Source organism: Lepisma saccharinum, chromosome 17, assembly GCF_977018435.1.
Source record: "Lepisma saccharinum chromosome 17, izLepSacc3.1, whole genome shotgun sequence".
NCBI lineage: Eukaryota > Metazoa > Arthropoda > Insecta > Zygentoma > Lepismatidae > Lepisma > Lepisma saccharinum.
In genome coordinates, this window is record NC_139245.1 from 22,542,258 (window position 1) to 22,830,615 (window position 288,358).

At 38.2% G+C, this 288,358-nt stretch overlaps 5 protein-coding genes and 1 non-coding gene across 21 annotated transcripts; 3 read left to right on the forward strand and 3 right to left on the reverse strand.

Moving 5' to 3' along the window:
• Positions 1-6,696: 6,696 nt before the first annotated feature.
• Positions 6,697-22,080, reverse strand: LOC146001226 (uncharacterized protein C8orf76 homolog). Of its 3 annotated transcripts, none has more exons than XM_083138526.1 (5): positions 22,026-22,080; positions 13,079-13,210; positions 12,238-12,471; positions 10,094-10,522; positions 6,697-7,757 (listed from the first exon to the last, which is right to left on the reverse strand). In XM_083138526.1, exons 2-5 carry the CDS (start codon positions 13,172-13,174, stop codon positions 7,581-7,583), a joined length of 936 nt encoding a protein of 311 aa, XP_082994652.1. In that variant the 5' UTR covers positions 13,175-13,210; positions 22,026-22,080; the 3' UTR covers positions 6,697-7,580. The 3 variants fall into 3 exon arrangements, with proteins under 3 accessions (XP_082994652.1, XP_082994654.1, XP_082994653.1); XM_083138528.1 differs by lacking the exon at positions 22,026-22,080 and adding an exon at positions 17,653-17,674; XM_083138527.1 differs by lacking the exon at positions 22,026-22,080 and adding an exon at positions 17,378-17,495.
• Positions 22,081-29,090: 7,010 nt separating this feature from the next.
• On the forward strand, positions 29,091-67,954 carry Rcc1 (Regulator of chromosome condensation 1). 5 transcript variants are annotated; one of them, XM_083139100.1, is made up of 10 exons: positions 29,091-29,418; positions 37,762-37,806; positions 43,226-43,328; positions 44,641-44,849; positions 46,067-46,246; positions 47,995-48,211; positions 48,402-48,542; positions 56,848-56,964; positions 67,006-67,167; positions 67,485-67,954. In XM_083139100.1, exons 1-10 carry the CDS (start codon positions 29,413-29,415, stop codon positions 67,655-67,657), a joined length of 1,353 nt encoding a protein of 450 aa, XP_082995226.1. In that variant the 5' UTR covers positions 29,091-29,412; the 3' UTR covers positions 67,658-67,954. The 5 variants fall into 5 exon arrangements, with proteins under 5 accessions (XP_082995226.1, XP_082995229.1, XP_082995230.1 ...); XM_083139103.1 differs by having other exon boundaries at positions 29,091-29,379; XM_083139102.1 differs by having other exon boundaries at positions 29,092-29,344.
• A 4,637-nt stretch (positions 67,955-72,591) lies between these two features.
• LOC146001597 (uncharacterized) lies at positions 72,592-88,062 on the reverse strand. 2 transcript variants are annotated; one of them, XM_083139114.1, is made up of 5 exons: positions 87,288-87,406; positions 81,029-81,525; positions 79,221-79,350; positions 75,778-75,912; positions 72,592-73,192 (listed from the first exon to the last, which is right to left on the reverse strand). In XM_083139114.1, exons 2-5 carry the CDS (start codon positions 81,517-81,519, stop codon positions 72,965-72,967), a joined length of 984 nt encoding a protein of 327 aa, XP_082995240.1. In that variant the 5' UTR covers positions 81,520-81,525; positions 87,288-87,406; the 3' UTR covers positions 72,592-72,964. The 2 variants fall into 2 exon arrangements, with proteins under 2 accessions (XP_082995240.1, XP_082995239.1); XM_083139113.1 differs by lacking the exon at positions 87,288-87,406 and adding an exon at positions 87,750-88,062 and having other exon boundaries at positions 72,598-73,192.
• Positions 88,031-211,502, forward strand: vari (MAGUK p55 subfamily member vari). Of its 7 annotated transcripts, none has more exons than XM_083139110.1 (13): positions 88,031-88,216; positions 113,489-113,571; positions 153,027-153,148; positions 196,381-196,533; positions 197,207-197,359; positions 198,043-198,315; positions 199,703-199,801; positions 200,259-200,417; positions 202,248-202,458; positions 202,853-203,055; positions 203,742-203,876; positions 208,338-208,412; positions 210,449-211,502. In XM_083139110.1, exons 2-13 carry the CDS (start codon positions 113,541-113,543, stop codon positions 210,623-210,625), a joined length of 1,791 nt encoding a protein of 596 aa, XP_082995236.1. In that variant the 5' UTR covers positions 88,031-88,216; positions 113,489-113,540; the 3' UTR covers positions 210,626-211,502. The 7 variants fall into 7 exon arrangements, with proteins under 7 accessions (XP_082995236.1, XP_082995237.1, XP_082995233.1 ...); XM_083139111.1 differs by lacking the exon at positions 88,031-88,216 and adding an exon at positions 108,182-108,300; XM_083139107.1 differs by lacking the exon at positions 88,031-88,216 and adding an exon at positions 140,687-140,760.
• On the reverse strand, positions 187,882-187,956 carry TRNAT-AGU (transfer RNA threonine (anticodon AGU)). Its single transcript has one exon. It is a non-coding gene; the product is annotated as a tRNA-Thr (tRNA).
• Positions 211,503-231,557: 20,055 nt separating the features above from the next.
• Positions 231,558-238,226, forward strand: LOC146001227 (uncharacterized). 3 transcript variants are annotated; one of them, XM_083138529.1, is made up of 3 exons: positions 231,558-231,826; positions 235,676-236,146; positions 237,476-238,226. In XM_083138529.1, the coding sequence occupies exons 2-3, from the start codon at positions 235,716-235,718 to the stop codon at positions 237,834-237,836; spliced, it is 792 nt and encodes a 263-aa protein (XP_082994655.1). In that variant the 5' UTR covers positions 231,558-231,826; positions 235,676-235,715; the 3' UTR covers positions 237,837-238,226. The 3 variants fall into 3 exon arrangements, with proteins under 3 accessions (XP_082994655.1, XP_082994657.1, XP_082994656.1); XM_083138531.1 differs by lacking the exon at positions 231,558-231,826 and adding an exon at positions 232,459-232,504; XM_083138530.1 differs by lacking the exon at positions 231,558-231,826 and adding an exon at positions 233,019-233,086.
• Positions 238,227-288,358: the final 50,132 nt, after the last annotated feature.

Here is a 288,358-nt window from a genome sequence, read left to right on the forward strand (position 1 = left end):
TGGAGGGGCCATTTTTTTTTTAGTAGTTAGTACTATGTTTTACCAACTTCTCCAGCATTTCTTCTTTAGTATTGAACAGAGCACTGGATTTGAATTTTGTATAACTTCTGGTACAGCATCAGTGGCCTGTCCAACTGCTTGTCCAGGTGAAACATGGACAGCACATAAGCACCTCGTCTAAAAATTTCATTGTTATGAAAGATCATACAAATGTGCACAGCACCAGCTTCTTGTACAAAACACTGGAGAAAGTTTCTAGGGAAAAAAAATTGTGTGTAAGTTTTGCATGCTTGAAAGATTTTCATATTTTATTGGCTCTTGTAACATGGTAGAAAGTTAGTAAAATTAATTCTTCAGTCTGTGTAATACAGAAGTTTTGTAGGTGCTTCCACTTCAGCCGGTGTGGATTATTGCTCAAAGGTGTATAAACATTATGTTAGCCTTACATAGCAAGATAATGGATTGACTGTGCAGAAGAATTCATAAGAATAAAGTTCCATGATTGAATTTTTTTTAATTATTATTATTTTCTTGCCATGTATAATGTATATATATATACATACACACACACACTGTGCTGTACAATAGTATTGTTCAAACTTTGGTACGGTTTTCAAGAAAAAGGGAAAATTGCCTTTGTAAATAAAAATGCCTTTTCACTTTATTTAGTAGCATTTTATTACCCTTTCACTCAACCTTAACACTGGGAAACAAATTTTAACTTTTTCTCTGTTAAAATGGAAAAGAAAAAGTGATTCTTATGGTACTTTTTTTTGCCAATTTTAATCTGATTACAGTTTTTTTCTATTGGGCATAGATTATTTTGTTCTAATGAAATAAGTTTGCTTTATTAACCTCTAGTGGATGGAGCCTCGTCTATCTGAAAAGCCTCTGAGGATGGGACCTTTTCAAACTTGCCATGAAGAAAGAAAAAGGCTCGAGAACTAACTTGTAGATAGACGAAATCAGTTTTGTTTTCTTTTTTTAAGACTGGACTTTTAACGGGTAAAATACAGGGTGATTCCTTCGCTCGAGGCCCCAAACTTTTGTCTATAAAATTGCCATTTACTTCAAGTTCGTATTGAAAATGTGTATGCACATACCTTCAACAATGTAAAACGGGATCTGCTCATATTCGATGCTGAAGAAGGTCCCCTTCCACATGCAAGCACTCGTGTACATGTCTCTCCAAATTCTGGAATACTTTTCTTACAGCGGTAATGGCTTCAATCTCTTGACGTATAGCTTCTTTAAAGTCTGTGATTGTGCTGGGTTTATTTCAGTATACTTTTCCCTTCAATAAGCCCTAAAGAAAGAAGTTGGGTGGGGTGAGATTTGATGTTGACTCCTTTACATCCTGTTTTGTCTCTTCAGACATTTTCCGGCCTCCTGAATGCTGCGACAAGACTTCCCGTTGTCTCTAACTTTATCTATTTCTGGATACAACACTCTGAAGGTACATGTCTCGCACATTATTCAGTCTGAAATGTCCTTTGACATGCTTTAAATGAACCAGTTTGCCAGTATTTACAGAGGAGGAAAACTCGCTCTTTGATTGTGTACATTGTAATCTCTATATATTCGAGCCACCACTACCGAGATGAATTTTCACTGAACAAAACAAATGAAGGTCACTGGAAGAGTCCAAACCTATTGTGAGGGGTTAGATCCTGTTTTACATTGTTGAAGGTATGTGCATACAAAATTTCAAGACAAACTAAGTAAATGGCAGTTTTATAGACAAAAGTTTGGGTCCTCTAGCGAGGGAATCACCCGATATATACATTGTGCTTCCCATTAATTGGCATTAAGCGAAGAAGAAAATTAAAGTTTTTCTAAAAAATTGGCCCCTGTGCCCCTTCAACAGACCAAAGTGAATAATAATAATAAAAAAGGTAGCAATGTTACATTTCTACTGATTGATTAAATGAGATTCAGTACAAATGGTGCTCTCCGAAAACTGGGAACATTTCCTTCCCTACCAGATTCGAAGTCGACCTAGGTTTCAATATTGTCATATTCCTTGTCTTGTTCTGTGCTTGCAGGCATGGGAAGGGCTGGACTGGAGGCACAGGCCTTCTAGCTGTAGAAATATCATATTTAATGATGTGCCTAGTCTTTACCATTATTCCAAAGATTTTTGTAATCTAAAAGTAGCAATACTTTTGAGTACAGCACCTTGAATAACGGTGTGGAAAACGACCCAAGAAACTGGTTCCCGAGACAATGACGACATAGATGGTAGTGTGATCAGCACAGCTGCTAATTTTCTTATGAAAATAATGCGGCTTAGTTAGTTTTTGGAATGTATTGTGTAGATTTGTTTGTCTTGAAAGGCAGTAAGTGAATTGATGGAAACAGTTATATTCATGCAATCGTCATTATCATCATCGCTGCGATTAGTTTAGAGCGGAAGAAGAGAGACCAAAAATACAAATGCTTCAGTGTGTATATGTTTAAAACAAATAATAATAATGATAATAATGAACCTAATTCATACACAAAAATTTTGTTACCAAGAGCATTTCATGCGTATATTTTGTCCCGTATTATTAATGAAAGTAACGATAACAGGACGTGGTCGACTGTCTAGAATGTTCGTTAATATATTCACAACCACTGTACCAAATATCATAGCAATTATCACGTTCATAGAAATGCTTCCTGTAAAAGAACCTGACGTTGCAGCGAAAACTCCATTTACTTCCATTATAAGCAGACGAATACCATGCAGCTGTGCCGGCACCAGCACCTCTAGCGGTATCATATTAGAGTGTAACCAGCCAGAGAGCCCAGAACAGTGTCATTTTCCACACTACGTTATTCAAGGCACTGTACTTTTGAGTACTCCATCAGTTCTCTCCAATGAATGAGCACTCTGAATGGCATGTGACAAAACCCTTTCAGCCACCGACTTAAAAGTGTCACACATAAGCACAGCAGATATGAGGAGTCAAAGATTTATCCTAGTCACCTATTTTGCAGCCAAAATAAAGTTCATATGATTGCAATGCAGTTATGCTGCTGCTTTGACATTTCAAAGTTAACTTGAATGCAACTCAAGATATGCAAAAATTAGTGCCAACAAACTTAATTATTCATAATTGGGAAATGGGAGACGCGGTAGTAGATAAATACAGAGATACTAGTACTCACTTTATCCACGAAACTGATTTTTGAGCTGTTGAGCACCTAGCGGCAGTCGGGAACTAAGAACAATAGAAGCACGCAAAGCAACAGTACAACAAGTTCCAGCGAGGATGGTGGCAGTGACCACTGAAATTAATAGAACAAAGAAAAATCAGTTTCGTGGATAAAGTGAGTACTAGTTTCTCTGTATTTATTTAAACTTATTTATGTTGCAATCGTAAAAGTACTAGATTTCAACTGAAATGTGACCACTGTTTATTCTGATGGCAATAAACCATTATTTTATCATTGTCATCAAGAATGTCATTGGGATAAACAGTGATTGCCTGTGCATAGAAACCGTTAATCAAAGAAGTGACTTTTAGGCATAATGCTTATCATTTGCTACTATAACAGAGCTTGCCAACAAAAATCACAATGGGTTTAATTTCCAGTGATGACATGAAATGGGTAAGCATTTATGATTATGTAATGTCTGAGCTTGCAACAAATATATGTAGATTGCCATATGTATGCACCGGTTGGTAAACATTGTGATTTGTTGCCACACATTAATTATGTAAAGATATATGGAATAATATTTTTACATTATTGATTTGGAGATAAAGGATAGTAGGAGTACAAAAATTGTAAATGAGTTACAAAAAAATGGAGCCCCATAGAGATATTCTGATATGAAAAACAATAAGAGTGAAAATTATTTTGGTGCAACCTATCTTGACAGTGACATCAGCTGGGAGCGCACTGCAACTTGACGTATCACTCCGCGCCAAGCATGAAAAATTCTCTCCCGTCACATTTGCATCTCGGAGTCCGCAGGGAAAATACATGGAAGGAGCAGAATGTGTGCAGCTGATCTTCATGCGGAGAAATGTCAATGCTTGGCGAAATACGAACACGATAAGATAAACAAATTACAAAGTTAAAAGTATATTTGACGGAGGGGGGGGGGAGGGAGAGAGAGAGAGAGAGAGAGAGCACTAATATAAACTTTGTTTTTACCAGTCTTCCACGAAAGCTAGTCTTGATGTATTTTTTCTCGAAGCATTTTTTGGTACATTCTCATTACGAACAGAATTATAGGATTATCCATTACCCATGACAATTACGCTATTTGGTTGCAGTTTGGGTAGAATATCGACGAACCACATCTCAGAACGCTGCCTCAACGCCTTTTCTCGAATGAAATAACAAACGAACACTTTCCACAAAACCATCTTCGCTTTCTAAATACTCAACAACGAACCTTCCTTTTTTCGCCTCAGGCTGAACTCTGAGCCTAGATGGAAAGCATACCAAATTGACAGGCACGTATCTAAAAATACATTTTGGGGAGGGTCTGACCAAGTGTCTCAATAATAATTATATTGAATTAAAATAATATTAATTAAATATGTAAATTAATTAATATTGCATTGTTGTTATTACACGAATAGGTAAAAATAGTAAAAGAATAGAATAAGAACATCCATTCATATTGTAACTTACGTCTAGTTAAGATCGTCAAAATTTGTGGAAAAGCAACAGCCTTGGCAAAGAAATTAATGTCAAATAGAGACATACACATAGAATTGAATAATTATTGAATAACAACAAAAGGACTTAGATCATATTGTATTAGGCAAAAATAATTATACTGTGATAACTTTTAATTGCCTATTGGAATTGACGAAACATGAAATTGGTGATTAATATTTCATGCATTATCATCATCATAAGTAGTAATGTGTATAAATCTTTGGAAGCCGTATGAGCGAAATTCCTTGCCTTTCAATAAGTTCAGCGGGGTATAACCATCGATTTATAACAAATGCTAGAGAATTATATTTTAAATATTTAATTTTAATACGTGCTAAGTCTTTTGGGGGAGGTCCGAATCTATGCCCCCCCCTCCTTCCCTAAATACATTCTTGCAATGTGAAACAACTGTTGTGCCCTCCCAGGCTTTGTTTACAGAATGGCCGAAGGACGATATTAACTCATGTCTCATACATGTAATGAAGATTTTTTTTCACATAGATCTGATATCGCTTTATTGGCGCAGATATTGGTGGAGCCAAGTAACAATGTCGTCTATGAACGCTTCCTTATCTCAATACAAACCCAGGTCATACAAAATATGCCTCAATGTTGATATGCTTATGGATCAAGATCTCAATCAATCACTTTTCCCACTGTTGGAAATTTAGTGTTCCCATTGCCCTGCCCCTAAAAGTTTTTGTGACAATTGAACTCATAGTTTCAACACAAGTACGTAGCAAATATGAATACGTTTATACATCCCCCCTCCCACATGACTGTTCATAGTTTGCCCTTTACAAAGCGATTTAAAGTAACCCCTGCCCAGATCTCGCTTGCTGAGGACGTGTGATAACCAGCAGACAAAGATAGACTCGCCCTTAACCTCACTTCAACCTGCAACCACCTTCGAGATTCGGGTCAACGAACCCATGCATATTTTTTTTTACCTTCGACATGCAGCAAAACAATCGTACCGGATACTCTTCATTTCAACAGGTTTTTCAGAATCTAGCATCTGTAATACATTTCCATGTACTGTATATTTTTGTGCTCAAGTCTCGTGAATTTGCCGTTCGAAGGCCCGTTGCCATCCCGCATTCATTAACTGAATCCAAATCAGTTTCGTACAGTTTATTATGTTTATGTTTTGTGCTCATTTTAATGGTTATTTATTATACATTATTATATTCTGCAAGAATCCTCTCATTGTGACATTTTGAAATTCCTTCCCTTGTATCTCAATCTATTGAATTTCATTCCTTTGTTTTTCATTTTTCCGAGTGCAGACAGTGAAAGTATGAACGCTGTAGGTTTGCAGTGCTGTTACGACGTCACTGTCAAGATAGGTTGCACCTTAGTATAACAAATCATTGTTGACCAGCTGTAATTTTTGTATAATAAATCATCAAATTTTTGGGCATAAAGTTCATTTATATATATTTTTTGGCTTGGCAGAAAATTACTTTGGGAAGGGAGGGGGTGCAGTTCTTGTTTTGAGGCCCATTCAAGAAGTGGGGATGCAGTATAATTTATACGACTTAGTATGTACTTGTCACTGCATTTCTTTTATACTGTGGTAGAGGGCATGAAATGTTCAGTATATCTAGGATTAAAACCAGTTTTGCATCCTGTTTTTGAAAATAAAATGTGTAAATATTCATGTAATAAGTCCAACTGAAGAACATCATTTTTTTAAAAAAAGTGGTGCGAATATGATTCTAAAAAATGTTCTCCAAGCAGTGATTAGGGAGGCATTTGCCAGTTTTTTGCCCTGCACTATAGCATCTGAATGTTAAATCTTGTCTACCAAGATAAAGTAAACTGTCCTTGCACCCCCAGTTCTGGCACCCAATCATGGCTACTGTCTCCAAGTAAATTAAAATGTCAGCTTGAAAAAGGTACAGTTCCTTTCAAGAAGCATAAGAGAGAAACTACAGGGAGATGTATGTGGCCTGCATAGAGAAGTATTACTTTTTAAAAGGTACACTAGGAACATGTAAATGTAAGTGCACAAAGTATATGAATCGAAGAAGGTTGAAGAACACTATCTTGGACCAAAATATGTATTTTAATTCTCCATAAAAAATACATGCAAAGTGGCACATTTTTGTAGATATTTTTAATAAACTTTACTTAGCTTAATAATTGGTGTAAAGGGTTTCTTGCAGCTGCCACATGAGGAAAAATACATCATTTCTGTTCAATACTTCAGTGCATTTCAAGAGGACTGAAATACTTGTAAATGTGCACCTTGTGCGAAACTGGTACACAGTGTCCTCATTAGTGTTAGTGCATGTATTTTACAATTTTATTATACTGGATCCATTTGAAGCATTAAAAGGGATGGTCCTTTGAGTGGTTTCTAACACTGGATGTAGATCCAGTCAACACCTATGAGACCACTCCAAATCAATTATTGTTGCATAAAAATAAATAAAATGTTGATGTGTGTGACAACACTACATAAGATTACACAAATTTGAATTTAATTATGATACAATTTATATTGGACATTTGTGGACATATCACCATGTTCACCATGATTGAAAACAAGTTTTCTGATGTTAAGAAATTCCTGAATTACATGCGTGAAAAATAATGCCCCCTCCCTCCCACAACCTCTTTTTCATATCTAATTTGGATTTTTCAGTTATTTAGGGGCCTACCCAATACACTAAATTATGTACCTATGTGCTGTTATTCTTTCTCAAGCACAGACAGCATGTCTTTGCTCTCTCCTAGCTCATAACCCTCCAGGTAACTAAATCGCAAACTTCCGGGAGATTTTCATTTAATATATCAATCTGCTTTTGACGCATTGCCTTTCCCTTATCTACTTCTGCTGGTGTAAACTGTCGCAAAGATAAGCTGGGCTAACTATGAAGCACATTCCAATTCAGAGGTTATCATCAAATTGGAAAATCAGGAAAAGTGCGGTAATCTAAAATCCATCGAAACCAAAACTTTTCAAAGTCATTAAATCGAATATTCTCTGTTTCTCGAAATTTGCTGCTCTCCAAGTCACCAGGTTCTTCATCGCTGACCTCTCCAGTGAATTTCTCACCATACACATCTTGTCCATAAATCTAGAAAGAAGAAAAACATGAATAAAACAGATGTCTACTAAGGGCGGGGCAGATTCATCAGTATTCTATTGGTCAAAGCCAAAGTAAAATCCACTTTAAGCTCAGAAGCTAATCGGGACTGGACCAACAGTTTAAAGTGGAATCCAAACCACTGTAAATTGTACCTCCAGTGCAGAACAAATCCAGGACTCCTTGGTTATAAGGCAAGAGCATGACCACTTTGCCATTGGTAGGGTCCTTAAACTTTTGCACTTGCGATAACACCAAAAAATGTTTATTATTGCCAGAAAGCGATTTCTTATGCAGAGTAATGTAGGGGTAAACGTAGTCTTCATGTAATTTTTAGGTTTCTCACAAATTGTACCAGTTACATACTGAAAATGGCCATGTAAATTCACCCATGGCTGCCTATTTTCTGCTTTCTACACAAGACTCCAGTAATACTACTTTCCAAATGGCTTAACAATTATTGTCACAATGCTGGGTCAACATTGATATTTTAAACTTGCTGGGAATTGAACTACAGTCAGCTGGTACCAAAGTGAAAACCCCAATGATTTAGAAATGTGGAAGTTATGATTTATATAAATGTTGATTTAAAAAAAAAATATATGTTGCTTTTCTGACACTTTTGGCTAATCACGACAATGGTGATTGGATGAGATGAAGTGACAAGCACCTGCAGATGACTGACACACATGCAAGCATGAAGTCCACTCCACATAGCAGAGCCTTGTTAGCCTGCAAAAATGCAGCTCAGGGTGTACTATGTGGAAGAGAGGTTGACCTTCAGAAAAGATAACCCTTACAACCCTGGTTTCATAAAAGATGGCTGTAAATCTAATCTAAAAATTTTCAATTAACTGTTTTTTTTTTGTTTTTTTTTCATGGTCATTCATCTTGCAGTGAATGGAATATCACATTTGTTGTGATGTGTTTGTAAGATATCAGAATTTGGCAATCTTTTATTATTTCTTAACCAGCCCACTTTTTAAAAAGTTCCAAGCTATTATAGGTTTAATAATTTAGGAATTTTATCCGTCACATTCTGAACAAGTTAATGTTAAGAATAAGCATGCATTACAAATACTTACCATATTATGCGGGGTACAGATAGTTTTTTTGGAAATGCAAATTTGGTGAAAATAGCAAATAACTGATATTGAGAAAAACAACACTGATTGTCAAAAATAAACACAAAAAAGTTCAGGTCCCTATCCATTGATATCAGGTAAAATAGGATGATCCGGCCTACATGGCAGAGTGGTTAGCACAACGTGAGATGCCAGGAGTCCCAGGTTCGAATCCCAGCCTGGGCATGGGTGTTTGTTTTGGATTTGCTTTATTTTACTTCGCTTTTTGTGCCACTTTTGGCTAATTTGCGAAGATGTAGATGAGTGATGACATGATGAAATTGATGAATGGACACTCACAAACATCCACGCCCAGGCTGGGATTCGAACCCAGGACCCCTAGAGTCGTAGCGCGATGTGCTAATCACTCCTCCACAGGGACCGGTGCATGGGTGTTTGAGTGTCTCTTCATCAATTCCATTGTGTCATCACTCATCCTCATCTTTGCAATTAGCCAAAAGTGGCAGAATGGAAAGTAAAATAAAACTAAATCAACCAAAATAGGATGATAGGCATATACAACCTTACTCTTCTAACCATAAGTGACAAGATTTTCATTTTGGTCATAAAATTGACCACTTGAATACTACAGGACTCTAATATATTATACATAACATAGTTCTTACTGGAAGAAAAAAAAATAAATTAAAAACTCATAATAAATATTAACGAACTTAGTACTGTTTTGACCAGAAAAACTTTCTGAACTTCAAGATCAAATTAAAAGAAAAAATCCTGTGAATTTTAGACTGATTTTTTTATATACACACCACACTAATCAGTCTTTATACAAGCACAAAACTCATCTCCCAAAATTTGCAGCTACTGAATGAGATTTTACTATGTTTGGAGAAAGTAACACTGAGGTTTTGCAAAAGTATACTTTTGATGAATATAATCTCTATATTGTTAAAAATACCAAAAATTATCTCTAGTAACCATATTTTTAATGTCCTACCTGCACTTGATTCAGGTGATGGTGGTAGCAGGGATCATATATTCAAAATATCTGTTTGAAAGCATGAAGATTGGTGTACGAATAACTTCATTTACACATTTATAATTTCTATCATTACACAATTGGAATCATGACCTGACCATTGCATACAACCCTTCTTGTAGTTCATGATTTGGAATACATGAACATTTGACAACATTATTGATATATGGATGATCTAAGTACATTATAAATTTCAAACCTACCTTAATTGCTTGGCTTACAAATTCTTCAGGAAGGTTCAAAACTTCCAGCTGCAAGTTCACTTCCTGCTCCAAGCAACTTATCTTTTCTTGGACAAATGTCCTTGCTGAATTTTGCACAGATTTAAGGATCAAACTTGCTCTTATCAAACATGAAGCAACAATCCCTTTCGATAATGTCATTTCAGAGTCTTGTTCTGCATCTTCTTCACTTTCCACCATTCTGTCCTCTTGCAAGCAGAGTAAACTTACTTTAAATGTATTTGCATAACACTTTGACATTTCAGTCCAATAGTGATGATTTAATGGATGGAGACTTATCAATTTTTTCAACACTTCACACTGTTCTTTGTATTCTTGTACTTTTCCATAAATTTCTGAAAGCAAATCCAGGCTAACTGTTTTCATGTCGTTTGTTTTTGATGACAAATGCTGAAAAATAAAGAAAAAATTGATGCATAACGTACTTCCTACACAATATTAAAAAGGTAAGAATACAGAGAATGTCTCCAATTTCTTTCCTACTTCTTATACACTAAATATGCAGTCCTGGTAATGTATATGGAATTAAGATTTGGGGTCACGTGAAAAAATTGTACACTTACGTCTGTCTATGTATTTTGCAAAATTACATTCTTCATTACCGCAATCATTCTCCATACAGAAACATAGGAACCATGTTTGATGATATGAACAAGTGACGTTCGGCATTTGTTGCGCTGTCTACAGCATTACCACACTGTTCCTTCATTACTTGCAGAGCATTAATTGTTGCTTCGTTACTTGAACGAGGTAAAAGATCACGTTGAATGAGGACTTCGATTAAAGGTAAGTTTGGCAACGGTGTTCGAGCGTTCATCTACAAAAATGGCATCTTATGCAGTGAGGAAGCTAGTTCCATTCACGGATAGCCCCACGGACCATTTCCGGAAAGATTAGGTTACGTTAGGCAAGCTTAGTTAAAATTTTGTTCCAAAAACAATGCGATACAGATGTAAAAGAGAAAAAAATTCCACTTTAATTGGCTTTTTTCCCTATTTCCACACGTGACCCCTCACATTTTAACAAAAGATTCATGATTAGAAGGCCAAATTTAGTTAGTATACCAAAAATTAACGAAATTGGAGACATTCTCTATATTCTTCATTCGCTCCATTAAAAATACTAATCACACCTCTTCCTGTCTCAGACAAAGCATGCAAACAAGAAAGTGTACATGGGTTTATCACTTCTCTGTGCTTATTTTTCAATGCAGGTCATTTGTGTAAGGATCTTTTTGAGCCATTATTTGTTAAACTATTTCCTTATTTCAGACACTATCCTAATTTTTACCAGAATAAAGTGCTGAACTGGAAGAAGTAAACACATATCTGTATTATTTATTCACACAAAACGGATGTCAGATAATCTGATATCCAGCATCCACATTTTGTGGCCATCCCCAGTAAATAAATTTCTATTCTAAGAGAAAAAGAAAATGCAGAACTGACAATATTGCTTAATGCGTTTGAGATGGCAGCAGTAGTCTGATATCAAGGCATGAGTTTATGAATGGCCACACTATGTACACACATATAGGCTATAAAACTAACAAAAAAAATGTTTGGTAATTATGCGATATCGCCCGAACACCTCTCACTCGTTTATTTCCTTACTTTTAGCATTGATACTTACCTATTCTGCACGTTTGTAAACACTGGCGAGACCATGTGACTTTCGACGCTCACGCAATCCGCAGGTACATAATGGAAACAACGGCATAATGTTGTCAGAAAATGCAAGTTCCTTACATAAAAAGTGATTATTTCTTGTTCTGCAGCATTCTATGGTGAAGTTTTCAGTTTCCGCAAAAGAAAATACCTCGAACTTCAACAATGCTACAGAAACTGATTTCAGTAAGTAGTTTCTCCTGTAAATTTGAAGAAATCCGTTCAGACAATATCGCATATTTACCAAATGTTTTGCAAGAGAGATGCATGCAATAACTAACCATTATGCCTTCACAGCCTGTGCAATGTCTATGTGTAGAAAATTCATATGCTGTACAAGGCCTGTATAATGAAGAGATCACCATCCAGTTAGCCCACAAAGCCAGGCATTTATTTTAATTGAATTTTGTTCCAATTGAAAGGACATGTTATACTTACAAATTCCTCAGCTAAATTCCTTGATTCCTGTAGATTTCCTATTCTGATGTGGCAACGAATGATGCTCTCTACAATATTTCTTCTCATATAATTATTGGCTTCATAGAAATCTTTTATAAGATGTTTATAGCAATCTAATGCCTCCTCAAAATGTTCTTCAAAGTACAGGTGATCAGCTTTGAACTTTAATGCATCAGCAGTACACTCATCATCTTCAGAAGCATTGTAGAACCACTGAAAATCAATTTCAATCATCATTCTACAGTAATAAAATTACTTGTGCAAATAATCGAAAGAGGAACAACTTAAGATGACCGGACCCCTCTCCGATTTTCTTCATATTTGGCATACTCACTAATTGAGGCCTCCTAATCACGATTCTGAAGTTAAAAGTTGTCAGAAACGTCTAGAAATTGCAAAATAAGCGAAAATAAGGCGTTAGTTTTCGGAATGGAAACAGTCGATTTTCGCGAAATTTTTTGTTTCACAAGGAAATATATATATTCCTGATACTACCACGACACCAAATTTTAAATATGTTTGCCTAACGTAACCACACGTCAATGGTTCATGGGGCTAGTGTCAATGGTTCACAATTATTTTGCAATTTCTAGATGTTTCCGACAAATTTTAACTTCAGATTCGTCATTAGCAGGCCTCAATTAGTAAGTATGTCAAATATGAAGAAAATCGGAGAGGGGTCTGGTCATCTTAAGTCATACCTCGAAAGAATTATACAGAATAACAAATATATTTGGTTGTAACTACAGATGGATGGGATGTGATCAGCACATTTAAACTTTCAAATATATTATTTTATTATCACAGAAGAAATACTTACTTTTGGTGGACACAACCTTGCTTTATAATCTTGAACAGGGATTGGAAGTTTTTCATCTTTTCTTTCAAAAAAATCATCTTCAAAGTGTATATCCATTGTGAAGTTATAATCAAGTTAAACATGCAATTGCACCTGAAATAAACAGTGTAAGACATATATCAATATGAATATTATTTGAAGTATTGTTGCAGAAATCTCTTCTGCAAGTAACAGATATAAATGTTGCAGAATAGGGCATATGGCTTCTATGCACTCATTACTTTATTTTAGTGCCAAATTATTATTGAATATTGAAATTGGAACCTTAACTATGCAGTAGCTAACAAGAAAATTATCAATTTGGTAACGTAATAGACATAATTAGAAATCGAACAGTTAAAAAAATATCTGTGCACCATGATAAATTCGGAATTAAATAATCGAAAATTAGGCTATCATTAAAATATTATTCAAATACACGTTCAAAGATAGCCTACTCATTTTATATAAGAAACACACATACAATAATTACATCATTTCAAACCAGAAACAATTTTGAAATACACTGGTACAGTCACGGACAATTCCACTGAAATTCAATGAAATCATAGCAATCCAGAAGTGCTCTTGAGTGTTCCTTTTGCTTGTTACCCCGCCAGTAGTTTTGACCTTGAGGCTACCTCTCTTTCAGTACTTTCCTCAACTTCAGTGTGCTGTGAAAGGAAAGGTTGCATTATCTGCTTCTGCGGTGTTCTATTTATATACTGCGGTCCCGCGGGCGTCACGACTGTGTTTGAGGGTTAAAATCACCTATGATTTATAACGATCAATAGACAAGAGAATTGCAGATTTTTTATTTGTGGCATATACTGAATAGAGGGACCCATGGTTTTGAAGAATGAATGTTAAACAATAACTAAGGACTAAATCCACGTTGATCAGCTGTGTGTAAATACCAGTGGTCGGAAGTAGTGTGCTACTTGTAGCTAGCTACAAAATTTGTAGCAGTAGCTGTGGCGGCATTACATTTTTTAAATTGTAGTTGTAGCGGTAGCTGAGCTACTTTTCGCTACAACTACATTTTTTCTCAGCATTTTGAGGTAATTTTTAAATGTGTTAACGGCGTCAAAAATAAATGACAATATTGCTTACTTTTGCAAGAGACTCAAAAAGACAAAGTCCATTACATGCAAATACAGATAATATAGATTATAAATATCGGTGTAATTTATTTCATTAGCATCTGAATAATTCTAATATCCAGATAACTAACTGGCATATATGAATATATTCCGGATAATAGCCATTTATTTTAGCTGCATCGCTATTTTGGGGAGAATCATGCCTCATTTGCTACACCGCCACGAAAAAATGCCCCATTTGTGCCACCCCTGGAACAAATCCTGTGGATATCGTTGGAGTAACAGACAGCAAAATATCGATAATTACTGTGTAAAACCCAACTTACAGTGCAAAAACGGGCGATCCATTTTCTACTAATCTGACAATGCAATAGTGCCAGCAATCAATGATTCAGTTTGTTAACAGCATTTATCATTGTCAGTGTATAGGATCACACAGGCAATAATTTATTGAATGATAGTGTTTCTGGAATTACAATTATTTTGGTCATAATGTTTGTTCACAAATTTTAAAATTGCAATATGTTTAGAACACTCTGGTTTACACATCAGTTTCCTTAATATATTTTATCATGTTGTAAAAAGAACGTACAAGTTATTGACTTTCCTGCTGAAATGACATTTTTGTTAAAATACACAGTTTTCAAATTTATGTATTTTTCCTACTTTTGCATCGCTTTTCTGTAACTTTTTCTAATCATGGCAATGAGGATGCATTATTTATTTAGTTATTTTCTTATCTATGGCCGTTTTCTGCCACTTTTGGCTAATTGTGAGAATGGGGAAGAATGATGAGCAGAGTGGGGAATGGAGGAGCAGGAGGATCCCATCTTCCCAACTAGGAGTCTTTTCTAGTGTTTGTTTTGAGTCCACTTTATGCACAAATCAGCTGATCGAGACTGATATGAACCACCATGTGCCCTCCGCCAGGTATCGAACCTGGGGCCCTTTGAATACAAGGTGACAATTACAATTTCCACTGTCTCTTCGGGGAAGCATTTCCAACAGAAAAACTTACGTAAAGCATTGTTCCACCTGTTTCTCATTTATACCATTAGAAGCATCTCCCAGCTATCCTCAAGGTTCGAGCAAATATCCGCCACCCCCCAAATAACATTCTGTTTAAGTTAAGAAGATTAAATTGCTAAATATCACATTTTAATCTTATTCCCATTTTGTGCATCACGTTCTAGTTAATTTCGATACATGTGATATTCTTCCAATTAATTTTACAAGAAGTCTGTCACATAAATGTTTTTTAAATTACAATAAGAACATCACGGATACGTGTAAGACCTAATTTTTTTAAAATTGATATGCCACTTACAAAGGTATTCCCAAACACTTTATTAAAAATATGTAACTGAAGTAACATGGCTATAAAAATTATAGGTACTATTATCGTATGAGGGAAACACCTACGAATCATATATTTGGTTGTTTGGATAATAACTATTCATTTTGGCAAAAACCCTAGTAGAGGTGGTAGTCCACCAAGAGATAATATTGATATGAATAAGGATATTTTTTTAATGGGTGGAAGTTTTAGTATAAATAGTTGATGGACGTAGTATGTTTTGTTTATTGAAAATAACATAATGGTAGAGGTGGTTATAAGGATGTAACGTAATATTTTGGAATGCGGAACATTTCTTAAGGTGAAATAATGCATTTCTAACTAAGATAATGTCTATTTCTTCTATTTACAAGTACTTACTGTTACTTGTTGTTTCGAATCTGTAACACATTATGGCCGTGATAGCGTACTGGTTTAGGGGGTGTTCTGAGAGTGTTTTGTCGATTTATGCAGTGTTGCAACCTCGTTCACCGGAAAATATCTAAGTTTGTGCCCAGATTTGAAATTATGCTAATACGTCCCAAACCATTGATGTTAGCCTCACAAACCATTGACGTTAGCCCCACAAACCATTGACATTAGCCCCACAAACCATTGACGTTAGCCCCAAAAACCATTCACGTTAGCCCCAAAAACCATTCACGTTAGCCCCAAAAACCATTTTCCGTAAGGTTAGGTTAGGCAAGCATAGTTAAAAAAAAAATACTCTACATGTCATGTTCTAGTGAAAACACAGCGAGGCTGAAACACTGGCTACGGGGTTGCATCATCTTAACACACGGAACATTGCACTCTCCTGCAGAAAGCAAATGGCGGGAGCAGAAACAGCGTGTCAGACAGAGATTTTCGCAGAAAACAACACGCATTCACATTAAAATGGATCAAGTCTACATTCAGGAACTTCCACAACGCTAAAGAAAATGATTTCCGTAAGTATGGTGGCTCAGTCGGTAAAGCATCTGACTACCATGCTCAAGGTCCCGGGTTCGATCCCCGGCCGGTTCAAATCCGGGAACTTTTCTAATGATGGAAGCGGCCCCGCCACCCACCCAGCGTCGAATAACATGGGTACCAGGGGGAAACCCTGGGGGGTAAAGGCGGTCAGGGGCGTGATGCTGATCACATCACCCCCACTCACGACTGGATCAATTAAGTGTGGGGCGTTACCCCCACACCCCCTATATGCCTTCATGGCGTGGTGCTAAGCACAGGGGAGCACTTTACCTTTTTTCTTCTTTTTCTTTCTCCTGTAAATTTGAAGGAATCCGTTTCCCTCATACGATAATGTTACCAAATTATAGAATGAAGGGAATCATGGTAATAAATAACAATCTATTTTTCAGTACGTACAACTATCATACTAGGGCTTCTCTTGAATAGCCATATAGTTGTTTAAGTTTTTACTACAGAAGTAGCGCAAAAGTAGCGAGTAGCGAACAGGAGTAGCGTAGCGAGCTACTTTTTGGTAAATGTAGTTGTAGCTGTAGCGAAGCTACATTTTGGAAGAGTAGCTGCAGTTGTAGCGAAGCTACTTTGTATTTGTTTTGCTTCAACTTTCAATATAACCAAAACATTTTTCTGAGGGAAGTTAAAAAATAATGTTTCACTCTCAAAACTATGTAATTGTGTTCAGTGAATAACAAAGCACAAGACATGATTAAATTCACATCATTTAAAACACGTCTTCATATATTTATATTCCTTTTTTCCATACAGGTCCTGTGGACCCCACAATTGTGTTAGTGCCCAAAATGTTCAAGACTGTGGTTAAGGGTTAAAGCAAGTCACAGAACGGAAATGACCCTAAAGACAATTACTCACGTTTGTACATGTGCACGTCTATGTGCAGAACATTTACATAATCTACATAATATAGTAAATATTTAGATCTGGCTGTTGGCTGTTATAATTCAGATTGACAATTTCACAATAAAAATTCAAGGACCATTACGTCGACATTGAGAATGATCAGACAGAAAAATGTTATTTCTTCGAATTTTTCAACCTGTAATGGATTTACTACTTTGGATACTATTTAAACATTTTTGCATGGGCTTTGCTATTATAACATGGACTATTTACATCATTAAACGTACCAAAACTCAAGGAATATAGAAGTATTTTAGGAAGAGCATTCCGAGACACGGAGCTCTCCCATTGGCCAGAAGCCGCAACGAGCACTGACGTGACCAAGGGGATCTGTCAAGAGGCGAGGCACGCGTAGCAAGGGAAGCTTACGGGAAATATTTTCATTTTTAATTGTCCATATCTTGGTTCTATTAACCATTTGCAGCAGAATAATAAGCAAAACGCAAAGAATAAGACCTAGGCAATGATATGAAGAAGTTTACAGCACGCAATTACAATAAATGGCGTTATACAAATCAAACAAAAAGTAATCACGACTATCCTCTTATATAACCGCTATATTGAAATCTGAAGTTGCGTATGGGTAAATAAATACAATTTTACGTATTAAATATTTCGCTACCACACCAATACTTATTATCCTTCATACCTTCAAGTTTTCACAGATGTTTGTTATTAATAATTTGTTCATTATAATTTATATATCTAGTATACATATGATGTCGCCGTCGCTGTTGTTATATGACGTCGCTTTTCTACGTTTTAGGGTAACCGCAACAATAAAAATGAATGATGAAATGATAAATTTGATGGGAGCGTAGGCTAGATGAGTGTGGCAAGCACTGGTGTACGCAGGGGGGCTTAAGGGGCTGCAGCCCGCCGAAATTCTTAGAAAATAAAAAAAAATCAAATGACAGTAATGAAGTAAAAAAAAACAACTTTAAAATGACCCCCAATAACTATTTTTGTGTTTGAATAACTTTTAAAACGAAGGATTAAAATGGTAATTGGAGCTCGTATCTAATGAAAATAGAACAGCGACAACGGGATATCAGCGAAATTGATTTTCGGCGATACATTCTATGAACCAATCTCATTCTGTTCAGTAAAGGTTAGATTCATGGCACTGAACCCGCGTACAATTTGAATTGAATTAACATAATCCTTGAGTGAGGTGGAAATGGGTTTTGGATATTTTTTTTTTTTGTAGATGTGAAAATCTTTAACTAGTGATGCAAATATGCTTTCGCTTACATTAAAGTTTACACTATGGTAAAATTGCAGAAATATTCTACCTAAACTGATTTGTGTTTAAAAAACCGTAACATCAAAATATGTTTTTTAGAAATTAATAAATAAATAATAAATGGATAAAATGCAAACTCGTGGGAAAGCGTAATCCCTTAATAAATTCAAGGAAACTCGTGCCAGCTCGATGGCGAATCTGGTCAACCGCGTGTTCGACTTTGAATCCCATCACTGAAGTTCCCGACTTCGAGTCACGTCGTGGGCATTGATGTTCTTTGTGCCTGCCCTTTCATCAATTTTATGTGATCAACACTCATCGCCGCGATTAACCAAAAGTGGTAAAAAAGCGACGTCAAATAACAAATACATGAACAATAGGCCTGGCCTCTGTCTTGGTTTAGCAATGTGATTTGTTAATCACTATACGGTGGAGGCCGAGGCGGAAATAAATATCAGTAAGAATAAAAATTCATTACAACCTACCCTTCCTGGAGACTTATTATTTTGAAGACGATGCTACCCACTGTCATCTTTTTCTCGCTGCACTTGCTTCCATGGACTTGAATTTCATTAGTTTATTCAAATGTCGAATTCTAATAAAAGTTCTTGTTCTGACATACAGGGAAATAATCTTTTCGTTAACTTCAGGAAATTTTGACTGAAGTACTGTCTTTAGAGTGTCCATAACTTGATGTTGCTTGGAAACAGTTGACCCATGGAAGGATGCAAACACAATCTCAAATTGAATAACTTTTTCCATATCCGAACCACTACGTGCCTCCACCGGGTACCGAACCGGAATCCCTCGATTATAAGGCGATGACGCCACCACTACGCCATCGGGGAGGCCCTCAAAATAGAAATAGATGTGGTGCCCGATTCCTTAAAGCCCCAATTGGTACACTCTGCAACAGCACAAGAATGTTTACCTTTGGCACGCTTATTCATGGTACAGACACCAAATACACGTAATACGACCTAAAATTACTCACTTTAATATTCAAGACAAACAGCACAAGCACTTCTGTAAACGAATACCTGATCGCTACTACTGGACCTGCAGATTTTTCTGACATCTGGAAGAAATCTGTGCCTCGAAGTTGGCTTATACCGAACAATGAAAGCCATGTCGCTTTCGGAAACTGGAAGCAATTACTTTCCATTTGAATGTTCCCAACTGCAGGTATGAACCCCCTCGGGTTTATCGTCTATCGTCTATCCCTTACCTGGAGGAATCGCTAGCGTAACGCTCTATGAACTCAGAAGCGAACCTTGGTTGAGGCATGGGTGTGTATCATTGTGTGTCTTATCTATTTCATCTTTCATTTTCATTTCATTGCCCTAGTTTGCTCTATATGTCAAAAAGCGACGTGAAATAATAAAACAGATTGATTGAATTGGCGTTTTAAGTCCAGTTTATGTACATTGAGGCTAATTCTACCTACAGTTTAAAGTGGGATCCGAACCACTACGTGCCTCCACCGGGTACCGAACCCGGAATCCCTCGATTATAAGGCGATGACGCCACCACTACGCCATCCGGGAGGCCCTCAAAATAGAAATAGATGAGAACGTTAATTGGTTCAGTAACGATCTCGCTACCCAGCGAGGGTTTAAGGCTCGAGTCCCGCCTGGACATTGTGTCCCTTTGCGGGTGTCCATCTATTTCATCTATTCATTACTCATCCTCGCCTTCCAATTAGGTAAAAGTTTCAGGAAAGCAACCCAAAAATAAGAAAAAAAATATTTGCCTCGTAATGACGCAATTTGACAAGGACGCCCGCAAGATTTTTTCACAGGAGAGGCAGCAGTGCTCAAAGAGGGAAAGGTTTTGGAATGTTATCTCTCTAGTTAAGAATATCCTCTTAAAGAAAATTCCCCCACTAGGATAAATTGCATAGACATCCTCCACCCACTGCATTTTGTCTATGATTTTGCAATATACTCGTACTTATTATGTTATGCAGCAGTAACTTCAATTATTTCTTGTCAACAATAAGTCGTCCCTGCAAAGAAGTTGCTGAAATTCTACTGCTGGAAATTTTTAAAATACAACACTACCTGAATATATGTACAATATATTGACATAATTTGATGCATGTTTCTTCCGTATAAAAAAAACACTACGTGTTAAATAAAAATTAAATAAGAAGGATACTGTTATAGACATTCGTATTATTGAAACTGATGGCAATATTTGCATTCATATGGCTTAGAAGTTTATTATTGCGTAACTGTAACTTCATAATAATAATAATAGTTTTACTCACACACACACAACACCGAAATTTTGGACCTTCCCGTGGCTGCAACTCGACAGGACTCATACCACTCGTATTGTGTTGTCCTTACATGTTTATGATTGTCCCTTCATCCGCCTCATCTTATCACGATTCATCCTCATCTTCGCGATTAGCCAGAAGTAGCAGAAAAACGAAATAATAATAAATGAATACGTATGTATGTATCGTTCATTTAAAGACGAATTTCTACTGGGTTGATCGCTACTATGAGGATGAATGATGAACTAATGAGTGGAGAATGAGACAAACATTGCTTACTATGGTTCAAACTGGGGCCTCTGGCTTCCTAAAGCGTTATGCTGTCATGGAGACCCGTTATATACATGTAGAGGGACTTACTTAATCCTTTCCGTTCAATCTTACTCTCTCGATCGTGTTGCAGTTATGTCCACGCTATAATTAATTAAGTTAGTAAACTATTTGCATGAAAATATGCGCACGAGACTCTACTCCCACCCCCCTCCAGCACACACAGGCATTTAAAATTGTTTCACTTTACGATTTTTCGGGTGTTCTATCTATTGTCCTCGTCTCAAGATGAGAGTCTCATCTAATAATCATTTAACTACATTGCTGTGTCTCGTAATCAAGGGGTCCCGGGGTCGATACCCGGTGAAGGCACATGGTGGTTCGGATTCCACTTTAACCTGTAGGTCCAGTCCCGATCAGCCTTACTGTGCATAAAGTGGACTTAAAACACCAAATCAACCAATCAACCAACCAACCAACTTTATTACTGCGTGTAGGAGTGTAGACAAATAGTGTTAAAGAACCAAAGACATTGATTCCCTTTTTGCTGAATTCAGCATGAATTTGTTCGTTTGCCATCCTCAGTTAACTTGAGAAGGTACGGGAAAGCAGTGAAGAAGAACTACATGTTATAAACATTGCTTCCCAAGAGTTATAATCGCCTCTATGAGGCGATAAACTTGTATGATTTTACATGTTATTAAGCGGCCCGCAGCTGAGGGATCCCCTTTTTGACGTCACTCTAGCAGAAGACCTTCACGTGCCGCCGTAGCGCGGGAAGCCGGAATAGCACCCCCTGCCAAAACTAGTGATTATCACCATCCGTCGCCAGTGTTGTCAAATCGGATCTTCGGTTGTACCCAACCCAGTGTTGCCAATCTCCGAATGCAGGATTTCCCTTTTACCAGTGTAAAATTTCCCTTTTTCGACCTAAATTTCCCTCGATTTTCAAAACACATCTGAAGCTGTATCTTTGTATTACTATAACCATAGGCGTAGCTACGGGGTGTGCCGGGTGTGCCTAAGCACACCCTAATGGGCTGCTTTATCAAAGAGAATTAAAGACAGATATTTCAATAAGAGAGAAAATAAGCGGCAGTTTGTAAGAAGTTGAAAATGTCATTACTTGGTACAAACGTGTGCATTATCGCTGATGAAACGAGTGTCTATAGTTTTTCGATATTTTGATGTAATTGGAGAAAGAAGATATTTACTACATTCTACTCTGTACTGCAACGCCTTTCTTCTATACCTGTCACAAGCTGCACGTGTGAGAGAGAGCTTTCTGCAAGCTTACCCAAGTTAAAATAAATGAAGAGCAACTCAGAAGCAGGATAGATTGGAAGCCCTGCTCTTGCTATTTGTGGAACAGGAAAAAGCTTCGTCTATTGATGTAAATGAAGTTATTGATGAGTTTAAGAACATTGTACCTTTTGACAGACGTCTCTTGTTATAGATGACGTGTATTTTGATGTATTTGTTTGTAACATTTATGAACATTCTGTGTGGGTGTAATTTCTATGCAATTTGATTTCTTTCTACTACATATATTCAGAAATTTTCAACACTGTCATTTCGTGAATTTATATTCCTTTACAAACATCAGTGCAGTTAAAGAGCCAAGAGATTGTTTTGCAAAATATGCTATTAAAAAGGTACAAGACCTCATTTTTTTTCTTTGTGCACACCCAAATATAAAGTTCTAGCTACGCCTATGACTATAACTGTTAATCAGGACCGTATATAAGGAGGTTTAGTGGGTTCAAACCCCCCATTGAATAAAATACTAGAAACTGATCATAGTTTCATAATATAATTATCCTAAAATAAACATTTGAATTTTAAAATAAAACACTAATGTATTGAAAAATTCTCAAACCAAAAGAAATTCATCTGCGGCGCAATGATTGTCGGACTTTGAAACCTACCCATTGTCAAAGCTTAGCTAGAGGCCTGCTGTTAATATTTTTCTTTTGACGCCTGTTTTGCCTGAGGAAGAAACTTTATTATTATTAATATTATTATTAAATATCAGGGACGTAGCTAGGTTGATCAGTTTGGGGGGCCCAAAACTAAAGGTTTTTTTTTCTATCAAACCATTAAAAACTAACAAACTATTAATATACCATATAGGCCTACATATATGTACAGTATGTGTGTGTGTGTGCTTTATATATATTATATATACATAAAAAAATAACGAATATGGACTCGCGAAATCCACGGCCATTATTTGGGAATCTAAATGCAGAATGAACTCATTAACTTAATGGCATCTAGACAGTCTTTAAAAATCCATGTATTTTCTCTTATGTTAGATTTGAGACACCAAGAACAATGCCATTAGTCCTTACTCCTTAGATATGTAAATTTGATCGAAGGAAATTGAGAAGTAGAGAACACCGTAGCTTTTGTTTATAGCAGAATCGAATCCAGCGCCCTTTAGTGCAAGGCGACACCGTTAACCACTATTCTATGGGACATGCCCGAGTCTTTGTGGGGGCGTACTGTACACATTGGAGAATGATGACGATATATAAGAAATTTTATGCACACATCTAATTCCTTAAAAGTAAACTTCTTTGTACGTGCAAAACTGAATATATGATGGCAATAGAAATAACAAAATTCCCGCGTGCTAAAAATATTACGCTCTCGTCTTTGGTACGACAGATTCAAGGTTCGATCCCTGGTAGGAACTCCAAAATTTCTGTGATGGCCCAACATCGTGAGGACAATTGGGAAGCTACTTGAAATCAATATGTAAGCATTCAATCTCATCGTCGCATTTAACCCAAGATGTAGAAAAGCGGCGTAAAATAACGAAATAGAAATGATTGATTGACTTGGTTCATTTTTACTTCACTTCTCTGACACTTTTTGGCTAATCGTGAAGATGAGAATGAGTTAAGATTAAATTGATGAAAGGACCATCACAAAGAAGACACATGCCCAGGCCGAGATTCAAACCCGGGACACACTGCTTCCTAGCGTAACCTGCTAACCACTCCACCACGGAGTTGACGGCGCAAATAGAAATGAAAATTAGAAAATGCCATCTTGAATTTGCAGGAACAGAGTTCATCACCAACGGCAAAAGATTTTCACTCCCACTAGGATAAGTAAATAACAGAATATGCTTGATAAGTAATTTGACTCTCCATGTTTCATGATATTATTATGTAAGTAACTATTATTCGTTGTATAACTTCGGATTAATTCTATTTGTATGTGTAGTCAACTTTCCCGCCTAAGCAGCAGCCACAACGTCTGCATTTGCGGGTGGAGGCGAGGGTTGTTAAAGCATAGAATATGGTTAAAGGTCCAGGAATTTTAAATAAATTCAATTCCAGTCCAGGAGAGAAAATCAGCAAGTGTAAATGGGTTCTGGACCGTAAGGAACCTTTTCATCTGTAATTTTCAATTCGGTCTAGGAATATTTTTTCCAGATGAATTTAAATTCGGTCCAGGAACCTTATTTCCTGATGGTTTTAAATACGGTCAACGAACATTTTTTTCTGGATCAGTTTAAATTGGATCCAAGTTCCGTATTGAAATGAAACAATTCGCAACTTCATACGAATTTCAATTGTGCGAGAGAAAAGGTTCCGGTCCTGTTACGGAACCCTGTAGAACAAATTAGAATGTATGCGTTTCTTGATCTTTAATAATGCCAGGGTTGTTAGAGTTCCAGGAATTGTAAATAAATTCATTTCCCATCCGGGAGAGAAAATCAGCAAGTGTAAATGGGTTCTAGGCCTCAATTCGGTTCAGGAACTTTTTTTTTTTCCGTATGAATTTAAATACTGTGCAGGAACTATTTATCCGGTTGAATTTAAATACAGTCCGGGAATCTTGTTTGCAGCTGAATTTAAACACTGTCCAGGAACCTTTTTTTTTTTCACGGATCAATTTAAATTCGGTGCTTGAATCTTTTTCCAGATCAATTTAAATGCGATCCAGTAACCTTTTTTAATGGAACAATACACTACTTGGACCAAATTTATATTGTGCGAGAAAAAAGCTTCCGGCCCTGCAACGGAACCCAATAAAACCCATTAGAACTTATTGATTCCTGGATTTTTGACAACACTGGTGGACGCTAAATGAAGAAAAATCAGAAAAAGTCATAAAAATATGCATAATTTTGAAACGTAATATTTCTAGAGCATGCACACTACTATAAAAAGTTGACTACTTACGTCGTTTGCTTCCATGAATTGAAACGTGACTTATTCTTCATCACATGTGAGATCAAACATGTGGTTGATCAGTCGACCCTACTTCAATTTTTTTCGAGAGGAAGACAAGCTGGCAGCTTCGCCGGCTCCCGTGGCGGAGTGGTTAGTACATCGTGCTACGATACTAGGTATCCCGGGTTCGAATCCCGGACTGGGCATGGGTGTTTGTAGTGTCCATTGATAAATTTCATCATATCATCACTAATCCCCATCTTCGAAATTAGCCAAATGTGGCAGAAAAGCGACGTAAAATGAACCAAATCAATCGAAATTTCACTCGCAATGCATGAAAATGAGATCTCAAGCTCTCCGTGATCCTACCGGAATCTCGCGTTTACAGAAGCTAACTATAAAATCACTTCTCGGATCAAGCTGTTCTTCGAACTAGCTGACAGTCATCAATTGTCGACCAATCAACACAGTAGGGCAAAATGAAGCAGATGTTTCTTGAAAATAAGTGGAAAGTTACCAAGGAAGGATATATAAAGTCGGCACATTACAAAGGCTTATTATGGCCTTTCCCTTCATTGCAGGTTATGAGCACAAGGGTTGAGTGTGGGAACCTGAAGGAACCGCGACATCTCTGTCATTCATCACCTGCCAGAAAAGGGACAAACGGTATAATTTTGTCTCTTGCAATTTGAAAAGCCTATGTTCATGCTGAACCATAAAGTAATTAACCCAGAAAGTCCTAGCTACCTGCAGTGCGTTTCGGCTCGGCCGATAACCAGAGCCAGATGAAGAGAAGATTTTGTGGGAAGGGGGGACCTGGCTTAGGCCCCCTGGTGTGCATGAAGGGAAAGTGTGTTTTCAAAAGGTCCCCGACTTCTCAGAAAGGGGCGGCCCATAAAATCACTGCATTTCCTACCAATGCATCTGTTTGTGTTCATCCAAAGTGTATGTCACCGTAGGATCCGAGTTCTGTCCGTTGCGGGACTTCTTGAGTCTTTTGTCAACATGGTGCCAATCAGAGTTTCTTTCTGCCAAGGTCGTTGCACCTATGAATCGGCTCTTCAGCTTGAGTGTCAAAAGACATGTTGTACGGAGAAAAGTAGCACCGGAAAAATTACCTTCTAAAATACGATGAAACCTGTAAAACATCCACAGATATTTATTCGGTGGTGGTCCCTCTGACAAAATATCAATATTCTCAAAATTCTTCGAACGGACTGTGTAAAACATTGCAATACTTCAAAACTAAACCTGCTCTGCAAGACAAGGAAAATTCCTCATTAAGCAATCAATGTTCCTTTGTTAAGTTGGTATGTTCAGTATGGCACTATATTTTAATTAATGCTGATGGAATAAATCAATAAAGTTTGTTAAATGACACCGACTCCTTACCACAAGAATATAATTATTCTTTACGGATATCCCATATAACGGTTGAGAGTTCGACGTGCTCACCCCACGTTACCCCGTTACTGGTTAAAGATCTCCACAACTCTAGGTAGGATTGGGGGAGGGAGACTGGCAGTTGGGAGATAGGCTAAGGCCCTTTCAGGGCTGTCGAACAACGGGTTATTATTTATTTATAGATGCTTAAATATATGTGCAACCACACATGTCTTTCCAATGACTTATTGCAAGGGTTGGTTATTGTACTTGACTCAATAAAGTGAACTTACTGTGTGAGGCAGATTCATACGAACTAAAAATAGCCATAATTTATTTGAAAATGACGAAAATGTATTTACTTGTTGAAATTTTCGATTCTTCGAAACGTTTGTTAAGGAGTTGAGTTGAGTTGGTGTTTTATGTCCACTTTATGCACAGTAAGGCTAATCAGGACTGGACATACAGTTTAATGTAAGATCCAGACCACTATGTGCCTCCACCCATGCATCGAACCCAGGACCCCTCGATTACAAAGCAACGACGCCATCGGGGAGGCATCGTTTGTTAAGGAGGATTCTCAAAATCGGTTTTCACGAAATCGAAAAAAATATGCGACTCAAGAAATCGTACAGTTTGTGGAGATAATTACTTTTAACATGTTGCGTGTTTTATACTGTTTCAATAGTAGAATAGTTATTTGATGCGAGTAATACTACTTGCACTGAGATATGATAATCTACATAGGGATCCTGCCACCATTATACTTATTTTATCGTGTATTGCGCTCTGATTCGGGACCACTTGTAACTGTTTGCATATATGTGGTTTACCGCTGCCAAGCGGTCGTTCTTCAATCTGGCCACAAACTACTCAAGCTCGAAACATTATTTAGACGCAACGGTAACACCCAACGCCCAACCCTGCCTGTTGTTGACCTGCAACTGCGAGGGGTGGAAAGACCGCTCCCTCAAAATTCCGAGAATCATCGAAGTGCTAGGTTCCTACACCGACATCCACTATAGCTAGAACCAGGAAAACGAGAAAGAAATGTATTGTTTGGGGTTCATGCCACTCACATTCAAGAGCAGTGTTTCAAACTGAAAGCAAATTTACTGAAACACTATTTTGCAATATTTGTCATGAAAGTAAACTTTTCAGGAAGTGTAGAACAGTTTGCCGGGGCCACGTGACCGTTTCGGGGGGCCAGTGCCCCCCGTGCCCCCTAACGACGTCCCTGTTAAATATTTATGAAAATCATAAAAGTGTGAAGTAATGGGCAGCCACTTAATACGAATTTTTTTCACATGTTTCCCAGATATCTTTTCATCCGCAGATAAATCCCCACGGCGTTTTCTAACCTTTTTGGGAGTTGCAGGTAGCTTCCTATGGTGGAACCACGAGCAAAACAACCTGCGCAGACCCGCAAGTCCTGTGCACCGTACCCCCGCGAGTAGGGGAGGGGGAGAGTGGACCATGCTTCCTTATGACCCGAGGTGGAGGGAGAAAGGGAAAGCTGCGCGGGGACTTTTCGTCCCAAGGTTTTTTCCTTGTGGTCGATCTATATCAGTCCCCTCTTCCATTCTCCTTGCAACGACACAGGACACACTAAGTCACACACACAGCCGCTAAGACACGTTCTGAAATGATGGATGGAACAAGAAAAAAATTGAAAATCGCGTCCCAAATTCTTTCTAGGTGCAGCGCGGCTCGTGCCTTGAGGCCTTTAGGAAACGCGACAAATATAAGACTGACCGGTCAAGGTCATCTATAATGGAGAAAGAAAGCTTACTGAAAAGTGTCACTGTTGCTAACTATTCATTTGGAAAAAGTACATGTTGAAAAAAATATTTTCGAGCTTTTTAAAAGAATGAAACGAAAATATGAGTTTAAATTTCCCTGTTTTTTTAGCTTTCATTAAATTTCCCTTTTCCCTTTTCACCCTCAAATTTCCCTGTGCCGAGGGAAATTTCCCTGCTTTTTGCATCACTGGTTGTACCTTATATGAAGCTAAAAATGACTTTAAGGAGTCCTTCAGGGATTTTCCCCCATTGAACGGCAGAGAGTGGTTGCGAAGCAACTTTTCCGAGAACGATGCGGGAAAACATTTTTCGTTTCTTGATCTGCTGCAGTCACAGATTAGAAATAGGCTGCAGTTATGAATTTGGAAATGGAAACTTTTTACTACAAAGTGCTGTACTTTTTCCACAGCTCTAAAAGAAAACTCACAGTCACAACTCCATAAATCATTTGGAGAGGAAGGAAGAAGAAAGAGGGAGACAATGTAAATATAATCTGTGCCACATAGTATGATAAACTGTGCCAGCCGGTTCCAGTCATGGACTAATTCCGAAATTAAATTCTTATTTTGAACAATGTATCGTTAATTATTTAAATTCATGTAGTGTTCTGATTCTGACATGATAGAGTGATGGTGAATTGGGTAGTATATTTGTTGAAATGAGAAATGAGAAGGTGGCAAGACATTTGATTTGATTTTAGAAGTGGACGATTTACGCGGTTAATTTGGACTATTTGGTGTGGTAAGATCACGCTACGCGAACATAGTTTTCGACTGGTATGAGTTGTGCATGTTTTCTTATACGCTAGGATGGGGGTAGGCAAAAGTTTAAAATGTCTATTTAAAATATGTCAATTATGACTGAGAAGATTAATAATACAGCATTGGCTTACCTGTACCTGTGAAATGAGAGATTCGAAATGCAAGTTAGATCACCTGGATGGTAGTATGATTCACATCATTAGTATTATTTTGCAATCTTTAGAACATGCGTTGGCATTTGAATATAATTGGGAATGATTTCTTTATTTGGTAAAATTTTCAAAGCCGGAAAACTGATTTCTTCAAATTTACAGGAGAAAGTACTTACGTAATTGAGTTTCTGTAGACTTGTGATAGGTCGTACAAGTGTTCTCTCTCTCGTCGGTCAAGTTATTTCACCATTAATTCATGTTTGTATGCGAGTGCTAATGGAACCTAACCTAATCTTGTAGGCATACTTCGTCCCCTTGATGGTTCGTGGGGCTATCGTGGATTTTTGGGGCTAACGCCAACCATCCACAGGTAGCCCCACGAACCATCACGCACAGGGACGAGGTATGCCTACGAGGTTAGGTTAGGTTGCATTAGCAATCATTTTGGTAACCCTCATTTTCACAAAAATACCTACGGAAGGGGAAAAACAAGGAAGATTAATTACTCGATATCTCTAAAATGGAAATTATTTTCATTAAAAAAAGCTAAATCCCTTGTTAAACAATCTTTCGCAATGCAGAATAGGTAAGTACGAATGTCAACCATTACAAAATAAATGAGTTACAGACGCGGTTTCCCGGCTTTGAAAATTTTAACACGAACAAAACATTTTGACACCCCCAATCTCAGATTTTTATGAAAATTTGTACATTCATAATTTTCATGGTGGGAATAAATCACACATTTTTCTGTCTTCTCTGGTCTCTTGTAGCCTCCTGAAAGCTTCCAGTGTTATCCATGTGTTTCTGGAACCTTCAGTACCTACATTTTTGGGTCCTGATTTTTTTTAAGAAGGTCTTTTTTTATTAGGAAGCAAAACAAGCTTTTCATGTTGCCAGCCCTTTTGTAGTGAATTGTTATTTCCGTGAATTAAGTGTGTAGATTAGCAGAAAGACTGGGGACTAAGGCAACACAACTGAACCTACTTAACCTATTTGTGTAAGAAGTTGGTTAATTGAATGATTATTTCACATAAACACAAATATGCAGTGGTCAGAACTAGCACGCTACTTGTAGCGTCGCTACAGTAGCCAGTTACAAACAATATTTGTAGCTGTAGCGACGTAACATTTTGAAAATGGTAGCGGTAGCGAAGCTATAAAATTCCTGTAGTTGTATCAAAAATGTCACTACGAATGTGGCAACAGCATCAGAAAAAATCGACAATAACCTTTAATTTTGCAGGATGTTCATAAAGAAAAAGTATATTACATGGAAATACAGATTATCTAGATTGTAGATTATAGATATCTGCATGTTATTTAATTAGTATCTGAATGATTCAGATATCCAGATAACTAATTGACATATGAATATATTACAGCTAAAAGCTACGTTTTTTTTTAGCTGTATCGCTATTTTGGGGAGAAACATGCCTCATTAGCTTCATCGCTGTAAAAAAGTGCCTCGTTTGCATCACCCCTGGAACAAATCCTGTGGATATCCATGGTGTAAGAGACACCAAAATGTCATTAATTGCTGTGTAAAACACAACTTGCAGTGCAAAAACGAGCGATCAATTTTCCACTGCACTGACAAAGGAAAAGTGCCAGCAATAAATGGTTAACAGCATTGATCATTGTCAGTATATAGGATCTCACCAGCAAGAAATTATTGTTACAAGAATGATAGAGTTTCTGGAATTGCAATTATTTTTGCGATAATATTTGTTCACAAATTTTAAAATTAAAATACGTTTAGAACACTCGGGGTTACACGACAGTTGCCTCAATACATTGTAACATATTGTAATATGTACGTACGAGTTATTGACTTTCCTGCAGAAAGGACAGTTTTCTTTAGTTAATATACATAGTTTTCAAAATTATGTATCTTTCCTACTTTTCTGTAACTTTTGCTAATCATGACATCATCATTATCCTTCACAGTTTCCTGCCTTGACTGGGTCGGCATAGAAGTCAAGCATCTCCATTATTTCCTGGTCTTCCACCACTCCTCTCTCTCACAGTGTTACAATCTTGTCCTGTTCTCCTAACACTCTCCACTATCTGCTCTTTCCACAGACATCTTGGTCTGCCCCTTGGCCTTATTCCCACTCCTTGTGCATTATAATCTCTTACTGGTAGTCTTTCTGCATCCATCCTCTTCATGTGCCCGAACCATCTCATCTGTGCCTGAACTATCTTGTCCTGAAGCTTCACCACACCCACTGTCTGTCAGATTTCCTCATTCCTTATTCTATCCCTTCTAGTCTTCTCCCATAGACTCCTTAAAAATTTCATCTCCACTGCCTGCATCTTTTTCTTGTCTCTCTGTCACGTAATTATTGGCACATAGTATGTGTTACATATTACCTTCTTGCATTTCATAGGTACATACCTGTTCCATATTAATCTTCGAACGCTTTGCTATAGTCCACCACCCATTTGTCCTCTTCTGTTTACCTCCTCATCTATTCTTCAACTCTTCTGTATAATGACAATGAGGACGAATGGTTTATTTAATTATTCTCTTTATCTATACTCGCTTTCTGCCACTTTCGGCTAATTGTGAGAACGAGGAAGAATGATGAGCAGTGTGGGGAATGGAGGAGCAGGAGGATCCCATTCTCCCAACTTGGCATCTTTCCTAGTTTTTGTTTTGAGTCCATTTTATGCATATATAAGCTGATCGAGACTGGATCCGAGTCACTATGTGCCTTCGCTGGGTATCAAACCTGAAGCCCTTTTGTAAACAAAGGCCCCCAGGTACTTTTCATTCAAAATGCTGCCTTCATATCAGTGTATTAAAGAAATATTAATTCTCAAGAAAAATGTGTTGATGTGAACATAAATACATAATCCTACCAAATTTCATTTGTGTATGTTTGTAATCATTAATTCGGGTAACACCCTAATTGCAATATTCATATTTCAAATTTGAATTGAAATGCCACTTGCATAGGTATGTTATTCTCAAAAACTATAGTAAAAATAAGTAACTGAAGTAACACTGCTAACAAAATTATCAAATAACTGGAATCATGATAATAAATAACAGAATCTATTTACCAGTAGTAGGAGATTTTTTAATATCCACATGGTTATTTTTAAGTCTTTTTATGCAAAAGTAGTGAAGTATGAGTGGCGAACAGGAGTACCGTAGCGAGCTACTTTTAGGTAAATGTAGCTGTAGCAAAGCTACTTTTAAAATGTAGCGTTCTGATCACTGCAAATATGCTGCTATATTGAATATGTAAGGAAAGATTAACGAAGTAACTATTTTCACCAGGTGGTGAAGCTAGCTTTTGAGCTACTTTCACCAGATTTTATACTGCATGTCAGGGTTTCTACCAAAATAGCAAATCCAAAATTCTTGACTTTCCTTGACCTTTCTTCCCTTTTTCTCAACATGTATTTAATCGCCCCTTAGTTGGAAATTAAGAAAATGTATATGTACGTACGAGTTATTGACTTTCCTGCAGAAAGGACAGTTTTCTTTAGTTAATATACATAGTTTTCAAAATTATGTATCTTTCCTACTTTTCTGTAACTTTTGCTAATCATGACATCATCATTATCCTTCACAGTTTCCTGCCTTGACTGGGTCGGCATAGAAGTCAAGCATCTCCATTATTTCCTGGTCTTCCACCACTCCTCTCTCTCACAGTGTTACAATCTTGTCCTGTTCTCCTAACACTCTCCACTATCTGCTCTTTCCACAGACATCTTGGTCTGCCCCTTGGCCTTATTCCCACTCCTTGTGCATTATAATCTCTTACTGGTAGTCTTTCTGCATCCATCCTCTTCATGTGCCCGAACCATCTCATCTGTGCCTGAACTATCTTGTCCTGAAGCTTCACCACACCCACTGTCTGTCAGATTTCCTCATTCCTTATTCTATCCCTTCTAGTCTTCTCCCATAGACTCCTTAAAAATTTCATCTCCACTGCCTGCATCTTTTTCTTGTCTCTCTGTCACGTAATTATTGGCACATAGTATGTGTTACATATTACCTTCTTGCATTTCATAGGTACATACCTGTTCCATATTAATCTTCGAACGCTTTGCTATAGTCCACCACCCATTTGTCCTCTTCTGTTTACCTCCTCATCTATTCTTCAACTCTTCTGTATAATGACAATGAGGACGAATGGTTTATTTAATTATTCTCTTTATCTATACTCGCTTTCTGCCACTTTCGGCTAATTGTGAGAACGAGGAAGAATGATGAGCAGTGTGGGGAATGGAGGAGCAGGAGGATCCCATTCTCCCAACTTGGCATCTTTCCTAGTTTTTGTTTTGAGTCCATTTTATGCATATATAAGCTGATCGAGACTGGATCCGAGTCACTATGTGCCTTCGCTGGGTATCAAACCTGAAGCCCTTTTGTAAACAAAGGCCCCCAGGTACTTTTCATTCAAAATGCTGCCTTCATATCAGTGTATTAAAGAAATATTAATTCTCAAGAAAAATGTGTTGATGTGAACATAAATACATAATCCTACCAAATTTCATTTGTGTATGTTTGTAATCATTAATTCGGGTAACACCCTAATTGCAATATTCATATTTCAAATTTGAATTGAAATGCCACTTGCATAGGTATGTTATTCTCAAAAACTATAGTAAAAATAAGTAACTGAAGTAACACTGCTAACAAAATTATCAAATAACTGGAATCATGATAATAAATAACAGAATCTATTTACCAGTAGTAGGAGATTTTTTAATATCCACATGGTTATTTTTAAGTCTTTTTATGCAAAAGTAGTGAAGTATGAGTGGCGAACAGGAGTACCGTAGCGAGCTACTTTTAGGTAAATGTAGCTGTAGCAAAGCTACTTTTAAAATGTAGCGTTCTGATCACTGCAAATATGCTGCTATATTGAATATGTAAGGAAAGATTAACGAAGTAACTATTTTCACCAGGTGGTGAAGCTAGCTTTTGAGCTACTTTCACCAGATTTTATACTGCATGTCAGGGTTTCTACCAAAATAGCAAATCCAAAATTCTTGACTTTCCTTGACCTTTCTTCCCTTTTTCTCAACATGTATTTAATCGCCCCTTAGTTGGAAATTAAGAAAATGTATGTTTTTATTCAATGAAAAACTTCTACCTCAAGGCTGGTTAAACTGAAGGTGTACTTTAATTATTAATGCATGTAAAAATGTATGCATCAGACAGCATCCTGAATGGGGAATGGCCACATTACTTTAATATTTTTTTTTACAAGACTTCATACATATAAGAATGTACACTGCTCGCCATTAAAATTGCAACACCCAGAAGGAAATGAGATAGAAACACGAAACTTGGCAAATATGTAGTTCATAATAAGATAAGAAAATGATTACAGTTAGAGCTCGGTGGTGTGACATGTGACATGTAGAACATGGTTGCATAACCCCAAGGAGCTAGTAGCGTGTACAGCCTCCACGGGTGGCAATAACTTCTGCAACACGGCGAGGCATGGACAGAATGAGTCTATCGATGTCTGCTTGCGGTATGGCGTCCCAAGCGGCTTCCACACGGTGCCAGAGGTCTTCAACATTACGTGCCGGAAACCTGAGTTGAACCAGCCGGCGACCCACCATGGACCAGACATGTTCAATTGGCGACATATCCGGCGAACGTGCTGGCGAAGGAAGCAGGGGCACGTGGTTAGCTTCCATAAATGCGAGGACATTCCTTGCAACATGGGGGCGTGCGTTATCCTGTTGAAAAGTGGCATTATGCAGTGCATGGATTAATGGGACAGCAACAGGGGTGAGAACCTGTGTGATGTACCGTTGGCTGTTCAATGTCCCTTGAATGCGTACGAGATGCGAACGAACACCTATGGCGATGGCACCCCATACCATGATACCCAATGAAGGCCCTGTGTGATGAGATGATGCATGATGCAGGCGTCATGAAGCCTAGTGCCACGGTGCCACCACATGCGTGTACGTCCATCATGATGTTGTATACAGAAGCAGGATTCATCAGAGAACACTACAGCATTCCACTCCACCATCCATGCACGACGGTCTTGGCACCATCTCAGATGCAAACGCCTATGCTCTAGCATCAGAGGAATCCGCAACAGTGGGTGCCGGGAAAAAATTCCCCGGTTCGCCAAACGACGAAGCACGGTTCGTGGGGACACTGGACGTTGTAAAACATCCCGTACTTCATGCGCAATCCTCGTTGACGTGGCTGTTCTGTTTGTGAGGGCCATGCGTATCAGACATCTGTCCTCTCGTTCCGTCGTCCGACGCGGACATTGTGAACCTCTACGTCGCTCTACAGTGCCTTCCTGGACCCACTGGTTCCATACACGGATCACTGTGGATGCATTCTGTCCTTCACGGGCACCGATCTCACGGTAGGATAATCCGCATTCACGGTATGCAACAATTCGGCCGCGATCGAACTGGGAAACCTGCTGGAATCGCTGCCGTATTCGACGACGTGGCATTGCTGACCGATTTTAACACACTACACTCACGACCATGCACTTTCACTGCTCTTCTGCACCTATCTGACCTGCTACAGGTACCACTTACCAGATGGCGTGGCAGGCACGCATGACGGCCTTGCACACCTAATCATTTCGTTCTGCACCTGTCCTCTACACACTGTGCACATTTCGTCCGATTCCGATTACTCCTTCTGGGTGTTGCATTTTTAATGGCGAGCAGTTTAATTCTTATGAAACAAAGCAAAAAAATCTTAACCACAACTCAATACAATTTTAGATTTCCAATTTTATCAAACCCCGGTACAGGTATATAACAATGTAAATTCCTATATAGTGTGAAACAATAGCAAGAATTCTTGACCACAAGCTTAATTTCATAACTTTTTCTTGACCTACCTGCTGATTTCTTGACTGGTAGACACCCTATGTGCATGATTTACAACCTGGCCCTTTCATTGTTAGGTTAGGTTTAGGGCTATTAGCATTAAAATTACTTCTGTAAATACTTCCCAACACCTGATCATGTAATTTCTGTTCTTCAGCACTTTTTGCTATTCTCACTACCTGGTGACAGGAGTAGTCGCACCCATTTGTAATTTAAAATAACTTCTCAGCAGTAAGTTCAGCAACACTGCCAATGAATATAATAAAATAAGATAAAAGACAATGTTATGGTATAATTATTTTTGCTGGTGAAAATAGCCCTACATGCTATTCTCACCACCTGGTGAAAGTAGTCTTGGCCTTAATTTAATTGTGCAATGGGTCATTGACCATACCTGTGTAAACGGTATCATTAATATATTTAGTAGGCATTTGTCACTGAAACATGAACATGGAAAAATATATAAATATTTATGTGAAAGGTTCTTTAAGAAGATGCAGTAAGTACTAGTCATCATACCTGTTTGGCATGTGCATTTAGCAATGTAGCCAATTCATAGGATGTAGAACAGCCACATTTACAGTGAAGAGATTATTATTATTATTTATTTGTTCAGCACAGGATTCATTTCCCAATTATGTTGAACATAATACACTGTGAATAAATAACAAGAGAGAAGAGAAAAAAATAATACATGAAAGTCTGAGCGTCTATATACACAATACAGCAATCAAAAGTTGGGCACCAGTTTCCTATTGGAAGTTTTTTTTTTTTTAAAAAAAGTATGTGTAAAAATTGAAGATTGAAAATTTGGATGAATGAGAGGGGAGGTAAGAATGCTGTATTAGCTAGGTTTTATGTGAACACAATTCTTTCTAATGGTTTAGCATCAATTCGTTGTAATTGTGTAAATTGATGATTTTGATTTTTAACTGAGAAATTAAAGCAAATGGAATGAAAACCAACAGGTGTATTTTCATTTTAAAATATTTCTGCTTTTACACGTCATACAGTACATTTTGCATTCCAAATGATTAATTTAATTGTGTATTTTGAACAGAGAGAGAAGACATGCATTATTTGTTCCATAATTTTGAATGTAGAAAGGCCAATATGGTTGAAACATTTCATTTTGAAAATGTTTAATTTCTCAGTAGACATTGCCCCATGTGTATAGAAACGTGTATAATCTTCAATTTGTATTAAATCCACCTTTTCCTTGTACACATGTGATATTTGCGATGAAGTACCACATTAATGGTATTCAGTATTCGTACTATCAGGATACGAGATTTTCTTCTCTCTCTTGATGGAACAAGGAGGCATGTTATCCTAAATGATGCATTGGTAATATTCATGTGCTTGACTAACTTTGTTGTTTGTGTTCTCTCAGACTGTCTGTCTTAAAGCTGCAGAAAGAATGACTCCTCTTAAGGAGGTATGTATTTTTGTGCAAGTGAGTTGCATTACTTCCCATTGGGGATCATTCTTTAATCTGGTTCTGGGTGCTTTTCTTTCCATGTCACGTAATCTTACTTATCACAACTTTAGTTTCACCCATGATGGTGATTGAGACATGCATGCTTTTGTTGTTTGTAGCTTGTTTGTCAAATATTTGTGCATGATATATGTACCAGGGCTTAAAATTAACAAATATCTAGTCTATGGGGTAATTACTGTTTCCGTGTAAATGTGTGTAATAAGTGTAAAATTTTCTCTTACTGATTGATCAGCCAGTTGTAATCCTTATTAATGAATGTTAATCTCGAATGGCTATTTTGTATATCTGATCCCAACGAAGAATACTCTGTGTCCAGTCTTAGCCCTTAAATGAAGAGATTGATTTAAAATTTAAAGTTTTCAACAAAATTTTATATCTCGGAAACTTTGTATATTAGAGTTACCAATTATACATTGTTTTGTTCAGTACAGAATAGGCTATAAGCCTATGATTAAAAAATCTAATTACATTTATGAAGGGGAAGAAGACAGAACAAAAAAAAAACTTTTTTTTTTTACAAAATATGAATTTTGTCCCGCCCCCTTTGTAGGTAACACAAGGATGTGAGAATTCATAATGGTACCTGCATATTGCCTGATATGTGTTCCATTCCCATGGAGAAGGGGGGGGAGGGGAGGAAATGCACCCTTGTTGCTTATACAGGGTGGCGACAAACCTGGAAAACAGGGAAAAGTCAGGGAATTTCAGATGTCAAAAAAAGTCTGCAGTCATGGTTCTTGCAAGTAGAAATCTACAAATCTTCACTCAGTAGTAAGTCTTGAAGCTTTCCTACCGACAAGTGATGAAAAGTTTCTCTCGGGCTATCAACCAGGTGAGTTGTGAAAAGGATTGATGAGAGAGACAGCTCTCGAAAGCTTGGAATCCTTTCCACAACTCACCTGGTCGATACCCCGAGAGAATCTTTTCATAATTCACTCTAATCTTATTTTTTTTAAATCTCATTTATTCTCACTTTTTGAAATTTGAAAGTGCCTGCATATGAAACATCAGTGTAAAAATCCCTAGCAGTGAATTGTAATAATTTTTCAAATCCATTATTTCCAGTTTGTTATACTCAATCCTAGAGAGAGGAAGTCAATTTCATGTAAATTCCCGCTGGAGCCACTTTGCACACTAGTTTGAATCCCACTTTAGACTGTGGGTCCAGACCTGCATAAAGTGGACTTCTTGGGACATACATGTCACAGCTGGTGTTTGATGGTTAACAATTAGCATTTCTTCTTACCAATCTGGTAGTGGGTCAAATCCAATATGACCCTTTTTCTCTTGCCTTTTTCTCGTATGTGTTTAATCTGTTGTCATATACTCTGAATATTGCCATTAACCTGTAGAAGAAGTAGCTTACATAAAAGAAGCAATTAAGTTTTTAACTATTGTGTCTATGGGTAGCTACAATGGAACCTCGATTTTTCAAGGAACCAAGCTGAAAAAACTAATATACAGGAAAATTTGATAACATTTTGCTATGCTCAGTCCATCAACATGGAATGTATAATTTGGGAATGTAAAGTTGAGGTTCCACTGTATTTGGTGCTATAATGAACCTCAGCTTTGAAACAAGGTGTACAGATTTATATGTAAATACATATCTAAATGAGATGCTAGATTCAGTGAATTGTTGTATGTGAGGTTGGAAAATGCTATTTTCATTTTCCCTATTTGTCAAACATTTTCTGACGTATATTCCATATTCATGCCATTACTACATTTCGATTCTTGTCAAGTACCAAATGTTTTCCAATCATCTATTCATTCCTTTTTTTCCCCTTTTCTTTTCTTGTTGTTTATTCAACAGAGAATGCAAGCTCAACCTTTTGTTGTGAAATCCATTGCATATTTTAAATAATACTTGAAACTGAATTCTTAAAATTACCTCATATCAAACTTTAGAAAAATGTTTTCAACAATATAATGGAGTCTAATGGTTAAATTTCATAAAATAACTATGTTGAAGTTCTGACTGTAGTACTCATATATTGGTATGTGAATGAGTTAGGCAGGCCAAGTTTGGTGCATTTATTATTGTAATTATGCTGTCACATGATTAGTTTCAATTTTTATGCATTTTGAGTAGGCGTGGTTGATTGCCTTAGTCATTTCCATCAGGGAAAATATCTTACAATAATGGTTGCTTTCCTATATTTGTAAAATAACTTCTCACAAATCAATTTTTTTAAACTTAGAAGACAGAAATTCGTTTCTCCAAATTTCAAGCTTATTTTGAACCTAATAACGACTTAATTGTTAGCTTCTACCTCGATGCCTTCATCATACCACATCGTCTCGGATGAGAGAAGGCTGAGTATGTACCGGCTACATCCCTACATCATAAGATCATTCGGTGTTCGTGCAGACGAGATCCTTTCAAACTTGGTGTCATGTCTCCCATCATTCCACATCTCTTCACCTGGGAATTTCCGGCACTTTTGATTTGACATATCACATAGAAGGTTTATTTGTTGCTGTGTTAGTTTCTGTAGTGCTTCTAGGAGATTTCCGGCACCGCAGATTTTTATATTTGGATCTGAGGGAGATGATGGTGAATGTGCAAAACGGTGCAAAGAATTCTTGCAATGTGGCACTTTTCTTGCTTCCTTCTGCGGTGAAGCAGACGACAAGAGTGGATCATGAACAGCATCCACTTGACTCTGCACAGCTGTTGATAACCCAGTACTGTTGTCTTTTGCCCTAGAGTAAAGTGGGCTCCATTTCAGAAAGCCAGTTAACAGTGGCACGAGACACTAATGCTTGTGAATTCTTGACCCACGAAAGATGGTTGCTCTTTAAATTTAGTTTATTAAAATAGAATCACTAGTAAAACAACATAAATATTCCAACATTTTCAGGTTCTAAAATTCTGAACCATACCATTCAATGCTTTCTTGTTTTTTTCCTCCCATCTTCAAAGTATCCATAATTCAAGGGTGCCTTTGTTCTTGGCTAATCACAGTATGTGTGTGTGTTTGCATTAAGCTTTTTAGTGGGCTGCATACGTCTGGTAATTTTAGCTATCATCTTTTGGCTTTAGTTTCTTCAATAATATGAGTATATAATAGTATTAGTAATTTTATGATGTAATTCATCCTTTACTTTCATCTTAACAGTGTTCTTTCAGTTTTTGTACAAACAATGATTCTGTTGTTCATTTGCTCTTATTACAATATTCAAGATGTTGTGATATATTCTTAATTAATGCAGTTCTTAAGGCTCAACTGGACCTTTGGCACCTGTAAGGGTGAATTTTCCTCTTCATTCGAAAAACCACTGTGATATTCCAAAATATGAAAAATTACATATGCTTAGAATTCCGTCTAGAGCATTGACGTGAATGTTCGTGTAGTTTGCTGTAGCTGTTATCTAGATATTCTCAAATGTTTCGCAATTACATAAGTACAGTATGCACCAAAATATGCAGTACTGAAATTAAAAGACGAACATTACATTGTTGCCATCTGAGTTTATTTATCCTGAAAGAAACACTACATACACACTATTAGCGAGTTATAACTTCCTTTTGACTACTGAGAACACGAGTGGCTGGAGCTATGCCCCATCGACAAACGCACATGCGCATTCGAGGTGCGCGAGTTTCAGTACTGTATATTTTGGCGCATACCGTATATTAAATTATTGATAATATCTACAGTCTGCGCGGAAAGTATTGACGCCACACCAGTGAAAGCAAGAACCACAACAGATGTATACACCAAACAAACAACAAAATCAATGTTGTACTACTCACCTTGTAGTCAGTATTTTGTCGACCCTCCTTTATGCTTCCGGCATTCTGTCAGTCGTTTTGGAACACTCAAAGCCAGGTTTTGGAGGAGATTAACTGGCAGATTGACCCAAATGTCCCTTATGGCAGCTTCTAGCTTAAGGAGTGTAGATGTGTCCCTGTTCCTTAAACGTCGCTTCATGATAGACCACAGGTTTTCAATCGGGTTGAGGTTGGGGCTTTGTCCTGGCCAATCATCAAAATAAAGGACACAAGCATCTTTGAGCCATGAAACCACACTTTTGGCTGTGTGACAAGGAGCCCCATCCTGCATAAAAAAAGATGCTCCACTTTTTTCAAAGGACACTTCCAAAACATCATTTAAGAGCTCAAAATAGGAGTACTGATTCATGGTCTGGTTTTTAGGAAGAATAACTAACTCTCCTACACCACCATAACTAAAGGAACCCCAGACCATAATACTGGGAGGGTGTTTTATAGTTGGATGTGTGTACTGAGGAAGGGTGGGATCATCACCGGGAGAACGGTACACTCGCTTGGAACCACTACCAGTAACAAAGAAAGTGGCTTCATCACTCCACAACACTTCTTTCCAGTCATGAACAGTCCAGGTACTGTATTTCTTACAGAAATCCCATCTTCTTTTCTTACGATGCTTCTCTGTAAGGTGAGGTTTCGGGCGAGCTCTGTAACTGCGTAGCCCTAAGTCATCATGGATCTTCTCCTGAATTGTCCGGAGGGACACATTATCAAGCAACAGAGAATTTTTTTCTTTCAGTTCCCTAGCTGTTAATGAAGGTTGGTTCCTTAGCTGCCTTTTCATGATGTGCAGTGTTTTTTCAGACACTTTCCTAGGCCGACCAGACTTAGGTTTTGGGCAAGGCATTTTGACCCCACCTTCGTCCTTGAAGCGTTTCACCAAACGTTGCACTGTTCTCAGGTTCACGCCTGTTTGTGTCGCGATTTCTGTGCTTTTTATGCCTGCTCTAAACAAGGCAATCACCTGCTTGTAAGGCATCGTTTCACACACAAAATCAACTCAGAACACCAACACAACAGCCCAAAATTCACAGGAAATACCACACGCACGTGCGCACGTACAACAACGTCTCCCACTCGAAACTGAGGGAGTTGAAACTTGCAGCTACGAACAAAGGAAGATCGCAGGTGGTAGTTTACTGCCCATGAACGGCAACTCTTTTCACGGTGTCGTTTAGGAGATACGTGATCCTATGTAAAAACACGAAAATAATTGACGTCAATGCTGTTGGCGTCAATACTTTCCGCGCAGACTGTAGATAACAGTGAAAGCAAACCACACGAAAATTCATGTGAGTGCCTAGAAGAAATTCTAAGTGTTTGTAATTTTTCATAGTTTGGAATATCAAAGAGGTTTTTGAAATGGAGAGGAAAATTTGAAAAAATTAACGCTTACGGGTGCCAAATGTCCAGTCGAGCCTTATTCCGTTGAGTAATGAAAAAAATTCAACTTTTTGTGCTAGTGCATGTATATTTATAATTTTGGCATATGAGAATATTGTGGAAAAGAAACTGATGTATGTGAATTAAATAATAATGTGTTCCCTCTTGGTTTAGCAAGAAGAGGCAAATTCAACAGTAGACACCATGGTTCGTAAAAGGGCAGTCAAGAGACCTGCTGCAGCAGAGAATAAAGTTCCAGCTAAGAAAGGAAGAAAGAGTAAGGAACTTTTGAATTTAAACATGTATTTAAAGTAACATTATTAGGGATGAGTCGATCCCGATGTATTGGTATCAGTTGGATTTTATTTAGCTATACAGGTCAATATGTAACTACTGTGCAAGTTATGGGTCTCCCCGATGGTGCAGTGGTAGTGTCGTCGCCTTGTAATCAAAGGGTCCCCGGTTTCGATTCCCGGTGGAGGTGCATGTTGGTTCGGACCCCACTTTAAACTGTAGGTCCAGTCCCGATTAGCTTTACTGTGCTTAAACTGGACTTACAACCCTAAATCAACCAACCAACTGTGGAAGTTATGCAAAATTCCAGGTTTCCATTGAGTTTGCACCAATATTATGTAAAGTAAACTGTATTTGTGTGATTACATAACAGTAAAAAAAAGTAAAGTGCTCCCCTGTGCTTAGCACCATGCCATGAAGGCGTATAGGGGGGTGTAGGAGTAACGCCTCACACTTTCTTGATCCGGTCATGAGTGGGGGTGATGTGATCAGCATCACGCCCCTGACTGCCTTTACCCCCCAGGGTTTCCCCCAGGTACCCATGTTATTCGATGCTGGGTGGGCACCGGGGCCGCTTCCAACGTTGGAAAAGCTCCCGGATTTGAACCGGCTGGGGATCGAACCCAGGACCTTTAGTATGGTCAGACGCGTTACCGACTGAGCCACCACGACCACATAACAGGCATTTTAATATTCTTATGTAAAGTTTTAATATTTTTAAGGAAAACTATGGTAAATTGATGCTTATGTCGAAGTGGGAATGCTCACCCACTAATATTAATCAATATTTTGAACAGTTTTTAATTGTTTCAATTTTCAGGCATCGATATCGGTATCTGTGGGAATCGGTAAGGGTATTGGTATCGGCTCAGCCCTGATAATTATGTATAAAACATGCAGTGAAATCAGTAGTTTCTAGTTGTAATGCTTTAGAGGAATGTCTAGTCGCTTGTATTATATCTGCTTTTTTTCTTTTTCTTTATGTATTTTTTTTTACCATTGTTTGCTTCATTACGCAGTGGCTGAACTTTGATATGTTGGTTTTCTGACAATTTTTGGCAAATCGTGATGATGAGAAGAACCGATGATTATGAAATTGATGAAAGAACACACATGTCAAGGCTGGCCTTGAACTCGGGAACTTCAGTGGCAATATCAAAAGCAGACCACTAGCCACCAAGCCACTGTTAAGAATGTATGTATGTAAAAATAATGCATGGGCTGATTCAGCAGAAGGTGTCAAGATTATAAAGAAAGAACTTCAGATGCCAGTACTGTATATTGTTCTGTTGCAGGTCGCACTTCATTCTTTGTTCCACCAACCTTAGAAAAACCTTCGGGTATGGTGTTTGCTTGTGGGCAAGGAGATGTTGGACAGTTGGGTTTGGGGGATGCAGATGGCATGAACGAACGAAAGAGAGCTACGAGAATTACTGGCTTAGACGATGTTGTTCAGGTTTGTGCAGGAGGCATGCATTCAGTCTGCTTAACAAAAAATGGAGAGGTGAGTATTTCTTTATGTAAGTCAGTAGTATTTAATGTTGGATTGATATCATTGTTACATTAAGGCAATATTCCACATTTATAAGAAAGAAAATATCTAGTGTAGTAACTTTAGCATTTTTTCATTCTTGCTAATATGCATAAGGTAGGGATGGGACAGACTAATCAATACACTATCGATATTGGCATAGGCATATCCCAGTATCAGTTTATTTTTTAAATTTCTGATACAATATATATAGTTAGTGAAAAATTGTTCCATTTTGTTACTTTTTAGAAACTTAAACATATAATTCATATGTCATGGTTTAGTAAAGTAAATGTCTAAATATGCAGTTCTTATTCAAAGGCAAGACTCATTGCAGTCACCTAGTTACATACATTACTTAAGGAACTTTTGATATTCTTCAAGGAATATTGGCATTTTTTATCAGATTGAAAGAATATGCTATTGGTAAGTTTTTAATGGTATCCGTACCACACCCCATACAGCAGGTGTTACGCGGCAGAAACTGGTGGAAATGCACTGGGAACCGCTTCCGCATCCACCATACAGCCCAGACCTTTCACCATGTGATTTTCACCTGTTCGGACCCCTCAAAGAAGCACTTGGGGGCGAGCGATTTGCGACCAACGATCAGGTGGAAACCTTTGTGCGCAACTGGTTCGCTACCTGCCCAGCTTCATTCTACGAGAACGGCATCAAGAACCTACCACAACGTTGGGAAAAATGTATCACAATGTCTCTGTTCCTTCAATAAATTTTGTTTTTCCGCACAAGGCTCGTTCATATTTGATTCACTCTCGTATTTCCAATGCTTATAGTCCAGAGATGAGCATTTTTAACACATGACCATTTGAAATATCCTAACTCTTTGGTATTCTGAGAATGAAGAAGTTATTTCCTGAAGCTGAAATTTGGATGGAAAATTATTTTCCAAAAGCTTGTATAGACATTTCTGGATCCCATACACCCCTGGAAATCATTAATAAACTAATTACAAAATACCATTTTTTTTGTACTTGTTAGGAATATCAAGGTACAATTCACGCAATGTGGTTTTGAAAGGTAAATGTCATACAGGGTTTGTTTAGGTGTGTAAAATTCTAACGTAAACATCAGATTGTTAGAATATTGGTTATTTTACTTAGTAAATTTTGTTATTGCTATTGGCAGTCATGTCATTCCCATCATTAATGCATAATTCTTTTAATTAGGTGTACACGTTTGGCTGCAATGATGATGGTGCTCTTGGTCGTGATACAAGTGAAGAAGGTAGTGAGTTCACACCGGGACTGGTCCAAATGGACGGCAAGGTCATCCAAATATCAGCCGGGGACTCGCACACGGCTGCTCTCCTGGAAGACGGGCGTGTATTTGCTTGGGGATCGTTTCGGGTAAGTTAATGGACAAGTGGCTTAACATTTATTTTTCATATTCAACAGATAGTGTATATTAGATCAATGACACAATTCTAACTGGAAGTTATTTGAGGTGAGCACTAAGTCCCGTGACAGGTTACGTTTGCAGCAACTTTTGAGCATGTATAGACCTAAACATGCATGCAGAATATAGTTCCACTGAGACTGGTTCTATTCTGAAATTGAATAAAACATGGAAGGGTACCACTGCGTAATACCACCACCAGGCTTTCATTGAAGGGCTGAGCATTAGGTTGAAACAACCAGTGTGAAGGGGGCTTATTGTTTCACACATAGGCAGCAATGAAGGCTTTGTTGAAGATGCATGTTTAATGTTCCGTGCAAAGGAAGGGAAGGGTGATTAGCACCAAGAGATGGACAGACAAAGATTTGAAGATTTGGTGAAGTGATTCATAAATTAAAACCAAACAGAGTAATAGTAGCAGACAGCAGGTGAGAGTGAGGCTGAGGCCAGTAGTTGGTAGGTAAGCCATGGCCCTCAAGGGCTGTTGAACCATGGGTTATTTATTATGTTAATATTTGGGCTGGTGGTCAAGTGAGTCCCCAGAAAGATGTCTGTGGTAATAAGCATGGATGTACTGGCTCAGCCAGGGTAGCAGCCAAAGGAACCTGAAATTTGGGTCCCATCTGAAATACGGAATTAACTTGCTTGTAGACAGCCATCAGTAGGAGGGGAACGTCTCTCTTTTCCCAATTATGAAAACAATCATATTTAGCAATTCATAAACTTTTAGCACTAATACTCATTTTACATGTCATTTAAAATGTAACTTCCCAGCAGATATTCTCAATGGGGCCGCAAGCCTTTTTCATATTCACTGTCTGGACCTGTCATGTGTTGCATGTTATTCTTGATTTTTAGCTATTCTCTGACAAAGTACTTGATATTTCTTTTATTTGTTAACCACCTCTAAGAGATCCTAAAATTCAGTAAGAGGTGGGACCCAGGTGGTAATTCTCCCCTTGTCAGAGGGCAGTAACATCCCTCTTCTTTCTCAAATTGTATATGAGTGAAATTAAATTCACCATTATTTGGTAGATTTTGTGAGGTTCAGTTTTGTTACATTTTGAAGTTTTGTGACATTTCTGTCAAATCACGTTTTATTTTGCAGTCTTATTATGAGTGTTGTGATTATGATTTTTTTTTAATATTTAATGAAAAGACTAAAATGTATGTTCAGTGGTAGATCAAAATGAAATGGCATCATTAAAATTACAGTTATTGATATCGTAGTCGATTAACATTAAAAGTAAATTCCATGTCTGTGTGGCAAGTCTTTTTTTTAGGGGGCACAGAAAATTGTGCTACACCACATGCAAGGAATAATTTGATTTCTCTTATTTGATGGGCTGAAGAACAGTTGCTTTCTATAGGAAATTTTAGTGTAACACTTGATTAAATCTGTAGTATTTTACATTTGTGGGTGTGTAGTTTACCGTATATTGAAATTATGTAAAAAAATGCATGAAAAATCTACACCTAAATCACTCCTCTATTTTTATCTTTCCTTTTTTATTCTGTTAGACTTGATATTTACGGGAGTTTCATATAAAGATGTTTTGCATACTGGCATCTAACATATTTGCGAATATAAATACTGTGCTTTTCAAATAATTGCAACTTGAAAGGCCTGTTCAAAGGCTAACATGCAGGACAAGGCTCCTGTCTGCTAAAGGTTAATGTATGTTTTTCTTGCCAACAGGACTCTAGTGGAAGCATGGGATTGACGGCAAATGGTACAGAGAAAACTCCAATTCAGCTTCTTCCAGCAGTTACGTTCAGCCAGATTGCATCTGGTTCGGATCATCTGTTAATGTTAACAACACAAGGTCTGCTGTATTCTTGTGGCTGTGGTGAGCAAGGACAATTAGGGAGAGTCGCGAAACGAGGGGCAAATAGGAAAGGCCGTTCGGGTACAAGTAAGTAGTATAGTGTAACATGGTGCACATGAAGCTAGATATTCTAGTGTGTGTGTTATTTAAAATTATTTTTAGATGCACATTTTGTCAGAACTTATATAATAAATTTTTGAAAGTTTTTCACATTGATTTTATTGCACTTCACGGTGATGTAGAGTAATATTTGAGTTCTTGGTGTTATTTTTTTTAGCCCAGCTGTTGACTCCTTGCTTGGTTTGGTGCAAATCACTGCGTTTTTCAGATGTTTGGTCAGGGTCGTATTGCACATTTGCCAAAGAGAGAGTGACTGGAAAAATATATGTGTGTGGTCTCAACAATTACCATCAGATGGGTAAGTGAAGTATCCCAAAAAATTTATGTATTAGATAACCAATAGTAATCTTGTTTGCATTTCAAACTGTGTTAGAATGCTACTGTTGCAATTAATTTTTTGTCAGTCAGATTTCAGTGAGAGAGAGTATGTTCGTATGTCAGTAAACTAAATGCAAATTTTTGTTTTCATAAGTTTAGTGGGAGAGTGGTGAGCACATTGTGCTACGATGCTAGGGGCCTGGGTTCGATGTTTCTGAGTGTCCATTCTTCAATTTTATCATATCATCCCTCATTCCCATCTTCGCAAATTAGCCAAAAGTGGCACAAAAAGCGAAGTAAAATAAAGCAAATCAAAATCAAATCATATAAGTTTATTAACCATAGTGGTAATGTTTGGAGGAGACATTTGTCGTAATCCTTGCACTTTATTTTGCACATTCAGCTTAAAGAAGCAGAAAGTGCTGAAATATTTCAAATATGGCTGTGCTACTGAAATTGCTAGATTTAAGTTGAAAAAAATAAAATATAGAGGGGTGTACTTTTATTTACAAAACATTATATAGTCAAATGCATATATCTCAGGAATGAATCAAGTTAGGAAGTCAAGCAGGTATTTCAAACACATTTTGACACAAGTGTTCATTGTTCAAAGATGTACAGCAAGAAAAATCCCAGAATTGATTTTGCTCATTTTCTGATATTTTGAACTTCCATATGTGTTGTACACTGTATTAAAATTTGGTGATTGTGTTTGTCCACATAAGGGAGAAAAAGTATTTTGAAATGTAACATGGCCACAGTGTGCAGTTGTGGCTCCGCCTCCTGCTACATGCTGTCATTCATTCTGAACCCCTCCCCGAATGTGAGAGAGAGGTGCCTCTCTCTCTCTCTCATATTTTGTGTTGGATAAATAATTTACAAATACTTTTGGATGGATACAACACTGCTTCATCCATGTAACTCCTTATTCTATCCCTTCTTTCCAGGGAACATTGAACAATGAAGAAATTGCATTTCTTTTTAGTTTTACCTGTAAATGCAAAAGTATATTCATTTATTTACCACAGCCTCCAAAGACCCTCAAAACCTTTACAACCCTGTCAGTGATATCAACACACCAGGAAACCACATCTCAAATTATTTTGCAATAAATTTTTCTTTCCAAATGTGCCTTTCTACCCTTTTCAACTTTATTACATCCTTAGAATGGAAATTATGAATAAATCTATCCTCCAACCTACCTAGGATCCTACTTGAGAATTTCTGTAGAATCTGGGAAGGATCTGTTCATTCTAACATTGCAGAAGGGCGGAAAAGTACATTTGAAGTGAAAATGGCAACAAATAATTTTATTGTGAACAAAATGTAGAAGGAGGTGAAATATTTAATGGTTAGGTGAGGGGATGTGTTGGTAATTACTGATTCATTTCTGAAAGTTCACAGGAAAAAAGTCCTTGAATAAGAGGATCAATGGGTGGTGTTGTGTTCACTCGGAAGCACCTTTTTCAAATTTTTGGGTTGGCCTGGAAACCTAACTTCCTAACCTTTGGTTGAAAACTTATTATAGAACGACCCCAAGGAAAAGAACCTTGAGCCAAAAGTCTCCATGTACCATTCCCTCCATTGGTTCAAGTCGAACCATAAGGAAGCCCGCTCCACTCTGCCCCTTCCCTCCACGTGGGAGTACGGTGTACAGGAGTTGCGGGTCTGCATAGGCTCCTTTGCCTGTGGTTCCACTACAGCAAGATGTGTTAAAAGGTCAAGATATGACAGTTTTTAGGTTTCCACACAGCATGGCTTTCTAGGGTCAAGCCACTCTTGTGAAGGGGATTAGAATCCACTGTACCCTTGTTAGATTTTTATTGATGTGAGAACAGTTAGATGGTAATAGTTTTGAAAATCAACGAAGTAGTACACTAACCAACCACAATGCAAGGCAACTGAAAATGAATAAACAGGCATCAAGGAGAACTATTAACACAAGACTTGCAGTTTTTGTTTAGAGCACAAAGATTGATACCTGCACTAAAGGTTGTCATCATAACATGAATATTATTAACACTCAGCAGACTATTTCTTGCTTTGGTTTTTTTATTTTAGTATTATTATTATTTGCCATAACAGAGAAGGCTTGTTCACACAAATACAGATATGAGAAGGGCAACAGTGGATCTGTTGCTTTTCTCACAAGAATAGGGTCATCTTCACCATCATCATCCTTCGCCGTTTCCTGCCTCTGGCTGGGTTGGCATAGAAGTCAAGCCTCTCTATTTTTCCTGGTCTTCCACCACTCCTCTCTCTCCACAGTGTTACAATTTTGTCCTCTTCTCTTAACACTCTTCACTATCTGCTCTTTCCACCGACATCTTGGTCTCCTCCTTGGCCTTATTCCCACTCCTTGTGCATGGTATGAGGGTCACTATTTATATTTTGAGCCTAACAATGAAAAAACAGGAATTTGGCATTGAAAACTGCTTTATTGTTTTTCGAAGTATTCTCCTTTATGGTCAATACACTTTTGCATTCGTTCGAACCATTTGTCAAAGCAGTTTTTCCAATCTTCTTGAGACACCTCCATAATATGGTTTTTGAACGCATCAACGGCGTCTTCCGCCGACGAAAATCGTTGTCCACGCAATTTATTCTTGACATTCGGGAACAAGAAGAAGTCATTGGGTGCCAAATCAGGACTGTACGGCAGATGACCCATCAATTCGATTTTTTGACTGTTCATAAAGTCGGTTGTTAGACGAGATCTGTGACAGCTGGCATTGTCTTGATGAAGAATGATCCGACGGCATTTGTTTGTTTTCCGTATTTGACCGAAGACCTCTGGCAAACAAATTGTTGTGTACCATTCAGAGTTGACCGTTCTACGTTCCTCTAAAGGCACAATTGTAGACCGTTCTATGTTCCTCTAAAGGCACAGTTGCCACATGACCAGTTTTTCCAAAAAAACAGGCGACCATTTGTTTCGATGTGCTTCGAGCGTGAACAACTTTTGTTGGATTGGGTTCATCTTGAAACACCCATACAGTCGACTGCTGTTTACGTTCCGGCTCATATGTATATATCCATGATTCGTCACCTGTTACAATCTTATATACGTCTTTTGAAGCACCACAATTGTATTTATTGAGCATTTGTTTGCACCAATTGACGCGAGCATCTTTTTGAGTTTTTGTCAAATTGTGTGGGATCCAACGAGAACATACCTTTCTCACAGCTAAATGATCATGTAATATTTTATATATGCTGGTGGAACTAATGCCTATGGTTGCCTCAATCTCACAGTATGTCACATTACGATCTTGCAGTATTAGGTTTTGCACAGCATCAATGTTTTCTTGAACAACAACTGATTTTGGACGACCTTCGCGAATCTCGTCGGTGAGCGAATGGCGGCCACGATTAAATTCGTTATACCAGCGTTTCACAGTGGCAAAGGATGGGGCTTCATCGCCAAATATGGAAGTAAGTTGATCGATGCACTCTTGTCTTGATAATCCACGTCGAAAATCGTAAAAAATCATTGCACGAAAATGTTCACGAGTTAATTCCATTTTATTGTTGTCGCGCAATCTCCAAGGCAACATAAACAACACAAATGAAGCTATTGACAAAACATTTGAAGTACGTTATGGTCAATAATGCCAGACGATTCCATGCAAACGTCAAATCGCGCCTAACTTCAATCAGTGTTGCCAAGGCTCAAAATATAAATAGTGGCCCTCGTATTTCTTGCTTTGGATTTTTTATTTTAGTATTATTATTATTATTATTTGTTATAACAGAGAAGGCTTGTTCACACAAATACAGATATGAGAAGGGCAACATTAGATCTTTTGCTTTTCTCACAAGAATAGGGTCTTCTTCACCGTTTCCTGCCTCTGGCTGGGTCGGTATAGAAGTCAAGCCTCTCCATTTTTTCCTGGTCTTCCACCACTCTTCTCTTTCCACGGTGATCCAATCTTGTCCTCTTCTCCTAACACTCTTCACTATCTGCTCTTTCCAACAACATCTTGGTCTCCTCCTTGGCCTTATTCCCACTCCATGTGCATGGTAAGCTCTGTCTGCATCCATCCTCTTCATGTGTCCAAACCACCTCATCTGTGCTTGATCTATCCTGTCCTGAAGCTTCACCACACCCACCGTCTGTCCGTCTTATTCTATCCCTTCTAGTCTTCCCCATTATACTCCTTAAAAATTTCATCTCCACTTCCTGCTTCTTTCTTTTGTCTCTGTCATTGTCCAAGTCTCTGCTCCATACATAATTATTGGCACATAGTATGTGTTGCATATTACCTTCTTGCATTTCATAGGTACATCCCTGTTCCATATTAATCTTCGAACACTTTGATGTAGTCCACCACCTATTTGTGCTCTTCTGTTTACCTCATCTATTCTTCCACTTCTCTCAATTATGCTTCGTAGATATTTGAAGCTCTCCACTACCCTCAACTCTTCTGTTTCTTGTTGTTATTAGCACCTCGCTCTTTTCTGCACTGAATTTCATTCCTGTTCTTCTGATTTCCTCATTCCAACTATCAAGCTGTCTCTGTACGCCTTCTTCCCTGTTCCCCCATATTACTAAGTCACCAGCAAACCCCAGGGCCTTCATCTCTTCCTTTCCTATCTTCTTCCCCACCTCTTCGTTAATTGCATCCATTATAATTATGAAAAGCAGTGGGGAAAGAGCACTTCCCTGTTTTAGTCCATTACTTATACTGAACCACTGGTGTCTTCACGCAGCTCTGGTTGGCCTTGTATGTGCTCTGCACTGTACACACTATCTCTTCCTCGACTCCTTTCTCTCTTAGAGCCTTCCAAATCTTTGTTCTGTCCATGCTATCATATGCCTTTTCTATATCTAGGAATGCCATAATCAAATCATTTCCATACTTGTAGTGCCTTTCCTGCATTTGCCTCATGGTGAATATCAGGTCTACTGTTGATCTGCCTCTTCTAAATCCATACTGTTCCTCTCTCATGTTCAGCTCTGTTACTTCCCTTATTTTTTTCTCTAATATTTTCTCATACACCTTTGCTGAGTGGCACATTGGTGTTATTCCTCTGTAGTTTTTACATTCCTTTCTGTCACCCTTCTTGAATAAGGGAACTATTAGTCCCTTTGTCGTCCAATCTCTTGGCACTTCTCTCTCTCGCCACACTGTTTTCAACACTGCGTACAGCCACTGCACATCAATCACTCCTGCTCCTAGTATCATTTCCACTGGCACTTCATCTACTCCAGGTACTCTACTTCTCTTCAGAGCTTCCTTCACTTCTTTCCATGTGAGATTAACTTTTTCTTTCCTGTTTTCTTTTCCCTTCACTTTTTCACGTTTAGCAATTTCTCGAAATGATTTCTCCACATTCTCCTTATTTCTTCATCCTCTTCTACAACATTTTCCCTCTCATCCCTTAGCTTACAGCTGTCTCCTCTTTCTCTTCTCCTTGCTCTCATTAATCCATACAATACTTTCTTGTTCCCATCTACATCTTCTTCTAGCACTTTGGCTCATTCTTCCATCCACTTTCTTCTTTCCTCCTTTACTACTGTTCTTGCTTCTTTCTTCTTTTCCACATGCTCTTTTGTGCATTTTGTGATTTAACTTTAAACCATTTTCTAAATGCATCATTTTTGTTTCTCACTGCCTCTCTAGTTCTTTCATTCCACCATGGTGTTTCTTCTTTTCTTGCTTGTCCTTCCACATACCTTTTCGGCTGCCTCTACTAATTCTGTTTTAAAGCTTGTTCATTCTGTTTCTACTCCTTTGGGTTCATCTTTTGGCACTTTTGTTTGCAATATTTCTTGATATTTCTCTTTTATCATCTTACGAGGGGGTGCTGAAAAGTTCGTAGCCCAACCCAGAAGGAGTGTGCGTGGAATGATGAAATTTTACAGTTATTCTACATACTCCCCCCAAAGTGCAATACACTTGCTTGCATGGTGCTCCAATTTTTGCAGACCAGTGAAAAAAAATTCTGAAGGTTGTTCCACATACCACTGTTCCGTAGTGCTTATCACCTCCTTATCAGATTCAAAATGGCGTCCTTTCAAGTGTTGTTTGAGTTTGGGGAATAGGAAATAGTCTGACGGAGCTAGATCTGGGGAATAAGGGGGATGATATAGACACTGAAACCCTAAATCATGCAATGTCAGTTGTGTTTGCAGTGCTCGATGGACAGGGGCATTGTCCTGCAGGAACAGAATTCCTTTTTTCATTTTTTCGCAGCGTTGCACTTTCAATTTTGTGAGTAATGCAGAGTAATACTCTGCATTAAATGTCTGACCCTTGGACAGGGAGTCTATGAGTATGACTCCATCCTTATCCCAGAAGAATGTTGCAAACACTTTCCCAGCCGACTTCTGCATCTTGAACTTCTTGGGGCAAGGGGAACCTCAGTGCCGCCACTCCATTGACTGTTGTTTCGTTTCAGGATCGTAGTGGTACAACCATGTTTCATCCATGGTTAATATTCTTGACAGAAATTGGTCGGCATTGCGTTCAAAATGGGCAGTGACTTCCCTTGATGGCCTCACTCTTTCACGCTTTTGATCTGCTGACAGATTTTTGGGAACCCATTTTGCCGAGAGCTTGCGCATGTCCAATCATTATGAATTATGGTACCAACGCATTCCCGAGAAATGCCCATAATCTCTGCCACACATTTTGCTGAGATTCTGCGATTTTCAAGAATAAGGTCATGAATTTCATCCACGATTTTGGGGACAGTCACAGTTTTTGATCTTCTTGCACGTGGAGCATCATCTGTTGAAAAATTGCCACGTTTAAAATGTGCCACCCACTTCTTCCCAACTGCATATGATGGAGGAGAGTCCCGTAGTGTTCCACTTCTTTCCTTATGAATTTGCTTTGACGACTTTCCTTGGTGGAACAAAAATTTGATGACGGCTCTGATCTCGATGTTTGTGAAAATCGCTGGCTGGGCACACATGATCACTTCCGGGGCCTGAAAACCACAATACCAATTCCGTTATTAATATGAAAATTTGCATGTGTACATACCAAGATATGTTCTTTAAAACTGTAAAGTTTCATCATTCCACGTGCACTCCTTCTGGGTTGGGCTACGAACTTTTCAGCACCCCCTCGTATCCTTCAATTGCACTCTTATCCTTCTCTCTTGTTCGTCCCTTCTATCTTTTATTTTCCATCTTCTCACATCTCCTACTACTCTTCTGTGGTTACTGTCTATATTCTCACTGGACATTACTTTAATGTTCTTTACTTCCTTGTTTATCAATATATAACCTATTGCAGACTTTGTTCATTATTCCAACTGTATCTTGTAATCTTATGGCTGTCATATTTCTTCTTAAACCAGCTATTACCTACTAACAGTCCGTTTCTCTTACAAAAGTCCAGTAGCCTCCTTCCCTCCTCATTCCTCTGTCCCCATCCATCTGCTCCAAGTACTTCCGTATACCCTTTCCTGTCTCTTCCCACTTGTGCATTAAAATCACCCATCACAATTTGCCATTCCTTTCCTACATGTTCTTCCAAGTCTTCTTCAAATTCTTCTTTCTCCTCCCTTGTACATCCTGTTTGTGGGGCATACACTTGAATTATTTCTATTACTTTCTCTCTTACATTAATTTTTAGTTTCATAATTCTGTCATTTACCCTTTCTACTTCCTCACTTATTCCACTTCCGACTACAAATCCAACCCCACTTTGTCTGCCCCCTTCAGTCCCTGCCCAGTAGTCACCAGTTCAACCAAAAAATGCAGCCAGTGATGCTTCAATCTTTAATTACATGTCCTCTGTTTGCAGTGTTGCAATCTTCTTTTGAGTGGAAATGGAAGAAAATGCTCTGTTTGTAAATATTCACAAACTGATTTTTTCCTCAACTCCTTAAAATCTTAAGGACAGCTGCTGCAGCTCACTGATTGAGATTCCCTGACTTGGTGGAAGATCAGGAAATGGCTGACCACTTCACCAATGCGATCATTTATCTAGATTCCTAATGATTTAACCAACTTGAAATCATTTTACGTAAGTCTTACAAATAACTTGACCCAGGCCTGTAGAAGGAACAAGATTGATCCAAAAATTTGGATGACAAAAAGAAGGTGCATGTTGTGACTGGTATTAGCATAACCTTTCTTTGAACATCAAAGTACACCCAGCAAGTAAGGGAAGGCATGCACTTTTTGGAAATTTTAAGATAGAAAAGTACACTTACTCAAAAGAAAATTATTACTAAAATAACAGTTCATAAAAAGACTTAAGATTGATTATAGGTAAAGTGGTAAGGCACTCTTAAATTAATTGATTTATTTCTATATTCTGTAGGTCTCGGAGACACTGAACGTAATCAGTTCTTTCTGGTTCTGTCGGAGGTATTTAGTGGAAAGATATGGAAGTCAATATGTGGAGGTCAGCACCACACAGTAGCACTGGATTCAGAAGGTATTTTTATTTTTACCATGTTTTTATGAACCTACAAGAAGATAAATTTCACCTTTTTTTTTTCATCTGTGTATTAACTGAATAACATAAACATAACCAGATGTCGGCCACACCTGGTACTGCTCTCTGACACAACCAATGTTGTGTCATAAGCTCATAATTAAAAAAAAAATGTGAATATACCATAATTAACTCCATAAATGAATGGTAATGCACAGAATGCGTAAAAATTAATCATTATATTATCATTGCATCAAAAATACCCAGAGACCATCAATACACAGTGAAAATTTTTTCAAGTGACTCCAGAGCTGTCTTTTATCCATGTTTGTTTTTGTTTTGTACAAAAATGTATTTTTACATGTTAGTAACTACATACTGAATGTTTATATAGAGCATGACTTTCTTGTTTAAAGATTCAAAAATATCTGCATAGGCAAAGTTAATACCCAGTGTAAGCTTCATGTTTCTACCGCTTTTTTGTACAAAAGTTATATATGTTCAAAGTCTCGATTACATGACTTTTTGGACACCCTGTAGTTAGAATGTGTGGTTGCACTTTTTATGCCCCTGTTTAACTCTCAACTCCTGTCTGCCTAAAAACATGTGGTAGTCAAAATTGGCATAACCTAGTATGTGACAACTGCCAGTCATTGGTTACAGATATGGTTCATTTCTTATTATGCTGTTTGGCCTTTCTCATAAACCTTTTCTAGTGTCTTTTGCATCTGAATAACATAGATCTATTTGTACTGCCTGTAAATGAATGTATCAGGAGTGTAAAATGGTCAGTGAAAGTCAGTTTTCTACCTTGATCCATAATGTTGTCAGTTTTTTAAAGATTGGTCAGTCAAGTCAGTATTTTTTGTGTTGATGGCAACAATTTGTGCTCCTTTAGTTGTTGTATTTTGGGAGGTACAGCATCATTAATATGACAGTTCATTTAAAGATAACACAGTCTACCTACAGCGCAGATGGAATAACTTGGCAGTGACGTCATCTCCCACCTTCACCCCTCCTTCCAGAAGTGAAGGCTCATTCGCTAGAGCGGACGACAAGCTGACGTGCAAACCAATCGAAATCATTCCGAGAGGGGTGATGCAGGAGTGCAAACCCCCACACTGTTACATTAGTCTTGTGAAACAAACCGCAGCTATGAGTGAGTGATTGCATGCTATTTTGTTTCTTTGTTAGTGTGGGTTGTTTTCTTTGCTGGTTTTGTCATTGTTGTACAATGAGCAGTGAAGCCCTTGCACAGCGATGCAAGAGAAATATTTTTCAATGTGTATATGAACTTTGATTGCGATGAAAACAAAACTACAGCTGTTCACAGATCGTCTGTGGCAACAGATGTCAGTGAAAGATCTGTGTGGAGAATTTTGAAGGAGAAAGAGAAAAGTGTTGCGAGTGCGAGGCAAAAAACGACCGAATGCCCAGCAACGTGTAACAAATGTGGATTCTTTTGATGAAGCAGTCGTGCGCCGAACAATCCATGATTTATTCACGAAGGGCATTGTTGTCACTGTAGATAAACTGATGAAGGAACTGCAAGAAAATATTCATTTTAAGGGTTCGCGTTGGTCGTTGCGTATGATCATAAGAAAATTAAGGTTCAGATTTAAAAAGCACAGCGTAGGCAGCAGGAAGCTACTCCTTGAACGAAACAGCATCGTTGCTTTGCGGCGATCATTTTTGCGTGAAGTTAAAGAACTGCGCAGAGAGCAACCCCGCCTCTCTTTCATTTACATGGATGAAAGTTTCGTGAACACACACCACACTGTCCCCAAAGTTTGGCTGGATTCCAAAGATTCGGGGGTTAAAAGTGCCAACAGGAAAGGGTCCCAGGTTTATTATTGTGCATGCCGGTGGTGAAAGTGGATTTGTGCAGGGGGCGAAGTTAGTGTTTATTTCAAAAACAACTTCTGGGGACTATCATGGGGAGATGAACACTAATGTTGTGGTTCGAAGAACAGCTTCTTCCCAATCTGCCCCCAAACTGGAAAAAATCCCAACATCAAACAGCAGGAAGGATGAAATGAAGTGGTGGCTGTCATCTCACAATATTCCGCATGCAGAAGGTTTGCTGAAAGCCGAATTATATGAAATAATTAAAATAAACAAGGTCGCTTATAAGAGGTACGCCATGGACGAAATTGCAGCAAGCAACGGACACAAAGTGTTGAGAATTCCACCATACCATGCAGATCTCAATCCCATTGAACTCATTTAGGCTAACGTGAAAAATTATGTCGCCAGGAATAACATTACCTTCACAAAAAATAGCGTTCAGGAACTTATAGAAGAGGGTTTCCGACAGGTGACAGAGGACTGGAAGAAAGCAGCACAACATGCACAGAAATTGGAGGAATTTTACAGGGAGAAGGATGGACTTTTGGAAGAAAGACTCGAAAACTTAACTGTGTATGTCGGCGACGATTCAGATTCACACAGTGATGACAGTCTATCTTGCACAAGTCAAGAAGGGGAGGATGATGACGTGCTACCCATTGCTGATTAAATGTACGACATTTTTGCACTTTCCTGTTTTGACTTGCCTTACGCAATAATATATAACATGTTCTTTCATCAATTGTTTAATTAAATAATGTTAATGTTACTATTATTATTTACTTATTTATTTATTATTATTATTATTATTACGACTATTTCATCTAGCAGTGCTAACATTAAATTGAAGATTGGTAGTTTGCACCGCGATCTTTACTACTCCTACTTTTACTCATGCCATGATTCCTTTCATAGCAGTTGGCAACGCTGACTTAGCAGGGAGTGACGTTACTGCCAGGTTATTCCTTCCCGGCTGTAGGTATATATAATTTTTCCTAACCTAGTAATAACCATCATTGTGCAAATTATTCAATCAATCTTATACAGTGAAGCCTCAATTTTATGTTTTATTAATTTAAAATTAATAAAAATGTAAGATTGAGGAAAATTTTATAACATTTGCATCAAGATTGAATGAATCATGTAGGAAAATATAAAATCCAGGAACATAAAATCATGCTTCCACTGCATATGCTGGTTTGAAAGATAGGTTTTCCCTCTGCTTTGTATCTTATTCACGACCTTTGTTTACAGTTAACTTATTACAAAATGAAAATACATAGTACAATAATGAAAACATTGTATTAATGAAAATTATAGATTGGTTATTCTATAAAATGCTGTGCCACGACTGGCTCTGGTAATGCTGGATGCCAGATAATAACTTTTTGTTAATATAATCCGTTTCACTTTTAAAAATGCTAATTTTTCATTGGATTGTAATTAATCATTTAGTCTTTTTTTCCAGTCAGTTAAATCTGTAACGTGGACCCTTTGTCTATTTTCTACCTCTGACAATTCATATTAATTTCTTACCCAAATATATGATAATCCTGTGTAACTTGCCAACAAAGAAGAAAATCACCTATTGATTTTGATATATATATTAAAAAACCCTTGCAAGTACAGTGGAACGTCTGTTTGTCATTTTTCATGGGACCAAGATGGGAAAAACTTAAAAAATATGGATTTTTTTTTAAATAATATTATGTTCCATTGGGACCATGAGGATTAATTGGGGTTCCACTGTGTATATTTGTCTAAGAAGTCAATTTAAACCATGATTGAAGTATGAATATAAATGAAACATTTCAAATCTCTACTTTGTTGGTATTGTTAGTAGATTTGCTTTTTCATTCCACATCCCCCCCCCCCCCTCACACAGTGGTAGTGAACACTCCATAAACACTATGAACACACTATTAAATCTGCTACTAACCAAATTTATATTGCTATTGTAGAGATATGGAGACCATTAGACCGAGAAAACCTCGTCATGTTAATATTCACACTTGTTCATTTCCTGAACTTGTCCGACCAGCGAGCGATCTCAAGAATGCGCTAACTTGTAACTTCCGTAAAACCAGGAACTGGAAAGGCAAACGCGTGGATCTAAACAGGATCTACCGCGTTTGAAAGGTTTAACAACCTTTCGAAGCCTAGAATGATAAAAGCAAGCTCCTACCCGGAGCTAGCTCTCTTTTGATTCTGACACTCATCGACGCTACAATGGATAGTTAGTCCGATTTACTTAGACAACACTTTACACTGCTAACTACGACGATGGAACACGGAGTTACCGCTGCCTAAGCATGCTACAAGGCGCATGGAATCGCTTGGCTTGGTGAACTGAGGATCGCTGGATAGAACCTTGGAACTTTCACGATTCGGTCTGCGAGAAGCATTAGGACAAGACACCACACACATCTACCAGGTATGAACAAGCGTGAATAACCTTTTACACCAACTTTCCATATCTCTACCCTCCTACGGAGCAGGTTCAGCCATCAAACATTATTAAGCTCTACCTAAAATGTTTAAATGAAACTTCCCTGTACCTCAAAGCCCAAGGTAAAACGGGCTTACAACATGGTGGAGTTGCTTCAGGCCCTTTTTTGCAATTAAGTACCCTCCTGTACGAATTGCTTTACATTAAATTATTCTCTCCCCCCCCCCTCCCTCCCACTTTGGGAGCATTTTTAAAGTAAATTTTTAGTAATTCCAACTCATACTCCCACTAAACGCTTAAGATGCGTCAGACCCAGTGACAATTTTGTGTATTACCCTGTGGAAAACAACCCCTCTTTTTCTTTTATGCCGAGCCCCCCCCCTTTTTCAACAAAAATCTAGTTCTTCTGCATAACATGTATTCAAGCATCATTCACACAGGAATGAGAACACTTGCTTATACTTCTTTGACCAGCGATATATTAATGACATAAATAACTGTATACCCATACTTTCATTTGTTCTTTGGTCAGCACGACGAACCTTCGTTTATGAATACGTCACAGATAGCGTTGCACGAACACCTAGATTCCTCCCTCGACCAAATCATAGAGTTAGCAACTGCAATCACGGCAAATCCAATAAATTCACGACCTTTAACCCCAATTCCCTCCCCTCCACTAACACGGTTAAGGTCTGCTAATAGAAATTACCCTCAATTTGTCCTTGGTCTACAAACACCCAACAAAAACCAACCCCAGCCCTTAGCAAGTACCCCAGGTGAAGTTCCTACTCCCTCTAAAGGTACTAATAACTCTGATCACTTAACTGTAGAAATTCCCACGACTAACATGGCCACCTCAATCCCCACTGCATTATACCCGGCACCATTTAGCGGAAATGACCCTACGCACATTGACTCATTTTTCCTCAAGTTTCAAAATGTAGCACACGCCGCAGGATGGTCGGAAGCTAAGCGTAAAGAAATGTTACCTTTATTTTTGACGGACACCGCTTTAACTTATTTTCATGACATACAGAAACGACACCTAACACCCCTAGTACCCCATCTGCTTCCCTTATGGCCCAGCATCCAGAAGTCCTTCCCAATGATACAGTAAATACTCAGTCACCTGTCATTCCCAAAGACAACCCTATAGAAAAGACTAATCCAGACAAGAAAGATGATGATGATGATGATGACCTATTTTTTCATCAAGTATTTCATGCACAAGCAGCAGATTTTGATATTAGTTCAGAACAACGTAAAGACCCCTATTTTAGAGACATTATTGATGTATTAGAAAACAAAGATAAAGCTAGTGACCCTAAACTAGAAAAGCTTTCGTATTCTTATGTACTAAAAAATGGAGTCTTATACAGGACTAATAAAATCAAAACTGGTAATAGGGATAAACTTTGTATTCCTCATGCATTAAGAAATCAAGTTTTCGACCTTATTCATGCACACAAAATGAATGGAAGTCACCAAGGTGCACAAAAGACATATAATTTAATGCTTATGCGCTACTTTTTCCCCAATATGAAGAAATTTGTGTACGATAAGGTTAGACATTGCATCCCTTGTCAGATTTCAAAGAAACCACAAGGTTCTAAACCTCATACCCTGCAAACGTTCCAACCAGCCCAAATTCCTTTCCAACGAATTCATATTGACGTATGTGGTCCTTTAGTCTCTTCAAAAACGCACAAATACAAATATTTCCTATCGGTAGTCGATAGTTGTACAAGGTACGTAATTACAGCTCCTTTGGCTAATCATGATGCACAAAACATAGCAACAGCCCTAGTTGAGAAAGTCTTTTTAGTCCATGGCATCCCGGAAACGATCTATTTAGATCGTTCCACACCCAATTCAAGTTTACTCTTACGAGAGTTAGCTAATATTACAGGTGTACAACTAAAATATGTAGATACTTGTGCCCATTTCACGAATGGATTAGTTGAGAGTTCATTTAGTTACTTAAAGAAAGATATGAGAGTCTTTGTATTAGAAAAGAAAGCTTCGTGGTGTGACTATTTAGCTAGTGCAGCGTTTAGCCACAACGTTACAATCCATTCTGGATCCCTCCAGAGCCCGTATTTTACTTTGTTTGGCTACAACCCAAGGATCTTAGCAGACGCTGTCCTTCCTTCGAACCCCGACAATGTTTCCCTGACGAACGCACAGAGACTTGAACTCCTGACTTCCATACGTAAGACAGCACATGACAACTTGAACAAGCGTTACGAACAGCAGAAAAAGTACGTAGACAGCACTTCTAGGAAAATACAGTACTCACCAGGACAACATGTATGGATTCTAGATGCCACTCCAACTCCAGGCGTGTCAAAAGCTTTTGCGTCCTCTTATAAGTACAAAGGAACTATTCTTCGCAAAGTTAATGAGAATTCCTACGAAGTAACTTACATCGCCGGCAGGAATAAGCAAAAGACTGATACTATTACTATTTCTAGACTTAAAGCCCGCTACGACTAGTGCCATGATAACCCCACTAACATTCATTAACACGCCACTCCGTTGTCACTCGCTTTAGCCTCCTCGCTCATCGTTGCGAACATTGTACATGCATGATCCAGCATTTTCTCACGCTCATCCACCGTCCCCCCCCCCCCCCCCCTTCTTCCACTCCTCGTGCACGCACTGCATTTCTTCGTTAGAACGAACTCATTTTTATTTTTAATACAACATGGTTATTTTTATTTTTTAACAAGATCAGGATTACAGAATGCTATCTCAATCGTCGGAACATTTATAATACATCTCTTGCCTAATTAATTTTTTTTACAGATATTTTAATGTTATTTTATAATTTGCGTTTCAACGCATAGTAATAGTCAGAACATATCACTTAGCTGATTTGACTAATAAGTACTTAGTGTGTTTATGATTCTAACTAGCAAATTTTTTTTTTCCCCATTTGCTGGTACATATACGCTCAAATGAAGAAAAAAGTACAAAGAAATAAAGAACGAATGAACTAAGATAGAACAAGATCAATGATTTAAAGAACAAATGAACTGCGTAGAACTTGCTTGAACAATTGGCTTTTTGGCCATAGCAATTTTTTTTATTTACGCTTAGGTGTAACGCGAACTGCTTCTTTGAAAGCTGCAATGCACTAAATATGTTAATAAAGCATATAATAAAAATAGGCAAATGTTCCCAATCTCTCCTTTAATTTTAGAGTTCAAATATTGATAGCATACAACATGGTATAGCTCATATCCCATGAAATTAAAACTTACTCTATTTTTCAATGAACTATTACACAAATCTATTACTTACTCTTTTTCACTTCTTTTTCATTTTTTTTTTATTAGCAGCGAATCGAAGGCGCTTAAACCTTTGTCCACAAGACACGTAAAATTCTTGCAATTGCTTTTATAAACGACATTTACACATATTACAGAAGGAAATGTCTCGTAATCACTTAGTTCGTTCTATTATCGCTGAATTCTCCTTTCTTTTCTCATTTCATTCCCGGCTAAGCCGACTATTCTAACTTCCCCCCCCCCCCCGTTGCGCCCCGGCGAACGTTCCTTACAACATGGAATTATTCCACCTATTCCCCCCCCATTCCCCCCCGGCGAACTTTCCCTACAACATGGTAAACCTGTTAATCAAAAACAGGTCCCCTTAAAAACTCTACACCATACAAGTAATAACGCCCCTTCGCCGTCATTCAAATCAGTTATTACCTCCCCTCCCCCCCAAAATAATTCACCAGTTTTAACTGAAAGTCCCTTTTCAATCGATTTTATAACCCGTCATCACTTATTGTAAACTCTGCTCCACTACCTTTTGCTTTTTCCTAATTTTTCCCTTTTTTGCGCTTGTTTCATTATCTCATCGCCACGGATGTTACTGGACCACCATGACGACCACCGGCTTGTACCATCGAGCGACAGACCTAGGCTCATCGCAGAGACCAACAACGATCTTGTGGAGTTCCAGCACCAACAAGGACCCGTTCCCGTCTGGACCCATGGCTGATGTTTCCATCTCCCACGCCGCGACCCAGATGTGGAGCGCTTTCCCCAGGACGTCTCTTGACCCAAAGCGCCATTGCAAATTTGACTTCAAGACTGCCTTCCCATGACGATCTACATCGACAAGGCCCCGCCCCCTGAGTGCATTGCGCTCTTGTTTACTGACGACACATGATACTTATTGTTATCTTACATCCGCTACAAGTGTTCCGGTGCTCAGCTATTTCAAGTACCGTAAGGCACACGCAATTAATACAAACATATGTCATTTACAGTGCCAAAGTTTGTGCCCATGGGTACTACCCATATTGGATTAGAGATACGTCTCTTTCTTTTGTGTTTTTTATTATTATCGTCAGCTGCACAGCACGTCCAGCCTATGGCGGCATGCAGTTTACAGAGTTGCCATAGGTAACATACCTCAAGGCTCCGCCCAGCATCGTGTATGATCCGCCGAGTGTACTTTGAACTCAGCCAACAGTAAATATAACCGCTTGCGGTTCCCGGCGTTTCTTCACACTGTGCTGACATGTGTTTTTTTTTTTTATTATTGTGCTGTCATCACTCAACCAAAACTAGTTCAGTGTTACGCTTATGTAATTAATTTTATCCATGCCTCAAGACTTAGTTAAATGTGCTCGTACTTTTTGAGTTTATAAGAGGCTATGACCTACAATTTTTTTTTTTATTCTACGTGTTTTTATATTTTTTTCTCAGCGGTGTTTAGTGCCACGTTATTTACGATATGATATAACTATTCTGGTGATTTCAATTTTTTTTTATGGTGATGCGATTCTTCTAGTGATTTACTGTATTGGTTTTCTACGAGTTTGATTTGTTAATAAATCCTAATTTTTAAATATAACCTACTCCGGCCGAGGTAGTCGACCATCACAGAGTGGTTCGCGTATTTCAACAAGGGGAATGTAGAGATATGGAGACCATTAGACCGAGAAAACCTCGTCATGTTAATATTCACACTTGTTCATTTCCTGAACTTGTCCGACCAGCGAGCGATCTCAAGAATGCGCTAACTTGTAACTTCCGTAAAACCAGGAACTGGAAAGGCAAACGCGTGGATCTAAACAGGATCTACCGCGTTTGAAAGGTTTAACAACCTTTCGAAGCCTAGAATGATAAAAGCAAGCTCCTACCCGGAGCTAGCTCTCTTTTGATTCTGACACTCATCGACGCTACAATGGATAGTTAGTCCGATTTACTTAGACAACACTTTACACTGCTAACTACGACGATGGAACACGGAGTTACCGCTGCCTAAGCATGCTACAAGGCGCATGGAATCGCTTGGCTTGGTGAACTGAGGATCGCTGGATAGAACCTTGGAACTTTCACGATTCGGTCTGCGAGAAGCATTAGGACAAGACACCACACACATCTACCAGGTATGAACAAGCGTGAATAACCTTTTACACCAACTTTCCATATCTCTACCCTCCTACGGAGCAGGTTCAGCCATCAAACATTATTAAGCTCTACCTAAAATGTTTAAATGAAACTTCCCTGTACCTCAAAGCCCAAGGTAAAACGGGCTTACAACACTATATTTATATTACTACTAGTAGCAAGTATTGAAGTTAATTCTTATTACATTGTATTATTTATTTAATGTTTCTTAAAATTACTGTTATCTCATTTTTGTATCATTCTGAACATTGCTTTTTAAACACAGCTTACATTATCCAAGCATGACTTGTTTTTCTTTCTTTGAAGGTCATTCATATGTACTTGGACGCAAAGAGTATGGAAGATTAGGGCTAGGTGAGAATAGAGCAACTGATGCCGAAGAACTCACACTCGTCCCACAATTGCAAGACAAAGAATGTGTTAATGTAGCTGCCGGTGAAACTGTGTCATTTGCTGTAACCAAAGATGGTAAGTAAGATACCTTTATGACCTAGCTAAGCCATTTCATTATTTTCATTCATTTCATTATTCATAAATTGCATTATGCTACTTGAAAGTTTCTGTGGCAGATTTCAGTCTTGAAAGAAGATAATTTGTGGTTATGGATTTGATATACTGACCACACATCAGCCAGTGAAAAGTTGCTTTCAGGCATTTGAGCAGTTCTTGCTCAAAAAGGATTGTGCCACAGAGTGGGTTCTGCCCCTGCTTTATTACAAATAGCTAATATTAGTGTAAGCTTCCTGTTAGAAACAACTTTGTGTAAGAAGTTCTTTTTCTTGTAGGGACTGCGTATGCTTGGGGAATGGGCACAAACCTACAACTTGGAAATGGCAGTGAAGATGATGCTTGGGAGCCACTGCAAGTGACAGGACAGCAGCTGCAATCTAAAAAAGTGATACAAGTATCAGCTGGAGGACAACATACTCTGTTCCTAGTTCAGGATGAAGCACCATGATGTTGCAAGGCTTAGTGGAAAATTCAGTATGCAAGGAAGGGGTGTTTGTGCAACAGTGTTTCAAATGGTTGAAATAGAAATTACAGTATAACAAACAAAAGTATTCATTTTAATATTTGTGCATGCATTCTTAATTTTGAAGAACCTCACATTTACTTAGACAACTGCCTTAAAGAAAGCTGTAGAGAAAGGATATCATTTAAATTTTTAACTGCTAAAATATAATTGTTTCAACTGTATTAGGCTGTTTGTTATTCTGTAAAACTTATGAAGTGATAAAGTTTGTTTTGCACCATCTTTACAAAGCATATTTTTCTGTGCCCTAGGTTCAATTCTTAGTGGCATCATTGTATTCTTCAGTCAGAATTAACGTGGAAATAGAGTTTTTAAGTTGCAAGCATCTGTCCATAACGTGAAGTTTTGTGGTAGGAATTTAGTGATTTTTCTTCACTAAAGTGGAAAAAGTGTAATATTGAGGACACACATGCAATAGTTAAAACCAATGTACCATATACACAGACACATGTCTTTATTACTTGCGTAGTATTTGCAGAAAAAGACAAGTTGATCATTTAAATAATGGTGAAACAAATGCAAACTTTCCTTACGTGTATCTGCAACTGAAATTTGCCAGTTAAGGATCTCTCCGATGCAATAAATGAGATAGTGATGTCAGGCTTAATTTTTTTTATATTTAACCTAAGAAGGGTATTTTCATTCTCAAATAGTGTGCAGCCACAACATGCATTATCATGTGAATGGCTGCTTGTGACGCTCGCCATCCTCCATCCTCTCGGGACAAGAGGTTTCAAAGTATGCACTTCTTGAATGTGCACTGCTGCACAAAAGAGAAAAATCTTTCAAGGAGACCTTATTGTTGCAGAGAGACGAAGTCAATGCTTTTGGTGGGGGCAGATGATAGGAGACTCAGCAGTAGTCAAACCAAAACATTTTATATCTCACTAATGAAAGTTAACAAGAGAAGAGAATAAAAAATTTGAAATTTTACGAAAATATCTTATTCAGAAGGTTGCTGCGGTCACCACAATAAACCAAAGTGAATGAAGACATGTTTGTACTATGAGAACCACGTTTTTTACATGTGTATCTACAGTTTGTAAAGAAAAATACCGACACTAGCTCGCACACGGTTTACAAAGGATATTACCCAGAATGAAGGTTGACACGAATTTTTAATCACAGTACAATGTACCGGGTGTCCGAGAAGTCTTTGTATGAAAACAAAAATTAACTGTATCCGCTATATGCAACATAGACATGAAAAAATGGTACCAAAATGTTCGGAAACTATTCAAGTTTTATTGGCAATAGGAAAGAAATCAATAAATCTCCACGTGAGCACCCTTGGTAGCATGGAGTACATCTAGTCGAAATTCAACTTTTCGCCATGCATTAGCCAACATCAAAGGAGGGATTGATGTGATGACTTGGGTTATCCGTTGTTGCAGAGTTGCAAGATCGGATGCAGGAGTTCTGTAGACATTGTCTTTCACATAACTCCATAGAAAAAATCTAAAGGGGTTATGTCTGGAGATCGTTCAGGCCACGCCGTCGGTCCATCTCGACCAATCCATTTTCCAGGAAATGTCTGTTCAAGGTAGGAACGAACCTCCAGACTCCAATGCGGCGGTGCACCGTCTTGTTGAAAGATAACATCTGGGTGGTATTCTAGCAATTGAGGAACAGCAAACAATTGCAACATGTCGAGATACACTCCAGATGTTACGGTGTCCTCACAGAAAAAGAATGGTTCGATTATTCTGTCATGCAGCAGCGCGCACCAAACGTTCACCTTCGGGTTGCCCATGGTCGACTTCCTCACCTCATGAGGGGGCTCTTTACCCCAGATACGCACGATGTTTGAAACTGTCTCTGCACTGTTTTTTGTGACCTGCTCTCGTGAAACCACAGGACACACTCAGCCTTTTTCTGATTTGTGTACATTTCCGGTTTGCTGGACATTGGCACTGCTACACTACTGCAACGGTACAGAAATCTGAAACAAAAAAAACTTGAATAGTTTCCGAACATTTTGGTACTATTTTTTCATGTCTATGTTGCATATAGCGGATACAGTTAATTTTTGTTTTCATACAAAGACTTCTCGGACACCCGGTATATTGTCAATGACTATTACAATCTCCTCATTTACACCACAATTCGAAACAAATGAACATGTGATATTGAATTAATATGCATATATATGTAATTATGCATGTGGCATACAATAATACAATTATATGGTGTAATTTTAAAATTGCAAATAAACATCAAACTGAAAGGAGCAATTTGCTCGTAATACACATGGTAAAATTTGGTAGGCTCCCCTAGGCATTCTTCAATGCAACCAATTGTCGAGACATGCTTGCAACAAGATTATGGCAAAGTTCAACCTGGATTTCCTGAAACCAAACTCTGGCGATCTGTGCTATGAGTTCCAGCCTACTCGAAAATGTCTTGTTGCACAGTTTTCTACTCATAATGGCCCACAGAATTTCAATGGGATTCATATCAGGGGAAATGCCAATTAAGTCTCGGAATATCCATGTCCGTGAACCACTGATTAACTATTCATGATTAATGGCATGATGCATTGTCATCCTGGTAGATGAAGTAGCCCATATTTGACCCAGAAGAGTGATCTCTGTCTCTTACCAGTACTTTGTGCTGTAGAATGTACAGATATTTTCGAGAATCAACTGATCCTTCACATATCTCGATCCTTCAGACACCTTTAGCTGTAAAGCAAGCCCATACCATTACTCCCCCAGATAATTTGTCTCTCAGAAATACAATCATTTTGAAGTTCCTTGCCCTTCACACCTGCATAGTTTCCTAGAATTCTAAATTTCTTTTCATCTGAGAAAATCATGTGTTTCCAGTCATCCTCAGTCCAGCTTGCGTATCTGCTCATAAACTCATGTCTTTCTGTCCTGTGGGCCTGTGTCAGCTGCAGCTTCTTATGCGGTTTTTTCTTGGTAATATCCACTTCTCGCAATCAAGACACTACACTGGTATGACTGAGATCAATTGCAAGGTCCGTTCGCAGAACAGACATAATTTGGCAGGAACTCGGTCCTCGATTCTTCAATGCTGTTGTTTTTATTTTGCGATCTGCCCTAGGTGATGTTTTCTTCCTTCTGCCAAAACATTGTTCATTCTGTTTTTTAATAACTCTGCCTGCTGTTGAATGATGAGTTTTAGTATTCCACCAATCTTTCTCAGGAATTTGCTTTCACTATGCAAAGCAAGGATTTGACCTTGCTTACGAGGTGCAATGGCACATTTTTTACCCATTTCGGCTCTTTCACACTTTCCAGACAGCAACAATACTATCATGCGACACTGTTGAAACAATACGCAGTTACTGCATAAACAATAACAAGTCACCATGCAGTCAGTTAACGCCAATAAAGAAAGCTCCTCACACAGACTTCTAACGGCTTCACAGCAACTGCTTTCTCAGATACTGAATGGTTGTACAATTTCAGCACCATCTGGAGGTAAAAAAAAAAAAGGTAAAGTGTTCCCCTGTGCATAGCACCATGCCATGAAGGCGTATAGGGGGTGTGGGGGTAACGCCCCACACTTTCTTGATCCGGTTGTGAGTGGGGGTGATGTGATCAGCATCATGCCCCTGACCGCCTTTACCCCCCAGGGTTTCCCCCAGGTACCCATGTTATTCGACACTGGGTAGGTGCCGGGGCCGCCATCTGGAGGGTCTATTAATAATACAGAAACAAGTGACTAGCGCTGCTCATGGGTGAAGACGTCCCATAAAACCCAATAGTATTTTGCTTTCATTTGCATTTTATATGCCGGTGTTAGATATTCATGGAAACTGCTGGGATGATGATGTGTCGCTAATTTTTTTACAAACTGTATTAGGAGCCTGAATTCCAAATTTTCCTGTAAATCATGATTTTTTTTTTTGAAGGGGTTGTCTTTATTTTCACCCACTCCCTCAATATTTGAATGTCAAAAGCAAGGCTTTCATGGTGATTTTAAGTTATTAGTGTCCATAGGATGGTGTGACAACCGATTTTCAGGAACAATGGTTCTCATGGCATACTTTCGTTTACTGAAAAATCAACTTTTTTATAAAACTGCCTATAAAGAGTACTGTCCTCCTCCGTGGCCGTCTCAGGCACCTTGCTTTGGACGGCATGGGTTCAATCCCGGTTTCAGTCTCCGGGAATTTTCGGCCTGTGTATAGGGCCGGTGGCAACCCACCATCGTGAGGAAATTGGGGAGCTTCGAATGAGTAAGCGTAATCTGGTCGCGTAGACCTACTACAATGGCTGGGGATACGTCGGGCTGACCTCCCGACTATTCCAATCCTGGTTGAAGATCTCCACGCTTAGAGGTGACAAAGGAAAGCGTGGGAGGGAGACCGGCAGCCTGTAGGTAAGCCAAGGCCCTTCATGTGCTGTTACACACAGGATTATTTATAAAGAATACTAGCACTAAGTCAATTGTTTGATATTCTAGTAACAATATACTAATAAATACAAAACAGAACTCAAAAAATCTTGATTAGTTTCAGAGAAATAATGTGTTAAATGATGTTACGATACAGAGAAACTGATATCCCAGCTGCCCACTAGAGGCCATCTATATCTCAAACTATCACATATTTTTTTTAAACAATATTTCAACTGTTTTCAGTCTTCATCAGGTGAATAATAATAAGGGGTTCAAAACTGGTGTTTAGTTGGTCACAGGCTAGTTTTGAGTTCTCTCTTTCTTTTATCCTGTGACCAGTTGGACACCAGACTTGCCATCCTCATTATTACTCACCTGCTGAAAGGAGTGTAAAATATATTTATTATTCACCATAAAACAGACTGGCAAAAGGTATGTAATTTCATAAATATTTATCTTGCCACTGCAGTAATTGCTCAAGAGCTTTTGTACACTTCAAAAATTATCTTGCCTAAGAATGAAATTGAATTTATGTAATGAAAATTCCTTGTGTTTTATTATGGTAAACCAGTTTGACTCTTTCAATACCCAAGCACTGAAGTGTAAAATACATATACATGCATTGTGCATGTATTAATTTCAACTTGCATGTTAGTCATAGTACTGGAGGTGTTATTCTGGTTGAAAACAATGAAAACATCTTGTTTATCCAATTAAGAATTTAATTTAGGAGAGAAATTATGGATTAATATCACTAGTGTCCCTGTACAAAAAGTTAAAATTCTCTGAAAAAAATGTATATAAATTTATGAACTCTGCAAATGTAAAATGGAAGTCTGTACTACTGAGAGACAATAAAAATTATGACCCCATTGCAGCAAATTTTGAAACTTCTGGTAACATTGCAGCAAACAGATCATTGTCTTCTCTGTCTTCTTCACTAGAGTCACTTAGATCAATTTCGCTGGAGGGCACAGAATCTTCCCAGTCTTCCTCTTCTGATTCCGACTCCCCCTCAGTTTCTGGAGCACTTGAGGTAGGAGCTAGGTGTTCCTTCACTTCGTTGTCCACTATGATGTTGTGGTAATCCTGAAACAATTGGTTTGATAAAATAAGAATAAGTTTGAGAATTTAAGCCAGACTGACAAACAGGCCTAAACTTCCTTCCACAAAGGGGAAATTTTGAATTGTAAATATTATAAGTCAAATGAAAACCTTAAAAGGCCAATAAAAATTGCAGAGCAGACTGTATACAGCTCAAATTTACATACAGTATCAACTGTTATTTACAAAATAACCTCAAGACTGCAACATTAATCAAGTGAGTTTCAAAACGTCATTTTAAAGATGGCACTTCCTGTACACTCTTGCGCCAGTGAAGAGTAGTGGTTTCTTGTCCTGTTGTCAGCCTAAAACTTACAGAAATTTCTCGGCAAATGAAAATTCAATATCTCTGTGCAGCAAGTTGACTAATGCAGGAGAAAGTTCGGCAATGACCTCAGTTCGCAGGCAGCTGGGTGGAAAGGCCTTTGCAGTGGCTCATAAGTAGAGGCACATATTTTTGGTAAATAAAAAAGCAAAATTTCGGTACAAAAACTGAGTCAATTTCGGGTTCAAAAGCGGTAAATAAAATAAAATATCGGTGTTATAGCGGTGAAAAATTGGATCAAAAGTGGTATATGAAAAGACATTTTGGTTTTAAAATTGTGAATATAATCCTAAATTTGACTTAATAACTACACTTATTCCACAGAATTAACATTTCACTTCTAATAGCCCATTTATGTAGTTATTCGAGTATTAAGTTTATTTCTGTGTAAAGGTGTCAATTTTTGTTTCTCCAATATGAACAGCAGAGTTAATCAATTTTCCGGGAATTGCATAACTCTCAGGATAATTCAGACCTCAGAAGGTGCCGCGTCGGTGAATAAATTCTAAATTTCGTGTTTAAGAGTTAATTTCGCTTTTTGCAGTTCATTTCGCATTATTTCGTGACAAAACATAGTCACAAAATGCATCTCACACCTTTCAAAAACATGAAAAATTAACACTACAATGTGTTTTTACAAATTTCGTTTTTTCGTCAAAAACGAAATATCCATGCCCCTACTCATAAGTTACTGCACATGGACACCCCAAAGACTCAAACTTGAAAATATATGTAGTGCAACAAACTTGTGCAACTCTACATACAGAAATCTACTAGATAAGAAACAAAAATAAATTGTTTTCATTTGATTCTCCCTTGTATATCATATTAACTACACTTTGACATATCTGTAATAATAGTAATGATATTGTTACAAGTATTTTACATTAAAAAGGAAATGTATAACATTTTAGTAATTTTTTAACTCATGCCTCTTGGTCTTGCAATTTTTTTTTTTTTATCAAATACTGTTTCCAAAGTTTCTGATATGAGTAATGTGATGAATTTGCTTTGAAGATGTAGAAACTTAACTATGCTACTGAAATCCTACATACCGATCAAAGTATCAACAATTGCATTAAGAATATAAAAAAAAATAGGAACATTCTGGAAGATTTGTCTGTAGAGAGTAACGAGTAAATACATTATATGTTAGAATTGGGCACATGTGAATTTTTTCCAGATACGAACGACCAATATTCTGCTGATGAGATACAAAACTACAAATGCTCTATGACGAACCTGAAAATTTACCGATTGACAAAAATAAATTTGCCATGTCCATTTCTATTGTTTATACGCATATATTCTTAGAGATTTAACATTAGTACACAAGCAGTTCTTTCAAATGCAAAATTAATTATTGTTCTTAATATTGTAAATTTAATGCAACTTCAGAAACATGAGTTTTTGAAGCACTTCTGGAAGTAACCTACTTCTCTTATCGCAAATCTGTCCAGCAACAGTGAATACTGATACAGCACTGTGCATGTAATTATGCCCAAAAAAATTTTCACCACTTTCTTCAGGTTTGGATGCTCATTTTTTTAATTTCCTGGTCATGTGGAATAATTGGTTCAGAAATGTACTCTTCTATTTCTGATTTTGAGTTAGGTTGATTCTCTGAATGAGAGTTCGCAATAATTTTATCATAAAAACTCCAGTAATGAAGAACCATACCCTAATTTTCAATAAATCTTACAAAATTAAAATATAAAACTTATTAGAAGGTAAAACTCTAGTATTATCGATACCGATTTAAATATTGGATTTTTGCTGATGTTTCAACTTTGGCCGATATTCAGATATCGGTAATCGGCTTCGGCACATCCCTTTCCATAAAACCTCGGTGAGTTTCTTATAAAGTTAATTTCTAAAATACATTTATTTTTCAAAGCAAAATTGTTTACATTCACCTGGTCACTACATTAATTAATGAAGCTAATGATGTTCTTCGTGGAACATTTGCAATTTTATATTTGATCTAGAATATCAGTAATCAGTAAATTTTGTATTGTTACATGGTTAGTATCAGTAAAAAATTAATATTGTTCCATCCCTAATATATATAAATGTATTCTAAAAGAATATGCATAGTTTTTATTTCTTTTTCTTGCACATATAATATAAAAGCCATGCCAGAATATTTTTGAATTATTATCTTTGTACATGCTGAAGGAAAACCTTTGTGGTTTCTACTGTAGTGTAGTATAGCTGCTCTTAAATCTGCAGTGTTATATTTTACCTTCATCTCTTCAGTTGGCTCTTTCAGCATATTCTCTCTCAGGTCTAACTTCTTAATATGCGTTAATCGATTAAGCATAATGGAAGTAAAATCACAGGAGATTGAATTGTTGCACAGAAAACAATACTGAAGGCTCTGTAAAGGAGAAAAGTTCATCATATGAATGAATATCTTATACAACTTGATTTCAAAATCTCTGTGTGAAAGCAAATAGTAATGTAATTTTGAACTTTCCAGATTCTGCATTGAAGTATAAAAAATGACTGAATAAAGTAACACTACAGATACTAACTTTTACTTTGTAATAAAAAAATTCAATGTTAGTTAGGACAGAAAATACTGCCTACTAATTTCAGTGAGACTCGCACAATGCATATCAGACTGCATGTAAATATGAATTATTACCTACTGAAAAGTTGTGAAAACTGTGGCTTGGGGGAGATTATTAATATTCACATGTCCAAGGGTGTCGTTGCGTAATGAGAAGTTGCAGTATACCTATACTTGCTAAGTTGTGGAGAGGCCAGAGGTTTGCTTGGTAGAATATTGTCATGGAAAACCATATCGAGGTTCAATCTCTCGTTACACCACAATTTTCACATTCCTTTTTAGTCACTTATAATATATTCTCTGTTTGCCTCGAGTTATTTCATTTAGCTATTTTAGTTGAATAGGGTTGGTTATTTTAAACAATGAATTGATTTTTTTAACAGTATACTTTATCATGAATATAAATGCTAGTTTTCACATGCAAGCACCAGCCTCAAGTTAGTAGCTGATTATGAATCAAAGCAGGAGTGACTATGGTTTAATTGATAAGACATCTGCTTCCCCGATGGGTGAAGAGGATGCTATTCTTTGGATATTCTGGCGAATGATTGAATGATGATGATTAAGGGAATTAAAGGACAATTGCAGGAATTGATGCTGTTGATCTCAACCCAAGACTCCTAATTTTGTGGCAATGATGCTGTTGTAGAAGACATGGGAAAGTGTCAAGTCTCTTGACGAAAAATACATATGTACAATTGGAATATATATCACCATGAATTTTTTACTTTTGTGGTGCCTGTATAAAATTTAACAATTACTAATAAGTGTTAGTGTGCTGATCCAATGGTTAAAACAGAAATGAAGCACCCAAATTTTTAATTTACAAAAACAAAATGCATGTATTTCCTTTATGTTTATAAGAGTAACAAGATGAGAGATTGTGCATTCAATTACAGACAATAGTTTTTCTTGTATGTACGCATTGCTTGCATTGTAGAATTATTTTCCTGTAGTTTACGGTTATTACAAGCATAAGAAAACAGTTTTTCTTTGTGACGTTTCAGGAGAACACACGCTCCTTTCATCAGACATTTATTTTCATTTTGACTAACGATACAGTTATAACAATGGTTAGTAATTTTTTTAAACAAAAAGAATCCCTTATATAATGGATGTTGTCAATGTTACAGTGTTGAAATATAGCAACTTAACTGTGAAAAGAAGCAGTCTGTTTTATTTTTATTTCAGATTTTTTTTTAAAAAAATTATGAATCCCAAATATCATCAGGTAATTCAAATTCATCATTGTTTTCACAAAGTCTCTTGATGTTTTCTGTTACATCAAAAAAAATCTGAAATAAAAATAAAACAGACTGCTTCTTTTCACAGTTAAGTTGCTATACGAGGGTCACTATTTATATTTTGAGCCTAACAATGAAAAAACAGGAATTTGGCATTGAAAACTGCTTTATTGTTTTTTGAAGTATTCTCCTTTATGGTCAATACACTTTTGCATTCGTTCAAACCATTTGTCAAAGCAGTTTTTCCAATCTTCTTGAGATACCTCCATAATATGGTTTTTGAACGCATCAACGGCCTCTTCTGCCGACGAAAATCGTTGTCCACGCAATTTATTCTTGACACGGCGGATGACCCATCAATTCGATTTTTTGACTGTTCATAAAGTCGGTTGTTAGACGAGATGTGTGACAGCTGGCATTGTCTTGATGAAGAATGATCCGACGGCGTTTGTTTTCCGTATTTGACCGAAGACCTCTGGCAAACAAATTGTTGTGTACCATTCAGAGTTGACCGTTCTACGTTCCTCTAAAGGCACAGTTGCCACATGAACAGTTTTCCCGAAAAAACAGGAGACCATTTGTTTCGATGTGCTTCGAGCGCGAACAACTTTTGTTGGATTGGGTTCATCTTGAAACACCCATACAGTCGACTGCTGTTTACGTTCCGGCTCATATGCATATATCCATGATTCGTCACCTGTTACAATCTTATATACGTCTTTTGAAGCACCACGATTGTATTTATTGAGCATTTGTTTGCACCAATTGACGCGAGCGTCTTTTCGAGTTTTTGTCATTGTGTGGGATCCAACGAGAACATACCTTTCTCACAGCTAAATGATCATGTAATATTTATATATGCTGGTGGAACTAATGCCTATGGTTGCCTCAATCTCACAGTATGTCACATGACGATCTTGCAATATTAGGTTTTGCACAGCATCAATGTTTTCTTGAACAACAACTGATTTTGGACGACCTTCGCAAATCTAGTCGGTGAGCGAATGGTTGCCACGATTAAATTCGTTATACCAGCATTTCACAGTGGCAAAGGATGGGGCTTCATCGCCAAATGTGGAAGTAAGTTGATCGATGCACTCTTTGTCTTGATAATCCACGTCGAAAATCGTAAAAAATCATCGCACGAAAATGTTCACGAGTTAATTGCATTTTATTGTTGTCGCGCAATCTCCAAGGCAACATAAACAACACAAATCAAGCTATTGACAAAACATTTGAAGTACATTATGGTCAATAATGCCAGACGATTCCGTGCAAACGTCAAATCGCGCCTATCTTCAATCAGTGTTGCCAAGGCTCAAAATATAAATAGTGGCCCTCGTATTACTACAATGTAACATTGACAACATCCATTATATAAGGGATTCTTTTTGTTTAAAAAAATTACTAACCATTGTTATAACTGTATCTTTACTCAAAATGAAAATAAATGTCTGATGAAAGGAGCGTGTGTTCTGAAACGTCACAAAGAAAAACTGTTTTCTTATGCTTGTAATAACCGTAAACTACAGGAAAATCAAACAATTACAGACAATTCTAGAAATATTCAATTGTTAAATTTAACAACTATTTTAAAAATAAATCAATATAATAGAAATTAGTTCACACACTACAACAAAATAAATAGATGATATAGACTAAAGGTCTTTGTACTTTGATATGTTATGTGATGATGCTACAATATTGTTTTATCATCATTTTAAGTTTGGATTCATCAACTTCATGAAAAATACATTTGCATCTTTTATGAACTATATTGTAGCCACCCTGTAATAGTCAAATCATCAAAAAGCAAGCAATTGACAACAACTACATGCCAGGTATTTTTCACCCCCAAAAACATCATACCTTTATATCCGAAACAGCTTGGGGGATCACAGTGAAGAGGTTCTTACTTAAATTCAAGTGAATGAGATTCTCGAGGGAGTTAAACCCATTAGGAAGATCTTTGAGTTTATTTCCTTCTAGAGTTAGCCATCTGAAATAATGAAATGGAATATTTCTCATTGTAATAAGGTAATACTTAATATAAAAATTCTAGTGCTATTATATTAATGTTATACAACTTCCCTTTTGTTGCCTTGGGGGCCGAGTACGTTGAATTGTTGACTTGTGATTTCTCCACGACTTTATTAGGTTCATTTTACTTGTTACCTTTGCTCTCATTACTTCGTCAGTGTGAGAAATTCAGCTTTTGTAATTCTCTCTATAAATTCCTGAGTATACTACTTACCACTTACATGCAATTGCATAAAAGTGAACCAAAATGTCAATTTGTCAGATGTACTCAAGTCATTCATGATTAGGGAACGGAACTTTAGGTAAATAAATGTTTTTTCTGTGATAAGATAGAGACCCTTACTTTTGCCAAAATTCTGATCATAGCCTTATATGTCAACACAGCAAATTTTATTTTACATAAAAACACATATTTTCCAGTTTTCCATATGCAAATACATATTTTGCGAATTTTCATTTTAAATACATAAAATCGCTCATTGACTTCAGCTATCTCGAAATCCTCGAAGGATTTATTCTCCGCACCTCTTTCATATCAAGTGTGTCAGGTTTGTTTTGTATTTGAACACTTTCGCTGGCAGACTTCTGGCACCTCCCCTACGATCCTACTGGGGGAAAATATTACCCCCACTGGATCTAACGCACAAGTGCTAATCTCTAAATGTACAGACATTTTTTGGAAAAAACCAAGGTTTTCAAACTTTGTGCCAAATTGCACGTGTTTTGGAAGGTGAGGAAGAGGAAGCTTTGGAAAACTTCAGCGGTAGTGACATTTCGTGCTTCAAATATGCATGAATTGTTTCTTGTGATGTGGAGCGATCTTTCTCACAATATAAAATGTTTTTTAGAGATAACCGTCACATATTTACAATGGAGAATTTGGAAAAAACTATGGTGATCCACTGCAACTCTTACAAAAAAATAGCTCACTAAGAGGTAAGCATTTAGAAACTGATTTCAGGTGTTTAAAATGCATGTAATATTTTGTTTTTGTTACCAAATGTTTTTTTATTTTTTTTATTTTTGTCACATATTTTCCTGTTTTTATCACATTTTCAACATTTATGACACATAAAAAGAAAAATATTTCTGAGTATTTTAGCACATAAAGTTCCGTTCCCTATTCTTGATGTACATATGTACACTCCTGTTCACATAAAGTGGTACATTTTGTAAGGTTGGACAGTAGTGTACGTATCTGTGACTTAAACACTTAGAACTGGCTACATAATGTTTCTGTGAAACCATTTGGTATCTATTTGCATAACGTTTTCTTACTGCTTTGATACTCTTATCATTAAAGTTATGCCCATAAAATTGTAACTATACTGTACTGGGAAATAAGATCAATTGATTATTTTTACTGTCCACTTTATAAGAGCTTGATCTTTGTCATTGTTTGCATACCAGAAATCATCTCTCAGAAATATGACAGCCATGAAGTAAAGGTGTTTTCCTTAATTTTCTGAGTTATATCCTGAAATTCCACAATATAAAGTGTACAGTATATGTCAATACTAACTTTGCAAAATGAAATGAAACTTTGATATTTGTTTAAAGAATACACATGGTCAAAGTTTCAAAATGTGTTCATATTTCAATACAAACTTATAATTATAAAATATATTTATAAATACCTGAGTCTTTTCAATTTACAAATTTCATTTGGAAGTTCTTTGATATTATTTCCTCTCGCACCTAATGTATCTAGCTTTTTGAGCTGACCAATCTCCGTAGGAAGAGAACTGATATTTATATGATTCATCCACAAAACTTCAAGGTTTGCCAGATCTCCAATTTCTGGTGTCAGCTCACCAAGTGGATTGTAACTTAAATTCAAACACACAAGGTGGTTCAGGTTTGCCAATGGAGAAGGCAAGGAATGCAGTCTGTTGTAGTCTAACGAAAGAGTACGTAGATTTGTTAAGTGGGTCACTTCCATGGGAGGTATTGTGAGTCTGTTGTTATTCAGGAACAACTTGGAGACATATCTCAAATTGACTAGAGCTGGAGGAACTTGCTCTATGTCATAGTTACTAAGGTTCAGAGTACGGCTTCGCTTCTCTTGTGCCTCTTCTATGACTGCCAACAAATGATGTTCACGAACAAAATTTAAAAATGTCCCCATGGTTTCCTGTAATAAAAATTAAAAAAACAGGTTACTAGAATGAGTAATTATGCTAATCAATTGCATATGCTGCATATAAATTTTCACCATTTAGAAATATTATCAGAAAACAAATAATGTGAAAAATTTTGGAACACCAACCGTGTGTGGAGATCTTGACTCTTCTTTTTAAATTTTCTTACAGAATAGAATCCTTTAGACCAGGGATCGCTCACTGATTGTGAGCTAGCAGTAGCTCACGTGGATAATTTCAGTGCTTTGTGAATGGTTGGCTATACACTGCGGTACTACCCTAGAATCTTCACAGTCTTGGATGCAACTAAAATCTATCAGCAGGGTTGTTAGACTCAGGAATTATAAATAAATTCAATTCCAGTCCGGGAGAGAAAATCTGAAAGCGTAAATGGGTTCTGGTACGTAAAGAATCATTTTACCATTAAAGTATTTCAGTTTGGTCCTGGAACTTTTTTCCGGATTAATTTAAATGCAGTCCAAGTTCGGTGTTGAAACAATATGCAAATGGACTGAATTTAAATTATGCCAAAAAAAAAAAAAGTTCTGTCTTGTTACAGAACCCATTGTAATTTATGGGTTCTGCGACCTTTATCAACCCTGCCTATCAGCACCTGAGTATCACAGCTATGCAGATACATTTTAGTGGACCAACAGACCTACCAAAAGAATAGCTCAAGGCAACACGTCTGGTTGTAAGAGACCGAATTCAATCCAAATTTATTTGTGGATATCTCTGAAATTAGTAAAAGTGAACATCTAAAATTGTCTAAAGTTAAATATCTTGAAAATAGAAGTTTAACACAATAAAATATTTTTTCTTACTCTGTTGATCAGTCCATTTACAATTACTCATTGTTTCTTTTTGTTTTAATAAACCAAGAAATTAACCATCCACTCTTAGCCGCTTGCCATGTATTTTCATATGTGGGAATTAGATCTATGGCTCGGGGAAACTTTACAATCTTGGCTTTAGAAGAGTGGAAAACTATCATATATTTCATGCTTGTATTGGCTCACATTTAAGAAGTAAAAGATGAAAAGTCTTGCTATGTCACTACCTACGATTCTATGATGTGTATGTCGTTCAAATTTTACAGACTGAAAACATGGATACTATTTATTATAGTTGTTATTGGGTTCAATCAGTGCTGAAAGTGGGGGAACACGGGGGATGCTATTACCAGTGGCGTCTCGTCCCTTGAGGCTTCCGGGGCTTAGCCCCTAAAGAAAAACGGACGTATTGATGTAATTTTCAATCACCATAATACATAACTATCACACAATCTTTTAAAAGGCAATTTTTACCCACGTAAGTTCGTCTGCTGCAATGGATACGGCAGCGCTCCTAGCTGCATTGATGTCCGTTATCGGTCTCGGGGCTCGTCGCAGAGGAAGGTGTGGTCTACGCTACATGCTACAGTGAAGGTCACGTGCTAGCAGAGAGAGCGAAGGGGGGAGTGCGATGAGTTTGGGTGTTGATTCGGGGCTAGTTCTGTTGCGTCGCGTTTGTTCGATCCTGCGTGTTGTAGTGTAGCGTTGTGGTGGCTTTTATTCACTATGAACAAAGTGGATTTCTTGTTGGCAAACACCATTTCAGACATTGAGTGACCAAGAAAAACTTGTTGTTATACAATTAGGTCCTGACCATCCGAGTGTTACATTAATACAAAAACACAAATCACAATCACACTCTTTCAATCCAGACTGGTACAACAGAAAACCGTGGTTGACAGCTAGCGAGATCAAGAAAACTCTCTTTTGTTTGGTGGTGATGCTTCATGGACAGTTCATGGTATAAGTGATCTCAAACATCTTTCTGAAAGAATTAAGTCACATGAAACTAGTTCTTCACACATTGAAAACTCGTTAAAATTGAGTTTGGAAAGGTTGATGTTCGAACACAAATCGATGAAGGATATAGACTGTCAATTACAAAGCACAATGAATTAGTCCGGAAAAATAGGCATATATTAAATAGAATTATAGATTGCTTAAAATTCTGTGGTCGATATGAACTTGCTCTACGAGGACATAACGAAAGACAACAATCTTTAAACAGAGGCATCTTCCTAGATTTAGTAAATGAGATTGCTAAGCTAGATAACAGTTTGCATGAACATTTAGAGGAATCCAAAGTAAATAAATACACATCAGCCGTGATACAAAATGAGTTGTTAGACTGTATGTACCAGGTTTACAGTGAGGCCCTCCAGGAGGATGTAAACAAAGCTATGTTTGTGTCTGTACAAGCTGATGAAACCAGCGACATTTCCAATAAGACACAATTGGTTATTGTGATTCGTTTTGTTCAGTGCTCGCAAGTAGTAGAGCATTTTCATGGTTTCGTGCAACTGACTGACAGATCTGCATCAGGGATATCCCAATGTATATTATATGCATTAGAGCAGTACAAACTAAAAGATAAATTAGTTTCTCAAACGTATGATGGTGGATCTGCATTCCGAGGGGTACGGCTTGGAGTCCAGAAACTTGTAAGAGATGTTTATCCGCGTGCTTATTTTGTGCATTGTTATGCACACCAACTCAATCTCAAAATGCAACAAGTATGCTCTACCATCACAGCTATCAGAATTTTCTTTGCCAATTTATCTGCATTTTCTTCGTTCTTCTCTTCATCTACAGTAGTAAGAGAACAGATTTACTGCAGGAGGTATGTCATCGACGGTTACCGCGAACATGCCAAACAAGATGGAATTTCCAGAGTAGGGTAGTGTTGTCTGTTTTCCAGTGCAAGGAAGCCCTGATAGAGTGTTTGGAAATTATTCAGCAAGATGGCTCATGGGATTCTGTGTCAATTAGGGAAGCAACTGGACTAATACATTTCCTTGAAGACGAGGAATTAATTTTTTCTTGGGTGTCTTTAACAGGATAATGCCCTTCGTCGAAATATTTTACAATATTTTGCAGAAGAAAATTACAACAATGGTACACGTAAAGGAACATCTTCGCAAATTTGTTGCTGACATCAGTGATATTAGGAATGAACTGGCTAACTCTTCAGATGATAGTTCTGTTCTGTGTAACATCTCGAAGAAAAGAAAAAGCAGTGTTAATAAAACAGCATGCGCTATTGAGTGCTGCAATATAATTATTCATCAAGCCGAAGAGAGATTTGGGGCAACTGAACATTTGGAGTGTTTCAATTTAGTTGACCCTGCAAAATTCAATGACTGGAAGAAGTCTGATTTTCTCGATGATTCTTGTAAGAATTGTGCCAAATGTTATCCCTTCATAGAAGAGGGAAAACTAAAGACTGAACTTCGTGTTCTTTATTGTAGTGAAGAGTTTAAAAACATAAACTCTATCAGTACATTGCATTCGTTTTTCATTGAAAATGATTTAGAGGATACCTTTTCAGAAACAGTAAAAATGACAAACATAGTTTTAACAACTCCAGTGGCAACAGCTGAATCTGAACGATGTTTCAGCACATTGAAGCGTATTAAAACCTGCTTAAGAAATGCAATGGGGCAAGACAGACTCAATGCCTTGGCAGTGCTTACAAGAGAGAAAGAAGACATTGCAAACATAGAGGGCTTCAATAAAAAAAATAATTACAAAATTTGCTGAGCAGAAGAACAGGAGAGCACAGTTCTTGTTTAAATGAGAACCAACATTCGTAGAAAGGTACGTTTCACAGCAATACCCGTTTCTTTTGTAATTCATGTGAATGGTCATTATATTTTAAATTCTTTAAAAAAATAAGTCCAATTTTGTAGTTTAGAGGAAGATAAATACCTGTTTTTTTGTAATTCATATGAATTGTTATTACCTTTTAAATACTTTTTTTTAAAAAAATAAGTCCAGTTTTGTAGTCTAGAAGAAGAAAAATACCTATTTTTTGTAATTTATGTGAATTGTCATTATATTTTAAATTCTTTAAAAAAAAAGCCCCTGCCAAATTTGAGGCCACGAGACACAACTGGCTATTACCCTAGTTAAAGCATCGTCCAGCTACAGTATGTAACATTCTTATTCGTGCACATGGATTTTCAAAGAAACTGCTTTAATATCTGAAAGGAAATACACTCTTTTGAAATTGTTTCTTTACAATTCAATAACTAATATCATTAGGAACATAAAATCTTACCCAAATTCTGTATAACCAATGACAATAATAAATTAAATGAAACTGAAAGAGAAACATGCCATTTTTTGTACAACTTTTCTATTCGTACACTTAATAATATAAAAGAAAAAAGTATATTCAGAGCAAATTGACTGACAGTTCTAATACTTCGATGTGTATCCTTTGGCTTTAATTACTGCTTGACACCTGTTCTTCATAGAATTAACCAGTTTCCAACATGTTTCAGAGCTTATTTTATTCCACTCGGCTTGCACAACAGTTTTCAACTCTTGTTTGGACTTGAAGCCTGCTTTATGGACTCGCCTCTTCAAAATTGCCCATAAATGCTCAATGGGATTTAAGTCTGGACTTTGAGCTGGTATTTGTAGTACTTTGGGCACATTCCATATTAGCCAATTCATGTTAACTCGAACCTTATGCTTACTGCCATTGTTTTGTTGGAATCTGTAGATAGGCGGCATGTCCATTTTTTGGGCAATCTGCTTTACATTGTTCTTCAATATGCCCAAATAGACATATGCATCCATGATACCATCAATAAACTGGATGGTACCAACACCTTTGGACGACATACAGCCCCAAATCATTAATGACCCACCACCGTGTGTAACTGTTGGAACTGTGTTAATGTGATCATTGTCTATTTGATTTTCTCCAGACCCTATTTATCCCATCTGACCCGTATATATTAATCTTGGACTCGTCTGACCATATGACACTAACCCAAAATACCTGGTCCTTGTGGATGTGCTCTTTCGCGAATGAAAGTCTATTCCTGCGATTCACCTTATTTACATACGGCCTCTTTTGTGGTATTCTGCCATGATATCCATGCTTCCACAAGGCACATCGGACAGTTTGATCAGACATCATCTTGCCAGCAACATTTTCTACTAACAGTCGTAACTGAGGAACACTTAGTTGGGGGTTTTCTCGCACTCTTTTTAAAATAAAGCGTTCATTTCGCTTATTCAACCATCTCTCTTTTGGTTTTCTCGGCACATTCTGTGTTGAACCTTCCTCTCTAAATTTGTTTACTATGTATTGAACTGTGGAGCGTGATTTATTGACTGTTTGTCCAATTTTTCTTAACGAATAACCTCTAAGGGCCAAATTTATAATAACATCCTTCAGATCGGAACTAAGTTCCTTCACCTTGCCCATAGATAGACGATAGGTCTACAATACCAACGCCAGCATTCCGCTTGACGGGGAGCGTGCCTGCATGTTCACACTTGTTACGAAGTTGCAAACTGCACGAAATTGCCCGAATAGCGGTGGCGCTGTATACAAGGAAGATTGAAACTCTTGCCTGTACGAATAACAATGTTGCATGAAACAGCTTGTTTTTTTCTTTTCACACAAATTATACACTTTGAACATACATTTTTATTGACATTTGTTGGTGAAACGTTCATTAACATTAATTTCCAGGTACATATGAAAATTATTATATTTACTAGTAGATATGACATTTTTTCCCCGGAAATTCTATGTGTACGAATAACAATGTTACATATTGTATGATAATTTCCATAGGCCTCTCCCCTACCATCTACATTGTATCCATGTCCATCTACACAACCATTCCTCCAGCTGGAATTTTTCCTTTAAGCACTGGGTACGGTGGTATGAACTTTACCTTTCAGGCATTCCTTATTAACATGACAGGTCAAGGAATGTAAGGGATAACTGCATAGTTTTACTCGTTAACACATAAACTTGCATAAAACATCCATGAAAAGAACATTCGGGAGAGAAAGAGACACGAAGACAAACTCGAATTGATCGGTGCATTGGCAATGAAATGAAAAAGATATCAATACTTGGTAAGTTGATATGCTGTCACCTAATTTTATTTAATATGCGAAGGGCTCCAAATATTCAACGGGGGATTTGTCAAAGATATGAACAAGAATGACAACTGAAATGTCAGGTACTAACGAATTTGCAAGCATTATGGAAATAAACATGCAATCAGAAAGCATGCATTTTTATAAAAAATATATGCGTATATTTCTTCTGGTCTTCTTTACTGCACACTATATAATTCAATGTATTCATAGTTTTACATACAAGGCAAATTTTAATCCACCATACGTACATTTTATTTGAAAGTTGTTAGTGGACGGACACTTCCTGGCCAGACATTTGACAATATCGTCTGCTTCCAACATTCAATGCAATACAGTTTTTGATGAATGGTTTGGTTCAAGTACGAAGAATTGCGTCTAGAGTACAAATCACATAATTTCTTGCATTATAATAAATATTTGGAAATTAAGTTAAGTACTGGTACGTAGAATGCTTATAGTTTAGTTTGTCTGCTTTCGTGAACAAAAGAAGCACGAAATTTGTAACGTCTATGTTTGTAACTCAGCATTCCACCACTTAATTTTTTAGAGCGCAACGCAAAAGTGGCGAAAACTCGGAATGAATTTGCATTCGAGCGGCATGAGTGTTTGAAATGTACATATTCTCAATATGAAAAGAAGAACATAACATTCTGAAGTACGAAGTTATTGTGTTTACTGAGGATAAATCCTTCTATTTATGGAATTACTGAGTTTGGTAAGTTATCCCACCTGTTTCCTTTCATAACATGTGCCACGCGAGACTGTGGCAATGACATTTTAATTGAATTTGTTCAGCGTAGCGACGGACAATAAATATCTGGTTTGAAATTGTTCGTTGAAGTCGATATTTCTGAGATAATGTAACAATATTGTTACATTCAAAATTGCAATTGTTTCGCGATAATTTTTATGCATAAACAATAAATAAATTCATTACTTCGCCGTATACAATTTGAGGCTATTTACAATCCTTGGCCTGTTATTCATCCAAAATTCATAATATGCCTTGAGTGGATGTGCAATATATCTACATGAAGAGCATGACAATAACGTCAAGGTAAACTATTTGCAACTGTGGTCCGTTTATATCAGTTACAACCTAAACAAATTGTCATTTTGTGTTGATATAAAATGTAGATTTATCATTACGGGTCGTCAACTGAAAAAAATATTTTTACCCACCATTCCAATGATTATATATTCAAAATTATATACAAGCTCTTAACACCCATACTGGCGCTTTGATTGTGATGCTTATGAGCAACACTGCAAGGCCAAGTCCCGATTGTGTAATATATGTATCCTATCATCACAATACATAACGCATTTTGTATATAGGAAAATTACCGTTATTGTTTTATTGAGAAACATGCTGAAATTATTACAGCTTGCACCCTATGTGAAAAACAAGCCTTGCATCATGTATTTACCTCTTGATTTTTACCATCACCTTCCCTCTGTGCCAAGATCAAGAAGGAATGCATTTTAGGGTAAGATTTAATGATTTGGTAAGAACTGTAATTTTCTCCTGACCACATGGATCAAATTTTATACATGCCTATAACTACATACTGAACAGGTTTTATTTACGATTGTTTACTTTCTTCAAAAGTTTTCCATTCCATTCTTATACGGTAGATTAGGCTGGTCAGGTTTGCTGCTCTGAGCAAAGGTCGATAGCAAATTTAATTACTTTCATACATGCTTACACCCAGTGGCGTGCCCAAGGGGGGGGGGGTTGATGGGGGTTATAACCTGCCCCTTTCGCCCAGTATTCCTAAAAAAAAAGGGTAACACTTTACTATACCGGAGACGGATTTCTTCAAATTTACAGGAGAAAGTACTTACGCAAATCATTTTCTGTAGCGTTGTTGATGTTCGGGAATGTAGTTTTGATCCATTTTAATGCGAATGTATGTGGTTTTCTACGAAAATATATTTTCGACGCGCTATTGCTGCTGCCGCCATTTGCTTTCTGCACGAGAGCACAATACACTCTCGTATTGTCCGTATATGCTAAATTGAACGAAAGGAGTGCTAATGGAACCTAACCTAACAGGCCTAACCTAACCTAGTAGGCATACCTCATCCACGTGATGGTTCGTGGGGCTATCGTGAATTTTTGGGCTAATGTCATGGTTTTTGGGGCTACACGTGGATGGTTTGTGGGAAATAAGGAACACCAGTAAGTACTCGTTAATGTACGAAATAGACATTATTTTCGTTAGAAATTCATTATTTCACCTAAATAAATGTTCCGCAATGCAGAATAGTACGTTAGCAATGTAAAAAATTGTGAAATAAATCATTGATATGTGTCTCCGGTATAGTAAAGTAGTGCCAAAAAAAGAACGTCAAAGGTAGCAAAATATGACAAAATGAGGGCAGACTACCAAGAAAAATTATACATAACCCCTCCCTTTCGAAAATCCTGGGCACGCCACTGCTTACACCATTACTATTTACACGTTTTGAGTGGGTTATGTTTATTAAATTTGTCTCCGTATTCCCACACTTTCCTTAATCCCATGCACATGTGTACATTTTCCATGTGAAAAAGAACACTTCAACCAGTTATGACTTATGAACATGCTGACTTGTACAACTTAGTTTTCGTGACATAAATACTTATAAATTAATATGTTACGTATCTTTACAATGCACAATTAGGCCCAAGTTCCTTTTGTTTTATTGTGATTTCATCATGCTACTAATGCAAATTTTACATGGTTTGATTTTGATGAACGTCTCTTAACACATACTGCAGAGTTTTAGCAATTACTGAAGGTTTTATTCAATTTATGCTTTTGTGGTTAGGTTAGGCAGGTTAGGGTTGCTTCCCTTAGCAGTAAAATAAAGTCCCTATATGCATTCTATTTAGGTTCCGATTTACTCCTACATTCATTCCCACGCTTCTACGATATTTACTGTCTCTTGTCGATGGAGAATATCTTGTCCATGAGAAGTGAGTAAGGTAATTTTCAAGTTGTTTTATTCAACGTAAATAACTTTTTTTTCGAGTCCTAACAGTGCTCATTACTTTAAGGAAGGTTCAAATTTCGTGTGACAATGATTTCCAAAATTCTACGATAATTAGTCTTTGTGCTAGGAGAAATCATAAAACAATCGGAACCATTACCCAAAACTGTTCAAGGATCTAGTTTAGAGTGGTGGTTATAGTACCGATTCTTAGATGCTGTTTGTGGTAGGTTGTAGGAAGGCCAAGACAAAGATTGAGGGATAACGTTGAGATGGACCTAAAGAAAATCGGTCAGGATGGAAAAGATTGGATTCATCTTGCCCAGGATAGGGACAGATGGATGGCTTGTGTTGGTGCAGCCATAAACCTTCAGGGTTAAGAAAGCTAGAGAGTTAGTTAATCTTGGTGGATAAAGATGGTTGGAGTGTGATGCTGATCACACCACTTCCACTATGGCTGAGATCAAAATGTTTGGGGTCCTTCATCCACACCTCCTATGTGCCTTCATGGCATTGTGCAGTACACAAGGGATAGTTTTACCTTTTTTCAAACCTTTACATATGCATGTGTACTGAATATGTTCGAACAACTTACTAAACTATAATTTGTTTATTCAATATGAAAACGACAGTATCCATTGAATAAATTGTATGTATGTAAAGGTAGGGTTGCCAGAGATCCTGTGGTTATATGATTGATGTGTATTTAACATTCTGATGTGGTGTAAAAATTTTACACAGAATTCGATTTTGATACTTCCGTTTATCTTGAAACATTGTAAAGAATTTTTGTAGGTCAAGTTATTGATATGACTATGATATTACTTAGTTAGTACTAAAGTTCTAATTAATATAAATTTTTATAAACTAAACACTAAGAAAACTCTCTGATGAAACAATTTATTGTTAGGTTGTGTGATGTTAAAATATCTGATTTTTGTACTCTTGATGTTTTGAGGTAACTTATTTCCTTTGGTTAATCTGCTAAAATACTAGTTAAACTGAAATTTGTTCTGTTATGTCTTATAGAAAGGTATTTTGCTTTTTTCTAAAATCAAATGGCTGTCATGCTGAATCAAAGACAATGTATGGGAATTTGTCAGGTAACACTGTTTTAAGCATTGCTATATGGAATGGTAACTAACAAGGTGGTTGAGCCTTCAGCCATAGAATGGTGAACTTCAAACCAAACATCACAGGAGGTGCCGATTTGGTTGTCTGTTACATTCAAGGAGACAGCTGGGGGAATGCTTTGCAAAAATTTTGCATCCCCTTCACTTCCAGCACTGTGTGTGTGTATAAGTGTGTAAAAGAGAGGAAGGCCGCAAGGGCTAAATATCAAGTGAAAGGAAATAGGAAACATCCATCAGACATAGGAAAAATTCAAATTTTTGAGGCTGCCAGCTGCATCTTAAGGTGTAGAAGTGAAGTAAGAGATGACTGAAAAGAATGATAGTGTGACCTCCTGCAGGATTACCAAGTCCAGATCAAAGTTTTAGGCAGTACAAAAGAAAACTTGATTCTCTTGTTAAAAACTGTGAGCGGTGTGGGGCCGAAGGTGAGAGGTGGGGATGGAAAACGTAACTGGGTGGCTATGTTCAGGCCAGGGGATGTGGAAGCAGCAAAGGAGCGTACGAGAGTCACTGTGAAAGTTCTGGAAAAAAAAAATCTTTCCATTACGTCTTCTCAAAGTACTCTCCACCACACTCTATACAACATGTCATCCGTTCAAACCACTTTTTGATTACTGAACGCCATGCGGCATGCTACAAAGACACTGTTCATATGCAGCCACCGCAGCTTCAGGTGAGTCAAATTGTCGACCACGAATGTTTTCTTTCACTTTAGGAAAAAGAAAAAAAATCACATGGGGCCAGATCTGGGCTGTAAAGGGGATGGTGTAATGTTTTGACTCGTGACTCATTCAGGCCTGTCTTTGGACGGTTCCTCCTCAACGCATCAGACATTTTGTCGTGTACCATCTGGCAGTGACTGTTTTTTGTTCTTCAAGTGGAACTGTCACAATGTGCCCACTAGCAGAGAAAAAAAGAACACATCATATTTTTGTCTTTTTGCCAACACTTCTTGATCTCTTCACTTTTGTTGGAGGATCCTCCCCAGGGAAGACCCAGACTTATGACTGCTGCTTCGTTTCAGGATCATATTGGTATATTCAGCTTTCGTCACCTGTTATGATGTTAAAAATGTTTTTTGATCTTCCTCCACTGAATTTGTCCAACATTTCCTGGCACCAAATCACTCGTGTCCTTTTCTGCTCATTTGTTAGGTGGTGGGGGATCCAGCGACTGCAAATCTTCCTGACATGAAGTTTTTCATCCAGGATCTGTCTTAACTGCTGCCGAACCAATATTTAGGCTTGTCTGAATCTGCACATATGTACATCGTTGATCTTCTCTCAACATTTGTTCAACTTTTGCCACATTTTGATCTGTTGTGGCTGTTGCAGGCCACCCTGAACGATCTTCATCTTCAAAGGAGTCCCTTCCTCTCAAATTCTGCAAACCATCGATAGATGGTGGCTTGTGAAGGGCAAAGATCTCCAAATGCACGGTGCAATCTTTCACTACACTCACTCTTGCCTAAACCAACTAAAAATCATAGCGCAGAAATGCTCTCGTTTCAGATCCATCCTTGCTCGAAACGAAACCTCAACTGCTGCTGTGTAAACAATCATGCTGACTCAGCCCATTGTTGGAGCAAGTTGAAACTTGCAGAGTTTGCTATTGAAATTCCAATCTAAATATAGAAACACCAGCAGCGAGTTGGGTTGGCTTATTGTTGTCGATTCTCAAAACTTTAAGAGTGACCCTCGGATGGACAAAAGAAAGATGCCGAGTATGGAAGAATTACCGATAAGTCCAAAGTTGTAAATATGTTGCAAAAGGCAAACTAAAAACTATGTTTTCAGGTTTAACTGAAAAGTGTACAACCCATTGTTAAGTTTAGGATCATCTACAATGTCTTGCAATTAAGATGACTTTCTAACAACTTCTGAAACCTTCCTGATCATGATCCATTCTCAATATACACAGATTTTTACATTTTTTACTGTACAGAAAGGAACTCAAATTGATAGGCGTCCAAGAAATAATTAGGAAGCACTTTCATTGATATTTTCATCAGATTTTCCTATTCCTGAAACAGGTGTGGAATGTTGTGGATGGAACATTCCTGGTATAACATTACAGTAACAAAATGCAACTAGGAATTTTTTTCCATGAATAGGCAAGCAAAATTTCCCAAAATGGTTAACCCCTTCTCCAAAAAGGTGTGTATTCCTACAATGACCATACCCATATCCCCTATATCAAACTGTTATTGAAATAAATAATGTAAGAAATATGTAGTATTTGCCTGATGTTAACCTTGTGCTGATGCCCTTGCAAGTTTATAGTTTTTATTAAGTATATAATTTTCTGTGTGACCATGTTCCAGTTAGGCAGCCAGTTTGCTCATCCTCCCACAATAAACATTTCTTTATCTCATTATTTGTGTAGGTTGGTGTTTAGATTAGGCATGCACTTTATGAGAGTTGGTACAAAATAAATATACTGTTATGCTAATATACTTTTGCTCTTATGGTCTTACTTTATCTCTAGTTCAACCCCCCCCCCCCCCAAAGCAAATATGCCATACCTATATTTTTTTATGGTAAATTATAGCAATTAAACATGTTAATATTTTATATTTGTGGTTGTACAGTGAAAGTGGAGTGGAGAAAAGTTTGGTCAGACATAAGCCTAGCAGACAAATGAAAATAATTCTGTGAATGCATCTGTGAATGCATCATCACAGTCAAATTGGTGACAGCAATACATAACAAAGAATTTGTAGTTGTGTTTATGGTATGTAATAATGATAGTTTCCATTTGTACTAATCCAGTAATCCAAGGTAGTGATATTTCATGTGCTACTAATTTTTTTTTGACTTGCAGTTGTAACCACACATCATAAATGACCTTCCATCTGTCAGGCAATTCTATTTATAGAGATGTCTACAGGTTACATTATAGAGTTTTAAATTTCTACATTCTGTGTGTGTGAAAATGTAAGTTATTAATATCATCGTCAAAGCAACAGATGCCTTTGTGGTATCACTGAATGAGACAGTTCCTATATTGGTAAAACAGTTGAAATGATGAGGCATCCTGCCTGTGCTAGGTCAGTAGTTGGTAGAGCAATGGTATGCTATATCAGTGTCTCAGTTCGAATCCTGGCTTTGTATTTAATGTCACCCCATTTCATTCCTTATGAACTACTACTGAGAAATTCATAGAGGTCTATGTGAGAAGAAAGCTGATGTTTTCTCTTCATCCTTATGCTAGATAACAGTGTAGCATGAGAAGCAGTTAATGCAAAGATATCTTTGTAGCCTTGGAAGGATTGCTGCCTAAAGTTCAAGTTGTTATGTAAACTGCTTATTTGAACAACTGTGCCTGTGATCTGAGGAAGGAATGTATGGGTACTCAGAGAGGAATGAAGTGTAGTCCCTTGATATCCTCCAAAGATTTTGTAATTCAATATTTATATTGTAAATACCAGGTGTCAACTCCCCCTATCTTTCCTTGAAGAACATGCGAGAAATGGTGTTTTTCTTTCTGCAGTGAACCTACGCACCATTGAATATCTGAAGTACTGTAGCTAGACCAATTTCATGTAAGAATGAGAAAGGCAGTGTCAATGTCAAGACGTCGGTGGTAAAAGGACATGAAAATGAGGACTGGCTGTATCTCGAATAGTGGTTCTACGAAATTGCGCACACAAATGCAGACGTGGCTCACCGAATAGCGTGATCGTGTTCACTCTTTGCTTTCAGGGCACTCAGGTTCGATTCTGCATAGGTTAGAAGTCGTTGGAAGATCAACAAGTGAAGAAAGCGTCTGACATTGAGGCGAGCGAAGAAACTCCCCATTTCCCCTCTGCTCACAAGTGGCGCTAGGAATGTTATTGGGGCTAGATTTGAAAGTCTCGTCTCATGTGTGCTGCGTATCTCGACCTCTTTTCGAGTGTAGATGTACCTAATAGCATGTCACTTGACAAACATTTGCAGTGTATAGAGACCATTATGGCAAACAACGTTTCTTAACGTTTTTCTGTTTGACGCCTCCTTGCTACGAGCCATTGAAAACGTTTTTTTTTTTTTATTATTTTTTTTTTTATCCGAATGTTTGGAACGACGCTGTACAGGTACCCAGTTGCCACTAATTACTAGGGCCTCCCCCATGGCGCAGTGGTAGCGTCATTGCCTTGTAATCGAGGGGTCCCGGTGGAGGCACAAGTGGTTCGGATCCCACTTTAAACTGTAGGTCCAGTCCCGATTAGCCTTACTGTGCATAAAGTGGACTTAAAACAGCAACTCAAACCAAACCAAAAGCCACTAATTACTATAAACAAAATGAATCTCTGATTAATTAGGTAGATATCCACTTGAACATAATAAAGACACTAAATCTCTTCTCAATATCATCCCTAAGTGCAGTGGCGTGCCCAAGGCGGGTTAGGGGAGAGCCGTGGGTGTTATCCCCCCTTTGGCTGAGATTCTCTAAAATAAATAACTTTCAATGCTGGAAAATATAGGACAGACTACTAAATGAAATAAGTAAATTCTGTCACGCCTTTGCCCAAGTGGCCCAAAGTCGATATTTATAGAAAATATAAAAGGCCGTTTATACATTGGGGACGCGGAGGATTGTGAAAGGTAAACAATATGAAGGTGGATACACGAGGCTGATCACTTTAGCTCTAAATTTAAACTTACCCCCTGCCCCCAGATGGAAAATTCTAGATAAACCCCCTGGATCCATGATTTTTTTTCTGCCTGACGGAAGGATTATGCGTAATTATCAGAATACATAGCACCCCTCTTCCCAGTTTTTAATACGATATTGTTTCGTGCATGCATCCAATGTTAGGAATAAATGTGCTTTATTCAGTCAACATTCACTGTTGAGTTTCAAGCAAGTTTTACTTGTTTTTTCAAGCGTATGAACAGTTCAAAGGAGCACGCCGAGCACTTTCCAATCTGCTTTTGTGTTCTTTTTCGGGCTTCCAATCCCAATTTTTCCTGGCATCCAACCCGAATGGAGTTGTAACCGATAACCAGATTAGCAACCTCTCCGGGGTGAGAGAAAGGTTGGGTAATCTTGTTTTCATACTCTCGCCCCCTTAGTTCATTGTTAATTTTAGATGTCGTCTTTGTGGTGATCATTTCATTGTAGACGTAAAACATTAGATCACCATTGAGAGTGTTATTTGACGATTCGTCTTTAGTTTTTGACCTCAGTGGAAAGTGTTCGCTTACTTTAGATCCAAGTGGAGGTCGATCGCTTTTTTTTTTTAGTAATTTACTTCTTTAATTAATGATTTATTGAAGGATGATTTGGGGGTGATCGCTTAATTGTAGGTGTCAAGAAGGCAACGAGTTGCCTTTCTGACGTCCTGGGGAAGAGTAGTTGTTCCCTCCATCATCATCTTCAACCTATCCATTCAGATAATGCCCTGGAAAGAAAATACACACACGTATTCAAGAGAATGAAGAGCGCCTGAAAACTATGTAGCCGTGTGGTTAACACTCTTGCCCTTGGTCCCGGGTACGAACCCGGTTGGAGCTCCAAAATTTCGGTGTTGACCCAGCATCATGAGGACAATTGGGGAGCCACTTGAAAGGAATATTATACACGAATTTTGTTTTTAGAAGATCACATGAATCCAATGAGTCAGAAGGCAATGTTTTTGCTCTTCACTCACATGGAAGTCACGTGAAGTAACCATTGCTTTGTGATTACTCCTTTCCCTCTCGATTTGACATTGTCCGAGACCTGCTTCTGGTAACGTAACTTTCGTTCAGAACATTTGGGTTTAAAAGGAGGGGAGACCTCATAGAAGTGGCTACAGGAAGTTGGACACATATTTCAAAAGTCTTCATTGGGAGAAACGTATCGACCAACTTAAGCCCTTTTCGCAAAATTGGAAGCGGTCACTAGGAAAGGGGGACGATAAATCTACGAGCCAAAAGTGCTCCCATTGGAGATGAATGGAATATATTCTGGAGAGCTTTAATGCTTTCCATTCGCCTGGAATTCCTGTTACAACATATTGACTTGAGGGTCTATTCACAACGATCCAAACAGCAACCGGGGGAAACCCTTGGATGTGAAAGGGACACAAGGAGGAGGGGAGGGGGCAGTGTAAGGGGGAGAAAGAAGAATTCGGAATAATATGTACCACTTCCCGAGGGTTCTCCATTTTGTCGCGTGATGGCCATGTTCAAGGGCACGCAAATGTCACCCCCCCCTCTCTTTTATTGCAATTCACTCTGGAAGTTGCAGTAATTGCGTCAACTGAAACCACGACCAGCGTAAACCCCTGATGGTTTCTTCGTGCGCTTTCCCCTTCAGCTATATTGGAAGAGACCAGTAGCGAAGCGTAGTCTTACGAAGGAGGCAAGCAATGTTTCAGTACAACAAAACATGTAGTACAATGGCACGCCAAGAGGGGGATTAAAGGTTTATAGCCTCATTGGCCCGGTCGCTGGATTTGTCAAAATATCATAATAAAATGACGGTTCTAAAAATGAACCATATGATCCTCAAACGTCACATTTACTTTCGAAATTCCAGGTAACGTTATTCGTATGGTAGTAAACGTCTTACATATGCGAACTTTCCGCATACGACTAAAGGGGGTACGTAATTTCTTATTTATTTATTAGTACTTTTATTTGTTCATTATTTTTTAATGTGGGCAAACGGTGACCAAACGGATTTAGGTAAAATAACTCATTTATTTAATTTACACTGCGTGATTGTGGGCACCCTAAAAATCGCATTCGGAGTCAAACATTAAAATAAAAAGTTAAACACAAACTTTAAAAATTTCATTTCAAACCAAAGAAACACATGCATAGACGATGTACTCACCACAATAAATTCCAAACTCCTTTACATATATAGGAAATTTCCCGCTATCGAACAATTCAACAAATCTTAGGTCCTCAAGGTTCTCAAAACGTGAAGACACTCCCATGCTCTTTCCACAACTGGAAAGCATCCACGCAAGATCACTTTGGAAATCTCCGAAACGACCGAAAGTGATACCAACCTATTTCCTTAATTTTATTCATCATGGGAAGGGAAGATATATCAGTTTGGAGATAGAAATTAAGCGATGGAATCAGAATCATTACAGCAGAAAGAGTATATACATAATATTTAAGTAATAAAGAGAAATACAGAGGCGTGTCCGGGGCCGGGGGAGGGTTGGCCCCCCCTTTGGCCCAGTATTCCTATGGAAAGGAAAGTCAAAGGCAGGAAAAGATGACAAAATGAGGAGACTACTACAAAAAAATCCTGGGAGCACCACTTGTGTCATCATAATAAAACTTAAAACATGTTCTTGTGTTCATAATATGTACAATGTATACGATTTAATTGTGCTGTGTAAATATCAGTAGAGAGTTCTTTTTAGATAGCTTTATTTTCACCCCAAGTTTTATTCAAAAGCAGTCAATTTATTGAATGTGGTTGTAAAATTTGTGAAACAGCTCACTTGAATTACTGTGTAAATAATTTGGCAGTTGCAAACACTGGTGCGGTCAACACTTTTGACGTAATTTGAGCTGGACCGAGCTGGACACAGGGTGCAGACCAAGGTCCGTCGAATCTTCCCTCCCTCCCTGGGGAAACTCTTCACGGGGGTGCAGACATTTCACTTACTGGAAACACAAACCCCCGCCCTTTACCATCTCGCCCGAACTCTAAATATCCATTTTTTTTACGCGTTTTACAATTCGCGAAATCTAAAATAAATTGTAATATAAAATGATATATATATATATATATATATATATATATATATATATATATGGAATTTAGAACAATGATAATAACTTATTTTAGTTATTTTATGACTAAGAATTATTTTTATATTCGCGATCTTGTTTACGTGTTCATGAAGACAAATATTCTTTACTCGTAGTTTTTGGTGGCAATATATCCTTCTGCTTTCGGTTGAGCTCGGCTATTTTCGGGAATAACGCAAGCTCAGCAAGCAGAGCTTTTGGTGTAAGCGTTGTGGACGGGTTCCACTCGAATTTCATGCTTTGCCATGTGACTCCTTCGGGTGCGTTATTTTCCCGCAGAGCAGCCGCAAGCATTGAGGCTGGTGCTTGCTACAGAGCTGCTGAGGGAGTTTGCGGCCGTAATTTTTCGCGAAATCGAGTGCGATGGAAACGAAATAAGTCTAAAACATTAAGTACATTAAATGATATTCGAATAATGCAAGCAGTGCTTGCATTGCTTGTACTGTATCTTCGCCTCTGGAAGAGACTTATCTGGTGCCCTCTCATATGAACCGAGTCTCGGTTCTACATAGGGAACATTCGTTCTTTTTTTTAATGATGTATAAATCCCATGTGTCGTGTTGTCAGGCATGTCTAGAAATATATTTCGGTAGATGTCCTCACAAACTGACCTGCTGTATCACGACTCAAAAATATATGCATGACAGCACACATTCATGTTATTTCTATTTAATACCACTAACATTTCCACTAACACAGCTGTTTTCCGAAAGGAACTATCGTCAATAAAAGTCCTTATTTATGAATTAATTTTTGTAGACGCTCAATACGAAACCGATTCATTCTAATCGAACTCTTGTGTGTTCATGTACATACGGAGGAAATAAATGAGCCTCATACAACAAAGCACATGCAGATGTGTTGTTTTTGTGGTGGTCTAGTCGGTAAGGCGTCTGTCTGCCACACGGGAGACCCGGGTTCGATTCCCGGGTGGGTGATATAAAGTCTTTGTCCTCACATAAAGCAGCTCTTGAGGCTCGCCCAGCCTCAAATCAATGGGGGGATAAATGCGGCCAGAGCGTGGTGCTAATCACATTACCTCCAAAATGGCCGAGATCGAGAATGTGTGTCTCCCTACTCCCACATCCCCTAAATGTGTCTTCATGACACGGTGCTATATGCACGGGGAACTTTACATTACCTTTACGTGGCAACTCTTTATTGTAGCTCCCAGAACCTCCTGATCTCGTCTAAATAGTATATTGTGTTCGTGTGTGAAAACTGGTGCTACTTAATGATCTACGTGAAATAGAAAGATAAAATATAGTATGCAGAAAAAGAAAACTTTAAGTGAGTGAGTACAGCACTTTGCAGAATGCCCAAATGTAATCTGTGTGCAGAATTCTAACGAAACGTTTAGGTGATGGTTGTATGCAGCGATCTTCTGACCATATCTTTGCAGCCAAAGCTTCACTCCCTTAGCAAGCCCGCGAGTGAAATAACGAAATAGATAATGGAAACCGATTGACTACCGTGTTGTCCACGGGACGAGACGGGACAGGCTTTTAAAAATTCGAGACGAGACGAGATTGATCATGTGCCCCGAGACAATATAATATTTTCGAGACGAAACAGGCCAAAGTCTCGTCTCGTGGGCAACACTAGCTACCTGACTCACGTTTGCACAATGCTGGTGCTTAATGAGCACTAAGAACTGGACGATATGCAGCCCATCTGGCTCTTTTGTATTGCAAGGTTGCGGGCTTGCAGGCGTACACACGATATCCTTTTTACAGTATCAAATCAACAGTATCTGTGGCCGATATTTGCAAACACCTTGAAGGTGGCTGCACAGACAAGTGTGGTGGCTGTACACTGCTCTATGTGCACCTTCCTTCAGTTTTTTTCCTTTTGTCCTTGTCAAGACCAGGTGGATTTGAAACTCACGCGCACCTCTTTCAGCATTGATCGGCTCGGCGACAGCAGGGTTTCACACCGACGAGGCAAGCGACACGGCCCGCTTATGCGCGAACAACAGACCGAAGCGGCACTGCACACCATTCAGAAAACGGCAACGCTTGTCGTTTCTTTCTGAAAAGCTCCCTTCGAGTCCCAAGTTGCGTATGAGCGCTCTTTCTCCTTTGTGTATGATTCTTAATCAATTTCACCTTTTATCTTCATCGTCGCGATTAGTCTCGAGAGGCAGAAAAATGGCATAACAAAAATGAACACGAAGCTTTAAAGTGTTTGGTCCACCTTATTATTTTGATGTCTTCTCTTGTTTAAGGACTAGCGTAGGAAGGTGTGAGGTCAAAACATGGAAGAGAATGGAGATATCGGTTACTGTTTTCAGATTCACTTTATCGCCATCGTTTGAAATTAACTCTGCGGCGCAACCAAGATGTTTTTCATTAACCGAAGTCAGCTAATGTTCATTTCAAGTAGCATTCCAGCTGTCCTCACCCAGTTGTCATCAGATCACTTGTGTTGCTCCCATCGAAATATAAATATGCGATGAATTGCGACCACTACAAAAAAAACCGCGTTATTCTTGTTATTTGACTGGGTAAGCTGTAGAGGCTTGGATTTTTTAGCAAAGAAAGATATTTACTCTCTCAGTACGTTGTTCACATTTCCTTTTATACCCCCCCCTTTTCTACTTAATATCTGAGAGTGGGGATATGCCACAAGAATATTCTTCCATTGGCCTGGTTCCTTAATACTGCTTTTAACAAAAGCGGAAGTTTCCCTGTGGATTACTTGGATTTTGCATTTCTCGTAACGTAAGAAGAGCGGAGCGTAAGTGGCAGGTATCGTCAAGAGACAGAAGTGGAATGTAAATATTCCTATTAGCATGCTTATGAAGCGTTGGGTAAATTTGGTTTTCCTCTCGTTCTTACAGTGCATGCTTTGTGAGAGGTGTGTTAATTGGCTGCAACGGTTGAGGAAACTGGATTACTAAGCCTCATAACTAACTAACATAATTTTGTGCCATTCATAAGTTTACTTAGATTGAGCTTTGTCGGAGACTGCACTGGTATTGAAGATAAAGTAGGCATATAGTGGTTCGGATCCCACTTTAAACTGTAGGTCCAGTCCCGATTAGCCTTACTGTGCATAATGTGGACTAAAAACACCAACTCAAGCCAAGTTTATTTTAGGTAATTTTTTATTATAGATTTCACCTTTCTTTAGTGTCTCTCACTAAAGGAGAATATGTTGAATACAACTTGTATTTATTAATTAAAAATATAATACTTTAAGAATAACCCCTCACTGAGTTGCTCCCTGTCTTGAAAGGTAAAACCATTTTGCTCAACATTCCACCGTAGTGTTTGATACTGATCATACGAAGTAGGATTGCCAGCCAAGGAGTATCAGGTTGGACTCCAGAATAAATCATTCTATTTTGCTTTTTCACACGTTCCATCTGTTATCAGTCGTTCTCATCGTAATGGTTAAGAAAAGAGACGAAAAGGCAACACAAATACAATAAAGCGTAATGCATATTGCTTGGGCAAAGAAATGTAAATTAAATTTGTAATTATTCAATTCTGAAATAAATAAATTCTCCGTGTTCCTGCCAAAAAGAAAAGATCCAAGAAGTCGTTTAATTTCCCATGTTTTAAATCAAAGTATTGTGTGGTCGCCAAAGGTGGCATCAAGTAAGGATTACAGTCGCATTTTGACACTTGCGACGCTACTTGTCAGTGTGCCGAATTCATTAAATTATGATAATTAAACATAGATGAAATTCGCTGTACAGAGTTTTAATTCTAAATAGCTTGAACGAAGACATTCATGAGCATTACAGTGTATGTTCACCACAAAAATATACCGTATATTATACCATATATTGCCAGTTTAAGCATTACGACTATCCGGAACTTCACTGAAAAGAGGAATCTGGCCTTCATCGTGTCCTAGTTTTTCCTGCACGTACGTGTTCTGACAACGTATGAGTCATTTTGTTTCTACTGATGTGTGCAAAGGAACCAATATGCCCACGAATGACAATACCAATTGCATGACGCGTTTTGCTTCCTGCTGAGTGAAATTAAACCTTCCAAAGTTCCTCTTAACTCTATTCACAGGGACGGGAAGTGGCTTAGTGCTTTTGTTCAGTTTGCGACACAGTTTGTGAAGAGGCAGGAAGGTTTGCATGCGGATTACGACCAGTGTTGGTAAGTTTTCTGTGCAAGTCACGTTGTCTTTGCTTCTCTGGTTAAATCAACGTACCTTGTCTTGCAAAGTAGGGGTGGCCAGATCCGGATCCGGTTGGTTCCGGATCCTAAGGATCCGGATCCTAAAATTTTTCGGATCCGGATCTGCAGATCCGGAATTTTCAGATCCGGATCCGCGGATCCGGAATTTTCAGATCCGGATTCGGATCCGGATCCGCGGATCCGGAATTTTCAGATTCGGATCCGGATCCAGAACTTTCGGATCCGGATCCAGAACTTTCGGATCCGGATTCAGAACTTTCGGATCCGGATTCAGAACATATATATATATATATAGTGTGTGTGCTCGCGTGCGCGATTTGTAATTAATACACTTACTTACTAGGGAGGTCTAAGTCTCCCCCTCCGATTTCCATGAAACTTGGCAGGTGTATAGAGCCCCCCCCCCCCTCAAATGTCAAGATGAGGAGAAATTGAAGTGGGGATCTGTCCCCGAAACCACGTAAATATGGCATAGGAAGAAACAGCGGGCATACGGCCTCTCTATACACCTGTCAAATTTCATGGGAATCGGAGGGGGACACAGGGGTCAGATGATTCCCACGGCAATTTGTCCTAATCTTGACATTTGAGGCGGGTTTTGCCCCCTAAAACAGTATTTTAGCCGAAACAAAAAAACACGTATTTCTTCCTTTGGGCCCCTCTATACACCTGCGAAGTTTCATGAAAATCGGAGGGGAACACAGGGGTCAGATCCTTACTTCAATTTGTCCTCATCTTGACATTTGAGGGGATTTTGCCCCCTGAAACAGTTTTTAGCTCAAACAAAAAAAACACGTAATTCTTCCTTCGGGCCCCTCTATACACCTGCCACGTTTCATGGAAATCGGAGGGGAACTCAGGGGTCAGATCCCCACTTCAATTTGTCCTCATCTTGACATTTGAGAGGAGGTTGCCCCCTAGAACAAATTTTTTTCCGAAACAAAAAAACACGTATTTCTTCATTTGGGCCCGTTTATACACACACCTGCCAAGTTTCATGGAAATCTGAGGAGGACATAAGGGGCAGGTCCCCACTTCAATTTGTGCTCATCTTGACAATTCAGTGGGTTTCGCACTGTAAAACCGTTTTTTAGCTGAAACAAAAAAAAAACAACATGTATTTCTTCCTTTGGGCCCCACTATACACCTGCCAAGTTTCATGGAAATCGGAGGGGGACAGGGACACACAAATCAAATGCCCACTTAAATTTGTCCTCATATTGACATTTGAGGGGGGGTTGCCCCCTAAAATCGTTTTTTAACCGAAACAAAAAAAAACACGTATTTCTTCATTTGGGCCCGTTTATACACACACCTACCAAGTATCATGGAAATCGGAGGGGGACACAGGGGTCCGATCCTCACTTCAATTTGTCCTCATCTTGGCATTTGAGGGGGTTTTGCCCCCTAAAACCGTTTTTTAGCTTAAACAAAAAAAACACTTATTTCTTCCATTGGGCCCCACTATACACCTTCCAAGTTTTATGGAAATGGGAGGGACACAGGGGTCAGATCCTCACTTCAATTTGTCCTCATCTTGACATTTGAGGGGGTTTTGCCCCCTAAAACCGTTTTTATCTGAAACAAAAAAACACGTATTTCTTCCATTGGGCCCCACTATACAGCTGCCAAGTTTCATGAAAATCGGAAAGACACAGGGGTCAGATCCTCACTTCAATTTGTCCTCATCTTGACATTTGAGGGGGTTTTGCCCCCTAAAACAGTTTTTTAGCTGAAACAAAAAAAAACCACGTATTTCTTAATTTGGGCCCGTTTATACACACACCTGCGAAGTATCATGGAAATCGGAGGGGGACACAGGGTCAGATCCTCACTTCAATTTGTCCTCATCTTGACATTTGAGGGTGTTTTGCCCCCTAAAACCGTTTTTTAGCTGAAACAAAAAAAAACACGTATTTCTTCATTTGGGCCCGTTTATACACACACCTGCCAAGTATCATGGAAATCGGAGGGGGACACAGGGTCAGATCCTCACTTCAATTTGTCCTCATCTTGACATTTGAGGGGGTTTTGCCCCCTGAAACAGTTTTTATCTGAAACAAAAAAACACGTATTTCTTCCATTGGGCCCCACTATACACCTGCCAAGTTTCATGGAAATCGGAGGGGGATACTTAGATAACCTCCCTTGTTAGTCTTACATTTTGTAATTATTTAACACTGCATATATTATAATGTTTTATTTTAATTTGTTGAACTGTGACTGTAGAACAATTGTATAATTTTTGTATAACATTTCTATCTTGTTATATGTGTTAAAGGTTTCATCCTGGAATGGAATCACATTTATGTGTGTTTTCATTTCCAATACATTCGAATGAATACATATTCGTTTCAATGGCATTTACAAAATCACTTCGGACATTTGTGCACGAGTGTGTTAGCCGATGCGTAGCAAAGTATTTTAGGAACAACACTTGAAAAAAATTCTTGTAGGACTAAGGTGTGGTAATATTATAATGGGATTGAGATACGAAACTCTAGGATCCGGATCCGGATTTTCTGATCCGGATCCAGATCCTAAACTTTCGGACCCGGATCCGAAATTTTTGGATCCGGATCCGAAACTTTCAGACCCGGATCCAGATCCGCGGATCCGGAACTCTCGGATCCGGATCCAGATCCGAAACTTTCAGACCCGGATCCGGATCCAGATCCGAAAGTTTCAGATCCGGATCCGGAATTTTCGGATCCGGATCCAGATCCGGAACTTTTGGATCCGGATCCGAATGGATCCGGATTTTTTGGATCCGGATCCGTTTGGCCATCCCTATTGCAAAGTAGACGCTTACAGTTCACAGGCATCGGGTACTGTCGGACACTCTTGTCAGTAAAGTTAGCTCTCTAAAGTTCGGATGCTCTCATCAATTACCTGACTTATAAGTCGAGAGTGAGTAGTTATACTTAGTCAGGGAAGCTTCAGTTCATACTGTAAGTTTGTTTCCTAGTAATCGCATATGCCTATTTCCACCCAACATATTCCAAAATGCACAATGGACGTAACTGGTCCAACAACTTCAAAGAAAATTCCGGAACCGACGATATCCAAATGGAGAAGTTCGTGTTTCATGCTGGAAGTATGTGCTGCTTCACCTCAACTGCTAATATTCCGTATCCACCCTTCCTTCTCAGAATGAATGCAAAACATGTGTTATTGTAGCACTTTATTGCCTACATAAAAGTTAAAACTTCTAGTATAAGAGCAGCCCTGTGTTAACAAAAGTGTGTCACTCAGCTTGTGTTGGATTGTTGATGGGTGCACATAAACTGCACTGTGTTATGTGAAAATCTTAACATGGAATTTCATACATATTGTCTACACACACATTATACACGTATTTTTACAATGGTTTGTTGCAAAAGTTGATTTTGACGTCATAATACTCTCGCTTAATAAAGGTGATTGTATAAACAATTTCGAAAGAGGCAATTGCATAATTACAGACCAACTAGGTTCGACGTTCATCTACAACCTACGATCGATTATAGACGCGGTTTTCCCTGCCTGGTGGACCTTAGGCTAAGTGATTTGTTTTTGTTCCTCACGTAATACCGTTCTGGTTCTGTAACATTTCTCTCCTCTGTTGTATCAGTCAGTAGTCTTATATTGTGCACATTTTAGACAACTGTAGAATATTTTTCGTTTATCCCCTCTAATCATAGCTTGCTTCCTTCCGCACCCATGATAATTTTGAATATCGTCTATCAACAGTGAGAGGAGATTCGTCAAACTATTTCGATGTATAGTTCCGAATTTAACGAGAACGAACATTGCAGCAGAATCACGTTAATCAATTTTCCGAAGGATTTTTTACTTTTTTTTAATTCACAGTTTATTTTTGAAAGAAAGTACCAAACAAAACCTGGGAACTGCTTTCGTGCCGGCAAACTAGGCTCTGGCACCCGGACCCACATCCAGCATAATACGTATTCTCGTCCACGCGTGTTTGTCGTTTCATCCAGCTAATCACCAATCATGCTCATCGTCGCGATTAGCTAATGCAAAGCAAATGAAACCAAAAGAAAAAATAAGCACTTCTTGTCTTTGTGCAGGTACTCAGCGTATTCTGGTAATACCATACGAACTTCTACGACCTACCTAGCTATCTTATTATTGTTGATGTAGCTACCTCCGTCACGAGAGTGATTAGAGTCAGGACGACGCAAGGGATCCTGGATTCGAATATCGACATGGTCGTGGCTATTCTTTGTGACTGTCCCTTCATCAGTTTCGTCATATCATCACTCATCATAGTCGCAATTAGTCAAAAGTTGTAGAAGAGCGACGCTAAATAACTAAAATCAAAATAAAAAATTCGTAGCGAGTGGTTAGAATACACCATTCATTCACGACACGATTAACCTAGTGACGTAGAAAGCAGGGTGGCAATACTTATTTTTTTTTTACCCAGGTAAATCCCTCTTCCCCTCGCCATAAAAATTCCGATCCCTCCCAGAGAAGATGGAATAGAAAGCATGCGGAGGTCGTGTAGACCTGCTGGTCTTTTTTTTTCTGAGGGCGGGCGGATGACCAGTCAGCCCCCTCCCCTCCCCTCAGCCGGTTCACCTGTCTGCTGAGTTCTCCGTGCTGTTCACCTGACGGTACACATGCAATTGCACGGTCGTTTTAAGTTCCCGTGACTTGATATTGATTTGCACGGCATCGTCCACCTCCGTGGACTTGTTTTCATGCGCGGAATCTCGCTCTAAGAGATACTTTACGCGTTGCATAACGCCGAATGAAGCTGTTTTGGTAAGTGATGGCTATTTGGCTTTTCTTTATCAACTCTCTTTCCTTCTTTGTTGCCAACCGCATGCTTCCGTTGTGGGCTTTCCTGTCATTGTCTTTCTCCTCCTTTAGGGTGATCCGTAATTTTAGTCCTGGTTATTCATACTTTTTTTTCGAAGTGTGTGTAGGTGAAGTTAACAAGTAGGTGCGGTACATCGCTCTTTATTTTTCTGTCGTCGTTCATGTAAATTAACTTACATGTTCTTTTCAGCGGTTGGGTGTAGAGGTCTGTCGAAATTCTTCTGAGTGTTTGTGCTCTTCAAAACACGTTCGGTTTCCACTGTACGTATTGAGGCGCTGAGAGACTACTCGGATGTATGCACAACTATGAATAAAAGTTCAGAGAAAATATTTCTATTCAATGGAACTTCAGCATCTTTTTGCCCAAGGAAAGCATAAGTCTTTTGTACCGACAGGTTTAGCAGAACTGTCATCCGAACCACTGACCATCGCCGTGTGTCGAACCCGAAATCTTTTGATACTAAGTTCATTGCATTTCAGTGGTGTCAGTGGTTTGATTTCTGTACGTAATGAAGGGGTCCCGGGTTCGATACCTGGTGGATGCACATAGTGGTTCGGATCCCACTTTAAACTGTAGGTCCGGTCCCGATTAGCCTTCCTGTGCATAAAGTGGATTTAAAACACGAACTCTATTTCTGTACGATAGGTTCATCCCCGATTACTTTCTGTGCAAAAAGTGAACTTTTGAAAGTTAACCATCGCAAATGCAGACTTATGGGACAATGAGAGTAAACAGACTGTAGCTTGAAGGTGGTGATCAACCGGAACACACGGTTTATATTATGTTGGCAGCCAAATTTCGAACCAAGTACAAGTTTCAGTGTACACTTTGTTTCTAAAGTATGAAGGCTGTAGCGTAGACCCAAGTAACTACGTACTACTGACAAGAGTATTAACTTTCCATGAAGGTGTTATTTATGTATTATTAAATCAGTGGTAAATGATAGGGCCGATAAATATGAAACCTGATGAATACGAGAAGTGAATCTCTGAATTCCCAAAAGAAGAAGAAAGGTGAAGGCAAAATTATCTTTGCATGGATTTTGCGTTCGTCTTTTATTCAGTAATTTTAATACTCATGTGTTGATATATGAACGTTCCAGCCGTCCATAGAAACACATGTAATGTTAAAGACACGCGTGGGCTTAAAATTCCAAACACATTGCCGAAAGTTAATGACGTCAAATGAGCCGCAATGTTGCCTAGTTTGCATTTTTAGCATTCTCTTTTCTCACATTGTAAAGTTACATGGACATTTCGAGAGAACAATGAAACATTCATAATGCCTAACAGAACAAAGCAGGGGCGTTAAATCATATGTGCACAAGTTGCATGTTCTGCAGTATGACGCATAACTGAGCTTGCAGGTTTCTTTATGTATGTGCGTGCGTGTGCTATTGTTTTCTTGGGTGTCATAGTAACCGGCATCGATCGCTTTATGTGCTCAGATTGACGTAGGACGTTGCTTACGTCACGGGGAAGGTAGCAACTGAATATTTTCCGTTTATTCGCGAATTCCACATTTTACATAAATGTTGCAATGCAAATGCCTGCTTCTGACTCTCATGGCGAAAGAGATGCGTTAAATCCGAACAGTGCCGGTACTAAATACTTGCCACATCTTTAACCGAATATTAGAAGGATCATTCCACCACCGAGTTTATTTTTATCTGATTGGAACTATTTAATATTTGCGACTTGTTGATACCGTGACTGAATGGTTAGCGTAGCGCGATACGAAGCCAATGCATTAGGTTTGAATTGTGGATAAGGCATGGACGCTTTATCATGTGTCTTCCTTCATCGAGTGCAAAAATTCATCATCCCCATCGTCCCAGTTACTCTAGAGAGGTATAAAAGCGACGTAAAATTACCCAGAGTACAAATTGTTAATTTCTATCTGGATTCAGTTTGAAAATGTTTCGATAAGTTCAGTTGTTACTTGTATTATAATGAGTAAGGAGCTTCCGTCTGTGATCCAGGCTGAACTGTTGACTTCCGATCGTCACCAAAGGCTCTAGGTTCGAGTCTTGGTATGGGTGTATCTTTTTGAATGTCCCTTCAACACTTTCTTATATTCACCCTCGTCGTCGCATCAACCAAGTGACAGAAAAGCCACGTAAAATAAGACAAATACAAATAAATGAGGAGTGAAAATATCTGATACCTTGACGATTAAGAATTGCTATGATCTTGAAATCACGGGATGCCGTGTCCAGTCAAGGAGACATCTGTTCTTAAACTGAATTTTAACGGAGACTTTTTACGAATGGATTGGTTAAGTGCATGGCTGTCAGTCCATCTGATAAAGCGTAGATTTGAACCAGAACCCGAGTAGAACAAATATTTGCCTCTCATACTTTGAATTTGTAATAAAATGCCGCAAGTAGCCCTTTTCCTAGGGTTACGAGATCACTATAAGCAAAAAGGAGTAAATAATCACTCACAGTAGAAATTAGGCTATATCTTGCTACGAAATGTTATCAAATAATGTGAAATTGATACATTTTCAGTTAAAAATATTGCAGATTTTTAATTAAATTCTCTAGTTAAAGAATTCAATTAATTTTAATCAATAACACAGTAAAACTACATTACTGGAAAAATAATACAAACCTAAAATTATTTCACACGTAACGTTTCATTTCAGTCACAGTAATTTCTTAATTCATATAAGGTCGTTGCAGGAACATGATAACTTCAATATTATGTGCCATAAAAGTCCGCTTTATGCACAGAGAGTCTGCTCGGGGCTGAGCCCACAGTAAAGTCAGATCCGAACCACCATGTGCCTCCACCGGCCGTCGAACCCAGGACCTCTTGATTACGAGGTGACGACGTTAGTGAGTAACTGTGTCTATGTTGGTTGAGTTCGAATTTTAGCACAGATAGGGTAATTAGGACTGGGCAGAAGCAGATCTACAGTTTAAAGTGCGATCCGAAGCAATGTGTGCCAGAAAAAGGTCAATTGCTTGTTTAAGTGTACCATATATACTCGGAGATGCTAATTAACTCTGGACCCACGTTCTAAAGTTGGATCTGAATCACTGTTCAATTTGAGTCCACGGTTAATCGAACTCAGAGGATCCCTTGGTTGCAAGGCGACTGTGTTAGCCACCACACTATGGTGGACGCTGTTCCATAGCTAGGAAAAAAAAAGGTGCGCGTCAAATCTCCTGCATATGACCTTGAAAGACTGAACATCGCCAGCGAATCACAGACGTGCGGCGTTGCCTAGTTCCGTGACAAGGCGTTTCGCTCAACCACGCTGTCTCTTTTCCTTGTGAGATTTCGACATGGCACCGCTGCAGTGCGCTGCTATTGGCTATCGCCATATGCAGGAGATTTGACGCGCACTTCTAGTTGACTGGTCACATAGAAAATTACAGACGTATTTGGCAAAGCATTGGAGAAACAGAAGCTAAGTAGGATGTAAAAATAGTTTTTGGTGTGTGTTGTATTAGTATTTTGGACGAAAGTAAGGAATATCTCAAGTCAAGGATCTGTGACGTTAATCACATTCCAGGATCTGACAGTTTGCTCGATTATTTGTAGCGCTAGGACAACCGCGAAGGGGAAGGAGGCATTCGTGGCCTGCACGGAAGGTACCATCCCTTCATTGGCCCGGAGTGACTGAGGAAAACAACGGAAAACACTCAGGACGGCGCGCCAGTCAAGCCAAACAGACACTGGGTGAGAAGTGTAGGGACTATATATTTTTGCAAGCCCAATACATCAAAGGTAGCGGCACAAGCTGCACTCGACGTGTCGTGCAAGCGGAGTAATAACTCGTCTCCGTGCGACTAAAGAGGATTAAAAGAGCCGCAGTCACTTCAAATGCTTCTTCTTTCTTTTCGCACAACAGTATTTGATTCAAGCAGTCAGTAGGTTTTCGAAGGAAGAAAGTGCTCATTCATTTGCAGTGATGGTGCTGCAGTCAAGTTGGTGATCAGATAATAGGTTTGCTAGCAGGTCAGAATTTGAAGATTGTTTCGGTATTCCAGAAAGTATTGTCCGATATCTTGTACTTTGGTATTCGTGTGGGTATAATTAGGTAATCACATCACCTACCTCATAAGTGGTACAACCGTTCAGCCATGTCACAGTTTAAAGGGGCAGGATCACGCTGGAAATTACGCCGATTCGTCTGGAATATCACATTTACAATTTATTCACGGTCTTCATAGTTCTTTGACGTGCTAAGCTCAGCGTAAAGTCTTAGTTTATATTATTGACTTTTGTTATACACAGTGCTCGAAAAATCTTCTTCAGAGTTAGGCGCCAGCTCTGAAAATCAGGCGCCAGGAAACCACCTACTAGCATTTGTGCATACTATAAGAAGGTGAGTTGGCCGTAGTGGCAGAGTGGTTAGTACATCGCGCTACTATGCCTGGTGTCCCAGGTTTGAATACCGGCCTCAGCATGGATGTTTGTGAGTGTTCATTCATCATATCATCACTCATCCCCATCTTCACAAATAAGACAAAAGTGGCAAAAAAGAAAGCAAAGTAAAATAAAGCAAATCAATCAAAAATCATTCAATCTATAAGAAGCTGAGCATCACTGTATTCAAAACACCGCTAAATCATGTGAGAAAGCGGGAAATGGGGGTGGGGGACAAAGAGTAAGAAATTCTTATTTATTCTATGAAATGTTCAGAACGTTGATAAAAAATCATTTGCTAACTTACGCTGTACTGCAATTTTAACGGAGTTTTCAGAATTTCGTACATGCAAACTTGAAAACTGGCAATATTACAGCAAAAGATCAGTAGCCAGGCTGAAATTTTTAGTCGCCATGTCGACCTGGCGACCGGGATTTTTCGAGCCCTGGCTTATACATAAATATTAGTAATGGCAGTCGATGTTCAGACCAGCTCAACTGATTTGACACTGTGATTGCACATAAGTAGTTGTTATTTATTGACAAAAATTTCCGATACAGATGCACAAGGCCATTTTACGCTGAAGTCGTCTCTGAAAGGAATCTGTAAATGTATTTTTTCTTCGGTTAGCGGTGCACACTTTTGTATACACACTTGAAAACTGAGTTGATGTAGAAAATATGTTTGTTGAATTTGTGCAAATTTACCTTTTGTCTTAGATATGTTTCTTTTATATATTTATAACAGATTCACGTGATGAATTGGCCATCTGGAGACTGAAACAGGAAGTCCGTCCATAATGCCGGGGCTGCCCATTGGGTCAGGAAATGGTAAGTTTTCAACAATGCATTTTCCTCTATTAACGATATAATTTAAGACGTCTAACTTTCAGATGTAAAGTTTTTTAAAAAGCATTTCTTGTACGTCATAATTATGCAAGAGGTATAATTGTATAATCAAAACTCCCAATGCGTTCCCTTCATTCCACACATTTCTTAATATTCAACTTGAAATTGATCGTTGCATCATTCTGTGTGCCGGACCCTGTGGCCGAGTGGTTAGCATATCGCGCTGCGACGCCAAGGGTCCCGGGTTCGAATCCCGCTCGGGCTTGGTTGTTTGTGAATGTCCATTCATCAATTTCATCCCATCTCCGCAAATTAGCCAAGAGGCACAAAACGCGAAGTAAAATAAACTAAATCAATCAATCAATCATCGTTCTGTGTAAGAAGATTCATCACTTGCTACAACTCCCTCTGTCATAATCCATTAGTAGAAATACTGCAAAGTGCACAATCAGGTTTAGGGAAAATGTGTGTGTGTTTATATATATATATATAATTCCCCCACCGAAGTAGCGAGACCCTCTTTTTCATCACAAAAATGGGACCCAAAATATAACTTACTATGAAATGAAAATTAAACCAACGTCATTTTTGCTACAAAACGTGCTATTTAAAGGTAATTAATTATACAGCGTGTCCACAAAGTCCTGCTACCGTTACAATGAAACTTAACTCCTAAACTATATGAGATAAAGACATGCGGTTTTTTGCAACGTGTCCTACAGCTCTCAAAGTTTTATTTACAATTGCCAGACTCAGCATACCACACACATTGTGCCTTCTCCTGTGCTGTCGTCATTGTCGCTCATAACATAATCTAAAAAAAAAAAAAATCCCACTACTTATTGAAACTTTGAGAGCTGTAGAACACGTTGCAAAAAACCGCATGTCGTTATCTCATATAGTTTAGGAGCTGTTTCATTGTAATGGTAGCAGGACTTTGTGGACACGCTGTATTTGGGAACTTTGGTGGAATATTTAGGAAACTTGTTTTAAATGTGTTGCTTAACTCTACGGCGATAAGTGGATTTTGATAGTAAATTTTCAATGGCAACTTCTACCACCGCCGTAAAGTTAGGCAACACAAATGCCTTGCAGGAAAGCGAATATTTCAGGATCTAGGTGTCCCATGCAACTCGTATCCATTGACTACAAGCCATCAGCGTTGTCCATTACAATGTAATATCGAAGAAATAATGCATATAAGTATGTTAAATGTTGCAATGGTGTGGAAATTAATTACCTGGAAAGCATGAAAAAGTGATTTTATTTTTGCAAAATGAGTGGGAACCAAAACAATACGAATGTGTGTTGAAAGAAGTATGCTCAGGTCTATGTTGCTAAGTACCGCACATTTAAATTCCGTTCTCACTTTCGTTGCGTGCAAGCTATGCGTTTTTAACTGTGTTACAGCAGCAGGTATGCGTTAATTTGTTTAGCTCGTTTTACTTTTTTTCCTGCGCGAAGAAACAAGAAGCACAGACTTCGGGGTAGCAGAACGCTCTTCATTGTTTGAAGCGCGTGCGCTTCCATTGGTCAAGACTTTCCCAAGAGGAGAGGTAGCCAAGGCAGTGCTGCCATCTGCAAATATCGTTCCCGGAATGGTGCGTTTGCTTCACTTGTCCAAAAATGGATGGGGAAATGTTCTCGTCGCGCGGGAAGCCTATAATAATAAAGACCTCCGAGCGTTCGATAAGATCTTACTGGCATTAATTAATAAATGGATACATATTTGTTGCATACAAATTACAGGGTGTTCTAGGGACTGGGGCAGTTTCGTGAATAAGGTCGGTCGTCTGTCTGGGTTTCGGTATTATTGCTGCTAGTCTCTTAATCATCTAGCCGACCTCCGTGACAGCTTCGCAATAGGCCAAAAAGTGGCGGAAAAGAGAAGTAAAATAGAGTACCAATCATCACCATACCGATTACCGAGATACCATTTATCATAAATGCAGTGACGTGCACTGAGGAGTAGCTAGTCTAGCAGAGATAGATCAATCAATCTCACATCTCGAATTATATTCAAATCACGATATTTATTGTCTTGTTAAAGCCACCACAGCTCATATGCAACACCTTCTTTTCCACGCGCTTCTCGTCCATCGGTGGTCTCCGCGGCAAAGCTGGCTGGATACCCTATCTCGCTCTTCTTCCGCCTGACCAGTTTCCAGGTAGAAACGGCCGGCCCAAGGAAATGGAAGATTTCTACCTCTACCTCCCTTGTCCCCTCGCCCCCCGCTGCAATGGTTGAAAGCCCAGGCTTTCAGGTCCCCCAGTCTATCTCCTATAGGACAGATAGGGGATTGGTTTCTCATAATTTTTTTGTAAATCCTCTAAAAAACACGGGGTAAAATTTTCTGCAGTACTTATGTTCTCTGTATTTACACATCCTTTTACACGTTGTACAATATGTGTGTATGTATAATATGGGATGTAGTTTTATTATTTATGAAATGGGAACGTGTTATGTGCAGATAATAATGTTATGCTTTCTTTCTTTTTTTCTTTTTCAAATATGGAATATATAATGATTAAATTACAAATATGTGCTCGGGCTCTCTCTGACTCTCGTTTTAGTAGTGTTTTATTTAAATATACTACTCTTTGTCTCTAACAGTCATAAATACGGATGTATTTATTTGGGCAAGAGAACGCGTGTTCATATTGTTGTTGGTTTGGTTTATTTTACTTCGCTTTTCTGCCACATTTGGTTATCGCGAAAATGAGGATTGAGTGATGATATGATGAAATTGGTGAAGGTACCTCATATGAACAATCCAGGCCAGGATTCGAACCCGTGATGAGTGCGCATTCTTGTCCTATGTGTTGCAGTGAATAATGAAATAATTTGGAATGAAAAATGTATGTCAGAACTCAAAAAGTCATATGAATATCATCGAAGAAACTACAAAAAAGTGTGTTGTGTTTTGTTACCTGTCACCAAATCAACCATGCGTGGGGGAGTGGTTATCACAGCGCGCTACGACACCAGGAGTTCCGGGTTCGAACCCCGACCCGGGCATGGGCGTTCCCTGTGCTCGTCCCTTCATCAGTTTCATCGTATCATCTTCACAATTAACCAAATGTGACAAAAAAGCGACGCTAAGTAACAAAAAATAAATCAAATCATTGATTGATTGCTCAATTTGGTTTATTTTACTTCGCTTTTCCGCCACCTTTGGTACAACAAAATAGATGAAGGAACACACACAAAGAACACAAATGGCCAATCCGAGATTCGAACCCAGGATCTCTGGCTTAGAGTCAAATCAAATAGTTTTTTATTTTCGAATGTGGGCGGGGGTTACGTGCACCTTTTTCTAGTACTCATTCATAATTTTGCAATCTTTTCCTGTTATTGACATTCTTCTTTTTTGTAGGAATACTGGCCCTAAAGGGAGGAGGGGTGTGACCCACACCAACCCCCCCTTGAGCACGTCACTGACTGCTACCCCAAGTGTCGACGTCACCGCACGTCACTGCATTTATGTTCGTCCCTTGATTTATTCCACCACTTCGCCATTGTCTCAACGTATAGAAGCAACTTAAAATCTTGAGTTTTTGTTTTAAGTCCACTCTGTGCACAGATTGGCTAATCGTGACTACAGTTTAAAGCGAGATCTGAACCGCTTGTGCCTCCACCGGGTATCGAACCCGGGATCCCTTGATTACAAGGCAACAATACTACTAGTGCACCATCTGGGAGGCCAAACTAGAAATAGTCCAGTACAAATACGAATGTACTGTTTCAAGGGATGTAAAAATAGCAGGCAAAAAACTTGTGGAGGGCAAAAGCAAAAAAAAAAAAAAAAAAAGTGTACATAGAAATCCCACAAAACATTTTTCTGGCGCATTTTCGGTCCCCTGTTAACATGTCCCAGCCTCTTCTGTTCATATCTGTACATGCTTCAGGGGCCCTGAACATTTGACATTCTCCACTCCTATCGATTTTCACGAGCTCTACTGAATCAACCGAGACCTCTACTTGTAGATATAGCAGCATGTTCTGTTTCATAACCCGAGTTGGGACTTCGGAACGTGCAGTGTTCAAGAGAATTGCGAGCAGGGTGTAGTTTCCTATTTCATTTTCCTTCATATACACGTGCCAAATGTTTGTTTTAAACGCAGTTTATGCGTACAGACCAATCCACACAGGCCGGCCTCCGTGACGGAGTGGTTATCAAATAGCGCTACGACGCCAGGGGTCCCAGGTTCGAATCCCGGTCTTTGCATGGATGTTTGTGAGTGTCCATTCATCAATTTCATCATGTCATTACTCATCCCAATCTTCACAAATTAGACAAAAGTGGCACAAAAAGCGAAGTATAAATAAAACCAATCAATCCACACACACACACACACACACACACACACACACACACACACACACATATTATATATATATATATATATATATATATATATATATATATATATGTATATATATGTATATACAGGATGACTGGTAATTAGATGTATTCCCTGAAAGGGGTTAAAGTAGAGACAATTTGCAATAATTTTGACCATATGATACCCCGTCCGAAAATTAGATCTATTTGACGCCTTGCGACTTTTACATTTGGAGCCACATGACAAGACACCGGTAAACTCGCAAGAAGAGCTCAGGGAGACGATCTTAACGGCTGGTCAACACATCAAGGACACCATCACGAGTTAAGAGACCAAATGTCCGTAAAAACCTGGGTGCCTGCATTCGTAACGGAGGTGCCCACTTTGAGCAAGACGTGTAATGTTCTTTAATTGTATTGTTCATTGATTCCATTCACATGAAGATGAATGAAGTATTATTTCTTGTACACAAATGTGAATGTTAGCAACATTTGTACCTTGTTGGATAGCAGATGACACAAGGAAGTAATTTAAGTAATTTGTACGCTTCGTGTCATACCATTTTTGTTATTAATACTTTGCCAAGTAAACTAAGAGTGCATTTTTTTTATCATCACTTGTAAGTTTAGACCCACCCGTTACTTACATGTGATTGTTATTTGGGAAAAACTTTTTTTTTCATCTAACCACTTATTTGTTAGCTGTCAGAAAACGCTGAAATAAGTTCCATACAATGAGCAGTTTTTTCTCAATTCATCTTTTTATGTGGAAAGTTGTCATTTTTTAAAAAAAACCAATAGAAATTCGATTATCTCGAAAACTACTAATTTTCGGACGGGGTATCATATGGTCAAATGTATTGCAAATTGTCTCTACTTTAACCCCTTTCAGGGAATACATCTAATTACCAGTCACCCTGTGTGTGTGTATATATATATGTATATATAAATGTATGTGTGAATATGAATATCCTATATCCAGGCTTGTAGCCAGAATTTATTGCGGGGAAGAGGAGGGCTCCTCTCTCATCAGCAGTCGCCATCCGAAGGTGATAAAGAGGGGGGAGGGTAGAAGCCCTGCAAATGATTTTTTTCCGAATATTACAATTTATTATACAAAAATGTTTTACCGTGCTAAGGAAGTAGCACTGTACACCTTTGCAACGAAATGTTTGTAAGATATCGAGGGGGCGGCTTCAGCCCCTGGCTACGTGCCTGCCTATATCCTCTTGGAATCAGACACTGCCCCTTTGGTCACAATGACGTAGGCACACACTCTTATTAATCCGTTTTATCTTTTCAGCGTAAATGAAATTGGCTATGGAAATTAGCTGGGATAGTATCGAGACCAGAAGACGAGCGGAACACTTCCCTACTTTGCATATTCCGTTGGCAGGGTCTTGTTTCGAGTTGATAATGCCTGCCTTCTTCTTAATCCCGTCTCGATTTATAAATCCATCTCGGTGTCGAAGGGCGTGTCTCGTTTCTTGTCACGTAATATATAGTAGGCCTATATGCACAACATATATGGCGTGCCTTTGCACAGATCTTCACAGCGCATAGAAGTCATTAATGTTTGACGCCTTAAGAATGATTGATTTGAAGTCCACTTCATGCGCAGTAAGGCTAATCGGGGCTGGACCTACAGTTTAAAGTGAAATTCGAACCACTATGTTCCTCCACCGGGTATCGAACCCAGGTGTCCCTTGATTACAAGGCGACAACACTACCACTACACCATACCATCTGAAAGGCACCTTAAGAATGAAAAAGCCTCGAGACAAGGGGAATTATACGTAATGTATGCAACCACGCATCACAGGCTCACAATTGTCGCTGTGTATTTAGTATACTATAAACAAAAAAAATATTTCTGGATAATTTTAAAAGTACTAAAAAGTAACACTATCACTGAAATACTTCTGAAATCGTATACTAATTCTAACTATTCGTTGATTAGCAGTGGTTCGCCATGGAGGAAAGAGGCTGCCAGGGTACGACTCCATTCTATGCCTTCTCTTTTCAACTGGTCTTGTTTTTATTCAGAAAACCTGAGCTAAAGAGGTGTAAAGTAAACATAATATCTGTAGTCCCACCGTTGAACTTCACAGGATGTGGTAATATGCATGAATTGCAGCGTTTAAAATATTAGTACGTACAAATGACTAGAAGCTATTACACGTTTAAATTTAAGAACTTCCGCCATTTTCGTTTATATTCTGCAGCATTCAGTATGGAACAATCCCGTGTGTGTGTAGAGGGTGGGGCAGAAATTAAAAATACAAAATCATAAGTTATGTGCGGAACACTTACCTACTTTGCAATATGCTTGAAGGCACTCACTACCCTATTCCGTCGGTACACAACTAGGTGGAAGTGGAACCTACATTCGAGTGCAGTTCCGTTTGTGACTACAATTGTACACGATAAACCATCTCTTATTAGAGGCCTAATAAATAATTTTTAAAACGCATATCTCTTAAATGTTTGTGTAGACACAAGAAACTTCGAAATATTCCGCAGTTAGGCATTAGCTGTTAAAGTAAAAAGTATAATGTTAGTTTAGGCATTAGCTGTTAAAGTAAAAAATATAATGTTAGTAAACTTTTAAAACTGCTTAGCCCGTTGTTTTGAAGTCTAAGTTCGGAATTCCATAACATTCCATTCTTTCGTGCACCATAGGCTAATATAAATTAGACGTCGATTGATGTAACAGTTTGTGCGTAAAGATACGAAGTGAAACACCACATTTTCCTTCAAGCGCTATTTTCGTTGGCATGATAGCAATATTTCCTTCTCTAGTGTAATGAAACATCCACAGTATCTTCAACCCAAATATTTTCTCGTCTACAGACCAACTGCTTGTTGGATTCCTGTGTGGCGAGTTGCAAAATATTTTCTCCCATATTAAATGCCCGCGGGAAGAAGTTTGGTCCTAAAAGCAGTCTCGAATGATCGAATTCTGCAAGAGATGAGATCTCCCTTCTGCGGCCTTAGTAACTGGGGGAGAATGAAGGAATGGCTCTGCGAATTTTTAGATTACTAGGAGTTTTCTTCATTTATTTGAGCAGTCCATCACCCATCTTTTTAATGAGAATATAGGGCATGGAAGTAGATTGACTTGCGTAAAATAACTGAAGTAGCTGAACATAGGGAGAAATTACGAACAAATAGCATCTCAAGATATAGAGTTGGTGCTGAGACCGAGACCTTCATCAAAATCGAAAATTTTGTCAAAATAAAAATTGGTTTATTATACGACCTCTTAAAACATGTCAAGCTAGTTGATGTCTCGTAGGTTTTATCCCTTGTTAATGTCCAAAAGCTTACCTCTTTCATTTGTTTTAATACGATTTTTTGTAAATATTATTTCGAGAATAGATCAAGATAGACTAGACTTCACTTGCCTCGTTTCTATACACTTGTCAGAAGTTATCGTAATATTTACAATATTCTACCGTTGAGTGTCTGCCTGTTAATTAGAGATGGGACGTAATCCTTTTTATTTAAATTTGAATATTTTATCATACATGAAGATAGTGATTATAAATTACAGCTGCGTGCACCATAAATATATTTTTAAGAAATGAATAATTAAAATTAGGGCTCGTGCGTACCCAAATGGTTAGCGCTCTCACCTTTGGTGCGAGCGGTCCCTGTTTGATTCCCGGTGGGAGTCCACAATAATTTGGCGTTGACTCAGCGTCGTGAGGACAATTGGGGGATGTACAGGGATGAGCATTATTAGCTGACGGTTTTAGAATAGCAGAAATAGAACTAATACGTTTCACTAGAGAATACACTTCTTGGAGATTAATTCAGTAAATAGAAACAATTAATATGTACACTTGTTGGATCACACAACACACACACAAACTGATACTAACCGAAAATGATGTCTTTCTTTTTTTACGGTAGTTGCATGGCAGCGAAAATTGACGGTCTTAGAGCGTTATTTCTCCAGTCAAGTTTTTATAGGGAATGAAGCTAAGATAGTCTCAAAAGTTGAAAGATAAAAGTTACTTCTCTTCTCTCTTACCTATATGTTATCTTTCTTTCGCTCACTTATTTAGTAGTATTCCATCAGATTGATCCAAAACAACGACATTAAGATTACGTAAGCGATGTAGTCAACGGCAATAAAAATGGGACACACCGATCCTGAAATACTGACTTCCCAGCGGTGCGTTTTGTGTGTTGCCCAACTCCACGGCTATAGTAGAACTTGCCATTGAAAAGTTTATATTGAATTTTGCCCACCGCCGTAGTGTTAAGCAACACACACAACGCATTGCAGGGAAGCCAGTATTTCAGGATCTACGTAGGTGTTCCATTTTAATTACAATTACATTTGTACAATTTTAGAAAGTTCCTGGTAGCTATGTAATTCATAACTGGCGCTCCACCGAATATATGTGTATTAATGGATTGTTTTATCAGCCAGTGTATCCATAGTTGGGAATTAGCATTTCGAAATTTTGCAAAACATGTACAGTCACCGACAATAAAAATGGGACACTAGCTCCTGAAATACTCGCTTCCCTGCAAGGCGTAATATGTATTGCCTAAATCTACATTTAGGCAACACACGTAGGCGATTGGATTGATTTTAATGACAAATTTCCAATGGAAACTTCTACCATCGCCGTAGAGTTAGGCAACACACACAACACCTTGCAGGGAAGCGATTATTTCAGGATCTTGGTGTCCCATTTTTATTGCCGATGTTTGATTGAATCATGTCACATGGTGGTATCCAGTCTTTTATTTGCAATTCGAAGACCCTTAAACATCCTACGTATACAGCTTGAAAGGCGAAGTAAAGTCCACATGGTTATTGGGCACTATAATAGGTTGTTCACTTTACTTGCGAAACAGATATGGCCATTACAGCGCAAAATACACATTGGACATAAGTGTTCAGTCAGGAATTGGTTAACCAGTAACCGTTTTAAATGCATCACGGTAAAGTGTTTGAGACGAAATCGTTAAAAAATATAGCCTTTGAATATCGATTATCTCCTTGTATACATTTATTATGAGAGAGAGAGAGAGAGAGAGAGAGAGAGAGAGAGAGAGAGAGAGATAGATAGATACAGCCTAGACTGCAACAAGCTCGTGATTTCTCTTACATCTGTGTTGATAATTTCAGCCGATTGTTGTTGATTTTTTATTTGCGTTGCTTTTCTGCCACTTTTTGGCTAATTGCGACTATAGGACACTCATAAAGAACACCGATGTCCAGGCCGGGATTCGACCCCGGGGCCCTGGCGTCGTAGCACCCTGTGCCAACCACTCCGCGCGCGGGCGAACGTATCAGCCCTAATCACAGCCCTCAAGTTGAGAAACAAAAGTTACTACATAACGCTTCATTTAATATATTCATAAAATTGTAACTTTCAGTGGAGGAAAACTTGTGAGTAGTATGTTTCCTAACGTATTTAATCGTTACTGGCAGCGGCTAAAATATGTGTTTGTAAATATTGTATCATTCATTTGTTATTTAACCTGTAATGTGTAGTTCTCCCCGCCGACCTCCATGGGCACAGCGCGCTAAGACGCCAGAGGTCCTGGTTTCGAATCTTGGCCTTTGCATGAGTGTTCTTTCTGAGTGTCCTTTTACCATTTTTATCATATCATCACTCATCCTCATCGTCGCGGTTAGCCAAAATGTGGGAGAAAATCGACGCTAAATAACAAAAAATCAAATTAAATTTGTAGTTCCCGGCACTTCAAGTAAAATATCTTATTAAGCATACGCGGCGGAGAGGGTTATAATGTATTTCTCAAATACAAACTGCGGGAGCCACTAGCAACTGACTAATTTCGTGAAAACCGGATGGTGTATTTTTGGTCAACTGAGTTGGAAACACTGCGAGCGATTTGTGTCCTCAGTCTGAGGTCCGCCTTCGCAGTGTTCCGAGGAGCGTGGTGCGATCGGGATGCTTTGACGGAATGGTGTTGTTTGGTAGGAAGGAGGGCGATCGACGGCGTCTACTCAGCAGTATGGATCTCATGGACAAGCATCTAGAGAACGGTGAGTGAAACCCTACGCTTCCACTTCTCATATTGCTGTCTGGTGCATCGGAGAGATCCGCATCGAGCGGATGCCGGTTTAAATCACTGGGCGACTGGTTCAAATTTTTTCCCCAGTTCCTCCAGTTGCCCAAGGCAAATGCCATCCTTGGCTAGAAGGGGAGGGGGACTGGAAAAGTAGACAGGTATACCTGCTGGAAGGTGTCCTTTCTTCTCCCTCAAACGGGTAACCTTGCCTTGGTTTGTTGAACCGGCATTCTACTACAGGGAGTCGCGTGTGTCTAAAGAATCTAGCGGGATAGTGTCCTGTTGCTGACAAGTTACTTACTCTCAACCTGCTCGCTGTCTGTGCCGTTGGTCTTGCGGTTCTGGCATCGATTCCGGCCGTCCCCAGAGACACTGTGCCACTGGGTTAAGCTCGACACAACGTGTAGAGTGGGGTACATAAGCATTACCAAGCAAACTGTCCGTCTGCATGTTTATTCTCATGGTTTTACGCAACCAGAGGATCAGGTATTGAAACAAAACGCCAAAGAAGGTGCATGCAACCTCTGCACCAGCATACGTAAAAATTCATTCCCTAAAAACTAGTAATGATGCAAGAGAAAATTTAATGAAGATATCGTGGACAATTTGCCGAGCAATACTTGTCCATTCCACTGTACAGTTAGGAAATTTGCCTAACATGCTGAAATTCGTGCAACTTGCACACTATCGAGAAAAACAACCCTGCATTGTGTATTGTCCTTTGATTTTTACCATTATCTGGCCTGTCTGCCAAAATGTAATATAAATTCCAGGAATTTTAGGGTGTTTTATGAACTAACATTGGCAGTTTTCTCCTGCCTCTACTCTACATACTGTTTTTGGCTTCAGAAAATATTTTTGCTCGCAATTTTAACAACTCGTAAGGTGTACGTTATATTACTCTTTATTATCCTAACTCGTGGTAATCCACTATTTTACGTAAACTAGGGTGCGAAATCCTGCGGAGGATGGGGCAAGGATTTCCCCCACCAATAATCTTGTCCTAACCCAACCCCTCACCAAAAATTTACAGGAGGGAGTTTTTATTATAACAATAAAGATAATAAACAATTAGTTTTGACTTCAAATATATTTTACCAAGGATGATATTGAAGAGGCACAAAGAGAATGAAGGATAATGTCCGTGTCTTTGTGTGTTTGTGAGTGTTGCATGCTCCCTCTCCCCCTCTCATTAACAGACCTGCATCAATAACAATATATGCACAATAAGAGTAAAACACGAAAGCAGGACAACTATAAGTATGAAATCAATTTATTTATACTTATAGAAAGCAAAAGCTCACACATAATGAAACCATTTCAACTATTTTGTAATTTATGGACATTTTTTAACCAGCTGGTAAAAAAATTAGTGTATAAAAGTAACGAATTCTTTTATATATATATTTGAAATATTTAGTAAATTTATTTTATATGTAATAACATATAACATTCAATATGTAAGTATATATGTGTGTAAGTTAAGATCGTCCTCCCCCCACCAGTTTTCAATGATTTCGCACTCACACAAGCACATAGTTTTTATCTGTCCAGTTTCTGTACAGCCAAGCTGATGGGCGCAGTAGCTTCCTCGTACTCCATTGTAGAGAAAGTAATCGCTGAAAACTAGAATTATTACTAACATTGGGATGTTTCTTCTCGTGATAGTGTAAAATGTACAAAGAGACGAAGTGCTAACGCTCCTATATTTTTTTGATTTCATTATCAATATCGATTGTTCAGAATTACGGCAACAATATGGAAACGTGCCATACTTGACGCAACACAAATTCCTTCACTCTTGAAAATATACACAGAACTACTTACTATTCTTCTACAGGGTATTTTAACAGTGTTTTGGAAAAAAAATCTGGTAATCATAAATTTGGCTGTGGTATTCTAATTAAGAAAGATATATCGAGCTGTCTTAATGCAGGATGACATAATAAATATGTGTGTGATATTGGAGTGGAACTGTGTAGTGTAAGTCTTCCAACGAGATGGCCGCGTGCACTGACGCAAAGATCTGTTTTTGTCCTGTATTGGCATTTCGTACCCTTTGAAGTTGGCACATAACTCTTGCTTTTAAAATTTTGTATTCGTGATCAAGGACGTTGAGGAATGTGTGCTATTGTACATTTATCAGTCATCAACCACAAGATGTGCCTGGCCTGGCTCAATGATGATCTTGTTGATGTGGTTGAAACCAGTGATAGATCTACACACACCCAACACACCTCTTACACTCCCACAAAATATGCTAACACCCCCTAAAGTTGTTCACAAAGGCCTAACTGAAGATCATTCTGGCTCTAAATTTACCCTTACAACCGCCTAAATACGAACTTACACTCCCAGATGGAGAATTCTGGATAAACCCCTGGTTGAAACGACAGTATGAAACATCAATACGTTGCTCCATTTTTAAATCTAGAACTACTAGTTTTTCTATAATAAAATATATGCTCCATTTCCCGTAACATTGAACGCCAAAAAATTACTTCCGAAAAATACTGTCTTACCTTGCGTGTCCTTTTGAAACAAGAAGTTCATGTGTCAAAAATGTGTTATTTTTACTCCACCACTATGTAAAAATGTTGAAACATAGTGTGTGGCTGTGGTCTTCATAAGGAAAGTGAGAGAGACCGTGGAGACCATAGTACGTGCTCGTAGACAGGGATCCTCTTGCGAAAGAAATGCCATTGTAGATGCCAGAATGGGGAAACGTGGTATAAAATATCGACCAGACAGAACAAAGATTCACATTTACGCAATTTCCCGGCATGCATTTGCTCGTGATGAATGGGGAAAGAGGTACATACACAAGAGTAAGTGTTCATGGGAAGCGCGTGGTCTTATATTCGCGTGGATCTACGGCGATTCCCTGCATACTCAATCCTCATTAACATGTTTGGCGCCGAGCCCAAGTTACAATCAACTCAGTCGGAATTTGGAGCCAAGATCTGCTTGCTGTCCTCAGCTTGAAATCAGATGGAAACGAGAAACCGAAAGAAGTAACCCGCAAACGCAGAGGCAATATTCATTTCCCAGTTCATCTTCTTTAACTGGCCGTCTTGGCAGGGGCGTAACGAGAGTCATTGGAGCCCCGGGGCAGACTACTCTAGCGCCCCCTCCCCTCTTACTGCCTATTAGGTGACTGGATCTAGGAATACAAAAAATGCATAATTTTAGCAAATATAGTTCTCTTTATTATGATTAAAGATGTGTTTGTTTACTAAATACATTCTTTACTCATTAGCAAATTAAGATTAGTCATTATAGAATTGTTGCATTATAGATCAATTTATTATCATGTACGCAATAACACCGATTACTTTGTTAAACTTGATTTTTTTTTGCCTCTGTCATTTCCAGTTGAAAGTAAAGCCAGACCACTAGAACGTTCCCGACTCATAGTACTGGATAAATAGATGTTTATAATTTTAAATTAAGAAAACGACCTCTGCCTTTGCTACTGTGAGAGAAAGAGTAAGGTACTCTAGGCGATATCAGGACTTGCTATTCGAAAGTTTCTATTGAAGTCTGCTGATCGCCGTAGAATTGGGCAACACGCATTGCAGGGAAGCCAGTATTTCAGGATCTAGTTGCCCCACTTTTATTGCTAGTGACTTTACGTGAAACAATCCGTGCACACACCAGGATAACTGGAAGTCATTGAACTTATGTTGCATCACAAGGAGATGAGCAAACTCTTTCACGTCATTAATGTTCTTTATCTTGTGTTTGAAAGAACTTCTAAAATAAATGTTTGGAATAACGCCCCTCCCCTTTGGCCCGGTATTCCTAAAAAAATCTAAGGCAGGAAAAGATGGCAAAATGAGGACCGGCTACTGAAAAAAGTTTACGCACCCCGACCCCTTTTCGAAAATCCTGGGCACGTCACCCTCTATGTGTATACAACTGCTTTCATGCCTTTAAAACGATTGTTCAGTTGTGAGCAAATCGTGTCTATCATCGGGTAAAATATTGATACGTTGAACCAGCTCTCTTTGTTAGCAAGTCTGTGGACAACGTTTTGTCTTTATCTTTTTGATTCTTTTGTCAGAAAATCCACTTGAAAATCCCCCTACATGGCACATATTTTCATCATTTCAACATGTGTTTCAGGTGACCACCGAAGATAAGTCATTTCTAAGAGAGCGTTCCGTTAGAGATCATATGCCTCGTATGCAACCATATTAAAGAGTGTCTTTTTGTAATGACTTAGAAGTTATATTCATCTGTGATATTCATCTGCACCAAGACTTTACATTGAACAGTCAACAATATAATGATTGAAAGATTCAATTTTTCCATTAAGGTCAGTATCCCCACTTCTTTCATTTGGCTTCCTGCTTGTAAATATCACAAAAGAAAGAACTTTCAAAACTTTCAAACAGCCTCTCTTTAAGAGCATACACAACTTCTTATCTTCCTGCCCGTCGTGTTGGCTTAAGTGTTTTTGAGAGTTGGGTTCGGCTTATTTCTTGTTCAAGATTTTAACTCTTGCCATCGCAGAATGCTGTCACCAAGATAATCAGAACCGTTACAAAAAAAAAAAAAAAAAAAAAAAAAAAAAAAAAAAAAAAAAAAAAAAAAAAAAAAAGGCCTCTTCTCCGGTTACCTTCTACTCCATTAAGAACTAAATTTAAATTATGACTAACGCAATTTTGGGGTGCAAGTTTTGGGTTCATTTTTGTATGTACACCGATTTCCCGGCCAGAGTTGCAATATTTACTTACTTATGTTCAAATCTCCATAATTTTACCCCGCTGGTTTTCTTTGCTTAGCATTATGGGGAATATTGGCATAATTGCAGAGTGAACTTATACGAAACCACCAGCGTTTGGCCTCACGTCACTATATTCTCCTTGCAGCGGGTGTCTAACAGAAATCCATTACAGTCTTCTTGCCTTTCGGGGCCCTTTACCTCGGGGGCCCCGGCTGCCCCAGCCTAGTTACGCCCCTGCGTCTTGGAATATCCACCTGTGATTATTTCACGGACATGCTTCATTATTAATTCGAATTGAGCAGCTCAGGAGTAAAACTTAATAACCCACAATCCGTTTAAAATTGAGTTAACCTCGTATTGAGTTGCTGTACAGACTCCAGTTGCTGTACAATAGTGAACGAAGGTCCTTCAGTAGCAATACTTGTGATAGAGTCAGAAACACATGGGAACATCTGGGTACCCCATAAGCCACAATGTAATTGACGAACTTCTACGTGCGTTTTTCTCGGTTTCATACTTTGTGACACAAATTTTCACAGAATATGAACAACTTTTCTTGATTAAGCTTATCTGCTTGACGCCTTCTTTCGACGCTACGTACCCTTCAAAACACGGGATTTATCCTGATTATATACAACCACATATCACCTGTTCGCAATTGCCACTAATGGATTGACCTTGCAATACTACAAACGAAACAAATGATTTTGCTATAAATAAATCATGTGTATATATATATATAGCCTTGGTAAGTGTGAACAACTTTTGTATTAAACTTACCTATCTTAGTTTGCAAGATATCGTCTTGATTTTTACAAGGCCGTCTTGAATTTGTGCACGCATCGAATTTTGAGACGAGACCAAGACTTGCCTCGGCACCAGAAACTAACTAGCGAATATAGTTTGGGATTTCTTGCGTGTCATCTGACGTGAAATTTTCCCTGGCAAATTGTATACAATGTTTTATCTATGTTATTTATAGAATGGTAACACAAAGCTGTGAAATTTTATTTCGCCTGTTCTTTCTTATTGTCAAATTGTGTTGTTTTGAGAGGTCTCGCCTCTGAGAACAAAGGTGTTCCGATTTGTCACGTCCAAATTCCACGTCGCGCGTATTAACTAGGGAATTGGGGAAAAGAGGAAATGGATTTATTCGTTCATTCATTCATCATCCTCTCGCAGTCTTGACTGCCAGGGGATTTGCAAGACGTATTTTTCTTTCATTCTTACCCAACTTCTCCGTTTCAGTCTCCACTTTCGGCTTTGAACTTCTCTTTCTTTTTCACCTAAATTGTCTTGTCCAAAGTTTTCCCTCCGTCTCTCTTCTATTATCATTCCTCTTTATTTTTTCAGTTTCTCGCCCCAGCCATCTTCTTCACGTGACGATACCATCTTCTGGATTTCTTTTTTTTTTCTTCCCTTAAACTACTACTTTTCTTTACGGTGTGTTCTTTATTGTATTCCAGTTTTCTTTCCGCGTATACCCTTTCATCTCTTCGCTCTAGTTCTTTATTCGATGCTCTTTCTGTTTCCGTAACAATGTACATAAGTTTTGTACCCACTGGACAGAAAATTTGTGTGACGAACTTCTGTGGCGGGTTCAACCGGTAAGGCGCATGATTTTTGTTCGGCTGACTGGATTCGATCTCGAAGGTTGGAGCTTTTTTCCTTACTGTTGCGAATCATAGGAATGGTTCTTAGACGAGAACTGGAACCCTCTCATCTCATCTCGTGAATGAGGATGCCTGTCTCGTTCTCGTCACGATTTGTAACAGTCTCGAGCCTGGAAAGAGTAGATACAAACATGAAATATTTAAAAATACTTATTAGAACAACTAGAAACATACATTTTTGTACATTAAATGGATACACTTCGTGAACAATATGTCTATAAGTACTCAGATAGTTAATCCTTTATATGTATGAACAAGTCGCATAGTAAAGCATTTTTGATTTAGGCGAAATTTGGATTTACAGTATCCTACATTGTAATTAACCATAATCTGAAATGACACAAGACCTTCGGACAGTAAGACAGACACCTACCTCGGTCTAGTTCGGAAGGATCTGGTCTCGTTTTTGGCCTTCATTTTAAACAATAGTGTCCGTCTCGTCTCGGTACCAGCTGTATCTTCCAATCAGGGGTAGACAATTCTAAAAGTAATTCATGCGCCATCACCTTTTCCTTAGGAGGCAGGGTGTTTTTTTTCTTTCTTTCAAATACGGGTTAAGAAAGCCATGAATCCAACTAAGATAAGCAATGAAATGTGATCTTAGAGTAATTAATTTATTGATTAATATGGATTAAAATGAATTAATTCTTAAGCCGGCGTGGCCTTCCTAAAGAAGGTTCAAATGGTAACGGCATAAATAACGATGCAGTACTGTATATGGCCGGCTCTACCATATCGCTTCAAATTTTAAAATAATTCTGATTTCATTAAAAAAACACGCATACTGTACTCGTTACTAAAAGATAAGGGTAATGGAAATGTCCGTAAGCGAACTCGAAATAAAAAATAAAACTGAACTTTAAAATTCAGGCGCCATGTATTTTTCTACCCCTGCTTCCAATCATATTTGGAGTAGAACTTGTGAAGAGAGGTATATGTTGTTAAAAGGTCGTCAACGTGGGAAGGTTTAGCCCCAGTGTTTCTCTGCTCTCTCATGGTACGGGGAAATTTTACGATGTTTACCCCGAAGACAAATAAGCTACTTTGCAGATATGAGTAATTTCTTGGAGTGATGGGAGATAAGTTTTGCCGTTAATGGCCTGTTAACATGAGATGTAAGAGGGTGGAGCTGCAGTGTGGCGGTTAACACTCGCGTGTTCTTTTCCGCCTCAACCATGTTGTGTGTGTTATTGTTTCGTATGAAATAATGCATTCCATTGAGTAAAACAACCGATTTTAAAGTGTTAATTCCTTGCACTTGTTGCACGAGACCATATAGGTACACAAAGGCAAAGGTATTTTCAGCGATTGCTTACGCTACTGTGGCTCTTCACCAGGAATTAAACCGTGGACCTATTACATCAACATGAAAGCACTAACCATTAGACATCTAAGAGAAATTTACGCACAAACTACACGTGTACGTGTAGTAATAGATGTAGCTTCATTTTACATTTTTGTTCGTGTGTTGTTTGGAAGTAATGCAGTATCAAAAGAAAGAAAGAAACTGTTACATTTTAATTTAATTGGAATGTAACAAACATTTACTTTCTATATGTAAAAATATAGAAAACTAATTATTAATTATATTCAATATGCATTTCTGACCAACAAATGTTTTGCGTGACGTAAATTTTTCAAGTGTAAGCTTTACTCAGATTTTCGTTGCTTTTACATTTTCTTACTTAAACATACTAGGTTTACGAATGCAGGCTCAACCACAGCTCGAACCTGGGTGTCTAGCATGCCATGCCCTTCTTGTTTCACCTGTGTCGAAATGCTACGGGGTCTGTTGCTTTAGGCCCGCTTTAGACGAAAGGGTTTTCCTCAGCATTTTTCTTAACATTTACGCCAAGACCAAAATGTTACTGTGTAAAGTGAAAAATCTCATGGCATATTTCATGGCATTTCTCAAGGATAGAATCGGCTCTATTTCCGTAGTATTTTTCGTAGCATACGAGGGTCACTATTTATGTTTTGAGCCTAACAATGAAAAAACAGGAATTTGGCATTGAAAACTGCTTTATTGTTTTTCGAAGTATTCTCCTTTATGGTCAATACACTTTTGCATTCGTTCGAACCATTTGTCAAAGCAGTTTTTCCAATCTTCTTGAGACACCTCCATAATATGGTTTTTGAACGCATCAACGGCGTCTTCCGCCGACGAAAATCGTTGCCCACGCAATTTATTCTTGACAAGAAGAAGTCATTGGGTGCCAAATCAGAACTGTATGGCGGATGACCCATCAATTCGATTTTTTGACTGTTCATCAAGTCGGTTGTTAGACGAGATGTGTGACAGCTGGCATTGTCTTGATGAAGAATGAACCGACGGCGTTTGTTTGTTTTCCGTATTTGACCGAAGACCTCTGGCAAACAAATTGTTGTGTACCATTCAGAGTTGACCGTTCTACGTTCCTCTAAAGGCACAGTTGCCACATGACCAGTTTTCCCGAAAAAACAGGCGACCATTTGTTTCGATGTGCTTCGAGTGCGAACAACTTTTGTTGGATTGAGTTCATCTTGAAACACCCATACAGTCGACTGTTGTTTACGATCCGGCTCATATGCATATAACCATGATTCGTCACCTGTTAGAATCTTATATACGTCTTTTGAAGCACCATGATTGTATTTCTTGAGCATTTGTTTGCACCAATTGACGCGAGCGTCTTTTTGAGTTTTTGTCAAATTGTGTGGGATCCAACGAGAACATACCTTTCTCACAGCTAAATGATCATGTAATATTTTATATATGCTGGTGGAACTAATGCCTATGGTTGCCTCAATCTCGCAGTATGTCACATGACGATCTTGCAGTATTAGGTTTTGCGCAGCATCAATGTTTTCTTGAACAACAACTGATTTTGGACGACCTTCGCGAATCTCGTCGGTGAGCGACTGACGGCCACGATTAAATTCGTTATACCAGCGTTTCACAGTGGCAAAGGATGGGGCTTCATCGCCAAATGTGGAAGTAAGTTGATCGATGCACTCTTGTCTTGATAATCCACGTCGAAAATCGTAAAAAAATCATCGCACGAAAATGTTCACGAGTTAATTCCATTTTATTGTTGTCGCGCAATCTCCAAGGCTACATAAACAACACAAATGAAGCTATTGACAAAACATTTGAAGTACGTTATGGTCAATAATGCCAGACGATTCCGTGCAAACGTCAAATCGCGCCTAACTTCAATCAGTGTTGCCAAGGCTGAAAATATAAATAGTGACCCTCGTAACCAATCGGAAGCGATCTCTAGGTCACGAGTGCAAATGGAATGGCGGCCACGTGAGTGGCGCTGCTTAAATACATGTTTTATAGCGTTTGCTGTACACGTATGGAAGAATATTTTAGTTGTTTCAATTGTAAACAACGTGAACTCACAATAGATGGTGTAACTCGACATGCCTTTCGCTTTGTATATACAGTATTATACCTACATTGTAATCGCAAAGACTAACCGAAATATTACATGAAATGCTTCCGTGTAAAGTACTATCTGCTTTTGGAAGCATTTACCTACGTAGCATTTATGCTAGTAAAAATGTTAAAGGAAATTCTTTCGTCTAAAACGGGCCTTAGAGATACTGATGATGTCGACAGTTCCTCGTATCTCCCACCGTGGAGCTGTTACATCTGCTGTATGTGCCTAAACATTAGGTAATCTGAGGTTTAATATATTTATTGAAAATTAATGTAAATGTTATATGATCAGCAGTAAAAGACATCAGCTATCTTGCAGTTGATGCATGCAACACGTTCGAAGAGTTGCAGCTTCGTAGAATAACTTCACAACAGCACCCGAGTTAATTTTGAACAACTTAAATGTAACTCTGTTACTTTTTTAAAGGAACACTGATATATTTAACGAAGTTTGTTACCTCCACACTTTCAGTGAAATTCTCCGAACGACACCAGGTATGGATATATGTTTTTACTTTCAAGATGAACCTGCTCATTCCTAGTGTAGGGGTGGATGAATTCCAATATTCGGATTCGGATAATTTTAAGTTCGATTTGAACCGCTAGTCGTCCCTGTCTGGAACCAACGCAGATAAACGTTAGCTCTCTTCTATTTTATATGGCAGTTGCAAGGTTCGATCCCTGGCTTACAACTTTGCTCTTGACTTACTGTCGCGAGTATAATTAAGCATCTGAAAATAGGCGGCAATGAAGTCAAACTACTTCTCTCTGCATTCTATTGTCACTCACGGTAGCCACGGGCTACTCACGGCCGACCTATTATACTGCATAGGTAAGCAGTAATGGTCCTTAGTCATTGGTGAGACACGACTTTGTTGGAGAAAGTAATTTCACATTTCTTCACCTCATTTAACAATGTTTGTAGGTAGAGTGCAACAGATTGTTTTTAAAAGTCTAATTAGCAACCTTTTACATTTTCCTATTTCATTCTAATTTGTAATTTCCTATTTGATGTTGACCTTGTGCCGATATCACTGCACGGCTTGCGAAAGCGTCTTCCTTCTTGGTTTTATATCCGGTGAGAAAGTATTAAGCTATCTTTTCACTTGCTGCCTCCGGTGATGAAATCACTTTACATTTAAATCAATCCAAGAATGAGTTTAATTTTCAAGAATTTTCCAATATTGCCAAGAAGTTGGTAGGCCACCTTTGCGGAACTCATTTCCATACTTCCTGTTCCTGACGAAAATACGCACACTACTTCACTCCCTTTCCCCAAAGCGTAACAAGAGTTGTGTGTATCTTTAGCAAATCTCGGATTGGAATGAACATATAATTATATAATAACATTATAATCTTTCCCAAGATGTCAAGAGTACACCCTGGAAACTCTTAGCCTCTTTGGTGCAGTCAGGCTGATCCTCTCATAATTTCTGTTTTCCTCTGGTAGTACTCTTTAGAGCCTCAGCTATCGTCACAGGCATAGAGGGTTATGGGCTTTAGATATTTGTTGGTTTTAGTCTCCATAGGAAGACTTTAGGACGAGTTGTGACCAGGACATTCTTTATTGTGGTTCGTGAGCTTGTAACTTTCGGATTGACCATTACTGGTTTTGGTAATATGTTAATTAATTGCTGGCCAGCTACAAGGTGTAGTGTTAAGTAATATGTTTCCATGAGTGTAATTTTATGTTATTATTGCATGTAAGTGTATATACTTATTGGATTGTGCTTTGCTGGATGTTAGATTCCCCTGTTTTTTTATCTCCCCGGTTGGGGGAGCTAGCTGTCTTACAAAAGACCGTTGGCAGTGGAATTTTCCAGCGCTACGGGGTCCACGTCCACGGACGTTTACCCCGACTATAAAAAGGCCAGTGGGCTTTAGCAAAAAAACAGTGTTTCCCCATTGATCGACGAAAGAGGAACGTCTCCTCAAGTTTAGTCCACTTATGGTGGCTAAACTGGATATAATAATGTAGCATCTGGTTAAGCCAGCCCCTGTTGCTGTCCCAAGTCCCCTTTTAGAAAAAGCTTTGAATATGTGGATATTTCCGTATTGAATAATTGATGCCCAAAAGAAGGAGTGAAGGCGTAAGGAAACGCATTTGTAATGAACGGAATATCATTTAAGCTGAGGATAGGCCCGCGGAGATAGTTATGCTAACTCTGCGGTAAAGGAAGTGCCGATGGTTATGCCATAGGTGCGCAATATATTGGTTTAGAGATTTGTTAATTTGGTCTATGCAAGACACACATGATTTAAAGAACTACGGTCCTGTCCATTTAACAAGTTGTATATTCACTTTCTGTACATGTGTAAACGAACCAGGGACATAAAAATATAAATTCTATGTGAAACCCCCCTTTCGTAATTCCGGCGAAAAAATAATCTGCTCGATTGGCACCCAGGGTGAGGTGAAAGGAGAGATTGAGGTATTAAGGTAGGAAGTAATCCAGAGAGCCGGATAGAAACGAGGGATAAGGGGGGCCGACACTCTCACAAGCTCTGTTCATCATTTTGTTGTAAATAAGCTTCTTTCCGTCCTGCGCGAAGAGGCAAATACCCAAGGCGCTGATGCACCCATTAAAATTTTATAACAGACAATGAGGCATTTCCGGGGCACGAACCCAGAGCTAATGCCAGGTTCGGGTTGTTATATTCAACGGGAGGGACCTCCTCTTCAGGTAGCAATTGAAAGTGGGAGTTCGCGAGACCAGACTGCTTAGAAGCCGGAATTCGGAAGATCGAATGCAGGCAGGCTTGCATCCATCCAGCCCACCCAGTGAGCTCGCGAGTAAACCTACAAAGCCGTGGAATGCATAAAGATCTGCGCGGGGCCTGTGCCAACTTTGTCAGAGATACACAATGTGTCAAGCTGCGATCGTAATGGACGAACCGTTTTAGTTCTCGCGTATGAATGCCCACGAGATCTGCAGATGACTTTCGACTCTTGTTAGCGTTTCTTTCTATCCTTTGCCCATCGTCGGTAGTTCGACATGAATGACTTTATGATCCGTAATTAATGACTATTTATTATTATTATTATTATTATTTTACGTTGCGTATATTTTCCTTAGTGTTCGCAACCATACATCAACACTTCATATTATTAATAAAATTAGTGGTGGTGGTGGTGTTAGTGTAACGGTCTAAAGCCATGTGCCCCAGGTTCGAATTTCGATTAATTGATGTTTTTAGTCCACTTTATGCACAGTAAGGCTAACCGGGACTGAACCTACAGTTTAAAGTGGAATCCGAACCGGTATCGAACCCGAGCCCCTTGTCGAATTTCGATAATGCATGGCTGTTCTTTGTGCTTTGCTCTCTTCTATTGCGTCACTTCATCCATTAAACTAGAGTTTACACAACGAGTCATACACATGAATTTGCTACAGTATAAACACAAAAATACGATATGAAGCTCCACTTATTTGCACATTAATGAAGGACTGTTAACAAGACCCATGTTCAGTATCATACACTATGATCAGGAATCAGAATTTCCAAAAGCGTAGGTGTAGCGTATATGGCAAACGGTTGTGAAAAAAATATATAGTCAAAGTTTCCACTAGTGTGCGTTTTATTACTAGCAGTAATATTTTTCTCATTTCAACGTGCTGTCTCTGATATTTTGATTAGTCGGAATATATATATACGTAACCTTCAGAAAGGTAGGAAAAATAGTATCGGTGCTGTTGTGGAATAGCTTATCCGCAACAGAATTGGTCCCCGAATCCTCCACACGGAGAGATTCAAGCTGTTAGGGTGAGTGTGAAGCAAACGCCCACGGAGATTCCATTTCTCCGTTGGAGCAAGGAATTCGATTGGGCGCAGGCAGAAGGAATCGCATAAAATGAGCTTCCGAGACGAGAAATTGATGTCGTCCCTCTCCGAAAAGAGAGGAAGCTGGCTGCAAATGAAGATGTCAAATGAACTGTTCCCAGAGGTCGGCTTGCGAAAAAAAGGAGTATAATAAATGGACTCCTGTTCACATAATTCACCGAGATATTTTTTCCCTTTACAGTTTCGAAATTTAGGACGAGACAAGTGGAGGTTTTTGCCAAATTGAGCTCGCTATAAAGTATGTTTCTTTTTCCTTCATTGATTTAGTTCTCAGAATGGAAAGTAGCCTTTTTATTTGTGCATTTATTCAGTTGTGAATGAGCACCACTCCTACACACATAAGAGGGAGACGTGCTTGGACCAGTGGGCCAACAACCCGAAAGTTATAGAAAAGATAAGTGATAGCTATACGAAAACCTCTGTGCTTCCAGTAAGTGGTAACTCAAATCTGCAATACTTCATGCATTGGTGGATGTGGAGACCCTCATGTCTAGATCTAGGATTTTCATGACTTAGCATATTTTTTTTGGTAAGGGTGATCTGTTTGTTAAATATATAGAAATTCGTATTGTGAAGAAACTAATTGAATTAGGGTGCTTTTTAAGGTCATATTTTGGCATATTTGGCCATTTCTACGTGATAAAGCATATTTTGGTGGATTTTCGGTCATATTAAGCATATTTTTGCTTTTTCAAGAAATATACATTCATTTTCCAAATGGATTCGTTGTTACTCCCATGTTCACTCGAGTTTTTTTCTTTTTGGACTGCAGCAAAATCTTACTCATTTTTAATTGAAAATATACATAAAGCTTTCATTGTGCATTTCAACTCATCAGGGCCCATAAAGTGAACTAAAATAGTATGTACCTAGATATATGAAAATATTTCAGCATAAGTTAGATATTGATGTTTGAAACAGTCTAGTTATAAGGGCATATTTTTCAAATTATAGTGCATATTTTGTAAAATTTTAGGTCATAAGATCATATTTTATTTTGCATATTTTGGGGATTTTTAGGTCTTAAAAATCCTAGCCTTACTCATGACTGATTCCAAGCCTCGGTCAAAGGCCCGGATGATTTAGGCTACATATAAGTGGAGGCCTTGGAGCTAACAACATTGTGAACTGCCCCTCCCCTCAATATATAATTTCAGTTATAATTTTTTGGCCAATTTGGTTAGTATTGTATTTTTTTTTACCAAATTTTAAATACCTAATTTTCAAAATTTTGTGGTTCTTCTCAAAGCAATTTTTCCACAGAGCTTTGCAGCTTGTGGCCCTGACTGTATTCCTTCTCTCCCCCCCCCCCCCGGGGGGGGCCCTGTGGATACATTTTTTTATATAAATCGGCCTCGAGTTGCAGTACACGAATATATATTTGCCGTTCGAAATGTTCGTAGTAACGATACTTACCACATTTTACTCATTTTTGCTACTTTCAAAACTCTTTGCAGACTAACATTTGTTTTTGGAGATTAGCGCACATACTATCAGGCATGTTAGAGCTTCATTTGCGCTACAGTTTCGAAATAATAGTCTTCGAAATGTGAAACGTGATTTAGGAGGGCTCCAAGGGGAAAGGTCACTAATATTGTGATGACGATAACTGCCACAAATTTAGGGTTTTTCAGCTGAAATATTTATAGAAGCTACCTGGATGATAGGTGTGGTGCTAACTGATCTGTGTTGCGCGTGCTTTGTGATGTTGAACTGAACTTGTTATAACTGTCAAAATAGACACGTTTGGATATGACGTAGACATTGGCATATAGATTTAATGATGTGTCCTGGAGATATATTTTAAAAAATCAGCGATATTTAGACGAGTAGTTTTGCGTTGAAAACCTACATATATTGTAGGCTCCTCCAGTAAAGTGTCGAAACCTAAACCTATGCAAAAATGTTGAAAATTGAATAAGCTTACTTCATCCTTGAGCAGGCGACTAAGGTTCGAGTTCCAGGGGCTTCATAAGACCCTGGGGAGCAGGTGGAGCTTTGTGTTGATCACACTTTGGTGCTGTGCGTGGAAAATCTGGCTTTCTTGCACACGAATTGTACTTTTAACACTCATCCATTTTATCTGTGTGCGCATTTGCTAATGCTTTGTTATACATTTGCTGGCCGCCTTTCAATTTACGAGTAATTACCTTTCGAGTGCTATTATCTCTTCCATTACGCATTCATAGTTGCCAGAGCTCTCAAACAGCTCAACTGCATTTGACAATCCGCGCTCCGACTCCGCTGATGAATGCCCATTAGCAAGAATAAATGGCTGCGCTGGGTCGGATTAAGCGATGACAGGAACAAAAGAGTCGAGGCCAGCAGTAGGTCGAACGGCAAATCAGAGAAAACGTACGCAATGCGTCTGTCCTTTGTTTCGGGACACATTCATTTTCCAATATGGGCAAGTTTTAACAGAGAGACTGTGCTTGGCCTAGTTTATGTTCCGAGAATCTTTAGAAAAAACACGCAAACAAAGCATTCTTTCTTTTCCCCCATAATCGACCCCTTTGTGAAGGCATTTTTGAGTTGTAAGTAAGTTTCACCAGAATCGTAGAAGAACGGTTGGGCTACACTTTTCAAGTGAGGATGAAGATGATCCCTTTTATTAATTGTGTCATATTCTTTTGTTGAGAGTTCGCTTTTGTTCGTGAATATTGCAGAAGTGCATCAGAAATTCAATAGACGCTCATTTTGGATATTCGTGGGGTCTGTTTAGTATTTATTTATAATCGATTCATACTGCTTGACAAATGCAGCTTTATTAAAAGGCCTGTGCAGACTCTACATGCATCTCAACACTATATCACCATCACAGTCTCAAGTGTGTGTTTAATAAATTGAACAGATGCTGACAAACATCTTCCATTCCCCAAATAAATGAACATAGAAACTGCTTAATGTGAAAAACGTATTCGATATTAGAGTTCCAAAATAAACAGTTGCAATCTCATGAATGAAACGAGTTACAATTTTCTCAACTAATTTTATACCGTTCTTCATTTGTCAGGTGTAAGATGCAAGAATCCAAACTTCTTTTCGACGATCTTTCCTGGAGAAACTACTCCAGAAGCGCTGAAACGGGTAGGTTCCTTGTATCTTTCACTCACGTAGTGTTGGACTCCATCGCCAGGTTTATAACCGTATGGATGTCATCTACCACCCTCTTTCTCTCGTAACTACGTCATTTCGACATCTTCGAATGGGATCCGTCCCAAAAATGTGAATGGTACCAACTGCTTTAGCGTCTGTACGGACGCACACATGAGCCATTACTGCAGATTCCTTATTTTTATTGTATTTCTTACTTTATATCCTCGATTATTTACACCTAAACATAACACACGCATTATGTAAAAGCTGAAGAATTGTTATTATTTCGGTCAAGTTTTTAAATATTATTTGAAACTGGTTTCTCCCATTCATACCATTAAACTCCTAACCTAAAGATGTAGTAAGTTGACATTTAGCTAAATACGAACACGAACGAACATACAGAAAGCTCAAATTGCATCGACAAGAAATCAGGTTACTTTGTGGAAGTACACACAAGATAATCTTGAGAAGAGTAGCAACAGAAGAAAGTATTTTCTTTACCCTTAAACATATTAAAATAAAAGATGTATGGACGCAATTTAAACGTACTTCGAAACAAGATCGGACATTTATACTTGTGGCGCGTGACTAGCATTTTTATGAATTTACCGGTGAAATCAAATTGTCCGTGTCAAAGGAAACTGAAGAATTATAGCGATGGCAGAGAGCCAATGATCTTAGGTCGGGGACGGATGTGTATTTCCGTCTGTTTCTGTATTCGGCATACGTTGATGTTAAATCGACCGTGAACGATACTCTTAGATCCTTCTCAGTTCTCTAAAATTAATCGACCATGTTTGGCAGCTTCCTTATGTGCGTCGCCTCTAAATTCTTCTTAACCTTCTTTGTTTCAGCTGAACACCTTTACCTCAAGAAACAGATGGACTGGTTCAACCCCTCACACACTCAGTTGTTGACGCATATACAAGAACTTATGTACGGTACCAAAGTCGTATCGTAGTTTTTGAATGGTGATTTATACAGCCCACTCATGCTTGCTTTCCAAGTATATTTTAGACATAGTAAGAGACTCGAGGACAAGCGGGCATCAGTTATGCCGTAGTATAGTGCTAACGTCGTCGCCTTGTAATGAAGGGTTTCCAGGTTCGATACATGTGTGGGGGCATAGTGGTTCGGATCCTATTTTAAACTGTAGGTCCAGTCTCAATTAGCCTATCGGTGCATAATGTAGACTTAAAACAAAAACTCGTATTGAAACTCGAGGACAACCACTGATAACCACAGGACACAAATGGACCATAAAAGAGACATTCCTCAGTTTTGGGATGGCCTTCGTAGAAACAACGATGGTTTGCTCACAGAGTGCAACTCTTGATAATTATACTGTGTTAATTCTCAACTCGGGCGGACCGCAATATGTTGCCAGAAAAGAATGGAACAGTAGCCACTTTTTGTGCCACTAACAAAAACGGTGAACTCGTAATGCCTAGGTTCCTAAGAAACTATTCGTTATCTGTCTTTCTCCACAATTGGTTACTCTGTGCGTAGCTTTAAAATTAAATTGAAGCCGTGAAATGTTCACCTGGAATCGAACTTCAGATCCCTTGACTGTAAGGGGCAAACAACTAAGCTATTAGCTATGCAGTAAAAATCGAATTTTACTGACAAACAGCTAACTGTCTTTTCTTTGAACTGTCGATGCAGCGTCTATTTTTCTGACTTTGTGTGTCAAGATCACAGATTCACTAACGTGAGATATCCATCCCTATATCTCTTCCTCGTGTTCACTGTGATGTAAGAGCTACAAGAGTTCATACCTCTTGATACCGCATACCTTCCGTCTTTGTCACAGCTCCAAATATTGAACGCTTCGCGTTGTGCCCATTGGAAGAAAAAAATCAAAGGCAACGTCGTATCTTTGCATAAAACTCCTGTACATCACATTCAAATGTCCCATTCACAGACTCGAGCGATGCTCCTCTGGACAACAGATATCTGCCATTGATGCGGCAAATTTACGACAATGGGACGGAACAGGCGGAGTTCCAACAGGGCTTTCTTCCAGTAAGTGAAAAGTATGCATTTTACGGTGCTTTCGACGCTGTCTTTCTCTTACAAGCTTTGATAAACTGTTAGTCCGAAGGTCACTGCTTTAGAAAGTTCGTCGGGTTCTTGTCACGTGAAGTAAATTTTTGCACAAAATAACCTCCCTGTTCCTTTCTTTGGAAAGTAGTCCTCGGTTACTCCTGCAGATACGTTTGCTTGTTAGAGCTTTTCGAACAGATAAGGTGCAAAATCATTGACCCCACACAAGGCTCGCCAAGAGCGTCGCTGGCTTCCCCCAGTCTGCACTCGATCAGAAATGCTTTTAGCAACGCGCCTGCAGGTTAGATTACTCTTTGAAAAGTGGCGAAGCATGTCAAGGTAGAGTTTTTTGATTCACGGTGTTTGAGTGCACTTTGTGCTCATGTAGGCTGTCGTTTCTAGACCTACAGTTTAAACTGTGCGATCTTCCACCGGATCGTGCCTTCCAAGTCCAAGCATGTAGAGACAATGAAAATGATACAGAAGAAAAGAAGTGATTTTTTTTTTTTTAAAAAAAATAATCGTAATGGTAGAAAATATAATAATAATCTGTAGGGATGTTCGTGCAAAAACGAAATACCAGTAAATTGCGCCGACTTCCATGGCGGAGTGTTTAACACAACGCGCTACGACGCCAGGGGTCCCGGGTTCGAATCCAGGCCTAAACATGTGTTACTTGTGATTGTCCCTTCATTAATTTCATCATATCATTGCTGATCCTCATCTTTGGTATTAGCCAAAAGTTGCAGAAAAGCGAAGTAAACTAAACCAAATCAATCAATCAAGCCCATAGTTTACTGCAGAACTTGTTCTTATTCTATTTTGAAATAGCCGACAAACAATGTTTTTAGTGCTATCAGTTGATCAAAGTTCGCACAGTGCCTTTGTTACAAGTGCATGTCAGTTGTACACTCACGGACACTTCTGGGTTATAACAATTCCATTAACTTTCAATGGAATCGTTACAACCCAGAAGTGTCCATGACTGTACAAAATAATGTAAATCCAAGACACCGAACTGCTATTTTTCTTCAGCAAGGCGGAAGATCGATGAACCAATGGTGAGGCTGAGATTTGTGATGTGAACTTTGCTTTACGTAGAACCTCTGTTTTTCATCCTGTTACATGCTGTTGTTGACTATCGGAGGAACAGGCCGTGTCGACATTGCGATTGCGAATTGAGAGTTAGAATGCTGATAGAAGCTTTACGTCTGTTTATAATGTCACGGTTTCATGCAACACGACCAGAAAGGAGGAAAAGGAATTTAAAATGAGTAGAAAGTGAATCGCAATACTTCCCATTCCTTTGATATTGCACGGTATGTGCACGAACCAGTTGAACGCTAGCGAGCATGTGGTATAGTGCAACGCACGCTAACACGAGAATGTTGGTGTGAAAAAGGCAAACAACTTTTCACTGTAACGTTTTCCGTTTAGATTTTACAACTCGCTTCGACGCGACGATCTCTCAAGAAAATGGATTTAATCGTGAGTATATGTGTATGCAACCACGCAGCACAGGTTCACAATTTCCACTAGTGAAATAACCATATACAAAATATGCGACTGACCTATAAAAAATCAGGTAGATATCCACTTGACCTGTTTAAAGAAGAGAATACTCATAGCCCTAGTGTAGTAAAGTAAGTCAGGTTTAAATAAAATTTTCATGTAACGAAGTCTCGAACAAGACTGATAGTCTCACACTCGTCTCGAAGGATCTGTTCTCGTTCTTAACTCGATTTTTACAATGCTTTCCTATCGGATATGAAATTGTAGTATTTTTGTGCCCGTAAATGGTGTTAGTTTACGTCATAGAATAGCTTATTGTACTCTTTTAAATATAGCACTTCATGCATAATTAAATTTTACAACTTTGCTTATCACGTCGTACGAAGCTTTATCGGGACAATCAGATCACGCACACTGCATTCTTTTGTTAATGCTAGTTAATAAATATTTGCATCTACGGAACTATTGAGTCCTTAAGTCTCACGGATTAGATTGCCAGAGATTTTTCACTAGAGCCGCCCATACCTTGACTTTTCTAATGTCTATTTTTTCATTGTCAGGAAATGATTTTGTGTGTGAACAAGTATTCAATATAAATTTTGTCTGCGCTTAAGTTTTGTTTTATTTTATTTTTCTTATTTAGCATAGCTTTTCTTCCACTTTTCGCTAATCGCAGCGATGAAGATGATTGATTGAATTTGATTAAATTGATAAAGGGAAACTTACCTTCACCTCGTAGTGCGCTTTTCTAACCACTCCACCACCAGGAGAACATTCTGTGTGTGTATATATCACACGGCTTCTAATTAAATGCATTTTGAGTTCGTGAGAGTGCGGAATGGAGAATAATGTCCAGTATGGTCATAAAAGTATGCAGTGATCTCCCATTCCCTTGATTCACAGTGGGGTTTCTGTATAATATATATTCCTAACTGGGAATAATTACTGTTGGTTTTGCTGTCCACTGCAAGTTCAACTGCACAGTGTGGGAAACCACAGTTACATGCGCCCCGGCGTCCATTTGAAGAATGAACCTCATGCGGTTTCTATGGTTGTCGGTGCCAACCGCCATGTACATAGAACGAACGTACTGCATGCTGGTAGAAAACAAACCACACCGGGGAACGCATTGTTCGTATGAGGGCCATAATATGTCAAATACGTTTCGAAAATTTCGCAAGATCTAATTATCTATTCTACGTAATTTAAATCTTGAAGGAGACTGCGCATATGTAGCACGCTGTTTTAAATTGCTGTTTAAGATTGCTTGAGTTTGATTTTTGTTTTAAGTCAACTTTATGTACAGGAAGGCTAATCGGGACTGGGTGGACCTACAGTTTAAAGTGGGACCCGAACCACTTGTGCCTCCACCGTTTGAAGATTATATACACCTTTCTTAATATACGTGTATTTCCTGTTCCTCATTTCCTGAGATTTTTTTTTTCAGCGTATAAATTGATTAGAGAAATTATTTGATCTGAGACCGAAACAGTCGTGTATAAATCCAGAAGATCGAGAACGAGACAGACCTCTGTAAAATCGAAACGATATCGAGTTTCGTGTTCGGTCTGGTTCCAGACTTTGATGTGACATTGAAAAAAATTGCCGCCGGCTTTAGACAAAAGCATTTCCATTAATATTTTTGCTGGCGTAAATGCTTCCAAAAATCTTATAGCAGATACTAGTTTACACGGAAGCATTTCATGTAATATTTCGGTTAGCGTTTGCGATTACGATGTAGGTATAATATATACAACACGAAAGGCATGTCGAGTTACACGGTCTATGGTGAGTGCACGTTGTTTACAATTGAAACGACTAAAATATTCTTCCATACGTGTAAAGCAAACGCTATAACGTTATTCCTCTCGGTTGAATAGTTATCCTGTTTTAAAAATGTGATACATTGTTTACATCTCACGCGGCCGCCATTACATCTGCACTCGTGACCTAGAGGTCGCTTCTGATTGGTTATGCTACGAAAAATGATACGGAAATAGGACCGATCCTATCCTTGAAGAATGCCATGGCATCTGAAATGTCATGAGATTTTTAACTTTACACGGTTGTATTTTGGTCATGCCATAAATGTTAAGAAAAATGCTAAGGAAAACGCTTTCGTCTAAAGCGAGCCTGAATGAAATGTACTTCAATATACGACTTCTTCAGATGTATTAATCTGATATTCACTTGATTACTATCATATTGTTTATAGTACTTCCAAGCCAGTTCATTATTTAGTGGCAATTGCGAGTCTTGTTTTGCGTGGTTGCACATACAGTGACCACCAATAAAAATGGAACACACATATCCTGAAACACTCTCTTCTCTGCATGGTTTTGCGTGTGTTGCCTAGGCAGAACTTGCCATTGAAAATCTGATATTGAAGTTCGTTCAACGCCGTAGAGTTGAAACCCACATAATACCATGCAGGGAAGCGAGTTTTTCAGGATATAGATGTTCCATTTTTTTGCAGTTGACTGTACCTTGATAATAAAATGCCGTTTTTCGAGAACTCGTAGGGTCGAAACAAGATACGAAGCAGAAATAAAGGTTATTAAAGAATAGTTGTTTGCGTTAATGATCTTCATATGCTCTGAAAGTTTGTGAGGCGACACGCTGAATATTTTACTGCTGCTACGTATTTCAAGACTCGAGACTAGACTGATTGATTTGGTTTATTTTACTTCGCTTTTATGACGCTTTTAGCTAATCGCGAAGATGTGGTCGAGTGATGGCACACCCATGTCCAGGCCGGGATTCGACCCGGAGACGAGACAGATCGCCTCATACATGAGTCGAAAATCGTTTGGATACTGTAACTTGAATCATTGTAAGCGGATAACTTGTAGTGTTCATCACATAGGCGCCGACTCCATGGGGCTTGGGGGGGCTCGAGCCCCCCCCCCCCCAATGTTAACGATGTGGGGGCAGAGCCCCCCAAATAATTTTGCTTAAGAGGCTCTAATGTATTATTTTACTTCTCTTGTAAAGTTTACTCTGAATTGTGCCACGTGTACTTAACTTTAAATACACATTTGAAATGTTCTTGACCACCAACTTGGTGGGGGGCTATGACCAAAGACAGCAAAACACATGACTTATTAATATATACTAAGTATGTAATTATGAGTATTGTTAAAATATTTACTAAAAAGAGTTTCAAAAGACGATGTGCATGAACTAGGGTAGTTCAGGCTACAGATGGCTCTCACATGACATTCAGAACGAGATCATTGATATATTAGGGAGGTCTGTTTTGCGCTCCGTGGTACCAGATATTAAAAGTCGGTAATATTTTGCTATTATGGTTGACGACACTTGTGACATATCCATTTGTGAACAATTGACATTCTGCATTCAAACTGTGAGTGAAAATTTTGTTATTTTTGAGGAATTCATGGGCTTTTACGAGATTTCGAACACTGAAACCAATACTTAAAAAGGGAGGGAGTGAGTCATTCATTAATTTATTTCAGTGTTCAGAGCACCCCCAATAATTTTGACAAGTCGGAGCCCCTGGATCATCATTCATCCTTATCGTCGAGATGAACCTTCAGAAATTGAATAGCGACGACAATTGGTTGTAACTCATGTGCTGACGTAGGTAACCAATAAAGGCGTTGAGGTGGACATCTTGGGTCGCAACTCCAAGGTGCGTGGTTGCCGTGGCGTCGGAGCAATTTGTCGCCAAGTGGCTGATCGGAAGGCAAGGAGATCGTGACCGTTAAGCGCCTGGACGTGATTCTAATCGGCCCTTTGTCATTAGAGGACGCGAACCGAAGCCCGTTCCGTGATAAGGCACGAACTCTTGCAAGTGTGGAAGTTGCGTTCACATTGATCGCCGCGGCCGAGTCGATTGGGGGCGGAGGGAAACTGGGATGCGATGGACCGCAGGGGCGCAGCATCCGACGCACGGACAGCCTGTGGGCTGCGACAGGGCTTCTGCGCCCGTCGGTGACACGTCGCCTTCTTCTTGCGTTGACTTGGTTTTCGGTCATTCTTTCGGATATGTAGATGAAGGCAGTGGCGAAAGTTTCCCGACTGAACGTTGATATCTAAGTAAAGCTGGTCCACGTGGAAATTCTAATCTCGAGGGCAACGGTAAGGCCGACAAGGCACCTTTTTGTTGAAGGATATGCAAACGTGCAATACGGGCCCGTTTTTCACCCTAAGTTGCGATTTTGAGACATATAATTTACGTGTCTAAATGTGGACGGGAATTGTAGACCGTTAATTATAATTAATAGACGTATCGTTTAATTTGAATTGCCACTCCATATCCTTGCCCGTTAAAAATGTTCGTAGTGCGTAACATACATCCCACATTCAGAGAATGATTTAATTTTATTTTTGTTATTTAGCGTCGCTTTTCTGCCGTTTCGGATAATCGTGCCGAAGAGGATGAGTGATGACATTTGTTACGGACACTCACAAATGACTCCCATGCCCAGGCCGGGATTCGAACCCGGGACTACACTATCGATTATTCAATATATTTTCTTACACTTGAATATAAAATTTATTAACAAGTACAGACATGTCAAATGGGTGAGTCGGGCTGCATCTGACTATCATGAAGCTCTGTTGCTGCACGATTTTAAAAGGTAAAGCCTTTCCCTGCACATTGCTAGAAACCATTTATGCTCACAAGGGTGGTGGTGGGGGGTAAAGGCTTCACGCATTCACAATCTCGGCCATTGTGGAGGCGATGTGATTAGGAACACGCTCTGTGCGGCCCTTATATTTTGAGGATACGCACAGGGAATATAACAACTACTGTAGGTGTGGTTTTTCACGAGTATCGGCTTAGTGGCCGGCGTTCGAGTCCCAGTTTATGCACGAGTGTAGTGTTTTCCAAAAAAATGTTAAATAATACAACTTTGGTGAAAATTGCTTAATTTCATGTAGTTTCAACAATATGATCTTATTAACAACACGTTTTATATTGCGCAATGACATTCGTTACCACCGTGTTTGTATGATTGATATTTCCGCCAAGAGCTTCATGATACGCAAGCGGCACCGGAAGAAATAGTCTGTGAGAAGGTCCATGCTTGCTCACTTCAGCTTATTTTGATGCGTGACATCGCGTTGCAGTGACGGTTCCTGCAAGGAAGGAGTCAACCAGGAGGACATTAACCTTTAATGAAGGTACAGGAGAGACTATGCTTATCTGAGTTCTTGACCTTGCCAGAGCTCTCAGTAGTTACGGGTATCATTGTAATTTCGAGCATAGATTTCGTGTCTATTAGTTTAGCAAATATAATTGTGAAGTCAATTTGGAAGTTCTGATTACAGATTACATTTGTCAGTATTTTTCACATGGAATAGAAGCGCATTAGAAAACTATATACTTGTGAATTACATATATCCATGTCGGTGACTGGTAGATACAACAGAGATGAATTTGACAAATGTCACTCAGCAAGACGCTTGTTTTAGAAATGTCATGGAAACCGGGAGACTAGGGAATCACAACAAATGCAATGGTTAGGACATGTTGGGTAGATGAGAGAGGGAACCTGATCCCCTGCCTATAGACTCTTGAGAAGGAAGCTGTAGCAAGAAGAAAGAAAGGAAGAACAATGATGGATGATGTTATCGGAAGGTTTGAGGACAATGATGATTTGAGACTGGAGAAGGAGAAGTGTAAACACGGAGGATTGGAAGGTTATTGTGGAGGAGGCGAAGCGTTACAGAGGCCTGTAGTGACAGAGAGAGACAGAGATAATATTGATGGAAGAATATATTCGAAATATGTTCTACAAAACATGAAAGCTCGAGTTCATTAAAGCACAAATCTTTCAGGTTGTGTTGAGCTCCTTGTTTGACTTCATTTTTAGATGCTGCTGTCCGATGTTTGTCACTTTCTTATTTTGGTTCAGTTGCCTTGTAACAACATATCGAATATACAGTCCGTCTTAGAATTTATGTTGGACCGGCATGTTCATATGCAACAACAACAAATAACATGTTTCGAAAGAAATTGGTTGATGCGGGATGACAGACAGGCCAGCATTTTCTCCGAGTGGGATTAAGTATACAATTCAGAATATTATAGACTTCTAACTTGTACGTTCAAAAGTGTTTCTAGTGCTGTTTTGCTCCAGAATTTTGTATTATTGACTTTATGTTGAGAATTAGACCTTTATTGTTAACTTTTCTAGCTGGATTAGTCTTGAGATTTCCACGACTAAAAATATTACATTTCGTAAATAACCAGTTTTTAAACAGTCTCGAATAGGATGTTTCAGTGATGTAGGATCGGCAATAGATCATCAAAATTTGACCAAAATTTGTGATTAGACATGAAATCACCCATGTGAATGAAGGACAAACGGTGCAGTTTCCTTCACGAAGTGGTAAGAGATAAATGAGAGGAAAATATATGCTGCCTGGTGTCGGACGGAAGCTAGAATTTTAAATGAGTTTGGAATACTTGGTTAGGGAGTACTTTAGTAACATATTACTTGATAGGCTATAACTATACAAAGCAGTTAGATGGAAAGAAGAAAGGTTGAACAATATGTTGGACCACCCCCACTCAAAAAAGTGCCTAGTAGTGAAAACTAACAATTTATCCAAACAGCCCTCAACGCCCCCTAAAATTTTTCACAAAGGCTCATTTGTGGTCATTTTGGTTCTAAATTTACCCTTACACCCTGCTTTCCCCAGATAGCGTAATAATCGACGTAAGAACTAGTTGCAACTGCTACATCAGGAGAAATAAACAATCTTGAATATATCAGTCTCTTTGTTCAAAATTTGAATGCATTTCGACAAAATTGAAGTAAACGTGTAGCTTATGCTAAACTGTATCTGTGATGAGAGTTATGATTAGATCCGTTTAGAAGTGTAGCTTAGTGCGCTTCGTTTTAGAAAATGCAAGCATGAACAAAAAGAAAATCAAGGAAACCGTTCTGAAATTCGGGAGACGCCAGTTTCCGATTTCGAATCCCAGCCTGGGCATGTGTGTTCTTTGTGAGTGTACCTTCATCAATTTCACCATATCATCACTCATCCTCATCTTCGCAATTAGCCAAAAGTGGCAGAGATGCGAAGGAAAATAACCAAATCAGTCAATCAAACAAACAATTTACGTTAAGTACGGAACAAGTAATGTGTAATTAGAGAACTCTTTAAACACTTCTTTAAAAAACGTAGACATGTGTTTTATACGTGGAAATGTTATTTTCTGCTCCAGGATTGTAACCATTCTTTATGCAGACTGTACACAGCGAAAGGATTTCGTAACACGTGCAGGTCTGCAGTAAGAAGCTGTTCTGGAGCTGCCGAAAAATTTATAGGATGGCCTCGTGTTCAGAAAAACTGAGGTGTATCTATCTGACCCTTGACAATTCGCAAGGACACGCGCTGTATCCTGCGGGTAAGATGGGGTCTCATGAGGTTTTCTCCCGAGTTTTTCTTTTTCTTTCTGCTTTTTCCGTAAGTAATCTTGGAAGCGGCGAATGGAGCGGTCTCCAAGGTATGCATTGTGCCTCGTGCAAGACGTGACCAGGTGTTTAAGTCTCTCTGTGGACGAGGAAAAAGAGCAATTCTTCGCCCTCAGGTGCGCCGGGCGTCGGAGAGGCTTGCAGTTTAGTCCCACAGATGGCGACTGAGTGCAAAGCGAATGCGAAACGATAATCCGCTGCTTCGATACAGTCATGCAAGCTGGCCCGTTGCGTAACGGATGATTTTATTTTCTTGCTTTATTAATACTGAATCACGTAACGATTCGGGTAAATTGCACCAATCACCACACGATATTGGCCATTCTATATCTGTCAGCATAATAAAATCTCGTTATTTAGCAGGCAAAGTTCCACCACCCAACGCTTTGTCATTACTCATTAGCTATATAGGTTACGTACTAATTATGGGCTTTAAGTAGCGAACTTTCGATGTCGAGTCTTTGCTAGTCTCCCTTCATCAATTCCATCCAATCATCATTCATCCAAAAGTAGCTGAAAGTGACGTAAAATTAGAACTACCAATAATACAATACTAACTATAATTTTGATAATGGTTACGAATAAGGAGACTAATGGAGACATGGAAATCAAGAAAAACAATTATGCAAGTTTACAAAAACAAACCTTTTGATTTTGAGACTTTTATTTATTGTCTTTTGATATTCGCTATTAATACGTTGCATGTTTTCATGAATGATACCAACAAAGATTAGCTCTGTAGGGTAGTTTAGTATTAGGAATATCTTATTTCGTAGTGACCACACGTCCAGTATTCCTGAATCGGATTTTCATACAAACTGACAGGTTGAAATTCAATTTTAAAGTATATGCATGAAATTGATGTTCTTTTATGGGTACACTGTATAAATTTGGCAAAGTTATGGAAAGTTGTCTCAGCTGTTTAAAACTGGACTTGCGATATTTGGAATCCCAGAATTTAAAAATATATAGCTATAAATTACAATTTGATTTTCAGAACTGCAGCTGATTATGTGTGTTGAGTACATATTTTACAGACCCCTACGGTGGGACACAGCATCATATTGAACGTAATCTTTTTACACCACTATAGTAAAGGGTTAACTTCTACTACGGCTGCTTATATTGCTATTATTTCCCCTTTTTTGACATGTTGCTGCAGGATATTGGAAATCTTGAATACATTGTTTTTCTGTTAAAGAAAACACATATTATACTGACATGTTTTTCTTCTTCCAGCTGCATTCCAACATGTGAGGGAGAACATCGAGGAACTGAATGGGCGGGTGGGAGCCAACGATACTGATCTCATTTTTCTGAAGGGCCTCATGGACAGCCCCATTATGAGGTCGCTTGTTAAGGTACGTTGCCGAAATACTTGCTAGTACTCTCGTATTTATCTCTTTCTATCTTTTTTTTCCTGCAGTGTTCAGTAGTGGCAAACCGACACATGCCCAGTTCACTATAATTTGAACGGTTGTTGTTGTTGTCCTCCTTTTCGATTTTATTTCTCAGGCTCTTCGTATCTATGTTAGTTCTAACCGGGAAAACAAAATTTTGTTTCTTTGAGAATTTGTTTGTCACAAGTATTTCACTGTTATTCATTAAGGATTTGTATTATTATACCCCATTTGAAGGAGCTGAAGTGGCAATTGCGTTAGATCTTTGTAAAAATAATGAAAATCATTCAAGAAAGAAGTATATTTTAGCAATGGAGGTTTAAATGAGAGCACCTTTTAAGTAGTATGCTTCGGTGATATTATCATTGTAATGACACAGTTTGAATCGTTGTTAGCGTCTAGAAACAGTCTAGCGCGTATATTTTGTGTATGCAAGATATTGGTGCATTATACAGCATGCCCTCCACAATAAATCAAAGATAACGGCAATTGTGGAAAGGGCATAGTATGTTAAAATATGGAAAATGAAATCTCAATTCGAACACTGCTTATTGCATAACATACCCAGGTCGGGGTTCGAACTCGGGATCCCTGGCGTCATAGCGCTTTGTGGTAACCATTCCGCTACGGAGGTTGGCTGATTTAATTAACTCATGCATATGGTAAATGTAACAAATAATATGATCAAAGCTCTTAAATGAAAACCAGTGTCCCCGGTATTGGTTTCATGCTAGGAATGATTTCAACGCATTAGCGTGGGTTTTATATGAGGATACTGTTGATGAATCTGTGTTTAGAATCATACCCACTTTCTATGCTTCTCAATCAGGAATCAAAGTTGGGTTGTTGATTGTATATACATACGTGATCACCCGCATGAATATCTAAGTAATATCGCCATTTCCCCGTTGAAATGAGCAATGCCAAGTGGTAATTTGTTGTTTGTGTTTAAAGCAACTGTGTAATTTGAGCATTGTCTCGCATCCTCGATCAGTATCAATATTGCTGCTCCAAGGTTGTCCATTAGCTATTTATTTATGCGTGGGAGCATTGCATGCATTAATGCAGCCCGTGTTTATGCAATGGCAGGGATTTTGTGAGGTGTTTTCGAATGGTGGAGAGGAAGGGAGCCCAAAAGCATTTTGAACACATTTACATTAACGTGCGCGCAGAAGAAGTTGGTTTGTTTTTTATCCTATACGTCCGTTAAGTGGCATGAATGCAATCAGATAATTATGGATGAAAAGGTATGTTACAGTTTCCTCAATATACATGGTATATTAATGTTTAAAAAAACCTTAGGAGTGTTTTGCTTGTATTACTCTAACGTTGCAACGGACGGCTGTTTAAGACAGTTGAAACCCCGCATTAAAACTATATAGAGAAATCCATGACCCAAAGTGCTTTGGTAATGCCACTATTGCTCAGGTCGTTCTCACCTTTTTCTATAGACCTTCAACATACTTATTGTTACGTTGCACATGTGTTTTCCCTTCTTTTACTAATGTATATTCGCTGTACCTTTTCCCAACTGGCTTGAAATAGTCTTAGTTACATGTAATACATAAGTACGGATGCAAGTAAACAAATAATCTGATTATTATTTTCGCCTCCATAGCTCTTGCGTGTCGCCAAGTGATTATTTGATCACTCTTTCAGACTCTGTGATCAAGCTGTGTATTTAAAGAGGGATGTCAGAGTTGAACCTCCAAAAATGTCATTATACCAAATACGTTATATATATATTGCAGAACACTGGCATGAAATTCCTATATTTTATACTCCATGTTTTGGCAGACAAACCAGGTAATGGTACAAGCCAAAGGCTCTTTCCAATAAAGATGAAAGTTGTAGAAATTTCAGAGGTTTGCTCCCGCATAATTGCAATGTAACCATGGACTTTGTACCAATTTGCAGAGTTAAAAGACGCGCCTCAAGAAATGAAATCTTAAACACACCACTGCTGTGACGTGACCTTTATAGATGTTCGCTAATGAAACAAAGACCGCTGTGATTTGTTGAGTGCGCGCTTAATGGTTTCGCGTTTAACACGCCAGTAAACTAAGAATTGCTGTATTTAGGTTTTTCTCGACGACTTCCTTGATGCACGAGTGTAAAACCAATCTGAAATTTGTTTCTTTTTTTCTTTTCGTTGTTATAACTTCTTCCGAGAGGAAAACGGTCCATTATTTATTTTTATGGGGGGCGTAATTTGTGTAAGTGGCAGTATCTGTAGCGGAGTTTCGGCTCAGAGCCTCGCGTTCTGTGCTCTGGTGCTGTTCACTTAACCGACTCGAATCGGAACAAGAAAAGTCGAGGATGGAAAGAAGACAATCGATGCGCTTTAATCGCTCCTCTCCAGATAACATTTCGAGCAATTTTCAAACGATATTCCGCTCGCCTCGCCCAAGTGTCGTCGTTGGTAAGAATTCAGAACGAGGCCAATTCAATTTCCAGGCGGTCGTGAATCTAATACAAATTGCGAGGATCTGAAAGATGTCAGAAGCTTTATGTTGCTGCCAAATCTTCCTTTAACCGTTGAAATCTTTCTTTGAAGACCTGTATTGTTAACATGTGCATACGCATTGTCACAGATTGCTTTCTTATTATTTTACGTTGCTTTTCGCCCACTTTTGGCCAATTACGACGACGAGAATGAATCATGAATAGTGAAATTGACGAGACACATTCGCGACGATAAACCACTCTCACACCAAAACTCGTTCTAGGTCTCCTTTCGAAGGGTCTCATTCTCGTCTCAATTTTCACAAGGTCGAGACAAGACCCATACACTGGCGTAGCCTCAACGGGCTGTGACCCCTCCCGAAATTTTCCTAAAGGGTACCCTTTACAGTAACAAAAGTATACTTTTTTTTATTACATTTTGGGATACTGAATTCGAAAATCACGTCACGTCTTCTTGATCGGCTCTTGTTTTCAGGTAATGCTTCTGAAGTCTAACCACATATATTGATTGCATCGTATGACCAGTATATTGTGTAGGAGCCTTATTTTCCGCAATGGCGATAACACAAAAACATTATTCCCTGCCATAAATGCATGAAATGTGAATTTAATGCGTTCGATAACATTCTGCCAAAAGCATTTTTTTTAATGAATACAGTAGCTAATGAACATTTGATATATTGCAAGCTATTTCATTACTGTTTTCTCCTTGCAATTTTCCAACACGCTGGTTTTTTATTTAAGGGTTGGACTCCATCCGGAAAAATAAATCCCGGCTATTTCCCTGGACCCAGACTGGTCGCTGTATTATTCTAATATGATCACGTGACTCCCGCAAATAGTGTATACCCTGTCCCAGCTAACTGTGGAGCAAGGCCGCGCATAGCGTCAGAGAAGCGAGGAAAATCTATTGGCCATAGCGAAGCAGTACACGCTGCTGGCCCACTTCACACAATTCCGTTCCTCTCACGTGTTCATCGGTGGAGCCGTCTTGCGTCACTACTTGCGCAGAGATTTGTTTTCGTTTGTCTGCTCCACAGTTAGCTGGGACGGAGTATAGGTCCACGCAATGTAGTTTTACTACTCTGCCCCTGCCAGCTCGCCTATTCACCTGTAAATCCGGAAGCACAGAGCCCACGGCGAGGGACTTTTCCTCGTGCGTCGTGTTTACGCTAGGCAGAGAACAGCTTCTGTCCTCGACGGCTCTCCAAATGTGCAATACCACCATGCCTGCAAGTGGTCCCCTTTGATCTCGCCGATTTGCTGAATCGCAGATTGTGAGTCGTGTTAGAGCTACTCGGTCCTCGCTGACAGCTTCTGAGGGACATGCACCTTGTATTGCCCGTAAACTGTGTCAGCTGCGTGTGGGACGATAAACAGAGCTGCTTTTTTTGAGGAAGTTCCACGATCTCTTGGTTTGAATTCATTTCTCATTGTGTTTGTTGACTGTGAAAACTGGGACTTCTCAACGCCGAAATCGTGACTGCTTATTTTTAATACAACGGCATCCTTGTTGCTTGAAAATTGGCCCCGGTCGCAGTAGAGGAATTTTGAGGACCTTCCCCATTGCTTACCTTGTGTCACCAGCATAATTTTATCCCTGGACCATTATTCATGGAGCTGTGCATATTTGGATCTCGTTATCTGAAATTTGCTTTACACCTGATGCATAACTCATATATACAGATTGCGATGGATTACCTTTCTAGATTCTGCACTCTTCTACTTTAAATATAGCCTTTTTCCTATTCCTGGAAGTTATATATTTCCGCACTAAGAATCACTGGTGAAAATTTTTCACCCAGCTATGACTTTAACCCTCCCACCTCATCGTTAATAATGCATAATTATGCATTCGTTGTTTTCTAAAAGATAGTAATATATTAATCAATTTAATGCAATGACTTCACAGTGTGGGTTTATTATTTTCGTCATTTTCACATTAACTCCTTGCTCAACTCCTTGATGTTCTTAACTGCTTTTTATGTGAGATCCAACAAATGCTAATAGGAGGATCTATGGGCTTGGCTTGTGTATGAAGATGGAGTGTGGAGAATATGATACAATAATGAAATACCAGATTTATCGAGATACACAGATAGTGAAGGAAATAAATTAGCACGACTTAGATGGTTGGGCCATATCTGCAGACTGATTATTATAATACAGCATGTAAAAGACGTACATTTTCAAGTATGGAAGGAACAATAAGAATGAGACCACCACCCTTGGGAAGGATGGACTCCAAGGTTCACCTGAACTCGCTTGGAGTTAAGAGTTGAAGAAGAACGGTAGTGCAGAGAAATGAATGGCGACAGATTTTGAAGGGAGCCAGGTTCTGTGGTGGACTGTAGTGCCGATAACAAGATGTGTGTGACAAATGATAATTCAGTACGGTCAGCGGTGGAAAACTGAACCTTCGTTTGTATTTGTTTATTTGTGTGACAAAATAAATTATTGATAACGTATTAATATTTTCGTCTAGTTACTGTAGTTACTGCAAATAAAAATAATATGTGCATTATTCAGTGTGCTATTTGAAATACTTGCAGTGGGTGTATTTCAATAGATACTTCTGAAGAACATGTTATATACATATATGACACCCTCTCCCCGCCCAAAAATTAGCCTCATTATCCATCCATCACCGAAGCAAAAAACATTGGTCTCACAGTGTGTTCGTGCGTAAGTGTGTGTGTGTGTGTGTGTGTGTGTGAGTGAATATGAAACTGTTTCACTACACACACACACACACACACCTTATTTGTCACTCAACCCGGAACACAGAACGAATTCGGGAAGTATTCTCTTTCATGGTGCATTCCCATGTTTTATGGTAAATGCAGTAATCAGAATTGGAGTAGTTGACGTTATGCCAACTGTCTTAGACTCGAAACCTGGCTAAGCCATTCTCTTTGTCCCCTCTTGGGTTTCGTAAACAAATCATTAATCCTTATATTCAGGATCAGGATAACCCAATACCACATGAAGGTGATGTAAATTACCCCAATAGAAAATGGATACAGGATGGGAGAATTTGATGTTGAATATCTTACACGCGAGAAAGGATATTTAAAGTTATCCTTTTTTAGTGTCATTTACCGTTACCCGTATTCGTGGGTTCAGCTATCCTTGCATGTGACGCAATACACGTGATTTTAGTTACTCAAAAGTTACGTTTTCTATATTGATTGACTTCAGAACTCCGACCAACGTTTGCTTCTGGGTGTACATTACAACATATGCTTGATGCAATAGAACAGAAAGAAAAACGATCAGGGCTGAATACAACAGTAGTTATTTCGTTGAATTTCATCAACATACTTTGATTTTGTTTACAGTAAAGGAAAGGAAACCTAATAAATAATATAACATTCCGATATATAGGCTGACTATTTGATTGTCGAGGGTGTGGTATTTTAACACAATTACTTACCTTTTTCTCATGTCCGTAACTGTTTTAATTTATTAAAGCTTTTATATTCCCACGTTCATCTCTATGTAAATTGGTAATGAATAGGAAACAAGCTTTGCTCTGAAATATTATGTAGACTCTTTTATGTTCGAAACTTACGTTTTATGACTTCTGTATATATTGTGCGATCTCCTCGACAGTGGCTAGAAGTTGAGTGCTGCACCACGATCTCATCGTCGACTGTACCAGGTTCGAGTCCTGGCGTGAGCCTTCCTTCATCAATTACATGTAATCAATACCCATCCTTATTGTCGCTATTAACAAAAAGTGGGATAAAAGTGGCGTTGAATAAGGGAAACGGAACAAATTGCACTGAAAATGTTCGGGGCTCTTTTCTCGTCGGGACCACAGTGCATTGGTTCGGAGCCCATTTCATGTTGTACATCCACATCTGATTAGCCTATCAGAGCACAAAAGTAGTCCCAGAACAAACGACACATTTTATGTAGTGTGAGAAAGCTTGGTATAAAAAAAGAAAAATTACAATAGTAGCTACGTGAATACTGTGCCAAATTAGATTGGATAAAATAAGAAGAAAAGCTGTTGTGTACATTTTGTGAGCATGTAATAACAAAAATATTTTTGCTGATCACTTTCAAATCACTTGAAATTTCTTCCTTGCTTTTAAATAAATAATCGAAATCATTTGCGTCTGCTGTGCAAGCGTCATATCTGGTTTACCCACAAGCTGTGCACTGCCCCATGTTCTTGGCTGAAACTACTTGCGAGTCTTGGAATAACAGCAGTAAATTTCCCAACAGCAACAACAATGTTCCCTTTCCATCCCACTAAGCTATATTTAGCAGATGTTCCTCTACCTCGGGCCAGTTGCAACACTTCCCCCCCCCCCCCCAAAAGCCAGTCATGATATTGACCTTGATACCCAATATAAAGGCCTTGTTGCAACTCGAGGCGTTACAAAAGTATATTGCTTGCTTCGTCTCCTCAGGATGTTATTTTTATTTCCTGTGTGAATGAGTTGTACTGAAATAGCCTGTTACAAATTTACTTACAAAAAATAACATTTGCTATATGACCTGCAATGGTGATTAGGCTTTCGTCTGAGACTTTGAACTTTTAACATGTTTTTTTTTTGTCTCTTTAAAATATAAACTTTTATGAGCATAATATAATGATACGGTAAAGGCACCCCAGTGCGCATTGCAATGTGCCATAACCCATGAGGTATAGGGCGATACAGGCCCGTAGCCAGGCAGGGGCCAGGGGGGGCTCAGCCCCCCTGACAAGGTCACCAGCCCCCCCTCACATGGCACTTCCGCGAGCCCCCTTGACGTTAGTTAAAACTATTTTGTATTCTAATTTGTTTGAGGTGAAGAGTGAAAATTTAGACAGAATATATTATTTTGTTCACAACTTCGTTCGTTCATCTTGTTTATGAGCAGAAGTCTAAGCAGCGGCAAGTGTTTAGAAGATATTCTAGACTTTAGAAACTTTTTCATATGGAGCCTTCTTTATCTGTACCCTCCCTGCTCCTGTTGCAGCCTCTCGCTTGACAGAAATCTTCCACTTTGATGTCATTATCCACATTCCTTCTGCATCTGCGTCAAATGTGAACAGATCCCAAGTTTTAATGCTTTGGCCGGGGGTGGAATGTAGGGTAGGCACTATGATTGAAGTGAATATTGTACAGTCACGGACACTGCCGGCTTGTAATGAATACATTGACTTTCAATGGAATCGTTACAAGCCGGCAGTGTCCGTGACTGTACATTTTAACATGTATGATATAAATATCTGTATCATCAAAAATAGTATGGAGTATGTATTAATGGATGGTGTCAGTAGCAGTCATTAGAACTTCAGAGATATAAAAAAAACTGTAGTATTTGTACATGATATTTCTAAATTTTAGATTTTAAATTAACTTAATGACCATCGACACAGATAATTTACCTTCATTTAATACTATTAAACTTTTGAAAAATGGACTTGGTTTACAAAGCCCCCCTAATATCTTGTGAGCCCCCCCCCCCCTGGAGGTCGGTTCTAGCTACGGGCCTGGGGCGATATACGAAGGTAAGACCCCCACACATTCACAATCTCGGCCATGTGTGGTGGTATGTTATTTGCACCACGCTCCGGTCGCCTTAACCCCTTCCCTCTCTCTCCATCCCACCCACGGGTTCGATATCCGGCGGTGGCTTGAATACCACTTTTATACTGTAGGTCCAGTCCCGATTAGCCTATTGTGCACAAATGGACCTGACAGAAAATCTCAATCCATCTCCTAAGGGTACCCCAATTATCAGACGGTCCGTATTTGTGGAATTATACAGGGGCACCCCGCAGGAGAATTTCTGAAGAGAGTGCAAAAAATCCGGTTTGCCTCTTGAAATTGAGCGTCCAAGCAGAAATTATGGAATTTGCGTCCAAGGTTGGGATTAACCACGAGATGCAGGTGTGGCGGACATTTCTTACATGCATGAAGGCATGTGGCTTGATAAAAGCAAAGTATGCTTCTTCATTCACGTTGTGTCTGAGGTTACAACCACCGAAATGAATGTTCCTCGCCTCAGTATTGATAAAAATTTCGCGCAATAAGTAGCGAGTTGTGACTCCCAATGCCAAGGCGTGCCGTGAACAGAAACTTAATCTTGAAACATGTTACAAATCTATTCAATTTGCAATTTCTTAAAAAATAATATTCAGTCAATATAAACTAACTAACCATACTTCTAAAATTATGCTTTCACAAATAAGCCAGAAATCAAACTTTCGAACAATTATATATTCTTCACCATTTAACAAAATTATATTTGGAATGCATGGCCATGCCTACGAGTACATTTACATTGCTCTTTTTTACAATGCTCTTACTAGTAAGTTACAAATGTACCAAGCGTTGACAATTGGTTGGCAAGCTTAGATGGCCATATTTATGTATTTTAAATGTTCTATCTTCTTATCAAATATGTTATTTTCTTTGTAGAAGTATATTGTATGTTAGCAGAAAAATCCAGCCTCCCTTACCTGGGGCTGGCTTTTAAAAATATATCTGGTTTATAAGTCTAAATATCACTTCACCACTTCTGCTATGAAGATCCTTCGGTATAATGTGATGTCACTGTTGATTCAACAACTAGTAATCCGTTTTTGTCCATTATGAACTTTAATTTGGATTTGTTACAGACAAATATGCATTTTTTGGCCCCGACGCTAACTTGTCGTCTTTTTGGAAGCCATTTTTCTTCTCCAAGCCTCGAACCAGGTATCCTTCACTGTCAAGTTGTGATATGGACACACAGACTATTGAATCACTACTTTTTTGTACAGCACGAATGTACCTTTTAATAGAAACTGCTGTAAACTTATTTTACAAGTTCAGATGTAATAAAATTATGTTTCATACAATTTTAAGACATTTTTGTATTATCTACTAACCCAATTGAATATATTTTGAGTGTTTATTGCGATATTTTCGATCTTACCACAAAGTGATTTAGCAACACTGCAAAATAGCCATGAACTAAGATCAATCACTATTAAGCATTTTTCTTTGACAAATTTCATCAAAATGTTAAATTAACTAAAAATTGTGCCCTTTTTTATTGCAAATGTATGGAAAACCTTGTGAAACAAATGTGAGTACTAATTAGCAAAGAAATATTAACAAATACAAGAATTACTGCTACAAAATTTCCCGTTCTTTGCAATGCTTACAATGGAGCATGAAAATAAATAAAATACGTGACCATATTTTAATTTTGAATAACTTTTTAAATATATCTCCGAAAATGATGACATTTCGTAATCTGTGGTTATTTATTATGGGTAATTTAATGAAATAAAAGCCCCCATTGAAAAATGAAGATTTAAATTTCCAATCTTAGCATATTTAATGACAATATAACAGTGCCTCTGAATGGACTCGTTATATGTGCACGAGACGAGGTTGCGATACCACATGCACAGTAGAGCAGCAGCAGCACCAAAGCTTCCCTTCAACGTCCACATCGGGCGATGTACTTTCCACTTCAGTCATTTGTGCAGAAAACTTTGATTCACAGCAGGCCTATAAAGAAGACCAGAACGTTAAGATGACCAATATAAATATCCCCTCCCCTGTAATTTCATGATTAACTCAGTTTTTCGACTACGTTGTCGAACACTGGATGTATAATCTCAACATACCCTTTGCAGTGTGGCTAGGGGCATGTGACTCATGATAAAATATTTTTGAGTCCAGCAAAAAATATTGTGGGACTAAAAGGAGGGGCGTACAGTGGGATCCATGAGTAATACCGTGCAAATTGTCCATGACTATTTTCATTAATTTTTCTCTTACATCCTTGGTTTTTTTAAGCGATGGATTTTTATGTACACTGGTGCAGAAGTTGTAAGCAGTTTGTTTTAAGTTTTCATTTAATTCTTGAAGTTCTTATTGGGTCAAATTAAGTGCACGAACATGGTGATGGACAATTTGCACGGTAATACTCATGGATCCCACTGTACAAAATGGGGGTCCATAAATAATTTTGTCGGACTCTCGACGGACGTGATCCTGGTACCACCTAGCAGTGGCGCAGGAACGGGGGGGTACAGGGGTACATTGTACCCCCGCAAATTTTTGAAGGGGGGTACTGTACCCCCCTAAATCCGTAAATCGAGTTGTACCCCCTGTACCCCCCTTTGGTAATTTGACAGCAGACGGAAGGTGCTACTCTTAAAATTACCTATTATCAATTCGCCCAATAAAAAAATGTATTATTGTTTATAAATTTTAAGCATTATAGTCCTTACCACAGAAATTCAAAACATTTAATTGTAAACTTATTATACTACATTGTGCTTGCTACTAGTTAGTTCATTGACCTAAGTTCTTGGAAACCTCTTTAAGGAGATGGAAATTGTTTAAAATGTGTGTGGAACGATGGAATCAGATTGACTCTCAGACAATTACGCTGCAGACGATTGCTGCTTTGCGCAAGGGGGGGGGGGTACACATTTCTAAAGCAGTGGTCGCGTCGATTCGAAGGTAAGATACAAATCTTCATCAGAAGAGTATATGACTGACCCCATTTTCTTTTGAATAGTTATAATGGAATTTCCCGAAACGGAACACTTACACGAACGAGACGAGACACGACAGACCAACTTGGGGGGGTGTTACAATGCACTCTTGTACCTCACCCATATTTTTCATAAATTTGTAAGAGGTTGTTCGGAAAAATATACTTAAACCTATATATTAAGATGAATGACGTGAATTTGGAATAAGTTTTCATAACTTCAGAGTGGAAACCGAAAGAAAAATAAGCACAAACAAGAACGAGAAGGAACTCACCACACAGGAGACGAGATCAGGCTGTGACAATTCTTGACTCATCGCATGGCGATATCATTCCTAGGTGAAATGAAATCTTTCCTAGACATTGAAACAGGGTGCAATTTGCGATTTTATCAGAGGGGGTACTATTTTTTACCTATGTATTACGTATAATTTGGACATTAATTGCTTAAAATCTAATTGTGATATCGAATGCAACACAAACACAACGCCATTTTATGTTAAACTCTAAAGTCAAATTGTAAGAAAATTACATTAGTCAGATGAATGCACGAGATAAATGAGACTCACTGCAGGTTCTATTGGTAGATTTTGGATTGGATTTACAAGGTCTCTGGGAGTAATATGGGAATATTTTATTGATTTCGTTTATTTTATTTCGCATTTCTGCCACTTTTGACTAATCGCGAAGATGAGGATGAGTGATGATGATATGATGAAATTGATGGACACTCAAAAATAACACCCATGGGCAGGCCAGGATTCGAACCTATGACCTCAGGCGTATAGCGCGCTATGCTAACCCCTTCGCCACGGAGTCCGGCGAGGTGGGAATGTGTTTTGGATTTCCTTTGTAGATGCGAAAATCTTTAACTGTGACGCGCACATGCTTCTGCTTACATTAAAGTTTACCTTTTCACATAAACGAGAAATTGACATGTCATCCTAAAACACACGCATGTATCTGCATTTAATACCACTACATACGAAAATAAACCTTGGCCGGCTCTTCACATTGTCCACCAAAAATTGAAAAGAAAGAATAAACTTTTGAGCGTATGACTTTCCTTGCTACTTCTGAGAGCTGAAGGATTTCGGTTTTGTAAATGTACCAAATGATATTACTTTCAGTACTTGAAGAGCGTCATTAGATACAGCTAATTATACTACATATAAATAATTTGTCAAATTTTTCACAAATATTTCAAAGTTAGACTTCTTACGAGTTGATTGGGAACCATCTGAACTCATTTTTTTCTTTTTTAATACAACACCCTATAGATGTCTGAGAAAATACCAAATACATGGCTTCTAAAAGGCATTGTATGTGGTACACATCTGCCATAAATTGTTTAATGATATAAAGATAAAGTCTCGGTACATATGGGAAACAAAATGGTAATCCTTGTTCTTTCCAACTATGAAATAAAATTTTGCATAACATCTATCGTTGCTTTGTTATTCACTGAATGAAATCCGGTAGTTATTTCTGCTGCACCCTGTATACTCGATGGTTTTCTCCGCTGAACTTATTGGAAGGCAAGGAATTTGGCTCATACGGCTTTGAAGGATTCCAAAGATTTATGCACACTACTAATGATAATATCCATAAAATATTAATCAGGAACTTTACTTTTCGTTAATTGGATGTAACTCCTTTTTTTGTTATTCAATAAATATTCAATTCTTTTTCTATCTGACATTAAACTCCTTGCCAGGGCAGTTGTTTTTGTGCAAATCTTGGCGATCTTAACTACACGTACGCTAGATAATTAATACTTGCTGTTATGTTTCTATTCTTTTACTATCTTTTACCTATTCATGTAATAATAACAATACAATATTAATTAATGTACATATTTAATTAATTAATATATTAATGTAATTAAATATGATTATTCTAATTATTATTATTGCGACACTTGATTGGATATACGTATATATATATGGGAGGCTGAATTTTGTACCCCCCCAAATGAAAAACGTTCCTGCGCCACTGCCACCTAGTAAAATAAACAGTTCATTACTGATTATATCCGTTTGTTACCAGTTTTGAAACCGCAGCTTTTTATTGGTGCTTTTTTCCACTTCTTTCTGCGTGATGCTTTCCTTTTTCAGTACCCAGTGTGTGCAGTCGGGCTCTCCCTTGTTGCGAGGAGTGATCGTTGGTTCTCTCTTCTGCCGATTCTCAGGTATGTCGCTAGTGGTCACAAGGTGTGTCGAAACGAGGAGCGAGTGGTGGAAAGAAGTCCTAGATCCAATCCCGGGGAAAAGGTCGCTAACGAGAGGCAACAAACATTCTTTCGAGAATGACTGAGGCATGTTGACAATTCACGGTTTGAATACGTGTTAAAAGAAAGTTTCACACTAAGGTCTTTTGTAAAGCCCGTGCGTAGCTTAGCTTGCGTTTTTTCGACCTGAAACACAGATTTGGGCATAACTTCGGGAGTGATGGAAATTGTATCATTTCCGTTATTATATGTATTCACAACGAAGCATCATATTCATAACTCAATTTGATTTCACTTTACAACCAATTGACAAACATATACAGAAAAATAATTAGAATAGAAAGAAAACATTACATTTATATTGGCAGCAAGAGACGTAAGTGTCAATTCCCTATTCCTGTTGCGAACGTTGAACAAATGTTCCAAACCTTGGGATACACATTCGCGTAATTACTAGCTTTTTCTTGCACACAGAGACTAACAGTGGCGAACACTCCCTTCGAAAGAGGTATGCGACAACTATTCACTCACTCGCGCCCCTTCATATATCAAAGATGTATGTATTTTCTGTATTATGCCAGTATGTATGGCACTTTATACATGTATGTATTTCTTTTCACACTTTGCTGACAAAAATATTCATTACTAGTTGTCCACCCACCCCATGAAGTGTCCACTGCTATAGGGAGGGAATCCCCTCCATCACTGCATTACCTATATCGAATGTGGAAGATTGCAGAATGCGTACAATACACCACACGCGATTTTGGCCGTAGGCACACCTAAAATTAGTGAAGCTGTGGGACAACTGAATTAGTAGTTAATAACAATTTGCTTGTTTTTGCTCACATTGACTCCATTCTTACAGTTGATGGAAAATATTGCTTTCGATGTTCTCAATAGAGATTCCACTATGAGTGAAGTATCGTCAAAATGGGGGTATTTTATTCAGAGATGATATTTTCCTCCCAGCGACCGCAGAAACAACTGTGAAAACCTCTCATACTAACCTTCTATTATTTTCTTTCCTCGTCGCGATTGAACTAACTACAGTAGCATCGACTTGTCTATATGTATGTACAGTATGTCTGTTCCTTTTGTTGAGTTGGTAAGTGGGGCAGGAAGTGCCTTGTTCCTGTAAAATCTGCGCCTACGCTACGACTAACTTCAAGTAAGTAAGTGACAACCAATGAACCGAGATGTGGTACAAAAATGCTTGACATGAACTGAGGGGTTATATTATTATCTGACGTAAATGTTGATAAATATACAGGGTGATTGGTAATTCGACCTATTCCTAGAAAGGGGTAATACTAGAGCACATTTGCAACAAAATTGACCCTATGCACCGGGGGTCGGAAATCAATGGGTTTCGAGTTATTGAAGTTTGTAGATTTTCGTGGCATATTCAGACTTCCGTACAAAAAAACTACTAATTGTGAAAAAACTACTACACCCTGGGCACTTAATTGACACGTTGCTAACAGCTGACGAATGAGTGACTACTGGGAAAAGAATTCATGCCCAAAATTCCCATACCCACAGAAAAAACCGTCATTGGAGCACACGTCATGAAGAAATTTGGAAGTTATCGTTTAAATCGAAGAGGATTACTCAAAAAAATGGTAACACATTTAGCGTAAAAATTACGGAAAAAACTTCCTCGTTTCATAAGCATTTTTGGGCTCCTAAGGGTCATAACCCAAGAATATCTAAATAAAAGGCTCACCAGAGAAAATTCTCACTAAATGTGTGGATGGGAATCATCCACAATCATGTGATTGGGCCATTCTATCTGCTTCAAAACCTAAACGGCAGTCCCTACGAAAACGTCTTAAGGTAAGAAATGACGACGCTGCTGGAGGATGTGCCGCTCGCCACAAGAAGGGGTATGATTTTCCAACATGATGGCTGCCCAGCCCACTATTTCCGGGGTGTGCGACAGTGACTGGACTACAATTATCCGATGGATTGGTCGAGGCGGCCCGAACCCTTGGCCGGCGGGGAGTCCGGATTTGACGCCATGCGACATTTACATTTGGACTCACATGAAAGAGTTAGTCTACAGTACATCAGGGGACTCCCAAGAAGAGTTGAGAGAGAGAACTGTGGCAGCCGCCCAATACATAAGAGACTGAGTGTCAACGCGAGTGACTGTCTGAAGTACGCCGCAGGCTGCGTGCTTGCATACGTAACCGGGGAGGCAATTTGAATAGGATATGTAGTTTTTGTAACTGTTAATTCTGACAACCTGGAATAATGAGAATGGTAAATAACATTATTACTTCACTCATTTTCGTTCCTTTATTTATCACAACCGACAACTTCTTTTCACTTTACAAAGAGGTCTACAACGCGCCTTCTCCGCTTTTTATTCAGATTTTTCCCCCAACCCGTGTGCCAGTTGACAACATTTGTATCTTTTTGGAGAGCTTATGAAACGAGGAAGTTTTTTCCGTAATTTTTACGCTAAGTGTGTTACCATTTTTTTGAGTAATCCTCTTCGATTTAAACGATAACGTCCAAATTTCTTCATGACGTGTGCTCCAATGACGGTTTTTTCTGTGGGTATGGGAATTTTGGGCATGAATTCTTTTCCCAGTAGTCACTCATTCGTCAGCTGTTAGCAACGTGTCAATTAAGTGCCCAGGGTGTAGTAGTTTTTCACAATTAGTAGTTTTTTGTACGCAAGTCGGAATATGTCACGAAAATCTACAAACTGCAATAACTCGAAACCCATTGATTTCCGACCCCCGGTGCATAGGGTCAATTTTGTTGCAAATGTGCTCTAGTATTACCCCTTTCCAGGAATAGGTTGAATTACCAATCACCCTGTATATATGTATATATTTGTCAATTTACGTTCCTATTTTTAAATTTGACAAAATTACTACAAAATACGAGTGTTTAATTTTGTGAAAAATGGTATGGCTAATTATTGTTGCAGATAATAGTTTTGTTTATCCATAACAATTTTTGAAACATTTATTGTGATAAACTCATAGCTGAAACTGAATAAAATATGTCCGTCCGTGAGGCATGATTTCCACTCGGGAACGACGTTGAAACCGAAAGTAATGATATATTACATACTTATTTCTACTTTCCACGCGAGTAACCTCTTGGAAAGCAAGAGTTGCGTAGAAAGAATCTGTTTGAAGCACATGCTAGCGATTTAATTTTTCGAAATATCAACCGTCATAGATATGATTATTTGGTGAAGCCTTCCCCATAGCATTAGCACAGTGTTTTCTAAAGGAATTAATATAGTTTGAAAGCAACAGAGAAGCAGGCGAAGAACGTTTCCTTAATTCTTGGCAGTAGAACCGATGCAATGCAGAGAGTAAGGAAATTCAAAGTTATGCAAACTACAAAGGTCAGAGGTGAGTCAACCCTACGTTACTTACGAAGCTAAAAATAGCAAACCAAGCCCATCTTGCGAGGACAAGATCAAATGTTGTTGCCACCCTGTTGTCGAAAATAGTTGGTGGTGGTTGTGTGTGATCCCGGTGCTAACTTAACCTTACTTTGTCTTAGCTAGCCAGTTAAATCAAAACTGAATCTATATATCAGTTAACAGTATGTGTGAGAGATAGCGCGAGTAATAGAGAATTGTCGCTAGATCAGTTAAGCTAGTAGAACTGAACCTTCTCTTGGTCACATATATATTTTATCATTCTCACCTGATGCAGAAATTGTTATCAATGAACTTGAAAGTGTGTAGGGGTAACCCTTTTCAAGATACCCAAATGTCAGGATGTACACAGTGGACTGGATTTTGCAGACTAACGAGACACTGGCGTCTGGGCTCACAGGCAGTATAATTCTCTGTGGGATTTGTGTTGGGTGACCTGTCCATGTGTGTTTGTGATTATCCCGTCATCATATCATCTTATCGCAATTCATTCTAATCTTCGAAATTAGCCAAAAGTGGCAGAAAAGCAAAGTAAAAATCACTCATTCAACGTTAAATTTTCCGTGTAATTGCATTTGTTTTTGGAGCTTCCGTAGTTTTTTTATTGTCGAGTAAACAGGAGAGCTACATTATTGGACTCTTCTTGCGGAGACTATTCGATGCTGAGACTATTCGAACACACGTGGAATGGAAACCCGTGGTGGAAACCTTACCTTACGGTAAGTTCGTTGCTTTGGCAACACTGACATGCGTAGTAGCCTGCCCGTACCGCGGCGTGTGCGACGAGGTTCCGAAATCAATTCCATAGCAGCCAGCCTCGCTTCAATGACATTAAACCCACGTGTATGCTCTTTCTAGCCAATCGCTCCTCTAGTCCGACAGTGCTTTGCCCTTGCTCGCTGTACTGAAACACTTGGGTACAATGGCTTTCGCTTTATTTTGTTAGTTTCTGACGTTTGTTTAAAGCAGGTGGTGCAAGTAATTCGATCGAAAGGTTACAGAAATTTCATAATTCATAAATTATGTCTTAACTGAATGACTGTAGTACTAAATTTATTGTTTGCATTTGAAACTGTTAGTTCTATGCAAATTTTTTAGAGGCAAGTATCATAAGTCATGTACCACTTTGTTAAAATCGCCTTCGTTATGTTGTTGAAGTATCTGAAGTGATTTCATGGTAAATGGTTAGTAACTCACCGCAGGCACATCACCTCGTTTATTGCAATGAGACGGCTAACGAGACACCAGTTTCAAATACAGGGTGTGAATTAACAGGTGGTGTCAGGAACCCGCAATAAACCAAGCATCCCTAACAATACAATTGAATTTTCAACCCTGCCAGGGAGTAGTTTATTCCTCCATAACGATATAATAGTCTCATTTGCAACACAGATATTTCCCAAATGTAACATATTCATAAAGTAATTAATTGCCAAACGTTGTCAGTGCAAGTACTAACATTACATCTAACTGTTGTGAAACGGACAGTATGTACACTCACCTCAATTAGTACTCCGGCAGTTTGTTTCTTTATACAGCATATTTGCAGAAGATACAATTAAACCTACAAGTGTTTCAATGTACGCTGTATAAAACACACCTTATTAGTAACTTCGTTGTCCGTACACCTAGCTTATAATTGAGACGTTTGTTATTATTATCTAAAAACAAGTAAAAGGGACATGAATTTAATGAAAGGTTTCTCGTTTCTTCATTCACACATTAAACGCTTGCGCCAGGAAAAGGAACTGGTTAACTGTTTTCGGAAGTTATTACACAGAGATTGAGTCAATAGCCAAGGAATTTAAAAAATATTAGTTCCATTCCATAAAACCCTTTCTTGTATAACGAGATTAAGTTCAGTAGAACCAGCAGTGATACAGTAAATGTTCGGTAATAAGATTAGTTTCATTTTGCTTTTTAAAATCCACTTTTTACACAAATAGGCTAATCGGGAATGGACCTGTTTAAAGTGGGTAAAATATTACTGTGAGAGTGTGAATGACTTATTATAGGGAGTTATTATCTTGATGTTTTCGTATGGTCACAGTTGGTACAAATAATGATACTCCCTGCGGAGTGAATAACAAACAGTAATTACAACTCAACTCTTGCGCTCCTTAATCAGCACTCTCCCCGTGAGCACCGCTTATTATGTGATATGATCTATTTACACAAAATTCGATGCAACTTTCGTCTTATTTTTACTCCCTTATGCGTGCAGCATGTAATGCTGTTTTCTTCTGTAATTATCACAAAAATGTTCTTTTCTATGGGTGTCCAAGCCAATAAAATCAAATTTCAGCTAATTCGTTGCGATAACGCCAATAAATCAAATATAAAGAATCCATCTAATGTGGAAATATTTTATTGATCCGTCAGAGGAATACATTAACTTTTAGTGTACCACCTTGGATTTTTTTATTTTGCGTTTTGTCTTATCTTCTGTTTTCGTTGTTTATGGCTTGTCTAAAATAACCTATCTTGTGTTGTTTATAAACATCTATGAAATATAAATTTTATTTTAATTGGCATTCGATATGTAGCCCCAGAACAGAGAACGGCCACATATATTAGAAATATTTTGTAATATTCCGTAAAGTTCTAATTTATGGAAAAAAATGCATAAGGGACTATTAAATGTTCACGGTATGAAATTTGGGCTTTTACAATTTACATTTCATTTTTATTCTCCAATGTGTAGGGGTAAAGGCTTCTAGACACAGCATTGGATTGTCCAAGTTTCTACTCTTCGTGTTCGAAAAAAAAAAATGTTCCTAATCGAACATTCTGTGATAAAATTTTGTTTACGTTTGCTATTGTCGTATAAGTATTTAACAATTGATATTGCTTAGGGAAGTCTGTTTAGTTCTATCACTTCACTCGCCTTCGCAGTTCTGGAATTCGGCACCCCAAAGAACCAATTTTCACATACAGCCACCCAGCTGTGTTCAATATTTGACTGGGAAAAAGTCTAATTTCGAAGGGTAAAGGAAGACTAGGAGTACTGGAGGATGTAATAAAGTTTTACGGCAGGTTTTCTTTGCATTCGGGCGGTATTAGGGCGTCGCCATTAGAGACGGCAAAACAAATTAAAGCCCTGCTTGTTCTTCCCGTGCAATTGAACACGGGGCTCAGAACATTACGGGAAATCCACAGAGCATCTGAAGTTGCTGCGCGTGCGTTCGTTGCTCTTGAAACCCGGGGAATGAAAGTGGGCAGGCACGCATCGAGACGAGACGATCTTGGTTGCAAATGGCACGGGAAGATAATTCACTGTTTCAACTAAAGCCACGGTTGACACCTGGGGATTTGTCAACGACGGGCTCGGAATGTTCTGTGTCATCATCACATGTGCAAATATGCAGCCGCTTGTAATTGCGTTCATTCCGGTGCAGTGATGCAATGCTTGCTTCTCATGAACATGCATGTCCAATTTGAAAGGGAAATATCCTTGCCTCCCGGGTAGCTAGGAGTGACCTTTCCGGAAGGAACTCGGGTGTCTACCTCTCTCCAGCGTCGTGCATCCTGGAAACTGCATTCGTGCAGGCTAACGAGGCTGTGGTGCCTGGTCTTGTAGCTAGGGAAATCCCCTGCTCTTTGTTCTTGTGTGTGCTGACTGCCTCTCGAAATCCTCCGGTTGTATTATAGATATGGATATTGTAGACCAAATATATGCTTTGCTAGAAGTTCTTGATAAAGGGAGATAGGGTTTGTTTGTTTTAAAAAAATATATGTTTTATTTTACGAGCCCTGTATGCTTTTTTTTAGGAGCCCCTATCCCGTATTATGCGACGGGACAAATATCCACTGTTCTGACACTCGTGATAAAAAAAATCAATGAACGTTATACCCTCATACTCATGTGTCATACCAGTGCTCGAAGTATAAATTCCTAGCTGGGGGAATCCTTAGTCAAGTTTGGTCAACATGGAGACAATTGCAGTAGGTGGAGAGATGTTTTGTGAAACTTTTCTTAAATGGGGGGATCATCCCCGCACTTTGCGCACCGTTTGGGACACTATTCTGTTGTTTAGACTTAAACTGTATGTCCAGTCCTGGTTAGCATATGTATACGTAAAACAATATTACCTCTTGAAGGCTGTTCAGAACAGGAGTGTAACAGGGACACAAGATGCAAGGGTTGAAAGGGAAATTATAGGTAGCAGCTTTTCGCAGTTATTGGGAACTGCATTGTTTCACTTGCCATTTCGGTAGCATCAGCGTGGAACGGTAATAACATGGTACTTTGTTGTGCCTATGCAGGAGAGAGACGCTTCAAGACTTAACGTGTCACGATCGCAAGTGACTTGCACGAATTTCTTCTTGCTTTTCACGGACACTTGCCTCCCTTGCTTATGCTTACGAGGCGGAAAATTGCACGTTGTACCCTTCAGATCTCGAGGAGATGAAAGTACGGGTGCGGGGAGAAGACATCATCGTCGGGTCGTTTCGATTCACGCATCCAGGGTAGGCTGCTCGGAGGTTATGCACTGCGAGGCAGTCGTGACTTCTGCTGATCGCACTTGTAGTACCGGGATAAGTGTTGCCGCTGCAAAACAGTGTCCACCATCGTCTGTGGAGTCCCGTTATAATGGCTAGCTCTGATTGCATGGTAAGTACTTTACCAAGTGAATCCTACAAAACAGAGAACATTTACCAAGTTGCAGTGAATTTAATACATATCGAAAGCTTGATCCTCAAGTTTCAAGCTGATCAAGATTGGGTCGGATCGTCACCACTAGAGCTCGGAAGTTGATAACCTAAAGATTCCAAACCTTGACCTTAAAATTGTTCTAAAAATGATCTATAAAATTAGATATGTAGCTTAGATTTTCCATAAATAACAAAAGTGTCACGTACTTGTGAAAGTTTTTGAATTTTGAATGACCTGGATGTTTGGTATTTTTAACTGCTGAAGTTAAAGGGGGAACGTAACATTCAATTGCAATTCTACCTTTTATTTGCGGCTGCCTTCATTGTTACTTCTATTCCTTTTGCATTATCTGTGACAAGACGCAAGGAATTACCCCCCCCCCTCTGTCTCTCTCTCTCCGCATGTGAACGGAAGTGAGAGATTGATTTTCTCTTCTAGAATTTTAGGGGAAATAAATATAGCTAAAATGCATAAAACTACCGTAAGGGAGGAAAATTAGTTAGAATATCTGAGAAAAAAAAACTACAAAAATAACGAGTCGCCAATAACCCAGAAAAGGTAAGAAAATAATGCAAGGAAATGCAAAGTAAAAGTTTTTTTGTTTTTTTTGTTCTAAACGAGTTAAAAGTTAAGTTTGAAGGACCCGTAAAAACCATGACTTTTCATCAAATCCAGGTCATCACTGTTAAGAGATGTAGACAGAACAGTTATTATTGATTTATACCTACATAATATAAAGAGACCTGCCATAGACCTTCTGGAACCCCGTACAACTTACCTTCATTTTTATGTATTATTGTCACTGTTGGCAAGATACTACTATCTAATACGCGATCTATTTTCATGCTTCTTTAAGAAATTCAAGGAACTTGAGAATGGCTTGTTTTCATAGTTCGGAATTTGCAACCGTTTTTCTACGCGTACAGCCTTATGAGCGGTTCTAAGTGATCTTTTCTTGCTCAGTATCACATTACTTTTTATTCCACTTGTTACTTTTAGTTATATTGTGATATTTCCATCACTATTTAAGCAAGATTGAGCGTTCTGAACAACAAGAATTTCTTATTTCTGTAAAATTAACTTTAAAATTTATTCAACACATATGCTAACTGACACATATCCGAAATATTACGCACAGAAACTCTTGTTCCATGCTGAGTTACCATCTCAACACCAAGGATTCTGGTCATGATCTGAGGTGTTCTTTTGTGAGTGTACTTTCATCAATTTCGTCTAATCACAATTAATTTATCTACTATGTAGCTCCTGACTTTTTAACAATACATGTCACTTTTGTCATCAAACTATTTATCGGCGACTAAATCAAATCAATTTGATCCGTAACTACCCCATATTAATGTGTTGTTGTCTTCGTTGACTATTTAACCTGCGGCATTATTTCATTAAATATATTTTATAACCTTTTAACTTGGCGTAAATATTAGATAAAGGGATTTTCCCCGCATCATGAAACGAGTGTGAATAGCCTCTGATGCTTACATATCAATGTTATTTTTTTATGAGAACAATAACAAATTAATTAGCATTCATCCTCATCGTCGCGACTGGCGTAGAGAGAAAGAAACGTCGCGCTGAGAATTTTTTTCTCCTTGGTTCCAGACGAGTGCTGGATTGGCATTGAAGTTCCTCCAATTCCCGTTCGCAAAGTTTTCCACGTCGCGGTTTACAGTTCAACAGAAATACATGTTTATAAATGATGCTGGTAAATTTTGAAAATTGCAAGTGCATAAATGAAAAGCAGCGTTTTCTATCGCAAAGAAAATCCAGAATTCTGCTTGGAAAATTGCTCTAGATTCTCGCAGACTTTGCGTCTGCAAGGGAAAATTCCGAGCATCCTTCCGAAGCATCCCCAATAAGTGGTAAAGCGGAATCCGGGTTAAGTTTTATCATCAAAAACTTCTGCCGATTCGTCTTCCCATAAATTGCGTCGCCCAGTTGCTCTGAGGAAATTGCACTTCCGCCAGTTTTCATCCAAGGCGAGTTTCGTGGTAAATTAGCTCAATCTAATGCCTCTTCCGAGGGCGTGCGGATAGGAGAGGGAGGGGGCATGGGAATAACATGCAGCAGCAACAAATGAAATGAATTGGTTTAAATTTGTTGCCCTTGAATGTGGGAAGGTGACTCTCGGGAATCGACTTACGTAACCCTGGGGGCAAGGTCTCTTTGAAGTCTTATTTCCACCGAGTTTTCATATCTGCGAATTCTTTTGTCTTTCCGGGTATGCTCACCACCAAGGCTGTTCAGGCAGTAACCATCATCGATAATTTTCTTTAACGGCACTTTGCGTCATTGTGTGTTGTCTCATTCTCGATTTCTTGAACATTATGTAACTTAATATCATTAGAACGCAGTTGATATACGTTGAAGGGGAGTTGATTCTCTGTGTATACTGATTTCTGTAGATCCTGGTTTATTCAGCAGTGGATAAGTTTTATGTTTCTTTCGTGCGGTGTGTTGTAAGTTTCCATACACAGAGATAGGCCACTGTTTTATATTCGATCCACAGAAATTAATCACCTGGGGATTGAACCTGATAACGCTTGATAAAGCGAGCAGTCGCTCGTAATGCAAACACTGTTTCTGTAATTTTTTCCCGAATCTTTGAACTCCATGTGCTAATGAAAACAACCTACAGTGGTATTTAAAATGCTGAAATATGTTCCAGTTGAGAAACTGAGAACCTTTCAGTACAATGTGATAGTGTTTACTCACTATGCTATTGGAGAAAATCACGGTTTTTTTCGTATGTACTGTACACTGTCGTGGGGAAAATGTGGCTGAACAGACTGAACATCATCCACCCTACCAGACAAGCACGTAATACTCAATTTAAATTTATTTCGTCATGATATTACGTTAATGCTTTTTTTGTAGTATAACATAATATCCTCGAGAATATCAAGTGCAATAGAATATGTTGTGATGCAACGCTAAAAAATGTGTGTGTTTGTGAAAGATTCCATCTCTTAAAGTCCTTTTCCATAGTTGCATTGTACTTGCAGGGTATGCAATTCGATAATTTGTGAGATTTTCGGTGCCTGATAAGGTTCTTGAATGATTCAAATTCCATGATCACCTTTTCTTATTGTCTTAAGTCAAATCCACTTTTACCTCCCGATTATACGTATTTCCTTTTAAACTTACTTAACACATGTCTTCCCTCTATGACCTTAAAAACGGCGATCTTCATGTGCACTCCCGGCTCCTTGCAGTGATCAAAACTTATGCAGTTCGCGTCCACATGAACGTCCGGAAGGGAATGCAAGAGGGACCACGCCCCTCCCCCATGGAAAATGAATGTCCAGCTAAAAATTATATTTCACACGTGATTTCATTTCAGTCGCAGTAATTTGTTAATTATTATAAATTCGTTGAAGAAACATGATAATTTCAGACTGAAATAGAGTTTTTTGAGGGGAGCATCACTATTATTGGGAAAAATATGCCTCCTTTCCCCCCTGGAAAAGAATGCCTTGCTTGCCCCACCCTGGAAAAAATCCTGTGGACGTCCATATAGCACTTCGAAAAGTCATTGCAGTTTTTATTGATTTTATTTCATACAGAAGACGTTTTGCACACAGTACTGCGAAATGTAATGAAATGTATTCAGGAATATGAAAAATATGAGCCGCTTTCGTCCAGTCCGTAGGCGCCTTGAATGCCATGAGCGAGATCCGGGTTCGATTTCCTGGATGTGCTCTGAAGTGAGAATTTTTTCGACAGCCTTTCTGCATAAAGTTGCCCTAAGGCTCACCTAGCTTCTCTCTAATCATAGGGTACATGGGGACAATCGTGGGGAGTTAATACTGACCTGTAGTATGATCGATAACGAGAATGTATGGGGCCTTACCCCATTAACAATGTACATGTTCTACCTTTCTTTTGACCTGAGATGTCTTAGATCAAAGGAAACGCTTTCGAAGGAAATGAAATATGAATTGTGTAAAAATTCTTATCTGGTGTGTGTGTGTGTCATCGCTCTTTTTTCGGGCGATGCCTCGTACTGCCACCTTGTTCTTCATATCCGAGAATAAAAATTAATTAACTTATTTTGGTCTATTTAACAAAAGAATTATAGGCAAATATGTACGAACGTGTAATATGTATGAATAAACCACAGTAGATTTTTTAGTGCCCGTAAGATTATCACTTGTCATCATAACAAACTACCTTATGTAGAGACAGGAACATATATATATATATATATATATATATATATATATATATATATATATGTGTGTGTGTGTGTGTGTGTGTGTGTGTGTATGTATGTATGTATATATATATATATATGTAATTTGAAATAAAATACCATGTACATCATAGAGCACCACAGTTTGAGACTTTCGGTGCTCTTGTTGAAATTTTACATTACAAGCCCTTCAGTTTAGGTATATTTAAAGGACAATCACATTTCTGTTAAATAGCGAAGCGGGAGAAGGATGTGTAAGAAAGCGGCGATTCAGATATACCTGAGAGCGCCAACATCTTTAAGGTGAACTTAGAGCGGTGGCCTTCACCTCCTTGCCCCCCAAGGTCGAAAGGGGCTGGGAGCATCAGTCCCATGGGAAAAATTCGCTCTTTGTTACGTCACCATTCCCATTGTGTATGCGCCACCTTTCCCATGAGCCCAGCATTAGAACACTGGAAAAGCTGAGCCAAACAAACCCGCAACTAAATAAAATACCCAGCTTATACACATCCGTAACACAAAAAAGGACTCCCTGGAGTATTGTAACGGATGTCGTCATTTCCGAGGTCAGAGGAATTAATTTCCTGAGCAGGGTCGTTGCTAGGTCGTCTCTCGGGAAACACATGACGAAAGTTACAATTTACTGTACTTTGTAAATGCATTTCATGGTGTGGAATGAGAAACTAGTGTGTATTTCAACAAAGACAAACAACATACATAAATAGAGGGGTAAGTGCATACATCGGGTGTTGCGATCGGTGGTCTCATTATGTATTTTTCTCTCATATTGTATTGCTACTGTAATCGGAGAGCAAACAAATTAATATTTACGATCACATTATAATTCCTCATGTGCTGGCAGCATCAGTAATATTTTTTGTGTCAGAACATTTAATACGGCCATGACCAACTATCTTTTCAATATAGTGACCAACTATCTTCAAAACATACATTCAAAAACATTGTAATATTTATATTAACAATACTAATTTAACATTAAACTTTATTCATTAAGCACATCGAATGAAGATGTGAAGTTGTTTTGGAGTGTTGTCTGTCATGTATGCTTGAAATTATAATATTTTTGAAATTTCAAATTTGTTGCACAGTTCAAGTTTTACAGAAATTATTAACACCTTTTTTATCTGTGTAATATAAATTAATTACATCCCGTTGTCATTGCTACACACATTAGCATTTACATTTCCGACAGAAGTAGACTGACTTACCATCTTATAGGACCAAAGAACTACCCTGGTAGTTGATTGCAAGAATGAAGTTCTTACATTGGGACTCAATTCATGCTTGCCGCTGCAAAATATAACTCTTCTCTTATTTCAAGATTATATCTTAGGCCTAGTCGATAAAAAATACTAGTTTCTGAAAGTCGAAGATTAACCGAAGGGGTAGGAAAGCGAGTTAAACAGAAAATAAGATTGTATCTGCGGACCACCAGAAAAAAAAGTTTTTGCCCGAACAATAGACACGAGACGATTCTACATAAAGATTCCATTGTCGCATCAATATCTTCACTTTTGCATTGTTCCGTTACCTTTTTTCACTCACTATTTTTCTCATAGAGTAGGTTTTCTTTCCGAAGCTGCATCGCGCATATAAATTACTGATCACAGTAATCAATCCCCTCGTTAGGCGGGATGTGATTAATTGGGAAGCCTCGCTTATCCCGGGGATATTAGATGTCAGACGACCCGAGTGGCGTGCTGATTAGTGTTTGCTCGGGCGTTGAAAGTTATGAAGTTGCTTAACTTGCAAAGTTGACACCGAGCAGCTGCAGACCGTCTCGATGCGCGGATGATTAGTATCTAACGCCGATTTGGTTGTCACCGAGTTGCATATTTATGCTTCATATCTAGGCAGCTACATTTATCACTGTCCAGAGAAGGCTGACTGGGGAGGAAATCTGAACAGGCAATAGTATTTCCCTGCCAAGTTCAATACAGTACAGGAGGACAAACTCCCATTTCAGAATTCTCACCTTTCACAACAAGTCCGGCACTGTGTCCTGCATGCTACTTCATTAAAAATAATGCTACATGCAGTGTCAACTTTTCCAAGTGCAGAAGTTTAAATGAATAGTATGCATTATATTTCCTGAGAACATTCTGCATTGTAGTGTGCTACTTCGATGCAAATTTCCTTTCTCCTCTCGACCATTCCGTAGATGCCAGCCTGGGTCTTTTCTTCCCTATGTGTCAGTTTTTTCCTGTAATATCGGATTTCAAACTTTTTAACTCTGGACCAAGTTCCTAAAATTTACTGAAGACTTGTCTTTCATTCGTGTCACCAGTGGCCATAGCTATTAAAATATCAATGCATCTGTTCTGAGATATCATTTAGTTATTAAATAAGAGAATGACTGAATCCCTAGAAATGCACACGTTCATATTTGCACCGTAAGTTCGAAAATTCTGTGAAACAAGTGTGACAAGTATCACCGTATCTACTCTTTGAAAAATGCTCCAGGACTGTTTGAAAGTGTTTCGGAACACACTGGTGTCTAGGACCACACTTTGAGAAATACTATTTTACAATCATTTTTGTAAATACATAGGCTAATAAGAAATATAAATGGTAATTTTACGTATAATACCAAATGCACTGGAGTAGAAACTTTCCTTGATATACATGTTTTCCAAGCACCGTAATAGTTTAACGGGCTACAAAAGCCGGATGCCCTGATTATTTCGGGGAAAAATAAGTTTCTGTGTAGCCTTCGTTTCAGCAGTTTGACAATAATGGTGTAGTAATGATGTGTTATTTGATAAGAAGCAATTGCATGAATAAAGTTAATTTGTTGATATTTGAGTTAGCATGTGAGCAATGTAAGAAGTCAATTTCGTTATACAACTTTTACAAGCATAACTGAGAGGTATATGAAAAACCCCGTCAATGCATCGCATTTACATTTGTATGCGACACTTGGTTAATGCCGGCGATGAATCATAATTAGATGAAATTACTGAAAGAACTCACAAAGGAATACTCAGGCCTGGAATTGAGCCCGGATCTTTAGATGGCGAGTCATGAATGGAACACTCAACGCGTCCAGCAACCGTGACGGCTCTGTGTTCTTCGTGAAAGGCTACATGAGCCAAGCGGTATGTAATGGAAATGAGGAATCGCGGGGAGAGGAACAGTTCTCCCTGCGACGTTCCGCCCCCATTTATCAGATTTTTGGGACTGGCAATGCAGCGAGCTTTTGATAAGCCGGGAAGGACATTTAAGGAACGTGAGGTCTTGGTGGTGATGTATGGAGGAGATTTAAGATGACCTACTTGGATTGCGCTCGAAATTCACGCACACACACACACACACACTCACAAGGAAGTCGTTTTTAGCGGATGGGAACGGAGAAGGTTATCACGTTTCCCCAAGTTCTGAACCCACTCAGATATGCAATTGAAGACACTGGTGCGCCAGATGCTGCAGCCTTTGCTCCATTTCAAACGGCGCATTCGAGGGACAAGTGCTTCATTATTCCGATTTTCCGAAGCTGCACACTGATGAGCAGACTAGAAAACATCCACGGCTCTGGCTGTGCAGCACTCTACAGCACTAGCCATTACGATACGTCATTTGCAATTGACATTGATTTAAACTTAATGAGTGCGTCAGCACTTGAGGCTATTTGCACTATTGTGTGACAGTTCCTTATCTAAGCTTTGTTCTGTAGATATTGAAATTTTGGTAGGTTACTTCTCGCATTTTCACGTAACTTTGGTGGGAGAAAGTTGACCCCACCAATCCACACCCCAAATCCAGCCTTGGATAAATAGTTTTTGAAAGAACAATAAATGGGACCACCGACGTCGATCTGAATAGTATGGGATAAAAAGAAAAGATAAAACCACCTTTCAATGAAGATCTTCGTCTTCTGATCGCAACTCTCGCACGTGGTCACTAGTTCCATTACCGTGAGACTACCGAATCTATACTTCACGTACCGTCTCTGTACGTAATCCTCAAAGTCGGGGTGGGGTTTAAGTGATGACCCCTTTGCAGAGACACGCATATCTCAACCTCTCTTTCACGTAGAACACCGTGCACTGCGTTTTGCAGACTAACAAGGCTGACGCGTGGACCTGGATAATCTGAGGGGTTCGTGTTGTGTCGTCCCTATTTGTCTGTGATTGTCCCTTCATCCATCTCATCTGATCACCAGTCATCCACGTATTCGCGATTAGCCAAAACTGGCAGAACAGCGACGTAAAATATACTTAATCAATTAATCAAAACATCAAAGTTGGTCTTGGCTAACGTATGCAGTGCAAACTTTCGGAAATTTGAGTACGTATCGTTGTTACCCGTTATACACAAGTGTTTAGCGGGTTGCGTGCTCCCAGCGATCCTACTTTTCCGGTGGTAATTTTTTACCCTCTCAATTTCTTCAGCTCGTATCTATCATCCCATTAAAAAAAATACAGCACGTGTTCCGAACATCGCGGGCTGCCAGAATTTGTATTGAAATTTATTGCGCTGCAACGGAAGGAAAAACAGCACATCCGCATCCTTTCGCATGGTGAGCACCACCTTGGGGGTTCGCTTTCACTCCCTGGGTAGCATTTCACGGGAGGCAGCATGCGTCTCGGAACCACTCAACTTCATTGCATTTCAAAACTGGCTCTTTTCTTGACTGCCATAACGAAAGGTAGAGTTCACTACCAGTATAAAATTGATGTGGAATTGATTAATTTGGTTTATTTTACTTCACTCTTCTGCGAATTTGACTAATGGCAATGATGAGGATGTGTGATGATGAAATTCATGAAGGGCCATTCCCATACCCAGGCTGGGATTCGAACCCGGGACCCCTGGCGTCGTAGGACGCTCTGATAACCACTCAGCCACTGAGTGAAATCAAATGGAACGTAACTGGCAAAGGGGAGGGTGTACCGCAATCATTCACATGGTCTAACGACATCGTGATCTATTAATAACTACCGTGTAACTCGAGTTGGAAATATTACTGGTTGACATTGCGAGATCATTTTCAGATTTTCGCTAGTCACTTGCATCATGTTCTATTTACATGATTATTTTATTGTCTATTTATGAATGGTATAGTTTTGGTTGCTATGCCCCATAAAGAGCCTGCCATAGTGCAAATCTTGCTGCGCAGTGTAAGCTTTTGATAGGTTCTCCATCTATTCCATAAACACGCGTGTGCATTCGAGGTAAGTGAAAGTTTCTCTCTCCTGCGGCAGGTTTACTTTCTCCTGTAGACCAAAACGTGTTACATCAGTAGAAAGTAATGAACGAATTGGAAAGAAACTCGTTTTGTTTATTTGGTGTTCGTCCCAACCGTAAACTGCCGAAATTATGTAAATACACGTTGAGAGAGAAGGTTAAAGAATTTGTAGCTTTATATAACTGCACAACGGTAGTTATATAAAAGATACCAAAGTTTTTAGACGTGTTCAAGGTCACTATAACAGCACCGGCACTGTTTGAGGTATGCAGTCGAAACATTGTGATGGTAGAACATTTAACAACATTTGTAGTTCTGGTCTCACCACTTTCAGCATTGGACACAAATCTCTGCCATTTGTATGGTTTTGGTCCTCCTTTGATAGAACGCATGCACATCTGGGGCCAGCTGTGTGTATATATATCAGGCCGTATACCAACTGCCAATTCCGGGAATTATGCGTGAATTCTGCGGAAATTTTCTTCACAAACGTGAAAAAACTGCAACACACAGTAATCTAAATTGAGTGATGCGATGAATTTGCTTTTACCTCGAGGAATTCTGTGTTCCTGCATCAGCCATAATTCGAAGAATATATAGCCGACCTCTGGAGGATAGGTTATTCAAGCTCGCTACGACGCCAGAGATCCCGGATTCGAATCCCGACCTGGGCATCGGGTGTTCTTTGTGTGTGTCCGTTCATCAATTTCATATCATCACTCATCCTCATCTTCGCGAGTAGCTAGATGTGGCAAAAAAGCGAAGTAAAATAAACCAAATCAATCAATCGAATCGGATAACGTTTAACCATATTGAACGTAAAAATGTACTTTTGCACTTGTAAACAAATCAGTGCAAATAACTATTTGCATTCAGTTTAAAATTTTAATACTAATTCGTTCTTACTATGATATAACCGTCATTATCTTCAGCCTTGAGTTTTTGGAAGTTTCACATTGGGAACTTGGAATCACACTAGAATTTTTCTAGTCTTAGGGAGACACCCTGTATTTGAGTATGTATCTAAACTCCATGACGCAACATGGGTAGCCTGGAGAGTTGAGAAATTTGGATTTCAATCCCGGGTCGTTCATCACATCAGCCTTTATAAAAAGGACGTTACAAACTAAATACGTGAAACAAGATTCCACTCAAATTCTCTAAGCCTTGCAGATTTCTTTTTCTTCCCTTTTTTTCTTTCTTTTTTTTTTTCGCAATACTCGAGACAAGGTCAAGCAACCACGCTATCGTCTCTGTCCTTCCGAACATGTTAAATTCCTACTAACCTTGAGAGCAAAGAAATTCAAACAAAATGTATGTCTTTAACAGAAAGCAAGAAATATTTGAAGAGGCCTGGGGTCTATTTGTACAAAGAATACATTTTATTTCTTTTTACAAAAATATGGAAATTGTATCTGAGGAATATTAATTTTTCTCTTCGTCATTGTGCTTGAAATGCTGTGTAAATTGTACGCTACGTTACGAGAACATTAAATTGTAAACTTACAATTATCAGAGCAATATGTATTAATTAAATATAAGCATTAACATTGCACAACAATTCATCATTTTACTGTTTCCAGAGGAAAGCTCTGATGTTTTTCGCATGTTTGACCCGTTAAACTTCAATAGAGAAACTAATTATAATTAAGCAAACTATTTAATTCTGTTTTGTCTCAACACTAATATATTGCCACCATTTCGTCAGGTAATGTTATGCACGCTCAAAGGTTAAATACGTGTATCTCCTCATAAATAGTGGTACTGTAGAAAACTATAGCCGCGAATGTTGCAACAGTGACAGAATCAGTGTTATATTGCAAGATCGGGAGAGTGGTTATCACAGCGCGCTACGACGCAATTGTTTGCAATCCCGAGTTGAGTATGGGTGTACTTTGTGAGTGACCCTTCATCAATTTCAGTGTAGCATCACTCGTCTTCATCTTCGCAATTAGCCAAAAGTGTCAGAAAAAGTAAAATGAACCAAATCAATCGATACGTTTTTTTTTTCGGACACTGATATTGCTCAAATTGTACTTGGTAGAGTTGTTATGGAAATGCACTTGTAAATCAGGATCTCCAACACACATATATATATGTCGATATAGTTATTGGATATATATTAGTGTATCGATCAATCGATATTATGTGCTGTATATAATACTAATGTATTGTTTGGTATATACTTATATTCAGCATGTATGTAGATATTCCATACGGGTTCGTCGGTTTTAGATTGGAGCTAATTAATATGATTAAAATCTTGAAGTGATTAATATGATTAAAGTGGAAAAGAAATGATTGATATCATTTTAATAGTTTGATTGATTGCTTTGGTTTATTTTACTTCTCTTTTCTGCCACTTTTGGCTAATCTCGAAGACTATGAGTGACGATATGATGAAATTGACAGTACCACTCCGCCACGGAATCGGCTTATGTCCTTTTTTAAAAATGGCAGGATTACGATCTGGAAACTGCACCCAATGAGTTAGAATTGTTAGCACCCGAGGAATATGTTTTCATTGTAGATAATCAAATTCAATTTTTTTTAACGTTAAACTATGCGATATTTTTTGCTTCAGTTAAATTTGTATGTGTTGGTGTGGAAGGGGGAGGATATTACAAAGGAAATGAGTTGGGCAAGACCGTATAGTGAAAAAAATAAATAAAAGGAATTGTATTTCACATAAGAGGAACAATTTTCCAGTTAGCGAGTCTTTTGAGTAGCAAGATATGAATGGGCAATCATGGAATCATAGATCCATGTGTTATGGAATTTTTGCCTTGAGTAGCCATGGATCACATGTCACACTGGCAGACTGTTGTCCGAACGTTTATTGGGTTATGTTGTGTCGTCACAGCTGAAATATATTTCCCTGGGAAGGGTGGGGGGGGGGGGATTTGAGAGAGAGAGATAAAGTGAAAGCAATTTTGTAAATTAAAGTTAACTTGGAGCGAAGGTTCCTTGTCAGCACAGGGGACGGCAACTCGAATTATCACCCGCCTTCAAGGAGAGGCCCAAGTCTTTATTCCTCGACTGCAAATGGTGCCAGACTGCGCATTTCGTGACGTCAGAAGCACGGTTGGCCTCTGCTGAATGTTTGCTCTGTTGATGAGATTCACATGTTCTAAAACGTCGCTAATAAGTTCTCCGTGAGTCAATAACTCGGCGACCTCCTTACTGTTCAGGGCTTGCTAGTGTAAAATGCAGATGCTTTCAACAAGACACACGGCGTTTTCAACCGAAATTAGGTTTTTGGCCTTCATGGTATTCATTTTTATAAAGTACTTACAGTTTTTCATAGGCAAAACAAGTAGGGTTGTATTTAAATTCCGTGCAGAGCCTGAATCTCGTCGCTCAAAACTTTTATTTTCGGTTTGATGTTCTATAAATATTAATTTCTGTATGTACACTTCTGTTCACATAAAGTGGCACATTTTATAAGGTTGGACAATTGGTTTGTGCCGTTTTTTTAACAGCGAGTGTACATCGATTTTCTACGTAAGTAAATCGTCACGAGTAACCTAAGTTTGAATAATATGAATAATACGCCTCTGTATTCCAATCATTTTCTTTGGTTTGGGTGGGTCAGATATGGACTCGTATTCCTTATTTACAAAATCCTTGAGCGCTCTGCCAAATCAACTCCAGAACAAGCAGATAATCCACCAGTGTTACCTTCTCCTGCCAGTGTTCGGCAAACTTTGCCACACCTACTTCATTTTTCTCAACACACACGTTCTTTTTTAAATCCGGGTTCGAGACTAGTTAATCGCGGGTACATTCTACTTTGTGATTTTTTTTTCCTGTGACTTGCATCGTTACTTTTAGTTTCATCATAATTTGATGTATCGCATGAGTCGGCCTGATGGCTCTTTGGTCTAGCAGTTAGTACTTTGGTTTGGTTTAGTTTGAGTTGGTGTTTTAAGTCCACTTATGCACAGTAAGGCTAATCGGGACTGGACCTACAGTTTAAAGTGGGATCCGAGCCACTTGTGCCTCCACCGGGTATCGAACCCAGGACCCCTTGATTACTAGGCAATGACGCTACCACTGCGCCATGGGGGAGGCCCTTGTTAGTACTTTGGCTCGAAGCTTAGGCAAGATGTGCGCTTGTATAATCGTGTCCTTTTTTAAATCATATTTTCGTAGATCTGGAATTCCTTTTTTGAAAATAAAGACCAAAAGGGGGAGGGAGGTATAGCTCTCAGGGTTCGCTATTTTGTCCAGATTCTTCGAAAAATCTAACCCCGGTGGACTTTTTCAATTTTTCCAGTCCCCCCCAAATAAAACCATTTATTCGATTTTGCCCACGCTTGAATGCATTAAATTATTCTAATGAAATAACGTCTTCCTTATCATTACATTGAATTTTTGTTACGATTTAATTTGAATTTTTTTTCACGACTGTGGCGTATAAATACTGTGGCTCAAAAGAATTCGGTATATTTGAAGAACTGCATTGAAGTATGACGGAAGCACTTCGTTTCCACCTAGATCCTGTTAACCTGTGAAGAGTGTTTGACAGAAAAATTCTCAGATGTTGCCATTCTGAAATACCGTTGTCCTCGTGTAACGGGTTTTCTGGAGCATTATCATAAGCGGCGCGAGTTTCACAAACTTCGTCGCAGTCCAGCTGGGAGAGAGCGTTTCGATTTAAATTTTAAATCTGGTCTGGTTGGAATTCGCTTTTGTTCTTCGTCCTTATGGAGGGAACAGAGTGTGAGTAACTTCCTCTTTTCACCCCGTGCGGATTCTGAATGCCGTTGTGTTGTAATGTGTGCCAAGTGGGAGATCATTGTCCCGCTGGTGTTCCGGGGGTAATAGAACGGAAACAAGCAGGTAGCGATTTGTCTCGTGGGTACCAGTTACACTATTTCGATGGGGCATGTTTCATGAACAGCACTGCGGTGGCTTAGGATATATAATATCAGCACGGCTATTAACCAAGGAGTTGAAATCCGATATCAGTCTTCACCTTGTAATCAAAGGCTTATTGGTCGATATCCGTTGGAGGCACATAGTGGTATGGACCGCACTTTAAACTGTCCCTTCATTCATTTCATCACAGATTACATTTCATCCTATCACCATTCACTATCATTTTCGCGAATAGCCAAAAATGGCAGAATAGGGAAGTAAAATAAAACAAATCACTCAATCAAAGCAATAAGCAGTGTGTGGTGAAGTTACGGGAAGTATCAAACCAAGAACCCTATATATATGCTATATATTTATATTTCCATTGTATCACAGGTGCATTGCTCCTTATATTTTATTCTAAAACCAGTTTTAATTAAGCGTTAATACTATAGTGGCAATTTTTATCCAGTTCAAGCACTATTTCTATTTCTATCATAATTCTCATGTATTAATTAATTCCAGCCTCTTAAAACACTAGAACGAATACACTTTTCATCAGCGGTGGCGACTTGGATGACCCCTTCTCACATTTTACCACCGCCCTATGGTCTCTCAATATTAAACCTTGTATACCAAGAAATATTTTATTATGCATCCCTCAGTTTTGGCACCCAATCGCCGCTGCTGCCTTTCTTTCGTTAGTTTTTTTCTTCATATAAACGTACATCCTCACATCATAGTTTCACCATGTATACTAGACACAATATTTTTATCGATATTTAGAATGCGTTTTCGATGCAGTACTTTACGGAGAGTTTGATTACTGTAATCTGACACTTTTAAGAGTGTAAAAACAGTATCATTGTGTATATTCACATAGCTTACATTTCCAACCTAAAGTATTAATTGTACTGTAAATAATTTCTCTATTTTTTCCTACTTGAAGGAGGGGAGAAATAAAGATATGGGAGAGAAAAAGTGGGTAATGGAGAAATGGTAGTAGTATGTTTGCAGACTCACTGCCATGAAGGAAGGTGGGGAAATACAGTAGCGTACACAGGATTTTATCAAGGGGGTTTATTTCTAAAACTTTTTCCAAATTCACACCACCATTGTTTTATTATACTTTAATTAAATAATAATACTCATAATTAATTAATTAGCTGGATTACTACTAATAATACTACTAATACCACTCCTACTATGAAGTAGTAGAGATATACATAAATATAGTATTTATGAAAGCAATAGAACGAAATTTCTTTCTAGTCATTCAATTTTTATCAAATTGTGGGAGCATTTCTTTTTTTTTTTTTGTTACGAAATAATTGTCTGGTGAACGAGGTGAGACATTTTAAGTGTGAAGATAACCCATAAAAACGAGAATATATAGGCCTATTAAAATAAATTGAAATAATCAAAGTATGGAACTCATCCAAAGATCTGCTGTGGTCTGGTCGGTAGATCGTCTGACAACCACGCGGGAGATTCGAGTTCGATTCCCGGAATTGGTTGGAATTTTTCCGGCTTCTTCCCCGCATAAATGTCCCCGATAATTCACATCTGGATTGTCTCGCTGTTCGTACCAACAACACATTTTGCAATAGTTAAGCTTATTGTCGTTTGAATGATTGTCTAGTCAACAAGGTGAGACATTTTAAAGAGACACATTCAAACGTGCCGCGGGAAACAGTGGGAAGGCGGACTGGTGACTGTATTATTGTCCGCCCCGCCTAGCCTTTGTCTATACATTAGCCGCTTACAACGAACCAAGAACTTTATTTAGTTAATACTCATTGTTCACACAAAAAAATACATGTTCATTGAACACTGGCGTAAGGAGAGGGGCGGCTGATGGGGTTACACCCCCTACCAAAATTTTGAGAAAATCAGAATTTCAAAAAAAAAAAAAAAAAAAAATCCGTAAAGAACTTTAAAAAATCAAAATGTGTAAATGCGAAACCTCTTTTAAATTGAGTCCCGATTATCATTTTTGTCTTTGAATACAATTTTAATAGACTGAAAAGCTCCAAAAATACGAAATATTTTATTATGCATTCTGCCCTCCAAAACGAAGCCATGTACTATTCACATTTACTATTCCAGCCCCTCCCGAAAGAAAATCCTGCGTACGCCAGTGTATTGAACATTGTTGGAACTGAGATACAAAACAACTTTTTTCTCTTTTAAATCATAGTTGCCCTCATATTTTATTTTCAAGAATTCGTGTTTATTTTCAAGGCATTCACTCTGAAAGACGCGTGTATTTGGAATGCTGTGCTTTTCTCCGTGCTGCATGGAAATAATAATTCAAATTATTATTATTATTATTAGTAGTAGTAGTAATAGTATGCCACTGCGTATGCAACTGGGGAAATATCCATCTCACGAAAGAGAAAATGTGTTTGAACCAAACATATTAATACCAATTAAATACTTTGTGCGTAAATGTGGTGAATAGAGAAGCGAACTACTTGCTCGTCTGTCTGCAGTCCTTTCCATCCGTGGCTCGGCTTGCACATGGAGTGTCGCTGTGAACCGTTTCCAGGAGAATGCCGCAGCCTTTCATGGAATTTGCCACAAAGGTTACGAGAAAAGGTGAAATTTGAGTTCATTAGGATGCAAAAGAGAATGCTTTTCGGACATTAATGCCAGATCCCATTTTCATTACAAAAAATGAACGCAGTAATTATTCTGGCAACTATAGTAATTAATAAAAAAAGTAAGAAAAGAAATGAAACCTCAACTATCATTTTCTGCTTTTTATTAGCATAGAACCGTTTTGTGAACGTCTATCAAGAGTGAGTATTGATTATATATGATGCACATAATTTTTTAAGTGCATTGTCGATATATTTCAAGACCAGTTTTGAGGAGTTAGTTACTTGTAGTATTAACAGGACTCCGTTGCACCATTAGGGTGATATTTGACTGGGAATGAGGAGGAATTCCCCCCTCTGGCTGTTTTTTAAATTATTATTATTATATTTTTTTTATTTCACTCCGGGGAGAAACTAGATGTATAATTTATGTAATATCGCTATGTTTCAAGAGTAGTTACTGGAATTTTCCTCCAGTAGATTTTTGAAACACTAGACACAACAGCTCTTCAAGGGCTAAAGCCTGCCAAGCGGCCTTTTTCGTGGTGCTACTTCCCTCACGATGCTGGATCAACACCGACATCATGTGACTTCTACTCAGTGTCGAACTCTGATCCGCTCGCACGAAAGACTAGAGCATACTAACCACTCGGCTTTACGTGAGCCATATTTAACGCAATATCTCCTGTAACTTGTATTGTCATCGATTTCGAACTTTTAAAATTACTTCATGCATGTATTGTATGCTTCTTTCCATGTCCACTTGCCAGAAGGAGTGTGTTGGAGCTTAGGTTTAGACATCAAGAAAAGGCGAACATCAGTCTGCATCAGCCATCGAACCCTTGTCGTTAGGCAACCAACTTAACACGCAACAGATTTGGAGCATTGCCTACTCAGGTTTTTATTTCTGAAGGGGCTGAACATGGTGTCTCAAATATCACTGTGGTAAAATTTGCCTTGTTGTGTAGATGTGTTTCATAATATAGAAAGCCAGATAACAGCCATTGTGGTAGTCTATATGCTGATTTCGATATGAAATAAGAATATATATATATATATATATCATGGAAATTCTCAGTTTCTTTTTACATTGATGCATCCAACTCTTGCCCCTGCATCCCTTTTCTGTTCTGGCAAACTGCTCCCTCCCAACATATTTTCTCTAACGCCGCATCCGAAAATATTCTGTCATGTTTGCTACCGAGCACATTCCACAAGAAATAGTGAAATCAAGGAGTCGAGTGGAGTGGATAGCTTCGGGGATCCTAGGTTCGAATACCGGGCAAGACATGTGTCCCTCTCTATTCCATCAGGTCATTGTTCGCGATCAACCTAAAGAGCTAGAAAAGCGGCGTAAAGTAGCCGAAATATAAAATTTCATTTGTCATTTCACAGACGTAAATCCTTACAACTTATTCAACATGCCACTTCATTGTGTGTTGTGTGGTACATTACCTGTAACGATAGAATGGTTGATGTGAAATTCCATTCTTCTTTCTCATCTAATCAGAACTATAGCCCACATTGGCTCGTGGGTTGGACTAACGTTATGCCCAGAATGGTATTTGAAGGCAGTGTTATGTCCAGAACTTTCCATGTGGGTATCAGTTTATTGAGGGTGTGTACGGTTACATTTAGAGCCAAAATGTTAATAAATTGGGTCTTTGTGAAAAATTTACCTTCCACTCAGTACATCCTGGATTTCATTTTGTAGACTAGCGAGGCTTTGTCGTCTGGACTCTCATCTGTGGGACTCGTATTTTGTGTTGTGGGTTTGTGCTTGTGATTCTCATCTTACTACCATTCGCTCTCATCTATGTTCGTGAAGTTAACCAGGCTAACTTAACGTAAGTGTCTCATCTTCACAATTAGCCAAAACTGACAGAAAGGTGAAGTAAAACAAATCAATCAATTGCTAATTTCTTGCAGTTCAGGGGAAATTGTAGACATAATTTATGTAATATCCAGAGGATTGAAGAGTAGGAACACTCACGAAGGCAAACTTATGCCCAGGTCGGAACTCGAACCCGGAATCTTCTATTTCGACCATTACGCGCGCTTGAACACCGAGATGGCTAATATACCCAAAGTTACTTAGGAAGATAAATGTTGCTCCATCATCTGCTTATAGAAAATTTCTATATAATAGCTTCAGGCAAGCACGTCAAGGTAAAGAGAAACACGACCGAAGAACGTATGTCAAGTTTGCGGCGGTGATGTCATGGCGAACCTAGATCTGTCCGCAAGTAGTGGATCCATGTTGTGTGTTCCTTTGCCTCTGTTTGCTTTCGCTGCTGAGCTCTGAGCGGAGCCTCGAACAGTGTGTGCCACACCTTCCCATTAGTTTGTGTTGTTTTTGCAGTTGTGCATAATTTTGTTAACCAAAAATATAGTAGGTAAGTAAAAGATACATCGTAGTATCTTGTATGTTATGCGCCAGGTTGAGAAGCGCATATCATACTTGCAGCGCCTTCCGAAGTTGGCGGTACAGTTCAACGGCTTGATTTGCACAAGTAAGGCTTGCGATTGTGTTTTTCTTGTGATATTCGTGCTTGTATATATTTCAAAAACTGCATCGTCTCGGAAACTGGTGGAATAAAATAGTGATGACAGATGGTCAGACTTTCTTTAAGCAATATGAATCATTACCGATTCATGTTATCAACTTGTTTATGCTTTTTCATTGATGTTTTGTTTCTCGAAATTGTCCATATGTATTTTTTATTTGATTCTGCAGTAGGTATCGTAATGTGAACAATATGTTTAGTTATACTGGAGAAAAATTAAGAAAAAGCCTCGGACGTCGCAAACCAAGGAAGTTGTTAGCATAACTAAACGATGAATAATGCGCGTGACGTCATGTGTAAATTTGTTTGTTGTAAGTGTTTACGGTGTAGTTCATTTCGATGCTTTTGCTAGTGATATTAGCCAGTCGTAGATTTGCACAAGAATTCTACAGAAATGTTCTTTCCTTTGTTTTTTAATATCTCAGAAAAAGCAGGAAGAACATTTCAGGAACAGTTTTATTTCCGGTGTGTGGCAAACGATCAGTGACCCTCATGGCGGACGCGCTGTACTTGAAAAAGCAGACGCGGAACAGTGCATCGGCAGCAAAGCGTTTTGCAATTCAGGGCGTAAACACATGCTAAATTCACTCAGTAAAACTGAAACTCGCTGATAAATAACATCGGAGAGTGAAAGTGCTCTCACATATATTTTGACATGACTTTCGTTTCTAATATAAAATTCTTTGTGAAATTGCACTTTTCACTCTTTTTCCTTATTTATATTATGACTGGCGTTTTTTAATATTGAATTTGCTGTGTCTTCGGTTTGCAGTTTGATGCAGTTTCAACGTAAAACATCTTTCATGTACACACGCAAGAGTTTTGTCAAAGCATTACTCATTTTATATAGATACAAATAACTAGATAGTAATGGTACTTTATACTTATTAAGTTTCTCATTTCAACAGACCCCTCCAAAGAGTAATGATAATGAATGATTGGAGAAATCCAGTCATGTGATTGGGATTAGTTGCATGATTGATAATCTCGTATGCTTGGTGAAAATGTTTATTAAATGAAAAGTTGCTATTTGTCAACAACCTTATTAAAATGTTAAGGGATCAATTATATAACAAATGTTCATAAATTATGGGATCGTTCTGATATATGGACAAACATTATAGAAGTTAAAGATATGAGGGGTGAAATAATTATCTGGTACTTTGAATTGCAAATATATATATGTGCTATTTTTTCAGCACCATTGTACTTAAGGGGGAGAGGGACAATTTCCCCTAGGTCCTCCTCTCTTCGGCAGCTGCCGATCACTGTTGCCAGCTTCGCTCTTTTGGAACCAGATCTGGCTCTATCGTGTACTCGTTTGGCTGTGAACTGTGGCTCCCGCCTCCTGACCCACTATGATGCCATCACTGGCTCCGGCTTACATAGACAACTTCTGTCACTCATAAGTATACATTTTGCACGTGACATTGTTATATTGGCTGCACTGCCCAACCCTCTTACATCCCTCTACTGTTCTTTATAGAGCCTTGGCTGACGTGAAAAGGACGTAATATTGTTATTCAGGAATACTTTATTTTCAATTTCATACGACCATCAGTGGATTATTGAGATGGGTGATATCACCGTATCTAGACAGTGAAAACTAAGAATAAATTGCCATCACTTTAAATGTAACGGTAATAACAACACCCCCTCATTTGACACCTAAAATTATCCCAGGAGGTACTTTATCCGGTTTTGTAAATCTAGCTCCTTGAAAGTTTTTATTCCATTTACGGTAAAATTTAGCTATTTATGTGCATAAGATTTGGCAACACTGCCAGGATGGTGGTAGGAGTCAATACATTGCTCTTATGGAAGTATTATTTTATTTGTTCTCTTGGGGGTATCAAACTTCCGATGGCATAGAAAAATATATCAACGCAAAAAGGACAGATTGAAGTAGTAATTGACAGACGGAAATGACGTTAGTTGAAGTTGATTCCCCATAAGGAATACATGGGTTTCTGAAAATTCTTATTCATCATATTTTTCAAACATTGTATCTAGCTTAATAATCAACTTTAAAAAACACTTTCACTTACAACATGTAGAGAAATTCATTCTCTATTGAACACCAGCTTTTTTCCTCAATAGCATTGCCCATTCAGAGGATATTGAAATAAATGCACAACTAGTGCAAAATTGTCCCTCATCCCCTTAAATGTGTTGATGAAATATAAAGTAGGTAGGTGGATATAATGCTGGAACTATTTTTTCCAGCACCATTGTGCTTAAATGATTTAAGAAATAAGTACGTAGATATAATGCTAAAACTATACAGGTAAATATAATTTTTGCATCCTAAGCAGAATTCCAGAAACTATACTGAAAGTAGCTGCATCTGCAGGAATAATTGTAGTATTTGTGCAAAACGTATTGTTACACATGGTTGCATGAAAAATATCATCTGGATTTTCTTCATTTTTAAATAATAGCATAATTTTTTCATATGTTTGCAGGTACAAGATCGATTAGAGGACCACGTTAGTTGTGCTCAACCTGTCGGAACAGGTAACGTGGAATTGGCTGTGGAAGTTAGAGGAAAGTGTGAGAAAACTACAAGTCGAGATGCTCAAGAATTGGGAAAAATTTTAAGGGATCCACACATAAAAGTAAGTATAACTTTCAGCAGATATGGAAAGATTTCTTGTGGAAATTCTTTATTGTATACTTAAAACAACATTTCCTCCCCACATGTCATAATACTCAACATACTGCCCCCTGCTGCAGCATAAAAGTATTCTCCACATGATCAACTTGAAATAAAGATACTTTCATGTGTATTACTTTTGATGCTATTCAAGTTTTATAATAATAACAGTGAAATAAAGTGGAGTTGCATTACACAATTATTAAAATTTGTATCAGTAGTTTTTGTTACTGCTAAGCAGTCGCCAACATCAAGGTTTAGTTGCACAGGAGATTGAGAATAGTTTTATGCAATACAGAATTGGAACATTGATTTTGGAAACATTGTTGCAATAAATAATTTGAGTTTGAACAGTGGTAATGAGAAATAGTTGTACATAATATTGCAAATTCACATACCATTTTAGTGGCTCATTGCTAGGGTTGAATATTTAGATTGGCCATCTACATTATTGTTTATTCACAGAATGAAAGAATTGTAGAATAAAGTCCATCAGGGGGTCTGAAAAATAACCCTTATTAAGTTTAGTTAGTGGTAGCAATATTTTACATGTGTGCAAAGTCTAGCAGTGTCTGTGATAGATAACAAGTATGGTTGAATCTGTTTGTAGCTTATATAACTTCATGTACTTTCAGGCTTTGTTGGAAACACATGATGTTGTAGCAGAGAAGAGCTACGAACCAACTACACAGCCAGAATCTGAACCAGAAATAGAACTGCCATTAAACGGGATGCCTGCTGATGCAATAAGAATGGTTGGGTTGCGGAAAAACCCAAATGAACCCTTGGTATGTTTATAGGAAATATGGAGTGCAAATTATTTTTCTCTGGATTTCTGTCTTACATAATCTAGATGTTAAGTTTGCCAGTTACTTTTTAATTTTTAACTGGTTAAGTGTAAATGCTTTAAAAAAATAATCATATTTAAGTCATATTGCAGATTGTGTATTGATGCCATATTTACCCTGTTATCCAAGACTTTGAATTATGAGGTGAGGAGAATAATTTATGTAGCACCACTTTAAAAAAAATGTTTCCTGAACACCAAAACTTCATAGTATAAAATGTATATGATTTGCGTGGACTATACTGTAACTAGGGGAAGACTTATTGCACATTAGAATAAATACAGTATGTACTTTAATTAACTAATATTCCACAAATATTAATCATGGTACTAACTCAGATTAATGAAGAATTCTACTTCATCACAGGAATTTTCCAATTCTTCATGACAGTGTTTCCTTAAAATTTTAAGTTCTTCAACCTGTATTTTTTTTTCTGAATAATTTAAAAGGACGCTTGAATGCGACATTAATTTGAAAGAAGATTATTTAACATGATTTTTTGGTAATTTGACAGTGGTTGTGAGGGTATTAAAAGGAGAGAATAGTATTGTCATTGTCTTGTAAACTTAAGTGTGGTAGAAAATAAAAGGGCACCTTGAATTGCACCTCATGTTTCGTTGCAGGGACTGACAGTGGAAATTGAAGATGGTAATCTGGTAATAGCAAGAATTCTTGGAGGAGGGATGATAGACAGGCAAGGATTGTTACATGTGGGTGACATCATAAAAGAAGTGAATGGGGTAGCCGTGTATACTCCAGAGGAACTTCAGTTAGAGATCTCCAAAGCCAAAGAATCTGTAACCCTGAAAATAATGCCCAGCTATGACGAGCAGTCTTTGTCTGGACAGGTAAATCCCTGGCCTAAAAGTACAGTTCCGGAGGCCACCAGTGCTGTGGTAAGTAGCCCCAGAGCTTTTCTTCAGAATAGCTTCTCTCTGCAAGTGATGTGGGCTTCTCTTCTTCCCAAAGGTAACCACGTCTTGGTTGGATTGTTTTAACTGCTTTGCATGCAATTGTAGCATTTGTTTCTCCTGTGCAGATTCTTGTGCTTTCGTAAAAGAATACCTCCTTTGTCTGAAGATTAATTGGGCACTATGGTAGATACTAAACAGTTGTACACGTAAAGGTTTTGCATGGAGCTTCTTTGGATAACTTAACATTCATTATAACTCGTACACGTTATAATTATAGCTATGGCCAATACCTTCTGGAGACATATCACACAGAAGCGAACTAGTGTGATTTTTTTATTATTTAATATTCTGCTTCCATAGCTATGGATATTTTAAAGTTAAGCCATGGTAGAGTGTTATGAAATGTAATATCTAGATTCCAGTATATCTCATGAGTAGTTTTATATTGCTACAACATTGTTTATCAGTATGATAGTTAAAACTTGCCAGAACTAAAGTACACAGCACACACACAGTCATACACAAAATGAAAGATTCACTACATCCGTCAGAATATCATCATCATTGCATGTTTATTTCTTTTGATGGAAAGTACTACCAACTTTTATATCTTGCTCGCTTTTCTTTGGGATCTTGAAAGCGTGACCTGGTTGGAGGCAAGGTATATTTTCTTGAATACTTGTATTGAGGTTTTTGTAAAAAAAAATTGTTTAAATGCTGGACATAATTCGATGCATGTAGTTCTAGTTAATTACTATTTTGCTGTTTAACTTGTTTCTCAACTAATCTTCCGTATGATATATTCATTTTTGAAATTGACAATTTTTCACAATAATCTTGATGTAAATTTCTCATATTTACTCTTCTGTTTACTCTGTATGAATTTTATTGGAGGTTCTCCTAAACAATTTCTACTTTGAAAAATTATTATTATGCTACATTGTGTAAGGTGTTATCAAGGAGCACATGTAGGTATTTGGGATGTGTATAAATAACAAGAAAGCAAAAGTAGTTACCAAAATGTCTCTCGTTGATTTGAAAAGTAGATATCAAATTGTGTGTTTATTTATGAAATTCTTTAAAATAAACATAGTGACTTTGAATTTAAAGAGTTGACAACATTGCCCATGTAAACATGTTTCTAAAGTGATTTATTTATGTGTGTATGAATTTTATTTTTGCAAGCTAAGTGGCATGACTAGAGTTTGATTGCAAATTTCATCATTAAATCTTCTGCCAGGATATTTATTTAATTAGTGTTTACATAAATGTACAGAGTTTTTCAAATGAATGCAATATCAGCTTTGTGCAATGTGCATTGTTTTTTTATGTTATGAAATTGTTCCAAATACTGTTATTTTTCTTCCAGTGTTACATGCGAGCCTTATTTGATTATGACCCTAACTCAGATTCATTAATTCCCTGCCAAGAGATTGGATTAGCTTTTAATAATGGAGATATTTTGCAGGTATTTATATTTTATTGTGTTTGCTTTTCATTATTGATTTCAGCTGTGTATAATTGAAGGTTTAAATTGCTTCAGATGAATTTATTACATGTAAGTTTCATCAGAAATCTGTTATTTACATTGTGTCTCCAAAGTTGTTAGATATATATATTGTTTTGTTAATGTTACATTTTCATAGACAAAAATACATGAAAAAACACATAAATGTAGCACAAGAAGGTGAGAAATGGATGAAATGTTATTTATATTATGTAGTGTCATTTATTTTATCCAGAGAAAGGTTAACAGACTAGTATCAACAAGTCTATGACATAGCCGGAATATGATATTTAGAAGGAAGTGCCTGCATCAAAAGTAATACTTCCCTTCCATATCTAAAGGTGTGAATGATTTCTACATTACTTCAAGGGTAGTGGAAACTAGTTATGACTAATGAGATTTATTATTACTTTTGTAGATAGTGAACCAGAGTGACCCCAACTGGTGGCAAGCAAAAAAAGTAGGTAGCAACGGCCCAGCTGGTCTGGTGCCATCTCAGGAATTAGAGGAAAGAAGAAAAGCATTTGTGAAACCTGAAGCTGATTATGCTCACAAGATTGGCATCTGTGGAACGAGGGTAAGTGACATTCGTTAGCAGTCCTTTACATCTACCAACTATGCATCGTTCAGACCAACATGCCCTGTGTAAACTTTTGTGCCATGTCGTAAAATGTATAAAAATCTATATACTGTATTTACAATATTTTCTCTTTACTGCAAACAATATTGTTACAGATAGGACCTCCCTAATTATAATCTGCCATAAACTTCTCCAGGGAATAAGAAGAAAATACCACATCTCTGAATACATGTAGGGATGGGGTTCTTAACATAGGGAAACTAGTGGTTCGGATCCCACTTCAAACTGTAGGCCCAGTACCGATGATCCTCTCTGTGCATAGGACTTAAAACACCAACTCAATCAATCAAAACCCAGGGGTTCCAGGTTCAAGTTTCGGCATAGGTGTTCTTTGTTACTGTCCTTTCATCATATCATCGCAATTAGCTAAAAGTGGCAGGAAAGTGATGCTAAATAACAAAAATCAGAGAGAAGCTTGGTTATCCATCCAGCTATTTAGTTGTGCACCATGTTTAATCAGCTGGAGATTATCTCCATATACATTTCAAGACATTACTTAAACATGCAGGTCATTAATTGGCTAATCGACTAAGTGAATATGGCTGCCAACCCCTTCAAGATATGACTACCAAACAACTTCCCAACAGAATCCTCTCTCCAAATACGTATGTTGAATTTTCTATGAAAGAGCATTTTGAAACAAATCTGTACTCTGAATTATTATATTGACATGATTCATATATTTTCTGGCAACTTTTAACACAAATGACTAGTATGTATGCAAGGTACCTCATCAAATTGTTTGCAAATTCTGCTCATCCAGGGTTTAAACCAAAAACATCAATATTCTCTATCAGCATCATCAATAGAGGCATGCTGATATGCTTATTTTTCATGTTTCTGAAAGGTGTGAGGCACATTTTTCTTCCCAGTTTTGTCACGAATTAATGCGAAATGAACTGCAAAACGCAATATATACTCTTAAACACGAAATTTACCGTTTATATACCGACGCCACACTTTCTGAAGTCTGAAGTATCTTGTGAGTTATGCAATTCACAGAAAATTGATTAATTCTGCTGTAAATATTTGAGAAGCAAAAATGGACCGCTTTACCCAGGAATAAATTTAATACTCTGGTAACTACATAAATGTGCTATTAGAAGGGGTAAGTTTATTTTGTGTAATAAGTGCAGTTTTTAAATCAAATTTAGGATTATATTCACAATTTTAAAGCCAAAATGTCATTTTATATATCACTCTTGATGTGATTATTCACCGCTATAACACCGAAATTTTACTTTATTTACCGCTTTTGAACCCGAAATCGACTCTGTTTTTGTACCGAAATTTTGCTTTTTTATTTACCAAAAATATGTGCCTCTAATCATCAACTTAGTCCTTATTAAGGTACCACACTTTTGAATTAATCCTCCTGTAACTCATGTAAATCTTTGTGCCTTATGCTATTTCAGTTTGAGCACCTCTCCGATGGCATACTGGTAATATCATCGCCTTGTAATGAAGTGGTCCCAGGTTTGATACCCAGGGAACACACAATTTAAACTTTTAAGTCCAATTCTGATTAGCTTGCATGTGCATAAAGTGGACTTACGGCATTCTTTGGCTATTTCAATTTGAATTTTTAAAGTTGTAATTTATTTATGTACCTCACAGGATAGTATGACTGACGTAATATCAGTTGTCATCCATGATTAAACAGATGTTTAATGTTCCAACTCTCACATATTAGTTTAACTGATTCAAATCTCTTCTCCAGTAAAAAAAAAATTAAATTTCAAATATTTTTGTGATTTTTTTCTCCAGATCTCAAAAAAGAAGAGAAAAACAATGTACCAGTCAAAAGCAAACTGTGAGTTTGATAAAGCTGAATTACTACTGTATGAGGAAGTCACACGAATGCCCCCATTCAAAAGGAAAACTCTAGTATTAATAGGGCCACAAGGAGTGGGTCGTAGAACACTAAAAAATAGATTGATAAACAGTGATCCAGAGCGATTTGGAGCTACTATTCCTTGTAAGTACTTTCGTGGGAATTCCTGGAGTGTTATGTAACATGTAAAGAATAAGAACTAAACATTTGCTATTTATTTTAGATTAGTATTTTTTCCAGTTATTTTTATAGTATTTCTAGTTGGTAGAAAAATGTCATGACTGCATATTTTAACTTGCAAAGCATACTTTCTCAATGATTACTGCAAATTTACTTGAGGGTTATGCATGAGCATTTAGCAGTAATATAGTTACAGGAATTAAATTTCTTATTAATGTTCACATGTGAATTTGAGAGAGAGCACATGAAGCCAGAGACAATTATCATCCCATATGACACATTGGATTATACTCAGTTTTCTGCCTGTTTAAAATGTGCCCTTTTAAATTTTTATTCACAATAAAATTTCTTCGTACAGACACATCTCGACCCCCACGGGAGTTAGAGCAGAATGGACAGAGTTATTGGTTTATCACCCGAGAGACCATGGAGCAAGAAATAAAGGAACACAAGTTCCTGGAATATGGAGAACATCATGGTCACCTCTACGGCACAAAATTAGATACAATCAGACAAGTGATTCGACATGGAAAGATGTGTGTGCTGGATTGCAGTCCTGCGGTGAGCGCATTTTTTTCTTGTTTCATATATAACAGTTCTTGTACAGTATTTTTCCTGCTGGTATTTATTCTAAAGGAGGTACTAAATATATTAGGGTATCAAAAGTTGGTACCTTCACCATGATCCGGAGTGCTAGGGATCTGAAATTTAGTCCATTTGACTCTTCTCCTTCTACTCTATATGTCTGCAGATTTGGAGGCAAATAAGCTCTTTAGGTCACACAGATGTTTCCACATTTATGTGCCACCACTTTTGCTTCTGTTATCTTTGTACAATTTGGAAGTCTGCCATAATGGATATTCCTCATCATCCACAGCTGACATCTGTTAATGTATTCTTTGCATAGATTTTTCCTTCAAGTTGAAGGATCCTCCCATTCTAAATTTGGTTTAACAGTACGTGCAATGGCAAAGCATGCCTATTGTTAAAATATCAGCGTATAATTGTTTAAAATACCAGATCTGTAGCATAGGTACACTAGTGAAGATGAGAACTGTGTCAGTTCTTGAAATTGAACTTTAACATCAATCTAACTTGGCTGTTCATATATGTTGCCAGGAAACCTTCATTTCTACACAAAATATTTGGCATACTGTAACTGCATACATGTATTTTAATAGTTATTTTTTCATTATCTAAATGTAGTTTCTTGTAAATTAAGGCTATTTTTCTTCTTTCTTTATCAGGCATTAAAAATCTTGCATAATTCCTCAGAATTCATGCCTTATGTGATATTTGTTGCTGCCCCAGGAATGGACCAGTTAAAGTATCTCTACGATTATGGAAGATCACAAGGATACTCCTCAAGTCGGAATCTCACTGTAAGTTGCCTCTAAAAGAGGAAAATAAAATCTTAGGTTTGGTGGATATTTTTGTTGGCATTTTCCTATCGTGATAATACAAATGTATGTGTAGTTTTATAAACTCAGCTTGTGTAATCATTTTTGAACATGCATGTTTATTTGATATAACTGTGTATACAGTTTGCATTCAGCCATAGGTTTCTGTTTTACTGCATTTCTTTTGTGTCTTTTTCTTTTAGTTAAATGATGCATTTCACCCATAATTGAGATAATATGGTATATATTTCTTACTGATGTAAAGGAATGCAACATAAAGGAGTGCAACATTGTTATGCATTAAGTGTGGTTTTATGCAGTTTTCAGTGTAGTACTGCTCTGGATTCCCAATCATAGTAAATATTAATATATTTAAATGTAAAAAAAAGAATATGAAAAGTTCAAAATGCACATAGAAATTATTGCTGGCATGTAAGAAACAGAAAAATTTGCTTCATTGTCATATGACTAGGGAAAGGAACTTTAGGTAATTAAATGTTTTTTCTGCGATAAGATACAGACCCTCATTTTTGCCAAAATTCTGATCATAGCCTTATATGTCAACACAGCAAATTTTATTTTACATAAAAACACATATTTTCCAGTTTTCCGTATGTAAATACATATTTTGCGAATTTTCATTTTAAATACATAAAATCGCACATTGACTTCATCCACCTCGAAATCCTCGAAGGAAAAATGTTTATAGGCTACTCTGCATCTCTTTCATATCGAGAGTGCTAGGTTTGTTTTGTCTTTGAACACCCTCGCTGGCAGACTTCTGGCACCTCGCCTACGATCCTATTGGGAGAAAATAGCTGTAAGTAGCTGGGGCTGGCTACACATAACGATAGCAAGGCTTTTTAATGAAGCAATGCAGCTATTGTGGCCGGAAGGCATAAAATTTGACAATGTTCTTCTCCTCGTGACAGATGCTGCAGCTTACATGAAAAAAGCTGCAGTAGGCCTTGCCATTAGCTACCCCAAAATGGTGCACGTTAAATGTGTGGCCCATGCGTTGCATAGAATATGTGAAAAGATAAGAGCTCTTTATCCCAATGTCGATAAACTGGTTTCAAATGGCAAGAAAGTTTTTATCAAGTTGCCTAGAAGAATAGACATTTTTAAACAAAAATGTCCTGAGGTTCCCCTTCCCCCTACACCTGTAGTTACGCGATGGGGCACTTGGTTGGATGCAGATGTTATGCCCAGAACTTTGAAAAAATTGTATCTGTTGTAAATGATCTCGACAAAGAAGAATTCTGCAATAACTGTTGATGGAGCCCTCCGTAAAAGTCGAATTGGCATACATCTCAACAAACCTGTCCATTCTCTCTAATTCCATATGAAAGCTTGAATCGTCCGCGAACCCTTTGGCAGCTTCCATTGGTAAAGTCCGTATAGTAGAAACGAAACTGCAAGAACTCACTGGATCTAAGTGTCTAAATGTACAGAATTTTTTGGGAAAAACCAAGGTTTTCAAACTTTGTGCCAAATTGCATGTGTTTTGGAAAGTGAAGTAGAGGAAGAGGAAGCTTTGGAAAACTTAAGCGTTAGTGACATTTCGTGATTCAAATATGCAAGAATTGTTTCTTGTGACATGAAGCGATCTTTCTCACAATATAAGATGCTTTTTAGAGATAATCGTCACAGATTTACAATGGAGAATTTGGAAAAAACTATGGTGATCCACTGCAACTCTTCAAAAAAATTGTTTGCTAAGAGGTAATCATTTAGAAACTAATTTCAGGTGTTTAAAATGCATGTTATAGTTTGTTTTTGTTACCAAATGTTTTTATTTTTGTCACATATTTTCCTGTTTTTATCACATATTTTCAACATTTATGACACATAAAAAATAAATATTTCTGAGTTTTTTAGCACATAAAGTTCCGTTCCCTACATATGACCAATGTAACGCGAGTTGTACCCCTGAAATGAAAGGCTTGTATGCCACTATCTCAAGCTTCGGAATTGAGCGAAATGCAGAGTTACATTGAAATGACTATAGCTCAGAAACTTAAATGTTCTAGAGATATGAAAACCTGTTTTGCAACTTGTGGAACACTTGTGCTCAAAAATATAGGTTTCCTTCAGCACGCCTCGAAATTCCATTCTCACAATGCAGATTCAACAACCAGTCTTCCCCCCACCCCCACCCCTGCTTTCGCCCACACAGAAAACTTTCATTTTGACATCGGATACTGATAAACAAGCTTCCTTCGAATGCAGTTAGTAGGCGGGAGTGAAAAACATTGCTTTAGAACAACCAAGGCTGTCTTCCTTTGTTGGCAAAAATTTTCCCTTGAAAAGAGACTCAAAAGAGAAGTCCCTTTTCCCACCTTTTCCCCTCCCATTTTCATGAAAAAAAAAAGTGCAAGAAACATTTGTGTTAAATACATGTGTTAGGAACAATATATATTTAAAAAAAATCGAAATTCTAGCCAAAAGTAGGAAAGTTATAAGGTAAAAACTACGACCTTGACACAGCAATTCGACCGAGATGCTTGGCACCCAAAAGGTTAAACATACTAATCCAAATGTCATCTAGATTCCCATCTTTCCTGTTAAGTTTCTTATTTCTTTCCTTACAAATGTTGGCAGCCTCGTATACGTTTCTATTAATGGTTTTATTTTCCCTTCTGATAACTTCTCTTTCCTTAATTTTGTGTTGATTTTCTATGATGTGCTCGGATAGTCCGGTTCTGGGAATTGCTTCACTAATGTATTTATCATGTTCTTTCCACCTCACCTTCATGTGATATTCCTTATCACAAATACAACTAATTCTATACACCCCCTTTCCTTCCTCATCTTTAGCCCTTTCCATTCCTGCCCTTTTGTATTCCGTGAAGTGTTTTTCGATCTTACGGGGGGCCCTCATTCCTCACTTAATATTATATTATTTTACTGCTTTTTCATTTTTTTTCTGATACACCTTTCAAGTATGGGATCCCCGTAAATTTATATTTCCTTTTGTCTTAGTCTTCTCAAACTTCACTTTCAACATTTTTCTCCCTTCTTGGGTTTTCCCCTTCTTTCCCCCTTACAAATTGTTGAAAGTTCTCATTGTATTTTCTCTATAACCATTCTTCTTCTTCCTCATAATCCATTCCTCTTCTTCTTCTTTTACTTGTTCCTCTTTCCGATTGCATAGTCTACTTGCCCTAATGTAAAAATTCAAAAATACGTTGTTTTTTTTTGTTCTTGTTCTTTCCACGTGTTCAGATTCTTTCCTGACATACAAATGCCCAGCTAGTGCTTTATGGAAGACCCCAGTCCTTATTCCCTCTTCGGTTTTGACAATCTTAAGGTCCAAAAAGTTAATTTCACCATTTTTCATTACTTCCTTAGTGAACTTAATACGTTCTTCCTGTTCCTCCTAAAGTTCAAATATCCTATCTAGAATATATGAATACAATCATAGTATCGTTGTTATTCCTATGATAGGAATAATAAGTGATAATTATGTGCATGTGAGGTTAGCCTTGAACATAAATTGAATTGCATTAAAATAACCTGGAACATAAAATACAAGCCTTCTTTAACAGGAAGTGTTCATTAACCATCATAGTTCAAGTTCATTCAAGTCAAACTGAATAGTTTAATGTGAGAACTTGAGAAACTGACAGCACAAAACTAAGGTGTTGTAAAAATTTTCAAGAGTAGCTGCGTGTAGAGGCAAGTAAACATAAAAGTTACTCAATAAGTTGTAATTATATCATAACAAACAAAAGCTCAGTTGCTTACATGCATTCATATTTCTGAAATGTAATTTTAACCTTGAGATCTATGTTCCACTTTTGTTATTAGCAAATGTTTGCTGCCCCCAAAGGAACTTCAAATGAATATTATATGTATTATTTTTAGTGCCAATAGTTTAACTTATCCAATTTTTAATCATAATTTGTTGAATGAATTGTGCATTTTATTTTCTTGAAATATAAACTGTGCTAAATCTCTCGTTAAAATATATTGATATTGGAATAGTCAATTTATTAAGTTATCAAATTTTGATATTTTGAAAAATGCAAATGGTACGATGATACTATTTCCAATATGTTTTCACAGATATAAATGTATGGGTGAATTGCATTTGCTTTTTTTTTTCTTAATAATTGTTGCTAATTTTGTAACTACCTAATGTAGATAGTGTAAGTTAAGATTTGCATTTTTGAATAGATTGCAACTGTGATATCATCATATATTGATTGCTGCCATAAAATAATGAAACCAACGTTATTGCAAGAAAACGAAAGTCTTTGATACACACACACACGCACACATATACTATAAATGATAGATAACTAGTTGCAATCTATGTTGAAGAAATTGTGCACGAAATACTTCTTTTCTGAGGAAATAGTTGTATTGAAAGTATTTGTATATGTATATGTGCATTTCCCTTGTTTAATTTGTGCAATGTCTATGTTGCATGTTCAGTTTGATCGAGCGAGCTCTTTACGATACAGTTCTCGGCGTGCAAGGACTCTGGAATCTCTGGCTTCTCTCTATGAGGTAAGAACACTTTGGTATTCTGTAGTTATGAGTTTCTAAATATGTGATTCTGTGCTTGTGTGCAGGATGCAAATCAAGTTAGCGACATTGTGCTAATTTTGAAAATTGGAAAACAATCATCATTGGTGCATTGCATTTGGGTATGACACTGGAGTCTACAAAATATGCATGGTTGCTAAGTCATTTTGTACATTTTTTAGAATGCAATTATTTTGTTCCATGTGAAATTAATGAATGTTCGCGAACTTGTTAGTAAGCAAGTAGTTTATGTTGAGTATAATTCTCTTATAGTGAATATGCAGATGAATGTTGATTAGATAACAACGATGAAGGAATATTCACATACTCCCAGGCACATGCTGACTAGCTAGTTGAGAGAAGAAAAACTTTTGGTGAGTAGACAGGTAACTGGCTGATCTGCAGGGCTCTGATAGTGAATGTGGTACAGGAGTGTGAGTGAGTGCCTGTGATAAAAAAAAAATCTGTGACACCTCTTTGGAGTGATTTATGGTAATTTTATCAATCTACATGATATTTGTTTCCTGATTTCCACCTCATTGGCCAACTGTGTTGAATGGTAAACTCATCAACTCATTTGTGGGTATCTCTTGTCGGTTTCACGTAACCATCATTTATACTCATCACAAATACCCGAGAGAGGCAGAAGAGCAACTATAAAACGTACATGCAGGTATGTACGAGGGTAATTCGGAAAGTAACCACAATTGTGGCGCTAGTAGTAGTGGGCAGAGCGTAACTGTTGTTACATCACACAATCTGTGATTCAGTAAGCTTCCCGCTGTGCTAGTGAGAGCATCATAGTGCCGTGCGTGTGCTGTTTATAACGTCACAAAATGTGTGCTGCCATTGAAAATCCAGCCAAATGCAAGGTATGCGGAGTAATAAAATTTCTTTGGGCAAAAATCTGTCAGAGGCAGACATTCATCGTGAATTGTGTGCTGTATACAGCCCAAACATTATGGGTGAAGGTGTTGTGCGTCAGTGGATCAGATGTTTCAAAGCAGGAATAACAAACATTCATGGTGAACCTAGGAGTGGTAGGCCTTCTGTAAAGAGTGATGATCTCGTCAAGAAAATTGACAACAAATTTCGTGAGAACCATCAATTCACAATCTCGTAACTTTCTGAAAAATTTCTCTGACTGTGTTGTACGAGGTTGTCACCAGAAAATTAGGTTACCGGAAGTTCTGTGCTCGGTGGGTCCCGAAAATTCTCACGGAGATCCACAAAACCAGTCGAATGGTCTCTGCCTTAGACTTTCTTTCCCATTACAACACGGAAGGGGAGGAGTTTGAACAGAATAGTGACTGGCAACGAGACTTGGGTGGTGTATATGAACGCTGAGACAAAACAACATGGGGTCATGTCGGTTCTTCAAACAAGCTGAGGAAAGCCCGTCAAACTTTGTCGGCGAGGAAGGTAGGTTATGGCCACCGTGTTTTGGGATGCGAAGCTGAATCTTGCTTGTCGAATTCATGGAACAATCACTTCCGAAGTTTACTGTATCACTTGGCAGAAACTGAGAAGAGCCATCCAGAACCAGCATCGTGGTGTGCTGACATCTGGGGTTGTATTCGTGCATGACAACGCTCACCCTCACACTGCTCCGTGAACACAAGACCTTTTGCGCCAATTCAAATGGGATATTTTTGATCATCTCCCATACAGCCTGGACTTGGCTCCTGATTTTCAGCTATTCACTCACATGAAGAAGTGGCTTGGGCCACAGCACTTTGCCGACGAAGAGGATCTTCAAAATGCTGTGACAGGTTGGTTGATTTCCCGGGCGACTGAGTTTTATGCAGAAGGAATTGGTAAGTTGGTGCAACGCTATAACAAGTGCTTGAATTTACATGGCGACTATGTTGAAAAATAGAGGACAGCTGTACCGATCAGATGTAAAGTAAAAATTTGTTTTATCTATGCTGGTTTTTTTTATTACAGCCAAACGGTGGTTGCTTTCGGAATATATGAGTGTGTGTGTGTGTAATAATACATATTTTGTGTTCTTTTAGGAGGAAGATCTTCGAAATACATTGGAAGAGAGTGCATTTCTTCAGAGAACTTACGACAAGTACATTGATATAGTGGTTGTGAATGAAGACTTTGATGCTACATTCCGAAGAGTAATAGAAGCTCTTGAAACTTTAAGCACTGAACATCAGTGGGTGCCTGTGTCATGGGTCTATTAGATTCATAAAACATATTCCAAGTTTAATTGCTCCTGTGAAGGTAAAAAAAAATGTGGCAGCTAGATTTGTTGAGATGTGTACTTTAAAAAATGTCCATGAATGGTCACAGAATTTGCTTTGATATAGAGTAAGGTGACTTGAAGTGTACTGCTTAAAATTGTATTGGAGCTAAGAACTGTCGAATTAAAAAAGAAATATAAAATACTTTGCATTAGTTGCTAAAATGCTAACCGTCCAGATTATCAGGGAAAATATTTTTTATTTATTGTATATTTTGCATTACTTTTTAATTTGTCATATCATTCTTAAGTTAGTTTTACAAACTGACATTCAATATGTATATTCGTATAAGTGAGTTGTAATCAACTGTGTTTCCAATTACTTTCAAGATGTTTTTAATTTTTAGCTGTTTATAACAATGTTTATTACTTAAATATTAACATCAAATTGCTCACTTGTGAGTGCAAATATTTAGCAGTTGTGTTATTTTTACTAAGTGTGCCTAGTGTTTTCATGTATGTGTGCTTTTTGACTTAGTACAAACATTATAATTTTTAATCTTTTTTTTTTATTATTAATGTGTGTGTGCTTTTAAAATGTCCATTGAATGATCAATTTTTTTTGAAGTTTTAATAGCATACTTGGGCTTATTCCAGTGTGTAAAATATATATATTGTGTAAATGTTGAATATAAGGTACTGATGAAGTTTATGATGTCATATTCTCCACATTTTTGTGGTGTTTTCCATATTTGTGGTAATAAGAGTGTGGATATTATACAAAGCATTAAAACGAAATTTAAAAGATCAAAAGTGCAATGAATAATATTGTATATCTAGACTATCAGATCTCATTAAAGGTGCAGAATTTATATATTTTCTTCTTTTATTCAGGTAAGTAGACAGAGCAAGTGTACAGTTGGAGTCAGTATATCATAGTCACTAGTTGGTATGTCATTACTTTCCACCAGGTAAATCCCCATATTTGCAATATATGGTAGATTCATTGTGGTATTCACAAGTTTTTAGTTACAAAGTAAAATGTGCCATCCTTCAATTTTTGAGTGAAATTTTCATGCCATGCAATTTGCAGTGGACTCGGTGAAGCCTTCTGAAATTGGTAAACACTACACAAAAACAATTTATCTACCACTTAGCTTCTAATCTTTTTTCTTCATGAACTTACCAAAATGTCACTTACCATGTTTTACAACAGAGCCCTTCAATTGTCCAGTAGATTGCATTAGCTTGAAAACAGTAAAAAAATTCATGGTCATGTCCAAAGTCAAATTTGGGAGAGATGATGCAAGTGCTACTTGATGTCTTGATGTTAGTGCAGAAATCATCCACCAGGTGGCACAACCTATTCCCACTGATTAGTTCAAAAGCCTAACAACAGATGGTGTTTGCAACAGTTTTAAGGTTAGTGCAGGAACTATCCACTAGGTGGCACCACCCCCCTCTTTTGGGGGGAATTAGTTCAGGACCCTGGCAATAGGTGGCATTGGCAACAATCTCAAGGTTAGTGCAAGGTTCTATCACCAGGTGGCACCACCTACCCTCCTTCAGAGATTAGTTCAAAGCCTGCCAATAGATGGCATTGGCAACTCACAGGGTTCTAACACCATGAGATACATATTCATAGACAAAACAAACAAAGAACAGTAACAAATAAATCCAAACATTCATCAATGAAGATCAATAACACAAAAATAAGTTACAAGCAATAACAAAACATCAGTTCGAATACAATGAACAAAGTTCATTTGCAATGATCTAGTGCAATTAATTTTCCATTCATCAATATTTGTACAAACCAAGAACGTCATTGTAGGGTGGTTGTAATTAATATATTAGTAATGTTTTTCGCAGGTCAGGCCATATCATCTCTCTCTCACACACTAATTTTTACAAGGACATAATTGAATATTTAATAGATAACTTCTAAATTCATTATTTTCAGGACAATACACAATGCCATGTATGTACATAAATTATAACTTGAAATGCATAAGATATGTAGCTCCAATATGACTGCATCTGTACAGGAAAAAGCCACCTGCTATTCAATTTTACCAGCTTTGCCATGTAGTTAGCAATTTAAAAATAAAAAAAATCTTGTTTGGGACATTTCGTATGATGCAAATTCAGTGATGTAACTATGAAATGACTTTTGCACTAGTGTCTGTATGCAAGCTTTGGGCTTCGGCTATGGCACGTATTTAGGTTCAAGTCTCCTGGGAAAAGCGTAACAACTTTTCTCCTGAGATTTAGGCATGTATATGGGATTGGTGGCCACCCACCATTGTGAGGAAATTGGAGAGCTACAAATGAGTAGCATAACCTAGTCATAGAAAACCTACAACAATGACTGGGGGTGGGTTGTGCTGACTACACATCACCCCACAACAGGTTCGACCTTTGGTAGGAGTGAGGCCAGTAGTCTGTAGGTAGGCACTAGCGGGTTGATACACCATGGTTTATTATTAATGGCATTGTATGGTAATTTTAAAGCAACTCTTAGATTAATATGCATATTTGTTACAATGGACAGTGCCCAATTAAACTTCTTTGGTACACACTGCTGAAGCATTCATTACACACATCAGTCTTACTCAAAGAATTGCAAAGTAACCGAAGAAAATTTAATTATCCTGTGTCATCAGAAGATCTTCCAAGATCTATTTTCAATCATAATCTTCATGTAGCTATGTGTGATGTTGAAGTTTGTAATTGAATAAGCAAATACGTCCATGATAAGTCGGAAGTAAAATGAAAATTGCACTTTTGGAAGGGGAAGGAATGGTATATTTGATTTCAAAAATAAAATACGTATAAAGCAAACTGAGAATTAGCTATAATTTCACTGAATTGAGATTGTTGGGGAAAGCAATTGAAATGAACATTCAAAATGTTCCTCTTGGTTATTTTTGGTACAACCATGATGATGAGTGGACAGGGTAAGGAAGTTTATGAATAGATGTGGGACAGAAGTCTGGTGTGCTTCATTTTGAAACTCTGCAGGAATGAAATTCAGGACAATGCCTACCTAGTTTAAAACTGCACTGTGAACTTCATAAGTAACGTGATGGTCCCTAACTAAACAGACACATTTTGTTTCACAATAGCATCTGTTAATACGAGAATGTTAAATGATGCCAGTGATAAAATTTCAGGGAACAGACAAAAAACATGTTGCATGGTATGAGAGTGGACTAAAAATTTAAACAGCAAGGCTTGTAAGCAGTGTGTAAATTATGGCTAAACGGGGTAAAATAAAAAAGCATGCAGCAATTTTGCACCCTGCTCGTCAAAACAGAAATGTCACTCTTTTGATAATAATCAGATATTTCTCTTTTATACATTCAGATTAACTTCTTTCCTCATTACAAACCTATCTATTGTGAGTGGCAGTCTTCTTACCACTGTTATTTCTCATCACATTACAAAAGCAGATATGAAAATATTTGCTCCTACAGTCATTTGTTGACATTGTCGAGACATTTTCAAAGGCTGAAACATGTAGCCTAAATATTGTAGTTGAAAAATCAAATAAATTATATGAACACAGTAAAGACAGTAAATATGCAAAAAGTAATATGATATTCTGCAGTTCCATGATGTTTTGAATCCAAGCAGAACATTTTCATGCACATCTAATTCCCATAGTAATGAGAGAAGTTACAGGGTGTATTGATCTGCAAAAAAAAAGAATAAAAAGTTATACCTGCAGCATGACTGGGTTTTTAAGTCAATAATAAATTCAACCAATTGTATGCCAAGTAATTTATGTTAGTTTTAATAATACTTAAGAAGTTGTTTCGGAGCTATAGATTTGCAAATTTTATAAAAATTTGCTTAAAATGTAAAACTATAAACTAGGGGTTGACTGATATGAAATTTTAGCTACTAACCAATAAAGTACTGATATAAAATTTAACAATAACTGATATTCTACAGATTCAATATAAAATTCCAAATGGTTCATTGATCTCCTTAATAAATATATGTTACCACATGCAATGCAAAAGATGTATTTAGATACTTAAAAAAAGTACAGAATAGAGATCATATGTTTATATCTATAAAAATTATAACAAAATGGCACAATATTGCATTAATTTGTAAGGTATTTATAGATATGTCGGAACAGTAAAATTATTGGTACTTTTACAGGGTGTCTACCAGTCGAGAAAAAGTAAATAAATCCATGCGTAGTTCATGAAAGTCAAGATGATATACTTGTGGTCAAGAATTCTTGTTATCACAATGAATGATTTTACTTCGCTTTTCTGCCACTTTTGGCTAATCTCAAAAATGAGAATGATTGGTGATGGGATGGATCAAGGAACAATCACAACACCGAGGATTATACTGGCTGTTAGTCCACATGCCAGAGCTTTGCCAAATAGGTGTCTTCGAAAGGGGTCACAATAGTGACTTATTCTTAACCTCTTAACTGGGTATGACGTAATACTCCGTTCTGGCTCTACTGATTTATAATGGGCATGACGGGATACTACGTTCTCATGTTCTTACTGCTGATATCTGTTGTGTATGACGAGATACTTCGTACAATTACTTTCTTCTTTGTTTCACCAGATGGCTCTGACTTCCAGACTGTTGTAACCGTTAGAGTTAGCGGGAAGCAACGAACATAGCCCGACGTTCAGTTCTATCGCGTATGCAATAATGGCTCAGGCAAATCGGAAGCGACGGCGTGTTTTTCCTGCTGAGGAAATCCGAGATATATTGTAGTTGTAAATCTCGCATATTGTAAAATGTACAAGAAGGACCAATAAAAGAATAAACAATACCTAAATGGTATGCCATGGAGCACAGAAATATTAACTCAAATATTGGTTTACGAAATTCATCAATTTATCAACAAAAATTCCCAGTGCAGATTGGTCTTTCGACGAGGAAATTACCCAGTTAAGAGGTTAATTTATGATAATAATTTGAGCAGTGGACTGAGTGATAGCTGCTTTGCTTTATCTATCATCTTTCAGGTCTACACCTATCGTATTATATGGAAGCTTTCCCTGGCAGTTCTTCATGGATATTTGGAAATCTACAATTGTATTGAGTTTTAGTTCAAAAAATTTCACCTTTGATTACACATACAACAATTACATTTGTATGTGTGATTTTTTACATGCTTTAATAGATAAAGCAAGTCTAATTCTCTTGTTAAAGTATACAGAAGGTCGTTTCACGTCCATGGTAACAAAGTTAGACCCCACCTCACCTTAAGAAAAACCGTGACGCCACAAGCGGTGGTGCTCCACGTGATACCCCTGTCTTGCAGCAATGGCCCTGCAGCGGAGTTTCCATTGGATGAGACTGCGTTGAAGAACACATTGGTCCAAACGATCATATTCCTCCTGACAAGCTTTCCAAAGACCCTCAATTGTGAGGGGCCGTCTGCTTCCCAAGACTCGTTTCAACAACGGAAACCCACAAAAATCCATGGAAGAGGCATCGGGGGATTTCACAGGGATGTCTGTAAAGGGGATTGCATGAATGCCCGTTTCACGTGCCATCCGATCCATGTATGCCTGCGTGGACTTCGCCGTATGACTGGAAGCCTTGTCCTGGTGGATGACAACACGAGATGTGTCGCTGCCATAGAGAAAAGGAATATCATGCCTGTAAAGTGGCTCCAAAATATTCGTCTGGTAATAGGCTGCATTTATTTTAGCCTTTTTTACCCGTCTGCGCAGTGGAAGTTTGCCGTTATGGCAGTAACCACCAACAACCATGAACCCGCGTGGAAAACTTTCAGCACATTCACGTACCCACTCAGATCGACCTCTTGCATCACGTGGACGATAGTAGATGGCCCTTTTTTTTACCACATCCCGACAGATACACCCATGCTTCATCCAGGGACACCACATACTTACAGCGGCCCCCTGCCAGATGGCGTTCGTAGAGCTTCCGACTGTTGGTCTTCCTCTCTTGGACATGTGAGGCACGCAACTTACGAACTTGAGCCTTGTGCTTCCGCACAAGTTGTAAATCTTGGGCTATGATGCGATTTACAGTTGCAGGGAAACATTGCACTGCCTGTGCAATCACTCTTTGCGTTGCAGGGTTTTCACATCGCACCAAGGATCTCACTTTCCGCACAACATCGGAGGAACGCTTGGGCTTCCGATATGTCCGAGGCCCACTTTGACTGGTTCCAGCAACAGGTACAGTGCAAGCTCTATGGCGATTCAACACTGCATTGTTGCCCTTCTTTGACACATGGAATGCTTTCATGTGGCACTGTTTAATTATCTGGCCATAACTATAACCAACGTCGGAAAGGGCACAGATGTACCCCTCCCAAAAGCCTGGAATTTTTGGTGCCATATAAACACTCACTCACACACCAACCATCGTCTTTGCAAGTCAACACACAGTACTTTCGTCCTACTGGCTCTGGCTGCTCTCTGCTATGCCTACGTGCTGGTCCTTGGTGATCGAAATCGTTACCATCAACGTGAAACAACCTTCTGTAGTTCAGTTTTCATATTAACTGGCTTTTTGGTAGGAGTCGATTAAATAAAGGTTAAGAAAAACAAAAAAGGTCAAGAAAAAGTCTCAAATAAGCCAAGAATTTTGGATTTGTTATTTTGTTAGACACCCTATTTTACTGATGCACTGATGTCTATATTGGCGGATACCGATGATTAATGTGTCATATTCCTACTATAAACTAAAGGCACATTCTAGTGTTACCAGGCACGTCGCCTGATAATGTTCGCATGAGCACGTGAACACACATGTATATGTTTTAAATTACCGTACATATTAAATGCACACAAACATATATTTGTTCGAAGAAATCCTTTGATATTCAAGTATATACACACAATTTACTCTGACACGGTATCTTTCACGTCTGATAACGTTTTTAGATAGTTGGTAACACTGACTCCCACGGTGTTCCACGGATTGCGTTGAACACAATTGCTGTGCATGTTGCATAGAGCTGACAGCTAAGGGGCGGTTGGCCACTATACACCGTAAATGTTCACTGCGCTGTGCGAACACGGACACATGGTGGTGCGATCCCTGATGCAAGCGGCAATACTTCTTGCATTCGGCACCAGAGCGCAGCATATACAAGGTATGTCTAGGGGGACTCTAGACAGTCTACGCTACATAGTTGCATAATGTAGAATTTCATTTTAATTATTTCTCTTCATATCGTTATTACGTGCATTGTGCGTCGGTGTGTAGGGCTCCAATTACTTGACCCACAGTGAGAATTTTATTTTCTGTGTAATATCTAGAGGTCAATTATAGGCTTCGGTCAGTCATCCTTCAGGAGCAAGTTCGTGTGCAAATGTACTCTTATCTATTGCAAACAAGACTACTTACTGATTTGTCCGAATAAGTGGCTAAAGAAGACACACTAAACATGCAGTTTCTTGAGCCACTTATTCGGGTAAATCAGTAAGTAGTCTTGTTTGCAATAGATACATTTAAAAAATATATAAATATATCTAAAAGAGAATTGTTATTTTTTTTTCATCAGACAGTTCTTGTAATTGATCAATTCACTCGAATGCATGGACAGGCAAAGGACACATTCTGGGCGTTTATTACCATTTGCACATACAAGCGACTCGCTACCAAAAAACTGCTTCTGGAACGATTAGTTTTGTGCAATGCGTAAGATCAAGGACGGTAAAATGTTTGATTGATTGATTTGGTGTTTTAAGTGGGATCCGAATCACTATGTGCATCCACCGGATATCGAACCCGGGACCCCTCGATTACAAGACGACAACGAACAGATGTTACTATACGCTTTAATTCAGTGGTTCCCAAAGTGTGTGCCGCAGTGACTTACAGGGATGCTGCAAAATGTTCCAATATTTTCACTGAATTGTTAGTCAGTTGACGAATGTTTCAAATATGTGCTTATTTAGTACATTTTTACATATGAAATGTTTCTGAATTTGAAATACATGTTTAATTTTTTAACTTAAGATATGCAATCTTACAAGTAACTGAGCATTGCAAGTGTTAGAGAGGGCTACATTCTGGACGCTGCGGAAAAATCTTGAAACACTAAGGGCACCGTGAAACAAAGAAGTTTGGGAACCCTTGCTTTACATGTGCGAAAATCAATCTCTCTGAACCATGGCAAAATGAAGGTAGGAGGAAAAATACAAAACACAAGGGAAGAAGGAATATGAGCAATGTCACATTGAATGATACTTCAATCATAAGCATCGCAACCGAGTTATTGTGAGCGGGGGGACATTCTGTATAATACACAAATATCTTAATACACATAATTAATTTTTCCTGGACTGGATGCATCCTCCCCTCTGTCCCACTAATGATGCACATGCTTTCAATGTTGAATGAATGTCGTTGGTTAACATATGGTCGGTGTAATAAAAAGTAGATTGCGAAGTATGGTAGTCTTGCATTGCGTTACGCTGTACATACCTGAGATTGCATGCTAGCTATACTAATTATTTTGCACTAGCTATTACTAATTGTAAATTTCATAATTAAAAGGGTGTTAATTGAATAAAAATTCTTGTAATACTTCAAATATAGCATAATTTTTGGGGGAAAGTGTTGAAAATAAGTTGAGCTGTTATTCTTACTTTTTCAATCGAAGATAAAGTTACAAGGGAGAGGAGTAAATCTCCATTGAGTATAAAAATTTTATTGTGAACACCCGTATGTGAACCGCATGCTGAGTGTTAGTAATTTATAAGTGAAAAAAGAACACCTACTCCAAGCAAGAAATGGGATATTTAAAAGTGGCAACACAAAACTGGACACACAAATGTGACTGATATTATTTTCTTCCCTTTTATTGCTATTGTCCAAGGGCAACATTAAAGAAGAAATTGGAACTGTATATCATACCAAACATGGAAGAAAAACCAAATAGAATAACTGTTTGCCATCTAGGAATAACTGAAACCATGGGAGGGAGGCTATTGTGCCTTTAATATCATTTCGTAAATAACCGATAGCAGCTATTGAAAGAAATAGCCTTGACCACAAAAGTAGCTGTAGTCAAGGCGAAGGGCAGCTTTTGGAGATCAGATCATTTCAATCCATATGTTTAGAGGTATTGCAACATATTTTTAGTTCGATTACTATAGTTGACAGATCTATATTCTTCTTCTTCTTCTTCTCCTATGGCGCTGCAGCCCGATATCGAGCCCTGGCCTCCATAATAGAGCCTCTCCATGCTTCTCTGTCCAATGCTTTCCTCCTCCAATTTATCATTCCTAACATTCCTTTCACATCTTCCTCCACTGCCTCCATCCATCTTCTCCTACAGATCTTCTACCTCCTATTGTACTATAAGCCACTATCTTGGGTATGCGATGTGCATCCATTCTTTGGACATGTCCTGCCCACTCTAGTCTTTTAAATTTAATAAAGTGGGATTACATAATTCTTTGTATAGATGGTACAATTCATTGTTATATCTTAATCTCCATCCATCTCTGTCTCTTACTGGTCCCCATATTCTTCTCATAATTTTCCTTTCAAAAGCATCCAGGTCCATCTCAGATTTCTTATTGAACATCCAGCTCTCACTTCCATAGTACAATGTTGGTCTGATTATAGATTTATATAGTTTAACCTTAGTTACTCTGTGTACTTCCCTGGTTTTGAATATCGGCATTGGTTTTCATTTCCATCTTTATGTATTTTTGCTCCCAAATATACAAATTCTTCTACTAGGTCAATATCGTCATCACCTACTGATATTGTTTTTCTTGCATCATATGCCTTGGTCTTTCGACTTTGGATCATCATTTTAGTTTTATTTAAGTTTATTTGTAGGCCAACTGTTTTAGCTGCATTTTTAAATTGAGTATATGTTTCTTCTGCTGCAGCCATTGTTCTTGAAATGATAATTACATCGTCTGCGTAAGCCATTATCTGAGTGGTCTTATATACTATAGTGCCATTTCTGTCTATGTTAGTTTGTCTTATTATATATTCTAAAACCATATTGAAAAGTAAAGGAGCAAGTCCGTCACCTTGTTTCAATCCCTGGTTCACTACTATGTCTTATGTGAGTTCGTTCTGTATTTTAATTTGGCTTTTGGTTCCTGTCATTGTCTGACTAATCAGTTTAATCAGTTTTTCTGGTATTTTAAATGTCCGTAGTATGTTTTCCAATTGCCCTCTCAGTACACTATCATATGCCTGTTTAAAATCTATAAAAATCATATATATATCCACATTGTATTCCCAGCATCTCTCAGTAATCTGTCTTAATGTGTAAATCTGGTCTGTTGATGATCTTCCTATACGAAAACCTGCTTGGTATTCTCCTACGCATTTTTCCGCCAAGGGTTCCAATCTCTCTTTAAGAAGTCCTGATAATATTTTATATGCTGTTGACAGAAGTGATATACCTCTGTAGTTGTTACATGTTAGCTTATCCACTTTTTTATATATAGGGCATATAATACTATTCTTCCATTCTTCCGGCATATGTTCTTCTTCCCAGATTTTATATATCAACTGGTATATTGCCTTTATTAATTCCGGTCCTTCTTTTTTGAGTAGTTCACTGGGTATGCCATCTCTTCCCGGTGCCTTTTTCCTTTTCTGTCTGTCCATTACTTTCTTAAGTTCTTCTTCTGTTGGTGGTTCGATTTGTACTTCTATATTACCTTGCTGCTGTTCTCTATTTATCTGTATTTCTATTACATTATCTTCTACATTCAGGGGTGGGTTTAGTAGCTGTTCAAAATAGTCTTTCCATACTTGCATAATTTCCTGTCTTTCACTTACTATTTCTCCCTCACTTTTGCGGATTAGATCTGTTCTTGGTTTGTATCCTTCTTTGAAGGATCTAACTTTTCTAAAAGCTTGTTTTATATTATTTGCCTTAAATTCTTCTTCTATCTGTCTCAGGTTATCATTTATATATTTCCGTTTCTTCTTTCTACAAATTTTATCTGCTGTCCTTCTTGCTTCTTTATACACTTCTTCTCTTCCTCTAGTTGGTCTATCCTGGTATTCCATGTATTTTCTATTCCTAAATTCAATCACTTGCTTACATTCAGTATCAAACCATTCCTGTTTTGGTTTCTCTTGATATCCTAGGATTTCTCTCGCTGTTGTTGTTACATTCTCCCTCACTTTTTCCCACATTTCTTCTATAGAGTCTCCTGGTATTATTGGGTTTCCTTGCATTTTTTCCTTTATAACTCCTCTGTATTCTGTTAGTTTTTCTTCTTGATATAATCACTCAGTCTTGTATTTGTCCTGCCTACTATTTTTATTTAGTTTATTTTTGTTCATTCTGCATCTATATTTGATTGTTACTAGATGATGATCTGATCCACAATGTGCTCCTCGCATGGTTCTTACATCTAATATGCTTGTGGCGAATCTTTTATCTATTAGAACATGGTCAATTTGATTAAATGTTTGACCATCCGGTGATATCCATGTTCTTTTGTGTACATCTTTATGTGGGAAAATAGTGGAGCTAATTATCATGTTCTTACTTACTGCAAATTCCATTAATCTCATCCCATTCTCATTGGATTCATTGTGCAGACTATGCATACCTATCGTTCCTCTATATTCTTGCTCTTTTCCAATTTTGGCATTCATGTCTCCTAAAACTATTATTATATCATTATTAGGCGTTGAATCATAGACTCTTTCCAGCTGTTGGTAGAATAAATCCTTTGTTACCTCATCCTTTTCTTCTGTTGGAGCATGGACATTTATCAAGGTTAGGTTAAAAAGCCTGGTCTTAATTCTTAAGGAGCATATTCTTTCACTGATTGGTTTAAAATCCAGGATATTGTTTTTAATCTTCTTATCAATTATAAATGCCACTTCAAATTCTCTTTCTCCTCCTTCTTTTCCACTGTAGCAAATTGTATGAGTCCTATGTTCAGTGATTCCTTTATCTTTCCATCTTGTTTCTAGTATGGCTGTTATCTGGATGTCATATTTCTTAATTTCTTGTATTAAACCTCCTACTGCCCCTGGTTTATAGAGTGTTCGGACGTTCCATGTACCAATCTTCATATCCATTTTCTGTTGCCTTTGTCGTTTCCATTTGTGGCTACCATTCCGAGGCTCCTTTTCTGGTTTCGAAACCTTTCTCATTTTGCCGTGTGGGGTTGTCAGCCCCACCCCAACCCCCATACTTGGAGGACCAGGATTTTTGATTGAGGTTTACTCCCCTAGAGAGACTGGCTTCACTACGCCTTCGGAGCCCTCTCTGTCTCTTTGGTTTTCTGTCAGGGTTCCTTCCCTTAGCCTTTGGGGATCCTTCCCCTCCCTGCAAGGCAGCAGGGGCTGAGCTTTTATAGTGGCGGCTCTACCTCGCCACATCACAGGATTTTCCTCGGAGTCTTGCAGTATTTACTGAGATGTAGATGCCACTCCACATCTCGCTGCCTCCTCTAATCCTGCTGCTGCTTGTCCGCGACTGTTTCCAGCTAGCCAACATATCTCCTGGCCGTTCCCCTATGTGCAACCTGGGGATGCACTTGGTGGCATGCAGCTTTGCCTCTGGGAAGGTAGCCCAGCCCAGGTGACAGATCTATATAGTCGCCACATATTTTACATATGAAACATCTTAGTCACTACAAAACCAATTTTCAGGTTCAAAACCATCTGTAATGACTTGGACATAGAATTTCCACCAGTCAAAATTTTTTTTCCACCAGTCAAAACGAAAAAGTGTCTCATTGACTAGATGATACATGGCCAGAGTCCAGTTGAAATCAAAAGAATAATAATTCTAAGTACAAACACTTGACTTCTCCATTACGAATAATAGTTCAAAGTACAAACACTTGACTCCTCCATTACCAGCATCCATGTACATTTCAGCCAGGAAACTAAATCTGGTGAACCGTGGGCAGGCTTTTTGCATTCGAAGCTGACCAACTTCTAAACAGCTCTCTGCAAGTGAAAATCAACTCCCTGAGGAATGACCCCTGAAATCAACACAACCCACAACCTGACCATCTCCGATTTTCATGAAATTTGCCAAGTTGAAAGTATGCATGGTGCTTAGTAACTGAAAATTTTGAGTATCATTTGTTGTGTAAAATTATTCAAGGTGGTCAAAGTTCGCAGAAATTCTGAGCTCGTTTAGCTATACTAAATGTGCTGTAACTCTGCTCCTATTTGACCACGTTTGGATAAAAAGAAAATATTGTCACGTGACCTTGACCTTCCACCTTGAAAATCTCAAAAACGTCCTCTCCAAAAACTGTGAACAAATATATATTTGGCACACCATGCTATACAGTACTGTAAAACATATGAAAAAATAAACTGGGACTGCTATGGGATCGGAAGATACAAAATACGTAAAGCTATGTGACTGATAAAAGCCTCATTACAATGTCAAAAGTCCCTTAACACTTCCTATAAAATCAAGTTAGGCTGGGTACAATTCGTACAATAAACTTTATTGCAACTTCCTAGGTGAAGAGTTGGAGCACATTTCTTCTTTTTCTATGGTGCTCGGGTCCGTATTCGGTCCAAGGCCTCCCCAATCTTCCTCTTCCTCTTCCATCCTGTCCTATCCAAGGCTGCTCTCTTCCAGTTCCTAGTTATCAGTAGTTGTACTCAGGGTGTGAAATCAAGACAGATTGGTAGGGGGAAGGAGCAGACAGACACACAGTATTTTATATTATATATATATGTCTGTAAATATATGTGTGTCACAGTGGCGTATGCAAGGGGGGGGTTACAGGGTTTAACCCCCCCCCTTGAGCTTGTGAAATGTTATGAAAAATGCTGTGGAAAAAAAATTAAATGGCCAATTTACCACAGTCAAAGATCTGGGACAATACTATTACTATTGCTACTACTACTACTACTACTACTAATAATAATAATAATAATAAAAATAATAATAATTTGAATTATTATTTCCATGCAGCACGGAGAGAAGCACAGCATTCCAAACACATGCGTCTTTCAGAGAGAAAGCCTTGAAAATTTACAAGTATTCTTGAAAATAAAATATGAGTGCAACTAGGATTTAAAAGAGAGGAAACTTGTTTTGTATCTCAGTTGCAACAATGTTCAATACACTGGCGTACGCAGGATTTTTTTTTCGGGATGGGCTGGAATAGTAAATGTGGATATCACATGCCTTCGTTTTTTAGGGCAGGATGCATAATAAAATTTTTGTATTTTTGGAGCTTTTCAGTCTATTAAAATTGTATTCGAAGACAAAAATGGTAATCGGGACTCACTTGAAAAGAGGTTTCGCATTTACACATTTTGATTTTTTCAAGTTCTTAACGGAATTTTATTTGAAAAATCTGATTTTCTCAAAATTTCGGTAGGGGCTGTAACCCCATCAGCCAACCTCTACGTACGCTAATGTTCAATGAACATGTATTTTTTTTTTCTGTGTGAACAATGAGAATTAACTAAAGAATGTTCTTGGTTCGTTGTAAGCGGCTAATGTGTAGACAAAGGCTAGGCGGACAAGAACAGTCACCAGTCCGCCTTCCCATTGTTTACCGTCGCATGTTTGAATGTCTCACCTTGTTGACTAGACAATTATTCAAACGACAATAAGCTTAACTATTGTAAAATGTTTTGTTGGCAAGAACAGAGAGAATTGTGAATTGTCGGCGACATTTATGCTGGAAAAATTCCAACCAATTCCGGGAATCGAACCCGGATCTCCCGCGTGGTTGTCAGACGCTCTACCGACCAGATCAACGCAGCTCCTTGGATGAGTTCCATACTTTGATTATTTTAATTTATTTTAATATATTTTCTTGTTTTTATGGATTTTCTTCACACTTAAAATGTCTCACCTCGTTGACCAGACAATTATTTCCTAACAAAGAAACAAAAAAATGCTCCCAGAATTTGATAAGAATCGAATGACTAGAAAGTGATATTGTTCTATTGCTTTCGTAAATACTATATTTATGTAGATCTATACTACTTAATAGTAGTAGTGGTATTAGTATTATTAGTAGTAATTCAGCTAATTAATTAATTATAAGTATTATTAATTAATTGTGATTATTATTATTTAATTAAAGTATAATAAAACAATGGTAATCTGAATTTGGAGAAAGTTTTAGAAATAACCCCCCCCCCCCCTTGATAAAATCCTGCGTACGCTACTGCTGTGTCAATTACTGAATAATCAAATTATATTATAAAATATACAATATACTTATATAATATATCGACTGCCCTTCATTCAAAATTCAATTGCAAATTGAAGATTTTAATATGCTATGAACAATGATTTGCGTGACTAAAAGGGAGGGGGTCAAAAGTTTAGAGACATTAAAAAGATAATAGTTTCCTATATAAAACTCACACCTAATGCTATTACGTGTTTTATTAATATATTTATATAATTTGTGTAGGTGAACAAAGGTGATGAGAAATGGAGAAGAAATAACAAATCAGACTAATTTCTGCATTCAGGGAATTGCTGGGTTCAGTGTCCTTAGAGATGATGCTCTTTGTTGTCCGTTCTTTGTGTATGTTTTTGATATTATTCCAGTAAAGAATATTCAACTTCCAAACTAATTGTCTATGTTTGTTGTGAGAACAAAAATAGGACCCCCTGAAAAGTTTGGTGGGGGGAGGGATTCCCCCTGTCCCTCCTGGGATTTCGCACCCTGGTTGTACTTTGTCTGCTCCACTGCTGACGACAGTGACGAGTGGCGTTGCATCATGTTCAGCGATGAATCTCAGTTCTGCATTACCTCGGATGACCACCGTGACCACCTTCCTGTCAGTGTTCCAATATTCAATGTCCCTATTCGTAGCCCATGTCGTCTCCAATTTCCGGTCCGGTTTGCTTCTTTCTTATCTCGAATGTTTTATGTTTTCGGCTGTCAGCTAATCAGGCCCGTCACAGCCTATACCTGAGTGGTGGAGCTGCTTCCTGTGGGATCTCAAGTACACCCTTGTTTTCTGTCAGGGTTCCAACTCCCTTAGCCTTTCTGGATCCCTCCAGGCCCACAAGGCAGTGGGGGCACACACTTTCATGGCGGTGTTTATTCGCCATGACACAAGGCTGTCGATGGGTATCTCTGGTATTTGCTGAGTTATGTCCATGCCACTGGACACCCTGATAGCCTTGCCGCCTCGGTCCAGTACTGCTTATTTGGGTTTCCCCTTATTTGCAGCTCCCCCTCATATCTGAGGGAGGTTTTACTATCCGCCACCTGTAACCTATCCAGTTGTTGAGGCTCGCACTGGAAATATAGTCTGTGATTTATATTAAACCATGTAAACTACATTTATGGGTAAGGTTAACTTACCTTCAAATACAAGGGACGTGCTAGTAGTAGATAGGACTACTTAAACTGTTGACTGACACTTGTTTGCTGATCCTTTCATGTAAGTTCTGATTCTTTTAACATCTGGTAACAGCATATTTGGGTCTGAAATATGTACAAAAAATATACATGTACTGTATATTGTATACTGCTTAAGTGCGTTATATTGAAAATAATCAATGACTTGATCAATAGGACCACAATTCAAACACAAAACAAAAATAAAAATCATTTATTTACGTAATGTGAGTATACTCCATTTATAAAAGCCACATTTCGGGGTCATACTGCTCCCTTCTTCAGGCTTCTTCTTGGCATGTGCAAGTTTTTAACTACTTTTTTTACCAAGTGAATCCTTTTACCCTATATACCTTGTTCGATGTAATTGTCGCGGCATGGAGTACTGATACAGGCCAAGAAAAAGCCTGAAGAAGGGGCAGTATGACCCCCGAAACGTTGCTTTTATAAACGGAGTACTCATATTACATAAGTAAACTATTTTTATTTTTCAAAAATACTTATTGTTTCCAAAAGTGAGTAATTCGCACAAGTGCAAATATGAATACACAAAACTCTGATTTCTATTTCTCTTTAAACCTGTGTTCTGAATGTCCTTCCTTTGTCTTTCCTAATATCAGCTGGACAAGAAAAATTGAAGACCAACCACCACTTGTAAGTACAACTTTGTTACAAACCGAGTGAGGTGTGAGGAAAATGTGTTAGGATGGTTGGAGGGTTTGAATTTCTACATACAGAAAATAAAAGTAACTTTAATATAGTGACACTACTGCTCGATCACTCTCATTTGCATTTGTGTGTTGTTGTATCATATTGCATGATTTTTTTCTATCAGTCTTCCAAGAAGTTGGCTCAGTCCTTGAAGCCTGATATTTACCTCACATTCTTGAATTTCTGAAATACAATTGAATGGCACATGGTCAAATTAAAACGCATGTGGATACAAAATGCTTATTGTAAAGTGGATGAATATGGTGAACCTTTATATATTCAGTTGTGGCATACACTGGGGTATGTCCCATTTCCTTTAGTAATTGACTGGCCATAGTGGTAACCATGTCGCCTAGTAATCAAGGGGTTTAATCCCCAATGAAGCACATAGCAAAATGGCTCTGTCCAGTAGTGAGAATAAAGTGGACTGACATTTTGACCTTTAGTAGTAGTAAATAACCTTGGCACTTGAACTACATGAAACCTACCAAATCGCTCCTAGCCAGCTCACTATTTTTATGACATGCAACGCACTTACAAGACTGCGATAACGGAGCAACAAATATATCCACCTCCTCCCGTGTGCTCTAGCATAGAATAGTTAGGGCTCTAGTTTGTGGCATTACTTTCTCGATGGCCCACGCATATTGCTATAAAGTACGATCCAATCTCTCCTCCCCAAACACAATTTCTAATTCGTTTACATTTTTATCTTTTAGTCCAGTAAAAGTAGGCAAAATGTCATCAAAGAATGGAAAAAATTCCAACAGAGATAAAAATTGGTAGATATCACCAGTATGGTATTTCAAACAACATACTAAAAGTCCCCGACAATCCGAGTATTGGAAAATGGCGGATGAACGGTGATGTTTGATCATAATTGCTTTATTAATTAAAAATGGTGAAGGTTGAGCCGAAAATGTGTTGACATAAATTAAAGAAAATAAAATTTCCAATAACTGTAAGAAGATAATTTTTTTGTGATTTAACCAACCTATCTAATGATGTTAAAAATAAATTTAACCAATATAATCCAATAATGTAAAAAATAAATTTAACTCTGTGGAAACTTTTCCCATTATTTTGTAATCAAATTTTCCTGGTGTTGATTGAAGTTTTACACTTTTATTTCCCGATTTGTAACGAATAATATATATTACTGACCAAGCTTCTTCCAATCCGCTTCCCCTCATCATGTATCCTATCGCTCCCATGTACGACATGCATGTGGAATCCACCTAGACGAAGGAAAACTGACGACATATATCCGTTGTCTAGAGAAGCCGCAACAATTTCAGAGGCTTTCAGATATAGAGGTTGGTCGAAAGTAACAATACATGTCTTTTGACCATGTTTCATGCATTCTTCAACTGCGAACATAAGGGATGAGTATATGGAATCTGGACTTGTCGGCAGCAGCTTTATAAATGGTAATATACTTATTTCAGAAATGTGATATTCCTTGCTACCTTCAGTGGCAAGCTCCATATAAATACTCCAACTTGGACTTGGTGACAAGGTAAGGTGATTTCCACACATCTATACAAAATCAAGAAATGATGCAACATGCACTGATGGTGCTACCTGTTTGGTGTATTCAATTTCTTTAATCTTGATTTTCTTCAGGCCACGGACAGCAGGCACAACGTATGTGCGTAATGGAACATTACCAAATTTGGCAAGGTAACATTCTGGTGGTTGCTTCTTCAATCGAACAATTTATTTTCTGGGATGAACAGATCTTGCAGGAGTAGTGCACATAATGCTCCCCGTATTGTGGAAAGTTCCTAGTCTGTCCAAGGTCCGAACATTGACGTCTGCATTATCACGAATAAACTGATTCAATAATTCCTTGTCAACAACAATTTCCTCATCACTTAACATTGCAGAACTAAGATACAATACGGCTTCATTGTAGGATGCACATAAACTCATGCTTGATAACATATCAATAATATTTCTTGAACCAAAATATCTATGTGGATGAACTGCAAGTCCAATCTGAATCATTGAATTGAATGACCGTGGTCTTACTGCTGATATAATAGCATGCTCAACACACGCACATTTTCTTTTGATGGAGTCTTCATTTCCTTTTATTTGTTTCATAATCACACCCTCTGTAAAGACCCTTAATGTCTCTGGAACCATATCATCAGCTGTCTTCAAGCATTAATGTGGATTTGGATACATATCTTTAGCATATGTTTCAGGTCGTATATCTTCCCGAATTATTGCGGCAGCAGTTCTAACAATTCTAAGTCTTTCGTTCTTTAGATCTTCTTTCTGGCTGTACCAACTTTTGGATAATATTTTATATCCTGTATCACGGAAACATACGGTAGTGGTTTGCCCTTTACGTGTTTTATTATCATGTCTTCTCCATAGTGATCACATAGGTGTTTCTTAAGAGTTGTTTCCGAGACATCAGTATCTTGTGGAAGATATTCCTTCATCTTCGTCATAAGTTGATTCATCGAGTACTGACACTCGTCGTTATCATTATCAAGGTAGCAGCATAACTGCAGAAATGCTATAGAAATACACTCATCTTCAGGCCTACCACGTTTTCCTGATGTAGGTGAAGATGTGTAAAATTTAGTGAAACAAGGATGGTGATACCTAGCCTCAACTGCAACTAGATCAATAACGGTATGCATTCGATCAAGCACTGTCCTTCCCCAATCATCGTTCCTCTTGATGGCAGCTTCAATGATTTGCTCCTTGAATGCTAAGGATCGAACTTCAAATATTTTAACTCGTCTGTTCACATTTTTGTTTTCATTTCTGCTTGAAAATCACAAACTTCACTGCAAGACAAGCAATCACATTTGAAGTGAAATATATGTACTGCTGATCGAAGGAGTATTGAATTTTGTGGTGAACAATTACTTGCAGCAGTAATACTACTCTCACGAGTATAGTCTTTACGGCACTTAATATGTAATCTCACATTCGTCTCATTTTCCAATTTCTCAAATATTCCATCCTTTTGAAGTAAACTGCTGCTCTTTATAGCATTTAAGCCTTTTATCACAACCACAGTGTCACCTTCACACAACGTTTGTTCACAAATAATACAATATTGGGTTATATCCATTGTTGCCTTGCCAAAAAGGTTATTCAGTTTGTTTTCTGATGATCAGATCCATTACATCCAAGTTCCACAACGGGCAGCACCCTTAAAGAAATTACATATATTATTAACAGTGAAATGGTAGGTTAAATCACAAAAATTTATCTTCTTACAGTTATTGGAAATTTTATTGTCTTTAATTTATGTCTGAACACATTTTCGGCTCAGCCTTCACCATTTTTAGTTAATAAAGCAATTAAGATCAAACGTCACCGTTCATCCGCCATTTTCCAATATGGCGGACAGAGCACAACTCGGATTGTCGGGGACTTTTAGTATGTTGTTTGAAATACCATACTGGTGATATCTACCAATTTTTATCTCTGTTTGAATTTTTTCCATTCTTTTTTCTAATTTGCCTGGACTATTTGTGTTCTTAGGTCCATCAACTCCCCGATCTTCATACAGGTGGAAATGAAAATCTTCCTTTTACCTTTACAGTCCTGTCATGCAGGTACCAAAATGAAATATGCACAAGATTGTAATGACGGATTAGATTAGTTGCCCGATTTGTGTAGCTATAGGCTGTATTTTACCTACAACCATGACTCGTGTTTGTGTGTGTGTGTGTGTGTGTGTATGTATGTAAAGGGGGGGGGGGTACACCGTCTACGAAGTTAGTAATAAGGTGTGTTTTATACAGCGTATATTGATACACGTGTAGATTGAATTGTAGCTTCTGCAAATATGCTGTAAAAGGAAACAAACTGAGGGAGTACTTGTTGAGTCCAGTGTTGGTACAAGTTACAGAAAAAATTGCTTTCTGCGGAAGAATTTCCATCTCGGTTGGCAACAATGTTACATTGCTGGACGCGACTCGACTGTCTTTGAAGTTTATAAATTTCTGGTGCTTTGCACCTCCGTTTTATGCAGCGTTCCATGCGATTTGGTTTATGTAACTCTGGAGTTTTGGTAACAAATTCATATCAAGCATGAACTATGTGTAGAGATTACACATTTCAACAGTTTCAACGTTTATGTTGCACATTCTGAGAGCTGACTTTTTTTCAATTCGTAGAAAAAGGTATGCACTTTACCTCATATGCTTTAAACTTGTATTACTATTGTAAACTCTGTGAGTAACATTTTATCTTTAGGCACGATCAACTCTGCGAGTAACGTTTTACCTTTAGGCACGATCACCTATTCATTACCTGTTTTAAATATATGCTAAAGCGAGCAGTGACAATTTTTCAATATTCCGCAACCTGTAATTTAATGTACACAATCGAATAAATTTAATCAAAACTGCCATAGAAAACAATGTAACTCAAATATTATCTCAATATTAATTCAAGAATGAACATGTTTACATCTTAACTGCAACAAAGTTAGACGCTGTAAATCTCGACTCGTACCACCAGGGAATTATTCAATATTTAATCATCTTAAATCATAACGCATATATTAAGTGAATCAGAATAGACACAGTACATTTTATAACAACCGCTCCATTATTTTTTTTCACATTTTGTCTAGAGCTTCGACAAATGGCGAATTTTATTTTTCCATCAACAACAAAAGAAATTACCAATTACATAACTAATAAAAATAACATGACTAAAATTCTCCCAATCGTGCATTTCACCTTAGAGGGTCTGCTGTAATGACAAATTGAATCTCGGGAGAATGATGGGTAAAAATCTGATATTCTCCGGACACCGCATCGATACCTATTCTTCATTGCGAAAGATTCTTTAAGGTAAGTCATGCCCTTTTCCATAAAATAGTGTCAACTTTTCATATTATGAGTCATTATTTGTATTCCTTGTTCTGCTTGGGTAACAGACAATATGGCGTGCGCTCGTCATGGATCATCTCGCGTCGTGCTTGTGTTTTGTCGATTTTGAGTGGGTATGCAGTGTTTCAACCTTCTTCACCGAAAAATACCTACTTTCGTGTTCATTATGTCATCACAAACCTTTCACGATAGCCCAAAAACCATTGACGGATAGTCCCAAAAACCATTCACAATAGCACCACGTACCATTTCTGGAAAGGTTAGGTTGGGTTAGGTTAGGTAAGCATAGTTAAAAAAAGAAAAAAATCTCGTAAAAAAAGGCACGTTTGGAAACACTGGCAAGACCGCGTGACTTTCGACGCTCGCACCATCTGCAGGTAGATAATGGAAACAACGGCATAATGTTGTCGCTTTATAGAAAATGTAAGTTCCTTACATAAAAGTGATTATTTCTTGTTCTGCAGCATTCTATGGTGAAGTTTTCAGTTTCCGCGAAAGAAAACACCTCGAAGAACTTCGACAATGCTACAAAAACTGATTTCAGTAAGTAGTTTCTCCTGTAAATTTGAAGAAATCTGTTCGGGTGATATCGCATATTTACCATAGTTAAAAATCTTGTTCCAAAACAACTGACAGGGAGTTACATCATCAAACGTACGCAACATCTGGTACATGTAGTGGAAGCAAATAAAAGCAATGTCTATTGTGCATCGGAGAGATATTTTTCTTGAAAAACACATGAATTCCCGATCACATAGATTCCACGACAAAAGAAAAGACCTCCACGAACTGTCAACATGCTACAGAAACTCATTTTCGTAAGTAGTTTATTCTGTAAAAATGAAGAAATACGTTGTGCCCATGCAAAACTGTTACCAATTTTTTAAAGAACAATCAATAAATTATGAATTAATTAATATTAACATCTAAATGTCAGCTGAAATGTATGTTCGAATACCACGTAACTGTAATATTCACCTAATTTCTCAAAAAACATTTTGATATTGCATTTTTAAAATTTTTTTTGTTTGTCAACTCGCCAACTAACATTCACAGCTCGAGCTTGCTTATATATGCTTAGATCAGCACCATTGCGGTGCCACAACAAACTTCATGCGTTCCGCTCGACCATATGATACTATTCAACAAGTGTCATATTACTATAACATGTACAACCAACATTGACCTTACATACAAACTCAATATGGATTGCAAGCCAACAAGGTTCATTATATCCCGAAAAACTTATTGCAAGTGCATGGAAACCTTCCTGAATATACATATTATATATTCTGGCCATAAGGTTAAGAACCTATAATAACTAGAAACAAACACCTTTAAGCATATTCACTTAACCTACTTATAAAACAGTTGTAGAGAAATACCAAAAGGTTCAGTTTGTGTTATTATATAATGAGTATATAGCCTTAATAACTAAAACGAAATTTTAACCTTAACTCCATGCCGGGCACGTTACAAAATTCTGAACTTGAGTACCGCTTTTCTTGCATACAGCATCTACTTGAAAAAACACATTTTCCATGCACCAGCCTGACAAGAGATGTACCTGCACTACACTTGTTGTCAAAAAGTGCAGCGAACTAGACTGGGCTATTACACTAATCTCTGTATTCAGCTACGACTACAAGCCTTGTACAGTCATGGATAGTTCTGAATTTAAGTGATTGTATTGAAAGCCAGCAAGTGGAGTTATTGCAACCCAAAAGTATCCATGATGGTACTTTAAGTGAAACAACATGAGCAAATTGAATACAATGGTTTTAGGCAAGAAGTATATCTGTGATGTGACTTACAAAACCGGTACGAACATCAGAAAAGTAAGATTTTTTTTATATCTGCTAAGGAGACTTTACGGCATACGATTTTAGAAGCAATATCGGGCAGGGCCATGCAGAGCATGTCCTTGGCTACCATCCAATGGCAGGAGTGCAACGTTGTACAGTTAGGAAACTGTGGCATGCATGTTTAATGCTGTGTCCTGTATTTTTCTTGCATGCAAGAAGTTTTCAAAGAGACATTTTGAACCTGACTGTCCAAGTCTCATAAATTTCCATCGCCTACAACTGGAGTTATAGTTTGTTGAAGAAATGCTGGGAAATAACATGTCTCAACACACACAGATTGATCCTTTCATTTTTCTTCCATCTGTTTTTTCATTGCCACTGCACGGGTGTTAAATTTGTCTCAATATACACAATGACCCTTCATTTTGTGGGCATTCTCTCTAACATTGCGAGTCTGAGTAAGTTTGAGATGTTGTATGCCGCAATGATATGATATTAATAATCCTGTGTTTAAATATTCACTGTACTCATTTATACTGTGTATGCATTATATAAAAAAAAAAATTGAGGAAAAATCTGATGATTTGATTGATTGATTGATTTGGTGTTTTAAGTCCACTTTATGCACAGTAAGGCAGGACTAGACCTCTAGACCTACAGTTAAAAGTGGGATCCGTACCACTATGTGTATCCACCAGGTATCGAACCTGGGACCCCTTGATTACAAGGCGACGACTTTACCACTGCACCATCGCCCCGAAAGATCTAATGAAGAAGAGTTAATAATGAGAAATGTGCGAGAGAACAACTCAAGTGTAAAACATGAGAGAACATTACCATTTTCGATGTGGAGTTCCCCTTCCCTCACAGACATCCAGGTGAAGGGATATAGTGGTAAGAGAACGGTTATGCCCTTCCCCCCCCCCCCCACAAAGTTCAATATTTTACCATCTATTCAGCTTATTAAACTGCATTCTTTTTTCCCCTCAAGAAATGCAAAGTTCCTTTAACCCCAATGTTGGTCATCGATACATAATTGTGCAAATATCTGGTTGATGAAATTGTTACTTATCTAATGCAACACTGTAAAACATCATAAATGGTGTTCCAATTATTATTAGTTGTCACTGGCTTTCAATGCTATTGGGACCACTGTAAACGGGTGGGAACCATTTCTACTTTTAAGAAGTAATTACATGGTGAATCAAAAAATAAAAGCAGCAGTGGAGTTCGATAGCTAATGCTGTAGAAAGTTGTTCTTACAATTATTTCTTTACTTCTACAGTCTAAAAAATAATGCTAAGAAGCCTTCTTTTTCATATTACAGGCACTTCCAAGTGTATCTTAACTAGCAGTTGTGGTTCATCATGAATCACCCAGGTGAAGTAATTGGTTCTGGTTCAACTAGAACAGGTCGTCGTAGTGAATCTTTTGAATATGTTACCATAAAAGAAGAACCAGAATTTCAGTCAGAATATGCTGACACGTATAGTGAACCAATTAAGATGCACCACCATCATGTGAAATTAGAAGATGTAAGTGAAGTGGATCCACTTGAAATTGGTGACCACATCAGCAGTGAAGCTTTAACTGGGGAACACATGGAAGAGGTGAAAATATTTACTTATGCAGGGGAAATATGTGAAAAGACTACTACTCCAGTTTCCCTTACATTCATGAACAGTAAAAATGTCGTATTCATGAAAGAAGAGCATGAAAATCTGCCACACAGTTATAAAAATTTGGAAGATGGATTTACAGATTCAGATAGGATTACACAGGATCAAATATATAAAGAGTAGGTAGAGAAAATGGTTAAATGCATGTTTAATTGTTAGTACATTCTTAGTATTGATATTCTTAAGTATACGTGACCCAATATTACACCAAGTTGAAGGCTTTCGATTTGAAAGAAGTGTGACTTCTTTTTTATGTGTAATATCTAAGTAAATTAAAAGTAGATTTTGAAATAAAGTAATTTTTATCCTTTAGCAGGCGGCTGGTTTCAAATGAAACCACCACCATGTGGCAGCAATTACCACATCATTGCTTGAAAACTACAGATGATAATTAACCTCTCTTTTTTGTTTATTTATTTGCATATGGAGAAATGACATACTAGAATGACAAAACAATATATTTATTGTTTCTACTCTTTCTAAATGCAGTTTTAAAATGTCAGTTTTTCCCCTCCAAAACTTATGAAACTCATGAATGGGTATTATTCTTCAACCACCACTTTTTGCTTTACTTTTACATGTAATAATGAAAACAAAACAAGATGCGATGATGATTAGGGGTCCAGCAGGAGATGTCCGTTTTTAAAAAAAATTGAGTGATGGGGATTACATGTCCTGGAAGAGTGGTCTCTTATGTTTGCTTGCAAATTTCGTCCATACAGATACAGCATTTATAGTGTTGAGGCTAGATGCAATTTTCTGGATTTTTTCTCTAAGATGGCAACGCTGCTTTCTTAGACAACATTATTATTTTTTCAAAAAGTATCTGCCTATTTTCAATGTGACTTTGCATGGTTGTAAGAATGTACCACTGCTACATAATTTTTTTTTCATTCACTGTGGTCTATTGTGGTGGCCACAGGACATGCTGAATACAATTTTTTATGAGTAAATTTCAATTTTCTTTTTTTCTTTTCACTTTCATTATTGGGAGGTAAAGTGTATAAATTTCATCTCTGCTAGGAGTCCTGTCATTCCAGGAGAAAAAAAGAGATGAGAAAAGATTTCATATCTCTACAACAATTAGTTCTCGAGCTACATTTTTTTGTACATCACATCAAATTTGAAAAGCATGTGTGTGTTAACTTCCCATCCGGAGATGCTAACATGCAGGAGAGGCTCTAATCCACTAAAGGTTAAAATTGAATTTGTTTTTTATATTTGAAGCGAATCCTTATTCTTTGAAGGAGAAGCTCTTATTTTTTTCCATTCGTTCAAGGTTCTTTTAAACGTTATTTTCAATTGACTCCCTGAGATAAACATTTGACTTTCGGAAGTTAGTGCCATTACTGCAAAATTCATTTCAATGTAGTCACTGACATCCACTATTGGAAGCTTCTTGTGTGCCCTGATGAGTGTAAATTATACATTTTCTCTTATTATTCCAGATTATGTGAGAATTCAAGTGTTGGAAAAAATGTTCATAATAAGGAACCAGGAATAGTTGAAGCTAATACAGAATTAGAAGATTTGAGTTCTATTAAAAACAAGATGTACAGAGGAGTGATAAAATACTTGCAAATGTCGAACTACAAAGTTGAAGCACCAAAAAGAGGAAGACGAAAATCTTCAAAGCAAATAAAGCCACATAAGTGTCCTATGTGTACAGCTACTTTCATTTCATTAATCCGAGTGAAAAATCATTTGTGGATTCATAAGCATAATGAAAATCTGTGCTGCCAGGTTTGTAAGATTGACTTTCCATGTGAAAGTCTAGAAGATCATTTACTAACTCACAGAACGAAGTAGCAGAATGGTACTTTGTCATCACAGTACCAATTTTTGTGTTTGTGTTCAAGATGAGAAGATCATGCCATAACAGCAGCTATCAACAATGGCAGATGAGAGGAACATCGTATTGCAAGAAATATGACTTGTTCAATTTTTACACTCACTAGTGCCTTCTAGTTTACTCATTCATTTCATGAACTTGTGAATAAAATGCAAGAAACATTTCCAGAAAGTTATTATAATAAAATACTCTCTTTGAGTAGGTATATACAATATATGTTAAAATGTTATGGACATAATGTGAGAGAGATTTATATTTTTAAAATATTCTATGTTGTATTGGTTACTTAAAAGTTTGTAACAGATTTACAAATCTTATTTAAATATAATGAATTTGGTTGTTTAAAATTTGTATGAATTACACTAGCTAGATATTTTTTACATAGGACTGACATTTGATTAGTGTTACATTTGCACCATTGTCGAAGACAGTTTGTCATCATTTACATCCTAATGTAAATATTGACCAAGATCACCTGTACTAAAGCTTACGAAAACTCCTTTTTAATTTTCCTGAAAAAAATATCATCCTTATCAAATTGTAAGAATCCTAGACTATTTGTTTAGAAACAGGAACAAAGTACACTGTCAAATTATTATAGGCACATATGAGAGGAGCCAAGGAGATTTTGAAAAAAACACAAAATATCATGCAGTTAAAAAAACTTCGAATTATTTTTCAATGTATTCTCCCCCTCCAATAACATCCTCTTCCAATGTGGATGGCAAGATCATAATTCCAGTGTTGTAGAACACCAGGCTCAGTGAATAAGGATGGTGACAGATTATTCTGAACTGTTCACCTGCGGCAAAACTGAAAACTAAACATACACTATCTGGCCATTCGTCACCGGACACCCCACCAAAGGCGTGTGGAAGCGCCTGGGCACGTGACCACGAGCTATAAAAGGCGTGGCAGGTGGAGAATAGCCGCACAGTAGGTAGAGCAGCCACTATGGACAGACGACGCGAACTTGGCGAGGTGGAACGAGGAATGATTATCGGAGCCCACAGGTTTGGGCATTCAACACGTGATATTGCCAACAAATTTGCGATACCCCGATCGACTGTGAGTGATGTTATCAGGAAGTGGAAGCAGGAGGGGGTTGTCAAATGCCCACCCAGACCACCTAAACCGAAAATATTAACAGATCGGGACCGTCAAAGCTTGAAACGTGTGGTGAAGTCAAATCGGATGGCCTCGCTCCAGACGGTGGCACAAGAGTTTCGTGCGGCTACCAGTAGTGTAGCAAGTGATCGTACTGTCCGCCGGGAAATCAATGCACTTGGTTTCCAAGGTCGTGCAGCTGTTCACAAGCCGTTTATCACATCCCGCAATGTGAGCCGGCGTGTCAAGTGGTGCAAAGAATGCAGCAATTGGACCCCTGAGCAATGGAAATCCGTCCTATGGAGTGATGAATCGCGCTACCAGCTGTGGCGGTCCGATGGACGCGTGTGGGTGTGGCGTATGCCCGGAGAAAGATTGCTACCAGAGTGTCTCGTACCCACGGTGAAATTTGGCGGAGGTGGCATCATGGTGTGGTCGTGCTTCTCCTGGTATGGTCTTGGTCCTCTTGTGTTAGTGCGTGGAAACACGAATGCAGATGCATACCTAACGATCCTGGACAATTCTGCGCTACCGACATTGTGGGCACAATTCGGTAGTGATCCTTAACTGTTTCAGCACGACAATGCCCCATGTCATACGGCAGGTGTGATCAACACGTGGTTCGAGGATATGGGTGTACAAAAACTTGATTGGCCCGCCCAAGGTCCTGATCTCAACCCGATTGAGCATCTTTGGGACGAGTTGGAGGGCCGGTTGAGAGCCAGGCCACACCGCCCAAAAAACACTAAAGAGTTGTTCGCCGCTTTGCAAGAGGAATGGAGCAGGATTCCCGTCGAAATCTATCGCAATTTGGTGGACAGTCTTCCTCAGAGGGCTGCGGCTGTACTTGCTGCGAAAGGTGGCCCCACACGATACTGACGGATGCCTGAAACCGGATTAAAGTACTCGTTCCAGGTGTCCGGTGACGAATGGCCAGATAGTGTATGACAAGTAGGTTTGTGGTTTTGATAGCAACGAAGATCCTGTTCAAAAACTATGACCTAGATATGTGTTTGTGTGTGTGTGTGTGTGTGTAAAACTGGTTATGTTTAAAACATAAGTTGCAACTGTTTCATCTTAGGACCGTACTTACATATATACAATGCATCATTAATAATGGTATTTCTGAGATTGAACCTGTTAAGCAGTGGGCCTTTGCAGTCCCAAAAACACTTGTGATGCACACATGTTAAGTGTTTGAAAGCCGAGAGTGTATTCAACTCAAAATGAGCTGAAATCTCTGAATCTATTTAATCTTGTGCAATATATTGCTGTACTAGCAGGGAATTCTTAAATTTTTCAGTCTTAAAAATATTCTGAGGTGCTTAATTTTGAGCGAAACTTAAGTATCTAGTATCTCAAGTATCTAGTAACAATTCTTCATGTTTACATTAAGATGTGGTTGGCCATCAATTATTTAGAGTTAATTATTCACTTGTATCAAGTTTAATTGTGTTAAATATACTAGTCATCCTATAAACAAGTTACCAAAGTCAACAATCTTGCTTATTTAAATATTAAACATAATTTGTGTGCATTGATGATTAAGAATTATACTTAGCTTTATTCATTCCAAGATGGCGATATGATGCTTCATTTGTATCCAAACTAATGCAGTTCATGTAAAAGAAGGGATTCACAACTATTACAGCACATCACACTTTACTGATGACACAACAGCTTCTACTTGAGTTATTAATGTCTTTTAGGACTGTAGATTTCTCCTTTCTACATAATTACTTAATTTCTTTCTAAATAAGGAGCCTACAAAAAGATCAATTATATTTCCTGTAGCCCCCCCCACAGCCACAATGTTGCCAGATCCTTTCAGATCATCACTTATAAGCATATAATGATAATATTGATGTTCAAATCTTTTAAATGTGAAATATGAAGATTTTAATATTTTTGTAAAGCAGTACAATGGAAACTGTTTAAATATAAGTAATAAAGCCATAACACACAATTTGCAACATGAACAAAAACTGCTATTTCAACAACGATAATAGATAAATGAATATCACAACTACATGTATCATTCCAATAACAGTTGATTCTTTTTATATTCTGTGGAATGGTTATGGGTGCACCTGAATATAGGTATCTTACTCCATTAAGATAAATCCTAATAAAATCTCTTGCACATTTTCAATATGTTTACATTATATCCCAAGACAACATAAATGGTCTTAAAAGAGATTGAATTTGATCTGAAAGGCACGAAAGACATGTTATGCACAATTTTAATATTGCATTTTAAAAAAAATGAATGGCAGCCATATTTACCATGCTGTATAATTATGCAATTTAGCTTTAAATAAGATAACCGATGTACTCTGACATTTGAAAGAATGCTATTCATGAACTTTTGATGTAAAATACAATTAGAAAACTTCTGAATAATTTGTTCCTATAGAATAGATCTAAATATGACAGCAAGCTGTGTTGTCTCTCTCAGCTTCAGAGTTGATTAAGATACCTTGACATTAGCCTTCTTATGCAGAGGAGAGTACTTATAGCCTTCTTTGTTTCGGAGTCATATATAATGTACCCATGCATGGCCTGTCCCTTGTTGCAGTACTAGGCTAGACAGTCAACTCAGATGAATTTCATAGATTTCAGAATGCCCATTGTCTCTGCTATTACAGAGTTTTAATCTTCTGCCTGACCACTAAATTCTTCTAATTTTTTCAAGGTTTTCAAGAGAGTGGGCAGTGAGAGAGTAGCATGCACCATTCAGGCTGTACACTTGTATGGGCTTCATTGGTAACCAAAAGTAAAAAAATGTGAATGTGTGGCATGTGCAGTGGCACAGTGTAAAATATGTATTTTAGCCTGATTCTCAATTGTGCCTGTTAGCCTTTTCTAGTGGTGTGGGGCAGGGAGGGGTATGCACGTCACATGTTCACATTTTTTATACTTGATTACTTTGCCTGTAATTATCGTTGTCAATTCTTAGTTTAGCCAGTACTCTGCGGAATTGCGATTGCATACAGTATACCGGGACAAGCATGTGGCATTTTTGGTTACCAATAAGGCTCGTACCAGTGTGCAGCCTGAACGGTCCATGCTACAATGAAAATTCAAGCACTTCAGATTGAAACTTATCATTTCCAACAACTTTCCCCTCTTTCCACTTTTCGCAATGTGCACTAATAACATGAATTCCCTATGGAACCAGACTTTTGAATCACTCTGTATTTCTAATAACGGAGAATGTAAACATCATCTTCATGTACATTAATTCAAACAATATTGTATTTCATTTCTGTTAAATTTTTATTTTTGAATTATAGGAATTTGTCTATCAAAATATGTTATCATGCATTACCTAACCTACCCTACCCTAAATCTAATATAACTCCAGATCCCATCAGCATCCCATTTTTAAATTTTGTAGTTATTGAGTAATTTGTGATTAAAATTATCCAATATGCCATCTGGTGAGATTTTCAGGAACCACTCTATGTAGGAGACATTGCTGTGTTGAGGTCGTTCAAAGCATGGGGAATATGCGAAAAAGTACATTTACTGTTCAGTTTCTTGCTTTAAATCGTTTTATGGGTCAGAACAAGTGAAAAGTTTTCACGTGTTTCCACCCCATGGAATCAACAAAATGAAATTTGTAAATAAATCAGAGAAAACAGAATGGATTGACATAAGACTGGCATGGGGAAAAATGCTGAAATGCAGCAAGAAGATTACGAATAATGCACGAGCTTGGTCACTTTATTTTTTGAAACATGATTATATATTACCATGAAAATAAAGTTTTAAATTTTACTTTATAAGTAAAACATTTTTTTCAAAAAGTCATTGCACCCAATGCATCCAGATCTGATAAGCAATGCATTACGTGTGAAATTTGGAACAGGAGCCAAATCTTATCAAGTACAGGTCAGTTGCTTTATTTTCAAATCATTTTTGAGAGCCCCGGGTGTAGATGATACAGCACTGCTTTGAAGGGCCAGTAGTCCAGGGGCAGTTATAATCCCGTGGGTTTTTGAATGAAGGGAATATACGACTACCAGTAATATGTTGCTAGTGTGGTACTCAATAACGTACTACCAGGTGTTTTGCCCGCAATTGTGGCAGAAGGCCTGTGTGACATAAATCCAAGATGGCTACCTCTTCATGCTCTAAGAAAATCCATCATAACTCCTTTAATAGTGGTTTAGGAAATTTTTTTATAGATACATGTTTTGTTCAGAATTGAAAAGGGAATAAAATTGACTCTTACAGTTTTCTTCATATCTCGCACTGTTATGGAGATATATGTAGTGAAACTATTTCGTGCCCTCTTCTGCAAGGATTCTTTGCATATTTTACACTTTACTTGACATTCTGGCATATAAAGGGGGACAATTGCTGCCTGTGATATTTTGTCGATGCCTACAATTGTGGCATTTTACCTGTGTGACATCATACATCCAAGATGGCTGCCTCTGCAAACAAAAACAAAACGACCCTATCTCCTTAACTCCTAATTAGGTATAATTTTGTAAGTTTGTTGGGTTTTTACACGAAGGGAAGACATGTGTATGAAGGATGCTTTCATTTGGAGGCATGCAATCATGTATTACAATGTTTCAGAAACCATACATGACGTCAAATCCAAGATGGCTACCTTGGAAGTTCTGCTCATGATATACTGTCCATATCCTGATATAGAGTTTGATTATCAGATTTTTCCACAGGCATTTTCTGTTAATAAAAAACAAGTGAGAAATATTTTATTATTATTATTATTATCATTATCATTTCTATTATTATAAATATTACAGTAAAGGAGTAATATGCATTGCCTGTGAATTCCGCATTGTCTTTTGAAATTTAAGCAGCTCACCTGTTATCAAGATTGAGAGTGGTTGTAATCATTTGGGAAATCATGTCATAAATATAGTCACTTTATTCGAATTCCTCGTCACTCTTATCTGAGTCTCTGTACTGTAAGTCATGGTTTTCACACTTGTCTTCATCTGCACTACAAAGACACAGTTCAGTACGTCGCAGGGACAGATCCCGGCATATGCATGAACATTTCCTCTTTCCGCAACCACATGCCAACTGTAATCTTCTCTCCAACTGTCAGGCTTTTACAACACTCAATAAGGTTTGTAAAGGAAATGAAATACCTAGGAGTTACAATGGAAGCACAGCTAAGTCTAAGAACTCGCATAACTAAGGCTCTGTCCAAGGCAAAGACTGCCATGCATACCATATTGAGTATCGTATTAATCTATAAGATTATATTTTATTTAAACTCTCTCTGGATGGATGATACGGTATGGGAAATTCCGCATATAAAATCCCATTTGCAAGTGCGATGAATTATTACAAATCAGTATTCGTACCTACTGTAAGTTATTCTGCGTCGACATGGGCAATGCTCACTATCAACAAGCAAATAAGACTACGACGACGACTTCGGGCAGCTCAACGGAATGTACTTTTGCGTATCTTGGGAGCTTTCAGAACAAAAGCCACCTTAGCAGTCATAATCATAGCTGGAGTTTTACCCCTTGAAATGGAAATCCAAAGAATTGCAACCAGGTATTGGTGGAGGAAAAGGGAATATTGAAAGATAGAGCAACTTCTAGGAATCAACATATATTCCCTGCAAGACATTGATCAACACCTTCAAAGTGTCTGGTATGTAGAGTGGAGAGAACATCAGGGATCTCAACACACCAAAGAATACATACCAGAAGTCAAAGTCCGATCATCCAAATCTTATATAAAACCCACAAAGGGACTAATACACTACATTACAGGACACGGTCCTTACAGAACTTATTTAAGGAGATTTGGCCTTGGCACGGACGACCAGTGTCCAACTTGCAAAACATTAGATACACCTGAACATGCCTTGATTCATTGCACAAAATTCCAGGATACCCGGATCAGGAAATGGAGGGCTAATCTTCAACAGAATGTATTTTATCTAACAATGACTGATCGAACAATATTTTGTATAGTAAATAAGTTGGCTGAAATAATTTCAAGCAATGAAGAGCTTGAATACAGAACCTCAAGAAGGGTGCCCGGAAATGGCCAACCAAATCCTGGGAAACCAGTGACAGAGAGGAGAGTCACAGCTGAACTAAGAAGATCTACAAGAAGACATGAGAGGACTGACTCAGAATCTTTGGACTCAGAAGAGGAGGGTCCTGATGGCAATATCAAGTTCTATGAGGATGGACCTACTTCCATAAATAGAAGAAGAAACTACATAACTACACTCAGAGAGAGACCGACTGGAATGGAATGAATCCAAATTGTCAGAGATTCCCACCGACACTTCCAGGCTGAAGAAAGGAGATACCAAATACAGAACACCTAATTATATTGGATAGTTCATCATCCCAGTACCCGTATAACCTATTATTATATTCCTACATAAATGTATAATATATATATTTATATATATTCTTTCTCTTATTATATTATATATACTCAACAAACTTATAGAGAACCAACATGAAAGTTTATACGTCTTGGTTTTCATAAAGGTACCAAGACTCAAGTTTCATTTATACTCGTCTTATTCTATTCTCAATCATATTTCAAGAGGAGACAAAAGTGGAATCCTAACCCACTCCTAAAGTAATATCCCTTCTTACCAGGACATGAACGTCAAAACCACACTCAGTTTTTTGAAGAAAGAAGACACTGAGTGAGATGGTGAATAAAGAGTGAGTGGTGAGTGGAGGTGGAGGATCCCACCTTCGTGTCCCTTCCTGTAATCTTCTCTGAAGTTCTAGGTACTGTGAATATGACAAGAATAATATTTTTGTCATCCTCATTTTCTTCTTTATCCATTCAACAGCCTATTGGGCTGGGTTGATTTAGAAGTTTCTTTTCTGCTCCTTGTGAAAGGTGTGAAGGTCACTTTGGCAGCAGCGTTCACACTATCTATTAATGGTATCCCAGTTTGTGTTTGTACTTGCAAAGAAAGCAAAAAAGTGGTTGTTGAATGCATTTGATGGCGCAGAAGATGATGTGCTTGAATCTTTCAAATCTTGGTTCTCCTGGATTCGATGAACAAGATAACAGAATGAAAGAGTGAATTGATTTATTTTACTTCTAGTTTCTGCTACTTTTGACTAATTTGAATGATGAAAATGAATTATAAGATGAAATAGATGAAAGGACAATCACAAACACATATGGGCAGCACACAACTCAAGTCCCATGGGACCAGACGCCAGAACATTGATTGATTGACTTGGTGTTTTATTTTTTAAGTCCACTTTATGCACAGTAAGACTAATTGGGACTGGACCTACAATTTAAAGTGGGATCTGAACCACTATATGTGCCTCCACCGGGTAACGAACTACAGACCCCTTGATTACAAGGCGACTACTATACCACTGTACCATCGGGGAGGCCCTAGACATCAGAGCAATGTTAGTCTGCTAAATGCAGTCCAAGGTGTACTTCGTGGAATTGAGGTTGATATTTGGGTGTCTCTTACACACCGAACATGATGACAGGATTTTGCATGACACCAAAATCAAATATTTCGGCAAATTACGATGGTATCTGTTCGCGAAAAGGGATGTTCAAGGTTCACGTCTTGCTCCAACCAAAGTTCCCCTCATACTTTTTATCAGAACGAGTTATTTACAAGTATTGGAGTCAAATAAAAGCAGAAAACGATCATCCAATAGGCTGTTGATGGGAAAAGAGAAAATGATGACAAGAAGATCATTCCAGTCATATTGACACTGCCTAGAGCTCCAGAGAATGTTGAATGAGGAAGCTACAAGCGACGTCATTACTCCTTTACCATAAAACGGTAGTGTCCAAAAAGTAGAAAAATAGAAGGGGGAGACCTGCACCATCACCATAAATAATTACCAAGGAGTGTAACTCACCTTATGTGCAAAGACAACAGCACTGCTAGTGTCAAATAGGCACGTGATTGAAAGTTAAACAAAACACAACATATCAGAACAAGAGTGCCTCATTCTGCATCGAACGCTCGTTGTGATCGGAGGACAATCTCTTGGTAAAGTGTTCCATGTACAATGGGAACATGGCACAAAGACGTCAGTGAAGAAACACTGGACGTCTGGAAGCAGGTCAAACACAGAGTAAGTCACGGCAGCTTTGACTATGCCAGTCATTTCCAGGCTTTGACGACTGTTCCAAGACACAGTAGATGTTCATGGTAGGCCAGAATAAGGTTGTCAACGAGTACCAGCGCCACAACAGGGCCGATATATGATTTTAACTGCACGATGAAACTGGACGATACCTGCAAGACAACTGTCCTCAAAGCTTGCAACCACCTCAGGGGTTAGAGTTTCTCTCGCCAAACTGTGTACCAGAGACTCAGGACAGCTGGTCTATATGTGTGTCCCGTTTGATCCAGTGCACAGAAGGGCCCGCTTACAGTGGAGTCAACATCATTGAAATTGAACCCTGTACGAACGGAGGAACGTGTTCATTCACAGATCAGTTCAGAATCAGTTTGCAAAATGATTCCCTTCGCACATTAATCTGGAGAGAACCTCGATCATGATTTAATCCAAGGAATATCGTGAAAAGTTTGGTCGAGATGGAATATTGGTATGGAAAGATATCGTGGGCAATGGATGTACAGAGCTGCACGTCTCTGCTGGAGGTACTCTTTCTGCCCAGAGGCACAGAAACGAGGTACTCCAACAACATGTGCGACTTGAAAAGTCAGAAACAGTCGGCTCAGACTTCAACTTCAAGGATGAAAAGATGATAATACATGTGCGCATCGAACCAAATTGGTGGATGACTTCCTTGAAGGTGAATAAATCCACCACATGGACTGACCACCAAGGTCCCAAGACATAAATCCTGTAGTGTCTTAAGGAGACAAGTTAGCTCGTGATCATCCACCAAAGACATTTCCAGAGCTCCGCACTTCGCTTCATGGGGAATGGAACCAGCTGCCTGTAGAACTCTTGAACCAACTTGTAAATAGCATGATGCTATGGTGTTGCAAGGTTGTGTAGCTGTTAGGGGTATCTTCACCCATACAAGCCTCTTTTTTTTCGTCAAGGAAGTATCTTCTATTTTCTTATTTTTTGCATGTGTATCTTTGCACTAAAAAAAATTGTTAATTTCATGCATTCTACTCTATTGTATACCATATAACGTTTTGATTAATTTTCACTATGTTTTATGCAGTTCTGTCACTTTATTAATAAAACATTTTCTCATATCTTAGTTATGCTTAACTTCTGGACACTACTGTAGTTATAAAAATGATGATAAAATTTTTCACCTCTTAATTATTAACAGAAAAAGCCTGTGGAAAAATCTGACAATCTAACTCTAAATCAGTGTATGGACAGTATATCATGTGCAAAACCGAGGGTTACCAGATCGCTGTAACGGAAATGTAGGACATGCTGTCCCAAAATGTAGGACATTAAGTCAAAATGTAGGATGCAACACATTCTCAATAAATAATACATATTTCTATAAAACACGTTAGGAAATAGTTGAAAAAATGACACTTTTCAGTTTTCAGAAAAATATTTGCCAACGAATGTTTAAATGCAAAATTTCAAAACTTGCAATCGTAATTATCAATGCACCTCTTACTACTTGATTTAAGTGGTACTTCTCAGAGGAGACAATTTTTATCAAAATTTCAGGTTTAGTCAAACTATATATTGATGTTAGAGTGGACAGTCAAACTCGTTGAAATTATAGGGACCAATACCAAACATTTTACAGACTATGAAAAAATAATTCTCTCCTGAGTCTGTTGTGTTGATGGTAATGAAAGTTCTCTCAACATTTTAATTATGACCTGTAATGACAAAAAAATATTCAGCAATTACTGTAATTTAAAATGGTTTCATCTTGGGTAGTTTTTAGTTCAATAACAGGGTGTCTACCAAAATAATACATCCAGAAATCTTGACTTTTTCTGGACTTTTCTAGATCCTACTTAGGTAAAGTTGGAAATTAGTAATTAAGAAAATAAATATTTATTTAATGAAAATCCCTACCAAATGGCCAGTTAAGATGAAAACTGAAGCAGAATTTAAGAAGAGAATTAGATCTGCTATTTCGTGTTAGATCTGCTATTTCGTGTTAATGCATTTGACGTCATGTATGGTTTCTGAAACATTGTAATATATGATTGCATGCCTCCAAATGAAAGCATCCTTCATGTAAAAACCCAACAAACTTACAAAATTATACCTAATTAGGAGTTAAGGAGATAGGGTCGTTTTGTTTTTGTCTGCACACTTGAGTTACTCTTTGAAAAATTGTAAATACAATTACCAGCTGTTAACAAAAATATACATATCAAGGTACATCTAACTTGATGAGCTGGAAAAAAATTATTATCTTGTGATTATATAATTATGTAACATAATACTTTATTTTATATGTAACTTACGATTCAGAATTTCATGATCATATTCTGTTTATATACTGTACTTTTTCACATAATCCTTTATAGGAGTTTAATATCTTCACACATGCTAACACACACACACACAAAGGTATTTTTTAACATTAGTTATGCATTGCATAAAAAAGTAACACTAGCCACAGTAAGGCAGTATGAAGTAGCACACACATGTTTACAGGTATAACAAAAAAATATTAATCCTGATTAACGTGCCAATATTATTATTATTAGTAGTAGTAGTATTAGTGGTAGCATAGAATAGAGAAATATTTTTATTACAGCTTCTCTACCACCTAAGTAGTAGTAGAATTAAAGACGTTACTAATCGTGCAAAAAGGGGGTAGAAGTTGGTGTGAAAGCATTTGTGTTGGGATAAAGGATTTGAAATATTTTTCAACACGTTCAATTTCACATTAGCTAATAATAGAAAACAAGTGCACAGACTGCATGTTTAAAAGACAGAAAAAGCATGATAAATGCATTCTGAATATATAGTTACTTTTGTGCATGTGACATGTATAATTATCATAATCAACATACGAGGGTTATTTTTTAAGTAAGGTCCGTTTTGCAATAAAAACTAAGTAAGTAAATGTCTTTTTTTTTAAAAAAAACCTTTACTTTCTGAATTTACATTCACTTATCTATTTTTCTACATATTTTCTGTGCCAGTTTAAACATTTATTGTAACGAAAACTATGAGTTTTTGGATACCCTCCTCATAGAACTCTGCCGCCTGTGATGATAGCCAGTTACTCATGGTCGTTTTCACTTCTTCATCATGTGCCACCCAGGAAGGGCTTCAGATGGCGGAAGAGGTGGTAGTTGCTAGGTGCAAGGTCTGGACTGTATGGCGGATGATCGAATACCTTCCAGCCAAAAGATATCAGATCTTGAGTTTGAACCGCAGCATGTGGCCTTGCACTGTCATGAATGAGTACGACACCGGCTGACAGCATTCCACGCCGTTTGTTCTGGATTGCTCGACGAAGTTTTCTTAGGGTTTCACAGTAGGAAGCAGCCAAAACACAGTTGCCATGATCTTGCGCTTTGAAAGTGTCTGTTGTGCTTACACTTTGATCGGCGATGATGTGTTGACCATCTGCCATACAGTCCAGACCTTGCGCCTAGCGACTACCACCTCTTCCGCCATCTGAAGACCTTCCTGGGCGGCAAGCGTTTAGACACTGATGAAGAAGTGAAAACGACCGTGTGTAACTGGCTATCATCACAGGCGGCAGAGTTCTATGAGGAGGGTATCCAAAAACTCGTAGTTCGTTACGATAAATTTTTAAACCGGAAAGGAAATTATGTAGAAAAATAGAGAAGTGTATGTAAATTCAGAAAACAAATGTTTTTTTAAAAAGAAAAACATTTGCTTCCTTCGTTTTTATTGCAAAACGGACCTTACTTAAAAAATAACCCTCATATGTTTTACACATGCAACATGAATCTACATAAAATTAGAAAATATATATGTAACTAAATTAGCACTAAATTGTGTACATATTCAAAGTTTCTTTAATACACATATATGTGGCATATTATATTTAAATACATTACATAATCAATTCATCCATGGGCATCCGGAAGGGCGGCAAGGGGGGGCCGTGGCCCCCCCTGGAAAATGAAAGTCAACCAAAAATTATGTATTTCACTCATATAATTTCATTTTAGCCACATTAATATGTGTTAATTATTGCATTAACATCATAAATTCAAATTTAAGCAATGTTTTTTAGGGAACTACACTATTTTGGGGGAAAATGTGACTTGTTTTCCCCCCTGGAAAAAAATACCTTCCTTGCCCCTCCCTGGGAAAAATCCTGCGGACGTCCATGAATTCATCCATCTCATAACAAACCAACAGCAAAAATGAATGATATAACTTGTCTTTCAAATGTGCATGCTCCTTTTGCTCCAAACAATTGTTCATGCATTTAAGACAAAACTGCTTAACAGCAACAGTCTGAAGAACATATTTGATCTGGCTTCTCAGTCTGGTAATTTACAATGCATTACAGAAAACGATGATCTTGCGAGCGAAGCGAGGAAGAAAATTTTTAGATCCAAATTGTTGCAAACAACAAACAATACTGACAATAGGGCGTCGTGGCATTATCTCTTACAACATTTTTCATTTAGATTGTTCGGCACCCAGAGCCGACTCCGCCACTCCATACTACGGCTCTGAACTTGACTAAGAAATTAATAAGAAAAGCAGGAGGTATGGCGAGCGAAGCAAGCAAGAAAATTTTACGAAATGTATTTTTATTTGCATAAAATTTGACATCAAGGATGGCAATTGTCCCTCTGTGCCCCGCCTCCCCATACGGTGTCCTTGACCGTCTGGAAGAAAAAATGCAAGAAATACATGAAAACTTATTCCATCTTGAGTATCGTTTTGTGCTGCTACTGTTAGATTCTGCTAGCCTTGCTTTTCTTACTTGAATGTTTGCTCCCCGTATAATTTGAGGACTAAACATGGTAAACGTTGTAAGTGCCAAAAGCGAAAGTGTTGGGAAATCGCATCGTTCCACACATCAGCCCGTAAGAACGTGCACGCTACTGACCTCTTTACACGCCCTTTGAACTACTTAGAGGGCTACCAGCCACATTTCACGTTTACCACATTATAAAGCATGGCACATTTCACAGTTTAACGTGGGAAACGGTGTTTGAATTATTGTGGCACTTACAGCGTTTACCAATTTTCGTCTTCATTTATTTCCATCCAAGGTTGGGGGCAATGCCCCCTACCCCCATATGGTTACACCAATGGGTAACTGATACAGCGACAACAGACACTGACAATGGAAGTTAAAAAAAGCTTACGTTCGTGTGGAAAACAGACACCTACCTAATTTTCGATGGACTGACTCACTCAAGAACAGCGCCGCCGTTAGGGAACGCGAGGCCCCTGTATTAGAAAAGTGAAAATATCGACATAATCCGTTTCTCGTAAAATTCTACGTTAAAGCAAACATGGATATTACTATTATGTACCGGTAATTATTATCTATTGTTATACCCACACCCACGCGCGTGTTTCTACCATCCCCTTTTACCACCAATGAAATCTAAAATTTGACACCCTGTAGAGGAAGGTGACATCAAGGCAAACAAGTTTTTTTAATGACTTTTGCTGATTGAGACCTTGTTTCTGCGCTATAAACCCCCCCCCAAATATATATCCTATGATATCGTAGCAATGTACTGCAAATTTATTGTTTAAGAACGACGGCCACTCACCTGAGTCTAGAAGCAGAAGCAGAAGCAGAACTAACCCATCATCTGGTGCGGAAGATGAAATACACTCTTCCTCGCAATTTGTTCCTACATTGCCACTGACACTCACGGCTGCTACTGTATCACCAATGACAACACTAACACTAAACCCAAGGATTTCGATATTATTTCCGTTTCATCGATCGTGGCGAAATTGAAGCAAACGTTATTTAGAGGTAGAAACAATTTTTCGAAGGCACCTTTTTAAAAACTCGTCCCCCCCTTCTTTCCTTTTCTTTATAGCCTTTGGGAATCCCGCTTAAAATTTACAAAATTTGTCCCGTTTCCTAGACATTTCTTCCCATAGCTAATTGCGATTCTACACACCCGCACGCACTACTGTCTCAAACAAGAATGACTTGACTTGGCAGTTTGGCATAGTTGACTGCGAACGCTCCATTTCTGGGAGGGTTTGTGAGGAAATAAAAATAAAATATCTCCAGATCTTAATTTCTATTCATCTGCGGGGGAATATGCCGACCCAAGGGCGGTTGACCTGCTCACTGCCTGCCTTGAGAGGTCTGTTTATTAAGCCCCTTTTTGGAAATGGATTGAGTTGTAAAGTTTGACGTCAGAGGGATGAAAGGTTGCCGCAGAAAACATAAGACATGCCTGCTTAGAAAGTGAAACGGGGCCATAGCCAGGCAGGGGTCAGAGGGTGCTCAGCTTCTCTGAAATTTACTAAAACTGCTTCATAAAATTTATTTGCATTTATTATTGAAAATGTAGACAGCAGATATTATTTTTCTCAAGACTTGATAAAGGTTAAATTCACAGAATGAAAGGAACAAATATCACAATCGTTCATCTGAATTACGAGCTGAAGTCAAAGTAGCAGGAAGTAAGTAAGTATTTATTGCTCGTCTCATGTGCGAGCCATCGGCTGTGCGCACTACATCTATTCGTATTACACAACTATGATTTTGCTTACAGACTACACTTTCCATTACATTCCGTATCGGTGTTAAATAGCAGTTCTGGTCGTTTTAACGGTTCTCACTTAAACTAACACTTATTTCTCTTCCTTATCCCTTCTCTGTGCAACACTTCTTTTTCCCCTAACTGTTTGTAAATATACCCCCGCTTTTTCCAATAGTTCCATTTGCACTACGATTGATTCGAACACACTTTCCAAGCTTATGTTGCGTAGCTTCTCCTCCTGCAGAACGCGCGTGTCCTGACATAAGAATATATATGTTCTGTCCCATCATCACCATTGAATAATACGCATTTATATCTCCCTTCCTCATTTTTTACTGTATTGTGTCTCCATCCCCCTAGCCTCATCCCCCTTTCTTGCCACCATGCCCACCTTCTTGATGTACGGTACTTGTCCCTATTCCAGCGGTCCCCTTCTTTGGAGTTCGAGCGATCTTTTACTTTCACATTCCGCTATTTTTTCCTGTATCTATATCCTTTAATCTTTGTTTCACTAATTGCAATGTTCCCTGGTCGACGTGTTCCCCCTCCCAGATCCATCCCAGTCCAATTTCGTATAGTTTACCTCTGATCTCTTTCGCTCATATTCCCATTTCCTCCCCTTGTACCTGTTGCATCAGTGCTTGCCCTTTTACCGAGTTCTCCCTTCTCGATATTAATGTCGCCCAGTATTTAACCCTTCTCGACATACCCCACGTATTCTCCCTTACCAGTCCAAGTTCCCGTAGTACGTCGCAGTTTGCAGTAGTGCCCATGTTGATATGCAAAGCCCTCTTGTAAAATGTGCGTTGGATTCTGTTTAGTACATCGCCCCCCTTTGCTTCCCATATCTCCCTCCCGTACCCTATTGACCCTATTAATAATGTACGATACAGTTTTTCCACAAAATGTATAGTATCATATTTCTCCAATTTCCATACTGTCGGCATTATTTCATTTGTTATTGCCCCAGCCTTTCCTTTTACCGTTTGCATATGTCTTGTCCTAGAATATTCTCTCGGTTTCAGCTATGAGTGGGAACAAGGGGTGTGTGCAAGATATTGATAAAAAATCTTTATTCATTTGAATGATATTTCTACATTTTCTGTGTCCTACATTAACTTAATACCCCCCCCCCACACACACATATAATACTGTTAAACTTTTGAAAATGGACTTGCTTTATAAAGCTTCCGCTGATAACCCCTGACCCCCCCTCCCCCCTTCCCCCTGGTTCAATTCTGGCTACGGGCCTGAAGTGAAATATGCTTGTGTATTTGTTTTTTAATTATATTCGTTTGTTTCTTCTGAGAAATAAATCTGTCCGCAAGTATATGTTGAAACTGCTAAAATATAATTTTAAAAACTGATATTTATTTTCCATGTTTCCATCCGACAAGAAGTAGCTGACAGTTATTGAAAAGACAAATTTGAGGCAGAAAATTGTAAATTTGCGCTTTATTTTTTCACGAGAGTGCTACGAGCGCTGTTTAAAATCTGAAGTGCTTGGAACATCACCCTATAAGGGACTAAATAAAGATGGACGCCAAATTTGTGTTGCGAATTGCTCACCTCGAAAAGCCCAAATGAAACCACGATGAAAAAATTCTTGCAAACTGACTGCTGTGCAGTCACAAGTAATGAGGCAAATGATTGATTGTGCCAGCAATAGGACTGTTCTCAAACGTATGTTTATTCCTGCTTTTCTTACTTTGCGTCACTTTTCTGCCTCTTTAGGCAAATTGTAACGATGAGCACGAATGATGGTTAGATGAAATTGAAGAAGGGGCACTCACAGAGAAATACCGACGCCCACCACTATATGAAATTTATGGATACTCACAATAAAATGAAATTAAACATTGAAGCCGAGGCCAGGATTTGAACGTGGAATTTTCGGTGGGGTTGACCGCTCAACCACCTTGACCACTAAGGTCTTAAATCACAATGATTGACATTCTTACCAGAGAACTCAATAAGAATTCCCTAGCCGCTTCCCAGATTAACCCGAATTATTACGTTTACAGATAATATGTAAAAAATGGATCAACCCGAATTATTTCGGGCATTGTTTTTTCTTGCGTTCTGATTTGGACTGATGCGAAATATTTCGTCGTGATAGAAATCTTTGCACAGAGCAGATCTTTGCACTCGATTGAGACGTATTACCCTTAGTTTGTTGATTTAACACCAGGTGGTGGTGTGTTACTGTTGTAACAAATCCCGTGCCATTCTTCAGTGTTATCGCAGCCAGGGAGCTTAGCGTTACTCTTTCGCTTTTTGTTGTATTATAATATAAAATTGTATTATTCTTAAATTGTATTTTACCTTTGTTTTTGTTCAATAACAAATTGGTACAGATTCTTACCAAAAATAGCATATTTTTCAGCGCATATTTCATTCTATTCTTGCAGTTATTGTATTCTTAACTGTGCCCGCAATAACTCGGGATAATCTAGAAGTTTTTCAGCTGCTTTAACTCTCTAAATTTAGCTCTAAATGCAAATTAGAATTGGTCACGAAGGGACACATTTATGATAGATTTAAAATATGAAATAAAAAAAATATGACTTTTTCAGAAAGTTTTTCTGCATAAAAGTTGACCGCTAAGTGGTTAGTTAAACTTTTCTTGCAAACTTTGTGCGGTGAAGAATTTTCATTTTAGAAAAAAGGAAACGAAATGTTAAGCCTCGGCTGGATGTTTCTCTCAACAGCTGAAAACTGCTTCTCCTTCTGTTGACAAAATCTCCTAACATATACCTCCAATTTCGGTGATACTCTGCAAGGCTTTTCTAGAAGGATACACGGAGAGATGTAATGAATAAAAAATCGAATTGGGATTCTAGTTTGGCGTACAAAAAATTGGAAATGCAGCATTAATTGGATGTGAAAGCAGCTTTAAATGGGGCGTTTGAAGAATTTTAAACCATCTTACGATTTAGGTTCAACATTGTGCATCTTAGTGTCGTGAATTTAGATAGATAATTCCAAGCGTTTGCACAATATCTTCAACAGAAATTACATAATTTTATTACAAAAAATACAATTATTTAGTTCCCACGCTTTCTAGAAGTTCGAGGATTTTCCGCTTATGGCGCTGCTGTCGCTTCTGGGCAAGCAACCCTCTGAATGTGTAATCTCCCATCTGCGGCACCGGTCATGTGCCGCTCGGAGCGGAGGAGGGGGGGAGGGTTTCACACCGCAATTTGTAAACTTATCTTGCTTTGACATCTGGTTTATGTTTTGTCCGCGCAAAGACCTTGGAAACTCAGGGAAGTGCATTCATTCCTTCAGTGGGTGGCTACTTTCAAAATACAAGACAGACAGTTTTGCAAGTCGAGGAAGTGAACTTAGTTTACACAAATTACGTCGGTTTACAAGTCTGATCCAAAACAAGAAAGCCAGTTACTTCGTTGACTTACTCTGTGATGCTCTCCGATTTTTTTTACATATCTAGGTTATGCATCATAATGGGAATTGAAGAAAATGTAGGATGGAAGAGAGTGGTTCAGAGATTCCCATTTTCGCGTTTTGACTTTTTTTACCTAATACAATTATATTACTTATACTAAATCTTTTGCGGCGCGGTGAGACCCAAGAACTGATTTATTTTAATTTATTGAAGCTCAAAGTAAATAATAGAATAAAAATTTAAATTAACATTCATCATATTATTATTATTATGATCATCATGCGTATTATTATTATTATTATGAAACGTATAAAGCGCAAAATTTAATAGGACGACAATGCTCTGTGTGAGTTTGGTGTGAAGTAACAACATTTTAATAAATTTAATTCCAAACCATGAATTTCATCTGAAATTATTGCTCCCCGATCGCATAGTGGTAACGTCATCACCTTGTAATCAAGAGTTCCCAGGTTAGGGTCCCACTTTAAACTGTAGGTCCAATCCCAATTAGCCTATCTGTGCATAACAGGACTTAATACAAAAATTAATGTAATATTATGTAAAAATTGACAATTTTGACTGACGTGTCGGCGTTAAATGAACCTAAAAATTAAAATTCAAATTATACAAAAATAACAGAAAATTTACGAAGGGGAAAATTTAAGTTACTGGTTTGAAGATGTAGAGGCTGGGGAAAATGAGACAGGAGACACTTTCCTGGAATCCCCTTCAACTTGAACAGTGACTTGACATTGGTAACATTAACTAAGGAAGCATTCATTCATTAACTGACATTCGAGCCTATTGGACTTATGACTTGGCGGTGCATCACAGTCAGAAATCTGGTGAAATCTTAATATTTAGTTTCAAGTGGGATCCAAACCACTCCTTCGGGAGCGGCGTTCCTTCACCGGCTATTGAACCCGGGGCCCTCTGATTACAAGTAGGCCCTCCTTGGTAATGGTGCATAATATTTGAATACAATTGAATTGTATTCCTTTTCCAGCAGTTTAGCGAGTAAAATTTTAAAATTTCGTTTACACTCGAAACTAGGGCGACTTTTTTTTTTCGCCTCATTTGAGCTGGAATGAGACTTGGGAGAGTCTAGAACTTGTAATACAGAAAACTCGATTTTATTTATAACTCTTTTATCTCTCTCTATGTGTGTAAAACCATAGTATCTTTTTCACGATTTGGTCTTGTTCCATTTTCCCTCCTGCGTTCTTTGCTCTCTCTCCCTGGCTCTTCAGATATAGAGCATCCTTCATTTCTTGCCCTTCTCTTTCTCTCTCTCCCTCCACTTGCTCGTTCTCTATTTCGTTTTCTACCTTTTGTTTCTGTTTCTCATTCTCTCTTTCTATAGATTTCTCTGTATGCCTCTCTTTTTGTTTCTCTTCCTTCCTTTATCTCTTTATCGTTCTGTACTGTTTCTTTTCTTTGTTCCTTTTCTCACTCCATCGTGAGAAATGTTTATCTTCATTTCTCTCAATCCACCCCTCCCTCTGTTATTATAGTATGTTTTGGTTGGTTTTCCACTTCCTTTTCTTCTCTTTCAGTCTGTTTTGCCTCTTTATTTCCACTGGAGGCACATGGCACAGTGGTTCGGATCCCACTTTAAACTGTAGGTCCACTCCCGATTAGCCTTTCTGTGCATAAAGTTGACATAAAACCACAAATCAATCAATCAATCTTTTTTTTCACTTTCATTCTCTATCCTTTGGTTTTTAAGCATCACGCTCCAGCCTGCTTTAGCCTTCCCCCGCCCCTAGAAGTGTCGTCCTCCACTGGTACCTATTTATTTGAGAATGAGTGAACCCCAGAGCCGTTTTATGCAGAGAGAAGGCCGCAAAAATCCGACCTTACAAAACACGCCCAGGAATCTAATCTTAGTCTCCTGCAGGCCAGTGAGACGCCCAGCCGACTTTACAAAGGGAAAACTTCCCTGTTATTGTCCTTCAATACTTTCTTTTTTTCAAATCAACTTAAATCTCTATTTTCTCATTCGAAAAAGAATAGTTTCGGAGAATTAGAGATTAGAAAAAGGAATTCACCTTGGCTTTTCTGTCACTTTTGAGGCGAGGACTATTTAGGGGAGGGAGATCCAGAGGGCACTGGCATGCATACGCAGAGGGGGTGCTGAAGGATCTACAGCCCCCCCCGAAATTTTTAGAAAATAAAATATTCAAATGAAGGTAGTAATAAAGTCGAAAAAACTCAAAATGGACCCCAATAACAATTTTTGTGTTTGAATTACTTTTAAAACGAAGGTTTAAAATTTTGAGCTCATACCAAATGAAAATAAAACACCAACACTGAAATTGATTTACGGCAATGTATTCTATCATTTAACCAAATATTTAATCTCCCTCTGTTCAGTAAAGGTTAGATTCATGGCACGGAACCCGCATTCACATTCAGTTGTAGATATTGGTACAATTTCAATTGAATTCACATAATACTTGAGTGAGGTGAAAATGTGTTTTGGCTGACATGACATGTTTCCTGACATGTTTCCATAAAACACACGTTCTTAATCATCTAAATGCCATGTGTGTGCATTTAATAGGACTATATTCAAAAATAAACCTGTCTTCAAAGCGACCATTCATACTGTGCAACGAAGATTGAAAACAATGCTTTCAAACGTATGGTTTTCCTCGATCGGGGACCACCTCGACTTATTTTTATAAAACACAACAAAATACTACAGATCTCAACAAGCTCTCGAAGAAGATTAAATGACCAAGCAACTCAACATACGTCAGATACACCGCCCAGTTTTAGTGTTCGATACAAGATTACTTGTGAATCACCAGAAGTCTGAAAAAATACCGAATACATGGCATTTAAAAGAGACAGTCAGGGGTGCCATTTTTTTAAAAAAACACTGGGTGGGCTCAAAAATTTGAATTCACAAATCACATAAATTATTGGGTGGACTCGGGTCCCACAGACCCGTATAAATTTGTGTCACTGTACACAGTCACCATAAATTGCATAACGAGATTTTTTTGTATGTAGCTATGGTGTGGTAAACTTAAATGAATCCAAATGGAAAACCATAAGTACGATATAGTTTACAAGTGGGTTGAAAATAATGATCCCAGGTTGAGATGTGTCACTCATAACTAGAAATTTGATGTTTCAAAACAAGACGGGGGGCAGAGGCGTGGCGTGCATGTAGCCGCTGTTACCGCAGGTTGTTTTAAGTCCACTTTATGCACAGGAAGGCTAATCGAGACTGGACCTACAGTTTAAAGTGGGATCCGAACCACTGTGCCATGTGCCTACAACGGGTATCGAACAGACTAATATTGAGTAATAGAGATCCCGAGTTCGGCGGTTATGTACAGAATGGTATTTTAAAGGGAAGTTGAAGTCCTCCATCTACTTGCTAACATTTGGTTATTGTGGGGAGACTATATATGTACAATTTATAATATATCGATGCTTCAAGAGTAGTTGCCGGAAATTTTGCAAATACCTCACTCTTTACGTGCATCTATCCATTTTGGACACTTATCAATATCACCAACTATTAGAGCACAGCCAATCATAATTGTGAACTGATAGCAAAACGTTTGTTTGTTAAACTTGTTTTAAGACCAATTATATTCACAGAAAGGCAAATCGGGACTGGACGTATAGTTTAAAGTGGGATCCGAGCCACTCAGTGGCGTAGCGCAGATGTTTGGGCCCACCTGCAAGTAAAATATTGAGGGGCCCCCTTAGTGCCAAAAAAAAATATGATGCCAGAGTGGGACGGAAGTACAATAGTTAGCTGCCCTCCCACCTTCGTTGTACAAGAAATTAACTTTTACCTCAAATATTATGCCTTCCCATTTTTTTATTATCGACTTATATCACTGTAGTACTTTCTTGAAACTAAATCAGGATGGGCTGAATCTCTGAAAAATAACTGGAAGAAGAATCTGGAAATATTTTCTCTACTTCAACGCAGCGACACAGCCAGGAATCACTTTTGGAGGAGGGGGAAGCTTCCAGCTGCCAAATATTTTGTTCGTGATGCTTTGTATTTTTGCTTGAAATATTTTTTATGAAGTTACATATATTACACAGATATTAAAAAATACTGTTTTGGTGGAATTGTAAAAAAATAGTAAACATTCCTCTTTTGGACTTTGAGGTGAATGTGCCTTCAGCCCGTAAGCCATCCCCTGGTTCCTCCAGGCCAAGATTCAACGTAAGAGTCGCTTATATTAGCCTTCTAATACTGAGTGAGTAGCCCTAATATACTCAAGCAACAAACTTATCCTTCAGTAATGGGGGTTGAACCGGACATCTAGATTGTCGATAGTAACCTATCACAAGGTAAATTTCCATCTGCTACGAAGAAATAACTGCGGACTCTAGTCTTTGAGTGATAGATAATAAAGCTGCGAAGGAACTCTATTCACTGAAAATTTATCACTCAATGAAATGTAGCTTCGAAGGACTGAGCCCATCCCAAAATAAAAGAAGGTTGCCACAGGTTAGTAGACCTCAACATCATTATTCATAATTTTAACGCTGCCATTCTTTTTTCGATAGACCAGTGATCATACTTTCTTAAAGACTTTTTCATGAAACAAGAACCTTTTTATTAATAGACCATCAGTGCTCGAATTTGCATAATCATTCTCCTTCATCTACTTCATTATCTTCAAGTTGCTCCACACAAGGATCCTTCCTTCTATCCCCAACGCGAACAAGGAAATTTGCAGCTAGGAATTTTCCCTTCGAACACTGCAGATAAAAAAATCCTAACACATTAGAAAATAAGAACTAGTTCGACAGAAATGTCCACAAAATGCCAAATTGTAAGAAATATGAACTTACAAAATTACACAAAATAATGGTCACATTCAACTCATAAGTTGTATACCCTGCGTGGCAGAGGATGGAATAATGGTCTTTACAGCAAAGGGATAATTTACTATGGGTCCCACCTTTAACTGAGGTTTTCAGCCCCTTTGAAGTAAAACGTAACAAGCGTATTTCAATATGAAAAGAATTGGGCCCCTCCTTGAAAATATTTGGTGGGAAGTTACATTTTAAATATCACGTGTTTAACTAAAAGGTTACGCATTAACAATTTTGATGTTTGTTGTAAAATAAGGATCGACTGGTTGAGCAACTGAATATTTCTACTGGATTCCTAACTGTAGACAATTGACACGCTACACTGCGTTTACGACAAACTGCGTAGATACAAAGGTATGAGATGAGGGATATTTTCCTATCGATTGACATCTGCGAGCAAGTAAGTTAATTCTGCATTTCGGAGGGGGACCCATATGACAAGTTACCGGGGCCCCTCTGGCTGAGATAATACGTCACTGCTTGTTATCGCAGACGTCGTATATGATGTTACTGGGAACCAGATTTCTGTTTCGTAAATCTATTTTTTTTTATAAGCGACACTATCTGTGGAATTTCTGCGATTTTATAAAAAAAATCAAGAGCACATTGTGGGGCCCCTACACCTCGCCCCTTCGTATTTTACTACATAATCCATGTTAGTTGGCCATTTTACTGTAACGAAATGAATGTACCGACGGAAACAAAAAGAAACATGCAGCTTCACAGTGCATAGGCTGGTGATCTCAAAGGACGATGTGTAAGCTTTTTTTCAAATAAGGAAAGGAAAACAGTTATTCTTCAGGGTTCCGGAACATCTGTCAATGGCCAGTGGGTACGACCATTCCATTCTCCCCCTCCTTGCAAGATCGTAAAAGCAGCGAGGTAACGATGGTAAGAATATGGCAGGGTTTGTGGCTGGGAAGAAGGAGAATTTCTTGAAAGCGACGTCAGCGCCTCCCTCGTGTTCCCTTGGTACTGTTGTTAGAACGGAACTAACGACACCCTGGAAATTTGGTTTTCTTTCAACATCCAGCCGAGGCTTAAGCCTCGGCTGGATGTTTCTCTCAACAGCTGAAAACTGCTTCTCGTTCTGTTGACAAAATCTCCTAACATATACCTCCAATTTCGGTGATACTCTGCAAGGCTTTTCTAGAAGGATACACGAAGGGATGTATTGAATAAAAAATCGAATTGGGATTCTAATTTAGCGTACAAAAAATTGGAAATGCAGCATTAATTGGATGTGAAAGCAGCTTTAAATGGGGCGTTTGAAGAATTTTAAACCATCTTACGATTTAGGTTCAACATTGTGCATCTTAGTGTCGTGAATTTAGATAGATAATTCCAAGCGTTTGCACAATATCTTCAACAGAAATTACATAATTTTATTACAAAAAATACAAGTATTTAGTTCCCACGCTTTCTAGAAGTTCGAGGATTTTCCGCTTATGGCGCTGCTGTCGCTTCTGGGCAAGCAACCCTCTGAATGTGTAATCTCCCATCTGCGGCACCGGTCATGTGCCGCTCGGAGCGGAGGAGGGGGGGAGGGTTTCACACCGCAATTTGTAAACTTATCTTGCTTTGACATCTGGTTTATGTTTTGTCCGCGCAAAGACCTTGGAAACTCAGGGAAGTGCATTCATTCCTTCAGTGGGTGGCTACTTTCAAAATACAAGACAGACAGTTTTGCAAGTCGAGGAAGTGAACTTAGTTTACACAAATTACGTCGGTTTACAAGTCTGATCCAAAACAAGAAAGCCAGTTACTTCGTTGACTTACTCTGTGATGCTCTCCGATTTTTTTTACATATCTAGGTTATGCATCATAATGGGAATTGAAGAAAATGTAGGATGGAAGAGAGTGGTTCAGAGATTCCCATTTTCGCGTTTTGACTTTTTTTACCTAATACAATTATATTACTTATACTAAATCTTTTGCGGCGCGGTGAGACCCAAGAACTGATTTATTTTAATTTATTGAAGCTCAAAGTAAATAATAGAATAAAAATTTAAATTAACATTCATCATATTATTATTATTATGATCATCATGCGTATTATTATTATTATTATGAAACGTATAAAGCGCAAAATTTAATAGGACGACAATGCTCTGTGTGAGTTTGGTGTGAAGTAACAACATTTTAATAAATTTAATTCCAAACCATGAATTTCATCTGAAATTATTGCTCCCCGATCGCATAGTGGTAACGTCATCACCTTGTAATCAAGAGTTCCCAGGTTAGGGTCCCACTTTAAACTGTAGGTCCAATCCCAATTAGCCTATCTGTGCATAACAGGACTTAATACAAAAATTAATGTAATATTATGTAAAAATTGACAATTTTGACTGACGTGTCGGCGTTAAATGAACCTAAAAATTAAAATTCAAATTATACAAAAATAACAGAAAATTTACGAAGGGGAAAATTTAAGTTACTGGTTTGAAGATGTAGAGGCTGGGGAAAATGAGACAGGAGACACTTTCCTGGAATCCCCTTCAACTTGAACAGTGACTTGACATTGGTAACATTAACTAAGGAAGCATTCATTCATTAACTGACATTCGAGCCTATTGGACTTATGACTTGGCGGTGCATCACAGTCAGAAATCTGGTGAAATCTTAATATTTAGTTTCAAGTGGGATCCAAACCACTCCTTCGGGAGCGGCGTTCCTTCACCGGCTATTGAACCCGGGGCCCTCTGATTACAAGTAGGCCCTCCTTGGTAATGGTGCATAATATTTGAATACAATTGAATTGTATTCCTTTTCCAGCAGTTTAGCGAGTAAAATTTTAAAATTTCGTTTACACTCGAAACTAGGGCGACTTTTTTTTTTCGCCTCATTTGAGCTGGAATGAGACTTGGGAGAGTCTAGAACTTGTAATACAGAAAACTCGATTTTATTTATAACTCTTTTATCTCTCTCTATGTGTGTAAAACCATAGTATCTTTTTCACGATTTGGTCTTGTTCCATTTTCCCTCCTGCGTTCTTTGCTCTCTCTCCCTGGCTCTTCAGATATAGAGCATCCTTCATTTCTTGCCCTTCTCTTTCTCTCTCTCCCTCCACTTGCTCGTTCTCTATTTCGTTTTCTACCTTTTGTTTCTGTTTCTCATTCTCTCTTTCTATAGATTTCTCTGTATGCCTCTCTTTTTGTTTCTCTTCCTTCCTTTATCTCTTTATCGTTCTGTACTGTTTCTTTTCTTTGTTCCTTTTCTCACTCCATCGTGAGAAATGTTTATCTTCATTTCTCTCAATCCACCCCTCCCTCTGTTATTATAGTATGTTTTGGTTGGTTTTCCACTTCCTTTTCTTCTCTTTCAGTCTGTTTTGCCTCTTTATTTCCACTGGAGGCACATGGCACAGTGGTTCGGATCCCACTTTAAACTGTAGGTCCACTCCCGATTAGCCTTTCTGTGCATAAAGTTGACATAAAACCACAAATCAATCAATCAATCTTTTTTTTCACTTTCATTCTCTATCCTTTGGTTTTTAAGCATCACGCTCCAGCCTGCTTTAGCCTTCCCCCGCCCCTAGAAGTGTCGTCCTCCACTGGTACCTATTTATTTGAGAATGAGTGAACCCCAGAGCCGTTTTATGCAGAGAGAAGGCCGCAAAAATCCGACCTTACAAAACACGCCCAGGAATCTAATCTTAGTCTCCTGCAGGCCAGTGAGACGCCCAGCCGACTTTACAAAGGGAAAACTTCCCTGTTATTGTCCTTCAATACTTTCTTTTTTTCAAATCAACTTAAATCTCTATTTTCTCATTCGAAAAAGAATAGTTTCGGAGAATTAGAGATTAGAAAAAGGAATTCACCTTGGCTTTTCTGTCACTTTTGAGGCGAGGACTATTTAGGGGAGGGAGATCCAGAGGGCACTGGCATGCATACGCAGAGGGGGTGCTGAAGGATCTACAGCCCCCCCCGAAATTTTTAGAAAATAAAATATTCAAATGAAGGTAGTAATAAAGTCGAAAAAACTCAAAATGGACCCCAATAACAATTTTTGTGTTTGAATTACTTTTAAAACGAAGGTTTAAAATTTTGAGCTCATACCAAATGAAAATAAAACACCAACACTGAAATTGATTTACGGCAATGTATTCTATCATTTAACCAAATATTTAATCTCCCTCTGTTCAGTAAAGGTTAGATTCATGGCACGGAACCCGCATTCACATTCAGTTGTAGATATTGGTACAATTTCAATTGAATTCACATAATACTTGAGTGAGGTGAAAATGTGTTTTGGCTGACATGACATGTTTCCTGACATGTTTCCATAAAACACACGTTCTTAATCATCTAAATGCCATGTGTGTGCATTTAATAGGACTATATTCAAAAATAAACCTGTCTTCAAAGCGACCATTCATACTGTGCAACGAAGATTGAAAACAATGCTTTCAAACGTATGGTTTTCCTCGATCGGGGACCACCTCGACTTATTTTTATAAAACACAACAAAATACTACAGATCTCAACAAGCTCTCGAAGAAGATTAAATGACCAAGCAACTCAACATACGTCAGATACACCGCCCAGTTTTAGTGTTCGATACAAGATTACTTGTGAATCACCAGAAGTCTGAAAAAATACCGAATACATGGCATTTAAAAGAGACAGTCAGGGGTGCCATTTTTTTAAAAAAACACTGGGTGGGCTCAAAAATTTGAATTCACAAATCACATAAATTATTGGGTGGACTCGGGTCCCACAGACCCGTATAAATTTGTGTCACTGTACACAGTCACCATAAATTGCATAACGAGATTTTTTTGTATGTAGCTATGGTGTGGTAAACTTAAATGAATCCAAATGGAAAACCATAAGTACGATATAGTTTACAAGTGGGTTGAAAATAATGATCCCAGGTTGAGATGTGTCACTCATAACTAGAAATTTGATGTTTCAAAACAAGACGGGGGGCAGAGGCGTGGCGTGCATGTAGCCGCTGTTACCGCAGGTTGTTTTAAGTCCACTTTATGCACAGGAAGGCTAATCGAGACTGGACCTACAGTTTAAAGTGGGATCCGAACCACTGTGCCATGTGCCTACAACGGGTATCGAACAGACTAATATTGAGTAATAGAGATCCCGAGTTCGGCGGTTATGTACAGAATGGTATTTTAAAGGGAAGTTGAAGTCCTCCATCTACTTGCTAACATTTGGTTATTGTGGGGAGACTATATATGTACAATTTATAATATATCGATGCTTCAAGAGTAGTTGCCGGAAATTTTGCAAATACCTCACTCTTTACGTGCATCTATCCATTTTGGACACTTATCAATATCACCAACTATTAGAGCACAGCCAATCATAATTGTGAACTGATAGCAAAACGTTTGTTTGTTAAACTTGTTTTAAGACCAATTATATTCACAGAAAGGCAAATCGGGACTGGACGTATAGTTTAAAGTGGGATCCGAGCCACTCAGTGGCGTAGCGCAGATGTTTGGGCCCACCTGCAAGTAAAATATTGAGGGGCCCCCTTAGTGCCAAAAAAAAATATGATGCCAGAGTGGGACGGAAGTACAATAGTTAGCTGCCCTCCCACCTTCGTTGTACAAGAAATTAACTTTTACCTCAAATATTATGCCTTCCCATTTTTTTATTATCGACTTATATCACTGTAGTACTTTCTTGAAACTAAATCAGGATGGGCTGAATCTCTGAAAAATAACTGGAAGAAGAATCTGGAAATATTTTCTCTACTTCAACGCAGCGACACAGCCAGGAATCACTTTTGGAGGAGGGGGAAGCTTCCAGCTGCCAAATATTTTGTTCGTGATGCTTTGTATTTTTGCTTGAAATATTTTTTATGAAGTTACATATATTACACAGATATTAAAAAATACTGTTTTGGTGGAATTGTAAAAAAATAGTAAACATTCCTCTTTTGGACTTTGAGGTGAATGTGCCTTCAGCCCGTAAGCCATCCCCTGGTTCCTCCAGGCCAAGATTCAACGTAAGAGTCGCTTATATTAGCCTTCTAATACTGAGTGAGTAGCCCTAATATACTCAAGCAACAAACTTATCCTTCAGTAATGGGGGTTGAACCGGACATCTAGATTGTCGATAGTAACCTATCACAAGGTAAATTTCCATCTGCTACGAAGAAATAACTGCGGACTCTAGTCTTTGAGTGATAGATAATAAAGCTGCGAAGGAACTCTATTCACTGAAAATTTATCACTCAATGAAATGTAGCTTCGAAGGACTGAGCCCATCCCAAAATAAAAGAAGGTTGCCACAGGTTAGTAGACCTCAACATCATTATTCATAATTTTAACGCTGCCATTCTTTTTTCGATAGACCAGTGATCATACTTTCTTAAAGACTTTTTCATGAAACAAGAACCTTTTTATTAATAGACCATCAGTGCTCGAATTTGCATAATCATTCTCCTTCATCTACTTCATTATCTTCAAGTTGCTCCACACAAGGATCCTTCCTTCTATCCCCAACGCGAACAAGGAAATTTGCAGCTAGGAATTTTCCCTTCGAACACTGCAGATAAAAAAATCCTAACACATTAGAAAATAAGAACTAGTTCGACAGAAATGTCCACAAAATGCCAAATTGTAAGAAATATGAACTTACAAAATTACACAAAATAATGGTCACATTCAACTCATAAGTTGTATACCCTGCGTGGCAGAGGATGGAATAATGGTCTTTACAGCAAAGGGATAATTTACTATGGGTCCCACCTTTAACTGAGGTTTTCAGCCCCTTTGAAGTAAAACGTAACAAGCGTATTTCAATATGAAAAGAATTGGGCCCCTCCTTGAAAATATTTGGTGGGAAGTTACATTTTAAATATCACGTGTTTAACTAAAAGGTTACGCATTAACAATTTTGATGTTTGTTGTAAAATAAGGATCGACTGGTTGAGCAACTGAATATTTCTACTGGATTCCTAACTGTAGACAATTGACACGCTACACTGCGTTTACGACAAACTGCGTAGATACAAAGGTATGAGATGAGGGATATTTTCCTATCGATTGACATCTGCGAGCAAGTAAGTTAATTCTGCATTTCGGAGGGGGACCCATATGACAAGTTACCGGGGCCCCTCTGGCTGAGATAATACGTCACTGCTTGTTATCGCAGACGTCGTATATGATGTTACTGGGAACCAGATTTCTGTTTCGTAAATCTATTTTTTTTTATAAGCGACACTATCTGTGGAATTTCTGCGATTTTATAAAAAAAATCAAGAGCACATTGTGGGGCCCCTACACCTCGCCCCTTCGTATTTTACTACATAATCCATGTTAGTTGGCCATTTTACTGTAACGAAATGAATGTACCGACGGAAACAAAAAGAAACATGCAGCTTCACAGTGCATAGGCTGGTGATCTCAAAGGACGATGTGTAAGCTTTTTTTCAAATAAGGAAAGGAAAACAGTTATTCTTCAGGGTTCCGGAACATCTGTCAATGGCCAGTGGGTACGACCATTCCATTCTCCCCCTCCTTGCAAGATCGTAAAAGCAGCGAGGTAACGATGGTAAGAATATGGCAGGGTTTGTGGCTGGGAAGAAGGAGAATTTCTTGAAAGCGACGTCAGCGCCTCCCTCGTGTTCCCTTGGTACTGTTGTTAGAACGGAACTAACGACACCCTGGAAATTTGGTTTTCTTTCAACATCCAGCCGAGGCTTAAGCCTCGGCTGGATGTTTCTCTCAACAGCTGAAAACTGCTTCTCGTTCTGTTGACAAAATCTCCTAACATATACCTCCAATTTCGGTGATACTCTGCAAGGCTTTTCTAGAAGGATACACGAAGGGATGTATTGAATAAAAAATCGAATTGGGATTCTAATTTAGCGTACAAAAAATTGGAAATGCAGCATTAATTGGATGTGAAAGCAGCTTTAAATGGGGCGTTTGAAGAATTTTAAACCATCTTACGATTTAGGTTCAACATTGTGCATCTTAGTGTCGTGAATTTAGATAGATAATTCCAAGCGTTTGCACAATATCTTCAACAGAAATTACATAATTTTATTACAAAAAATACAAGTATTTAGTTCCCACGCTTTCTAGAAGTTCGAGGATTTTCCGCTTATGGCGCTGCTGTCGCTTCTGGGCAAGCAACCCTCTGAATGTGTAATCTCCCATCTGCGGCACCGGTCATGTGCCGCTCGGAGCGGAGGAGGGGGGGAGGGTTTCACACCGCAATTTGTAAACTTATCTTGCTTTGACATCTGGTTTATGTTTTGTCCGCGCAAAGACCTTGGAAACTCAGGGAAGTGCATTCATTCCTTCAGTGGGTGGCTACTTTCAAAATACAAGACAGACAGTTTTGCAAGTCGAGGAAGTGAACTTAGTTTACACAAATTACGTCGGTTTACAAGTCTGATCCAAAACAAGAAAGCCAGTTACTTCGTTGACTTACTCTGTGATGCTCTCCGATTTTTTTTACATATCTAGGTTATGCATCATAATGGGAATTGAAGAAAATGTAGGATGGAAGAGAGTGGTTCAGAGATTCCCATTTTCGCGTTTTGACTTTTTTTACCTAATACAATTATATTACTTATACTAAATCTTTTGCGGCGCGGTGAGACCCAAGAACTGATTTATTTTAATTTATTGAAGCTCAAAGTAAATAATAGAATAAAAATTTAAATTAACATTCATCATATTATTATTATTATGATCATCATGCGTATTATTATTATTATTATGAAACGTATAAAGCGCAAAATTTAATAGGACGACAATGCTCTGTCTGAGTTTGGTGTGAAGTAACAACATTTTAATAAATTTATTTCCAAACCATGAATTTCATCTGAAATTAATGCTCCCCGATCGCATAGTGGTAACGTCATCACCTTGTAATCAAGAGTTCCCAAGTTAGGGTCCCACTTTAAACTGTAGGTCCAATCCCAATTAGCCTATCTGTGCATAACATAGGACTTAATACAAAAATTAATGTAATATTATGTAAAAATTGACAATTTTGACTGACGTGTCGGCGTTAAATGAACCTAAAAATTAAAATACAAATTATACAAAAATAACAGAAAATTTACGAAGGGGAAAATTAAAGTTACTGGTTTGAAGATGTAGAGGCTGGGGAAAATGAGACAGGAGACACTTTCCTGGAATCCCCTTCAACTTGAACAGTGACTTGACATTGGTAACATTAACTAAGGAAGCATTCATTCATTAACTGACATTCGAGCCTATTGAACTTATGACTTTGCGGTGCATCACAGTCAGAAATCTGGTGAAATCTTAATATTTAGTTTCAAGTGGGATCCAAACCACTCCTTCGGGAGCGGCGTTCCTTCAACGGCTATTGAACCCGGGGCCCTCTGATTACAAGTAGGCCCTCCTTGGTAATGGTGCATAATATTTGAATACAATTGAATTGTATTCCTTTTCCAGCAGTTTAGCGAGTAAAATTTTAAAATTTCGTTTACACTCGAAACTAGGGCGACTTTTTTTTTCGCCTCATTTGAGCTGGAATGAGACTTGGGAGAGTCTAGAACTTGTAATACAGAAAACTCAATTTTATTTATAACTCTTTTATCTCTCTCTGTGTGTAAAACCATAGTATCTTTTTCACGATTAGGTCTTGTTCCATTTTCCCTCCTGCGTTCTTTGCTCTCTCTCCCTGGCTCTTCAGATATAGAGCATCCTTCATTTCTTGCCCTTCTCTTTCTCTCTCTCCCTCCACTTGCTCGTTCTCTATTTCGTTTTCTACCTTTTGTTTCTGTTTCTCATTCTCTCTTTCTATAGATTTCTCTGTATGCCTCTCTTTTTGTTTCTCTTCCTTCCTTTATCTCTTTATCGTTCTGTACTGTTTCTTTTCTTTGTTCCTATTCTCACTCCATCGTGAGAAATGTTTATCTTCATTTCTCTCAATCCACCCCTCCCTCTGTTATTATAGTATGTTTTGGTTGGTTTTCCACTTCCTTTTCTTCTCTTTCAGTCTGTTTTGCCTCTTTATTTCCACTGGAGGCACATGGCACAGTGGTTCGGATCCCACTTTAAACTGTAGGTCCACTCCCGATTAGCCTTTCTGTGCATAAAGTTGACATAAAACCACAAATCAATCAATCAATCTTTTTTTTCACTTTCATTCTCTATCCTTTGGTTTTTAAGCATCACGCTCCAGCCTGCTTTAGCCTTCCCCCGCCCCTAGAAGTGTCGTCCTCCACTGGTACCTATTTATTTGAGAATGAGTGAACCCCAGAGCCGTTTTATGCAGAGAGAAGGCCGCAAAAATCCGACCTTACAAAACACGCCCAGGAATCTAATCTTAGTCTCCTGCAGGCCAGTGAGACGCCCAGCCGACTTTACAAAGGGAAAACTTCCCTGTTATTGTCCTTCAATACTTTCTTTTTTTCAAATCAACTTAAATCTCTATTTTCTCATTCGAAAAAGAATAGTTTCGGAGAATTAGAGATTAGAAAAAGGAATTCACCTTGGCTTTTCTGTCACTTTTGAGGCGAGGACTATTTAGGGGAGGGAGATCCAGAGGGCACTGGCATGCATACGCAGAGGGGGTGCTGAAGGATCTACAGCCCCCCCCGAAATTTTTAGAAAATAAAATATTCAAATGAAGGTAGTAATAAAGTCGAAAAAACTCAAAATGGACCCCAATAACAATTTTTGTGTTTGAATTACTTTTAAAACGAAGGTTTAAAATTTTGAGCTCATACCAAATGAAAATAAAACACCAACACTGAAATTGATTTACGGCAATGTATTCTATCATTTAACCAAATATTTAATCTCCCTCTGTTCAGTAAAGGTTAGATTCATGGCACGGAACCCGCATTCACATTCAGTTGTAGATATTGGTACAATTTCAATTGAATTCACATAATACTTGAGTGAGGTGAAAATGTGTTTTGGCTGACATGACATGTTTCCTGACATGTTTCCATAAAACACACGTTCTTAATCATCTAAATGCCATGTGTGTGCATTTAATAGGACTATATTCAAAAATAAACCTGTCTTCAAAGCGGCCATTCATACTGTGCAACGAAGATTGAAAACAATGCTTTCAAACGTATGGTTTTCCTAGATCGGGGACCACCTCGACTTATTTTTATAAAACACAACAAAATACTACAGATCTCAACAAGCTCTCGAAGAAGATTAAATGACCAAGCAACTCAACATACGTCAGATACACCGCCCAGTTTTAGTGTTCGATACAAGAATACTTGTGAATCACCAGAAGTCTGAAAAAATACCGAATACATGGCATTTAAAAGAGACAGTCGGGGGTGCCAATTTTTTAAAAAAAAACACTGGGTGGGCTCAAAAATTTGAATTCACAAATCACATAAATTATTGGGTGGACTCGGGTCCCACAGACCCGTATAAATTGGTGTCACTGTACACAGTCACCATAAATTGCATAACGAGATTTTTTTGTATGTAGCTATGGTGTGGTAAACTTAAATGAATCCAAATGGAAAACCATAAGTACGATATAGTTTACAAGTGGGTTGAAAATAATGATCCCAGGTTGAGATGTGTCACTCATAACTAGAAATTTGATGTTTCAAAACAAGACGGGGGGCATGTAGCCGCTGTTACCGCAGGTAACACCAAAATATAAAGAATTGAAGAACCTGTCTTAAAATATTATTACGTACATAAACTGCTAATATTGTCGTAAAGTAAACATTGCAGACTGACATTTTTTCTGACACCGGCAAAAGCGAAGAGGAGGACTGATCCGGTACCCTCCTCAGGCAACATGATGAAAGGGCCCTGAGCCCACCCAAGGAAGACTTTCCGTCGCGGCAAAGACTGTTACGGCGGGAGGAGGAGGCGGGTTATTGCCATGACTGTTTAGCCGCCGCAGTTGCCGGTGATCCTTACCGGATACAGATCAGTGTTGCCATATTCAATTGACAGAAAAGAGCTAAGTCGCCTAATCGGGTCTATCTTACTCTGAAGGTGTCCAGTCTCACTGGGGAACGATGGCGCAGTGGTAGCGTTGCAGCCTTATAATCAAGGGATTCCGGGTTCGATACCCGGTGGAGGCACAAGTGGTTCGGATCCAAATTTTAAACTGTCCCGATTAGCATTACTGTGCATGAAGTGGACTTAAATTGCCAAATCAAAATTTTAAAAAATCAAATCACACTGGGGGAAAAGCAAACTACCAAGTGATATTTTGTATTTACTCTAAATATCAGCAATTACGAAAGTCCTCTTTGTCCTTCTTCGACATCATGGGCGAGAAGGAGAGGAGAGGGATGGGTATGATCAAGGGGTCCGCTGTCCTTCTAAAAATGTCAACCTAAAATTCTATATTTCATACATATAATATTATTTCGGTTACAGAAATTTCTGATAATTGTTGAAAGGTCCAATTGAGATTGACATACGTTGTCGCAGGAATTAAATAATTTCGGATTGAAGCAATGTTCTTGAGATGGTAGAACTGTTTTTTGGTGAAAACATTACTTACAAGCATAATTTCCCGATTGTTATCTTAGCACGCTCTGAAGTGTCAGGTGTCCCAGGTTCGAATCCTCAGCAAGAAATGGTTATTCAATGTTCGTTGTTATTATTTTACTTACATAATTATAAAAAATAATAATTACATACACAAATAAATAATAATTTTATTTCAATAATTCACCATGCATCCTCATCGTCACGATTATCCTATAAAGCGAAAGCCTTAAAGGTAGCAAAGGACGTAAAATATACGAAATAGTAGTGGTGTCAGAAATGAGATTTCAGTGGATTTAACGAAACATGGGAGTGGGTGTAGTTAGGAAACAGATGAAGACTACATCTACTCTACATACGTCTTATTTGAAACGAAAAGTTTCGCGATTTGGGCAAATCTGGTTTCAAATGAACTAAGATGGCACCAGTAGTAGAACTGCACTTCTTGCAGGTTCCGAAGGAAATATTGGGGAAGCGCCGATGCTAAAAGGGGAAGGGGCAAGAAGGGTGCTTCACGTGTTACAAAAGTAAACAACGGTTTGTGGGAGGGACTGTGCAGTGCGAGTTTTGTGAGTGGTGTCTTTCGTCTTTATGTTGTTTTCGGGCATTGTCAATTAATTAATGGAGCTTGCTTCGAGTTCCGAGGTGGCGGGTTCATCCTATCTGAACAGTGTGTGTAATCGTGCGATAGAAGATATTTTGAAGCAATCTTCCGGTTCGTTCTTTTGCAGAAAAAATCGAAATTGTGGTGAAAGGGAGGCCAAAGCCTATTTTGAACGATTTAAAAACCAAATCGTCTGCTGGATATGACCGACATTTCAATGTTTCGTGGTATAACGACTATCCATGGTTATGTGGATGTGCGCAGTTGTCGAAACTCTTTTTTTGGCCATGTACTCAATTTTCGGGTGAAAAAAAAAAACGTGTGGAATTCAGGTGTGGATAACATGGACCATGACCATGACGCACCCAAAAATTCAAATTCAAGTGAAAGACTTCACTTTATGACAGCATCATAGAACTTTTTTGATTTGATTTGATTGATTTTGCTTTCCTTGTGCCACTTTTGGCTAATTTGCGAAGATGGGGATGAGTGATGATATGATGAAATTGATGAATTGCAGACGTACCAGATTAATATTATATGAACTACTTGGAAGACATTGGGGGGGGGGGGCATGAGGTGGGGAGGCGCCCAAGTCTCCCTTAAATGTCCTACTGATAACCGGTAACACTTTTAAAAATCCCACGCCACGCCACTGACGGGGGAAAATCCTTCCTATTGTCCCTTCAAATGTCACCCTGCATTAAAATTATTAGAAATTCGCTACTTTCAAATGACAAAACTCTGATTTTCCGTTTTATATATATATATATATATATAATATTGAGGACGAATTTTGTACCTTACAGATGAAAAATGTTCCTGCGCCACTGTTTATGCACGATCCAAGTTCACAAGTTCAGCCCCCCAAAACAAAATATATAGGAAAATATAATTATAATCTCTAATTCATCGTACACAAGTACTGAAATTAAATAATAAAAATATACGTTTTTAGTACTTGTTGTATAATCGAAGGTTATTTATTTCTGCCGAACTTATTGGAAGGCAACGATTATATTGGGAACATACGGTTGTTGGCCAGTGTCAAAGAAGATTTATGGAACTAACCAAGAAATTTACTTTTCGTCTACTGGATCCAACCTTCTTTTTTGTTATTCAATAAATATTCGATCCTTGATCTATTTGACATTTATTTCCCCATTTCATTTTTTTGCGATATTAACTACACCTAAATAAAGAATACGTTTTGTTATATCCCTGTTTCTACACCGTCTTTTTGCCTATTCAAGTAATAATAATAATAATACATTAATTTACATATTTAATTAATGTCATTAATCTAATGTGAATACTTTAATTTAATCATTTATATTATTACTAATATTATTTCTGAGACTTGGTTCGGACACCCCCCCCCCCGAAATATATTTCTTGATACGTACCTGCTTTTGACTAATCTTGATTGATTGATTTGTTGTTTTAAGTCCACTTTATGCACAGGAAGGCTAATCGAGACCGGACCTACAGTTTAAAGTGGGATCCGAACCACTGTGCCATGTGCCTACAACGGGTATCGAACAGACTAATATTGAGTAATAGAGATCCCGAGTTCGGGGGTTATGTACAGAATGGTATTTTAACGGGAAGGGGAAGTGCTCCATCTACTTGCTAACATTTGGTTATTGTGGGGAGACTATATATGTACAATTTATAATATATCGATGCTTCAAGAGTAGTTGCAGGAAATTTTACAAATACCTCACTCTTTACGTGCATCTATCCATTTTGGACACTTATCAATATCACCAACTATTAGAGCACAGCCAATCATAATTGTGAACTGATAGCAAAACGTTTGTTTGTTAAACTTGTTTTAAGACCAATTATATTCACAGAAAGGCAAATCGGGACTGGACGTATAGTTTAAAGTGGGATCCGAGCCACTCAGTGGCGTAGCGCAGATATTTGGGCCCACCTGCAAGTAAAATATTGAGGGGCCCATTAGTGCCAAAAAAAAATATGATGCCAGAGTGGGACGGAAGTACAATAGTTAGCTGCCCTCCCCCCTTCGTTGTACAAGAAATTAACTTTTACCTCAAATATTATGCCTTCCCATTTTTTTGTTATCGACTTATATCACTGTAGTACTTTCTTGAAACTAAATCAGGATGGGCTGAATCTCTGAAAAATAACTGGAAGAAGAATCTGGAAATATTTTCTCTACTTCAACGCAGCGACACAGCCAGGAATCACTTTTGGAGGAGGGGGAAGCTTCCAGCTGCCAAATATTTTGTTCGTGATGCTTTGTATTTTTGCTTGAAATATTTTTTATGAAGTTACATATATTACACAGATATTAAAAAATACTGTTTTGGTGGAATTGTAAAAAAATAGTAAACACTCCTCTTTCGGACTTTGAGGTGAATGTGCCTTCAGCCCCTGGTTCCTCCAGGCCAAGATTCAACGTAAGAGTCGCTCATATTAGCCTTCTAATACTGAGTGAGTAGCCCTAATATACTCAAGCAACAAACTTATCCTTCAGTAATGGGGGTTGAACCGGACATCTAGATTGTCGGTAGTAACCTATCACAAGGTAAATTTCCATCTGCTACGAAGAAATAACTGCGGACTCTAGTCTTTGAGTGATAGATAATAAAGCTGCGAAGGAACTCTATTCACTGAAAAGTTATCACTCAATGAAATGCAGCTTCGAAGGACTGAGCCCATCCCAAAATAAAATAAGGTTGCCACAGGTTAGTAGACCTCAACATCATTATTCATAATTTTAACGCTGCCATTCTTTTTTCGATAGACCAGTGATCATACTTTCTTAAAGACTTTTTCATGAAACAAGAACCTTTTTATTAATAGACCATCAGTGCTCGAATTTGCATAATCATTCTCCTTCATCTACTTCATTATCTTCAAGTTGCTCCACACAAGGATCCTTCCTTCTATCCCCAACGCGAACAAGGAAATTTGCAGCTAGGAATTTTCCTTTCGAACACTGCAGATAACAAAATCGTAACACATTAGAAAATAAGAACTAGTTCGACAGAAATGTCCACAAAATGCCAAATTGTAAGAAATATGAACTTACAAAATTACACAAAATAATGGTCACATTCAACTCATAAGTTGCATACCCTGCGTGTCAGAGGATGTAATAATGGTCTTTACAGCAAAGGGATAATTTACTATGGGTCCCACCTTTAACTGAGGTTTTCAGCCCCTTTGAAGTAAAACAAGTGTAGACAATGTGGGAAATTCATTTCAGCTCTTATTTCAATATGAAAAGAATTGGGCCCCTCCTTGAAAATATTTGGTGGGAAGTTACATTTTAAATATCACGTGTAAAACTAAAAGGTTACGAATTAACAATTTTGATGTTTGTTGTAAAATAAGGATCGACTGGTTGAGCAACTGAATATTTCTACTGGATTCCTAACTGTAGACAATTGACACGCTACACTACGTTTACGACAAACTGCGTAGATACAAAGGTATGAGATGAGGGATATTTTCCTATCGATTGACATCTGCGAGCAAGTAAGTTAATTCTGCATTTCGGAGGGGGGCCCATATGACAAGTTACCGGGGCCCCTCTGGCTGAGATAATACGTCACTGCTTGTTATCGCAGACGTCGTATATGATGTTACTGGGAACCAGATTTCTGTTTCGTAAATCTATTTTTTTTATAAGCGACACTATCTGTGGAATTTCTGCGATTATATAAAAAAAATCAAGAGCACATTGTGGGGCCCCTACACCTCGCCCCTTCGTATTTTACTACATAATCTATGTTAGTTGGCCATTTTACTGTAACGAAATGAATGTACCGACGGAAACAAAAAGAAACATGCAGCTTCACAGTGCATAGGCTGGTGATCTCAAAGGACGATGTGTAAGCTTTTTTTCAAATAAGGAAAGGAAAACAGTTATTCTTCAGGGTTCCGGAACATCTGTCAATGGCCAGTGGGTACGACCATTCCATTCTCCCCCTCCCTGCAAGATTGTAAAAGCAGCGAGGTAACGATGGTAAGAATATGGCAGGGTTTGTGGCTGGGAAGAAGGAGAATTTCTTGAAAGCGACGTCAGCGCCTCCCTCGTGTTCCCTTGGTACTGTTGTTAGAACGGAACTAACGACACCCTAGAAATTTGGTTTTCTTTCAACATCCAGCCGAGGCTTAAGCACACAAATTACCTCGCGCCACGAGTAATGTACACAGGTAGACAACAGTGGCGTAGCATGATCATTTCGGGTGGGAACGCCAAGTCAGAAGGAAGGGTCGGCCCTTTTTTGCTTAATAATTTACTTATGGTATTAGTCGCCACAGGCATTGTTTATTTGCCTGAAGTCAGCTGCGTTTTCAATAAAACATCATCAATGCATGTTTTAGCTAGAAAATTAGATGCCTCACTTTGCCAGAAATGTTCTGAACTCTGGTGTTTTATACCTTTCTGCATGACGCAAGTCATTAAAAACCTACCTGAATCACAAGCGCCTCTGCACAACAGTAGACGTCTTTGGTGTGGATGATCCAACTACTGATTGATTTGGTTTATTTTACTTCGCTTTTCTACCACCTTTTGGTTAATCGCGAATATGAGTGATGATATTGAAGAAGGAACGCTCACAAAGAACATCCGTGCTCACGCCGGGATTCGAATCAGAGGCCTCTGTCCTCTTGGCGCGCTGTGCAAATCACTCTGACACGGAGGTGGGTGGATGATCCAACTATCGTACACTCAACTGACGTAACAGTGCCGATTAGTAATTCAGACCACTGTTTATTACATCTTGAGAATGTTGATAAACATTTTAAAATAATTTTGTCCAGAGATCATTCTATGTTAAGAGTTTTCAAATGAATGCTAAACATTTCCGTTGACACAATAGTAAGCAGTTAGATATACTAACGAAATATTAATGATTAGAGCCCGGATTTGTAAGCGAAATGCATATTCTTTTCCAGACTTCTAATGGTAAGGAGAAAGGTTATACTTCGTATTACATACTTTGATAAGCTATTTAACTAAAGTTGAAAGTGCTTATAAATGCTTATTTCTGCAGGAAACGGTTATGCTTGCTTATTTTATGATTTTGGTTTAAAATAGCATATTTTACTCAAATCTGTCATATTTCAATCCTAATTCAATCACACGACGGCATTGGGATGACGAGATCAATGCTTCTAAATATCCGCACGGGAGATACGGCATCCACGAAAAGATACAGAACATCCAAAATCATTTTTTCCAAATTACCTGATATTATAACACAGTTGAAAGCTCGAAATAATCCATTGCAACATTCGCTTTCTCTCATTGATGAAATTTTAGTAACGTTGTCTTCAGAAACTCATGGTTTGCTAAAATTGTGCCCGACAAGCTCAGTCAGGTATTACTGAAAAATCCCGGCTACAAAACACTGTGTCAAATTTATAAAAATATTTCTGGTGAAGAAACAGACATTGAAGAGGAATTCACCGAAGAAGAACTGTTATGTTTTTCACATGCGCCTGTGATGCCATGCTACGTGGAAAGAACATTTTTACTGTACAAATCATTCTTCACTGACAGACACAGGAGCTTCACACAAGAAAATCTCAGGATGACCTTCCTTACATACTGTAACAGCTTTGAATAAGATAAGAGATCTAATAAACAAATGTTTTTTTCAGATTTTTCTTTATTTGTTTATGCTTATTTTTTTCATTTTTTGTGCTTATTAACTTGCTTATTTTACTGTTTGATTGTGTTTATAAATCCGGGCCCTAGTAATAATGATAATAAAAAAAGAATAGTTTTGCGGCTTAAGTTGTAGAGCATCCACTAGCTGAACTTCTACCACGAGGACTTCACCAACTCATTTGACAAAAACTTTGTTGATCTTTTAGTTTTTAATGCACATCTCTGTTCGTGCGATAAATTATACAATGCAGTGGCCATTAAGAAGTGGTATATTTGAGTTTAGTAAAGTTACGTCAGTCAATATTGCGTATTGTAGCATCACGTAGCACGAGTGGCACGAGCGCGAAGAACCGGGTAGGAATTCTACCGCTGTCGTCTGCTTCAGAAGGCAGGAAGGGTCACATGAACCAATCACCGTAGCCCTTTGCTCCGTACGCTGGCGTATGAGAGAGCATTTGCGCGCGTGCTGTAGAGCCAAGGTCCTTCGACCGCTTTTCCCCCGCTTTTGAAGATCTGGTCATGAGAGACCTTTTTCTTCAGCCTCCTTGTTTACAAACACGGAAGCCGGCAGGGTTTCTGTGACATCAAGATGAAACTTCTCAGAATGTCGTCCAGCACTGTAAAGCATGCAACGCTCTTTTTTTAAGAGAGAAAACATTGAAGAGCATCGCAACGTAACTTACACAGAATACATGATGAAAGTAATGGTGCATAGAAAAAAATAAGTAAGCAAAAGCATAAGTACTTCCCGCTATTTTGTGTTTACCAGTGGCGTCTCGTCTCTTGGGGCTTCCGGGGCTTAGCCCCTAAAGAAAAACGGACGTATTGACGTAATTATCAATCACCATAACGCATAACTATCACACAGTCATTTAAAAGGCGATTTTTACCCACGATAATTCATCTTCTGTTGCAATGGATACGACAGCGCTCCTAGTGGCATTGATGTCAATTATCGATGTCCGGGGCAATTCGCAAAGGAAGGCGTGGCCTACACCCACCTACGCTACAGTGAAGGTCACATGCTAGCAGAGAGAGATGGGAAGAGCCCAACGGATTTGAGTGCTGATTCGGGGCTACTTCCTTCGCGTCGCGTTCGATCTCGCGTGTTGTACAGTGGGATCTATGAGTATTACCGTGCAAATTGTCCATGACTATTTTCATTCATTTTTCTCTTGCATTCTGTGTGTTTTTAAGCGATGGATTTTTTATGTATGCTGGTGCAGAAGTTGTCAACAGCTTGTTTTGAGTGTTCTTTTAATTCTTGACGCTCTTATTGGATCAAATGAAGTGCACGAACATGCTGATGGACAATTTGCACGGTAATACTCATGGATCCCACTGTACTGTACTGTTGTGGTACAGCGCCTTCAATAACGTAGTGTGGGAAACGGCACAGTTCTGCGCGTTCTGGCTGGTTCCACTCGAAAATAATCCGCTAGAGGCGCTGGTGTTGAACCCGGTGCTTGGTATTCGTCTGCTTATAATGTAAGTAAATGGAGTTTTCGCTGCAACATCTGATTCTTTTACATGAAGCATTTCTATGAATGTGATAATTGCTATGATATTTGGTACAGTGGTCGCGAAGATATTAACGAACATTCTAGACAGTCGACTACGTCCTGTTATCGTCATACTTTCATTAATAATACGGGAGAAAAAATACGCTTGGAATGTTCTTGGCAACTAAATTTTTGTGTATGAATTAGGTTCATTATTATTATCATCATCATCATTTCTTTTAAAGATATACACACTGAAGCATTTATATTTTGGATATTTACAGTCTCTTTTCTTCCGCTTTAAACTAATCGCGGCGATGATGATAATGATGATTCCATGAAACGACAAGGGAAACCCCACAACACTTTCTTAGTGCTATCGACATGAGTGTAAGGAAACTTTCAAACCAATGGGACAAACCACTGGATATTCACACTGTCACACTAGTGACACACACTTCCAGACTGTAAAATAGCATTCATTGCACATGAGGGTCCAAATAGGAAACGACAAGTTCATATGGCGTATTCGCGTGCTACTTGTTACTTCGGTCGGATAGCTCCTTAAAGGAAGGGTGCTCAGACCGAAGCGACGCACTACAGGGGGAGTTCCCAACTAAGTAACAAGCGACATGGTGCCTTCAGTCTACTGGCAAGCGTTCGCTGCTAATTGTGCGAACAACAGATAGGCGACACGAAAAACCGCACATTACAACAACAGATCTAGGCGACACGATAAGTCACACGTGACGCTTTGTCGCTTGTGCGTCGCTCAAACGGGCCATTTCCTCAATAGCTTGCAACATTTTGCCGTAGTTTGTTGTTCGCGCATGCGCGATGCAATGAGTGTCTTGCTTTAGGGATATTGCGCACCAAAGCAACAAGCAGCACGCGACACTTGTCGCTTGAGGATTTCACCAACCGAACGCTGGCCTGTGCTTCCCATCATGCCGCTACGATGTGAAATGTTGCTCTTGATTGGCTCGTTTCCAAGCAACATGTGTCGCATCGGTGTGAAAGATGCCTTGGACCGCAGGACCCGTGTCGCTTTGGTGTGAAATCCTCGTATCGTTTGCCGCGTGTCGCTTTGGTCTAAAATCTTCTTGAGGAAACGGTGCAGTCAGAGCTTGTGTCCCTACGGTTCGAAAGGCTGCATTGATTACGGACTGCTCGCTTCCAAGCGACACTTGTGGTTTGTTGCCTCGGTATGAAATATCTCTCAGGATACTATTTATATTCTAATAACATAGAAAAATAAAACTCTAGTACAAATCCAACACCTGACGTCCGGAATCACTTTGCGATGTTTCTTCTTGTGTTACGCATGCTATTTATTTATTAATTTTATTTTACTTTTCTTTCCAAATTAATGTCATTTCGTGACTGCAAATCACTCCACAAATATAACTGTTTCTATCAATTCACGTACCGCCTTTCAAGACAAACAAATCTACATAATATATTCCAAAAACTAACAAAACCGCATTACTTTAATAAGAAAATTAGCACCGACATTGATCGCACTGCCATCTGTGTTTCTCATCCGTCTGGGGAACCAATTTCTTGGGCCGTTTTCCACACTACGTTATTCAAGGCGCTGTAGTTGTGGTTTGCTTTCATTCGCTATGTTTGAGTGAGTTTGGCAGGGTTGATGTTCGAACACAAATTGATGAAGGACATAGGCTGTCAATTACAAGACACAATGAATTTGTCCGGAAAAATAGGCATACAGTATGTAACATTGTTATTCGTACACATAGAATTTCCGAGGAAAAAATGTCATATCTACTAATAAATATAATCATTTTCATATGTACCTGGAAATTAATATTAATGAAGGTTTCACCAACAAATGTCAATAAAAATGTATGTTCAAAGTGTATAAACAGAGCATATAATTTGTGTGAAAAGAGAAAAACACGCTGTTTCATGCAACATTGTTATTCGTACAGGCAAGAGTTTCAATCTTCCTCGCATACAGCGCCACCGCTATTGGTGCGATTTCGTGCAGTCTGCAACTCCGTAACAAGTTTGAACATGCAGGCGCGCTCCCCGTCAAGCGGAATGCTGGCGTAGGTATTGTTGTAGGCCTATCGTCTATCTATCAGCGTGTTCGAAATGGGCAAGGTGAAGGAACTTAATTCCGATCTGAATAATGCAAATTTAGAGAGGAAGGTTCAACACAGAATGTGCCAAGAAAACCAAAAGAGACAAGGTTGAATAAACGTGACGAGCGCTTTTTTTTAAAAAAAAAAAGAGTGCGAGAAACCCCCGACTAAGTGTTCCTCAGTTACGACCGTTAGTAGAAAATGTTGCTGGCAAGATGATGTTCGATCAAACTGTCCGACGTGCCTTGTGGAAGCATGGATATCATGGCAGAATACCACGAAAGAGGCCGTATGTAAATAAGGTGAATCGCAGGAATAGACTTTCATTCGCGAAAGAGCACATCCACAAGGACCAGGAATTTTGGGATAGTGTCATATGTTCAGACGAGTCCAAGATTAATATATACGGGTCAGATGGGATAAATAGGGTCTGGAGAAAATCAAATAAAGACAATGATCACATTAACACAGTTCCAACAGTTAAACACGGTGGTGGGTCATTAATGATTTGGGGCTGTATGTCGTCCAAAGGTGTTGGTACCATCCAGTTTATTGATGGTATCATGGATGCATGTCTATTTGGACATATTGAAGAACAATGTAAACAGAGTGCCCAAAAAATGGACATGCCGCCTATCTACAGATTCCAACAAGACAATGACAGTAAGCATAAGGCGCGAGTTAACATGAATTGGCTTATATGGAATGTGCCCAAACTACTACAAACACCAGCTCAAAGTCCAGACTTAAATCCCATTGAGCATTTATGGGCAATTTTGAAAAGGCGAGTCCATAAAGCAGGCGTCAAGTCCAAACAAGAGTTCAAAACTGTTGTGCAAGCCGAGTGGAATAAAATAAGCTCTGAAACATGTCGGAAACTGGTTAATTCTATGAAGAACGGGTGTCAAGCAGTAATTAAAGCCAAAGGATACGCATCAAAGTATTGGAACTGTCAATCAATTTGCTCTGAATATACTTTTTTTCTTTTATATTATTAAGTGTACGAATAGAAAAGTTGTACAAAAAATGGCATGTTTCTCTTTCAGTTTCATTTAATTTATTATTGTCATTGGTTATACAGAATTTGGGTAAGATTTTATGTTCCTAATGATATTAGTTATTGAATTGTAAAGAAACAATTTCAAAAGAGTGTATTTCCTTTCAGATATTAAAGCATTTTCTTTGAAAATCCGTGTGTACGAATAAGAATGTTACATACTGTATATTAAATAGAATTATCGATTGCTTAAAATTTTGTGGTCGACATGAACTTGCTCTACGAGGACATAATGAAAGAGAAGAATCTTTAAACAGAGGCATCTTCCCAGATTTATTATCCCTTCTAAAGAGGGAACTTCGTGTTCTTTATTGTAGTGAAGAGTTGAAAAACATTAACTCTATCAGTAGATTGCATTCATTTTTTATTTAAAATTATTTAGAGGTTACCTTTTCAGAAACAGTAAAAATGACAAACATAGTTTTAGTAACTCCAGTGGCAACAGCTGAATCTGAACGATGTTTCAGCACATTGAAGCGTATTAAAACCTGCTTAAGAAATGCAATGGGACAAGACAGACCAAATGCCTTGGCACTTGCTTACAATAGAGAAAGAATACATTTCAAACATAGAGCGCTTCAACGAAAAAGTAATAACAAAATTTGCTGAGCAGAAGAACAGGAATCAACGTTCGTAGAAAGGTATGTTTCACAACAATACCTATTTCTTTTGTAATCATTTGAATTGTCATTATATTTTAAATTCTTTAAAAAAAATGTCTAGTTTTGTAGTTTAGAAGAAGATAAATACCCGTTTTTTTGTAATTCATGTAATTTGTCATTACATTTTAAATTCTTTAAAAAAGTAAGTCCAGTTTTGTAGTCTAGAAGAAAAAAATACCTATTTTTTGTAATTCACGTGAATTGTCATTATATTTTAAATTCTTTAAAAAATAAGCCCCGGCCAAATTTGAGGCCACGAGACGCCACTGGTGTTTACTATGCTTACAAATGACAAGATTTTTGTTCTCGAGGTGATAGACATACTTACTCAAACAGAACCTTTTCCCTAACATATCTTACTTTCACACCAGGGATGTCTAAAAATATCAGGATTCCGGAAAATCTAAAAATCTCGATTCAAAAATTCTACTACCCGGATTTCGGAAGCAATCCGAATTTCGGAGAGAGAAGTTTAACAATTTTCCCATTTTTTTCTTTTTTTCTTTATAAGAATAAATGTAGCCATCTCTACTTCACACGTCATGTACGCCTGTTATTGTTTGCAATACACTGAGCCTCATGTGCGACCATTTGGACAGTTTTATTTTCGCCAATTATTTGAAGGAGCCCATCATAGACCTCTCCCACTTGATACGTATCTCAACGGAGTTAAGGCATCAAATCTGCTCTCCTGGTTTTATACCGAGGTTACTGATATGTTCCTTCAAAACGGTGGATTGGCATATAATAACTTACAAGTTATATAACATAATGTAATATTATAACTTTCAATTTCAAGTTTTCCGGGAACTTTTCTAACGTTGGAAGCGGCCCCGGCGCCCACCCAGTGTCGAATAACATGGGTACCTGGGGGAAACCCTGGGGGGTAAAGGCGGTCAGGGGCGTGGTGCTGATCACATCACCCCTACTCATGACCGGATCAAGAAAGTGTGGGGCGTTACCCCCACACCCCCTATACGCCTTCATGGCATGGTGCTAAGCACAGGGGAACACTTTACCTTTACCAATAGGCTTATTTTTTTTTCATCTCTTCGAATTTTGCCGCCCTGAAAATTTGCCGCTGTGGTCAGTGGCACGGTTCGCCCCCCCCCCCTTCTTAAGCCGGCCCTGAGTGGGATCAATGAGTATTACCGTGCAAATTAAATTGTCTATCGCCATGTTCGTGCACTTTATTTGACCCAACAACAATTTCAATTTTCAAGAGCAAGAGGCGGTTACGTGTGTTAGGTTAGGGCACATGGTTAGGGTTTGGTTCTATTAGCATAACACTGAAAAGTAAAAATGTATTATTTATGTCAAGAGAACGAAACTTATCAAGGCTAACCTAGCAACTTAGGCATTTTGTCTGTGTTAGTTAGGCATTTCGCCTAATATTAACTTTATCATTAACAATGAAAAATCCGCAGTGACGTCAGGAGCCAATGTTGGTCTCGTTGTGCGATAAGGGAACCCCCAATGGGACAAATCAGTTGAGACAGTGATGCCAGACGTAGGGACATGTCCCTACGCATAGGGACTTTTCACTATATTTTGCCCACGTAGAGACAGATTTTGCCAAACGAGGGAAAACGTAGGGACTTTTTTCAATGTTGGAAAATAAAATTTTATTGTGCAAAAGTACAAAGCTTACTCGCCGGTCAGTTGTACCAAGTTGCACTTGTTCGTGCTCAGTTTCCCTTTGTGTTTGATTTGATTGATTTAGTTAGTTTATTTTACTTCGCTTTTTGTGCCTCTTGGCTAATTTACGAAGATGGGGGGACGAGTGATGAAATGATGAAATTGATGAATGGACATTCACAAACAACCAAGCCCGAGCGGGATTCGAACCCGGGACCCTTGGCGTCGCAGCGCGATGTGCTAACCACTAGGCCACAGGGTCCGTCCCTTTGTGTTTGATTATTGCACAATGTTGACACATCTTGCATGCCAGTTGCAGACTACAGTTTGGTCGGTACGATAACTACGTAACGTGTGCGTGCAAATACTGTACAATCGTTATTTGGTGACTGGTGTTTCTGGGCGCGTTTCTAGGTTCTCAAGTTCATAGCTGTAACATAGAATGCTGTAAGTTGCAGCCAGGGGCGGATCCAGGATTCAGTTTTGGGGGGGGGGCACCAATTTCCAAAAGTGTACACATAAATACTAATGAAGATTACAGTACTATTTTAAATTAAAGTTTACCATGGTTAAACAAGTCTTTTATACTTTAATATTTCTTTAAGTACCAATTCCAACATGTGGCCAAGTTATTAAGAACAAATATATTTAAAAATTACATTGTGAAAAAAAACAATATATTAACAATAGCGTATTCCTCGCGAACACAGAAAGGCACAAGTTACAGAAATATTTTCATATTATAAACAATCTGTTTTACTTCATTTCTTAATTCTTTTTTTGCTTTATA

Coding starts and splice junctions, on each gene's coding strand:
- LOC146001226 (XM_083138526.1), bottom strand. CDS start 13,174: ATGGATATACACTTTGAAGATGATTTTTTTGAAAGAAAAGATGAAAAA. Junction 12,472..13,078: donor CAAGGTTGTGTCCACCAAAA/GTAAGTATTTCT, acceptor ATTGATTTTCAG/TGGTTCTACAATGCTTCTGA. Junction 10,523..12,237: donor GGAATTTAGCTGAGGAATTT/GTAAGTATAACA, acceptor TTTATTTTTCAG/CATTTGTCATCAAAAACAAA.
- LOC146001227 (XM_083138529.1), top strand. CDS start 235,716: ATGAATCACCCAGGTGAAGTAATTGGTTCTGGTTCAACTAGAACAGGT. Junction 236,147..237,475: donor CAGGATCAAATATATAAAGA/GTAGGTAGAGAA, acceptor TTATTATTCCAG/ATTATGTGAGAATTCAAGTG.
- vari (XM_083139106.1), top strand. CDS start 123,891: ATGGTGTTGTTTGGTAGGAAGGAGGGCGATCGACGGCGTCTACTCAGC. Junction 153,149..196,380: donor TTATGAGGTCGCTTGTTAAG/GTACGTTGCCGA, acceptor ATATGTTTGCAG/GTACAAGATCGATTAGAGGA. Junction 203,056..203,741: donor TGCTGGATTGCAGTCCTGCG/GTGAGCGCATTT, acceptor TTTCTTTATCAG/GCATTAAAAATCTTGCATAA.
- Rcc1 (XM_083139100.1), top strand. Junction 46,247..47,994: donor TTGCTTGGGGATCGTTTCGG/GTAAGTTAATGG, acceptor TCTTGCCAACAG/GACTCTAGTGGAAGCATGGG. Junction 56,965..67,005: donor AGTAGCACTGGATTCAGAAG/GTATTTTTATTT, acceptor CTTTCTTTGAAG/GTCATTCATATGTACTTGGA.
- LOC146001597 (XM_083139114.1), bottom strand. CDS start 81,519: ATGGGGACATTTTTAAATTTTGTTCGTGAACATCATTTGTTGGCAGTC. Junction 79,351..81,028: donor TGTAAATTGAAAAGACTCAG/GTATTTATAAAT, acceptor TCATTATTTCAG/ATGGCTAACTCTAGAAGGAA. Junction 73,193..75,777: donor AGCCAACTGAAGAGATGAAG/GTAAAATATAAC, acceptor CAATTGTTTCAG/GATTACCACAACATCATAGT.